We start from the raw sequence: 288,358 nt of genomic DNA on the forward strand, positions 1-288,358 counted from the left end.
CCTGAATTTTGTCAGCGGCCAATCAATGTCTGTTTCTGATGTTTGCTCCTCCTCCCACTATCAGGAGCAAGGAACAGAATGACGAATCCCACTGCATGCACATAAAGTGGAAAAGTCCTAGCCCTCCATTGTACGGACATGTTGGGAATCCTGCAATGTAAAGGAAGGCTATATATGTACCGTGTTCATGACTTGGTGAGTCTAAAACTTAACCTACCTTACTGGCCACTACCCTAAGCATCGAGTCAGCTCATCCTTTATTCTTCTGTTTTGTAGAACAGGAAGAAACCGTTCATAGCTAAGAGGTTTTTTTTGGCAGGTTGTAAAATGTGCATTATATCTTCCCTCTGAATATACAAGATATCATCCGGCTGACTGTATGTAAGATGGCCTATACAAGGCTCACTTAAAGGAAACCTACCACTGCTCACATGATGAAATCATATAAGCACACCACCTTGTAGGCTATTTAATACTGATGCCGGCAGATACTTTGGTTAGGCACAGCGATTTTTAGTTTAGCTAAAAAAAACGATTAACTCACATATGTAAATTAGCCCTCCGGTGCTACCTCTACGTCATCAGCCCTCCGTTGATGCCTTCCTATTGTTATTTATTCATGCCTCCGTCTTTCAGGGCTCTCGGCACCTGAAGGAGGGCAGGTAGAAAGACGGAGGCGTACATAATTAACAATTGGAAGGCATAGACAGACGGCTGATGACGTAGGGGGTAGCACCTGAGGGCTAATTTACATATGTGAGTTAATCTTTTTTTAGCTAAACTAAAGATCGCTGTGCCTAACTAAAGTATGTGCCGGCATCAGTATTAAATAGCCTACAGGGTGTTGTGCTTGTATGATTTCATCATGTGAGCAGTGGTAGGTTTCCTTTAAAGGAAACCTACCACCACAGATCTACCTATTAAGGTAGAGCCGGCGGCAGGTTCCTCTAATGTAGAGTAGTATAGCCCTTTTTAGGGCTAATTTGTTCGTGGCCCAAAACTTTTATAAATTTGAATTCCCCTAATATGCAAATTTTCTAAAGAGGCTACTGGGGCGTGTCGTGTAGCCTCATCTGGGGCGTGGAGTAGCCGGAGCTGAGGCTACACGACGTGTCTGCTCCATGACCCAGTAGCCTCTTGCGTTCCGCCCCTGGTAGCTGTGCACACTTGTCTGCGTATCTTTTCTTGCTTTATTTACAAAAAAAAATTGCCTTTTGGTGCAAAGTTAAGGAGTGATGATCTGCAGGAAACAGGGAATGTCCACGTGTTATGATGAATAGTGTGAAAACTGAAATAGTATAATGATCAAGTACAAAATAATAAACAGCACCTCTAAAATACCCCAAAAATTGATTAAAAAAAAAAAGTTCCAGTGATATGTTCCCTTTAACCTTTCCATAGTACAAAGAGCAAGGACAATGCAGAAGTGGCAGTGGGACAAGTCTCTGAATGTCCTTATGTGGCCCGGCCAGAGCTCGGACATGAACTTGTTCTAACAAGACCTGAAAATAGCAGCACAACGCCCGCTCCGCATCCGCATCTGCCAGATCTGCTGAGAAGAACAGCAGAACATCCTCAAACACACGTCATGGATTGTGCATATATATTGGGAATTAATGTTTGGATTGATGAGTGAAGGGGTGTGAATCCGTTCCCAATGACTTTCCATAGATCTGACTGCTTTGCAACACTGCAGTAAATCACTGCCATTTTGTGCATTGGTTTTTCCCTGCAACCTCCACTGAGATAATCATAAATAATGAGTAAGTCTCCAGCTCAGTGGTTATCAGTACAATTCCATCCACAGCTACGGCCCATTTTTCCACTATCACATGGGCTTCCAGGCGCACATACTTCTGATGTCATCCAAGCTGTGACTGTGTCTCCACCTGCGCACAGGGAAGCGTTGCACTGACTCATCCGCTTGCCATTCACATGCACATTTTCAGTCCCCTCTGACTCTCGCCCACTGGAAATTTTCCAATGTGCGGCTGTTTTTTTTATACTCAAAGGATTTTTATTTGTGAGAAAACCTTTACAGTCAGATTCTTAAGCCTCATGGCACTTACAAGACCATTTACTACTTAAGGTCTCACCTCCTGCGTGTGGTAGTAGTAGTAAAAGTAGCAGCTACATAGTAGTAGCCCCATAATAGTAGTCTTATGGTAGACACAGTAGTGGTAGTAATAGTAGAAGCGCTAGTAGACACAGTAGTAGTAGACACAGGAGTAGTAGTAGTAATGGTGTAAAACACAGTAGTAGTAGTAGTAGTGGTGGTGGAAGTAGTGCAAGTAGACACAGTAGTAGTAGTGGTGGAAGTAGTGCAAGTAGACACAGTAGTAGTAGACACAGGAGTAGTAGTAGTAATGGTGTAAAACACAGTAGTAGTAGTAGTAGTAGTGGTGGTAGTAGTGCAAGTAGACACAGTAGTAGAAGTGGTGGTAGTAGTGCAAGTAGACACAGTAGTAGTAGACACAGTAGTAGAAGTGGTGGTAGTAGTGCAAGTAGACACAGTAGTAGTAGACACAGTAGTAGAAGTGGTGGTAGTAGTGCAAGTAGACACAGTAGTAGTAGACACAGTAGTAGAAGTGGTAGTAGACACAGTAGAAGTAGTAGTAGTGGTGGTAGTAGACACAGTAGAAGTAGTAGTAGTGGTGGTAGTAGTGCAAGTAGACACAGTAGTAGTAGTGGTGGTAGTAGACACAGTAGTAGTAATGGTGGTAGTAGACACAGTAGTAGTAGTAGTAGTAGTGGTAGTAGACTGTAGAAGTAGGCACAGTAGTAGAAGTGGTGGTGGTTGTAGCCACATAGTAGTAAAAGTGGTAGTAGACACAACAGTAGTAGTAGTATTGGTAGAAGCCACTTAGTACCAAGGGTGGATTAAACCTGCAGGGTCCCAGGATTGTATGAATTTTATAGCCTTAAAAGTCTGGAATCACTACATATGATACTAGAATCAAGCTTCTTAGGGAATGGAGGATGAGTTCCTTCTTCTGCTTTCAATCTGCGGTTTCAGGACCTTTGGAAGACCTTCAAAAGTCCTGATAAAGCTCTTGTGTACATGTTTATTGAAAGCAGGAACAGATGTATGAGGATTTCATGGGTGAAGGCCCTTCTCAGTGTAAATTTGGTGGGTGATTTGGGTGGCCATGTGTTACCTAGAAGGCTTGGGCCCCAGGCTATCGTCCAAACCTCCTATATTATAATTCACTACTGCATAGCAGTTAGTGTTAGACACAGTAGCTGTAGTAGCCACATGGTAGTAGTGGAAGCAGAGGTAGAAGCCACATAGTGGTAGTAGTAGTGGTAGTAGTAGAAGCAGGGGTAGTAGCCACATAGTGGTAGTAGTAGTGGTAGTAGTAGAAGCATGGATAGTAGCCACATGGTAGTAGTAGTAGTGGTAGTAGCCACACGGTAGTAGGTAGTAGAAGTAGTGGTAATAGCCACACAGTAGTAGGTACTAGAATTAGTGGTAGTAGCCACATGGTAGTAGTAGTAGTGGTGGTAATAGCCACATGGTAGTAGGTACTAGAATTAGTGGTAGTAGCCACATTTCTGTTGCATAACTGAGAATCAAGATGAGGTGGTGTGTATCAGGGACAACATGGCCGGGGCTCTTCATAGTTACACTGATAATAGAGGCATAGTCATTCCCCTAATGGGGGACACTCTGGATTGGACGCTGTTAATAAGGGCTTTCCCTGTTTGGAGCTAAAGTATTTTCTGAAGGTGGGCCACGTTCAGCCAGCCATTAAAGGGTTGTCTTATGACAATGGCCGCCTGTGGCTGTCGTGTAAAACTACAAGATACCTACAGCAGCCACCACTGGTGAAATGCCATGACGGAATTATTGGACATGATTTTTAGGGCATAAAATAAGGGCATTCTCTAGTAGGCAAAGAATATGAAGGAATGTTTATTGGGGATGTGCTATATGTGGGGGGCAATCTAATATTGGATATACCATGCAGATTCCTTATGCCATTCAGAAGTCTGGGAAAGCTGAGTGACAGCCCACATGCGATGTAACGTTACCCAGTTTCTCCCCCAGCTTTGCCGGAAGCAGATGTAACTAAGTCGAACAGAATATTTTAAGTTGACAGAAGCCGTGATTTTGGGTAGAGTACAGGCACTAGCTGTGCCAGCCTCTGCCAGCGCATATATAATACAGAAGGTGATGAATGAGAATTAGCATATATCAGGAGCGGCATTATTGCTCTTCTGTCACCACTTCTGGGGCGCACTTGTACCCCCAAAATTTAGAGGAAATGTCCTCCATCATTGGCGTAGGTCAGTGTACAGTGATAACTTGGTGGTTAGATGCGGGCAGTGCATAGGATCAATGGCTGGGGAGGTGAGGGAAGCGAGGGATTACAGAGAGCTAATGAAGAGTCATTGCCATCTCTAGCTGCCTCCCGCCCCCTCACCCCCACCATGCCGTGACAGACTCGAGTTGCCATAGATACAGACAGTAATGCAGCTCAGTAATGGGAGGGAGACGTTAAATGGGAGCCGTCTGACTGATGCCAGTTTAAGGGGCCCCATTGTCTGGGCATCTTATAATTACCATGTAATGGAGTCTGACTGAACCTTTTTTTACAACGTAATGACTGGTTTACCTGCTGGCATCTGAAGGGATCAGTAATTAAACCGTAACTCGGTATAATCAGAACGTTAATGTAGCGGTGGCCCTCCTGGTCGAGAGAGAACGTAAAGGGTGCGCTAGGCGAAGCGATCAGTTACAGATTCCAAGCACTGAAGGGTTAATGGTCGTAATCAGAGAAGGATATATATATATATATATATATGATAAACAGGTTAAGGAATGGGATCACCCTCCAGTCATAGATCTGGGGTGAGGTTGGTAGCGGCGGAGGAGGTGAGGGTGCTGGGGTTGGTGGCGGGGTAACTCATGGGGTGGGAGAAGATAACAAGAGACAGGAGGAAAGATTATGGAACAATCGGGCTGTGGGAGTTGCAGAACCTGGATGCAGAGGAAGGGTGGAGAGGGAGAGAAGCGAGGAAGGGGAAGGGAGGAGAACAATGAGGAATGGAGGAAAAACACTGATAGGGAGATAGGTACAGGAGAAGGGGCACAGTGCGCCAGAGAGGGTGCATCGCCTGCCCCTCCTTTTTGGCGCTCGCGGTGCCAGCTGTTTCTATAGAAACTGTTCGAAGGATTCAGTTTAACCCTTTCCCCACTGCTTCACCAATCAGCGGACTGTAGAGTAACGCTCCATTACCCAGTATCGAAACAATTAACCCGGGGCATGAGGAGGACCGACACGATTCTGATCCGACCCGTCACTTCCACTTATTCCGCCTGACGCGCAGTAATTCACTTATAGTTCTCGTCTTCTGGCGCCGTTTACATTCATAGCCAATTACCCAACGCTGGTTAACGTTTGGCCTCGTCCATTTACATTTCCGGAGATAAATAAAGTAGATTTTTGGGACAGTGACACAATCACCTAAATTTGTGACTTTATTATTCTGTATGTTTTCCGCCTCATTGGATTGTGCGGCGCTATGGAATACGTTGGAGCTCTATATAAAGCGATTTATTACCGCCGCCTCCACTACCCAGTTAGCAGCCGTTTAGGTTGTTTGCTCTTTTAAGTGCGTGTGGTCTCCTCTGCTATTAAGTACTGGCATAAAACAGTCTGCGGCGCCCTCTGACAAGCGCCCTCCCCTCCTCCCGCGTACACTGCAGTAACCCAGGCTAAGCCAACACATCTGCACTTTGTTATGTGTGAGCGCCACCTAGAGGACACACATTCCAGGCAAAGTAAGTCAATGCTAGAGCAAATAAACACATTGATACAACACAAGAAGTAATGGTCTTGGACAAAATCCAAGGAGCTGTAGATCCGCAGTGAAAGGAAGCACACAAAAAAAAAAAAACGAACAGAATATACCCAAAATCTGCAGGCGACTTCATTTTCGTGGCATCTGTTTGTACTTATGGAATATGATATACACCTGGATACTGCAACTAGAAAGTTATAGGTGGGGGGAGGGGGGGGCGAGGTGGTCTGTTTTCCCACATTTAGATTTTCTGATGCAGTTCTTAAAGCCAAAACCAGGAGTGGAACATAAAATAGAGAAAGAATAAAAGTCACGTGCTTCTCCTCAGGTTTCACCCCACTCCCAGAGTGGGAACGCAACTTTGGGAGGACCATGTTGTTCCGGAATAACAGCATCCATTCTGTGCTTGTTTGTGTATTGAAAATGTGAATGTAATAGTTCTCTTGTAATCTCATCTACACCGTATAGGAATGATCAATATCAGTAATGAGAATAATAACCATAACTCACACATTGGGTGTGACTACGAAGGAGCGACATTTACAGGGTGCTGAAAAGGTTCAGTTCTTGAGCCTTGCCCCATAGTTTGGCAGTATAAGACTGACCCTCCACCTCCCTTTTCTGTCGCCTCTCCTTATAATGCCCCTTTGGATATCCCGTTTCCAGTCGCCACCCCCACCCCCCACCATCTTTATATTGCTCCTTTTTCCTTACCTTTTGCTGTGAAAACAAAATCAGATACTTACATTCCCCCGCAGCAGTCCTAGTGCTCTCTATTGATGTGTCATTCGTGAACGAGCCGGCACCCCTTAGCGAGACTATGGCTCACTTAACCCCGCTGCTAACCGGCTCACCACACACCCTTTATCCCAATACAATTGGGTTAAAAGTGAAGTGGTGTGGGATGACAGATTGGCCTGCGGCTCCCTACTATATATTTAATAAGGAGCCGGAAGAGCCGGCTCTTCTTAGTGAGCGGAGCCTAATGAGCCAGCTCACTAAGAAGAGCCGGAATTCCCATCACTAGTTCTCTCCTTTTCATTGCCATCCTATGCTCAACTCTATGCATATCATGACATCACCACGCCGGCCTCTGCCATACACAGCCGCAGTCCAGACTCTATGGTGGCCGAGGGCTTCATCACTGCATTCATCTTCTTCTGGAGAGGTCACCCCTCCTGCAGCCCAGAATCCAGGAATGCCCTTCGTAATCCAGGATGGTCGGAAAGTAGGTGAATTGGAAATGATATGACCAGTTATGAGTCAGTTAAGGGAGCAACCAGGAAAGGCAGGGCCCCATAGCAAACTTCTGAAAGGGGTCCCCTTCCCCTAATTGTACACTCACACACAATATAAACACACCATATATACATACATAATACACACAACATATGCATACACATACAGATCATACGCATATATGTACACCCAATACACAGACATACAGCATATTCACACCCAATACACATCCAATACCCTGGTGGAGCTGGGGCCCCCTGGCACTGCAGGCCCCATAGCAGCTGCTACCCCTGCATTTCCCTCCTCAATGGAGAAGAAACTCTCAGGACCAGGAGTGGATCCTATAGATAGATAGATTAATAGGACCCATATTTGCTAACAAATACTGACCATGTGAATGTGGCCTTACGGGGCTGTAAGCTCAGGTGGAAGCTAAATTGCTTTTCATCCATGTTTGGTCAGCAAGATGTATAATGTATACTCCAAATTATTCCCTTATGAATGTATTTTGTGCAATCTCCAGTAAAACTTACTGTGAACCTTTAGCTTGTAGCACCCCACCCCTCCCCTGCAAAAGGTGTAATGGTTCCCGATGCTGCAGGTTGTGAAATTCTACATGACAATTTCTTGATCCTTTTCTTGCTCCAAGTTGCTTAGCTACTTGTACACCTCTCCGGTCCTGGCTGCTTGTAGTTGACACCTCTCCGATCCTGGCTGCTTGTAGTTGACACCTCTCCGGCCCTGGCTGCTTGTAGTTTACACCTCTCCGATCCTGGCTGTGTGTAGTTTACACCTTTCCGGTCCTGGCTGTCTGTAGTTTACACCTCTCCGGTCCTGGCTGCCTGTAGTTTACAACTCTCCGGTCCTGGCTGCCTGTAGTTTACACCCCTCCGGCCCTGGCTGCTTGTAGTTTACACCTCTCCGGTCCTGGCTGTCTGTAGTTTACATCTCTCCGGTCCTGGCTGTGTGTAGTTTACACCTTTCCGGTCCTGGCTGTCTGTAGTTTACACCTCTCCGGTCCTGGCTGCCTGTAGTTTACAACTCTCCGGTCCTGGCTGCCTGTAGTTTACAACTCTCCGGTCCTGGCTGCCTGTAGTTGACACCTCTCCGGTCCTGGCTGCTTGTAGTTGACACCTCTCCAATCCTGGCTGCTTGTAGTTGACACCTCTCCGATCCTGGCTGCTTGTAGTTGACACCTCTCCGGCCCTGGCCACTTCTAGTTTACACCTCTCCGGCCCTGGCTGCTTGTAGTTTACACCTCTCCGGTTCTGGCTGTGTGTAGTTTACACCTTTCCGGTCCTGGCTGCCTGTAGTTTACACCTCTCCGGTCCTGGCTGCCTGTAGTTTACATCTCTCCGGTCCTGGCTGCCTGTAGTTTACATCTCTCCGGTCCTGGCTGCTTGTAGTTTACACCTCTCCGGTCCTGGCTGCTTGTAGTTTACACCTCTCCGGTCCTGGCTGCCTGTAGTTTACACCCCTCCGGCCCTGGCTGCTTGTGGTTTACACTGCTCCGGCCCTGGCTGCTTGTGGTTTACACTGCTCCGGCCCTGGCTGCCTGTCCAAGGCTTATGTTTACAATGCTTTTATTAGAGCACAACTGCAGTGTAAAGCACAAGGGGTGGAGCCAGCAGCAACTCAAGTCTCTGAAGAGACAGACATAGATGTGCAACTGCATCACATGCACAGTGTAAATCATGGCTCATGGAACAGAACTTAGATGGAGCCATCAGTGAGACTTACAGAAATGCAGAGAAAAACATGTACTTAAATGTTTAAAGTAATTTAAAAATGTTGATACAGGAGCTGGAGCTCCATATCTGTAATCTGTGGATGGCTGTAGTCACCTGTAGAAAAGCTTAGACATTGGGCTCCATCTAGTGGTGACGGAAGGCAGAATTTTTTATTTTTTTACTTTGATGCTTAACATCAGGTGTAGATAACCTTTCTCACTCTTCAAAAGTGGCTCCTATTGAGGTAAATGTGATCCACAGCTTGTAGTTACAGCTTCCAGACACTATAGAGAGGACAGTGTTCACATTAAATGAACTAAATATTCTCCGTATGGACCCAACAGTTGACTGATGTGTGGAGAGTCTTGCAACCCGCCGATACTATATGGGGGGCACGGTGGCTGAGTGAGTAGCACTTCTGCCTTGCAGCGCTGGGGTCCTGAGTTTGAATCCCATCTGGGTCAACATCTGCAAAGAATTTGTATGTTCTCTCCGTGTTTGCGTGGGTTTCCTCCGGTTTGCTCCCACACTCCAAAACATACAGGTAGGTTGATTAGATTGTGAGCCCCATGGAGACAGGGACCAATTTGACATGCTTTGTGCAGCGCTGCGTAATCTGTGTAAGAATTATTATTATTACTAATTCATGTACAAGCCCTTAAAGTTTATGCAACCTTCCAGCAAACACATTAAACCCCGTTTTGGCACTTCCCAGAATGCACCCTGATGGTTAAAGATGTTCCATGACACTGTCTGTATACATAGTTTTTTTTTATTTATTTTAACAAAATAAATAAGATTGCTTTGTGTCAGTGGCCTCTGCATCAAATTCTTTTTTTCCCCCGATTTAATTCCAAGGAAACACAAACGTTGTCCTCACTCTCTCTCCACCGTATGTCGGAATTTGGCACATGCAACGGGTACAATGGGTAAATGGATTTCAATCCAAATGAAGTAACATCTTTGCCCCTCCCTACTCAGGACAATGAAGCTTGAAACTTTGCAAAGGATGCTGGGTAATTTTTTTTTGGGTGTTTCCTGTATCTGCAAAACATAAGCCTATATGGTGGCCCTGGACAGGAGGAGTAACTGAGTTTTATTGCAGAGCAGCCAATCATGCGCATAGCTCATAGGTAGGTTATTACTGCCGTGATCCTACAAGAACCTATAGGGCCAATCATATACGTCCCAATACTGGCCTTATATCCAGGACTGTGTGAAATGTGCCATAGAGTCATGAGAAAGACACTACTCGCAGCTTTATATGGGGTCCGTACTGTAGCGCTGCAGATGCCAGAAGCCCATTGCACCACAACTCAATATTATGGAGTCAAAATCTAAGGCCTTGTTCACACAACAGATTCTGACATCAAATTTTTTTTTATACTATGCCCTGTAATAAAAATCCAAAAATCACTGCGTGAACATGACCCTATAATCTCTGTGCAGTCTGTAGAAAAAATCAAAACACTGATAACTTGAACATTTTCCAAAAACTTAGTTAAAGGGGTTGTCCAGGATTAGAAACAAAGAGCCTGTGATTTATAATTTTCATCCCTGTACATAGGATTTGTCTTAAGACAAAGACCTGGACACCCCCCCCCCCCTTAAAGGTGCATTGTGTAAGTTCTCCTTTATATATGCCCTGGGAAAAGACAATTGGAAATGTGCTAAAAAAAATTCTCTCTTCCTTCCTAAAATAAAAAAAAATTATAAAAGCTATAAAAGCTGTGGGAGTAATCGGCTGCTGTCTGGGCTGATGTTGTGCTGTGTACAACGAGTGGATCACTATACAAGCTGTCAATGTCATCCTCTGTGGAGAGCGCGCTAACACCTATGACACCACGAATACTTCCCGTCATATCAGTCAGGAGATTTTTATATTCTTAGGCAGGAATATAAATATACAGATTAATCCCTGCGGGAGGATTGGCAGGTTTCTTTAGGATATGTCTTCATGTTGCAGGACATTTAAAAAAAAAACAAAAAAACTGCTGAACAGCGCCACAGATGTCTACAGGTTGGATGTGGTACTGCAGCTCAGCTCCATTGTCATCAACAGAGCCTTGCTGTCATACCAGACACATCCTGTGGACAGGTGTGGCACTGTTTCGGGATATGTTGGCCATGTTTATCGCACTTGCATGGGTCCATTAAGGTTCCACAACATTCACCTGCACACGCTCAGTATGTTTCGTAGCCATGTAAGCGTGAAGCCATATACAAAAAGAAGTTGTGTATTACAAGTGGTTTACATCAGAAGAAGGGGAGATAAAAGTATTTACTTGTATAAAACATGACTTTAAGAAAAAAAAATATTGCATGCCCGCCCGAATTGTGTCCCAGGGCTGTGGGACGCCATGTAGTTACCATATACAGTAAAGACTCCATGATAAATAAAACCAGCACCCCCCCCCCCCTCCTTTCCTGTGCAGGTCACATTCATTTACACATCAGATACTCAGCTGCCGGGTTCTCTCCTATTGTAAGAAACTAAACTCCTGCGGGTTTTGCCCCATGAAAACCCTTTAATGGTGAGTGGTTGGCGTGTGTGACTTTCCTCTGGCCAGGTTTAAAAAAAAAACAAAACGAAAGCGTAGACACAGAGAGGAGAGGATCCCCCTGGTGAGTGTGTGGATGGAAGATGGGGAGTGCAGAAGGAGGGAGGAGACGTGTGCTGCTCTAGGAGAGGCCCTTGTATGCGTCCAGGTTGAAAGCCATATCCAGGAATCGCTTCAGTTCTGTCATGTGGGTTTTCTTGTTGCCGGTGGCTGGGGCCGCTGCGGGATCACGGCCGGCGTACCTGGAATGCGGGGAAGGAATTTTATCAGAATCGGACACTCCCTTTAAACAGATGCAATGTGCAAAGATAAGGGAGGTGACTCACCAGACAGGTTTAGTGCGGTGTATGGTGGTGCGTAACCTTGGCTTCACGTAGTCGTAGTAGCCCTGGTTCTTGTGTTCTTCTTGGCACCAGACAATCTCTGCGTTCGGGTACTTGTTCACTTCTTTCTCCAGAAGGTCGAATGGGAACGGAGACAGCTGGAGACGAGAGGAAACCACACAGGGGTTACACTCTGTCAAATTACTAAAACTTTTCTAATTTTTTGAGAAAGCGATTGGGGAAGACTTCTATTTGTTGTAGTGAATGTAAGGATGATCCAGGGAACTAGTCTGACTTGCACATTGGGCCTCGGGAAGGACTGTTGTTGGCACCAGTTTTAGGCCCCGACGTTGTGGAGACGTATTTCCAGCCGCAAAAATATATATAAGTCCCCAGAGACGCCTATGGCACCGGGCCGTGGTATGGTGGGCAAACACGTGTGTCCCCATATGGTGCACGGGAAGAAGATAAAGAATGCTCTATCCTTCCCCACACGTACGGCCAGGCACCACGTCTCACTATGGAGAGGGAAGGGTTTTATTTTTGTTTTTTTACCTTTCATTGATTCAACAATTTAGGGTTATAGGTTGGACTTGAGGGACCTGTATTTATATACCACCTTATCTATGAAGCTGAGGTTTTTGCAGTTTTCTTTTTTGGTGAAAAATGTTGAAATCTTTGAGAACGGTTGAAGATCACCAAGCCACCTCACTCCACCCATTAGCGAGAATGGGATCCCCTTTCCCCTCATTAGTGGGGGGGATCCCATTCTCCCAGCTGCTATACCAGGCAGTAACTGACTGAAATGTGCAATGGTTACGCTGCGCCCATGTATGACCTACCTGCTCCACGCGAGTGATGGCCACCTCAGATTCCATTCCTCGGGTGCTGCGTTCTTTGGTCAGGTCATAGTACACTTTTCCTGTGCAGAAGACGATGCGCTTCACTCCATCAGGGTTCTGGGATGCGGGCCCGGCGTCTGGGATTATTCGTTCAAAGTGCGTGCCTGCTCAGGTAAAAAGGATAATCAGTGTACAGCCCATTTATATCATTCCCATCGTGAGCAAGTAATATACCCGATACCTTCTCTGGGACCCTGAAATACCCAACCACGGGCCACTGATCATAATTCTTATCTACCTATATACAGGTGCATGATCGCGTCTCCACACAAGTGCATAGTGTACATAATAGTTCAATAAGAAATGGGTCACCAGACCCCCAGGTTTTCCAATAGGCGGGTGATACCACCCCTTGAAGTGCAGAGGGCTTATGTGTATGTGCCAGAAAACCATTGACGAGGTATGACATGTACGGCCACTTACCTGACACCATGTCATCGAAACTTGACCTGGCCTCAGGGTGACGGAGGAGGGACTTTGGAGTGAAGACTATTAGCTGTGAGCAAGAAGAAAGAGATTAATAAGCTTAATAGGGAACAATAAAGTAATGATATATAAACTACACAATACTTCTGCTATATGTACAGGTTATGTAAAAATTTGTTTCATTTGGACGTGCGAGATAAAAGCATTGTCTGACCAAGAAACACTTGGCCACCATTCACATTAACGTTATACAAGGTCTGCCTGAATCTCAGCTCATAACGTGTCTCCCGAGAAGGAAAGTCACTTTAATCTACTAGAGACAACAGATCTAATAGATAGATGTCTCCTAGGCCATACACACCGGTTTACGGAACGGGAGCAGGATCTGTCTACGGAGCACGTGGAAGTAGTTGGCTGGAGTGGAGCAATTGACAACGATCCAGTTACAATCGTAAAGCTGACGCACGGCAAAGTCTTCTGAGGCTTTCTGTTGAGGAAGGAAGGAAAGGGAGGAATCGTGATTAGATTTTGCATTAATCCAGCAAATAGGCCCCTCTGCCCCCGTCAGTCTGGTTCATTCATTATTTACATGGTTCCCAGCTATGTTCTATATGGTGTCCATGTGTTCCCTGGCTCTATAGCATCTACATATGGAAGCTACTGGATCGCGTCTCCAGTCAGTAAGGTAATATTCTGCTGACTATCACTGTCAGAGTCATAAGTGGAAAATATAACTTACAGGCCACACATCGGGGTCATCATTGCACATCTGCAGGAAGCGTTCGGGTCTCGCAGAGGAATGTTCAGGACCCTAATGTACACAGATTTACAGATGTTATACATACACTTATTACATTACCAACTAATCCAAGTGACATGTTCAGGAAACTCTTTACAGGGGTAAAAATTTCAGAAGCTCAAAAGGAAGGAAATTTTGGGACAAAAGTAAGTTTATAAAGATGTAGCATACAGGAATGATATACAAAACGTATGAGATATTGTTTTAGAACTTGCAGGTTATTGTGTTCTTACCATGCCCTCCATGCCATGGGGTAGTAACAGGACGATTCCATTTTGTCGCACCCACTTAGCCTGCCCTGGGCAGATGAACTGATCAATGATACACTGTGCTGTGTTGTGGAAATCTCCAAACTGGGCTTCCCAGAGGACCAGCGCATTCGGGCTAGCCATTGCAAACCCAAGTTCAAATCCTGGAAGAAACAAAAAAAATGAGGAATATGACCTAAAGCAATGCAATAACTACTATGTGTCCATCTTTACTATCCCTGCTCCTGTAGAAAACTATACATAATATATCTTATTATAATAATTCCTTTATTTATATAGCACACACAGATTACGCAGCGCTGCACAGAGCTTTCCAGATCAGTTCCTGTCCCCAATGGGGCTCACAATCTAATCAACCTACCAGTATGTTTTGGAGTGTGGGAGGAAACCAGAGGACCCGGAGGAAACCCACACAAACAAGGAGAGACCATGGGACTTAAAGTCAGGTCCCCAGCTCTCCAAGGCTGTAATGCTAACCACTAAGCCACATGCTGCCCTATAATTGTAAGAGATCACAAGGATTTAGAACTGGATGCTGAGGACACAATGGGGAGATAAATTATGCCTTATCTGCTAGTTTTCTGGCATAAAAGGCACATTAATGTCCTTCTCACTGGCAGTTTCCTTTGCTTCTCGGACAGGGAGTGTGAACGGCGGGCCAGACAGATTTACTAGTCTATAGCAAATATAGACTATAGGAAAAAAATCTGCCAGTTCAGAACCGGTCTTAGGTTCTACAAACTTGTATGTGCCAATGTATCACTTCCAACACTTTCCTTAGATTAGGAAACACATCATTTAAAAGTAGAAGCCCCCAACCCTTATAATACAGATCACTTGATAATGTTCACACTTTATTACACCAGACTTACCCAGGACTCCATACTCGGAGAGAGAGCTGTTGCACACAGTATATGGAGCTTGGTTGGGCCACAGGTGGTTCATGGGGATACAGGTTCTTTTGTCCACATTTTGGTCATGTAACACGTGGTGACGGTGGCTGGTGATAGAGGGGAATGGTGTTGATGAATATACAGCCAAGTGCATTACCTCTTCACGTCAATGAAATCGGATATATACTTTTTATCACAAGGTGCAAGACTAGAGATGCAGCACAGGTCATGTGACCATCCAGAGATCTTTACCTTTTCTATATTTTGCCTGCAAGCCTCTGGCATGGTAATGTAGGTTTACATGGTGGCTTTTTTAACATTGCCACTCATAAGCCTCCTCTATGATAGCTATCTATGCAGTTATCTGTACAGGTGGTCCTCTACTTAAGGACACCCGACTTACAGATGTCCTCTGTCCACTGTGACCTCTGGTCTTAATTCTCTACTATAGTCCCAGGCTGCAATGATCAGCTGTAAGGAGTCTGTAATGAAGCTTTATTGATAATCCTTGGTCCCATTACAGCAAAAAATTACAAAACTCCAATTGTCACTGGGGCCAAAAATTTTTTTGACTGAACCTACAGTTATAAAATATACAGTTTCGACTTACATATAAATTCAACTTAATAACAAACCTCTGGACCCTATCTTGTACGTAACCCGGGGACTGCCTGTACACATAAATTTAGCTTTTGCATAATGACAATTATCACACCACATTGTGATATTACCTGAATGTTCCCCTCTCAACATCTTGTCCACTCAGACGAATATGGATGCCTTCCTTTAGGAGTGATCCGAATGCCATATACTCAGCCAATGCCCAGTCAACAGTCCGGCCTTTAACCATCTCCCCCCGGGCCTTAAGTATACGGCTAAGACCTAGAGGAGGTAAAAAAGAATGTGTGTAAGCCCAAACAGCAGCTACAGGGGCATGGGGTAACAATGTGCTGTAGGTAAAAAAAGCAAAATAACTTTACCTCCATGGATAGTGAAGTCCTCCACAGGAACAGAGCTCGCTGCATTTCCTATATAGTTCAAGTCATCCTCGCTGAGGCCAGTGGAAGGGCAGGACATGCTGCGTGGTTGTCCGTCCAGGGTGAAGAAGCCTGGGGGCAGAAGATGGCATAAGAACTAGACACAAATGGCCGGAGTGGCACCCCCAGCAGAAGATATGTACAGTGATATAATGTCTGATCAGTCCTTGTGGTCTCTATTCTAGATCAATCATCAAAATGAGCCTTGTCTTGTAGTCACTTAAAAGGGTTTTGTGGGATAAAAAAAAAAATTCTAGGGACAAGCCATGTGTAATATAAAATAAAAACAAAAAACCCTGAACAATGCTAAAATCCCCCCCCCCCCCCCCCCAAAAAAAATATAAATGTAAAGAAGACATACCGGGCCATGGGGAGTCCAGCCAGTGCTTGATGTGAAGGATTTTCTCATCTTTGGAGCGGGTTTGTGCCTCCTCACAGATTTTGTCATACTTGGCTATCTCCTCCTACAGAGCAAATTCACAAATGGTTACAAGACACGGCCAAGGCGCAGTCTAATATGAGTCTTACTTACTGCCCATGCTCTACTTACCTCATACTCCGGCTGATTGACCACTCCCTGTGATATGAGGGTCTCGGCGTATTTCTGTAGTACGGTCTTCTGTTTGCGGATCTGCTTGTACATCAGCGGCTGGGTAAACATGGGCTCGTCCATCTCGTTGTGCCCATTACGACGGTAGCACACCTACATAGGAGAGAAGATGCATGGAATGGGCTTATCCAATTTTTGCATGTTGGCTGAAAGAGCCCAAAATCATAAGGTTTGGTCACGGCTGAATTGCAAATTTCTCACCAACCCCCAACAGGAAAAATCTTCAGCGCAAATTGACATGCTGCTTATCTTCTACTGCAACTGTTTTAGGGAGCACAAGGATAGGATTTGGCAAATACCATGAACTATTCTGCAACTGTACATTGCCCCAGTTACCCACTGTTATTGCAGCTTCACACATGGCAATTATGCATTGTGTTTACACATTCTATAGGAAGATTTGGGGCATCTATTATTGACATTGCAGCTCCCCAAAAGGGTTTTCACAGCGCTGTGCTGTATATACAGTCTCACTAGTTCTCCAGTGGTAAGGTGGCACCACCAGATAACAAGATATTTCTATGTCAGCGTTATAACCAATCATCATAAAGTTGTATTACAAGACTTATGTAAAGATTTATAGCCTGGACAGGGCAGGAAAGTAGCTGATCAGTCCCCAGGAGAACACCTTCTGGTTTCCTACAAGTCTGTTGTGTCTTGTTGGGGAACAAGAAAGGTTAAAGAACATGCAATACTGCAAGAAGTACATGACTCATACTACCAAGAAAGATAAAATACACAATCATTAACACTGTAATAGTGACATTAATATTGTCACCTGATGCTGCGGATATCACAGAGCATGTCTCTACAATCTGCTGCATGCGTCCATGATGTGGGATTACAGTTGAGAAAGTAAGGAATCTGGGGCAGACGAGCAGGGAAGAGATGCCACCTACCAGGTCCACAACCACATCTTTGTGGAAGGTGCTCCTCCATTCTGCAGCCACGTTGCACACATACTGCACGGCCTCGGGGTCATCAGCGTTGACATGGAAGATTGGGGCGTTGACCACCCTAGCCACATCGGTGGGGTATGGGGAGGAGCGGGCCATACGGGGATCAGTGGTGAAACCAATCTGAAAAAAAGGGTGAAAAAAACTCAATTTGGGATTACAGGTAACTAAACAATTATTATATATAGTGTTGCACTTTGACAGCATATAAACCCATTATTAAGTGCAACTTTTGTGGTCATATAATCTCAGACAACCCCTTTAAACCACTGATCTTGGCGGGTCCCCCTTTCATATTAAACTGAGAAAAGTCACTTTCATTATGACCAGAGGCTTGAACTTCTTGCTACTTTCATTGATGCCAAAATCCTGACAAACAGGTTAGTTATAAATGTCAGTTTTCTCAAGAAAACAAAATTATTGCATGTCCTTCCAGTAACACGTACAAAAAAAAAAACAAAAAAAAAAACAAAACAAGCCACATACCTGGTTATTGACCACTACATGGACGGTGCCGTGTGTAGTGTACGATGGAAGATCACTCAAATGGAAAGTCTCATACACTATCCCTTGTCCAGCAAACGCGGCATCTCCGTGTATGAGGATAGACATGACCTGAGATAACAAGGAGATCAAATGTGTTATTACCACGAGAGACTGTGCCCCTCACCTCCATCAGATAAGCCATCCACTACTCGTTACCTGCTTGCCTTCATTATCCCCACAATAGAACTGCTCTGCTTTGGTTTTGCCTTGGACGACAGGGTCGGCGGCCTCGAGATGTGAAGGGTTGGCCACCAAGGACAGAGTGATGTTCCTGTCGGTTACCCTGTTTATCCTCCTGTGATACATTCCCAAGTGGTACTTCACGTCTCCGGAACCCTGAAGGAAAAAGTAGGAACAAATTACTGAGCATCCTTTACTGTTACATCAGGATACAATGCAAAAGTAAGAAAACTTACCTCATCTGCAGCTTCCAGCTTGGAGTCAAACTGACAGAAGATCTGCTCCAGCTCTTTTCGGATCACGTTGGCCAGAACATTTAGACGACCTCTGCAGAACAGATCAAAATGAGAAAAAATGGATTCTTCTCTTTGTTACAAGTCACAGCTACAGAGATAGTAGTAGGAACCGTACTGTGGGAATAAACTACCTGTGGGGCATCCCCATGATGACATAGTCCACGCCGTTCTCGCTGGACTTATCGATGATCGTTTTCAGGGCGGGAATTAACACTTCGCATCCCTCCAATCCGAAACGCTTCTCAGATGACCACTTACGATGGAGGAACTCCTCAAATCTATACGTGAAATTTTATCACTCGTATTAAATACAACGGATAATTGGAAAGTATCAGCACGTAGTGAAGAGGACAGATACTTCTATGACAATTCTCTTCCATCCAATCTATAATGTACTACACCAGGGGTCTCAAACTCAATTTACCTGGGGGCCGCTGGAGGTAGATTCTGGGTAAGGCTGGGCCGCATCAAGTTTTCCACACAAAATGCGCTTACAAAATATCATTATTCAGATTCAAATGTCATGGCGTCTCCCAGTGCAAGGAAAGCCCCGAGCGGGGAGACGTGTTCTCTCTATGAACGCGTCCTGTGCACCGAGGGGTCCCAAGCTCCTACCGCACTGAGCCCAGGACACTCCATCCCCCCCTCCCCCCTGGTACTTGCCTCCCATCGAAGAAGATGAAGTCGCCGCTCTGACCTGCACCAAGTGCGTTCAGAGCGGCGACTTCATCTTCTTCAAGTACCGGAGGGAAGGGGATTAACCGGTTACGGGCCCTTTCCTGTTTTTTCATGTCCATTTTTCACTCCCCACCTTCAAAAATCTATAACTTTTTTATTTTTACACGTAAAGAGCTGTGTGAGGGCTTGTTTTCTGCGTAACAAATTGCACTTCATAGTGATGGTATTAAATATTACATGCCATGTACTAGGAAGCGGGAAAAAAATTCCAAATGCAATGAAAATGATGAAAAAAACGCATTTGCGCCATTTTCTTGTGGGCTTGGATATTACTTCTTTCACTGAGCGCCCCAAATGACATGTCTACTTTATTCTTTGGGTCGGTACGATTAAGGGGATACCAAATTTGTTATAGGTTTATAATGTTTTTTACAAAAATTAAAACCTCCTGTACAAAAATTATTTTTTTGATTTTGCCAACTTCTGGCGCTAATAACTTTTTCATACTTTGGTCTACGGAGCTGTGGGTGGTGTCATTTTTTGCGAAATTTGATAATATTTTCAATGATATCATTTTTAGGACTGTACGACCTTTTGATCACTTTTTATAGATTTTTTATATTTTTCAAAATGGCAAAAAAGTGCCATTTTCGACTTTGGGCGCTATTTTCCGTTACGGGGTTAAACGCATTGAAAAAACGTTATCATATTTTGATAGATCGGGCATTTTCGGACGCGTCGATACCTGATGTGTTTATGATTTTTACTGTTTATTTATATTTATGTCAATTCTAGGGAAAGGGGGGTGATTTGAAATTTTAGGTTTTTTTATTATCATTTTTTTTTTTTTTAACTTTTTTGTATTTTTATTTATACTATTTTTCAGACTCCCTAGGGTACTTTAACCCTAGGTTGTCTGATCGATCCTATCATATACTGCCATACTACAGTATGGCAATATATGGGGATTTTCCTCCTCATTCATTACAATGTGCTATCAGCACATTGTAATGAAGGGGTTAAAACGAAATAGCCTCGGGTCTTCGGAAGACCCGAGGCTACCATGGAGACGGATCGCCGCCCCCCGATGACGTCACGGGGAGCGGCGATCCCAGGTAAGATGGCGGCGCCCATGCGCCGCTATCTGTTTGAGGCTGCCGGCAGCTTTACCGGCAGCCATCGCTGTGAAAACACCCGCGATCGGTACTAGCACCGATCGCGGGTGTTACCGGTAAGCCTTTGCTGCAATATGCAGCAAAGACTTACCGGCTATGGAGAGGGCTCAGCCCGTGAGCCCTCTCCATGCAGCGCGACCTGCCCTCTCCATGCAGGTGGGGGCCGTAAAATATTGTCCCGCGGGCCGCAGTTGGCCCGCGGGCCGCGAGTTTGAGACCCCTGTACTACACCATAGGAATAAAGGGGTTCTCCAACTTTATCTCCATTCCACTGGACAGGGCACAAATGTTAGATTGATAGGACTATCACTCACTATCATCTGCAACTAAGGAGCTAAAATGGAGACCCAGCTTTGCTTGACTTCCAGTCAATTCTTTATAGGTTCAATTCTTGCAACTTGAAACTGGAGACTTTGGATGACTATTGGGGGATCCCGTTCTCTTATCCTCCATTTAACCAATATCTAGGGGATAATGTTTTATGCTTGAAAAGGAAATTCAATAATGGTAGTTTAGTGCATCTCCAAATTTATCTCTGTTCTTAATACAAGGAAGGACCCAAGACTCCATGACATCCAGCATCCACCTTGCATAAGATGGGACAAGAACTTGGAACTGGAGGGCCCCTTTAAGTCTATGACGCCACAGAAAACTGTGGTAAAATATGTATAATATCGAAACAAGTCCGATGTATGACTTTATAAGACATTATAAAGACATTATAAGACATTATAAGAATGAAGAAGTGACCGCACCTGGTAGATCTGACCAGCCTTGCGAGCAGAGTCCGTTTTTCATCGTTAGTGAACTGCATAATCCCGGGGGTCTCAAACTTCTGCCGGATCCACTGACATTGCTCCAAGTCATTGATAAACATAAATTCGACTCCAATGTGCTGGCAGTAAGAGGTCTGCACACAGAAACGACAGATGGAGCAAAGCAGACAAAAAAAAAACTAAATCCCCCAGAGCGGATTCACCGTAGAGGCTTCAATGACACATTCAGCAGGTTGTCACCCCTCACCTCCAGTCTTCTAATGATCTCTCGAAGGGGTAACGCCGTCTCGTTCCCTCCGATAAACGTAGTGGTTGGCAAGTGGAAGACTTTGTCCAGGTCGGATTCCTCTAGCCCGTAAAACCCTGCGGAGGGCGGCGGTCAGAGACAGACAGACGAAGGCAGCGTTACAGAAGGAGAAACGCAATGCAGCCAGCCATGCAATGAGCAATACATAGAGAGAGAGTGATGGCGGTCACATTGTGTAATATACGGAGAGGGGAGGGAGATGGCACAGACAGACACATGGACGAGACAACAGGTAGAGGAATGAAGAGAACGCATCACACACAGTTGTTATAGATGTGAATGGAGTCATTGGGGAGGTGGCAGGACAGAGATGACGGCACATAGATGAGAGGGACAAGCAAAATGGCAGGTGGGGGAGGTAGAAGAGAAACATTAATCTACAACTGTCCTCAATAAGTCCTCAATTTCACGTTCAATCTATTTATTATAAGCGTATCGGTATATTCACAAGCGTCATACATACAATCATACTAATCCCACGTGTTGGTCATGAATGTGCTGTGAAACGTATACTCGTAACGCCACAAAATCCCTTCACAGCTGTATACATTATATAACATAAAACCCCACAGGATGAGGAAAAACATGGCTTCTTTCTTGTAGAAACAGCGCCACATCGGCCCACAGGTTGTATCTGTCATTGCAGACCGGCCTAAATAATAAAGTAGATTGAGCTGTGATGAAACAGAGCACAAAGCTGACAGGTGTGGCGCGATTTCTGGATAAAAGTAGCCATGTCCAATGCTACAATATTAAGAGTGGGTAGTAGAGCTAGGTTTCATCATTATTCACAAGCCTAAATTTTAACTTAAAGGAAAAGTCGTGTCCTAAACGAATACACTGGGGCACATTTACCAAAATCTTGCCCACACCAACCAATCAATGGACGGTTTTCACTATTCCACATCAATTAAAACAACGACAGCTACACTCTGATTGGTTTCCGCAGGTATTCTAATTATGAATTTATGTTATGCCAAGAGCCAAGACACGGGCACCGTCACCTCAGGCCCTGGACTTGACATAACAAGTGGGGCACAACCTATTACAGACCTGCTTTCATTTTACCACAGCAGTTTAAGAAATGAAAGCTCATCTCTGATTGGACGCTATGGCCAACGCTTCAAGATGACATTGAAGGCATGAATTGTCGTCAGGCCGAAGATCTCGGTGTCGTCCTTTTTGTGTCACCGCTAATAAAACAAATGTTGGTGTCTTGTAACCTAAAAGTTACCTCAGCCATGACATGACCTGGCAACTTCTGAGGAACCACATTCATATTCATAAGGACAACATTGTGATAAGAGGCCACAGTTGTGTCACAGACAGAGCGGCCATGTTATCTTTTACCTAAAAGTTACCTCAGCCATGACATGACCTGGCAATTTCTGAGGAACCACATTCATATTAATCATACAGAGCGGCCATGTTGTCTATTACCCAAATATATCATAATGTCCTTCCTACATATCTCATATAAGATGGCTGTGTCTCCATCATGTAAAACACAAATCTGTTATCAATCCCACACACTCTGGGTTTGCTATGGCTTCACCTACTCTCCCAGATACCTAATATAATCTAATTTTATTCCATTAACATGTCCTAAATTTTAGGGTGATCCAGATCCATACACCATAGATGTCACCTGAATGCACCCTCAACCAAAAACTATGCCTCCTAATACGCCAAGTGTGCATGTGTTCTCTAAAAGAAGAAACTCGGCCAGCGTCACCAAAATTAGAACAAGAGATGATAATCTAATGATGTCCAGCCATCCGCTTGTACCTTTTCTATATACGGCCGATATACACGTGCGGCACCGTACCGCTCCGTAGCCCGGGGAAAGATAGGACATGTCCTATCTTTCCCCGTATTACGGCGCCGTGCGCCATTAATTCCTATGGAGAGGGGCGGGGGTGAGCTGCGCTCACCTCCTCCTCCTCTCCCCGCGCTGCCGTGTGCCCGCCGTGCTACGGTGCGGCGGGCTCACGGCAGTGTGAATTTAGCCTTACATATAGACATACAGGGCCTTGTACTTCCTCTGTCCTACAGACGACAGATAGCCTTATGAACTCAGACAACTATATAAATTTGCAGACTATAGGCTGAAGTAAATAGCAAAATCGCCGGAAAGGGAGTTCCCCCTATAATAACATATTACGTCACTGCCCACATTGGTTCCAGGTGGGACTCCTATAAAACACACACGTGTGCTGGGGAGGAGGAGAAGGGAGTGGAGAAGGCATGAAAAGGGAAAGGTGGCAGGGAGCGGGGGCTGGTAAATAAAGGATATTTGCGTACCTCCCACTGTGAGAACTCGGAGCCGATCCAGGAACGCCGACAGGTCTGAGTGTGTAAGGAGAGTGCGGCACAAGGGGGATGGGGGGGAATGGGTTAAAAAGAGGAAGAGCGCAGCATGGGGAAAAGAGAGGAACCTTTAAATATAAAATCTCAACAGCAAAAATAGGGGCTCATACAAGCTGCAAGCCATCTCTGCAACGTAACTGGGAGGGGAAAAGTAAAACAAGCACTCAGGCACGTAATAGCTTCCAGCGTCCTGTAATATGCGCAGTGCAGTGTAATAACCAGAGACGCACATAGATCCGCAGAGATCTATGGGGGCAGTGTCATATTCATACACACAGGGTGTATACGGCTCATGCTTCTAATATATACCTCTGACGTAAGCTACGCCATGCCTCTGTATAGGCATACACTGTCACCCAAAGACACCGGTGTAATATCAAACATTCTGTGCGTATGTGCCGTACATCACTGACTGCTGTGGCCTTCTGTATAGACACTCTACAGACCTGAGAGTAACAAGGTGCATTGTATATAACTATTGAGACCGAAAACATAAAAACATACAATAATCCTTGTAATAGTAATGATGCACGGAAGTTTATAGGGCACCTTTGCCTTGTTGCTAGTATCTCCAGCCTTGGGCGGGTTGGCAGTCAAGTTGTTAGGCAACCAGACAACATTGGATGATGCCAACTTGTGTAAAGAGCTTTCGGCATAACACTGTACACTACCTCTCTGCCATCTTCAGGTAGGAGACACAGTTTCTGTATATCTGGAGCTCACCCTTCAGGATCTTTTTTCCTAAAGACTTGGCCATGTGTGTATGAAAGTCTACGGGCCCTTTACATATCTCAAGGAGTCTTTGCTGTGATTTCCATACAAATAAATCATGGCATATACTGATTCCCCTACAAATACCGTTCTTTATTCCTCTGTACCAAGTATATACAGTATGTAAAATACATCTGATGACTGATGCAGTAATAGTGGTCATAGATATCTCTACTTCTATGTCTGCAAATGTAAAAAAAGCCCAGATATGGGCATTGGTTTGGGATACATAGAGTACATAAAATTCAATAAAGTGGGTTACAGAAAAACCCTATGGAGAGGGGACTCACCTGCAACGAAATCCAAACTCGCCTCCAACTAAGTTAAGCATTTAAACTCCATCATCTACCAGCTCAAAGTTTCACAGAATCTTGGATAAAAGTGAAAACAATTCAGACTCCATGACGGAGATCCAAATGCCTTCTGTATGGTAACTTTCCATGTTACTACAGCACCTAATTAAAGTATACCTCAAGCCCGATGCCCACTACCTACTTCAGTCCAGGGATTTCCAAGACCAAACGTCAAAAAAACTGAACTCTGTGTGTCCTATCAGTTCAGTGATAGTAGGTTCAATCCCGGAAATCAATCACACAGAACGAGTTTCTCGGACCGAACTGGCTTGTGGCCAAGGTGTTCTACACCATGAACTTCTCAATACTTAGGGGCACCTTGATTGTCTATCAGACAGCGCACTGCATGTCGGATTTACCAAGAGGCTGCGGCCTCTTACTAAATCCGTAAGGGCTGTCCGACACTCTACTCCAAGTTTGACTGGTTTAGACCAAGTTAAACCTGGTCTAACCTTCCGGGAGAAGTCTCCATCGTTTTCTGGTCGGAGACTTTTGTGAATTCATCGTTCACGCCCCCTGCGGCCACACTCCCCGCACACGTGAAAATCCCCAAAACACTTAATAAATTCCTCCTTGTTGCTTTATGAGCAATGTTAATATGAGCAACTACAAAAGATAAAAGAGAGACCACATAGGGGGAAACAACAACATAGTAATGTCACCAAGTACATAATCGCACCCCCTGATTAGGAAAGCCCACATAGTAGAGAAAGAGAGGAAAAAACTTCAGACACTCTTTATTTTTCCAAAAAAAAAAAAAAAAAAGATCACAAAATACTTACATGTTGGGATGTCCTCTGATCAGACCACATATATACATGTACTCATGCCCACCACATGCTCCATACCCCGAGCAATCACAGCCCCGCACACACCCACTACATGCCACGTGTGGTTAGTTGGTAGTTACTAGCTGCACTATTCTATGTTAGTGGTTTCTGGCGTGAGAGCAGCACAAGCTTTTTATAGCCTAATAATCTGTTATTACCCAATCTAGAGTCAGAGCTCAGACTGACAGCTTCTTCTCCGTAGGGCAGGACCACTCAAGTGAGATAACTGGCCCCAAAGACACATTTATCAAATTTGTTAAGACTGAAGTTAGCGCTTCTGAACACAGACTCCTCTGGTTGTGGACTCTACATTTACCAATCATTAGAGGAATATGACATAATTGGTGGCAGTGTTAGGAGTCATTTCATAATAGGTCACGGCAGACTCTTCAGCTGATTGGTGGAGATGTGATACCGATATGATATAGATAGTGTATGCTAAGGATTTAAAGGCCTGGTGGCATATCCTACTCCATAGGCACACATTTAAAGGGGTTGTACCAACTTTATAACAAGGTTATCAGTAAGGATCCAACTGCTGGGACCCAGAAAACTGGCCCCCAGTAATCTGGATGGGTGAACAGAAGGATGTGCATTTGTCCTACCACTACAATCCATAGTGTGGGAGCTATGGAGACTGCTGAGCACAGTGCTCAGCGATCGCCAACGCTTACATAAACAGTAAATGAATATACTGGAGGTACTTGAGCGCTGTGCTCTGCAATTACCAACACTTCCAAACTATTGAATGGAGAAGCTCTTCAGCTGCTCCACCCATTAGTGAGACCAGGACCCTCATTGATTGGGGTCTTGTTCTCGTGATTGATGGGGAGATCAGCTTATCACCTGTCCTGTGGATAGAATATAACACAGCTGGTACAAGCCCTTTAAAAACCTGCATGAGATGCCCTGCCATACCTGGACTATTTCCACAATAGAGAAGCTGTAAGTCGTGAGCTCTGCACCTACATAACAGCGAGCAGGGGACGACAAACATCTTGGGGGGTGATAGGGGGCAATAAGCAGTGTCCATTCTAGTAGAGCTACGGGCCCTCACCGAGTTTGTCTGAGGATGTGACAATATCAGCTGGCACACAGGAGTCCAGATCTGCATCCAGAATGCCCAGTGGGTCAAGCTGGGCAACATGGTGCCCACGGATCTACATAGAGGAAAGGTGCCGAGGGAGAAGAAAACAGTAAAAGAAGAGAGAGCGTGGAGGAAGTAAAGGAAGGAGGTAGTGGGGGAATAATGGTGAGAGGATGAGATGAAGAAAGGGCACCACATAAAATAAAAAAACACAGGAAGAAAAGAGGAGGAAAAGCAAAGAGAACAGTTACAACAAGTTTGGTACATAACCCTCACCGACATTCGGAGAACCGACAATTACTGGAGCGTCATCAAAATTAACAGTGCTAATTCCGAGGGGGTCAAGTTTTGCAATGTGGTGACCCCTTACCTAGAAGCAATGACACAAACTGGTTAATGACACCTCCCCCGCCCCGCGGGCAGTCATGAACACAAGAATAGAAGTGACTGCCTCAGCAACACACAAAGCCCAATGTTTCATACTGTGGTGAAAGAGCATTTCCTTTACTTAATGGTCCTAAGGCGTCGTCCTCTGTAAGGCCCGACAGTCCCAAATGGCAAGTTAGCCTCCTGTGTCCCAATATGGCTGCAGGTCTAGGCAAAGATGACATTCAGGACTCTAGGAGAGATGGGTTGTAGTGAACAAACCTGATAGAGGAAGACTTGTGGCATTTTAGGTTTAAGGATTAACAGGAATCTGTCTAACCCATACTAAATAAACATATCTTCAAAAACTGCTATAATACACTAGTACAACTATCCCTATATTGTTCTTCCCCATGCCATTCAAGTTTCCCAGTCAGTTCATAAAGTTGACTAGCTATCTATGCAAATGACCCCATGTGATTCCGATCGTAGGCATCAGGAAGCTGGAGGCGAGGCTGAGCTAGAAGAACATGAATATGCATAGATGGTCAGTAAATTTTACCAACATACTATGTACCTTTACAGGCATAAGGTGGAACAATATAGGTATAGTCGTACTGCTGTATAATAGCAGTTTTCAACAGCGGTAGGTAGCCTGTTAATTTTCTTAGACAGTTTCTTAAATCTCCCCCAGGGGTAGTAAAAGTGTATCTACGAGATAAGTCTAGTACTTACATGTCCGTTTAAAAGATGGCTACAGACAGATTTGGTTAGGAAATTAAGCAGATGTCAGTCAGTTCTACAATAAGGTTATAAAACATTGGTAGCAGGAGGTATTCCGACACCATATCCATAGGATACACTACAAATATCTTGAAGGGGGTGTAGTTAACAGGGGTTTATTGTTTCCCAACATGTGCGGACACCTAATATAAGGGGATTAGGGACCGACTATAAATCCCATTGACTATAAGGGAGGAGGAATGGGCAGACACCCTTCTTCAAAACTATGGGAGCCGCAAAAGTAGCTGAGACTGTACGCCCAGCGCTCCCATAGAATTGAATGGTGAGCCCCCACACGTTCACGTCACACTCTCCAATGTCTCCATGCAGCTGGCCTGGGGGAAGGGGGTCAGTAAACCTCAGTTCTGGAGATGGGTGCAGGTCCCGGAGGTAGGATCCACATCTATCCTGTGCATATGTCTGAGAGACTGGATACTACAAATTCTCCGAGATGAACATACCTGATATGCCCGGATGAGGGACTGCACGGCAAGATGGTCTTCCACCAGCTTGTCTATATTTGGCTGTCCCTGCACCAGTGACTGTGCTTGGGCAAAAGTAGACAGGCTGCTCCCCAGGGGTGGGGGGCTCTGGTAAGCTGTTCCGGGCGCTGCTCCGGCGTTGGCATTCCGGAAGAAGATGTCCCAAGACTGCAGAAAGAGGGAAAAGAGCCAATAGTAAGCATGCTATAGAAATGAGGATGGATCTATTATATCCATTAATGTCTGAGAGACCTAGGGGAAAAATGGACAACAACACATACGGCCAAAAAATACATCCACAAAACTGCAGTTCACAAAGTTCATCTAAAGTGAGATCCCAGTTTTTTGAGATTTCATTTTTTAATCCCTGAGATTAGTCAACTTTAGAGGTTGGGGGGGTTGGAGAGGCACTTCAGACGCCCGTACAACTGGTTTTGTAGCACCTAGATACATACTGCTAGTATCATATTAAAGATAATTTCCGAACTGGGGATACAGTTAGTAGTTAAAGCACAAAAAATCCAGTTTCCACCTATTAATTTAACTGCCGTTATCTCTGATTCTGTAGCTCACAGTACCACAAGTCCTGACGTCATATTAAAGTTAAGAATCTTATCCTTCAGATCACATCAGCATCATGTTTCTAGGTACTACAGATATGGACATCCGAAGAGATGCTCCACCTGAAGCTTCAAGACTCATCTGGGGTAAAATAATGACTCTTCTCTGCTCATTTTTACATTTGGAGGAGATTCTTTCTTACAGGTAAACAGGTGAGATTTCACATAAAAGAGGGAATTCTAGAATTCTAAGGAGGGATAGTAGTTTAAAGGAAATCTACCAACCAAGAATAATCATATGGGGAGATTTATCATAAGTCTCTGATAAATCTCCCCTATATAGTGTTTATATATGATACCCTATGGGCCCAGTGTATAATTCCTGAGTACACAGGGGGCCCAGCAGCAGATACACATCAATACCTCGGTCAATAACTGGTTTGCAGCTCCCTGTATTTACTGCAAATTCAGCAGAGGGGGAAGAGGAGACATTCCCCAAGTCAGGACTTTGTCTGGAGGCAAAACAGTCAGCATAACACAATTTCCTGCTCTGTTTGGGAACACGACGTCCTGGTGTATCTATGAGGTAACCTCCCCGGAGAGATGGTTAAAGGAAAACCCATGACGGGAGGGCAGCCAACCCAAAAAAGCTTTTACTACTGGACAGAACTGTGGATTAAATCGGGCAAAACTAAATTGTCAACTAGAACCTGACTTTTCTAAAGGTGGTACAATGCTTTCTGGCAGGGGGAATCAGAGATTTGGGGCGCTGTCGTTGTAGGACGGCTTCAGCTACCCGTGTAGTCCGAAACCTTAGGGAACACCGTCCTCAAAGAGAACATTCATCCATACCAATATTACATATGTATAATGCACCTTGTAATATTGTTACCTGTATCTTTGCAAAATTCTTAAAACAAGCTGTCGAGATTTTACTTTATTAAACTACTAGCCCCTCAGGTAGGGGATGAAATGTCCTATCTATGCCCTTTTATGCGAAATCTCACCCATTTACCTATATAAGAAAAAGCACCTCCAAAATCATTTGAAAATGGTCATATTTTACCTCAGATGAGTCAAGTTTAGAGGCTGCAGGAGGAGGGTTACATCAGCCGTCCCCATCTGCAGTTCTGTAGAACCTACAACCATTTGTCATCTTAAAAGATAAGAATCTCATCTTTCAAATCACGTCAGATTTGTGATTCTGTGATCAACAGAACGGGAAACACAGGCAGCTAAAGACATAGTTGAAAATGGGAGCGGTAGATCCAATCCAATTCACGCTTTTAATTATATATATATTTCTGGTTCTGTTGTGATCTGAAAGATGAGTTTCTTATCTTTAACATGACACCTGTGACAGGTTTCTAGGTGCTATAGAACTGAAATAGAGGCATTTGAAGTAATACTCCCCCCTACAGCCTCTAAACTTGACTCAACTCTGGTAAAATATGACACTTTTCTGCTCATTTTTACATTAATTTTGAGACGATTTTTTTTTCTAGGTAAAAGGGAAAAGAGGGACTTCTAAAAAGCACATCTCATACCCCAGCTGAGAGGGCTAGTACTATAAAAGGGGTAAAATCTGGTGAAAGGTTCCTTTTAAGTTATTCTCGGTTTTCATTATCAGACTGCCCGGATTTACTGACAGTCCATAAAGAATACCCCAAAGCGAAAGACCAGAGGTCGGGTAAAGGGTGAATTCCCTCTCGTCCCCGCCCTTGGTTGTGGACGCTATTTTAAGGAGTCACAAGAAAGTGTGGGGGAGGTGATCTGCGACGGACGGGACAGACATATGGCCACTGAGGGAGATTTATCAGAAGTGTCTGAGGTAAAACTGTTCTAGTTGCCCATGGAAACCAATCAGAGCTCAGCTGTAATGTTATAAACAGCTGTGGGGAAATGAAAGCTGAGCTCTGATTAGTTGCCATGGGCATCTAGAACAAGTTTTACCTCAGACACTTCTGATAAATCCCCCCCCCATTGTATTTACAGTCATCACTCATCTTACGAGGGTTACGCTGGGAAATGAGCAGCGCTCCTGGGTATATGCAGGGGGCGGGGAAGGGTTAAAAAGCAGAAGCACTTCCCCTATGTTAGTGGAACTACTCGGGGTTGCTAAGTGGTATAAAGACTCAGGGACACGGTGTCCTCTAGCCGTCACGTGAAGTCCTACACCCTCCTCCTTTTTATAGCTCGTCACCCATGCAGTTAACCCGGCTGAACCTGAAAGTGCTCCTGCACGGCTAACGTTACACAACGCACCGACATTTTTTGGGGCGGAAAAAAGGTCGGAAGCTGAACGATTCCGTATTCCCCACATTAATGGGATGAAATAATTTGCAATGCAATAGTTAACCGCAATGTAAAAGTAGCTCAAATCACGGCACAGTGCGCCAGGGGTTAATGAACGGACCCAGCCCTTTTTTTTTCCGTGTGGCTTTCCCTTCGCTGGCTGGCGCCTCGCCAGTCCTTATGACGCGCTATTTATTCCAGCAAGAACCGGCCTGCACGCCAACTTATCTCTATGCAGGCACGGGGGATGGCGCCGACAAATCGTAATGACTGTATGGTACCACGTTTCGCCTCGGTATAACCCCCCATTATTAGGTCTAGGAGGCAATATCGTACCTCGGCCTGTCCCCAATTCACCGAGAGACTCTTACGTCATCAGATAATAATTGTGCCGTGTTATCTCGGGCAACACATGGCACGTGATGTACCTTGGCGCGGGCTCGGGGCCGCTTACACAAGACCTCATTATAAGTGACGCTGGCGGCTTTTGTGGTTTTAAAAGAGACAGGCCGTGAGTGATACGCCACCATATTATACAAAAAACGTATGGCACAGATCTCTGGCCCGGGAGGTGTCTCTCCATCATGGCCGCTCCCGTGTATGTGATCGTACAGTATCTGCACCAAAGTTCAAAAGATATTCCCGCGTCACACGGAGCCTGGATGGCAGAAAACGGGACATTTTCCGATTAGTTTATGCACAAATATTGTGGACTCTTAAAAGGCTGGCACATCTCTGGTCTTCCTGGTGCGGGAGCTGGCGCTCTACACAGGATTCAGCGTCCTTGACACAACAGGTCATAATCCCACAACGTGAAGTCACGCTCCCTGCGTTTCAGCTCGTCTAAACCAGTTCAACCCCTCGACACGGAGGGCGAGAGGAGTTTCATAGGAAGATAAGGAGCGTGACTGGAGATAAAGCTTCTCTGCCACCATATATCACTAAAAACTACGTGTAACCTTGGGCTATTGATCATCAACCTCCCGGACAATAACCGAGTAACCTATACACAACTACAAACACCTTATAAAAAGAGACAAGGCCTATGGGATCAGGTGATCTGTGAGCCGGAATTTACATGGCAAGGTAATGAGCCTCCGTGCATGCATATTACAGACCCATAGGCACCATATAACACCATATTACAGACCCATAGGATCCATATAACACCATATCAGTACCATATTACTGACCCATAGGCACCATATAACACCATATCAGTACCATATTACTGACCCATAGGCACCATATAACACCATATTAGTACCATATTACTGACCCATAGGCACCATATAACACCATATCAGTACCATATTACTGACCCATAGGCACCATGTAACACCATATTAGTACCATATTACTGACCCATAGGCACCAAATAACACCATATTAGTACCATATTACTGAGCCGGATAACACAGACATGGCGCCGTCCCTATATCCAGATGGACACTCCTTAATGTTTCATATCTCTGGTCTGGAAAAAAAACTAACATTCTATGGAAGCTTCTAAATCCGAGTCAGGCGAAATTTACACGAAACCTTCCCCCCAAATCATCAGCCCTCTCCCCCCTATTCTTTGCACTTTGACCGTTTGGCAATCTCTTCCAAACAACTCCCACCCCCCTTCAGACGTGCAAACCTAAATAAGAGTGCGCCTGAGAGATTCCCACTATTCTCCTGAACAGAGAGAATGATGGGAGTTATAACTAAGCAACAGCTAAACACATTTTGGGTCTGGAGGGAGACAAATAGACGTAATAAACATTGGTATAGAATGAGCTGGGGCACATTTGGTGTGAATTGTCTATGTGACTTCTGTCTCATTGTGCCCTCATTATGGTAAATGGGCAAAAACCAAAACAAATCTTTAGATTTTTGTTTATTATGGAGCATATGCATGGGTGCAGAGGTCCTGCACCGAATCCACAGCAGAAAATTGACCCTTACCATGTGCATCTACACTAAGAGTAACTGCACCCGCTGCTGGATGGTGCTGGGATTTACCGCAGACATTCAGCCGCAATCGTCTAGTTGCTGTATAGTTTTATGCAGCAATTTCTTCGGTTCCAGAGCAAAACATTTGCATTGTAGAAGTTTTTTTCTGCACTGGGATTTGACATGCAACCTATGCCGTTATTGCGAATGATTTTTACGGTTATGTGTGTATGGGATTGTCATCAATCATATATACTACACTGTGACTGGATTACACTGTGGATTTACCGGAAATGCAAACCCCCACCTTATAATTTACCATAAAGGAATTTTCCAGTTTTGTGGGGCTTTAGGCTTTCTATACACACGATGCATTACATGCGGATATGCTACGCAGCACAATAAATCCATAGTGTAATAGACATTGTACGCCACAACAATCCCATATACACATTGTGGGAAAATCTGCAGTGGAAAATGCCCTTTATGCTCATGATGTTTGATCCACAGAAAATAAGCAACGTGTCACTTGTTACTGTGGATCATGGTGCGGAAATCATCCTTTGAAATGGAAATATGGTGTAAAGAAAAATATTCTCAGCCCACCCGTCTTCACACACACGGATGTGATTAAATTTGATTCACGGAAAAAACAAAGAGCGGGGCCGGCTCTATTTAAGCCGCTCGTAGCACGAATTGTAAGGCCGTTTGTTCCAACACCGAACGATAAAAGTCCAAGTATATCACATCTATTTAAAAACGACACCGGCCACGACTAAGGACAACACAATATCCGAAATGTGTCAGCTGGATTGATGCCCCCCTGTTTTCCCTTCGTGTTTGGTGTGTGTCATCTTTTAGATTTTTTTAAATAGATATGAAATTAAGATCGTTTGGTGCTGGAACATACTGCCTTATAATTTGTCCTTTGATATGTGAAGGTTGAGCTCTGATCCTGGTCATAGCAACACTGCGGCATTATGGGGATCAGACAACAAGTGCCTTGTTTCTGATGCTTGTAGAAGGGCATCGGGAGCACCCCAGGTTTTAAATCCCACTGCCATTCTGCAACGCGAGCAGATACCCCAAGTCTAACATATCCGTGATCTGTTGTTTTTGTGGCCTGTATGTCACTGGTGACCCCAATGAAGACACGGGCTTGCAGCTCATACACGAGTCGGCATAAACCACGGCCATGTGTATGAGCAGACAGAAAATATTTGTCCATTAAATGGATGACAATCAATGTGCATACGGGCTAATACACTATACAGCACTCTGTAAAGTAATTAAAGTGATTTTTTTCAGCAATTTCATATTGATTACCTATCCAAAGAATAGATTATCAATATCAAACTCAGGAGAAACCCGCTTTTAAATACCACACAAATGCAGTTTTACCACATGGGAACACACAGTGCAGAATTTTATTCCACATTGTGTCGTCTTATACCCAATTGTGGATTCACACCTTAGCAATGGGTGAAACCCACGACAAATCTGCAGCTTCGCGCTTCACATTGAATTTCATAAATTTGGGAAAATGGCAAAGCTTACTCAAAGATTCATGCTCATCATATTAAAGGGCCTTGTCACTCAGCTTTGTGGTGGCATCTTTACACACCACATTCCAATCTTTTCATAGCAACGCGATGGTTCCGCAGGAATGTGAGGACTCCTTGCATCATGTATAACTATGCTACAGGGACACCCATTCCCGGAGCAGTGTTCAGTCTGTGAAATGAGGCCACCACAAGATTTCTGGGTGACTAATCTTGCCTTAATGCCCTTTAACTGCCTCTATTTTAGCTACCGTGAACCTTGTGTGAAATTTGTCCAGGAAGCCGAGGGAGATCCAACACAATGAGGAATATTTCACGCAGACAATCCCTTTGGTTTCCTTCTTGTGAACAGATCTTTTTATGAAACCAAATGTTATTCATCCATAAAACATCTGCTCCCATAAAACTAGCAATTATCATGTTGAATAGGAGGTATGGCCTCATCTGTCCTAGTAACTTGTCGCGGTTGGACAACCATCATGACAGAAGTTACTTCCATGCGAGTCAGGTGTCCGATGCACCTACATGACTTAGACATCCGAGACCATAAACCTGCTATAAGATGACATATTGTAGATGCCCAGCTCACATTCACCTTCCAGAAACTTGACCTATATTCTACAGAGGTCAATACTCTACAAAAAAAAAAAAAAAACCTGGAGGCCATAACCCTCACTGTACACTATGTAGTACCACGAGTTATGCCAAATATATGTTTTTTAGGGCAAAAGGCGGCTGTTGAACATCAATGGTCCCACTGAGACGTCCCTATTGTCACCAACAGTGACATACAAACACAAGTACATTACAGAGAACATTTTACACCTCCTTGACGGAGGCGGCACACGGTTTCCTAACAAATGTTTGTCACCCTCGAAGCGCAATCCTCTTATGTGCGGTAGCGATATAACCTTGGAGGTCGTTAGAGAACATCACTGTATGCATCAGATGCAAGGGGTCTTCCAAATCCCACGAAGATACCATCAATGCAGAAAATAAACTCCTCCTTTGTCTCACTCCCGGTGACTCTTCTTAAATATTTTGGCTTTTTTTTTTTTAAATTCCATATTCCCAGAGAGCAATCTTAACACGACCTGAGCTCGGTCCTTACCTTGTGGACACTCTTGGGGTTCTCCAGCCATGCATAGTACATTTCCTCCACATAGTTAGAACTAGTCCCACTGAGAAATGGCTCCGCGGCCACAGGTGTGCTAAGGCACCTGAGCGGCTGAAACGTCCTTGGGGCCGCGGGCCGACTGTGTTTGAGTGATCGAACAGTCTGAGAGGCCGTCAAAGGCCTTAGTTTAGCAGCACAAGTCCTTAAGCTATACATGGTTGTGTCCTTTGGAGGGGGAGGCCGATTACCAGAACCTGAAAGAAGAGGAGGGACAAGTTAGTGCCTGTATTTATACAGTGTAAAACAATCACAAATCTAGTCACAGATACTCCGGGCCCGGATACAGTATATGTGTGCTGTTATCTAGTCGTGGTGCTTGCCAACAGTGTGCACAGCACTTTATATAAAGGGACTCCCTAACAATGGTCACAAAGGAGGATGTACTAGATGGTGACCATCCAGGACTGGATAAAACTACTAAACTTTAGTATCATCTAAACTTCAGCCAAAATAACCCAAAACATAAACAAAGACCAATACTAAAGCAGCTCACAAATATGCAGAGATTATCGAGGGCATAGCTTCCTTAATGACGGACTAGTTGGACCTGTATGGGCCAGTATGAACATCCTCCATGCTCGAATGCAATATTCCCTTTTTAGTGCATATTAAAAAAAAAACAACGGACATGAGTCTGTCTTAGGACACCCAATACAAGGGTATGAAAAAGTGGAGTAATCTTAAAAGGGTTTTTCCCACGAAGACAAGTTAGACCCTTTCCACAGGATAGGGCCTAACTTGCTAAGCAGGGGGGGTTTCAGTGCTGAGACCCCCGCAGATTGCAAAAACGAGGGGTCCGACAGACCCCTCGCCGCTCCTCAGACTAATGGAGCTGACGGGCGTGCATGACCATTCTGCTCCATTAATCTGTATGGAGCAGATGGAAATTGCTGAGCACTGCGCTCACCAATCTCCGTCAGCTCCATACTCTTCATTCAGCACTGGGACACTGATCAGCAAGTTAGGCCCTCTCCCGTGGAAAACCCCTTTAATGGCTTCTGAAGTCAACGGCCCTCCCCAAAAATGATAGCTAGCCAGTGTATACAGACAGATGTCGTCATGCAATAGCAATGTATATGGCCACCATAACTCCGCGCTGTACACCTCTGCTGCTGCAGAACCTCAGAGATCAATGTGAAACCATATTAGTGTCAGGGTATTATTGGTCACCAGGTACCAATGTCACAGCAAAACTCCCTTTACGTAACAGAGAAACATGATCCCCCGTTCAACGTAAAGTCAACATAAGGCAGCCACGAATGCAAAGTGCCCCTGTCTATCTAAAGTCAGCATCCAATCTGTAAGATTATACCCCGGGCTGCGGTCATGAGACCCGGCTCACACGGCGCGGTGACATACGTACTGGAGCTATACAAACACAGTCCACAGAGATCATTGTAATACACTGTGTAGCACCAAATAATCAGAACACAAGGAAGTGGCCAGTCTTAGGGGGAGAGTAAGAAGCTGGCGGTCTGGCAATGGACTGACTATTGGACACTGTATTACAGTCCTAACATAAAAACCTCCAGTGATTTGCTATGAGCACCAATACAGTCCGGAGAAAAGTGAAGGTTCCCTTTAAATCTATGATGGGGACTAAATGTACCGTGACAAATGCCCATGATCAAGGCGGCCACTGACGCACAAAGATACGGAGATAAGACTACGGCACGACAATGCAGGTTATCAGACGTCGGCCATTGTGTAAAGATTTCATTTCTCTTAGGCTGGAAACATAAGAATGTAATTAACTTGACAAACGTTAGTGGAAGGCGGCATCGGTGGTAATTTCCTGCATGAGAGCATCAGATCAGCAAGTGAGGACCTGCTAACAAACCATCTCAACATGGGTGACCCTTCTTGGGAAGACTAGCAGCGTACATACAGTCCCCCTACCCATGGAGAATACATGTACCCCCCATAAGAAAAGCAGGGGAGCAGAATGAAAATCAAAATTTTTATAGACATTGGATCTGCCAATAATAATCCATTATCGTCAACCAAACCCTCTTATCCCCCACACATGTTTCGCTATTTCCGATAAGTAGTCAAGAAAAATCAGCCACGCTTATAGGAGATCAACCTCTGGACAGGAAACCTATTAGCAACAAAGGCAGATTTTGACCATCCCCCCCACAAGGAATTTGGCATATAACCCCTACTCTCTGCTTCCTCATGTCTGTGGTCTGGGCAGTAACCTCCTGTCCTGGATTGTATGGAGTCCCTACATCTACATCGGGGTAAAGTGCTGAGCATCAGACTTGGTGTAACCACACGACAGTCAGCACTTTTATACATCTTCCGAGTATCTTAAAAAAACAAGTCAATTATGTGCATTCCTGACTTATGGCTCACATTCGTCACATTGTGCTCCTCCTAGGCGGCACGCATATTTTTGACAATATGAACAGCAAGTTCTTTCTTCCTACTTTGGGGATAAGCTGAGCGATTAACCAATGTGGCCACCATCGGAGCCGCCACAATTATCACCCAACTTTCCCACATGCCTGATAAAGTGTGAAAATTCTTTGTGGACATCTACATACATCTGCATATGTTAAAATCCACAAATCCACTGAATTTTCTTCTGTAGAGCCACAGTAGTCTTAATACGAGAGGAGAAATGCTCTGAGGAATCTACAAGTGTAACAGAACGATTCTCTGGAAATTTCCATCCGGATTCAGATGTGGAAAGACCAACGTATATTCTTGTCTACAATTAGTTGAGTTGGTTGTGCTGCTATAAGGAGCCTAGTCCTGACCTTCAGGAAGGACACACTCCGGACTGAAGGGCATAGACCAGGAGGGAGCCTGACATGAGAGGTGCGCTACACTGCCACAGACTCTTCAGATCAGATAACTATATGTGAAATCCCGGTGAGGAGGAGACTCTGACCCTTACATAATTCATACTCCTTGTTCTACGAGACACAAGCGGGTGGGAGGTTTTAGTGACTGCTGCAGATCAGGTTCACCCTCGGGGTGGGGGGTACACCACTACGGCCTTGTTGAAATATGGAATGAGAAGAAACAAATAGAAGATGACAAGCGATAGATGACAGAACACACCTTTGTTATTCTAAAGGGAGTTCGTAAGGAAGTGGCTTTCTTCTTCAAAGACACAACCTCAAGACGTGGCCTAGTGGAGTATTATACTGGACCAGAGCTGGAAAAGTCACAAGAGCCAAAGCTTAGAATATTCCGAGTCTTGGGGCAGTGCAGGATATTGTGTGGCCCACTATTAACTTTTTGGAGCAAGTTTTCTGGTTGAACAAACAAGGCAAGAATGTTTCAGCGCCAGATTTAGTGGTGGACAACCACCTAGATATGACCCAATGTGGGGTAATTTACTAAGGGCCCGATTCGCGTTTTCCCGTCGTCATACCTGAATATTCCCGATTTGCGCCGATTTTTCCTGAATTGCCCGGGTTTTTTGGCGCATGTGATCGGTTTGTGGCGCATCGGCGCCGGCGTGCACGCGACGGAAATGGGGGGGGTGGGGGATTGGTTGGCGTGGCCGAACAAAAATCTGACAGATTCGGAGAAACCGCCGCATTTAAAAAAAAAAAAAGTGTCACTGGACACGCGCTTACCTGCACCAGGAATAGGATCGTGAACTCCAGCGGACTTCAGCGCAGCAGCGACACCTGGTGGACGTCGGAGGAACTGCCGTAGTGAATCGCCGGAAGACCCGAATCCTCCACACAGAACTCGCTGCTGGATCGCGAATGGACTGGGTAAGTAAATCTGCCCCAATATGTACGACATGAACCCGGCATATGTCTGCTCAGTGACATAAGTGAACAAATCCTTCCCATGTAAACTGACATGTAGTATTATCCAACCTCATCAAGGTTGTTTTTTTCTTTCATGGATTGTGAAGTCGCCGTCGTCCTCATCAAAAAATTTAAAAAAACTGCCCAGTGGAACCAGCGAGTAAAAACCCTTGAGATTTGGATTCCTTAATCCTGTTGCCCTCAAGTGACCTCGGTCCCAGAAACTTGCTCTGTGCAGGATTTCCCCCAACCAAACCCTACAGTCACTGGACTGAACTGAGCTGAGCCGTTTAGTTCAGCGATTCCAGGTTCGGTAGGTAAATCCGGCAAGTGCAGAGAGCGAGCGTCAGAAGAAACTCACTTGTGGGAAACCAGATTTACATTCATACTGCCCTTGTTGCTTGAAGAAAGCTTCTAGGACCTACCCAATGTGGTCTTTAATGGCGCTGTATTAGAGAACAGAAGTGCACAGTCCCTGTATACCCTATATAACACACACATTATATAATAGCCCCAGCATTAGTGACAGACCCTGTTCATTGTATCTAAAGAAAGCATCCTTTCTAATGATAGCCATCAGAAACTTGAACAGCTACTCATTGTTACCAAACATTCCCGGGACTCTGTGTACAAACCAGTCCAGCCCTGCCTTACCCAGACCTTACAAGGAGCATGCTACCACCTTCCCCTATGGCACGATGGAGAGACAAAGTGACACATGACCTGGGCTATAAACCATGTGGGGTCAACTACCCAACCACCCAACTATTGAGAATATCTAGATACGAGTTGATGGGATAATCTAAAATATAGTAAATGAGCTGAGACCTTCTAAAAAATAAAGGGTCAAATGCAGTTGACCGTAACCGGCCATGAAAGGTGTGCTCTCCACCATTCCTGGCACACATACTCCGTCTGCACTGTGCTTACAGCATTACACCGGCTTATGAGAGTGTGGGCTCCGGGCCCTAAGGTCCTGCACGCACTGCAATGATGTGGCCTACACAGGGACTGCATTTCTAACTGCTGTGTCCATAGTCTTGAAAATCATCTTATACATACCAGGGAGTATTTTATGTTATGGAGCCCATCATATGATTATTTACTAATTATCAGTAACTAAGACTTTAAATTCAGCTTTGTGAATGCACCTTAAAGGGGTTTTCCCACAAACAAAAGTTAGTTATCCACTTGCTGATCAGTGGGGTCTCAGTGCTCATTACCGTTCTGCTCCATTAATCTCTTTGGAGCTGACAGAGATCGCCGAGCGCTGTGCTTGGCAGTTTCCATCAGCTACACAGAGATTAATGGAGCAGTACGGTCATGCGCAGCCGTCTGCTCCATTAGTCTGACGGAGCGACGAGGGGATTAATGGTGGTATGTGGGACCCCATCGGACCACAAGTTTTTGTGATTTGTGGGGGTCTCCGTGCTGAGACCCCCACAAATCACAAAAACTAGTGGTAACTAATCAGCAAGTTACTCCCTATCCCGTGGATAGGGCCTTATTCATGGGAAAACCTCTTAAAGGAAGTCTTCAGGCAGGCATGTTAGCCTTGCCGATACAGAGCGTTATAGTTATCTATGAGCCTAGGGGACTATGGTGCCATACTGTAAGAACGACTAGAGCAGGCAGCGCCCTAATAGGGTCATGACTGGCGATAACGCTGGCAGTCTGGTGCCCGCACAATCTTCAGTGCAAGAAAACCGTCCAACAGTCAGGATTATACAGAGCGAGTAGGCTTTTGTGAAGCTGGCCTACGCCACATCAAGGTCGGCCGCACACCTGAGGCATCCGCCTACAAACATATCACATCTTACACCCCCCATACACACTCAGCCCAGCCAGGAACCTCTGTCCTCTCCACTTGCATTGGCTTATGTACTCAAGGACAAGGCCAGACGTTCCTAGATGTCTCCCAGAGTGTCAGGGGGCTTATTCATACAGTTGTCTCTCCAGGTGCCATATGACAGCTGTGTGTTGTGCTGAGTGTCACTTATCAGGTCACGGGGGAAAGTTCTTCTGTTGCACATCAGACTTCCTGTGGAGTCCTACAATGTGACTAGTATGTGAAGGTGCCACAAGGTTATATTCAGACTTTTACAACACTTTGATCTTGATGTGACGGTAACGCTGCTCGATGGCGCACTAAGGGATTAGGGAATATCACATGTGGAGCGCGCTGAGCAGAGAACTTCTAATTGGATCTGCAAGGAAACCTGCAGAGCACAGAGACTGGGGGGGTGCATTGGCAGCTTTACAACAAACACATGGATAAGAGGATATTACGTATGATGGGGGCACAGGGGTCAATGTAAGGGTCATCTCAGATGCCCATGGCCGAACTGTGAGTAGGGTACTCGGCAATGTCTTGGATGGGACTCAAGAGCATCATAGTCCTATATAATCCAAGGATTCCCTGCTTCACTGATCACAGAAGAGAGGCAGGGACTCCTTGCATCACGTATCCCTATGATGCAAAGAGTCCTGCCCTCGCTTGTATCCCTATGATGCACAGAGGCCCGTCCTCAGCACTTGTGTGAATTATCCTCAAGTATCATACACATTACTAGCTCCATGTATCAAAGTTTCTCCTCACCCCATAACAGGGCAACATCCCCCTATTGTGCCATGTATGGTAATGCTACAACAATGTAGAAATGATAGATATATATATATATATATATATACACACACATACACATACACACACACACATAAATACGGCGCCACACTCTCCAATAGGTTGTGTGTGGTATTACAGCCTATTATGGTCACCAGACACAAGCCAAGGACAGGTGCAGTGCTAGTTTGAGGGCAGCAATGTTTCCTTATCCCCTGCCCAATGATCACTTGGCACAGACTGCTTAGACCCCTCATTGTTTGAGAGGTGGGATCCCAGATACTGCAGGACACATGTTGTATATACCGGATGCATATATGGTCCAGTTGTAAGGTCATCATTACCGAACTAGACCTTCAGCTTTGAGTAGGGCATATGACGTCACAGTGACATCACAAGCCCCCCAAGTGCTCAGATCAGTGATGAGTATCTGGGAGGGGTAGCAGCTTCTTGTGAAACTCCCACGTGAGGCTACAAGTTCCCGTTCTCCGCCATCTCTCCGCCCCTGCCGCCCGTATGGGGTCGTACAGTGACCCCCGGAGGGACGACCTATGAAGCGTGCTCTCACGGGCCCAACTAACTTGACCTCGCTGCAGCCTTGGACACACAACCCTCACTCGTCTGCAGTCCAAGCCCCTCCCATAAGCATGTCTGCCAACCAACGGCTGACCTCGTATCAAAGCTGTGAGATGTATCGGATCCCTTGATTGGTCCCACGCCTGAATAACACCGGCGCGGAGTTGGATCAAGTGGTCGCCCGAAACCCCGCCGCTGACGTCATCACTACCCACCACCTCACTACTGCCGCGTATGGGGGGTAGTCTCACTAACCCCCGCTATAGCAGGCCCCGCTCACCTCGGCTTGCAGAATGCAGCCACTGCCGTCCGCTCCGTCCGGCTCCCGCCCGACGAATGGCAGGGAGAGCTGGAGGGCGCGGCCAGAGAACAGAACTACCCGCCCTGCCGTATATTACGTACATCTCCACGCCCCTGCAGCAATACGTATATATCCACGCCCATTTACGATTTTTTTTTCTAGGTAACGAAGCTTTATTGACAATGACAAACAGACAAACTTGTTGAAGGATTGTTACATTATTTTTAGCATGTTCAGGGACCAGCCTGAGAAGGGCTCATGGCTATCCCTGTCCTTGACAATGTTCTTATTCTCTCAGCAGCTGCTGAAAAACGTTTTCCACTTGTCGACAATGTAAAAAGTTTGGCCTTCCTTAAAGGGATTGTCCAGGATAAAAAAACAAACAAACACATATAAGCTTTTTTGGGGGGCTACTTAAAAAATCTTAAAAAAAAGGATCTTTATTTTTCTTTATTTTTTCATATTTCTGTTATGTTTGGTACATTTTTTCTGACCATAAACTTTTTTGCTGGATAGTTAAAACTTAAAAAAGTTCTTAAACTTTTTTTTTAATAATAATAATAATCCTTTATTTATATAGCGCCTACAGATTACGCAGCGCTGCACAAAGCTTGTCAAACTGGTCATCTTTAGTTTTATTTTAAATGTATACTTTTTTTTTGTAATGTACTGTATACAGTAGTCTATATTTTTTCAGTTTTCAAACTAACTCAAAATGACTTATAAATAAAGTTGTAAATGAACAGTAGTTCTGATATTTAATATGTATAGTTACGGGACTATGGTGATGATGTTCATAGTGTAAAGAGGACATTTTTTTTATAGGGCAATATTGATGTTTACTTCTAAATGTGTATTAATATTTTATGTTTGTGTGTGTTTTTGTATTTTATTTGTCCCCCATGAGGTCAGAAAAGACCCCTGGGTTACACTTCTACTTGACTTGTGTTTTTTTTTATTTGTTTTTTTTTCTTCATTTTTAAGTTTTCACATGTAATTGGAGCATCTGTAAGAGCCCCAGTTACATGGGAAACGGACCCGTGTGGGGGTTGATGTCTAGGGCAGAGCTGTACTGGGGCTGATAAGACCCAGGAAATCTGATTAACCTTTGCAGACCCGGCAATCACAGAGCTACGTCAGCGCTATGCAGTGATGCAAGGAGAAGGCAGAAGCAGTAATAATCCACTTCTACCTTCCCCCTAGGGTCCCCGGCCCTTTCTGACAGCCGGAGGCCCGGTCCTGGTCCTGCAGTTAGCAAAAAAGCAGGAGAAACTGCAGTGACGTCGATGCAGACTCTGGACCTGCATCTATTGATGTCTTTCGTCAGTGGGCGGTCGGGAACAGGTTAACTTCCAAATCCTACATTAATTCACTGTTGTGTGACAGTGATTTTGATAGTTAATATTTATATTCTCTGGTAAACAGGGCAACTATGGCAATATTTTGGACATATTAAAATGCATTATGATATATTTATTTATATTCTATTTATGGCTGTTTTTGTGTTTCTGTTATTTCCACAAGTCATATCTTTTGTATTTTTCCATCCACAGAGATATATAAATGCTTTTTATCTGCGGAACATCTTGTAGTTTCTAACACCCAACCTTCAGTCATTGGGTCATTACGCTCATGTTTTAATACAAAAAAAAAATGAAAATCTTTTATACAAAAAAAATTCTTAGTTTTGCCATATTCCAATTACGTTGGAGTGTCACTTTAATATTTGTATTAGAATGGGGGACAGAGGATCATGTTTATTCATTGCTTTATGCACTTGCACTATATATTTTTATAATTAATACTATACAATATGTAAGTTTACACATTTGGATGATGAATTGTACAATAACATGTAAATTATGCACAGTATGTCAGTTTTTACTATGTAATATTAATTAGGGGGACGGAACTATGTAATCATGTGATAATCATGTGATAATCATGTGATAATCAAATATATATATATATATATATATATATATATATACACACATATATACACACACTTGTCTCTCACACATCACTTCTCAATCATCACTTGGCTTGAGAAAGACTCATGTTGAGCTGAAACGTCACTGTTTATGACACTATGGAATAAAGAGGATCACTAATTACCCTATGTTTGGACTTTTATGTGCTGCCTACTTTCTATTCAGACCTAAGGCCCGGTTTTGTTTGCCATGAACCCGCCATTACTTTATTATTGTGTGCTGTTTAGACTTTCCTTAAGTATTCTTTTATTTATATATTACATTTAATTTTATATACTGTATATTAAATATACATTTAGGTCCGAAGAGCAAAATTCAAGCTCACCTCCAGCGTGCCTTAACCGTATACGGAACCGGCAAGGAACCCACCTTGTTTGGAAATGCATAAGGATGCAGCCACGACTTGGTTTGGACAGACCATGACTAAGGACGGTTGTACCGTTTGAAACGCGTTGGTGGACAGGAATTACACTGTGGATGTAAAGATATTTTTGAATAAATTTTGAACACGTTTTGGAATCTGGCTGGACCATCGGATTATTTTTCATACATTTAGGTCCCCTAAGGTAATTTAACCTTAGGGAGTCTGGAGATCCGATCATCCATACAATATACTACAGCGACACATTCAGTTTTTCAGTTGCAGTTTTTGAAGCCAAAAGCAGGTGTGGATCATAATGGGAGAGGACTTATCATTAAGAAGTGCTTCTCCTCCTCTATTTTCTCTCCACTCCGGGTTTTGGTATCAAAAACTGCATCTGAAAAACTGAACGTGTGGACGCACCCTGAGAGCGCGTTCACACGTTGCGCTAGCGCCGCATTCATAACGCGACGCTAGCACACAGGGGGCGGAGTTTGGGGCGATCGCATATGCGTTTCCAGAGAAACGCATGCGATCGGGTTATTAATCGCATGCGTTTCCCGGGAAACGCATATGCGATCGGCCCGAGCCCCGCCCACTGTGCGCTAGCATCGCGTTATGAACGCGACGATAGCGGAACGTGTGAACGCGCCCTCAGGGTCCTGTTCCTCCTAATTGATGAAGCCACAGGTCAAGCATGCGCCCAACTGCTCCATGCCACATCTATGGGAGGGCTGGTAAAAGCTGAACACAGCACTTACCCATCTTTTGCAGGGATAACAGGGGTCAAACAGGCGACAAATCAGATTGTTTATCGCAACCTGTGAATATAAGATAATAGTTCAACATAACTCAACACCTGCAACCAATAAAACCATTACCTTCACAGAAAAAGAAAAACAAATTTGCCATCTTCTGACTTTTTCATACTATGGTGTGCAGAGCTGTGTTAGGGTGAAGACACACATGGCGTTTTTGGGCCGTTTTTACTAAGTGCGTTTTCAGATGCGTTTCAGTGCGTTTGCAAAGTGAGCCGACGTTTTCATTGCTACCATTAATGAGGTCTGTGCAACATTTTGATCACTTTTTATTAAAATTTTTATGTGTAAAATGGTGTAAAAGTCGCGTTTCGGACATTTGGGCGCTATTTTCCGTTATGGGGTTCACCGCCTACAAAAAAAGTCTTTATATTTTGATAGAACGGGCATTTTGAGACGTGGCAATACCTATTGTAACTGTGACTTTTACTGTTTATTACGTTTTATATCAGTTCTAGGGAAAGGGGGGTGATTTGAACTTTTAGGTTTTTAACTTTTTAAAATTATTTTGAAAAGTTTTTTCAAACTTTTTTTTACTATTTCTTAGACCCTCTAGGGTACATCAACCCTAGATGGTGTGATCCTTCCTACCATATACTGCAATACTACTGTATTGCAGTATATGGCATTTTTGCCCAGTATACATTACAATGAGCCGCTGGAGAGAGACAGTCTCGACCGCGATTATTATTTGCTGCAATATGCAACAATCCCCACCTGTATATGAAGAGGGCTCAGCCCGTGAGGAAAAGAGACCCCCACAGATCAGCAAGTTAGGCTCTATCCAAGGAAAGAGCCTAACTTTTCTTTGTGGGAAAACCCCTTTAATCCTTGGTGCCCTCTGTTCTGCCTCTTCTGCTGAATTTGGGAGTGCCGCTGTGATCTCCATTTTATTCTCTGCCCTAAAACAGCATTAACTTTTTCAGGAAAGCAGTTTACACAGAATCACAGGTGTATACGGAGACATTCCCCTGGAGTGGGATTTTTCTGTAATTTGTAACTTTATTGTGCTTTTATCACACATTCACACACAAAAAGCAAAGTGACAACCTCTGTTAGTGTATGATTGATGTGCGCATATCTAATATGGCTTAGGAGAACCTACAACCTACACCTCATGTGTCCACTGTATACATATAGCAGCTGGCGCCAACTGAAAACTTTGGGGGTCAGAGATAACAATTATCATGGAAGCCTATTCTCAGTGTCAATACCAACCATGGGATCTGAGAAGCCTAATTATAAGGAACAAGCTCCTTCTAAATCCCAATTAGGTGCCATTAATGAATCAGTTGTCGTCTTGCCTCTTGCAGGGTATTGTTTCACTCTGCAAGTCTCTGAGAGTTCCTAAAAACCTCATGGTATCCAGGGCAATCTCAGGGATCACAGGACCTGTAGTGTGCTCAGTAGGCTCATGGCATCCATGAAGTTTTCCAAGATCACGATTTTAGTCAATCTGTGCCCTCAGCAGTCAAAGACGCAGCAATGGCAACACCAATCCATGACATTATTATAGTTACTTCTAGAATTATTCCACCATTATATTAGATTCTACCAAAGGCATTATATTAGACTAAGTGTTTGGTCTCCATAGTGTTCCAGTTCCCATTCTAGGACTACATATAAAGCAAAATAAAAGTATTTAAATAAAATTCTAATAAAACATTTAACAAAAGGGAAAAATACAGTATTAGGGCCCATTCACATGACCATATAAGGGATCGTGATCCAGAAGCACAATTTTCCATTAAGAGGTTTTCCATCCTTCCTTCACCTTTCACCAGTAGTGGATTATAATATAGACAGTTTGGGCTTAGCCCAGGGCCCAAGCCTTCTAGGGAGTCCATGGCCACCCAAAACCACCCACCTAATTTTATACCGAGAAGGTCCATGAAGTCCAAGTACATCTGTTCCTACTCTCAAAGTCCTACTCTACAAAAGTCCTGAAACCGCAGATTGAAAGCAGCCAGAAGGGACTCATCCACCATTCCTTGAGAAGCTGATTCTAGTACCAGGAAGTGATCCCAGACCTGTAGGGGCTATAATATTAATGCAGCCCAGGCGCATGGTGGTCTTAATCCTCCCCTGCCTTTCACCTTGTGTCGGCTCTGTCAGCTCTTTTGCGGTGCTGCTCCCTCGCCTGCTTTACTTATTTACTTATTCAGGATCCATTTATTTTAATTGACATCCTTATTTCCGGACATACCAGAATGTTGGGACTGTCTTTACTTTTACCTGCCATTTCAGCGCCCTGCAGATCCTCTGGTACTGTAATCCTAGGTTAAAAAGGTGAGAACATTTGCCATGCTTTGTGCAGCGCTGCATAATCTGTGTGCGCTATATAAATAAAGAATTATTATTATTAACATTGGGATTTGTAGAGGAGGACATTAGACCGGCCTCACCTCGGGGAAGACAAATAATTGAGGTTGTGACACATTTGTTTATCATGGTTTTGCATTGTTTAAAGCAGGATCCCATATGACTTGGGTAAATAGGGACTTCAGTCCTAAATGCAACTAGTTTGCTGAGTTCACACTAACCAGAGTGCTGACATTGTCATGGCCTTATGATTGGATGTCTCCGCACACACCCGCCAAGGGTGACACACTGCAAACGTCATCGTAACCTCAGGACTGTTATCTAAAGCCTGGCAAGAAGATTACAATTCAAAAAGTGCCCCCCTCCATGTTGTTTAAAGGTCCAGCACCCTATTTATTTACCATGTACTGAATCAATATGCAACATTTTAATAACTTACAAAAAAATTCAAAAGATGAAATCAATGATTTGTAGTACCTACAAGCTAAAACCTTCCTGCCATTATGATATACATAACCGCTTTAGTTATTAAGGATATTTTAAATTTAAAGCATACCTCCCCTTTAATCCCCCGGGTACATGGAGGTGGCTCACGAGCTGAGCCCTCTCCATATCTTGTAAGTCCTTTCTGCATATTTCTAGAACCAATCGCGAGTGCTATCCTGCCAATCTTCCCAGGCAAAGCTGCGGTGGCTTCAAAAAGATGGCATGCATGGGCACCCCCATCTTGCCGAAGATCGTCTCTCCCCGTGACATCAACGGGGAGTGGTGATCTGTTGCTGTGACAGCCTCGGGTCTTCTGAAGACCTTGTCTCGTTTTAACCCATTCATTCCAATGTGCTAATTGCACGTTGTAATAAATGAAGAAGAAAATCCCCCTATACTGCCATACTCTAGTATGATAGGATTGATCAGACAACCTAGGGTTAAAGTACCCTAGGGTGTCTGAAAAATAGTAATAATAAAAAAAAGTAAAAAAAAAAAAATTATAAATGTATAAAAACATTATAAAACCTATACAAATTTGTTATCCCCGTGATCCTACTGACCCAAAGAATAAAGCAGACATGTAATTTGGGCCACACAGTGAAAGTAAAATCCAAGCCCACAAGAAAACAGTGCAAATGCAGTTTTCATCATTTTCACTACATTTGGAATTTTTTCCCGCTTCCTAGTACATGGCAGGAATATTCAATACCATCACTATGAAGTGCAATTTGTTACGCTGAAAAAAAGCTGTCACACAGCTTCTTACGTGTAAAAATAACATAGTTATAGATTTTTGAAGGTGGGGAATGAAAACTGGAAATTAAGAAAAAAAAAAAAAGGGCCAGGTCATTAAGGGGTTAAGTACACATTGCAAAAATCTGTAGTTTAGCGTGTGTCTGCCATCCTCTTTTAGAAGATGGTTGGAGATTTCACTGCTGTGACTCACTTCTCCCTGTTTCGGATCGTGTGCCCCCGCTGCAGCCCGGCCAGCTCACTTACCTCTCCCGAATCCAGCTCTTCCACGGACTACCGTGCGCGCGTCCCCGCCTCCTAGAGCTCGGTCAGGAAGATGTGTATATGGAATCCACCAGGTCAGGAAAAAGTTGACTGCACTGCACCTAGTAATCCCTATAGTATTCTCTCCCTGACCCCCGAAGAGATAGCTCCTGCCCTTACAAGGGCAGTCCCAGGGTGACCCTAAGTTCTATGTTCACCCTGGTATTCCCTAATTCAATCCCAGGATCTGTCATCAGGGGATTATAACAAATCGTCCAGGATGGACAAATATTGGGGAATGATAAACTCCCCACTGAGAGGGTCGACCTGCACATGGACAGTGGTCCTTAAAGGTGATAAGGTTCCGCCGCTAGTTAGGGGTGTGTCCCATAATAACCAGTTTGGGGAGGAGAAGTTGTCCAATCATGTGGCCTCTCTACTCATTAATGCCAGCTGGGGAGTAAGCAAAGGGAACACCCCTCACAGATGTACTCACCCTGGCGTCCCTTGTGGCATCCAAGCTGCAATCACCCTTTCTGTGCTTGGAACGCAAGCCGCTGGTTGATTGCAGCCTCCTGGAGCGCACGCTGGCCGGAAGTGATCAAAAACTCGTCACTTCCAGTTGGTGGGCCGCAGTGGAACGCATACGGGCCTCTTTAACCCGCAACCGGAAGTGACGAAATCGTCGCCACCCATGGTCACTCCATGGTAGATATAGACCAATCATTAGGAAACAGAGATTTAAGGTGCCGCCCATCCATAGTCCTTGCGACAGCTAGCACTCTAGAGATAAAAGAATTACTATTGCTATTGCTAAGGTACTAGGCAATCGGGTATATATACAGTCGTAAGTTGGGTAGGTTAATAGTTTACAATCGAGTGTGTCCCTTAGTTCGAATCCACACTAGAAAGTAAATTGATATAACAACAAAACCCTCCATAAAAAACATTAAACACTTGGGTAAACATGGCAGTGCGAGTAAATTTTCTCAGGAACAGGTAGGCATATATAGCAGCGATACATAAACATCATTAAATTAACTCTACGATATCATACAGGCTACGTTTCCCATAACGACTAACCTTCAGATAAAGCTTACAAAAGTCAGATTCTCATTTAGCCCGTTCGGGGTCACTGTGTTACATCTATAAATCCATTTGGTTTCCCTCTGGAGTATAGCCCTAACCCATTCTCCCTCGTGGGCTAGGTTTCACCTGGTCAATACCCATAAAGTGAATTTCATCCAACCTCCCTCCATGGCACATATTCATATGGCGAGCCAGTGGGGTGCCCCTGTTGTGGCGTATGTCCCCTAAATGGTCGCCAATTCTTTTACGTAACTGGAGTTTCGTCTTCACCATATATTCCAGACCGCAATTGCATTCCGCGCGGTAGATGACTCTGGTAGATCTGCAGTTAATCATTGCTCTAATCTCAAACTGTTGTCCAGTGACATTGGCCGTAAAGGACTTCCCGACCCTTATCACTGGACACGCCACGCACCCACTACACCTATAGCTACCTTTTAACTCCGATCCCAGCCAAGTTTTTTAGGGGTATCCGAGAAGTGGCACCTCACTAGACGATCTCTCAGGGAGCGACCTCTTCTGTAGATAATCAGTGGTGCAGGGCCTATGACATCCTTTATGTCGGGGTCCATTTCTAAGATGAACCAGAATCTACTCATAATATCTCGTACTTGCGCAGAGTCCCTATTGAACGTGGTGATCAACCGGATGGAACCCCCCTCCACCTTTCCCCTATCACGGGGAACATCCTTCTGTGTAACCTGGAGTAGACTGTGTATAGACTATCGCGGTCTTAACAAAGTCACCGTTAAGAATCGCTACCCTCTGCCGCTTATTACGGAGCTGTTTGACCGTTTGCGGGGTGCAAGAATTTTTTCCAAGTTGGATCTTTGTGGGGCCTACAACCTCATCCGCATCAGGAAGGGTGACGAGTGGAAGACCGCCTTTAACACCCGTAATGGGCATTTTGAATATCTAGTTATGCACTTCGGACTTTGTAATGTGCCAGGAATTTGTGAATGATATTTTCTGGGACTTATTGTACAGTTGTGTTGTGGTTTACCTGGATGACATCCCAAGCTATAAATTGGGACCCCGGTTCTTGGGTCCATTTGAAATCCTTAGCCGCATCAACCCGGTGGCTTACAAGTTGCGTCTGCCTCCCAGCATGCACATTCCCAACTCTTTCCACGTTTCTCTCCTTAAGCCAGTCATCTTCAACCGCTTCAACCAACAAATTTCTCCTCCTCCGGCACCACAGGCTGATTCCACCGATGTCTTCGAGGTGAAAGAGATCCTGGATACAAAGACGCTGAGAGGTAGGCGGTTGTTTCTGGTAGACTGGAAAGGATTTGGTCCTGAGGAGAGATCGTGGGAGCCAGAGGATAACATCCTGGACAAGAGCCTGCTTCAACGTTTTCTTAGGCCCAACAAGAGAGGGAGGCTGAAGGAGGGGTACTGTTACGGGTGCTCCCGCGATCCCTGTCTCGTGTGCCCCCGCTGCAGCCCAGCCAGCTCAATTACCTCTCCCGGATCATGCTCTTCCCCGGACTACCGTGCGCACCCGTCCACGCCTCCTTGGTGCGCACGCGGCTCCTGGCAAAAATTTAAAGGGCCAGCGCACCGCTAATTGGTGCGCTGGCTGAACACCTCACCTTTAAAAATCCTGCCTCTTCCTGTGTCCCCTGTCGGATTGTTGTGCCTTACAGCCTAAGACAGTGATGGCGAACCTTTCGGAGACAGAGTGCCCAAGCTGCAACCAAAACTCACTTATATGTCGCAAAGTGCCAACATGACAATTAAAGCAGTAACTGATTGATCCCTGCTGTATCACAGGTTTTAATCGTATTGGCGTCCTGAAATTTGGATTGTAGCTTCCCACCAGGGTCCCTGAGGAGGAAGGATCAGGGGACCCAGAGCAGGAGGTCCAATAACAATCCATCTCTATCCACACCTTCTTGCTCTTCCTTTAGCCCTGGCAGCCAAATAGAGCTGAGCATGGCACATCCTGGGCTGTATTGGATCACAGGAGAAAGCCTTTAGTCCTCGCTGGCAAACTCTGTGTTGAGGTGAAGGCCTGGGTGCCCACAGAAAGGACTCCGAGTGCCACCTCTGGCACCCGTGCCATAGGTTCGCCACCACTGGCCTAAGAGAAAGCTTCCTGGTGATTATTCCTGCGTTCCTGTGTATTCCTGCGTTCCTGTGTATTCCTGCGTTCCTGTGTGTCCCCGCTCCTGTGTTGCCGTGTTACCTGAGTTTCTCCGTGTTGCTGTGTTCCGTGTGCCTGTTTTCCCGTTCCCACCTGCCTGGACCTCCCGTTTCTAATCCCGCATTTGGACTTGACCTTGGATCTCTGCCGCCTGCCCTGACTCTGAGCCTGGACCTGACCTCCGTTAAGGTACCTCGACCTCGGCTACCACTGTGGGCTAGTCGTACCTGTGGAACGACCTGGTGGTACCCTGCCGCAGCAAGTCCGACCCGCTTTGCGTGAAAACCAGGTGCCACTTAGACTCCGGTCCTAGGTGTCGGCTAGTTCCATCTCCCGCTGTGGTCCAGAGGATTCACTGATCCTGACACTCCTCCTCCCTCCTTCCTAGGGTTTCTATGTAATGGGGCACCTCAGTGAGCTTCTGTCTTGTTCCCATCAAGATGGAATTCAGAGGAAATTTAAAATCAGATTTGGAGGGGGCTGATAAGTAATTGGAAAAAGAAGCAGTTTTCTCACATAAAAGATATTTTACCCTGTTTTTTTTGTAAGCACGTATAAGGTTCATTTACAGTTTCTGACCAATATGTACATTCTGAATTTTAATACGGTAATTAAAAAAACAGAAACAAAAGAAAAAATAGAAAACCATATACAGTGGATATAATAAGTATTGAACAAATAAAGTAAATGCATTTCTTTGGTTCTATTGACATGAAATTCTCACCATATATCGTAACAAACAATCCTCATTCATTGTAAAAGTAATTTACTGTCTGTTTCTATATTGGGAAGACAATATGCCATCTGTTTACAAGGTTCCAAGAACATTGCAATTCTATAACGTCTATAAAGGGGTTCCCCAGCATATTATTGAAGACCATGGTGGTAATGCACAATCTTTAACTTTTGCAGGAATCATTCATGTAAAGAATAACCCAAAGGGGGAAGACCGGTAGAGGAAACTATTAATAGAGGAGGCAAAATGGATCATAAAAACGGGAGCAATGAGTCCAGCTGGACTAAATGATAAAAATGACTTAAGTTTATTTCTGTGAAAAAAGGAAAAAATACATTTCTCTGCATTTCACTATGTTTTTACATTGTTTTTAGTGGTGAAAAAAGTAGGTGTTTATTGTATGTACCTGTTTGTTTTTTGCACTATGAAAGGTAACATATGCTGCTCGTCATGAAATCATATACCTCCCCTTTACGTTTTTTAAGGGAGGGGTCCTGAACATGACGAGGAGGCTTGACAAAGCGCTACGAGCGCGAAACAGCCTGTTACTTATCGGACCTCGGTGTCCTCACGTGTTTCTCTATTGAATGCATCCGTGTATCATTTGGTCTGCTGCAAGCCTGGCTGCTGCATTAAGATTAGATTGTAGAGGAGAGAGTTTGGTGAGTGGAAGACCCATCAGTAGGGATTTCCAATAGTCTAGACTAGAGTGAATCAGAGCGACAATTTTAGAGGTTTCACTTGTAAGCATATGCAGGTACAGTGTCTTTCAGAAACTGTACAGGGCACTAGAACAGGACATTTACGTATCTATTCAGAATTTGATCATTAAGTAGGGTTCCTAGAACTCATTTTATTGCATGCAAAGTTTGTGTGCCCTTGATAGATTAGGGATGACAAAAAAGAACAAAGTGTTCAAGATGACAACAAGGCAGATGACATGCAATAACACAGGTTAAGTGTCAGACAAACGGATCAAAGTACATTCATACGCATCCATGTAATAGGCATATCCCGATCCAGCCTGCGCAGTAGCAAGGGGCAGTGATATGTTGCTATGACACATTCTTGCGTCTCTAGTGGCTGTTATTAAACAATCAAAATGATATTCTGCTAAAGGGTCTCATTCTGATAAAGTATATCTGAATATATTGTATGAGGGATCAGACCACACAGAGCTCAAGTACTCCAGGGGGCCTAAAAATTGTTTTAAAAAACCCCATAGAAGTTTATAAAACTCCCCTTTCCCGTAAAAAATAAATAAATGCAATCATGTTAGCTATCAGGAAAACCTTCAAATGCCCCAAAATTACCTTATCCAGCTCCATACACCTAAGTCTTACAAATACACGTAGCTGTGATAGGAAAAGATTATTGCTCCCCAATGAGGTCACTGGGAGCAATGATCAAAGCCAAGATGGTGGCTCCCATGCGCTGCTGGCAAAGCTAAGTCACGGGTGTTACAGGTGGATGTTTTCTGCAATATGCAGCAAACACTCACCTTGTATGGAGAGGGCTTAGTCCTTGAGCCCTCTTCATACAACCGCAGCCGACATGTGACATATTAATGGGTCACACGTCCGTAAAGGGTTAAAGGACATCTACCACATGGATGCAGTGCTTTTAATCGAAACACTCTTACATGCTGGGATGTGCCTCCTGAAACCGGATCCACTCTTCTTTCTGCTTCTGATAGCTTTGTGTTTGAGAAAAACATCTTTTTAAATAATGCAAATGAGCCTCAGGGGCCCCTTCTGGCTTTGTCATCTGCCAATTATTCACACCTCCATTATCTGTTTCTGCCCTTCTCCTCCCTCCAAATGGAAATGAATGAATGTGTGAAGAATTTGCAGACAATGGGGCAGATTTACTTACCCGGTCCATTCGCAATCCAGTGGCGCGTTCTCTGCGATGGATTCGGGTCTTGCAGTTCCTCCGACGTCCACCAGGTGTCGCTGCTGCGCCGAAGTCCGCAGAGGCCCACGGGAGTTCACGATCCTATTCTTGGCGAAGGTAAGCGCGTGTCCAGCGACACTTTTTTTTTAAAATGCGGTGGTTTCTCCGAATTCATCAGGTTTTCATTCAGCCACGCCCCCGATTTCCGTCGCGTGCATGCCGGCGCCGATGCGCCACAATCCGATCGCGTGCGCCAAAAACCCAGGGCAATTCAGGAAAAATCGGCACAAATCGGAAATATTCGGGTAACACGTCAGGAAAACGCAAATCGGGCCCTTAGTAAATGGATCCCAATGGATCCTGAAGGAGCTACTGAGGCTCATTCGATGGATTTTAAATTTTCTAAAAAAACTAAGCTATCAGAAATAAAAAAAAAATTGATCTTATCCCTCCTCAGGAGACACATGGTAAGCGTGTAAGTGTGCTTGGTACAGAAGCACTGCATCCATGTAGTAAATAAACCCAGACAACCCCTTTAAGACTGATGTTAATATATTTTATTAGGAACAACAAAATGTATCAAGTATTGTGGCCACAGAAACTATATTATCCCGCAATAGTATTAGTATGACAATGATGTCGTTATTCTTAATCAGGGCGATCTATATATGACGTCCCTAGCAACATGGCGGCTCTGGAGTGACGTTTCTCGCTGGCCAGTGGTGACGTTGCTGGTTTCCGGAACCAAGCCTCGCTCTGACTTTAGCCAAACTCCGCCCCAAGCGGCGCTCGGCCAATCAGTGAGTGCCGCTGCTCTCTGGATGGAGGTGTGACCCGCAGGAGACAGGTGTGAGCACCGCTGTGTGTAGTCATGTCTCCCCTCGCCCCGGGTTGTGGGTGCCCCAGACCTGTCCTCCTCCTCCCGGCACTGGTGCTGCTGCTCCACGTCGCGCTGTCCCGGGGCCTGTACTTTCACATCGGGGAGACGGAGAAGCGATGCTTCATAGAGGAGATCCCGGATGAGACCATGGTGATAGGTGAGCGCGGCAGGTGGCGGCTATCAGGGGGTTAAAAGGATGTCTGCGTTACCATGAGGACAACCCTGTAACTTGCTGTCTCTTAGGAAACGGTTCCTTGTGTTGGTTACAATTATAGTGACAGCGCACCTGAGACCTGTCACTTAGAGGGGGCGTTCAGCTCAGAAATGGCTGATAACAGAGAACACTAGTGGACACCACATTAGAGCTTTTATGAAACCCCATAAACTCTAATAAAACTTCATGAATCCAAAGCCACAGGCGCAAACTGAATCTTTCCAGGATGTAACCATGTGACCCCCCTAACCCTAAGGGCAGGACACGTAGAAATCTACAGCAGATCCTTTGTTCTGTAGGAAATTAATATAGATTGTCTCTGTCATATTTTACACACTGTATCGGCTTACTCTGATTTACATTTTTGTTCGTTATTTTGGTGCACGGCGCAGGTGGGAGGTGTTAGATTTTGTGAGAGGAGCTGACATTTTTATTGATACCATGTTGGTTACTTTTAAATCCAAAAAATGAATTCAGTTGCAGTTCTGGAGCACACTGCAAGCTCCACATATGCCAAAAAAGGGGAAAAACATGTTTCTGGTAAACCCACTTATCCCTCTGTAAAACACAAAAAAATCTTCCATCATTCTAAACCAGACGCACTTACTCATAGATCCAGGCACGGTGACTGTGGGAATCTTCTTATATTTGTGATTCATGGTCTCCTTCCTTCTATATTGAACTTTTATAATTATGCTAATGAGTTACCAGGGGTGCTCCATGCTGTAGATTCATAGGCTGTTCCACTGTGCACTAAAACTTCTGTTGCAATGAGACTATTTCAGGCAAAGTGTGAGACAGTGTAGCAGTCTGTGAGTCTACACTACAGATGGGCTCTGGTAATAAACCCTTAAAGCTTTTAAGCATAATTTTAAAAGTTGATTTTAGAAGGAATGAGGCCATAGATAAACATAAATATAAGAAGATTATTACAGTTGCAGTGCTTGGAACTATGAGTAAATGCCCCATGTTTATTATCAACTGTGCACTGGCTGTAAGATGGCAACCAAAAAATAAAAACGTGTCATTTTTTTGATGTTTTGCGGAATGTGAACACTTGCTAGAAATCAAGGTGGGAAAAGTTGTTCCTCAATGATTCTTTTTTGTTCCAGCAAACTACAAGACTCAACTGTGGGACAAACAGGCAGAGACCTTCCTACCATCTACCCCGGGCCTGGGCATGCACGTGGAGGTGAAAGACCCTGATGGCAAGGTACTTCTTGTATTTCTCCTGCATTAACAACACCTACCCTACCCCTAGGATTGCACAATGGAAATCACTAGAGCAGAGCCATAAATGGTTCCCTCAAATCAATAGTACAAGAGTCTGTAAGAAGCTATAATACAACTTATCACAGCAGACGGCTACTTCCTCCACTAACATTAGCCCTTACTTTCCAATCTGCTCTTTACTATGAAATATCTGCTGAATTCTAGCAAGCTGGACAAAAGTTCACTGAGCTGTCAGATTGCATAGAAGTCTCTGGAGAAGGGAGCAGCTTATTTTTTACCCACCAGCTCTGAGACAACTGCAAAAGACTATAAGACCCTGCTGAAGCTTAAGCTCCTAGAATATACAGAGTGCGAGTTGTCTCGTGCCCTGAAACTGTGCTACTCCATGTGTCCCTACAGTAGATACTGCATATGTATGTAGTGTTGGGACCATTCAGGATTATGTGCATTTACTATGTGCTATGTTATGGTAAGTTTATGGGTACTTGCATGCAAATTTGGGGTCTCTCCACACCTGTGTCTGAGGACGGATGTTGACTTAAAAAGCAGGCCAAAAGGCTCTACCGCAGGGTCTTTAATTTTGGAAAAATGCTGCTGTGCGCAAGAATGGCCGCGTATAATGTGACATTTGCTTTTACGTTTACTTGCTACATAACGTTCAGTAATTTCCCTTCTCTCCAGGTGATCCTGTCCAGGCAATACGGCTCAGAAGGCAGATTTACCTTCACATCTCACACCCCCGGAGAGCATCAGATCTGCCTGCACTCCAATTCTACTCGAATGTCTCTGTTTGCTGGGGGCAAGCTGGTGAGACCACACACTGCATATAGTTATTTCTGTACAAGTAGCTGTAAGAGAGACCTTCCTCATCCCTTCTCAATCCCTTCTCTTCCTTGGTTGAACTTGATGGACATGTGTATTTTTTCAACCGTATAAACTATGATACTTATAGCTAAACGAGAACAGAAATGACATTACAACCTGCTGGATGTCTCATAACTTATGTATGATTCCCTACGTTTTCTAGGTTTTAAAAATTGATCACTTAGCTTTAGGATAGGGAATACATTTGAGATCCCTTTAAGTCAGGCATCCACCTACCCCACTGATTGACTGTGTGGAGCCAGGTCAGTGACATTATGTACGTTATTTCTGTGGCCTGTGAGCAGCATAGTCCTATTTAAAGGGGTTGTCCAACAGTAATGAAAAAAAACTGAAGGTGGCCGGAGGGGGCTGCTTAAAAAAAAAATAAAGATCTACTTACCTTCCAGTGTCCCGCGCTGCTGTTGCTCCAGTCCAGGTGCCATGTAAACAAACATGGCCGCCGGAGCAGCGCAGGACTCGGCTTCCGGCTGGCCGTGGCCAGCCACGCCTACCCGTCCCTATTCACAGCGTTGTGTATGGGGACCGGAAGGTTGTCGGGCGGAAGCTAGGTCTTGCGCTGCTCCGGCGGCCATGTTTGTTTTCATGGCGCCTGGACCAGAGCGACAGCAGCGCGGGACACCGGAGGGCACTGGAAGGTAAGTAGATCTTCATTTTTTTAAGCAGCCTCCTCCCGGCCACCTTTTAGTTCTTTTTTTCATTACTCTCGGACAACCCCTTTAAGTCAATATGGCTAAGCAGCCATACCAGACACACCCACTGTGCTATGTAATGTGATTGGTAGGTAGTGAAAAAACTGCTTCTCAGTTGAGAAGCCAGAAACGTTGAATTCTTTGTGCTACAGGTTCTTGGATTCATGCAATTCAATGCATCAGATTGGGGATTTGTATCTTAGGTGGGGAAAACCCTTTAAATAATTGCTGCTGTAAAAGGTTTTAATGGCCGGGACCTTCATAGATGGACATATTAGCATTTAGGAGCTTCCTAACAAAAATCTAACACAGATGACCCTTAAACATCACCAACAGTAGATATTCTTCTAGAGTCTACAGTCACCACATACTTCTAGTTGTGCATCTCCATGAAGTTCCATAATGTAATAGCACACATAAAATACACTTCTGATTTTAACTACGGAGTGACTGCCCTCTAATTTGTACACAGTCAATGGTGTTATTAGCCAAAGTCTATCAGTAGCACTACAAAGTCCCATTGTAACCCTGAACTAGAGCTGCTTTACAATACCTGATGTTCATTCTATTTTTTACCTCAGAGAGTTCACTTAGATATCCAGATTGGGGAACACACAAACAACTACCCAGAGATTGCAGCGAAGGACAAACTAACGGAATTACAGCTCCGGGTTAGACAACTCTTGGATCAGGTTGAGCAAATCCAAAAGGAGCAGAACTACCAAAGGGTAAGCAGAGTGTTGTGTGTGTCTGTACAGTATTTATATACTCACTAATAAGGAAAGTACCATCAAAATTCATCACAATAAACCAGGCACACTTAAGCCCCTTCTACACTGGCGTTTTTCACGCGCGAGTTCTGCGCGTGCATTTGACGCGCAGAACTTGCATTGCACTCTGTCCCATTGTATTCAATGGCTCTTTCTCCATTAGCGTTGTTTTTCACGCGTGTGCTTGCGTTCGTTTTCACGCGCGTCAAAATCGCAGCATGCTCTATTTTTGCGAGTCACGCGCGTTTTTCACGCCCCATTCAAGTCTATGGAGATGCATCAAGAACGCATTGCACTCGCAATCATTGCAAGTGCAATGCGAGTGCAATGCGTTTTAAACGTAAGGGTTGCTAGGTGACCAGAATAACAGTATTTCCCCTGCTCGCGAACGATCATTTAATTAAAAAAACACAATGAAGAACAGTGAAGAATAGAATAAAAACAGTGAACACAGTGAACACAGGATCATTTAAGAGAAAAACACAGTGCAGAACACAGTGCAGAATAGATTACAGATGTTCGGCACATCTGCTTACTTGTCGGGAGATACGCGCGGAACGGTGCGAACAAAATAGCATGTGAAGAACAATATATATGTGTGAAGAACACATTGCAGATGTACTTAAACATCTGCAATTTGTTCTTCACACACATATATATTGTTCTTCACATGCTATTTTGTTCGCACCGCTCCGCGCGTATCTCCCGACAAGTAAGCAGATGTGCCGAACATCTGTAATCTATTCTGCACTGTGTTCTGCACTGTGTTTTTCTCTTAAATGATCCTGTGTTCACTGTGTTCACTGTTTTTATTCTATTCACTGTTCAGCACATCTGCTAACTTGTCGGGAGATAATATACACGGGGAACAGTGAAGAATAGATCGCAGATGTTTGCAATTTATCAGAAGACATTATTTTTCAATTAAATAACCCATTTTAATCCCAAACCATGGTCCCTTTGAAAAATGCTCGATTCTCCCATTGACTCGCGCGTGAAAAATGCGCCGAAAACGCAAAAAAACGCTAACAACACGCGCGTGAAAAACGCAAAAACGCTAATTACTCCAAGGAAAAATGGAACAAAAACGCAGCCAAAAACGTCAGTTTTTCACGCATTGCACCCTGACGTGAAATGCAACGCTAGTGTGGAAGAGGCCTTACTCATAGATCCAGGCACCGTGACTGTGGTCTCCTGCCTTCTAAAATCAACCTTTATAGTTATGCTAATGAAGCAGAGGGGTCCTGGTTGTGGTTTCCAGAGCCCCTCAGTGCTGTAGCTTCACAGGCTGTTACAATGAGCATAGCAGGCCTCCCTTTTCCCTTTGATTTTGCTGGTAGATTTCCTTTAAAGGAATGTTCCATAAGGACATCCAAAAGGATCAGACTGTTGCGTTTTATCATTTAAATCTTTAGCCCCCAAACCACCCCCTTGTTTGCCATTGGGATAGATTTAAGGGTGTGGTGAGACTTTACTACTTGTGTTTAAATTAGATTTCATAAATGGAGATTACATAGGGTGACACTACCTGTCTGTATCTGGTCTCATTGCCGTCAGTGACTTTCCAGTTTTTCAGGTCTAAACCGGTGATAAATATTTCTAGTAATAGAGTCATGAATAAAGGTGTTATGTTGGCACATAAGCTACAGAAGAGGTGAGGGGTTTAGCTTAGAATAATGTATATGCTCCCCACAAATATTACTTGTATCCTACTGTTATTTATGTTGCAGTACCGCGAGGAGCGATTCCGACTAACAAGCGAGAGCACAAACCAGCGCGTCCTGTGGTGGTCTATTGCCCAGACCCTCATCCTTATCCTCACTGGCATCTGGCAGATGAGACACCTCAAGAGCTTCTTCGAGGCCAAGAAATTAGTGTGAAACATCTACCTCCTCGCCCAACTGTACACCACACCAATACGGACAGAAGCATTTGGCTGTCCACATGTGCCCTCTAGCCTGATACGTGTAGATATGACCTTTCTATGTCTATACCTACAGTAGCCCTAATCTGGTGGAGGGGTCACACTACATTTACTCACTGTCATCCATGGATAATTTTTTTTTTTTTCTCCCCGGACCAGAAACACAGATTTGTGAGGGTAGGATAACTTATTTTATGAATAAAAGTGAAATCTTCTCCATTCTTGCAGTAATAAATGAATGGAGCCATAAAATTGTGAGTTTCCAGATGCTGATTGGATTTGTGTCAGTAAAGTTGCGTAAGAACAATAGAGACTTGTCACTGAAAAAAGAAACCTTATGGGTATGTAAATGTCTTTCTATAGAAAGTGGTTTTATCTGTTCCTGGAAAAGCTGGGTGGTCACCGTTCAAGCTCCCTTGCCCTGACTTTTTTTTGTTTTTCCCAACAGATCTGCCTAGTTATTCCAAACTCTGAACATAGGGATTGTCTGTGTAAGATTTAATGTTAGGGTTCACAACCCCTGAATATTTTCCCCACACTAAACAGCTTGTTCTAGAACTATAGATGTATAGATATAGCGCAGAATACTGGCACTTGTATCTTTACTGTAGCGGTGGCACAACAATCCTAGATAAGGAGCATAGATATCTGACCGCAGGAGCCCATAATTCTGAAATTAGGGGTCTCATCTCCCCCTCTTTAAATAGAGTAGAGATTGTCTGTGTACACCTTGCATGTATGACCTCTGATCTGACTGACGCAGGGCATTGCTTGGTATTTGTCGGTCCCATATACATGTAATAGGAGACACTGGACCCCCAGTTGTAAGGACAGGACCTCAGCTGGATACATGCATCACCAGTCCGATATAAAAGTTGGTTTTGTGCCAACCCCTTTAATTTTATATATGAGGTCAGTGTCTCAATAATAATTCCTTTATTTATATAGCTCACACAGATTATGCAGCGCTGCACAGAGCTTGCCCAATCGGTCCCTGTCCATAATAAAGCTTACAATCTAATCTCATTAGAGAGATTTGGCATAAAACTTGTGACAGGGTGTATATAACATATATAATGTAGACTGAATACATAGGGCATGTGCGGTAACATACACCACCTACGAGGTGCCCTCTATTATTAGTATTCTGCATAGGCCTGGTAAAACATTGGTAGTGGGTAATGAACTCGGATTAGTTGAGTATATATAAGGTGCAGTCCTCGTCCATTATTATTATTACAATGTAACTGGTAAAAAAAGAAATCTATTGCCCATTAGCGAGTCTCATGCAACTAATTCACATCGTGTGCTTGCCGAAATGTGTGACCCGAATCCTCAGAGACCGAAACTGAACTAAGAATGACCCCAATAATCACCGTCACCTAGATGTGCTAATATTTAAAAAAAAAAAAAAAAAAAAAAAAAAAAAAAAAGAAGCTATAATTGGATGACTTATTGGGTGTGTTCACACTTTTGGTTTTTGAGATTCCGTTTTTGATGTCCAAACCCGGAGTGGAGTGAAAATAGCAGTGGAACAGCTTCTCCCAGTATGTTCTCAATAATCCACACCTGCTTTTGGCTTCAAAATCTGCGTCTGAAAAACTGCACGTCTGAACGCAGCCTTTCCTGTTATATTTTTGGCCAGCCCAAGGGTGCGGTCACACGTCGCGTTTAACGCATGCGTTTAAAAACGCATTGCCACAGCTGAAGAGATGATTTGCCTAGTTAAACACGTGTTAACAATGCGTTAATGTTTGCGTTTTGTAAACACAAGTGTTAACAGCTGTTTAATTAGGTAAATCTCTCTTCAGCTGTTGCAATGCGTTTTTAAACGCATGCGTTAAACGCAACGTGTGACCACACCCCAAGAGATCAACATTTCTAGAGGTGTAGCTGCTACACCCATCGACAAATCTGTTGTGCAGTTAACATGGGAGCCCCTACAAATGTGTACTCGGCTTGGTTGAGCGTGTGATTTTCATGGGTAGAGAATACAAGTGGTGGCTTATTCTCAAAACTTAAATATCCCAAAAAAACTTTGGAGGGAGATTTAGCAGAAGTGTCTGAGGCTGAACTGTTGTTGCCCATGGAAACCAATCAGAGCTCAGCTTTCATTTTATAAACCTCTGTTGGAAAATTAAAGCTGAGCTGTGATTGGTTACCAGTTCTGCTGTCAGACACGATTATGGTTAATCTCCCCCTTTGTCTCCAGCCTAATAGCCCTGGCAAAATTAGTTGGAGATAAAGATGTTTCCTGCTACAGGAAGGAATCTTGACCCCTGTGCTGGATGGGAGCGTCATCTTGACAACCAAAGACCCACTATACATTATTGTATGTTGTATTATATAACGGTGGCATTAGTGCTGCTCCATTTATATATTTATACCCTCTGTGATGTAGCAGATCATTTTGCGGACAAAGATAAATATATATCACTGTCAGGGTGCTGCCACCTAGAGGGCGGTTTTCCATAATTAATGTTACTACTGAACAGGGTGGGCAGTGCTGGGATGATGCTGTGTTATACGGGACATAAGAAATGTACATGTCAGGGTAAAGGACAAATTACCAGGAGGAGGATGGGGTTATCTACTACACGCATAACACAGGGCTACGAAATTTTGCTTTGTGATTAAAAATCTATGCAGATTATGCAAAAACAACTCAATCCAGCCGTACAGAATGTCTGAAACAAGTGTGGTGTGTGTGAGCATAGACTAACCAGTACTTGGAGCACTTACTGTATCAGATGATTATTAGGATAACACTAACAACTCACACCCACATACTTGCCTTCTTTGTCCCAACCTTGAAAATTATGTTGATAATATATTTTATTTTACAATTTAAGGATTACAAAAAAGATGGTTTCTCTCTGTCTATTTTGAATTGTAATAAAAGATATTTCCATGTGTATAGGAGTCCTATGTCATTTCTCCTGCTCTATAACATGCTTCCTGTAGATAGGACACTTTGTATATTTTCCTCAGTTCATGCTGCTAGCAGATAGGACACGGTGTACAATCTGATCAGCTCCTCCTGCTCTATAACATGCTGCCTGCGGATAGGACACTATGTACAAACAGCTAAGCTCCCGTTGTTCTATAACATGCTGCTTTCAGATAGGACACTATGTACAATCTGCTCAGCTCCTCCTGCTCTATAAAATGCTTCCTGCAGATAGGACACTATGTACAATCTGCTCATCTCCTCCTGCTCTATAAAATGCTTCCTGCGGATAGGACACTATGTATAATTTCCTCAGCTCATGCCGCCTGCAGATAGGACACTGTACAATCTGATTGGCTCCTCTTGCTCCATAACATGCTTCCTGCGGATAGGACACTATGTATAATTTCCTCAGCTCATGCTGCCTGCAGATAGGACACAATGTACCAACAGCTCAGCTCCCGTTGTTCTATAACATGCTACTTACGGATAGGACATAGTGTACAAACTGCACAGTTCTTCTTGATCTATAACATGCTGCCTGCTGTTGATTTGCGGTGTGTGTACATACATACATCCACCACACGATGGCGCTGTAGTACTGTAAATCTGAGTGACTTGCTCTATGGTTTGTGGTGACGCTCTAGCGCTGGGTTCCGGCTCGCTGGTGTCAGTCCTCCCGGATACGCACGTGGGGATGGCTGAGCTGCGCTTCCATGAGCTGGGGCTGGATCTGCGGCTGGTAAAGGTGAGAGGGATTGTAGTGTCTGGTATAGGGAAAGGGGGATACATGATCTGTATATCATAGATATTAGTGGGACTACAAGTCCCAACATGTCACAGAAGGAGAACTCCCATTTATTCACAGAGCTAAGACTCCCATCATGTCTATGCAACTTATGACAATGCATGCTGGGAGTTGTAGTTCATTAGCATTGCCTTGTTATACACATATATTACTTTGGGGCAAACTCTCTGTGTATTAAATGACAAAATAGTTTACATATTATTAGGATAGGCCATCCGTCACTGATGGGGGTCTTACACTTTGCAGACCACCAATGATCTGCTGCCTGATGAGTAGGATACATTCTTTCGTCTTGTGTGCAGCTCCGTCCGGCTGAGTTGTAATGCCGAGTCTCACCTCTATACTGCATACAGCAGTGTACTTGGCTGTGATCGCCTCAATTTAGAAGTTACAGACATTCCCTTTAAAGAGGACCACCTAACACATGTGGAGATTGTGGTGGATACAATTTTCTCTATCCCTGTCCCTTGTAATCCTCTTTGCTGTCAGAGAGGAGGTGCTAGTGCAGAGGGCCTGTGTTATATATATACTGATTAGATTATCATAAAACACCCTGCCTCCTCTGCTCCAGCACCTCCTCTCTGACGGTACACAGGGTCAGAATGGTCAGATACTGAAACTGATGTCTCTGCAAATGTGGGTGCTACAAAGAAAATTCAAAATTTTGACTATGCCGTTCTTGTCAGTGACAAATGGACAGTATATCTACTGACAAAGGGAAGGGTTACTCCCAGATGTCAGTTTATCAGTTTATTTCCATAAGGAATAATGGAGGCATTCATGATGCTCAAATGTCTCAGAATTGCAAAGTTTTGGATTATTTGTTTTACTAGAAGTTATTACATTTCTGTCTATATAACATGTGTATGTTTTTATACTTCTCAAGGCTGTTGCAGATTTAGGATGGGAAAAGCCGACTTTAATTCAGGAAAAAGCCATTCCTCTGGGCATGGATGGCAAGGACCTACTGGCACGAGCAAGGACTGGATCGGGTAAAACTGCAGCCTATGCCATCCCCATAATACAGGGTCTTCTGCAGGACAAAATGGTTTGTATATATCTTGTCCTAAATCAAAAATCACATAATATGCGGCCATGTAGTAACCTCACCCCGTTGTCTTCTTCCCAGACTCTATCCGAACAGGCCGTGCGAGTTCTCATCCTGGTACCTACAAAGGAACTCGGTCACCAGGTACTGCAGATGGTCCGACAGCTGACCACCTACTGTGCGCGAGATATAAAGATCGCAGACATCTCTGGGCAGGCGGATATTTCTGCGCAGAGGTAAGAACTAGGCTGGGGATAAGATGTTACCACCACAGTGTTGTCTACCCTTCTTCTTATCTGGATATTTTACACCTTGTAGACCAATCCTGATGGAGAAGCCAGACATTGTGGTTGGGACACCCTCGCGAGTGTTGCTTCACATTAACCAGAAGACCCTGTGCTTGCGAGAGAGTCTGCGGGCTCTGGTGATTGATGAGGCCGACCTGATCTTCTCATTTGGCTTTGAGGAAGATCTGAAGAATCTGTTATGGTAAGTATAATGGTGCTGGACCAATGGACCTGCTATGCAATGGATCTGATGCTTATTCTACATGTTCTAGATTCCTCAGATTTAATTTATTATATTTTTTTTGTTCTTGATTTTTTTTCATTTGTGCAGCCAGCTCCCAAATATCTACCAGTCCTACCTCATGTCTGCCACATTCAACGAGGAGGTCAAGGCCTTAAAGGAATTAGTGCTGCACAATCCGGTGAGACTTTGACATTTACTTTGAGGGGGTTTTAGTGTTAGAGGAAGGCCAGTGCAGTGTCCAGATGATCTCTATGGTACAAAGTGCTGTGGCTTTGCCAGATCCATCCCATGAGACTGAACTGCATATAGACAACATGGTAGATGGACATGATGTTTCCAGACTGTTATACAGAAGCAGAACCTCACGGCTGCTTCCGATCTGCAGAGTCTTCTGATATCAATCACCTACTAAAAAGGCAAAAGGGGATGTCCAACTTTTTAAAAAATGATCACCTATTCTTGGGAGTTGATAGTTTTTAGATTGCGTTGTGTAAGAGATCAGGGTGGCTACCTGTCAGTGTGCTGTTCAGCTGGCTTAAGTGGTGTTGGTTCTTAGGTCAGGGGTGTTGTGTCTCTTTGTCACATGGCTTGGACGCAACACGGTCTTATTGTTGTGGATTGGAATGAGCTGCAGTACCAAATAGAGCCTGTATGGAGGTGGAGTGCTTGGTAGGCTCTCCTCTGCGTTCCTCTGCAATGCCAAAGTAGGAAAATTAATCACAATGCCGTCTCTGATGTCTGTGAATGGTGTAAGGATACTGTGAATGTTCGGGTTCAGCTGCGTGTCCTTGATAAATTGCTGGATTGGCGACCAAACAGCGTGGCCCTGGGTCCACTCCTCTCTATACCCAACCACAAATTTCTTTTGTCCTTATTGTCCTTCATTGTCCTTTTACCTTAGGTGATCCTGAAGCTGGAAGAGTCTCAGTTGCCGGATAGTTCTCAGTTGTTACAGTATCACATCCGGTGTGAGGAAGAGGATAAGTTCCTTCTGCTTTATACACTCCTGAAACTCTCCCTGATCCGTGGGAAAACTATTATATTTGTGAATGAAGTCGAGCGGAGCTATCGGCTCAAACTCTTCCTGGAGCAGTTCAGTATCCCATCCTGCGTGCTGAACTCTGAGCTGCCGGTGCAGTCACGGTACGTACACAGGGTCCCACTCCTTTACCTAACTCATCTCCAATTATGAGGACAGTGGTACTGTTCTTACTATTTAAATGATGTAGTAGGGCAGGACTTGCCTTTCCATTCAATAGTATGGGATCCCTGCACGACTGCTGGATGGAACTTTCTACTTTCCCCTCCACTCATTGTGTGCTAGGACTTGATGGATGAGGGTTGGGTGGATGTCATGCCCATATTAACTACATATGGATAAGCCAGTAATGTGTTATTCCAGGAAATCGCCTTTAACACCAGGAATGAGACAAGGCTTCAATTTATTCTAAAATCCAGAGTTGCCTTGATATTTTTGCCTGAAATGTCTTTCCATATCTGTGGTGATTTGCATACCTGGTCTGTGGGTTCTCTACATTGATATGTGGTGATGTTCCTCTGCACTTTAAAAGCAGAGTGAAGCTATTTTGGCTACAGTCACATTACTAAGGATGTCTGAATACTAGAGCCATATTCCTCATTGTTTAGTAGTTCTCATACAGGCAGTCCCCGACTTCAGGTCATCCAACGTAGAGACGGATCTCTCTGGCCACTGTGACCTCTGGTGAAGCTCTCTGGATGCTTTGCTTTAGTCCCAGACTGTAATGATCAGCTGTAAAGTGTCTGTAATGAAGCTTTATTGGTAATCCTTGATCCCATGACGGCAAAAAAATGTAAAATTCAATTGTCACCATAAGGAAAATCTTGTTTTGCATAGAGCTTCAATTATAAAATATATCGGCTCTGACTTGCATGCAAATTCACCTTAAGTACAAACCTAAATAACATTATTTTGTATTTAACCAGGGGACTGCCTGGATATGTTCTCCTCCTCTAACATAGATATGTTTTATTCTGCAGGTGTCACATCATTGCACAGTTTAATCAAAGCTGCTACGATTATATTATTGCGTCGGATGAACATGTGTTGGGTGAAAAGGGCAAAAAACGGACTGGAAAGAAAAGAAAAGGAAAATCAGAAAAGTAAGATATGCCATAATGCCAGTCATACTGCATAACCCACTCTGTTCCACTTCTGCCAGGAAATAGAGGGATGGAACTACTTTCCCCCCATCCATTATATCACTTATCACTCCTTTTTCACATAAAGATGCAGACTTCCCTCAGATGTCCGGTTGAGCTTCCATCATACATGCCAAACAGAGCCATAAACCTGATGTGAACAGGGCCTAACCTGTCTATACCATAGATCAATTCCCTCTTTACTGCCCTTAGTTGCTCTATATTGTCTCTCGTGTGATCCATTATGTTGGTTATGTTATATAATCTATCTGGTATTGCTTGTTTCCCTAAAACGGCACCAGACTTTGTTGTGACACTGTACCTTGTATTGCAAGCACTGTCCAAGTGATTGTGGCTGAGCTGCAGTACTGGATGTAGCCTGCAGACCGGAGCGGCGCTGTTTCTTGAAAGAAAATCTAGTATTTCAGGTTTGTCATTCTGCTTTTGTCCTTTTTTTTTTTTTAGAGGTCAGGACAGTGAGTATGGAGTGTCTCGGGGAATAGACTTTCATAATGTCTCTACAGTGATAAACTTTGATTTGCCCTTGTCTGTGGACTCCTATATCCACCGTGCTGGGAGGTATGTATAAGGGAGCCTTTTGGCTGACTATAGTCCTATATATACATATTGCTTCTTCCTTTTCCAATGCCTATTCCATCAATCTTATCATTGCAGGACGGCTCGAGCCAATAACCCAGGTGCAGCCCTTAGTTTTGTGGCCAGTTCAGAACTTCCTATGCTACAGGAGATTGAAGAGGCTCTAGGTGAAGGTATTTGAAAAATGTTGCATACCTGACAGAATTTTGTCCTTACTCACATAACCGTAGAGGGGGGTATGTACAGTCACAATCTTGCAGCTGTACATTCGTCCCCCATAGACTAGCAATGGCCGCACGGTGCGATATGGTGCCGCAAACGGGGAAAAGATTGGACATGTCCTATATTTGCTCGTGTGCCGAGGATTGTTATAGAGGGGGTTTGAGCACTTGTCCTACCTGCTCACTACTGCCCGGCCTCCTGCACCAATCTGTGCCGCAATCACTGCGGCCCATGGGTTGTGTGACCCTGCTTTACAAGATAAGATCCTCACTTATCATAGGGGCATTGTACCGAGTATAGACAGTAATCTCCTGCCTTGTGCTTGTCTTACAGGAAGCTCCAAGGGTTGTGTGCTGCGCCCCTACAGGTTCCCAACAGAAGACCTGGAAGGGTTTCGCTATCGCTGTAGGGTAAGTTACGTATGGTTAAGAGCAGTCTAAGTTTATGCATTCCTTAAAGAAAATCATGATAAAACAGTGACACTTACTCATATATCCAGGCACCGTGACTGTGGTATCTTCTTATATTTCTTATCCATGGCCTCCTTCCTTTTAAAATCAATAATTGTACTGATGGGCTTTGGGGATGCGTTACTAGAGCCCCTCTGTCCTGCAGCTTCACAGGCTGTTACACTGTGTCGGAGGACTTACCCCTCCCACTGTGTGCTGAAACCTCAACAGTCACGGTGCCTGGATAAATGAGTAAATGTTCCTGGTTTATCATGGTGGATGTGGATCTCCTGACATGCTACAGGTATAGGATTATCTCCTTCTTGCAGGAATATTCTTTATACATGTGGAAGATACAATATTTACCTATACTCCATCTTGGGTCTGGTGCAGTTTTGTATTTGGCGATTTCCCCGCGCCCCATGTTCTGGTGACTTGGGGTTTGCTGTATTTGCTCTTCTCATACATGATGTGACTTCATCTTACAGGACGCCATGAGATCTGTAACCAAACAATCCATTAAAGAGGCTCGACTCAAGGAGATAAAGGAAGAACTGCTCAACTCCGAGAAATTAAAGGTGAGCGCTCCGTAAATGGGACGCTGGCAGAATTGTATGGTCAGCGTATATTCCGAGATGATTCTTGGATTGCCAAGAGGTCCGGAATATCATAACTTTCCTCATGTAACCCGGGTCTATCCATATAAACTGAGGATAAATAGGGGATACATTCCTATTAAATGATATAAATAGGTGCCTGACATTGAGGGAACGCTGCCTCATTATTGGGGTACAATCAGATAATTTGGGTTTATTTTCTTTATTTTGTACACGTTTAACCATTTGATTATTTCTTCCCTCATCCGCATCCTAATAATTTATGTGTGAGATTTCCAGGCTTCTGCCCTTAGACCCGGCAGGCACACGGAGCACCTGAGGCGACTCTGAGTCACAGCTGTGTGTCCTATCTGAGTCATTCCATGACCTGACACCACTCCAGGTCCTCTCCTCACATGACCTGATCCTGTACCTTCTCCTGGCACCGCTCACAAGTCTTATCAGTACAGTTTAGTAGGGACATATGTAGACAATTTAACCTTTGACAGCTTTTATTAATAGGTTATATGTGAAATCCTGCTGAGTCAATAAATGTATTCCTGTTCAAGAGGCTGTACCAAGTATTTAAAGGAAATTCATCCAGATAAGCCAGGGGTGCTTACTCCAGGCACCATGACTGTGGTATTCATGGCCTCCTTCCTTCTAAAATCAACTTTTACTATTATGCAAATTAGATTGTTGTTACCAGAGCCCCTCTGTGCTGCAGCTTCAAAGGCTATTGCACTGTGCATGGAGCATTGTCCTCCACAACTGTGCAAGATAACATCAGGGAAGGGTAAGTTCTGAGGGAGCAGAGAGGGTGGTTGAGACAGTGTAACAGTCTGTGAAGCTACAGCACTTAATAGCATCATTTTATAGCATCCTTTAAAAAGATGATTTTAGAAGGAAGGAGGCCATGGATAACAAATATAAGAAGATTACCACAGTCACTGTGCCAGGATCTGTAAGTGTCCCTGGTTACTCATGTTGGATTTCGATGGTAGATTTTCATCCACAAGATGGTGAATAACTAGCTTATAGGTGATGGTCCAACTGCCGGGCCTCCCACCGATCATGATAATGAGACCCCCAGCAATCCATAGATCAGCGCCATTGGATCAGCTTGTTATCTCCTAAAAAAAATATTCCTGTGGGGAAAGATTTTTTTTTTTTTTTAATTTTTTTAAATTAAGCAATTGCAAAGGGATTGTCCCGTCTCTCGCTTGTGCTTGACCTTACATAGTGATCGCCTAACTGGTGTTGTGTTTGTCCTGTAAGATTTGGATGTGTACATACCTGCAGGCCATCTCATGGCTATATATCTATCCCACGTGTTGAGCCCCCTGGTTTCTTTCTTTGAGCGGCAGTGTGGGGCTGGACAACCCCTTTAAGCCCTGATGTAACCAAAAATGCAATATATACATTTCCCATCACTAACAAACACTACTGGAAATGTGACATCTGAGTATGTTTATGTGTAATGCAAATTAAAATATCCATTCTGAGACATTAATCTATCCCTTTTCTTTGCCCCCTGCAGACATATTTTGATGACAACCCAAGGGATCTTGTTCTCCTCCGTCATGACAAACCCCTGCACCCTGCGATAGTGAAACCGCATCTGAAGAATGTTCCTGAATACCTAAGTATGTGTGCGCTAGTTACCCTACTATGTGTATTGTCACGTGGTGTATCAGGAAGCCCCTCACTGGCACATGCTTCCACCTGAAGGCCATAGAGAATACCCCAGGACTGGAGAATAAGCATTTATAAAGGGCATAGACCACCAGAAGGACTGTATGCAAATGAGCCTGAGGGGCTCCAGCCTCCATAGGTGTTTATGGAGCTTGGCTTATTTACCTACAGTCTTTCATCATGGTGGTAGATGTTCTTTAATATAACTCCTGGGTCACACAGATTCGGGACAATTCATAAGGTAGCAAAAAGCGTTGGAAAAATTGATGATCCTTTGTCCCTGTGCTGCCACTCTCATTTGTGCTGATATTTCTCGGTCTACCCTGCTGTAAAAATTCTCTTTTTACAATGTTACTGAGTTTTATTGCTGTTATTGCTCCTATCACTCAGTGGTGATCAGTGTAAGATTCCAGAGTATGGGTGGCAACTCTCTAAGCAGACACTTCATGATCCCTCTGTGCTTTGAGATGCTGTTTGCTGACAATGTGCTTAGATTATCAGGGTACAGGGTTTATCTACAGAGAGGGATCAGAGATGATGAGATCCATGAGATGGATCCTCTCAACTGTGCTAACTCACCTATAACACACAGTCAGCCCTGCTATATGCCACCTTCCCGCTCCTCTGGATAACGACCTTATTTTGTTGTAGAGTAAGTCTCTGCACGCTGCTGCCTTGTGGCAGGAAGTGCCTGTGTCTGAGCTGGTCTTTTACTGGAGGGGGAGAGGCAGGAGACAGAGAGCACTGCAGTGTGCAGAAAAGAGAAGCTATTCATGAGAAGAATCGTGCCAGAGTTAGAAGATTTCCGGTCCAAAAATGTGTACACCAGGACACCAGGAAATTTATGAAATGCTTTATTTTTGTTAATAACAGTGAATTGGTGAATGTGTTATTTTGCTATCCTGAATATATAAGTATATTTAAGAATCTTGTCTTCGTGGGAATACCCCTTTAATGGCTGTGCTCCTTTCTTTGCAGTTCCTCCTTCCTTGCGTACTGTCGCTCAACCTTTGCAAAAGCGAAAGAAGAAAAGGATGCATCCTGGTTCCTCCAAGGCTCCATCCGCAAAGGTGGGTGCTGCTTAGCCAAAAAATTGTTTTTTTACAAGAATGGGAAAGGTCAGTTCTCACTAATGGGTGGAGCAGCAGGTGGAGCACTTGTCCTTTTGCTCAATTCAATACTAAAGGAACGGAACAAATTGCTCAGCCCAGTGGACAATGAAGTGTTGGAGAAACCCAAGCGATGTACTCTGCGATTTCTGACACTTCCATAGTATTGAAAATAGCAGTAACATACACTGGACTTGCCAATCCACTCATTAGTGATAATGGGATCCCTGTTCTTGTGATTGGTGATTTTCCAAGCAGTCAGATTTGTCCCATTTCATGTAAATAGGGTTTAACGCTCAAACTTGGTACATTTTTTGGTAAACTTTTATTTGACCACTAGGTGGTGCTGCACTCTTTATACAGAAGTCCTTACAGTCATAATGGTGACAATAGATACCAATGTTACCAGCAGAGTATCCAGGTTATAAAGTCTATATTACTCTCACTCCACAGAAGGGGAAGACACAGAACCCGCTACGCACATTCAAATACAACAAAGGGACGAAGAGGCGGCCCCCAGCAAAAAAGCAGAAACCTGAGTGATGTCATCGGTCACATCTGCTGGATGCGACTTGTCATCGAACTTCCTATAATGTGGACCTGAGCGTTTCCATTATGGAATGTAATGATGGACTTTGGGTGTTTTTCCTGCTTTCTGGACTCAAAAGGTTTCAGTCAACAAGAGCCTTTTATCTAAAGTTTATGTAAATAAATTGATATATTTGTATGTTATGTACAAACCTCATGTTGTCATGGCACGGGTAAGGACAAAAAAATTCTCATATTCTCAACAAAAAAACCCAGCAACTTTTATTGTATATCTGCGACATTCCATTGCCTGCGATACACACAAACGGGGAGGTCATTATGATGCTAAATGACCTTAATGAGTCTCTGCAAATCAATAAGAATTTAGCAGTTCTGCATACAAGATTGTGCAAGAGTAAAGTACATATTACGAAATTAACAAAGGCAACTATTCTGCACCCAGTTTTTTGTGCTTGTATAACAAGGATTCATAGGGAGGAATTTTGGTTAATGTGAGCCTTCCACATTCTCAGACTATGAGTATTATTGACTACTACAAGAAAATCTTAAAAGGTAGTGGCCGGAATTTACTAAAAAACTTTGCAAACTACACTATGTGCTGTTTACCTGTGTAGTGTGCGGGGACGCCAGATTCACGATTTCTGGCACACGTGCATCACTTTTTTTTTTTTTTTTTTTTTTTAGTGCACCTTTAACATGGGGCTTGCAACATAAATCTCTTGGACTTTACATGATGTGGCGCATTGTCTGACTGAGCACCGAAACACCCCCTTCGGTGCAGAAATGTGTTGTGTGAAGAATTGTGCAGCCAGGCCACAAAGGGGTTGCAAGCGCATATGTGCCGCAGTCACTTCCTAAATACCTGTGCAAGCAGTTTTCACTGAAAAGAACCTGCAAAGTCCAACAGAAAACTGGCGCAAGAACCTTAGTAAATGTGCCCATTGTGTCCAGATTTACTAAACATCTCAGGTGTGCGTGACACAATGAGGGAGAGAAAAACTGAAAGAAAGTCATTGTTAGACATTTATCAAAACTAGTGCCAATCTGGCACTTCCCAGACTCTGTATCATAAATGTGGTGCAGCTTGCGCCACAATTGTACCGCGTGTACCAGAAACTGTATAAATACATGTGCAAGTAGTTTGCACTAAAATGAATGGGAAAAGTTCTACAGAAAAGTGGTGCAGGGACTTACGCAAATGTGGGCCAGGGACATGTTTCCAGGGAGACAACATTGTTGGGTGTGCTTCCCTGTAAACTGTAAATGTTTTTATTTTCTACACAAATCAATAGCTCTTAGAACTACTGTAACCCGCTTCATATTATACTACACACCCCAGATTTAGGCTTTCAAAAAAGGAAAAATATATTTTACACCAATTGAAATATACCTGTTGGTCGCACTAAAGAACAGCACACACAGATCTGCTTCATCCATACATTAACACACACACAGATCATCTATACGCACGCAAACAGAAATAGGTACACACTCACCCTGCACTACTATACACAGTGGGCATTGCAACATACACAAATATACACACACTGACCGGGCGCTACTATACACATGAATACACACACAGCTCTGCCATACACAAATAAGGAACACTCTGGGAACTACTATACACATGAATATACACACATCTTTGCTATACACATATTATGAATATAAGGGGGTCTATTTATGGAATTTGGAGCCAAAGTTGAAACATTTCAAGCAATTCATCAGGATCTACCACTCCACTGAGTCAAAGGCCTTTGCCGTGTCAAGGGAGACCAACGCCCAGTCTCCTCCATTGTATTCTCTTCTGAGGGGTCTGCTATATAGCGCTGCTCTAAAGTAGTGCACCTGGATGCTAGCTCCGTCACATTACTGTCAGATTCTTAATGAAAGAAATTGTATACTGAAGGCAGCCTTGTAGGAATACTTTAAAGGACACCTGTCATCAGGTCTGTGTCACTTGTCCTGTCACTACTACCTGTTGGAGCAGCTCACAAGGATCCCATCCCAGCCTTTATCTAGTTATTTCATACATTATTCATTGTAAAATCATCTATTCTTTATCATGTAAATGAGGCTGGTCACATGGTCAGAGGCAGTGATGTCACCCCTGTTACCCCTCCCCTCTCCTCCCCCTGCTCATGTCTGTGTGTAATGTATAGTAAAGCATGGCTAGTGTCTGCTTTATCTGCTGACATGCTGCATCCTCCTAATATACAGGTGAGAGACAGACATCAGCTACACATGAATCTGACATGTTCTGCTGTAACATGGCTGCATGGAGCTGCTGTATCTCTCCTAAACACACACACATGCACACACAGGCTGCAGGGGGTGTGGCCACCAGCACCAGGGAAGCACATCATTATACAGCCTCACATCATTATACAGGCTGTCAGTCATGCACTGGGGGTGTGGCTGTGCCTCCCACTCATGAATAGAGTGGACAGCTTGAATATACTAATGCTTCATTGGACATTTCACAGGTCATTTGCATACAGCTTTAGGACCTCATTGCTTAGGTTTACAGGCATGTAGAGGGACAATGAAGGGATAGAGGCAATGCTCTCTAATAGCAGTTTATGAAAATATATTTAGTTTAGGGGGGTTATTTTGCATGACGGGTTCTCTTTAAGAGCTTCCCAATGATGAGAGGTTTGAGCATTGCCTGGGTGTGCCAAAAAAGTACCAACCAGAACGTATGTATTCTAACCTCATCTTCCACTGACCGAACCGTGCCGTCCATCACACAAAACAGGGATGTGTGAAGTGATTTAATATGGCTCTGGCTAAGAATTGTATTGATTGGATGCAAGTCATCAATGGTGCTAAACCTTGTAAGTAATCCATTTGGGAGAGGGAGTTATAAGAGGTGCTATAATGTGAGTAGTCACGGACATCTGGGTGTTTGTATCTCCAATAGTCTAGCAATCCCATTTCATCCAGAATAGTAGAAGAGGGGAGTATGATGGGGTAAGTCCCACTTGTTTAACTGGGGATTGGGTTGCATTTGTCTGGTGCATTTGCCTGCAAACTTATAATGTGGAGATTATGGGACCTAATTTGATCCCACACCATCAATCTTTTCCTTGTTCCCAGACCCTGGACATTCCAGGAAAAGATTTGGATGTTATTCATAAGAAGACAGGTTATAATGACAGCAGGAGGATTCGCATTGTGTCATCGGAAAAAACAAAAAACAGCCATAATCTTAAAGGGAAGTACATTGTAGTGTTACAAACACATGTGGAAAACATTTTAACCAAAGCATGTAACACTTCAACAATAAATACAATAACTGAATGCACCCAGTGATTCTCCTCGGGCCAGAACTGGCCTGCGGAAACTTGTACGATGGAAGGCCATAGTGAAAACACAACATAGATAATATATCATCTAGGAGATACTTTAGACCTATTCTGGACTTAATGACCACATTGTAGGACCATGGCACATTACTGAAACCTGTTCTCAGTCGGTAGGAGTATCCAAGTCCTGTCAGGCCAATCAGTCTTTAGGCTTAGCGTTGAGGAGATCTGCGCTGTACACACAGCCAGTCCGCCGCTTCTTCAAGGGATGAGAAAACCGGATACGACATAGAATAAGGAATGTGCCTGTCATGCAATCACTTCTTGATGTTGGTCTCTGCCTCTGTAATTTCATGGAAAAGTTCTGGAATATTGAGACTCGTGGTCTATCTCGATCTCCTGCAGGCATCTGGCCAGTTGCAGAATTATATCCCGTTCTCGGGTGTTCAGGAATGTAGCCAAGAAGGGACAAGGGCGTTCCCCTGGTGCTGGTGCTTTAGCTGGCACCCTGTGAGCCCTCTCCATTGAAAAAGTGTAGGAAAATTCTGCCTCAGAAAAGAAGGATTTAATGGACCTCTCAACAAATGCTTTGGAGATGTGCCCCTCACCCCTTTCAGGGAGGCCAACGATTCTAGCATTATGGCGACTGTAACAGCATTTCTTCAAGTCATCCACTTTCTTTAGTTGTTCAGAGGCTGATGTGAGTCCCAAGATGGCTTACATCCACCTGCACCTCATCCAGTCTCCCTGTCAGGGAGCTTTTGCGTGCACCTCTCTGGTGGATCCGCACTAAGAGAAGCTCTGGTCTGGATCTAGGACGAGAGCGTGCAAATTTTCTAACTTTCTCTGCCGCAGTAGATTTTGGTCGTCCCACATGAAAATGCATCGGTGCTTGGATATAAAGTCTCAGTAGCAGTGGGCTGCTTATCAAGGTGAGGTTCAGTATTTCCAATTACTTCAGAAGCTTTTGGAAATGGGGCTCAATGGGCCCGGGCTGAGCTTTGTGTAAAGTGTAGAAGAAAAGGAAAGAAACAAAGGGCACATCCAGAACATAAGAAACGGTGCCTTGGCTGGGTGATATCAGGGTGTCCAAAGAGTGTAAGTATGGTATCAGTACTTTAACCATTTATCTTGGGTATCATTCCAAGGTAGAAGACTTTGTTGTCCTACTGCAGATATTCTCCGAAAACCACCTCCCACCTGGCCATTTACTGTATTTATTGTGTGGGGTTCCCCATCTGTCAAGAAATCTAAAATACGGTAGATTGTGGAGATCAAGCCTCTTTTTAAAATGGATTTTCTTGCACAGCCCCGTACAGAACAAATTCTTCATTGTTACAGGCTACAAACAAATCCTTGTGCGGTCCAACACTGCAGGTGGTGGGTAATCGGATAAATCTACCCCATAGTGTTTTCAACATGAAGGAAATCTGGCCCTCAATCAGAACATATGCAAATAACACAAGTATGAGAAATATAATCAAAAGAAAAAACAAAACAATGGGGCAGATTTACTTACTAGTCCCTGCGCAATTCACGAGGTGCATAACCCGACAAAAATGCACAGCGTGCGCCCGATATCCTGCATGTGTAGCTTCACCGATTAGGTCCGCTGGAGTGCTGGAGTTCCATTTCTTCTTCCCGGTGTATGTAAGTGCTTGGCTTGCGACACAATTTAAATGTTAAATCCTGTGCGTTGTCCGAATCCGTCGGACCGCCTGACGGCCACTCCCCTCCGATTTATGTCACATTAAAGTAGGCGCGATTTCGACACAATCCGAACGCGTGCGGCACAATCCCCTTTTAAATCCCTGTCCTGGCGGCGCGATCCCAGAAAAGTCGGAAAACCCGACAGAAATGCGGCTGTGGACCCTTATTAAATAAGGTAAGAAGGAAGAAAACTGTCCGCTCACCCAATCACGCTTCTCCTCCTCCAAATGCTCTTGCCATGTGGGGGGTGCACGCTTCCCAGATCCTCAGACTCCCGATCCAAAATGTGCTCAAAAATATGGTACAGCAGCACTTAAAATTCCTCCACACGGATACTTCCATTAAAAAATCTTCTTTATTGAATTACGAATAAAACATGGATGGATACATAAAGGACCTATCACGTCTTAGTTATGATCCTTTATGTATCCATCCATGTTTTAGTCGTAATTCAATAAAGAAGAATTTTTAATGGAAGTATCCGTGTGGAGGAATTTTAAGTCCTCCTTAGTAAATAAGCCCCCATATTTTCATCTCACCATTTTCCAATTTGTAGATGGGGACACTGTGTGCACCCGGTGCGCGGACATGCCGTGCCGGGACCAGAGAGTAAATCCACTGTACTATGAGGTAGAAGTCCAGTATCCAGGCAAAACCAATGTCTTGGACAAATAAAAATCCACTAATTCAAAAAAGATGAACCAAAGAAACTTTGGTTAGTATATTTACATAAGGTCGTTTTTGTAGTTGAGGCCGAAATGGGGACCGAGTTTGCAGCATTAGGATCCAGAAACCCTCACGTGAACGTAGGGCTCGTGTCCAATTGCCGCCCCTAGCCGGTCGGGCTACTCTTTCAATGGGTATAACCTGTAAATTAGTTGTGTTTGGCTGAGAAATGTTTAGATAGACTAGACATATTGGGGCATTTCTTAAGGGTCTGCGGACCACACAAATGTCGGATAGTTTGATGATTACTGTTTTAAAAGGGGATTGTGGCGCGCGCGATCGGATTTTGGCACAATCGCGCCGGCTTTCATGCGACACAAATGGGGGGGGGGTCTTCGAACGATCAGACGGATTCGGACTATGCGCGGGATTTAACATTTGAATATGTGTCGCAAGCCCAAGCACTTACATGCACCGGGAAGAAGATGGTGAACTCTGGCGGACCTGAGTGGGGAAGCGACACATGCAGGAAATCGGGTACACTATCTTAGTAAATTGCGCTGGAGTCCATGATCGTCGGACAATGCACAGCGGGGATCGCGCAAGGTACGGGTAAGTAAATGTGCCCCATTAACTTGTCTATTACTGGTTTGCCCTCTATTTTTAGATGCAGCCGTTATGCGTTTAGAAATTATTTTTTTAAGTTTACGTGCGGTGCAACATACAAATTGTAAACATATAATAAATCTAATAAAATGTCCAGACAACGGACTCCTAGACAACCTCTTTGGCAGCGGTGGTATAACCACATGCTTCCCGCCACTGATCTCTCACACACTTTGCCCCTATGTAGTGATAAGATGGACAATACAGTCTGGTTATCTGTTCTGTATCTTCATAGATCATCTTCGTCCCCTGGCTTCATGTATTGCTTTCTCACCTTGTACTAACCCGCTGGCAGTGGGGATGACTCCAAGAGATAAGATTATATTCTGCTGTCCTTGCCCTGCCGTGCCAAATGCATCAGTGATAAAGACACCAGCCGAGGAGCACTAATCGGTAATATATTCTGCTGGTGCTGATCCAAGATGTCCTCAAATCCTCACTGCGTTCTTTCAAGGAAGGTGCAAGGGGGTTCATCCTCCTTTAAGGAATTTGTGACTAAAGCGCATGTTGTTTCATGGATTTCTCCACAGTAGCCTAATCGGGATGTAAGAACAGCTCCCGGTTACCTTCAGCTCAACCTGGGTGAACACTGTCCTTTCCCATGGTTACAAGGACCCATTGTTTCCAGCGTCGTTCTCTATACACGGCAGGTGTCTGCTGTATTATACCGCCAATCTGTGTTTACCCGTCAAATGTGCCTGTCACTTGAATTGTGATGAACTACCATGTTGGATAAAAATTAAATTGTTTAAGTACATATATTTTTTTTTTAAATATGAATTTAAAAAACAAAATATAAAATTTGAATCCTGTGGAACTTAAGAAAATGTTTAAATCATCTCTTTTTCTCTATTTCGCCAGGTTTAAAATAGTATGTATTATATATCACACAAGGAGGTATCCCAGCTCTGTACACTGCAAATGGATATGGGTAGTGTTGAGTGGACGTGATGCACAAATTTTGGGTTTGTACTGGTGCCACATTCTGCTCGGAACTAACTTGCTGGTGACGTTGAAGGCCGCCATTTTGGGGAGCATTGTCCCTGATGACATCATCCAGTTCGACGACCATTCCTAAAATAGCGGTGTGCAACCGCAGTAGTTTAAGGGCTGCTAGTGACTTTGCCAGTGGCATTTAAACGGTTAACATCGGAAATCGGCAGCACCGATAGCAGGTGCGACTGGTTGGGGTCCAGATTCGGCACCCAGATCCAAACAGGATTTAAAACCGAATTTTATCTGGTCTAGTTATGGTTGGCAAATTATGGTGAAAATTGAATAATGGGACACATTTACTTACCCTGTCCATGGAGTTCCCCGAATATCCGGGGAACGATAATGCACTGTGCCACGATTCACTAAGATGGTGCGCCGGAGTTCACCGTCTGCTTCCTGGTGTATGTAAGTGCATTGTCTTGTGACACAATTTGAATGTTTAATCCCGTGCTCACTCCGAATTTGTGTCACATGGAATCCAGCGCAGATGCACCAAAAACCGGGTGCGAGACAATCCCAGTGCAGACACCTGTTAAATACCTGTCAAAGCCGTGCAATCCCCAAAAACATTGGAAAGTCCAACGAAAGTACACGCGCGGACCCTTAGTAAATAAGCCCCCGTATGCCGTTTGTGATGGCAATAGTCCATAAATTACCCTGCTAATGGATGTAATTTGACTCTATAAATAAATGTGCTGGATTAATAACAGGAAGTAAGAATTCTCCTTTTGTAGACCGGCATGCAGGCGTGTGGAAACTTACAGCCATTGATGGTCCCCTAAGGGATTCTGGGAAATATGCAAATATGGGATAAGGAAAACATTGCCTCTTATCTACCTTGTAAGTCAGCCCCCTTAACACCAAGCAAGGCTTTAATCCTGCATCATGTCATTAGCCTTTCTGAAAGTTATGCTTGTTGTTAAGGGGGCTGCCTTGTAGGGTAGATAAGAGGCAATGCTTTCCTTATCCCATCCTGGGAAACGTATTTGCATATCTCCTGGAATAATATGTAAGACTTGTATTTTGTGATGCAGATTTGCTGTAGACTTCACTCTTTGCATAGACTTGCTACAGATTTTCAGTGCAATGTATGAACATGGCCTTACATAGAGACAAAACACCAATCTTTCCCAGCTTCCTGAATGGTAAAGATTGATCATTTCTGATATCTCTATCTCTATCATGACATAAACAGTGCATCTTCAGGATTCTGGTATGTTATTCCCCGATAGATCTGCCTATGGTACTAAAATAATAAAATAATAAAGTGCGGGGGCCATATCTGATCCATCAGGTCTTCCAGTTCAGCTGCGTCCTAATGTCAGCCTGACCTTACATTTGCATGCGCTGGACCTTGACTGCTATACAAGTCATTATTGCTTGTTCTCCCATTATAATATAACGCCATGTTTATAGGCTAATAAGAACCTTATCTTGATGACCAGTGCTTATTTTTACAGATTTTTCTCACCTTATCACTGGGTTCTTTCTTAAAGGGATAATTCCATCAAAAATCTGATCTGTCTGATCGCTATGTCCTAAAAATTACAATTTCCGTGGTCATCAAGTACCCAATGTGAACATATCATTGCCGCGCTAGTGAACTAGTAATTATTACCTCTTTTTTATTTCAATGTAGCCTTGTGTTTTTGCAGAAAAATAGTTAGAATTTGTTATTTTTGACGGTTCTGAATTTTTTTTTACGGTTCTGAACTGCTTTGTACTTAACCTAATTTAGTACAATTATAGAGGTAACAAACGTGTAAAGGTTTAATTAGTACAGACGGCCCCCGGGTTACGTACAAGATAGGCTCTGCGTGTTTGTTCTTAAGTTGAATTTGTATGTAAGTCGGAACTGTATATTTTATAATTGTAGGTCCAGGGAAATTTTTTTTGGTCTCTGTGACAACTGGATTTTAAAAATGTTGGGTTGTCATAAGAACCTGGATTAACAATAAATCTTAATTATAGGCATCTTTCATAACTGTTATAGCTGGTAAAGTACAGTAATTTACCATCCAGAGGTCCGTTTGTAACTAGGGGTTGTCTGTAAGTTGGGTGTTCTTAAGTAGGAGACCGCCTGTACTTTATTAAAACAAAGTACCAGTACTAAATATAAACTTGTTTTATGGAAAAAAAAAATTTTTGGGTCACCACTTAAAAGGAATATTTCATAATTAATATTTTTCCTGATTTTGGTTTCTCCTTTTTTCAGGTTTATAAGGGAAATCTATATTTAGAAAAGATTAAGAATACATTTTAAAAAACCTTATTGCCTGGACAACCCCTTTAAATAATGTTCCTTTATACTGAGTATTCATTACTGCTGATTATGTGCACAGCTTTGAACTGGAACCTGAGTGGCTAAGGCTACATTCACACTACATTTTTGCTAGGACTCGTCACACTGTATGCTTATGCATTGGGGTAAGTGTGATAATCTGCAACAATGATTGGTTGCCGCTGATATCACTGACCTTTAATGGACAGTGACATCACTGCGGACCTCCTTGATCGTCAGCAGAGGCCAGGGGTGGATGCAGTACTGCTGTATCCGCCCCGTCATAGATTTCATTGGCTTCTGCAGAGCCTTTACATCTCTCATCAGTAGGGAGCAGGATGGAAAGTCGCAGCTTCCTGCTCTTACCATCCTGATTTTTGTATCCAATGTATATTGTGCAGGTGACAGCAGAAACTATGTCTCCTTCTGTAAGTATATGTCTATATATACACTCATTGGGGGAGATTTATCAGAAGTATCTGAGGTAAAACTGTACTAGTTGCTCATACTAACCAATCAGAGCTCAGCTTTCATTTTATAAACTGCTGTGGTAAAACGAAAGCTGAACTCTGGTTGCGTTGGGGAAATAGTACAGTTGTGCTCTCAGACACTTATGATAAATCTCCCCCAATGTATACATTGGGAGCTCTTCGCTCAGCGTATACATAAAACGTGAACCCAGATAATTTGGGTAATTCTTCCCACTGCTCCAATCCTGGTGCTCATGCTGAAACACTCAGCCTATCACCGGTGGAGATGTGACCTGCTTCAGCCAGTGATTGGCTGATTGACCATCTCCAAGCATTTCCTGTGTGTCAGACACCAGAATCGGGAGACCATCAGCAAGCAGGGCAGAGACTGACCCTGAACAAAGCAGACTGCAAAAAGGTGAATACCATGGCATAGCCATCCCATTGTATATGTTTATTGATCTCTATGAACAGGGCAGAAACATAGGATCAGTAGAAATGCTTGTCATGATCACGTGATAATTGTATCCATCAATCTTATCTTCTTATCAGGGACTCCGCTGTATTGTGAATCCCATACACACAGAATAATCTGTGTTATCAGAGAGCGTGCGCTGATAAAACATCCTAGGCCACAAACCCTGGATGTCAAGGCTTCAGATAAGATATTGATATGGATTAGATTGCTTTCCTGGACATGCAGGGCACTTGAGTGGATATTACTTAAAGGGGCAATAAACATGAAATAAATATTTCTCCAACTCCACCCAAAACCTCTTCAACTTTGTAAAAAATAGGACATTTTTATCATTTCTTTTCATTTTTAATTCTTCTATTTACTATACACTTACACATAGATCCAGGCACCGTGACTGTGTATCTTCTTATATTTGTTATCCATGGCCTCCTTCCTTATTAAATCAACTTTTGCAATTATGTTTATAAGGTGTTCACGGGGGAGGGGGGGGATTGGGGTAGTTGAGGCTTTACCAGAGTCCTTCTGTGCTACAGCTTCACAGGCTGTTACCCTGTCGCCCTCTGCTCCCTCAGCACTAGGCATGGGTCGATTAGCTGGTATTAAGAGCTGCCTCTTTCACGTGAATTATGGGAGTTGGCTCCCTTAACCCTAATCGGGTAACCACGCCCCCTTTGACCCTATATAAATCAGATTATAGTAGTGTGGAGAGGGGTGATTGATTAGTCTGAGACTCTCATTTATACATTTAATAGGGAGACGATCAAGAGCCAAAAGAGCCGGATCTTATTAGTGAGCGGAGCCTAATGATCCAGTGCACTAATAAGAGTCGGACTTCCCATCACTATTCAGCACTTCGCCCCCTGTTACACTGTGCAGGAGCACTTCCCCTCTCCCTCTGTGTACTGAAACTTCCTTTTATGCAGTGAGATTACATCAGGCAGAGGGAAGGGGAAAATGCTCATTACCATAATTGTACAAGTTGATTTTAGAAAAAAAGGAGGCCATGGATAACAAATATAAGCAGATTACCACAGTCACGCTGCCTGGATCTATGAGTAATGTCCCTGGTTTATCATGATGGATTTTGATGTTAGATTTCCTTTAAGTTGTTTAGTTTATTCTATAAATGTCAAATCCATTAAGAAGAGGTTTCATTTAATTATGTAATTAAAAAAAATTATTAAAATAATTAAACAGGGCTTAAATATAATTTAATTGTTATTTAGGTTTTTTTCTTTAAAAGTGCTAAATGCTCTTAGCTATTATCTGGTAGGTGAAGAGTAAATAAGTGATGTAAAATTACCGCAAAATTACAAAAATTATAGATTGCTCCATTTTTATTTACCTTTGGGTAAAAAAAAGTGATTGTTTTATATTGAATGATTTTTATAGTAAATTAGGCTTTCTATTGGCTTATATAAGCAGTTATCAAATTACTAATTAATACATTTACTATTCATAAACAGCAGTGTGCAAAACTTTTAGGCAGTTGTGTAAAACAACAAATAAGAATTCCTTAAAACAAAAGTGCCATATTTTTCGGACTATAAGGCGCACCAAAAATCCTTTGATTTTCTCAGAAATCAAAGGTGCGCCTTATAGTCCAGTGCGCCTTATATGTGAACCATTTCCTGGAACTGTGCACAGGTCTGCCACCTGCTGGTCATTCATACTTATATTAGATGCACCTTATAATCCGGTGCGCCTAATATATGAACCTAGACGTTTTAGCAGGCATTTATTGATGGTGCGCCTTATAATCCGGGGCGCCTCATAATCCAAATAATACGGTATTAAAAATGTATTCTGCAGCAGGAAATTATCCGAAACATCCAGTCAATGTCATTTGGAATTGTCCATAGTGTTAAGATGAACGAGGATGTGGGAAGTGATGATTTGGCCGCTACAGAGCCCTGGTACCAGCACCATGGAGTCTGTCTGGGATTACAGCAGGATTTGAACAAGCCGACATCCACAGAAGACCTGTGGTTAGTTCTCCAATAAGCTTGGAACAACCTCCCCGCCGAGTTCCTTCAATAACTGTGTGGCAATGTACCTGGTGGTCACACCAAATATTACATCTCTCTTCTGTTCATCAATTTTATATTTTAATGGCCAAAACGAAACTTTAAAGGGGTAAATTATAATACAAGAGAAATGTCGGAGTTCTCGTTTTAATATCTGTTTGTTTTAATACAACTTTATTGTCAGCCCCGATCAGGACATTGATCAGAACTGAAAGAACTGCTCATGTCACATGGACCTTTCCTGTGCTAATGACTTGATGATAATTGAGTTATTCCTATTAATTATTACAAGTATATTGGCAGAAGTGTTACAGTCTTGTGTAGCTGGAAAATTCTAATTCAGTTTAGCAATACACGTATAAGGTAGACATTGCAATATACGGCACCAGGTTTATCACAGTGTCTGATGCTGGATGAATAATCTTTTCATACTATGCACCTGCTATTAGTTGGTTTCATCGGGTTTCACGTTTTTTTTTTCAGTTTTGCCCTGAAGGTAAACTGCGGCGTGCCTGAGTGGGGGAAGCGATAGATGCAGGAAATCAGGTGCACGATCTTAGTGAATCGCAACAGACCCGAATCCTCGTCGGACAACACATGGCAGGGATCACGACGGGACAGTAAATGTGCCCTATAGAGTCCTCCATGAGATGTGGACACTCTTTGCTGCAGCTTTCCACTGTCTAGGATGCTGAGCAGACATGTAGTCCTCCATGAGATGTGGACCCTGCAGCTTTCCACTGTCTAGGATTTTAGCAAGTGCAGCAAAAATTATGCAAATGTATATATATATGGCACAGAGGTGCAGGGGTTGTATGAAGAGGGCACACGGGCTGAGCCCCCTTCATACAGAGATGGGGTTTGCTGCATATTGCAGCAAACACCCACCGCTAATACCCGCGGTCGGTGTTAGAATCAATCATGGGTATTAACCCAGTGGCATCCAATAGACAGCTGCGTGTAGACGTCGCCATCTTTGTTCTGACAGAATGTCACTTCCCGGGAATGTCATTGTAGAGCAGCGATTGGTTGCCATGACAGCCTCGGATCCTGGTTAGACCTAAGGCTGTCTGGTTTCTGCAGTTTTGTTACAATGAATCAGTTTTTCAGTTTTGCGCCGATTTTCCCTTTATTGCGCTGGGTTTTTAGTGCACGTGATCGGATTGTGGCGCATCGGCGCCGGCAGGCATGCGATGGAAATCAGGGGGTGTGGCTGAACAATAACCCGACGGATTTGGAAAAACCGCCGCATTTAAAAAAAAAAAGTGTCGCGGGACACGCACTTACCTTCACCAGGTATAGGATGGTGCATTCCGGCGGACCTCAGGGAACTTCAGCGCAGCAGCGACACCTGGTGGACTGCCTTAGTGAATCGCCGGAAGACCCCAATCCACCACACAGAATGCCCCGCTGGATCGGGAATGGGCCGGGTAAGTAAATCTGCCCCAGTGGCTCATTGTAATGAATACTGTGTAAAAATGCCATATATTGCAATACAGTAATATTGCAGCATATGGTAGGAACAATCAGAGCATCTAGGGTGTAAACTAGAGCAGTGCACCTTTTTGTATTTGGGGACCAGCTCCACCCAAATTTTTTTTCCAGGTATTGGAACCATGGCCCCTGGAAAAAAATTTTTTGTGTCTAGCAAATTCTCCAGACCTAACACCAACCCATATAAAGTGTAATTTTCTGAAGCCCCCAATCTAAAATGTTCACTTTTCTGTAGCGCCCCTTTGTGTCCCCTGCCCAGCCCCCATAGTAATGTCCCCTGCACAGCCCTCAAAATAATGTCACTGAGAAAGAAAATTTGTTACGCAGAAATGCATCTGTACACAACACATATCACACAATTATAGTCCAATAACTGCCCCTATGGATGCATCTCCACAATATAAAAATACCGGTCAAAAACAGTATAATGTCTCCTGGATAACAGCTATGTCCCACACTGTGCTCCTAAAAATATATATACTCCTCACAACACACTGTGCCCGCAATATATATCACATAATATATTTTATACTGAACCCCCTGATAATTTATTACATAGTCAGTTCCCTAAATGAGCAGAGTGGTGCTGCAAAGTTCTTGTGATTGCTGGCTGTGTCATTGATCAGATCCCCAATGATCAGCCGCTTGTTCCCTATTTTATGTATAGGGAATAAGTGTAGTTTCAAAAAAATGCCTGCAGTATTTGGTATAATTTACCTTCTTTACAATATCAGCTATCAGTACGGATGGCATTGACCAGTAAGTGCAGTGACCTCAATATAGATTTACCAACATTGACTGTAAAGATACCAACAGAACTTTAGCCCAATACTAAAACAATAAAGGATAATATAAGAAATAATTGAACATAAACATAACATATGTATGCAAATACATACCCAAAACATACCAGAACATGGGGGACATATGCAAATAAAAAAATAAACATAACATATGTATGCAAATACATACCCAAAATGTACATTCCCATATAAATCAAGTTGTACATCAAGAAAAGTTCTAAAACAAAGCATGCATTTTTAATGATAAACTTTACATCTATAGCGCCATCACGTACCACAGTGCTGTACAGAACATGGGGGACATATGCAAATAAAAAAAACATTACAGAGTAATAACATGGTCATGTGAGGAGTGAGGTCCCTGCTCCTGTGGGACCGTAATGATAATAATTTAATTAATGCCTGAACCAGTCATTGGCCGATATCTTATATACAAAGTCCAAAGTGAAAAAGACTGCAAAGAAGCCTGGAGCTTGGTATCCAGCACTTCCATCAAAATAGACGGGAGGAGGACACAGAATGGGATAGTGAAAAGGGAGTTGGACTTTCATGCAGTTAGGGAGTGTGATCGGCTGCCTAAATAAATGGGTTTTAAGAGCACGTTTGAAGCTTTGGGTTGGGTATTAGCCTGATAGTCTGGGGAAGGGCATTCCAGAGAATTGGTGCAGCTCTGGAGAAGTCCTGGAGACATGAGTGGGAGGTTTGAATTAAAGAAGAGACTAAGATCATGGGCAGAATCGAAGGGCACTTGTTGGGTGATAGACTGAGATGAGTATGGAGAGGTAGGGAGGTGCAGCATTGTGCAGAGCTTTGTGGATGAGGGTGATTAGTTCAATTATGTTCGGAAGTAGACGGCAACCACTAGAGTGACTGGCAAAGACTGGAGGCATCTAGACAGAATAGATTGTAGAGGAGAGAGCATGTGGATACCACTGACAGAAATGGAGAGGTCAGGGTTGGGTCAGTTAGTAGATTTTCAATAAAAAGTGGGAGGTAAGTCCTTGCCAGACCCCTTAAAGGAAACCTACCACTTTAAAATGGTAGTTATAACCCCGAAATACCTTGCACCAGCTCAGGGTGAGCTGGTGCCGGAGCATATCTTCATAATTTTCAGAAACCGCTGTATTGCTTGAAAAACTTGTTTATTCATTAGATTTCAACCCCCCCCCCCTCCGTCGCGCCATCATACGTTCTTGGTGCACCATCCGCGCGACCGTGCGTGCGCTTGAATAGGAAGTGCCGGAGAGCCGGTGACGTCACCGAGCTCGCGGGCACACTCACGCCTGCGCAACTTCGCGTGTGAAGTCGGCCAGGATAAAAATTTTAAGTTGCACAGGCGTGAGTGTGCCCGCAAGCTCGGTGACGTCACCGCCTCTCCGGCACTTCCTATTCAGGCGTGCGCATGGTGCGCCGAGAACGTATGATGGTGTGCCGAAGGGGGGGTTGAAATCTAATGAATAAGCAATGCAGCGGTTTTGAAAATTATGAGGATACGCTCCGGCACCAGCTCACCCTGAGCTGGTGCAAGGTATTTCAGGGTTCTAACTACCATTTTAAAGAGGTAAGTTTCCTTTAAAGACTAGGGATTTACACTGTAGAAGTCCAGATTTTTTGATTCCTCCCCCTAGTTTACCTGTATGTACAGGGAATTGCTACTCCAACAGTAGCAGGCAAAGTTATTTCCAAATCCTTGAAATAAGTTGGAAAAACTTCTTTTCTACCAGTATATGCATCCTGCTAGTAAGTCCTACTAGAAAGTGTAACATTATGTAATGACCAGAGTTTACATTAGCTCCATAAACCTCACGCTAATGTCTTTTTAATGAAGAAATGCCCTGACTATATACATACAAAGCTCATTGTTAGTCACTTGGAGTGAATGCTTGGTGATAACTAGTTATGATCACAGTGCGTTTCTATAGCTATACTTTTATCTTGTACTACAATAAAAAAATAAAAGTTAAAATAATAGTACAGGAGAATACAGGAAACCGTAATATCATGTCAATGAAGAAAAATGCTTAATCTCGACTTCTTGTGTCTAGTATAGGGGAGACATCATAGCAGCTAGTCTCCACTATCAGCTCTGATAGATAGAACCTGCAGAGGGGAAAATGGCCAAAATATACAGAATCCATGTCATACAATAGTCACAAATATTGATGTACTGCATGTATACACAACAGCTTAAGGCTACATTCACACTACAGTATGGGGGACGTATATACGGCCGATATACGTCCCCCATACACTTCTATGGGCTCACGGCCCAGTACGGGAGCGGTACGGTGCAGCACACGTGCGGCACCGTACCGCTCCGTAGCCCGGGGAAAGATAGGACATGTCCTATCTTTCCCCGTATTACGGCGCCATGCGCCATTACTTCCCCCTCTCCCCGCGCTGCCGTGTGCCCGCCGTACTAAGGTGCGGCGGGCTCACGGCAGTGTGAATATAGCCTAAAGGCAACTTTTCAGCAGATTTTACCCCACTAAACTGACTCATCTGGCAAGCTCTGTGCAGCGCTGAGTAATCTGTGTGCGCTATATAAAGAAAGGAATTATTATTTACAAGCCCCCTCGGGTAGAGTATGAAATGTCCTCTCTAGAACTCCCCCTTTTATACAAAACCTCCTTTTACCTATTAAAAAAAACCTCCTTCAAAGTCATATGACATTGAGCAGAGAAGAGTCATGTTTTGGCTGAGATGAGTCAAGTGGAGGCTGTACAGTCACTTCACATGTCTTCATTTCTATAATACCTAGAAAAAAATCTTATATTTCACATCAGTCCGAAAATGTGTGATTTACTACTGTCTAGAGGAGACAAAATATCATTTCTAATAAGGCAGGTTAGACAGCAGCTGAACTCTAAGAACAATCTAAAAAACACAACATTTTTCACACTATGGTCTATTGCTATTTGCTGGATAAGCCACATCAGTGCACAAGAAATGGAAAAAAAATCACCTAAAATTTGTGTCATAGTTATCAACACATTATTGCTTCATTATCCGAAACCCAGCTCCATGGTATTTAGAGGGGAAAGGTTACTAAGAATTCCACTTATCATATTGGCCTTTCAGTGTATGCAATAGTTATGTAAGATAAAAAAGCAATAAAATTGACATCAAAGTACTGTCCATGTAATTCACAGATATCCTTCTTTACATAATTCTTATTAGAACATACAAGTAGATTTTCCTTGTGCTGTGACATTGCTGTGTGCATTATCACACTACAGTAATAACAATGTGTATATCACTCTCTACTGTAATATCACTGTGGACATCCTTGTTTTAATGTGGGGGGGGGGGTGAATGATGAAGATGAAAAACATTAGTCGGATTTTGGAAATTTTTAGGGATTTGTGCCACGGAAAGCTATTTAGATTTGGGATTGTGTTGCACACAATCGGATTTTGCCGCAATCGCGCCGACTTTCATGAGACCAAAATAGGGGGGCTGGCCGTTGCACGATTCGACGGATTCAGACTGAGCCTGGAATTTAACTTTAAAATTGTGTCGCAAAACATGCACTTACATACATCGGGAAGAAGATGGTGAACTCCGGCAGACCTCAGCGGGGAAGCGACACATGCAGGAAATCGGGCGCATGATCTTAGTGAATCGCGGAACAGTGCATTCCAGTCGGACATTCCGGATCGGGGAACGCACCAGGGACTGGTAAGTAAATGTGCCCCATTAGCTGCCAATTAGGTTCTCATCTCAAATGCCTTCGAAGGTCAATTTCACATGAAACCAATACTCTCACATAGTAAAAACCCTTGCATATCCCTCAGTTTAGGACCCCAGACTGCAGGGCAGCAGTGATAACCACAGAGCTGCCATGCTGGCCACAACATGAGGGATGAAATATTACACAATACTTATGCTGGAGCAGATTTCCCCTTAAAAGGGATTGTCCACTCTTTTACATAAGTTGCCCATGTGCCTTTGCTGCCTTAATAATAATTCCTAAAATGAATCAAATGATTCAGCATTCCTGCTACTTACTTTAGTGCTGTGTGCAAACTCTCTGTGGATCTTTGTTTACATGTCTGATGAATAGGAGGAGCTGCAGCATAGATATGACTGGTCCTGCTCCCTCCCCCTCCCCTCTCCATTTGTTTGTCATTGAGACGGACTGTGAGAGAAAGAGGCACAGTGGGTGACACCATAAGAACTGACTGAAGGAGTAAGAAACGGGAAGTTGTGTAGTGATGTAGAGTGCAATATGTTGAGAACAGGGAAATGCTGAAGCTTTCAAAAGAGGGAAAGGTAGAGGTACCCCCTGTAACGCGTTCCATGCAACCCCACACAATGTTGGGGTACACGTTCAGCGGACTCTTCTGTGGGGAAGAAATTAGACCAACATAAGGATTCAGATAGAAGACAACTTTTGGCTAGTTCATCAGATCTTGTCTCTTTAACCTTGCTGCGTTCTTGACTACATCGACCAGATGCCGCGTCGTGTGGCTATGTCTCTTACTAGCGATCCATCCCATGATAAAGAGCCCTGGGCACCTCACAATACAACTCATTTACATGTGCGCAGGGCCATACGTGACTCAATAGGATGGACCAGCCCCGCAGTACAGTGTCCTTGAAGATTATATTAAATTGCAACCAATTAGACTTTATCTTCTGGGTTATGACTCTGTATATCTACACTCGACTACAATTATCACTACCCACTTATCAGGCTCCTGACCTTGAGACCAGCGCTGGGAGCCAGGAAAACAGTTTTATATCATGTAATAGCCACATTTCCCTGTATTGAGGTTTCATTAGTCGGCTCTTTTTGCCTTTACATTCGTTTTTTTGGGGTTACAAATCTGTCATGTTATCTGTATTAAGGTGCAATTACATGGTAAGGGTTTTCCATGCAGTTTTTAAAGCCGAAACAAGTTGTGGATGGTCATGTACATTTTAGGATTAGTACTGTATAGGGTTAGTCAATAGGATCATTACCATATAGCAGTGATGGTGAACCTTTTAGAGACTGAGTGCCCAAACTACAACCAAAATCCACTTATTTACCGTGAAGTGCCAACATTGCATTTTAAGCTTATTGCTACCTGCTCTTCAACATCTATCAATCGTATCGGCCCCTTGAGGTCACTAATACGGTTGAAAGAAGGAGGGAACATTCAGACTATCATTGTAGCTTCTCACCAGGGTCTCTGTAAAGGAAGAATGGTGGGTCCAGTAGGATGACCTACAAAGATAATGCAGTTCTATCATCACCTTCTCACTTTTCCCGCAGTTACCAAACTGCCAATGAAGTGACGCTTTAAAATCGCGCTGATTGCAGCATCTCTTAATTAGTCTGGGTCTGCAAGAAGATTCGGTGAATTTGGTCCTGTCCTGGGACAATAGCCTGAGTGCCCACAGAAAGGACTCTGAGTGCCACCTCTGGCACCCGTGCCATAGGTTCAACACCACTGCCATATAGGGTTAATCAATAAGATCATTACTATACAGGGTTTGGGTCGAAAAAGCTCCCTTAGTTATGCATAGCTATGACTAAGGGCGTTTTTTCGCCCAAAACGCGTCAGCTTGTCTGCATGTAGTCACTTTTTCAATGTAATCTTATAAAACATTGAAGATTTTTTTTACTCCAGTTCCGGAACTCCTTCAATTTTGCTCCAGTGTTTGTTTCGTTGGTGTCCGGACAACTTATCCCATGGCATGGAACTGAAAAGTAATCGGACCCACAGCTACAAGGATCTCCAGGTGTTAGCTAAATTGGACTTTTTTTTCAATATATTTGCTTTTGCAAAAAAAAAAAAACACTCCTCTTTATTTCAACACGATCCTACAACAAACCCAAATGGTTCAAATTTGCAGTAAAAAATGTTAAATAATATACAAAAGGTTTGACCTGCTGCACATTAGAAAATTGTTGTATGAACTTTATTATGCAGATTTTTTTAACCACATATTTTAGTCTACACTTGATAATTTTTAAAAAAATTTTTTTTTAAAGAACAAACAAATTTACAGAAATATCAGATCATGACATTGCAAGGGTGGTATAGGCACATACCATATGTAGAAAGATAGAAAAAAGTTATCAAGGTCTCGCAGGACCTCCATTGTAAATGCACAGAGTAAAAAAAAAAAAAGAAAGAAGTGAGCTCTATGTCAAAGTTATACATAATCTTTTCCAGAAAGTTTTAGTGTAAACCTTGATTCAGCAGTTTAGTAGTTATAGCAATGTCAAACCAATGATATACAGATTTTTTTAATTTTAGTTTGTATTTTCATTATTTTTGGGGTGGAAATTGAAAATAAAAACAAATGTACTATATATTTTGAATAAAAATTTTTTGGTGTTTACTATGTATTAAATCTACTCTTAAAATATGTTTTTATTTTTCTGTAGCATTTTTCTGTTGATAGAGTTGTGCAAGGGTTTGTTTTTTGCAATCTCAGCACAGACAATTCTTAAATACCTGTGCAAGCCGTATGAACCGTGAAGAGTGTTCACTGTCAGACAAAAGTGCAGCGCTCGACCCTTCATAATTGTGCCCCATAGTGTTTAATCGTAGTATTTTGTTTCATTTTTATTCTTTTTAAAAAAAATATATATAAATATGTTAATTACAATTATATATGTTTTTACCATATTTTGAGACACATAGCTTTTTATGTTTCGCTCTATGAGGGCTTGCTTTTTGTAGGGTGAGCTTTAGTATTTATTGGTACTAGTTTAAGGTTTTGGGGAGGAGAAATTATTAGGCATAGACATTTGGACCATAAAAACATAGAAAAAAAAATTCTTTGGAGTAAATTTCCACAAGCTTTACCTACAAACTATTCCTTACACCTGGGTACAAAAAAATTCTAATCTTATTATTCATTTCAGTTAAAAATTAACATAAACACCTGATCCATAAAAACAGATTGGGATATCACACAGAGGAACTGACATACGGGCACATTTATCAGGGCTCCAAATGCCCCTCTACATCCAAAAAATCTAGATGGCACAAAGGTGTAGGGGCCTAGGATGGGGTCTGTTATAGATTCTGCACATTTTTTTTTTCCAAATTGCTCAACGTACAAGGAAAATTTCTTGCAAATCTCAACTACGTTCCAATGCCTTAAACTTGTCCGCCCTTTGTTCCCTGAAATAAGTGTCCTACTATCAGCCCCTGGATTACAGAGAGATATCATTACGCTGGCAGCTGTATAAGCGGATAGATAGACGGCCAGTGTTTGTGTGTACTTAGACTCATTAGAAGGAAATTCTCCTATCTCCCGGATCAGCAATAACAGAATTCCAGGAGCTGATAAGAGTCACCCCACATAACGTCACCCAGTCTTACCCGGCGTCACCCGTCTACCTCTCCAATCACATCCCGCAGACTGGGAAAAGCCACTCCTCAGTCTGACACATCACAGACACGTAGCTCTGCCGAGGACCAGCATTGGAGCAGGATGCTGCATAGCTAAATAAGTTGGTACTCAGTGGTACAAGCACTAGGTAATTCCGGCAATAACAGGTGTGCGTGGAGTTTTTCACCTTGAACCTATAGATTGTTGTGTTTCTATGGAATACATACACCCAGCATCAATTTGTGACTATGGAATGTGCAAAAGTAGCGTTTATTACCGAAAACTAGGTCAGTCTATTTTCACCCCATACACAGTATAGTACACATGGTGAAAACTTGTATAAAGCTTAACTGTTTCTTAGTATACATGATAAAAATGTCGATGCTGTATAAAATAGGGTGACGTCGTATGAGAATATGAAAATGAACATGTGCGCCAACCTGCCTAAGTAGTCTAAGTATGCGCTACAGGTATAGGTGGCTCAGTGGTTAGCACTGCAGCCTTGCAGCGCCGGGGTCCTGGGTTTAAGTCCCATCCAGGTCAACATGTGCAAAGAGTTTGCATGTTCTCTCCGTGTTTGTGTGGTCCGACTAATTTGGACTGAAAGTGGGATTGTACTTACATATTGGGGCAGATTTACTTACCCGGTCCAGTCGCGATCCAGCGCCGCGTTCTCCGACGCTGATTTGGGTTCTGCCGGGATTCACTAAGGTTGTGTGCCTGAGGTCCACCAGGTGTCGCTGCTGCGCTGAAGTCGCGGACTTGCAGAGTTCATCGGAGTCCTCCTACGTCTCCGTGTATGTGAGTGCTATTTTTGCAACACAAATTTTATTTTTAAATTCTGCATCTTTTCCGAATCCGTCGAGTTTTCCGATGGCCACGCCCCTGATTTCTGTCGCGTGAAAGCCAGCGCCGATGCGCCACAATCCGATCGCGTGTGCTAAAATCCCGGGGCCATTCGGCGCAATCGTAATCGCGGAAAAACGCGATTCGGACCCTTAGTAAATGTGTCGCACGCTCTGTGTTAAAGGTGCGCCACAAAAAAGATGGTGAACCTGAGCGAGGAAGTGACAGATTAGTGATTTCTGGCGCACAATCTTAGTGAATCGCTGCACGTAGCATTATACACGGAAATGGCACTTTTACTGCATTTTCTGAATTTCTAAGTAGATGTGCCCCATTGTCTGTGAGTGAGTATACAACTAATAATCTGACCCTAACCTTATATACATCATCCAGAGATGCCTTCCGATCCTTCATAGTTAATTTACCGTACTTGCTTAGAGAATCTTCAAAAAAAGTAATTACAGGAAAACTACCATTAAGCCCTTTTCCGACATGCGCCATAATAGTACGGCTTGCGTCAAGTGTGGGTGCATGGAGAAGGCTCACGGGGTCTTCCGAAGACCCAAGGTTTTCTCGTTTTGACCTATTCATTACAATGTGCGATTTGCACATTGTAATGAAAGAGCAGGAAAATCCCCATATACTGTAGTATGGCAGTATATGGTAGGATCAATCAGACAACCAAGGGTTTAAGTACCCTAGGGAAGTCTGAAAAATAGTAAAAATAAAAAAAAGTTAAAAAAAAGATTATATTATAAAAACCTAAAAATTCAAATCACCCCCCGTTCCCTAGAAGTCAAATAAATATAAACAGTAAATATCATAAGCACATTAGCTATCGCCGCATCCAAAAATGCCCGATCTATCAAAATATAATAACCTTTTTTTCAATGTATTTAACCCTGTAACAGAAAAAAGCGCCCGAAATCGAAAATGGCACTTTTTTGTAATTTTGAAAATATAAAAAAATTCATTAAAAAGTGATCAGGGTAGGGTGAAGGGTCGTACAGGCCGAAAAATGGTAGCATTAAAAACATCATCAAAAGTTGCAAAAAATTACAATGGCAAAAATAAAAAATAAATATTTGTACAGGTTTTTATTTTTGTAAATGTACAAAAACATTATAAAACCTATACAAATTTGTTATCCCCGTGATTGCACCCACCCAAAGAATAAAGTAGACATGTAATTTGGGGTGCACAGTGAAATCTTTAAAATCCAAGCCCACAAGGAAATGGCGCAAATGCGTTTTCTCACCGCATTTGGATTTTTTTATCTGCTTCCCAGTACATGGCATAGAATATTAAATACCAGCACTATGAAGTGTTTGTTATACAGAAAACCAGCCGTCACGGAACTCTTTACGTGTAAAAATAAAAAAGTATTTTGAAGGTGGGGAGTGAAAAATGGAAATGAAAAAACATTAAGGGGTTAAAATCTATCATGATAAACCAGGGACGTAGTGACTGTGCTAATCTAATTATATTTATTATCCACGGCCTCCTTCCTTCTAAAATTTACTTCGATTAAATTATGCTAATGAGTCAAAAGGGCTCTGGATAAGCAACCAAAACTCTTTGGTGCTTCAGATTCACAAACTGTTACAATGAGCAGAACATGTGTCGCCCTCCCCCCTGCTCTCTCTCTCTAGTCCTCCTACTTGCATAATATAACAGCGGCAGGAAGTGCATGAGGAGGGGAGACCTTCTCCACCAGAACCCCTTAGGTTCATAGAGCTTGTCATATCAGTCCCTGTCCCCAATGGGGCTCACAATCTGATCAACATACCAATATGTTTTGGAGGAAATCGGAGGACCCGGAGGAAACCCACGCAAGCACGGAGAGAACATACAAACCCTCTGCAAATGTTGACCTGGACCTATGCCAGAACTCGGAGCCACAGCTCCGTGTCAGAAACTGGCCCTGTTACAGAGCTAGCTAGTAAGAGAGGCCCCAACTTTCAGTCAAATTTCTCCCACAGTGGCTGGGGGGCGGGGGGGGGGAACTAGGGGGGGGGGGGGGAGTTCTCCAGTACAGTGTCACAACTTGTGAATCTGCAGAGCGGAGGGGTTCTAGTAACATCCCCAGTGCTTCAGGCCCATTACCACAATTTTAAAAGATACAAAAATCAGAAGATTACCACAGTCTGGTTTATCATGATGGATTTTGATGGGAGATTTCCTTTAATTCTGCAGAATAACTAGAGCGGAGCATCTAGGAATTACCTTGGCTCCGTACCTTGCTGAAGTCCTTGGATTTGCTCTTATCAGCTCCCGAGCTCTGCACCCTGAGATAATCTGATGGCATCAGTTATTGGGGTCAAATACCAAGGTTGTCCAGAGCTAAAACAAGGAGCAATGTCAGATTTTAAGGTAAAACTGCCTTCACCCGGCCAAGTGTTTTCATACAATTTATATTTTCCATATTTGTCCTGTGGGATAAGTCATGTATTACTTTATGCCGTGGGGAAGTATGATTACTGTACAATTTATAGAATATTTTTTTAAACTTTGTAAACACTTTAAAGGGCATCTACCACCAGGATGAAAGAATGTATGCAAATGAGCCTGAGGGGCTCCAGTCTCCATAGGTATTACCGGAGCCTGGAGCCCCTCAGGCTAATTTGCATAGTCTTTCATCCTGTTGGTAGAGGTCCTTTAAGCAACTCATTTTTTGCTTTTCATACACTGCCTCTGTGTCTGGAGTTCCTGGAAGGTTTCTCCATATACAGTTTAATTTTTTAACTTCTGGAGCTGAAAATTTCCAGTTTTTTTTTACAGTTCATTTATTTTTCCATAGGACCCTACAACGCTGCGCCTGCCCTGCGGAGGAGCTGTAGGCTAATTGAACAATTTCTTTCAGGTTCCCTAAAATCTAAAGGGGCCCTTGTCTCATGGAATTAGATATCCATTAGAGATCTCTACTAACAAGAATTTTAAGCAAAAGGTTCAAAAGGTTGATTAAATTGTGAGCCCCATTGGGACAGGGACTGATTTGGAAAGTTCTGTGCAGGGCTGTGTAATCTGTGTGCGCTATATAAATAAAGAATTTATTATAAATGCCCCCAGCAAGAGAAATCATGATGCTCACACAATATTGGGGCAGATTTATCAAGCTGTCTGAAAGTCAGAATATTCCTTGTTGCCCATGGCAACCAATCACAGCTCCCCTTTGAAATACTCATGAGCAATGTTAAAATAAAAGCCAAGCTGTGATTGGTTGCCATGGCCAACTAGAAATATTCTGACTTTCAGACAGCTTGATAAATCTGTATGGTACTTTCAACCTGCAGACATTGATAAAATGCTTATTTTGTTAAATTCTACTGTGAAAATAATTACAGTCCTTGGGTCACGTACAAGATAGGTTCTTAAGTTGAATTTGTATGTAAGTCGAAATTTATTTGCCTCAGTGACAATTAGAGTTAAATTTTTTTAGCTGTAATGGACCAAGGATTATCAATAAAGCTTCATTACAGACAGTGTTGGACTGGCCCACCAGAGTACCAGAGGATCCTCCGGTGGGCCCAGGCCCTAACCCAGTACTGGATCCCAGAGATACAGTAGAAGACAACCCAATTTGGAGAAATCTAGAGTCTGTTTTCTAGAAGTTAATAGAGGTTGGGCCCCCAGGCTAATTTATCTGGTGGGCCCAAGGAACCCCAGTCCGACACTGATTACAGACACCTTACAGCTGATTATTGCAGTCTGGGACTATAGTAACATCCAGAGAGCTTCACCAGAGGGCCCAGGGGGCAGAGGGGTCCGTCTGTAACTAGGGGTCATTTGTAAGTCAGGTGTCGGGACCGCCTGTATTCCTCAGAGTCAATTTTGATCTGAATGTGAATTTTATGGATTTAACACATTTCAAGTGGAATTTCTTTGTTGATTCTCAAAAAAGTTTTAAGTACGTCTTTCTGCACACAATTTGTCTCCTCTACCTTTCCTTCCTCCTAATCTGTTATTACAGCAGCTTGTTGCTTGTCTATGGAGGGGTGGGGGAGTCACAGCAGCTAGGTCTTCACCCAGCATCTTTGAGAGGACCACACATTTTAAAGACAGGGACTGCAAAGGATAAAGCTTTTAGGAAATTAAGATAATAATGAAGATGGGGCACATTTACTTACCAGTACCTGGCGTGTTCCCGATCCGGAGTGTCTGATGTGAATACACTGTGCCGCGATTCATTTAGATCGTGCGCCTGATATCCTGCATGTGTTGCTTCCCCGATCAGGTCCGTTGGAGTTCACCTTCTTCTTCCAGGTGCATGCAAGTGCTTGGCTTTCGACACAATTTTAAAGTTAAATCCCGCACTCAGTCCGAATCTGGCGGATCGTCTGATCGCCCGCCCCCCAATTTCTGTTGCATGAAAGTCCGCGCGATTGCATCAAAATCTGATCACGGATGACACAATCCTCTTCTAAATACAGCGGCGCTAATCACGAAAATTTCCAAAGTCCAACGAAAGTGCGTTCCGCTTACCCTTAGTAAATAAGCCCCATTAAGTCACATAATCAAACACTACACATGCTGGACTATTGATTACTTTGCCTTTAGGTATTCTATCAGGCTCCAGTGGACTAGTAATAACAATAATAATATGTATTTCTATAGCGCCATTAAATTCCGTTCCACTTTATATATCATAGGGGACAAATACAAATATAATCCTACATTACAGAGTAATAACAGTCATATGGAACAATAGGAGGGAGGGTCCTGATCACAAGAGCTTATAGTCTATGAGGATGAGGGGTGACACAAGAGCTTACAGTCTATGAGGATGAGGAGGTGACACAAGAGCTTACAGTCTATGAGGATGAGGAGGTGACACAAGAGCTTACAGTCTATGAGGATGAGGAGGTGACACAAGAGCTTACAGTCTATGAGGATGAGGGGGTGACACAAGAGCTTACAGTCTATGAGGACGAGGGGGTGACACAAGAGCTTACAGTCTATGAAGATGAGGGGGTGACGCAAGAGCTTACAGTCTATGAGGACGAGGGGTGACACAAGAGCTTACAGTCTATGAAGATGAGGGGGTGACACAAGAGCTTACAGTCTATGAGGATGAGGGGTGACACAAGAGCTTACAGTCTATGAGGATGAGGGCGTGACACAAGAGCTTACAGTCTATGAGGATGAGGGGGTGACACAAGAGCTTACAGTCTATGAGGATGAGGAGGTGACACAAGAGCTTACAGTCTATGAGGATGAGGAGGTGACACAAGAGCTTACAGTCTATGAGGATGAGGGGGTGACACAAGAGCTTACAGTCTATGAGGATGAGGGGGTGACACAAGAGCTTACAGTCTATGAGGATGAGGGGGTGGCACAAGAGCTTACAGTCTATGAAGATGAGGGGGTGACACAAGAGCTTACAGTCTATGAGGATGAGGGGTGACACAAGTGCTTACAGTCTATGAAGATGAGGGGGGTGACACAAGAGGTGTAAAAGCTTGAATAATGGTCCAGCCGTTCTTTATAAGGGAACAGAATAAAATAGTTTAATAAAGATGCAGCTGCTTGAAACAGCCATCAGTTGCCATCTTATATACAAAGTCCAAACTCAATGGAACTGCAGAGAAGCCAGCTTTGGTACCTGACGCTTGCCAGCCAAGAGACAGGAGGAGGACATATAATGGGTTAGTAATGAAAGAGTTTAAGTTATATGTAATCAGGGAGTGTGATAGGCTGCCTAAAGAGATGGGTTTTCAGAGCATGTTTGAAGCTTTAGAGGGTGGGTATTAGTCTTATAGTCCGGGGAAAGGCATTCCAGAGAATTGGTGCAGCTTGGGAGAAGTCCTGGAGACATAAGTGGGAGGTTAAGATACAGATGAATCTAACATCACTGGTGGATCGGAGAGCATAGGTTGGGTGATAAACTGAGATGAGAGAAGAGAGATAGGGAGGGGCAGCATTATGCAGAGCTTTGTGGATGAGGGTGATTATTTTAAATTGTATTTGGAAGGAGACAGGCAACCAGTGTTGCGTTTGGTCTGAAAGACGAGCCTGGCTGCTGCATTAATAATAGATTGGAGAGGAGAGAGTTTAGTGAGTAGAAGACCGAGAGTGAATCAGATCAACAAATAGCATTTTAGAGGTTTCAATTGCAGTGAAACCTTGAGACAGCGGGCCTGCTGCCTCATTGTTATGGTGATTCCAAAGACTCAGATGGAGAAGGTAGGATAGACTCTGTTAGTAGATGGTGGAAATACAAGAAGTTCAGTCTTGGAAAGATTAAGTTTCAAGAAGAGAGAGGACATGATGGTAGAGACAGCAGAGAGACAGTCGCGAGTGTTCTGGAGTAAGGCAGGGGTGATGTTACATGCAGAAGTATATAGCTGGGTGTCCAATAGCTGGACACAATAACAAAATTTTTTATGTAGTAGCGACGAAAAATTAACAGGAATAAGAAAAAACATAAAGAATCCATATAACCCCACCAACGCCTCCCTGTTTTACTGTGTGTGTATACAGAAGGCGGTCAAGCACTGTGAGAGGCCCGGGCCTTCTAATTATCATATGTTGTTGCTAAGTGACAGCTTGTGATAGAGCTTGTACATCAGATTGTAGGCATCACTTGTTAAATGTGCCCCTTACTGTCTCTTCTAGGAGTCATGTTAGGATTTCCTCCGCTTTTTACACAGAGATACTGCCCCTAATATTTTAAGTCCATAAATCACAGAGCTCAGCTCCTATATGGATAAATAGAAAGATAGATTGATATGAGATAGATAAATAAATAAATAGATATGAGATAGATAGATAGATAGATAGATAGATAGATAGATAGATAGATAGATAGATAGATACAAGATAGATAGATAGATACAAGATAGATAGATAGATAGATAGATAGATAGATAGATAGATAGATACAAGATAGATAGATACAAGATAGATAGATAGATAGATAGATAGATAGATAGATAGATAGATATGTGATAGATAGATAGATAGATATGTGATAGATAGATATGATATAGATATGAGATAGATAGATAGATATGAGATGGATGATAGATAGATAGATAGATAGATAGATAGATATGAGATAGATAGATAGATATGAGATAGATAGATAGGAGATAGATAAATAGATAGATATGAGATAGATAGATAGATATGAGATAGATAGATAGATATGAGATAGATAGATATGAGATAGATAGATATTAGATAGATAGATATGAGATAGATCGATATGATATACAGGCAGTCCCTGGGTTACCCCGGGTAAAGTACAAGATAGGTTCTGTAAGTTGTTCTTAAGTTGAATTTGCTTGTAAATCAGAACTGTCCTTAACCCCTTAACGCTCTGCGCCGTAGCTCTACGGCGCAGAGGTATAAGGGATGTATGAAGAGGGCTCACGGGCTGAGTCCTCTTCATACAGAGGTGGGGGTTTTTGCATTTTGCACAAAACCCCCACCGCTAATAACCGCGGTCGGTGCTTGCACCGATCGCGGCTATTAACGCCCTAAACGCGCGGGCGCCGCCATCTTTTTTCCGATCGCCACGCCCCCGAACGTCATCGGGGGGGCGGCGATCGGTTGCCATGGTAGCCTCGTGTCTTCTTTTGACACGAGGCTATCTGGCAGCTGCATATTCGTTACAATGAGCCAGTGGCTCATTGTAATGAATGTGCTGCAAAATTGCCATATATTGCAATACAGAAGTATTGCAGTATATGGTAGCAGCGATCTGACCATCTAGGGTTAATGTACCCTAGATGGTCTAAAAGATAGTGAAAAAAAAAAGTTTAAAAAATAAAAAAATTAATAAAATATTAAAAGTTCAAATCACCCCCCTTTCCCTAGAACGGATATAAAACATAACAAACAGTAAAAATCACAGACATATTAGGTATCGCCGCGTCCCAAAATGCCCGATCTATCAAAATATAAAAACGGTTACGGCCGGCGGTGACCTCCGAGGCGGGAAATGGCGCCCAAATGTCCGAAATGCGACTTTTACACCTTTTTACATAACATAAAAAATGAAATAAAAAATGATCAAAATGTCGCACAGACCTCAAAATAGCAGCAATGAAAACGTCACCTCATTTCGCAAAAAATGACCCCTCACACATCTCCGTGCACCAAAGTATGAAAAAGTTATTAGCGTCAGAAGATGGCAAAAAATTTTTTTTCTTTTTTGTACACATTCGTTTAATTTTTGAAAATGTATTAAAACACAATAAAACCTGTATAAATTTGGTATCACCGCGATCGCACCGAACCAAAGAATAAAGTAGGCGTGTTATTTGGAGCGAAGAGTGAAAGTCGTAAAAACTGAGCCCACAAGAACGTGACGCACGTGCGGTTTTTCTTCAATTTTTCCACATTTGGAATTTTTTTTCAGCTTCGCAGTACACGGCATGTTAAAATAAATAACATTACGGGAAAGTAAAATTTGTTACGCACAAAATAAGCCCTCACACAGGTCTGTACACGGAAAAATGAAAAAGTTATGGATTTTTGAAGTTGGAGAGCGAGAAATGAGGCGAAAAACCCTCCGTCCTTAAGGGGTTAAAACTGTTACAGTTGATCATCGTAGCATTGGAATAAAGTACAGTAAATTACCAACATCCAGAGGGCCGTTTGTAACTAGAGGTTGTCTGTAAGTCGGGTGTTCTTAAGTAGGGGACTGCCTGTATATGTTAGAAACGTAGATTGATAGATATGTTTTGGTTATTGGAAAGTGAACAGGTCCACCAGTGTATAGTGACCGAGTGAAGCTCATGTTATGTCCCTCTATTATATCCATCTCTGAGACTGGGCACAAGAAATAATGATTGAGCCAATTAATTAGTACTCTGTGTATGATACCAGTAATATGGTTTTGTTTCTAGTTGTAGTAACTAGTGCAGCTCCTATGAGGTGGGGTTCATATCTCTACACGGCTCATTGGTTACTGGTCTAATAAATAAATAATCAGAAATAAAATCTCCATTGTTTTAATAAGTGATTCATCCTAATCTCACTGGTCCTATAAAGATAACAAGAGCACAGTACAGTACGTGCCCACTTTTAATTGACAAGAAATTGATTGTTGTCACTGCAAATACCCAACGTTATTTCAATGTTACCCAAAGGAATCTCTCAAATGAGGAAATCATGGAAAAGCAGCTAAACAGAGAAAAAAAAATTAGATATACAAAAGGTTACATTGAACATATATTTACATTGATTTGTGTGCATTATATAGCGCTGTATGCACATTGTATCCCATGTATGTGATTTGAGATTTCTGTTTAGTACTTTCCAAAACTATATGGCACTTTATGTTGTTATTTTGTAGAAACATTACCTTTTCATTTCATCATATCTATCTGACATCTATCTATTTCTCTATCTTGGTATACAGTATACAAAGTTTACTTGATAACTGCTAATTTGGTAAAATGTATTAAAAAAACCTAGACAACCCCTTTACCTAAAAAAAATTAACCACATAGCCCAAACAATATGATGCCATTTAGATGTATTGCCCTTTAATAAGGCTGAATTCTTAGTCAACAGTTATTGTTCTGTAAAGCTAATATTTTCCCCATAGGAATTTTCCCTTTCCATAGGAGTTATTCCATTTACAAGTTTTGATTGTCATCCCTGTTTACGTCTGTATGAATCATTCACAAAAGGAAACACCTACAGTATATAGTCAAACAAATACTTAAAAAGTTGACCAACTTTTTGTATTGTCCATGTCATTGAATTGAAACCTTTGTGTTAGCCCACCAATGATACTAGGTATGATAAAATACATGTATAGATTGTATGAAAGTTAATAAATATACATTTTTGTGTTACTATAAATGGATGAAGTGTCCAGCAGTGATAATCCGCCTCTATTTCTTCACGTTCTATCATTGTATGAGTCAATGTTATACGTAGAGCTATTCCCCCCACCCCCTCCTCTCCTAGTTAATAAGAAGCAGGATTTATCACATCCGTCACTTCCAATTGGCTCCTGTGTAGAATCCTGAACTAGAAAAAGTCAGATCAATATAAAACTGTAAGCTTCACTAGAACATCCCGGCTCCTGGCACAGGTATCATCCGGCCGCCCTGACATCTACCCCCGGGCTACTCTGAAGGGGACAAAGATGTCGCCCAGGATTGTCACAGTAGTAATACTGGGGGCCTTGTTCCTGCTTCAGGTTGGTATTATTGTTGATAGAGCTTCACATTGTACATAATACCATCTGTCTAGGGTACACAGCGGTATGTGAGCTGTATACAGAGTGTCAAAGTGACGGCCTAGTACGGTAGGTCTTCTGTAGGTTCTGTAGACCCTCACGGACTAATATTGTTTTTGAGTTTTTTGATGCACGTTATCCAATCTTAGTTTTTAGAACCCATAGAATAGATATAGCCCATCCTTAGCTTAATGTTGAGTATAAATTTATATTTTGGATCATCTTTGATAATCTGGTAAAGCATGGCCCACAGAGAAACACTGTTGTAGAGCCTGTAAGCACCACTCTGGCTTTTTACAAACTAAGGACCTGCCATGAGGCCAACTGTCCTCTCTCCAATCTAAGAAACTTGATATTCCACCTAGACCTCCAGAAATATATATATGTTGTAAGAATTGCCTGCAGAAAGGGCCCCATGACTTGTATGGTTTACGAGGAGCCTTGGTTTAGGTTGTGAAGCATCTTGGTAATCAAGACATTACATCACCGTCAGGAGATCTTCTACTCTTGCCGTCTCCTCCATTGTAGACTGTGAGGGCCCATGAATAGGGTTTTCTCTCCCTCTGTAAAAAGCTCATCTAATTGAATACTTGGTTTTGTACATTTTTGTTCATAAACCCTTTATTATGATTACTTGTGAATACTATTTTGTGAAGCCATTGTTGACTTGTACACCTGTCTCCCATTTCCACAACTTCATCATTTATCCGTCATCTATTTTTATTTTGTATAGTCTCTTTTATCTTCGGTAAACAGTAAGTTTTTGTGTGTTTTGATCTCTTAACCATATACAAAGTTCACTTGGTTTTTGAGTACTATCCTGTGCAATCCTGTTACTTTTTGTTATATTTTTTTTTTAGTTGGGTTGTTATACCATTGCTAATTTTTATGTTCATTCCGTTTAATTTATTGGCAGGTTAAAGGGAAGACCCCTATAAAGCAGGATGGATATTGTTCTATTTACGGTGACTGTGGGAAGAATCCGGAGGTGACCAATGCTCTGCTTGACACAAATATTCCATGTCTATCCAACTCAAAAGCTGTGAAATTAAGCGGGGGTCATCTCAATCTTCTAAGAGAAGTTTGTCCAATGCTGTACAATGGAAACGACACATACGCCTGCTGTTCTGTCGCTCAACTTCAAAGCATCCAGAAAAGCTTTGCACTATCTAAGGCCATCCTGAGCCGGTGCCCATCATGTGCTGAGAACTTTGCCAATGTTCATTGCCAGAACACTTGCAGCCCCAACCAGAGCACTTTCATTAATGTCGCCCGCACACATCCTTACAATGACAGCGGGGTAATGAGGGAAGGTGTTTTGGAGTATCAGTGCTTTTATCGGCGCCACTTTGCTGACAGAACCTTTGACTCATGCAAAAATGTGCGCTTACCCTCCACTGGTGGGTTCGCTATTTCTACAATGTGTGGAAAATACGGAGCAGAGTTTTGTAACAGTCAACGTTGGCTTGACTTCCAAGGAGACATCAGTAATGGGTTGGCACCGCTCGTCATTGATTTCAGGCTTATAGACAATGGCACTGAGGTTGGTGGAGATGTTGTACCTCATGATAGCAAAGTGTGGAGCTGTAATGTTGGGCCCGGAGGAGATCCAGAAAATGCTTGCAGTTGCCAGGACTGTAAAGAATCATGCCCACAAATCCCTCCACCAGGTCCACTGCCAGATCCTTTCAAGATAGGGCATATAGATGGGTACTTTATCATAAGTATTGTAGTTTTTGGCATATTGGTGTTTTTCTTTATCGTGTTTTTGGGGATAAAATGTGCAACTTCTAGATGCAAGAAAAGCAAGAAAGAAAGCAAAGAGCCACCGCTTGTCCAACGTTCTGACCTGAACTGCTCAGAGAAGATCAGCTACATAACAAACCGCTCATTGGAGAGAGCATTTCAATGGTGGGGCACTCGGGTAGCTACATACCCTAAAACTGTCATTATCGTCACCCTAGCTATAGTTGTTGTCCTCGCAGCGGGCATGGTGTTGATCAAATTGACTACAGATCCCGTGGAACTGTGGTCAGCCCCAAACAGTAGAGCCAGACAGGAAAAGGACTTTCATGATGCAAATTTTGGACCATTCTTTAGAACTAACCAGTTGATCATCACTGTCGAAAATCGGCCCTCATACTCTTACGATTCCCTTTTCTTTGGAAAACTCAATTTTAGTGGAATTCTGTCACCAGATATCCTACTGGAACTATTGGACCTTCAGACCCGGCTGGCAAGCATTGAAGTAAGTGTGCTACTCCATTCAATGTCCCATTCTCATCAGCCCATTCTGAACCTAGACCAAAATGTATATATCTTAGAGGTTTTTGAAATGTTTTTAGGGTGATTTTGTTTTTTTCTTGAAAGCTTTCCACCTTTATGTTTAACCCATATACATCAACAAACCTTTTGATTTTGACAACTCTTCCCCTATAGATGAAGGTTTGGGCTAGTTAAATATTACATGCCTGCAACTCAATCCTTTCTTCTTCAAGGACGTTTAAGCTGCCAGAGATGTCTCACAATGGCTTCTGTCCCTTATCAGAACATATGTATGCATGATTCAGCCAAGCTTTTATTCTATTGCCTGATCCAATACTCTGGTCAGTCTAGCAGCTGTCTAGCAGGAATATTTGAGGAACATAATAGGAGATATGTGTAGGAGCTGGCACCTCCTGGTGGTGATCCATATCCTTGTGCCATCCTGCTTACCTGACAATGCCGGTCCCTTACCCGTTTCCTGCCAAATACAACTGACCTATGGCTTAATTTTATTTCTTCTATTCTTTCATTTTGTGAGGTCTTTGAGTTGGGGGCTTTGTCCATTATACACTATCCATTACATGGGGCAAGCTTCTTTGGGCTCCAGTACTACAGGGGCTACGTAACAGCTGCCTTGGCTTCCTACATGTACGGTCTTGGAAAGCACCAAAGTTTCAGTAGGGAATAAACATTATCTTTTAGCATATTAGTTCCATAGATTAGAAAGGAAAATGATTAATAACATGAATCACTAAATTCTACGGAAAAATATTCCAACATTCATTGCACCAGGAGCAATGACTACATGGTAACACCGGCTTTATTGTCATATATTGATTCATAGGTCACTGCTAAGGGTGTCTGATGATCACTTTTATCAGGTCTAGGGATGAGCTGTCACAACTGATATAGGTCTCATGCATACGCCTGTAAGCATTTTGTGGTCCTGATTATGCGTCCGTTTTCTGCAAGCAAAAAAAAAAAGTCTGTGTGTCACCCATATGCCACCGTAAAAAAAAAAAATACAGTGGGTGTGCGCATACTTGACCTGGTCTCCTGGGCAACCCATCGCAAAAACGTGACGTTTATTGTGAACAACGCCGTTTCTAGTTTTTTGTACTTCCATAGACATCTGTGGCGAGACTGTACCCCAAAAACAGGTAAAAAATAGGACATGTTCTATTTTTTACGTTGCGGTCTGACACCCAGTTCACTGAGTGGTGAGCAATATTGTGACCAGATACCTAGCCATATTTCCTATTAAAGTGAAAGGGGCCATTGTTTAGATGCCAAAAAAAAAAACGTACTGTGGCCGTTTTTTACATCTAGAAAAACCAGGTACATGGTCAGGGTAGGCACAACATTGATTAAAGGTCAGGAATATAACGCTAGATATATGGAAATTAGATCTTTACAAAACACATAACCATAACTTTATCGTAGTGAGCCTCAACAACTGTTGGCCATACAACATTACTCCTTATTACATATTGATGTTTGGACACCTGACTGAGTTTGAAGAAAAGCTCTGGTAGGTTGTTTTCCTCCTGTGAAAATACATGTACAATTCGGTATAGCTGATCCTTGATTTCCTTGTCATAATGTACATACTCCAAGAGGATCCAAGGCTTCTCACTAATGGTGACTACTCAATGCTAAGAAAAGATAGCCAACGGCCATTGGTGGGTAATCATCAGCAGATCCAACCAACAGACATCCCATGGCGACCGTTGGGCAATGTATATACGGCCACCGTATATACGTCCCCCATAGGCGGGCAATGGGCACATGGCGCGGTACGGTGCTGCACACGTGCGGCACCGGACCATGCCGTACCCGGGAAAAGATAGGACATGTCCTATCTTTCCTTGTAATACGGCGCAGTGTATCTCTATGGAGCGCTCACCCCCTCCTCCTCTACCATGTGCCGACGTGTGCCCGTCATGCTACGCCGTTCGTCTGAATGTAGCCTTAGCCCACCTACTATCAACGTGTGCTTTCCACAAGCCTCAAACAAAGAACCCGTAGTTCGTTGTTTGCACTTTGTCGTGTGAGGTCCACTCATGCTCCGATGGCAGGAGAGAAGACTGCTCAAGCTGCAAACTTGGACAGGAATAGGACCTGCTCTGAGTTTCTTGGCTGTCGGATCATATACGGGGCTGTAGAAACAAAAGCCACGTGTGTGAGCTCATTGAATATCAGGTGAACGTTTGCCATCCGTTGAAGCAATGGCTACCACAAGTCCAAAAACGAGAAGGGAACACTCCAGTCAAAGCTGAATTTGTTGTATAATACCATGTAAAGGGAGGAGCAGGACTCATTTTTATTGTATTCTAGAAACTTGCTAGAACCTAGAGTCCTGCTCCTCCCTTCACACGGTATAATACAATGAATTCAGCTGTTAACAGTAAACCATAGGAAAACACTCATGGCACACTCAGTAGTGCTTTCAGCCAGTCCTATATACCCAAATTTACAATGTTCAGCTGTATTGTAGATTTGTAGATTTCTCATTGGTATTGGCAAGATTTGACCCAGCGAATGTAAATGGACATCCCCTCTTTTATTGTCTACTTTTATATTCCTTTTTGTCATTGTGACTATTGTGAGTGTAATTTTCCGTTATCTCCACTTGTAGATTTATTGGAGGATAGCGTGCACTCGTGTTCCTTGTTTTTTATGTCATGGAGAGTCACATCTGTTTAATCTTTCTTCTCCTCCAGGTGTGGTCAGAGAAGTATAAGAAGAACGTCACCTTGAAGGACATTTGTTACGCACCCCTGAATCCTAAAAATCCCTCGGCACATGACTGCGCTGTGAACAGCTTGATGCAATACTTCCAGAACAACAAAACCAGGTTCAATATGGAGGTGACACAAACCTTGTCTGGAGAGACAGGCCGCGTGGGCTGGAGGGATCACTTCATGTATTGTGTCAAGTAAGACCACTACTTCTTTCACAATTTTACAGACAATTTTCAAAAGTTTTGGTTTGGGGGAACTGTGAAGAGAATATATGGTTCAGTCTTCACTCCAAGGGGGTGCAGAGGATACAGTTGCACCCATAGTTTCTTCCCATTATGATAAGAGCAGTAAGAGATAATGTTAGAGGGACTGATAGTGATTTTACATTGGAGACCAACAACTTAAAAGCGAAACTGTCACCAGGAATGTAATTTTTAGCTGGTGACAGGTTCCAGTAGCCTATGCTATACTGATTTAAAAAATTCTTTAACCACAATTTGGAATTATTTCCATACTTTATATAAGTTTATTTCACATTACCTGGCTCCCTGCCAGCATTGTATGGTGAGCCCCGGGGGAGAGGCAGCTGCAACCTGTGTATCCTCATGTATTATTCCTCTACTCCACACCATCCCCTTCTCTCCCTTGACTGCTCAATGCACATGACAGCAAGTGGGGAGGGTGCTGGATGAGTGTGGAGGAGAAGAGACTGAGGTAATGGAGCCAGGTAATGTGAAATAACGTTTTATAAAGTATTGAAATATTTTTTTTTAAATCAGCATAGGCTATTGGAACCTGTAACCAGCTAAAAATTATATTCCAGGTAACTGGTTCATTATAAATTAGTCCTCTGTTTATTCTTTTCATTGGTTTGGGGTTCCTGTTGTTGGACTATAATTCTCTAAATAATAAGTCACTTAAAACTATTGATCTTCTTTCCATTGCAGCTCACCTTTGTCATTTAAGGACATTACAGACCTGGAACTAAGCTGCATGGCAGATTATGGTGCACCGGTATTCCCATTCCTCGCCGTTGGAGGTTATGATGGTAAAAACCTTTCCTTGGATCTACTGTAATTTAGGTTTCATACAAAGATGCAGACAGTGTTAGGTTTTGTCCCTGGAGATCTCTGTAATGATATTTTTCAGTGTTCTGTTAGTAGCATCAGGACTGTGAAAAATGGATTTGTATTCCAGTATTGTAGCTAGACTTATGTCACGATCTCACACTGCTGTGCCCTTAGCACTCCCCGTTGAACTACTGCTAAATGGCGCAGCCCCCTGTGGTCCCTCTACCTCATCTCTTGCTGGATAGTCCAGTTACGTTAACAATCTTTTATCCTCTGTTTCCAGACAGTAAATTCTCGGAATCAGAAGCTTTGATAATGACCATCTCTCTCAACAATTTCCCTCGTACTGACCCCAAATTTGAGTTCGCTCTGCTATGGGAGAGCAAATTCCTGGAAATTATTCAAGAATATCAGAAGAATCCAAAAAGTAACTTAACCTTTGGCTATATGGCAGAAGTAAGTGGATTCATGTCACCAAACACTTAGATTATACGTACGTTTTTGTTTTCTACTGTAACATCTAATTTTGTCAATAGAGATCTCTGGAGGATGAAATCAATCGAACCACCACAGAAGACATTCCCATCTTTGCTATCAGTTACCTGGTGATCTTTGTGTACATTGCTCTCGCCCTGGGAGAGTACAGCAGCTGCCGCAGAGTCCTGGTGAGACACCGCTTCAGCCATCACAGCCATCGTGTCCTTATACATTAGTACATTAGGGATTTATTCTCAGGTCTCACTGGTATTTCCAAGTGTAAGGTGACTAATGGTTTTCCAAGTATCCATGGGACACAGTGATATCACAGTACAATGATAATACACACAGCAATGTCACAGTACAGGGATAATACACACAGTGATGTCACAGTACAGGAATAATACACGCAGTGATGTCACAGTACAGGGATAATACACACAGTGATGTCACAGTACACAGATAATACACACAGTAATGTCACAGTACATGTATAATACACACAGTGATGTCACAGTACAGAGATAATACACACAGTGATGTCACAGTACAGGAATAATACACACAGTGATGTCACAGTACAGGGATAATACACACAGTGATGTCACAGTACACAGATAATACACACAGTAATGTCACAGTACATGTATAATACACACAGTGATGTCACAGTACAGAGATAATACACACAGTGATGTCACAGTACAGGAATAATACACACAGTGATGTCACAGTACAGGGATAATACACACAGTGATGTCACAGTACACAGATAATACACACAGTAATGTCACAGTACATGTATAATACACACAGTGATGTCACAGTGCAGAGATTATAAACATGGTTATGCTTAAGTCAATTTAAGCTAATGTGATATCTAAGTAAAAATAAAAGACATACAGTGACAACCAACACATAAATATCAGGATGAAAAAGTAACTTTCCCTTAGCATGTAGCTGTGGACTGGCTGACCACTCCACTGATATTCAGCTAATGTGTATTTTGGCAGCCCGTCCATTCGGCTAATGATTGTTTTCTTATTTAAGGTGGACTCTAAAGTGACCCTTGGTCTTGGAGGGATTCTGGTTGTCCTGGGGGCTGTTTTGGCATCCATGGGTTTCTTCTGCTACATTGGACTACAATCTTCACTTATCATTGTGGAAGTTGTGCCTTTCTTGGTTCTAGCAGTGGGAGCGGACAACATCTTTATCTTTATCCTGGAGCTCCAGGTACAGTCATCTTCACTACCAAACGCTATAGTCTTCTCACCACGAATGGGTTTACCATAATGGAGATGTCAGAAATGGGGACCCAAACACTGTTTTTGTAAATAACTCAACTTTGGTTAAGCCTATATGATGTTATGATACTTGGGGACTATACACGATGTGAAACTCAGCAAGTTCTTATCATTATGTCCTCATTTCAGAGAGATGAACGTCGGGAGGGTGAGAGTAGAGAGCAGCAGATTGGAAGAGTCCTTGGTGGGGTGGCCCCCAGCATGTTACTCTGCAGCCTGTCGGAGTCTCTGTGCTTTTTCCTAGGTAGGTGTTCATGAGTCGACTAGACGTCAGGTAGAAATGTACCACCATGTTTTCCTGTTGTCACAATGTGAATTATCTTACTTGGTACAGGTGCCCTTACACAAATGCCTGCCGTGCGCACCTTCGCCCTGAACGCTGCCCTCTCCATCCTCCTTGACTTCATCCTGCAGATCTCCATGTTTGTGGCCCTTGTGTCTTTGGATGCCAAACGTCAAGAGGTAATAGGAGGAACCTGGGTGATGAGTACACAACATCTGGATTGGGTTTAGTGTTATTGTTAGGATGTGGGTTACATTATATACATTATTATATTGAACATGGTATTATATATCCCACAATATAAATTACAAGTAAACCTATAACGATAAATAACTAGAAATAAATGAGACATGTAAACCAGGAAGTGGCGCAAGTTATAGTTATGGTGCGTCCCCGCCCCGTGCCGACCTACTCTACGGTCCGACATAGCCTCTCCATGCCTCACTCACTTGGTTTGAGGTGGTGTAACGGAAGTCACAATTGATAAATTCCCCAATATTAACTTTTAATCAATAATTTTACACTAATGAATAACTATAAAACCTGATGAACTAACCCAGACATAAGCTTAGATTATACTTACTCACATAAAGCCAGTGACTTCCTCACTTCTAATAAATGATCATTAGTAATAACAAGAAATAAAGGGAGGGGGTGGTAGCAGCTATCCAGATCTTTCTAATTTCAGGTAATTGTGACAGATCACCAGAGGTGTTTTTATACATATTAGCCATTGTTTTATAATTTACCAATTGTCTTGTGTCACCAGGCAGAACATCTACATTACCTTAAAGAGGACCTGTCACCCAAATTTTCAGCACTAGGAGCTGCTTACTAAAGTAAGCAGCTCCTAGTGCTTGAACAAACGCCGCAGTATTAGAGTGACAGCTCCTAGTGTGACAGGTCCTCTTTAAACGGTTATTTCCATTTCAGCAAATAAATGTTATTTGTTTGAATAATGAAAAGTTGTACAATTTTCCAATATACTTTTTAGATCTCTGCTTGCTGTCATTCTATAGGAAGCTTCATTGTTAATTTCCAGTGGACAGAAATCTGACCATGATTACACAGGTGCACGGCTCATTATATCTCACAGATCTGGTTCCTCTCTGTGATAAGAGCCATGCGCCATGATCATGTGACCGTGATCAGATTTCTGTCCATTGGAAGTAAACATGGAAGATTTTTATAGAATAACAGAAAGCAGATATGCAGAAAACAAGTATATTGGCAAATTGTAATACCCCTTTAACTACAGTGGCTCATGAACTTGTTGGTAAATGTGCACATGTTGGTACACTTGACTTTTGCACAAGAAAATTGTACCAGAAAAGGATGAGGAAAAGTGTCAGGATTCAATAGCTGCACCAGATTTGAGCAACAAAAAAGTTGTGAGTGTCGGAAAAGAAGCTAAATTGTGGCACCGACATATAATAAATATGGTGCAGCAATAAAAAAAATATGGCCACCATAAAAACTGGCGCAAACACAATAATAAATGTCCCCCAATGTTCTCTTCCACTAGGGAAATAGATTCGATTTCTGTTGCTGTATCAAGACCAAGACTGAAAAACCCAAGAAGAAATCCAAGGGGCTGCTGGTCACCTTCATGAAGAAAGTCTATTGTCCGATTATCCTGAATCCAGTCAGCCGGGTGGTAGTGGTGAGTAACGATGTCCGTACATGACTTTTAATCCATGTCTCACTACATATCCTGACATCTTGTCCTTCTTTCTTCGCAGATGATCGTCTTCATTTTCCTTTTCTGCTGTGGGATTTATTTCATGATGTATTCGACTGTGGGCCTAAATCAGGAGCTCTCAGTACCCCTGGTAAATGGATTGTTACTGTATATATTATACCAGACCTATGTGATGGTGTCCTGAATTATACATTTTTACTTAATGCATAAATCTGAAATTATCTAAAAATAGTTTTAGCACAGCTGGAGAAAGCCTTTGACAACAATTCCAACGATATCTATATCATGCTGCTGGCTTCTTTGTAGCCGTAGATCCAGCTTGATATATCTATCAGCTATTCTTGGTTGGGACATTAACTATGGGAACTGAGGCCAGAGTAGCTTCTCTCACTTCCCAGAATGCTGAGCACTTTCACATGAACAAGCAGCCCAGACAATAAGAACACAGAATCTCAGGCTGAAGCTTCTACTCAGCGTTACTTTTGTACAACACAGTTTTGACCCTAACCTGGCAGATAAATTCACTGTCAGTTTTACATACTGACATCTAGGGTTGCAACAAAATTTTGAGTGCGTTACAATACCCAGGGGAAGTATCAAAATACTCAATAGAGATACAATACTTTCAAAAGAATTAAAAAGTATTATCTGAATTTAATGTTTAGGCTGGGGCATTTACATTGCGTTTAGAACCGCAATGCAAACGTGTCTTATACATTTTTAATAATACAATTGAACTTTATTTTATTTTTTTTTAGAAAAGAATAATGTAGTGGTAAATAGAGAGATCTCTGGGAAGATCCAACTCTATATACCAATGCATTGAGCTTGTGTCACAGTGTAACACTATGTAGGATATAGTGAAGCTCCTAGTTACATAAAATCCTCCCATTGACAACCAGTATGAAATTATTTGGAGACCTTGTGTCAGGGGAAACCCTGGTAGATGTAGATACACCATATATGGACAGTTCATGATATTTCCCTAATGACGTGGTCCCAGCTCTGTTGCTGGCCCGACAGCTACTAAAAGTCTGTAGAACAGGTTAAAACATTCAGTATAAAAAATGACAGCTCTGAGTTTAATGTATTGAACAAGTACCGAGGTTTTGATGCATCGTCCAACCCTACTCACATTCATACTAATGTGCGTTACAGTAACCTATATACACAGATTACTATATACACCTATGCACTGTTGCACAGATGGACCTATAATATTATACAGCCTTAGGCTGCATTCACACACATGTATGGGGGACGTATATACGGCCGACGTATGTACAGCCTATATACGTCCCCCATACACTTCTATAGGCTCACGGCATGGTACGGGAGCGGTACGGTGCAGCACACGTTCGGCACCGTAGCCCGGGAAAAGATAGGACATGTCCTATCTTTTCCCGTATTACGGCGCCGTGGCCCATATGTTCCTATGGAGAGGGGCGGGGGTGAGCAGCACTCACCTCCTCTCCCCGCGCGCTGCCGTGTGCCCGCCGTGCTACGGTGCGGTGGGCAACGGCAGTGTGCATGTAGCCTTATGATTGCGCTTCCCACTACTTACTATGACGGATGTGTCAAACAGGCTGTTAAGCAGATGTGATCACTCTACCCTCACTGGAGAGAACAATAATAAAGCATCTGCTGACATGAAGGAGGATGGAGGAAACACAGCACACACAAAAGTAACAAGCCTCCCTACTGTGTATCAGACTGCTCTGCTGACCCCCCCCCCCCTCCCTTCTCACTGACCCGAATGTCGCCTTGTGAAACCTAGAGAGAAAGTGCTGTTGAGCAGAGCAGTTTTATGGATGTTACTAGATTCTTTGTTAAACTGAGCAGGTACAGGGGAAGGAGGTGGACTGTGTGTGGGAGCAGGAGGGAAGACTATAGACAGGACAGGGCTGATATGAAGAATGGGCACAATGCAAAGCCCTTCCCCCTTATCTCCCGCTGACCCTGAGTCCGTAGCCTGCAACTTCTATTGTACACTAGTTTCCTCCTGGCAACCAGGATGGAGGGCTGAAGGCGAAGGGACTGAGCCAGAAAGCAGAGAATAAACAGAGAAATTGCTAAAGTAGGTCATGAATAATTATTGGAAAAATGTTAGTTTGCAGCTATAGAAAAAACATTATATACTTTACAGTTTTACTTTAATGGGGATATCCATTTACATTGTCAATAAAGTATTAATTACTTTAAAAGGTTTTACTGCATTGGTCAAAGTCCAGCTACACTTCGGCTTCCCCATTGTGCTGTAACTTGTAGGTACAAGGTGCAGCCTTTAATACAATAAGTATAGACTTCAGGTCATGTGACCTAATGGATATCGCTGATGTGGGGAAAAAAATCTATGGCTGAGAGCTGATAGTTATTACAGTGAAGTGCATAGAGCAATGAATATTAAAAGAAATACCAGTATGTAAGTCAATCTAGCAATATGACTGTAGGTACTTGTTTCCCAAGCTTAGGACATGCAGAAATTTACATGAATAGTATCTTTTCTGCTCTATAACATCTACCTGCAGATAAGACACTATGTACAATCTGCTCAGCTCCTCCTGCTCTATAACATGCTGCCTGCAGATAGGACACAATGTACATTCTGCTCAGCCCCTGCTCTATAACATGCTGCCTGCAGACAGGACGCTATGTACAATCTGCTCAGCCCCTGCTCTATAACATGCTGCCTGCAGCTATAACACTATGTACAATCTGCTCAGCTCCTTTTTCTCTAAAACATGCTGCCTGCAGATATGACACTAAATACAATCTGCTCTGCTCCTCCTGCTCTAGAACATGCTGCCTGCAGATATGACACTAAATACAATCTGCTCTGCTCCTCCTGCTCTATAACATGCTGCCTGCAGATAGGACACTATGTACAATCTGCTCTGCTCCTCCTACTCTATAACATGCTGAATGTAAGGGCTATATTTTCTTTTATTTATCTAGTATTTCTCTCCACAGGATTCCTATATCATTAAGTATTTCGATTATCTCAACAAGTATTTTGAGGTCGGAGTCCCTACATACTTTGTGACCACAGCCGGATATAACTTTTCTTCATTATCTGGAATTAATGGCGTCTGCTCCAGCGCCGGCTGCGATGATAACTCATTAACACAGAAGATACAGTATGCCACAAATTATCCCGACAGGTAAGTCATACAGAGATATGTTATGCATGAATAGCATAGCTTCATCTCTACGTTTATAAATTGTTTTCTGTTCAGACTATAAGGAGTGCATTGTGCCCTGGAGTCTAAAGGGCATAAAGTGTCCCTCATGAGGAGACCACACTATGAATAAACATATGTAGCTGTGGACAGATGGCATCTGCGTCCCCGCAGGAAGCAGACAGCGCCATTCTCAGTGTAGTGGTCAGAGCAGGTTATCACAGCTCAGCATACATTGGAATATGAGCTAAGATGCAGTATCCTGTATTGACCTCTACACTTAGAATGGCGCTATCTGCTGCCTGTTATACCAATTGCTGATCAATGTAGGTGCTGGGTGTCGGACCCCATCGTGTTGATATTGAGGACCTATCCTAAAGATAGATCATCAATATTCCTCCCTCACAAAACCCCTTTAACAATAATTTTTACACAATATCAGCCTTATCTGTGCTTCTCCTTCACCCCGGAGCTACCCGCAGAGTCAGCACCTTCCTCTTATGACACCTCTGTCACCTCTGTGCACACTCGCTCATTTAATCTAATCGTGCGATTGTGGATAACACATAGAATAGTCTTTGGACGTCATTGTGCTTTATCAAACATTATATTGGTTATTGTCATTTATTTTCCTGGTACTTGAGGAAATCTCCTTTCTAGAGAACTGCGGAAACTTAATACCAATAAAATAAATCATTTAAAATCTCTAGTAATGTATTTATCAGAAGGATCACATATTAATATATGGGGGGAGATTTATCATCAAGTTTCTGAGGTAAAACTGTTCTAGTTGCCCATGGAAACCAATGAGAGCTCAGCTTTCATTTTATAAACAGCTGTGGGGAAATGAAAGCTAAGCTCCGATTGGCTGCCATGGGCAACTAGAACATGTCTGCTCTAAGAGGCCTATGATAAATCTCCCTCATGGTGTCTACACCTATGCCAACATTGTAAGGACCATAGCACCAGTGTTATTGGTTTAAGGGGTTGTACCAAGGATTATTGTTATCCCTTTTCTAATCTTATTTTTGGGATCCGACTACTGGGAACCAACCAATGGTGTCTAATCGTGGGGGTCTGTTTGCTGATTGCTTGGAGTCCGTTCTCGTGATAGGTATGGATTGATTCTTGGGATGATGGGGGTCCCAGCAGTAGGATCCCAACCAATAAGATAGTTATTTTCTTTCTTGCAGGTACAAGTATCACAATAATACTTGTTACAACCCTTTTCATTTAGTTGTATGTCTATGGCACTGGTAGCACTTGTCTCCTCGCAAAAGAGAAAAGAAATGTCATCAGGTGGCGAACTTCAGGATTGCAGCCGTTTTGCTCCCAGAATACTACAATAAATCAAAATTGTTAATAGTCTCAAAATAGCCCATATTGTCTTGAATTTTGGCCAACGATCCCTTCAATTTTTCATTATTCAAAAAGGCAAATCACACTCGGAAGGTGATTCTTCTGGATGAGTTGGAGATTAAGTTAAAGGGGTATTCCCACAAAGACAAGATTCTAAAATGTACTCAGGATAACAAAATAACACATTCTATAATTCACTGTTATTAACAAAAATACAGCATTTCACAGATATAAGTCCAAACTGTCCTAGTGTTTACAATTTTGGTTGTCCCTGGATACGACCGTAAATCTTCTGTTTATATTTGGATTCTTCTCATGAATAGCTTCTCTTGTCTGCACACTGCAGTAATTTGTGCCTCCTGCCCCTCCACCCTCCATTACAAGAACAGCTCAGACACAGGCACTTCCTGCTGGCAAGGAGCAGCGTGCAGGGATTTACTCTACAAATTACAGACAAATAAGGTCTTTATAGAAGAGCTGACCATGTGTTTTATTGATTAGGTGATAGAGCAGAGCTAAGAGTGTCATTGTGTGTTATATCCATCTCTGAACTGTCTCATCTCTCTTTTTCTATGTGTCAGATACTAGTAGAATGTTCAGAAGTTAAATAAAAGTGTATATAACCCCTGAGCCTGATAATCTAACATCAATGTCAGCACACGAGTAACCGCGTAAAATTGCAGTAAGAGGTTAAAAGATTAAGAGGTTAAAAATTATTTTTACTGTGTAAACATCCCTAGGAGATTGAAATTTGAGAACTTTCTTTCATGGGAAAACCCCTTTAAGTACCCCAAGTTTTACAAAAGTATGTAAATCCCAGTAACTTATTGGAAAAATGGGGTATTGCAACACCTCCCTCATTTTGGGCCAATTAATACAAAGGGAAAAAAAATTAACACTCTCCTCGTCCTTCTATTGAGCTGAAATCTAATTTTCCTTATATGTTGCTACTATTCCCAGATCCTACTTGGCGGTCCCAGCATCTTCCTGGGTCGATGATTTTGTGGACTGGCTAAACCCCTCTTCGGATTGCTGCAGGTTGTTTTTAACGAATGACACTTTCTGCTCCTCCACCAGCTGTAAGTACTAACCAGGGCACGGACATGTCGTATCAGGGTGCATTCACATGTGGCGTAGAACGCATGCGTTTCAAAACGCAATGCATCAGTAGAGAGAGAGATTTGCCTTATTAAATGTCTGTTTACATTTGCGTTTAGAACACATGTTTACATATGCATTAACATCATGTTAACGCATGCTTTAGCGCATGTGCTCACGGTTGCGTTTTGTAAACCCAAATGTTAACAGCCATTTAATTAGGCAAATCTCCATTTAGCTGATCCATTGCGTTTTGAAACGTATCCATTCAACGCCACATATGAATGCACCCTGAGTTACAATTATTACAAACTAACTATAACTCCCATAATTAGTCTATGGCTGGCAGGCCAAGCTGGGATTTGTTGTTTTATGACCCCTAAAAAAACCACAACATGTATTTATGAAGTACGTGCGCCAGTTTTGTATAGCGGCTGCTCTGTGTCCATCAAGACGGAAAACATGTTCATCTAACGGGGCTGTTACTGCTTAGACAGACTGTGCGCCACTTTTATTACTGATGTGCGAACAATTCTGTAGCATGAACAAAATGCACCAAAAAATGGTTCCCACTTCCCGAGCAGTGCAGGGGGCACCAGATTACTGAAGACCCGCTGCCAGTATTGACGAATCTGGCGCCCCCTGCACACTACACAGGCAACTGCACATAGTACAGACTGCACTAGTTTTGATAAATGTGTCCCAATATGTGAACAGAACTAAGTCTAGAGCTTAGCAAGTTTTGTGCTAAATTTACTGGTCCCTATAATAGTCTAACCTATAATCCTACAGTGATTTCAGAGATTGATAACAATTGGAATATTTCATTATTATAAATCCCCTATTGGAGGTGGTGGCCAATTGTAGATTTTGCAGCGGGGCTCAGGGAACTCAAGTTTTATATCTGAAGCTACACTTGTGTAATACAAAGGCTACATGTACTTGACCGATCGCCCGCTGGGCCGTAGCCGGGCATGCATCTGGTGCCATGGAGAGGAGGAGAGGTGACATGCATGATGTAAGGGCCATAACACGGGGAAAGTAGGACATGTCCTATCTTTTTTCCGTGTATGGAGAAGTACGGTGCCACCCGTGTGCGACACCGTACCGCTCCGTGCAGCCATTGCTGTCTTGCAGCCGTATATACACCCCCGATACGGTCGTGTGAATGTGGCCTAAGACCTTTCACATATAGATGAAGCTTTACTGACTGCGCTCATTCTTATGTCTTTATTACCAGCTGCTCCTGGATGTATACGGAGATGTATGAGAACTCAGAATGGACCTCTGAGACCAACAGTACAAGAATTTAACCGCTTTCTGCCCAGTTTTTTGGGAGATTATCCAAATCTCAAGTGTCCAAAGGGGTGAGTTACACCGGCCATATCTCCTACATGCATTCCACTTACAGTATATATAACACAGCTATGTGCAGAGATGGCCATACACATCCGTCCCTGTGCACAATGGGGCTCATGGTCTAATCTCAGACACATTGGGGAGGGCCAGTTTATTAGGAAGCCAAACTCAACCATGTCTGTATGTTTTTGGGCTGTGGGAGGAAACTGGAGGAAACTTCGCAAATACACCAAATGGTTGGTAGGGATTGTTTCCATGTATAATGTGACTTTTTGTTCCTGCAGGGGTCTGGGTGCGTATGATAATGCTGTTAAGTTCAATGACGCAGGTGAAATTATAGGTAAGTTACACTGTAAAGTGATATACACATTTCCTTTACTATATTTTTGCTACTCAAATACTTAAATTGCTTTTGGTTTCTTGTGCAGCAACGCGTTTCATGGCTTATCACACACCCTTGAAAAACTCACAGGAGTATACAGGTGCGCTGAAATTCACCCGGGAACTGGCTGCTAATATAACAGAGACAATGAGGAAGGTGCCGGGTACAGACCCCAATTTTAAGGTCTTTCCTTACACGTAAGTCTTTCATCATGACAAATGCTAAATCTATTATTCCTGTGGGTGTTCAGTACAGGTTGCCCTAAGCCTAGCTGAAAGCTATTCCCTGTGATCACCTGTACACATGCACACCCAGCTCTGTAAATTAAGTTGTGGTTATCATGTTCAGTCTTGTGTTACTGGGGTAATCCAGGAGTCACCTCAATCTTACTATATCACTTATTATACAGGATAACGTACGTCTTCTATGAGCAGTACCTAACCATTGTACAGGAGGGGCTTTTCACGTTAGCCATCTGCCTGCTGCCCACCTTTGCCGTGTGCTGCATCCTTCTGGGCATGGACCTGCGCTCCGGCCTGATTAACCTGCTCACCATATTTATGATCATCATAGACACGGTTGGCGTCATGTCTCTATGGGGCATTGACTATAACGCCATTTCTCTCATCAACTTAGTAACGGTAAGTGACTACTCACTGTTGAATGTATATGTTGAGCAAAGGCAAATGCTGGGATTTTAAAGGAGACTTTGTAGATTTTTCTTCAGAGATCAAATAGTCTATGGTTGTAAACAGTTAAATTGGTATTCTCATCATGGCATTGACATTTAATTAAATTCATCTATTATATACATACATTTCTTCAATTGGATGTTATTTAAAAAATTTACACACGAGAAGATAATTTCCTATAAATGTAGTGTTGTCCAAAGAGATTGTTGTCCTTGGATACGATCACTCTTATATATCTCAAAAGCAAGGTACCAACTATAAAACTTGAAGTGTAACCGTCATTCGGAGCAAAAAAAACCTAAAATACATAATTCAGCTCCAGGTGTCCCTGGGAATCATTCCTCAAAGTATTTTGCCTCTATCTACTATATAGCCCTCTATCTATGTATATACTATCTATCTATCTATGTACCTAACTATCAAAGTAAAACTTCATTACAGCACATGAGGGGAGCTAGAAGACTTGGAGAGTCTCTCCTGCCACTTCCTGCTGTGGAGTGTGAGGTGATGGGGAGATGGGGGAGGACAATCTGCAGTTTCTGTCTGTGTGGATAATTTGTTTATATACAAGTGTAGGGAAAACTGAGGGAGAGATAAGTGTAGTTGTGTGGTTATTACATTAGTTAGAGCTCCTGTCAGCACATGACTGCTGGAGCACTGAGCCATGAGGTGAAAAGCTGAGTGCGTGGAGGAAGATGGGGGCATGTCTCTAGCGCCATAGTCTGCTCCTCAGTGAAGACGGGATGTGCCTAGCAACAGCTATCTGAGGAGTCTCTAACAACAGGGGGAAAGGCTACAGAATACAAGAGGAGGCAGCAATAATTGGGTAACAAATCCAATTGCAAAAGGGATTAAAATTACCTGCCCTACAACATATCAAAAGTTTTTTGAAATGACGGTTACTCTTTAACTTTTCCTGCTTACATTAAAATTCTATTCTTACCGCATGCTGAAAACACAATGATAAACCATATATTTACTCAAAAAGTAGTCTTACTTACTTACCAAGTCAGATGTGGAGCCTCGGGATCAATAACCAAGAGGGTTCCTGTGGTCAATATAAATTTACCCTGGTCCTAAATTGACCCTATGATCCCATCAAGCTCCCTTCCTGACAAGTACAGTACCCATGTTGTCCCAATACATGTGCACTGAATTGCCCTTGGATACAACCACCTCTGCTGGAGTGATTGCACAAAGAAACAAATTATTTTCTCATATGACATGTCCCGTTGTTTCTGCATCATGTCTGGTTGTTACAGCCATCGATGAATCCAGGTGCTCGGGGGCTATGATAGTGCATGTCTGGCCACCGCTGCCAGAGTGTGGTAGTGATCGTATCCAAGGATATCTATCTTGCTTTTAAGAGACAACATGGCTACATTTATGGGAAATTATCTTCACACAGATACTTTTTGTTTAATAATATCCAATTGAAGAAATGTATGTATATAGCAGATGAATTAAATAAAATGTGAATGTCCAGATGAGAATACCCCTTTAAGGGCAATCGATATGGAGCCATCATATGGATTTATATCTCACAATCGTTGTGCTCTAGGTTGGATTAGGGATTAAGGTGTACATATAACAGTATACATTTATAATACTCAGAGCTCAGTTTTTCTGTTTCCCTTTACGTAGCGATAAAACTAAGCATTAAAGTCCTGTCTACCTGCAGCCACCAGGGGGAGCTCACTGCATACATATTATAACAATTTATTTCCTCATGGGGGGATGTATGGGTATATGAATGTTGTGTTCTCTTTTTCTTATGATTATTGTGACCGTATTATCACATTTTTCTGACCCAAATCATTACATTTTCCCTACAGGCCATTGGAATCTCCGTGGAATTTGTCTCTCATATTACAAGGTCCTTCGCCATGAGCAGCAAACTCACCAAAGTAGATCGAGCAAGAGATGCTACAATCTATATGGGCAGTGCTGTGAGTATAATAGAAGGGAAGAAGAGGGAGACACCATAGATCAAAGATATTTAGACAAAAGTGGGGGGTAATGCCATCTAGAGAACTGGAACGTATGACCCTGAAATAGTGTGATTGCATGTGTCTATAAATGCAACTTCAATGATTTCCAATTATAGCTCAACTGATCTTACAACAACCCATATGAGTAAATAGAGATGCGCATGCGCACCGCGGCTGCGGTACCCAATTCTCAACATAGGTGCAGACACTATAGGTGGGACCCACGTCTATAGGTCATTAATGGCAAATCATGCGGAGATGGGAATTCCCACTCAAGTGTTTTACAGGGGTTCTATAGTCTTACATTTTACTTATCCTACTTTAGTAGTTACGTTATATTAGTGTCATTTATGTGTCATCCACAGTGTCTGATTCAATATCCGCCTTTTAAATACAGGTTTTCGCAGGAGTAGCAATGACAAACCTCCCAGGAATCATTGTTTTAGCGTTCGCCAAAGCGCAGCTCATTCAGATCTTCTTTTTCCGCCTTAATCTGACCATAACTCTGCTAGGACTGGTGCATGGCCTCATCTTCCTCCCCGTGGCACTCAGCTACTTTGGTAAGTATGAGAAATGCAGATGATGGATATTATATAGATGGTTGTGTTTCATGTCCTGATCTTTGCACTCATATATCTATATCTATATACAGGTCCTGACGTGAACCGCGCAGTGTTACTACAGTATCAGGAGAAACTACAGAAAGCCAACAAGGTGAAGAGTAACATATACAGTGAAATAGACGATGTGAACGGCATCCAGGCGCACAGTAACATGGCCTATGAGGGGGAAGGGAAAAACATGGAGAACGGCATCCATGTGTACAGTAACGTCATCCCACACAAGGGAGAGAAAGACACGGAGAACGGCTTCCAGATGCATAGCAATATCGTCTCCCAGGAAAACGGGAAAGGCACAATAGAGACAAATGGTTCACTAAAGAAAGGAAAGATCTAAGACATGTTGTCTGCACCTCTTCTAGTGCTTTGTGTTACCTCATGAACTATTTTAGGCCTCTCTGCAATAAGTGACGTGTACAGTGACATCACTCCAGGGGCATCAGTGACATCACAACAGACTCTGATGGACATTATGTAATATAGGTGAAATCTTCTGAGCCTCTAGTACAAAGTGTGTGACAGTACCCCCCAACTATCACACCTCATATATATATATTTAGCACTGGTCTCTTTATATGGGGCCCAGGGACATTATGGGCCTGGTCGGGATCAGGACCCGTGTGCGGCAGATACCTCTGCACCTCCTGCTAGTAGGACCCTTTATGGGACACCAAGTGTCCTCAGCAGGACACAATGTGGATACAGTTAATTATTATTTCTGTTAATATTATATCGACAAATGTTGTACAATAAAGTAATATTTTTGCACCTTGTCTGTTTTAACAGCAGTGATCACAACTTCCAATAATATTTGATCAGGACCAAGTGTTTAAGTCTGGTTTGGGCGCTCCAAGAGACTATTGTAAGGACAGGCCAACAATTGGGTCCCATATTAGACGCTACCCTGGCCTGGGGCGTAACTACAGTGGTAGTGTCAAGGGGCCCCATCATCCGACCAGACACTAAACAATGGATGATGTGCACCATTATATACATATCATGCTGCACATTGTACAGGGTAGTATATATATATATATATATATGTGTATGTGATGTATATATGCTTTATATGTGTGTGTATCTGTGATGTGTATATGCCGATGGTGTATGGTGTGTATATACTGTATGTCTGTTTATATCCCATATGTCCAGGGCCGGATTATAGGCGGGGCTCACGGGGCTAGAGCCCCGGGGCCCCCACCATCTTGCCCCCCCCAGGGGGCCCCCACCAGATCGCGCCCCCGGGCCCTGACTCCTCAGCCGCCACCGCCCTGAGCCGTCCGCCCGGCCCCCGGCACAGGTGACCGCCTCCCCGCATATCCCCCTGCATCGCCGAGCCGTCCGCCCCAAGGCACAAGTTACCGCCTCCCCGCCCGCCCTTCAGGTGCATGGCCGAGCCGTCCGCCCCCCGGCACAGGTTCCCACCTCCCTGCCCGTCCATCCCGCTGCATGGCCAGGCCTTCCCGCCCGCAACCCCGCCTCCCTCCTCCCCCGCCTGAACAAGCGTCCGTCTTCCGCTCCCCAACCCCCCCCCCCCCCCGCCCGAACAAGTGGCCGTCCTCCGCTCCCTCCCCCCCATGCCCAAAAAACGTCCGTACTCCGCTCCTCACCCCCGGCGGAACAAGCGGGCTTCCTCCATCCCCCCCCGCCGGAGCAAGCGTCCGTCCTCCACAACTCCCCCTTCCCCCCCGAAACAAGCGCCCATCCTCCGCCCCGGCGGAAAAAGCAGCCGTCCTCCATCCCCCCCCAACAAGGAGCTGTCCTCCGCTCCTCCTCCCCGGCGGAAACAGCGGCCGTCCACCGATAAACCGCCCCCCCCCGCCTCCCTTCCCGGAACAAACGTCCGACCTTCGCTCTCCCTCCCCCCCTGGAAAAAGTGGCCTTCCTCCGCTAGCCCCCCTCCCCCCACCACCACCACCCGTCCGAACAGGCAGCCGCCCCCCACCCCTCCCGTCCGAACAAGCAACTGGAAGAACCCCCCCACCCCGAACACCCGCCTCACGCGACTGCCGGTCACCCTAAAAGGGTAAGTATACATTACATTATGTATTTATCTGTGTGTATATAAGATGTATATTCTGTGTATATATGTATATACAGTGTATATACTGTGTGTATATGTGTATATATGCATCTACTGTCTATATGTGTATATATGTATATATGCATCTAATGTCTATATGTGTATATAGGCATCTCCTGTCATATATATATATATATATATATATATATATATATATATACACATACACACACACACATATATTGTGACACACACACATATATTGTGTATATACGCATCTACTGTCTATACGCATCTACTGTCTATATATGTATATACTGTATTTATTCATATATATATATATGTGATTTATGTTTATATGCTGTGTATGTGGTATGTATGTATATGCTCTGTATACGGAATGTGTGTGTGTGTGAGAAAATGCTGTATATACTGAATGTGTGTGTATTTGCTGTATGTGGGTATATTCTGTATGTATATGCAGCATGTGTGTATATGGTGTTTTTATACTGCATGTATGTGTATATGTGGTCAGTGTATACTGTATATATATATATATATAGTATATAATGTGTATGCAGTATGTGTGATGTGTATATACTGTATGTGTGTACAGGCGGTCCCCTACTTAAGGACACCCGACTTACAGACAACCCATAGTTACAGACAGACCACTCTGACCTCTGGTGAAGCTCTCTGGATGCTTTACTATAGTCCCAGATTGCAATAATCAGCTGTAAGGTGTCTGTAATGAAGCTTTATTGATAATCCTTGGTCCCATTACAACAAAAAATGTTTAAACTCCAATTGTCACTGGGGCCAAAATTTTTTTTTGTCTGGATCTACAATTATTAAATATACAGTTTCGACTTACATACAAATTCAACTTAAGAACAAACCTCCGGACCCTATCTTGTATGTAACCCGGGGACTGCCTGTATATACTTTATGAGTTTGTGTATACTCTGTGTATTAGTGTATAAATGTATATGGGTACATAAATGTGTGTGTATACTTGTGTATATATATGGGTGCAAGCATACGAGTGTAGAACTTTATGTGTGTATATATCAGTGTATAAATGTGTGTAATTGTATAAACTGCGGGACTGCATGTCTGGTGCGGGCTGAGGTGTATGTTAAATGGGACTGCAAATCTGGTAGGGGTGAAGGTAGATATAAAGATGTGTTACTGGGGGCGAGGCGGGTGTACGTAGCTGTGTTACTGGGGGCGAGGCGGCTGTACGTAGCTGTGTTACTGGGGGCGAGGCGGCTGTACGTAGCTGTGTTACTGGGGGCGAGGCGGCTGTACGAAGCTGTGTTACTGGGGGCGAGGCGGCTGTACGTAGCTGTGTTACTGGGGGCGAGGCGGCTGTACGTAGCTGTGTTACTGGGGGCGAGGCGGCTGTACGTAGCTGTGTTACTGGGGGCGAGGCGGCTGTACGTAGCTGTGTTACTGGGGGCGAGGCGGCTGTACGTAGCTGTGTTACTGGGGGCGAGGCGGCTGTACGTAGCTGTGTTACTGGGGGCGAGGCGGCTGTACGTAGCTGTGTTACTGGGGGCGAGGCGGCTGTACGTAGCTGTGTTACTGGGGGCGAGGCGGCTGTACGTAGCTGTGTTACTGGGGGCGAGGCGGCTGTACGTAGCTGTGTTACTGGGGGCGAGGCGGCTGTACGTAGCTGTGTTACTGGGGGCGAGGCGGCTGTACGTAGCTGTGTTACTGGGGGCGAGGCGGCTGTACGTAGCTGTGTTACTGGGGGCGAGGCGGCTGTACGTAGCTGTGTTACTGGGGGCGAGGCTGCTGTACGTAGCTGTGTTACTGGGGGCGAGGCGCCTGTACGTAGCTGTGTTACTGGGGGCGAGGCGGCTGTACGTAGCTGTGTTACTGGGGGCTAGGCGGCTGTACGTAGCTGTGTTACTGGGGGCGAGGCGGCTGTACGTAGCTGTGTTACTGGGGGCGAGGCGGCTGTACGTAGCTGTGTTACTGGGGGCGAGGCGGCTGTACGTAGCTGTGTTACTGGGGGCGAGGCGGCTGTACGTAGCTGTGTTACTGGGGGCGAGGCGGCTGCATGTAGCTGTGTTACTGGGGGCGAGGCGGCTGTACGTAGCTGTGTTACTGGGGGCGAGGCGGCTGTACGTAGCTGTGTTACTGGGGGCGAGGCGGCTGCATGTAGCTGTGTTACTGGGGGCGTGGCGGCTGCATGTAGCTGTGTTACTGGGGGCGAGGCGGCTGTATGTAGCTGTGTTACTGGGGGCGAGGCGGCTGTATGTAGCTGTGTTACTGGGGGCGAGGCGGCTGTATGTAGCTGTGTTACTGGGGGCGAGGGGGCTGTATGTAGCTGTGTTACTGGGGGCTGTATGTAGCTGTGTTACTGGGGGCGAGGCGGCTGTATGTAGCTGTGTTACTGGGGGCGAGGCGGCTGTATGTAGCTGTGTTACTAGGGATGAGACAGCTGCATGTAGCTGTGTTACTGGGGGCGAGGCGGCTGCATGTAGCTGTGTTACTGGGGGCGAGGCGGCTGCATGTAGCTGTGTTACTGGGGGCGAGGCGGCTGCATGTAGCTGTGTTACTGGGGGCGAGGCGGCTGTATGTAGCTGTGTTACTGGGGGCGAGGCGGCTGTACGTAGCTGTGTTACTGGGGGCGAGGCGGCTGTATGTAGCTGTGTTACTGCGGGGTTAGTGGATAGTGAGCAGGAGGACATGTATACATGCTGCACTCAGTGGGGGCCTCCACCAGATTTTGCGCCCAGGGGCCCCCACCAACCTTGATCCGGCCCTGGTGGTATGTATGTATATGCTCTGTATACGGAATGTGTGTGTGTGTGAGAAAATGCTGTATATACTGAATGTGTGTGTATTTGCTGTATGTGGGTATATTCTGTATGTATATGCAGCATGTGTGTATATGGTGTTTTTATACTGCATGTATGTGTATATGTGGTCAGTGTATACTGTATATATATATATATAGTATATAATGTGTATGCAGTATGTGTGATGTGTATATACTGTATGTGTGTACAGGCGGTCCCCTACTTAAGGACACCCGACTTACAGACAACCCATAGTTACAGACAGACCACTCTGACCTCTGGTGAAGCTCTCTGGATGCTTTACTATAGTCCCAGATTGCAATAATCAGCTGTAAGGTGTCTGTAATGAAGCTTTATTGATAATCCTTGGTCCCATTACAACAAAAAATGTTTAAACTCCAATTGTCACTGGGGCCAAAATTTTTTTTGTCTGGATCTACAATTATTAAATATACAGTTTCGACTTACATACAAATTCAACTTAAGAACAAACCTCCGGACCCTATCTTGTATGTAACCCGGGGACTGCCTGTATATACTTTATGAGTTTGTGTATACTCTGTGTATTAGTGTATAAATGTATATGGGTACATAAATGTGTGTGTATACTTGTGTATATATATGGGTGCAAGCATACGAGTGTAGAACTTTATGTGTGTATATATCAGTGTATAAATGTGTGTAATTGTATAAACTGCGGGACTGCATGTCTGGTGCGGGCTGAGGTGTATGTTAAATGGGACTGCAAATCTGGTAGGGGTGAAGGTAGATATAAAGATGTGTTACTGGGGGCGAGGCGGGTGTACGTAGCTGTGTTACTGGGGGCGAGGCGGCTGTACGTAGCTGTGTTACTGGGGGCGAGGCGGCTGTACGTAGCTGTGTTACTGGGGGCGAGGCGGCTGTACGAAGCTGTGTTACTGGGGGCGAGGCGGCTGTACGTAGCTGTGTTACTGGGGGCGAGGCGGCTGTACGTAGCTGTGTTACTGGGGGCGAGGCGGCTGTACGTAGCTGTGTTACTGGGGGCGAGGCGGCTGTACGTAGCTGTGTTACTGGGGGCGAGGCGGCTGTACGTAGCTGTGTTACTGGGGGCGAGGCGGCTGTACGTAGATGTGTTACTGGGGGCGAGGCGGCTGTACGTAGCTGTGTTACTGGGGGCGAGGCGGCTGTACGTAGCTGTGTTACTGGGGGCGAGGCGGCTGTACGTAGCTGTGTTACTGGGGGCGAGGCGGCTGTACGTAGCTGTGTTACTGGGGGCGAGGCGGTTGTACGTAGCTGTGTTACTGGGGGCGAGGCGGCTGTACGTAGCTGTGTTACTGGGGGCGAGGCGGCTGTACGTAGCTGTGTTACTGGGGGCGAGGCGGCTGTACGTAGCTGTGTTACTGGGGGCGAGGCGGCTGTACGTAGCTGTGTTACTGGGGGCGAGGCGGCTGTACGTAGCTGTGTTACTGGGGGCGAGGCGGCTGTACGTAGCTGTGTTACTGGGGGCGAGGCGGCTGTACGTAGCTGTGTTACTGGGGGCGAGGCTGCTGTACGTAGCTGTGTTACTGGGGGCGAGGCGCCTGTACGTAGCTGTGTTACTGGGGGCGAGGCGGCTGTACGTAGCTGTGTTACTGGGGGCTAGGCGGCTGTACGTAGCTGTGTTACTGGGGGCGAGGCGGCTGTACGTAGCTGTGTTACTGGGGGCGAGGCGGCTGTACGTAGCTGTGTTACTGGGGGCGAGGCGGCTGTACGTAGCTGTGTTACTGGGGGCGAGGCGGCTGTACGTAGCTGTGTTACTGGGGGCGAGGCGGCTGCATGTAGCTGTGTTACTGGGGGCGAGGCGGCTGCATGTAGCTGTGTTACTGGGGGCGAGGCGGCTGTATGTAGCTGTGTTACTGGGGGCGAGGCGGCTGTATGTAGCTGTGTTACTGGGGGCGAGGCGGCTGCATGTAGCTGTGTTACTGGGGGCGAGGCGGCTGCATGTAGCTGTGTTACTGGGGGCGAGGCGGCTGCATGTAGCTGTGTTACTGGGGGCGAGGCGGCTGCATGTAGCTGTGTTACTGGGGGCGAGGCGGCTGTATGTAGCTGTGTTACTGGGGGCGAGGCGGCTGTACGTAGCTGTGTTACTGGGGGCGAGGCGGCTGTATGTAGCTGTGTTACTGCGGGGTTAGTGGATAGTGAGCAGGAGGACATGTATACATGCTGCACTCAGTGGGGGCCTCCACCAGATTTTGCGCCCAGGGGCCCCCACCAACCTTGATCCGGCCCTGCATATGTCTGTATATGGCAGGGTGGCCCCATTCAGAACCAGCAATACCAAAACAAAGAGCTTTAAAGCTTTCAAGAGCTTTTTCTTAAAGCTCTTTGTTTTGGTATTGCTGGTTCTTGATTCTTGAGAGCAGAAGAGACTGCATACGTGGGCTTTATTGGTTTTTTGGCCCCATTCAGAAGTCTGCTGTGGGGCCCTGCCTCTCCTAGTTACGCCCCTGCCCCTGGCATAGCTGAGAAGAGTCACCAGAATAAGGATCTGGGGCTTTTTCTCTTCAAAACCTTCCAAGATCTCTTCCTTTCTGGCTCATGGCTGCAGTGCTGGTCAGGGTGGGAACTCGATGGAGAGAACATATTTGGGGAAATGGTCCGTGATGAATAGTTAATACTAGTATCCTAACAAGGATTTGACCATGTTGAGATGTTGTTTAAGATGTTAGACTCTGCCTATCTCTGTAGCTTTGTTGGTAGCCTTACAGGACCTACCTCTACCCAATATCTACCTGCAGGACCTGTTGCCATTGCTATTCTTCCCATCTACTGTAAGGAGAGTCATGGTGAGATATGGTGGTTCCACATTACGTTCAGAATTGAAATGACCCCCATCTCTTTTTAAGTAGGGCTACAAAAAGGCTTTATTTAATGAATCGATAGGGCGTCATTCCCATTATAGCGTCCAGAGAATAACAACAGCTTAACTAGATTTTACCCCATTAAACTACAAGCCGCCTTAAGGGCTCATTCACATGACCGTCAGGGGGACATATGTACAGCCTCAAACTTGCGGCCATACATACTGTATGTCCCCCATTGACGGCTATGGCGCATGGGCTCGTTACGGTGAGGGCAACAAACGCTCACCGTTCCAAGCCGTAGTCTCTAAAAGACAGAGCCTGCTCTACCTTTGGCCGTATCTATGGCCGTGCGGCTAGTATTTTCTATGGAGAGGGGCGAAGGGGAGCAGCACTCACCCACTCCTCCTCTCCCGCGTGGCGGTCATATGTTCATGTGCATGAAGCATGAGTATGAAATGTCCTTTCTAGACTTCCCTCTTTTATATGTAATCTTGCCCTTTAATCTATAAAAAAATCTCCCCGAAGTCATGTCAAAATATGCAGAGAAGAGTCATATTTTACCTGAGAGGAGTCAAGTTTTAGACTTCAGACGCCCATATCTTTAGTTGTATAGTATCTAGAAACATACCAGCAGTTAAAGGCATAGGGGGTTATATAGCATACGCAGTCGCTCGGCTCCATTAAGAGGCTTCGACAGCGTTTATCTCTTGTATGAAAAATCGAGGTGGCGCATAGGGGAAAATAATCACAGGTGCAGAAGCCTTATATATCCCCCATAGTTGGGAATAGGAGCTTCAGATAAAGATCCAGTTCCTGACTATTTCTTTAACACCACTAGGTGGTGCTATTGTTACACTATGCAGCCTACGAGGTGCAATTACTAGGAAACTGGGTTACAACTCCCTAGAAAGCTGGAATTACAGAGCTCAGTAGGGTGATCAGTCCTATTGGGTCCACATCCAGTGAGAATCTAAGACTTCGATCACTGGCTCGCTGACACTCTTGCTTCTGCTTCTATATTTAAAGGAAATGTATCATTAAAATCCATCATGATTAACTTATTTAAAGATCCAGTCAATGTGACTGTGGTAATCTTCGTATATGTGTTAACTATGGCCTCCTCCCTTAAAAAACCAACATCTAGGCATGTTCCTCTAGACACTAGCAGTGCCCCACGAAACACTACAGATAACACTAGACCTCTCAGCACTTCACCCCAATAATGGACTGTTCCTATATCATTACCATGGGGGTTACACTCCCACTAGGTGTTATTTTCCCATATGAGAAGACTTGGGGGCATTCACATGTGGCGTTGAACACATGCGTTTCAAAACGCAATGAATCTGCTGAAGCCAGATTTGCCTAATTCAACGGCTGTTTATATTTACACTTACAAAATGCACCTGTTAACAAATGCGTTAGCACATGTGTTAACAAACACATGTTAACACATGCATTAACGCTTGCGTTTTGTAGATGCAAATGTTAACAGCCATTTAAATAGGTAAATTTCATTTATCATGCAATCCATTGCAATTTCATGCAATCCATTGCATTTGGAAACTCATGCATTCAACGCGATTTGTGAATGCACCCTGAGAAGAACTATTACTTCCTGCCTCTAGAGAGAACAAGAGGATTTGAAACATTTTAGTGAAAAAGCAGAGCTCCGACCTTTATAAGAATTCTGAAGTCACTTATTAAATAAAATTTCCTTATACTTCCTTGTCTGAAAAAAATCACTAATCCTACACAATGCCAAATCATTTGTCAGTAAATTATAACATAATTTACTGACAATAAATGGTTGAATGTTAACCGTTAAGTGTAATGTGAATACCCAGTGCTAATGTTACATAAAAGACGCTGGCAGCCGGCGGGATTGTGTTTGTCGTCTGATCGTTGGGCCTTGAACATAGGACAAAGATCAGGAATTCCCATAAAGCTCTAGACATATAATGGAAACGATGGAGGTACAGATAGTTATTCCTGCACGCCAGGTACATAAGAGAGATTACCGGCTTCAACCTAGATATTGTAGAACAAAAGCAAATATTAGCATGAAATATTTAAAACTCTTGAAGACGCTCTCCAGTAGAAAATTTTTGCCAAATTTTAATGAATATAATAAAGTAACAAAACATGAATCATCTCCATTGGTACTTCTCTTTTTAAGGCACCTAAATAAAAAGTAAGGTTTGATTTTAGGGCTCATGTACACTAACGTGTGGCAGCTCATCCTAAGCCGTCCGGGTACACGTCGAGCGCGGTGGAGAGGAGGAGAAGGGAGCGCTGCTTGCCCCTCCTCTTCTCATATGGAATAGAGCCGTATGGCCAAAGATAGAGCACACGGTGCTTTTTTGCAGCCACGGTACAGTACAGTGAGCACATGTTGCACTCACCGTACCGAGCGCCATAGACAACAATGGGGGATGTATAAGCGGCCGTAAAATTTTTATACGTCCCCCATAGGTTAGTGTGCGTGGACCCTTAGCCTGTAGACATTTTCAGTCTATTTGAGGTTTTGCTTTCACTTTCGTTTTCTTGGTTGATAACTTTTGAACCACAAAAGTTATTACAGATCTGATAGTGATAATTGATTTTAATTAAATTGCCAAAATATCCAGTCAGAGCTTCAAGACGTTATCCCAGCTGTTGGGTGAAGATGGAGCTTGTTGCTCCTTCATCCAAAATTTGTGTCAAAGACTTTCTCCTGTATCAGTCTGCAAGGTCCAAAAATAAACATTCATGTTAAAATCTGGAGGATTTGAACATATCTTGGTTATTTTATTTTATGTTGCCTATGATGGGGCTTTGGGGGTGGGAGCTCATGCTGTCATGGTCACACCCACAGTACACTAATAACCTGATTTGGATAAAGTTAAAAATTTATTTTTTTCTAAAACAACATGCAACATCCCCCACCGGGGCCTAGCCTTTTCTTGAGGCCTGAAGTCAGCCGGGGCCCGCAGTACCTGAGTGGCTGGCGGTTGCGGCCTAGGCACGCTAGTGTCACGGTGCTTGGTATGGGGAACCGGAGGGCTCTCCTACTGCCTGGCAGTTCTCCAGCAGGGTGGTGTTGGCAAGAAATGATGAGGGAGAGGCTGCTATAACGGTTCTCCCTGGGGCAACCCTTTGGGGTCTGGAGTATGAGTCCCAGTGTAGTGGATAGGGTGCCCGTGATGGTGACAGCCGTAGTAGCAGGGACCAGACGGAGGCAGACGTTGAACAAAAATAACTTACAGTTCTTTATTGGAACCGACAGAAACCATAGCAACGTGCCTTAACAGGATGGTGGAATGCTGGAGATGTAGTTGGAGGGAGCCACAGGATGGATCATCAGCCTGGATGCAAAGGGCAGGCTGAGAGTTAGCTGTGTCCTGGAAGGATGCTTCAGCTTTATCCTGGGTTGCTTCAGGTATCACCCTTGAAGGTAGGGTGATACCCCTTTCCTCTCACTAACTCACTACACTCAGGCAGGGAGCTGGGCTCATCTGCTCTTGTCTGGTGTGCTGGCTGCACAGACTCATCTGAGTCTCTAATCTGAGAGAGTGAACTCTCTCCTCACACTGCACTCTCTTCTCCTTCTGAGCTCAAGTTTCCTGACCATGGGTTTTGTTACTCCCACTGGTCAGGTGGTGGATACTCCTCCAATTACATCCCAGCTTACAGAAACAGAGTGTAACACATGTGATTGGCTGACACATATGACATCACACAAAACAATTAACTTCTGCCTTGCCAGGCAGGTTCTACCTCTGCAGTGTTTATCTGTGTTATCTAGGGTTATGTAGTGACATGCTGTGGGGCTGATCAGACCCTACACAGGCTGCAAGCTACATGGTGGGACGTATTCGCAACCACTCCTCTGCCTTGCATCGGCGAGGGTGTTGCAAACAGATTGATTGATAACAGGAAACATATGTCTAAAAAGTTTATTAAGTGCCCTAAACAATGCTGTTTTGACTTGTGAGGGTTCAGAGAGATGTTGACTCCCTTTAAGTAGTCTGTATCTACAGAACTAATAGGGAGGGAGTCAGGAAGTCCTAAGAAGTTCCATACTCTAATTAGTTGAGTTCAAGGATTGTTTAGTCTTCTGTTTCTGACTGGTAATGTCTTTACATTAGTAATGTATATATAATGTCAGAAGTTTTTTCAGGTCCTGACAGCCCCACCAAAAACTAAGGTGAAGAGGCAGAATGGAAATATTAATGTACAGGTTTCTAGACTTTCTAGGATTCCAAACACATACATATAGAAAACCCTTCAAAATGGATTTACAATGAGTCTTCAACAAAGCTATAAATAAAGAACGTATAGTATTTACTTGCAGCCCATGCTATAAATACTGACAGGTATAGGTGTCATACATTAGTCATGAAGGTGTGACGCTCCCGGACTTGCCATTGTTAGCTATAGTGTGTCTATGTGCGTGAGTAAGTTGTAAGTCAGGGTTGGTACTGGTTATATTCTGGATAAGGATCGGGGGGAGATTTATCAGAAGTGTCTGAGGTAAAACTGCTCTGGTTGCTCATGGAAACCAATCAGAGCTCAGCTTTCATTTCCCCACAGCTGTTTATAAAATTAACTAGAACAGTTTTACCTCAGACACTTCTGATAAATCTCGGTCGATATATCTATTCTCATCAAACAAAAGGCTACAGTATTAGGCTACATTCACGCGACCATTGGGGGACGTATAACCGGCCACAAGCTTGCGGGCGTACATACGTTCCCCATAGGCACGCAATGGAGCAGTGCGGCACCGTACCATTCCTATCTTTACCCGGACTACGGCACCGTGCGCCGTGTAACTCTATAGAGAGGGACGGTGGCGAGCAGCGCTCACCCCCTCCTTCTCTCCTGTGCGCCAACTTGTGCCCGCTGTGCTATGGTGGCTAGACATTCATTCGCATCAACTCAGAGTCTGTTGGAAGGATGTGACAAAAGGGGCTTTCTCGTAGGTAAAGAGTCAAAGGGGTTCCCACAAACCAAGTTAGGCCCTATCCACAGGATAGGGCCTAACTTGTTGATCAGTGAGGTTGTCACGTGAACGAGGGATCCCAGGATCACTGAGACCCCACCGATCAGCAAGTTAGGCCCTATCTTTTGGATCTTGGTTCGTGGAAAAACCCCTTTAATAGGGGCAGAGGAGTAGGAGTTGCCCCCAGACTCTGGTTTCTGTGGGGCACATAGGCTCATCTGCCACATACAGGACCGAATTGAAGGTGTTAAAGGCCCCTGGGTGGAAGATGCTGGACGCCCTTCCCAAATGAATTTTTTTTCAAAAAAGTAAATGCTATTTCCTTGAAATAATGCTTCTCTAAAAATCCCAAATAACAAAATTGGCTGTAAAATGATACTGAATAAAAACCCCAACCTATAACCTCATAATACACACTGCAGCTGCTGCAGAAACCCTCAATAGTACACATGGTTGCTGTCACTATGTGTCAGCTGCTGCAGAACCTCATAATTCACACAGTGATGTCACCATACAGAGATAATACATAACATTGGTGTCACAATACAGAGTTAATGCTCACAGCGATGTCACGGTACATGAGGGACCATGTCTACCCACTCAGGTAGCACCACCCCTTCACATGGTTTGGCTCTACACCAGGAACCAGGGTAGCAGAGGGAGTGTATGACTCTCTGTACTCTACGGAAGTTTTGCAGTATCCCCCTGTCCCCAGCACACGGATACAGCTAATTAAGTTTCAGGCAGGATGGTTGGGGCCCTGGGGCTCGTATCCTTGATGCCCACCCTATAATCCAGCCATGGCCACATAAGGTGGCTCATGTTAGATAAAATTTAACAGTTACAGATTTTGCCCTGGATCGTTTACTTAGGTCTCTGTCTTCTCATTCAATATTATTTTTTTTTGTCTTACCACATAATTAGATAGATTAGGCTTGCCATAGGTGGCAATCTGCCAGCATACTTAAACAGCCCCATTCAATTAAACCAAATGAGTGTAACAATATAAGTTTATGCTATGATTGTGGTTAAAGTGGCAGTAACAACATGCAGGTTTATGACCAATAGTCTACTGGTTTGTGTATTCAGCTCCTAAGAAAACCTCTGTCTCCATGGTAACAGACTACAAATAAGCCCTGTGTTGTCTGATACTGCAATCAATAATCTAAATTGCTTACAAAAGGTAGAAAATTCCAACTGGACGATGAAGACATCATAAAAGTAAACTTTCCCCTATAACATCCTTGACCTTTACTCCGGCTCGTTCCTCCTTTGCTCATTATGAACATCTCCAGTCTCACATCTATCATTTACTCCTAAAATAAAGGCCCAGCCCTCAGTTATGTTTCTTAATCCCATAATTACTATCAAAGTTCACAGTAAGTGTGTCCTGCTGGTGCGTGGTTCAATGATCGCTAGCGTGTGACTAAGATTTTCCACTGTACCTAATTCCCACATACTTCCCTAATCTGTCTGGACTATTGCACCATTGTGCTGATTCTACACATCCCACAGACATACATTGAGAAAATGCTTTCCCAGCTTCACTGTCAGTGAATACCTCCTCACTATTAAAATGTACTACATGGCTGTACACTATATGCATTTTGTACTACATGGCTGTACACTATATGCATTTTGTACTACATGGCTGTACACTATATGCATTTTGTACTACATGGCGGTACGCTATATGCATTTTGTACTACATGGCGGTACGCTATATGCATTTTGTACTACTTGGCTGTACGCTGTATGCATTTTATACTACTTGGCTGTACACTATATGCATTTTATACTACATGGCGGTACACTGTATGCATTTTATACTACATGGTGCTTTATTTTCACACCAAACCAATATGGATATGGTCCTGGCACGCCCTGATATATTACATATATGGGGGAGGGGACGTCTCTTTTTGGCTCACCTCAGGCAGCAGAAAGGCTTGGTTCACCCCTGTATGCAACTACAGGCATATTTCATGACCAAATTTCATCATCATAAATTAAATTAAATTTCATGCCAGAAAACAGTCTAGAACAGTCACAATTCTGATGGAAACTGATCGGGAAGGGGGTCTCTGTTAGGAATTTTGCCCGGGACCACATTTTAAAATTTTATTCAACCACATAAACTTGCTATAACAGAATATGCAGCATGTTTGCATGAAAAATCCCAAATCCTAGAGAAAAAAAAAGGATCAGGCGGATGATATCCATCTGCCCAGTCCTAATCACTTGTATCGCCTCCTACTTGAGTTTGGTATAGAAAACCCTGTATATATAACCTTTCCAGAAGGGTCGTTATGATATACATCTTTATTAATCTCACTTGTAAGTTATGCGTACAGGCATACAAGAAGAGACTCAAAAGTTTTTTCCACATACAAAAATAAATTAGTTTTCTAACTTTGCATCCAAGGCTGATGATTGTTATATGATTGCAAGTCTCTATTGTCCATTAGTCATTACTATAAGGAGAGGGGGTGCATTCTTCTTCCACTGCTGGGGGCAGGATGCTGCTTATGCCACATCTCCTCAAAAGGAGTCTTCAGCTCGGAGGCGAAAAACTCAAGTCTTTATTTACAGCACTATAATAGGGGATCCTGCTGTAGAACTGGCGTTAGGGCTTGCAGAGAATAAATACCAGGGCAAATATATACACAAATTCAGACCTGCTCTGCAGGTAGTCGGAGGGAGATAGTCTGCAGAAGTCCAGATATGGGAACGTTCAATGTGTGATGTTCTGCTGGAAGGCTTCAAATAATAATACAGTATTCTCTAGTAATCTGCAACAAGGGTCAGAGATCCAAAATAGAAGAAATCCAAAAGTCCAGCAGATGACACTTAGTCACAATAGGTGGCACAACCCGATTACACCACAAGTGGCTTCTGAGAGTGCGAGCTGGTAGGACCACGTTTTTTCCGTTTTCTGTTGGATAAAATAAATGTTTGTTTAACCGGAAGTATTGATAAAACAAAACTCCATGGAGTGGCATTTATTAATTTTGGCACTAGGGTAGTTTTTTGGCACCTTATTTTAGCGGCGATTTGCACTGTGTTGTTATATTGTAGCGCAAGGCCTGGCGCAACGCAAGAAGAACAAATGTGCGTCATGAAAGGGGTTAAGAGGCTGGTAGACTTGCTTTATGTTCGTCTTATTTTGTGCCAAATTTGCCAAAAAGGGTGTCAGGAAACTAGAAGTGCCGGAAAAGTGTTGAGATTTAAGAGCTGCTTTCAAATTGAGCAACAAAAAGACAAAAAAAAAAAAAAGTTGTGAGTATTGGAAAAGAAGCTAAATTGTGGCACCGACATACAATAAATATGGTGCAGCAACAGAGGTGCAGAGGTAGCAGTCAAATCTTTGTTTTATTATTTATCATTACTTACTTATATTTATCACTTAGCTAGTTTGATTATACTGCCGATTAAATAAGATTATATGTTAATTATTTTTTTTTATTTATTATTATGGGACTTGGAGCTTTAAGTCCCACCTTTGTGCCTATATTTTACGGACAGTCATTTTTTTTTTTCAGGAACACAACTTTTCCAGTACAGAGGGTTACGTTCAAGATAGGGTCCATACGTTTGTTCTTAAGTTGAATTTGTATGCAAGTCAAAACTGTATATTTTATAATTGTAGTTCTAGACAATTTTTTTTTTTTTGCCCCAATCGGAGTTTAAACATTTTTTGCTGTAATGGGACCAAGGATTATCCATAAAGCTTCATTACAGACAACTTACAGCTGATCATTGCAGTCTGGGACTATAGTAAAGCATCCGGAGAGCTTCACCAGAGGTCACAGGGGGCAGAGGGGCCGTCTGTAAGTTGAATATCCTTAAGTAGGGGACCGCCTGTATAGCAATCATTAGATCTAATACTTAGGCCCCTTGCACACTGTTTTTTTACAGCCCTGTCCCGTACCATTTTAGTACTTAGAGCTCAAGGCCCCATTCACTACAATGGGCAATACAGTCATCCATTTGAATAGCTGCATTGTCCCCCTTACCGTGTCGGAGCCTTGCAAGAAAAAAATAGGACATGTCCCATCTTTTGGCGCCCTTGGCTTCCTATGGACACGGCAGTGTTCAAGGAGCCTTCCTTAGCAAATAGTCAAACCTTCTACAGGACTTCTTGTGCTGCACCTATTCTAGACTGCTCACTGACCTGGCACCAAAGTGTAACCCATGAAACAAACTCAACCTGATCTGGGCACAGGTACCTCTAGTGTACTTCAGTTGTGGTACTGTGCTCTTTGTTTATTAATTTTACTGGATTACTTTTTTTATTACTTTTTTCTGTTTTTAATTAATTTTAGTTTTTAGCTAGTTTCATAATAGTGCCGATGAAACAAGATTATATGTTAATTATTTTTTTATTATTTAACATTAATATTAGTTATTTTTATTGTTTAAAATAACACAAAGAAACCATAAATAGCAACAAAAAATACTTTTATTATATTTTTATTATTGTCATTATATACTTTTTTTTTTTTTTTAAATCGATAGATTGTTTATATGTAGCAAACATGAGGAAGGAATTTTTGGATAAGTCTGAATCACATTTTTTTGCTTAGCGTGAACAAATGTAGCCCAATAAAAGAATATTATGTCACCTACTTTTGAGGAGCGGATACCATACATTTCCAGAGGATGGCGTATAGGCAGAGGAGGAACATTATAAAGATTCCAGCAGCAATGAGTCCTAAAGACAAAATTCAGCAAATATTTCGATAAAATTGTTACAGTGTTGGTGTTGCAGTTCAGCTAGCAGATAGGGAGTCCTTGCATCATATTTCTGTGCAATGTGTTCATTTCATGGGAACGGACCAGCATGCGGGCCATTTTCCACAAGTTGTTAGGTAAAAAAAAAAATAATTCAGCTACTAATCTTTGTGCCCAATGTTTTGTTATCATGGGAAATAAGGGTCTGCTTTATTTATTATTCCCCTCTCAGTACAGATAAGACATACATGTTTTATGTGCAGAGTGTGCATATAGTAGCATCAGGAACTCCTGTCAAATCATTTAGATACCATGAAGAGGTTTTCCAACGTTTTAATATTGATGACAGGAGGGGGTGCTAGGTGCCACACCGGTCTGCCTTAAAGGAAACCTACCACTTGTAGTGGCAGGTTTCTGATGGAAATACCGGGCACCAGCTCAGGCTGAGCTGGTGCCGGAGCTTATTTTCGTTAGTGTTTTAAACCGCGGTATAAAACACTTTTTAAACTTTATAGCTGGCGCAGGCAGGTACGCGCTCGGCGCTTACCATGCGCGCGGCTCTCATTCACTTCCTATGTAGCCGCGCGCACGGTAAGCGCCAAGCGCGTACCTGCCTGCGCCGGCTATAAAGTTTAAAAAGTGTTTTAAACCGCGATACCGCGATAGCCTGAGCTGGTGCCCGGTATTTCCATCAGAAACCTGCCACTACAAGTGGTAGGTTTCCTTTAAGGATAGGTCATCAATATTAAGGGCAGATGCACATGGCAGTCAAAAGTGGCCCATGTAACAAAATGGACTAAACACGTCAGCACTACGTTCTTTATTTTTTATTGGCTCATCTTTAGCTTCACAAAGGTTACGGTAAACATAATCTATTTTTTTAAACTAGTGAAGAAAAAAAAATGGTGAAGGAAATAAAAATTACTGACAGATGCAACTTGTCCATAAAAAAAAAAAAAAAAAAAAAAAAAAAAAAAAGATGGCTCCAAAAAGGGAGCAAAATGGAAGCAAGTTGACCATGAAAAACGGACATAGCCAAAGATTGGAAAACTCCTCTAGGCTCATTTAAAAATAAAAGGCAAGTTTTGCCTAGGCTATCCTTACCAGGAACAAGTCCACTTGCATGTGCTGGAAAAACTGTGCTATTGTTGGTGAAAAGGGGAGGAGATTTCCAATGTGTTGAATTTTCAAGCACCGGGGGAAATCCATGTTCTTTATCTGTGCCATTTGGGACGCTTCCCTATAAAACACAATAACAAATTATTTTTTTAAATAGTTATACCATGTACACAGCAAAGTATTATCCAGAGTCGGCTATACATGTTATGTCGGCTGATGTTTGGGAGGAACTGGCATCTCATTGACATCAATGTAAAATGTATGTGATAAGTTATGGTCAGGTGGGCAGATGTGTGTTATACGTGCATTTAAAAAAAAAAAAAAAAAAAACTGAGAAAAGTACAACAGCTGCCGTAAATTCTTCCGTCCAAGAAATGCACGAATAACTCATATATGCCTAAATGGAACATAACAGATGACATAAATTTACATTGAAGTCAATGGGATTTTTTACTCATCCGTTAAACCTCGGTTCTTTGCTTTTTTTAACAGAGGAAAGGAGGTTTAAACAGTTGTACGAATTCAACCCAACATGTATGTCATCAATCAACCACTGGTAAGTTAGGGGAACAAAAGTAGGATCAGATACGTTGAATTTAACATGTCCAAGACTTGGTTCTCATGGTAAAGTTAGGAAATTAACTGGAACTTTAACTATCTTAAGAACAGAGCACAGTTCGTCCCAATAGGGGTAGTACCGTCAGATAAAGTTGTCAGCAACAGAATTGTCCCTGTTTCTTTTCATCCTCGATACATTGTTTTTTTTAGACACAATTGGAACCTTTGCTACCTACAAAAATTTTGTGATTATTCCTAAATGGCAACTAGAAGGAATACAGGCAGTCCCCGGGTTACATACAAGATAGGGTCTGTAGGTTTGTTCTTAAGTTGAGTTTGTATGCAAGTCAGAACTGTATATTTTATCATTGTAATCCCAGCCAGAACTTTTTTGGTCTCTGTGACAATTGGATTTTAAAAATGTTGGGTTGTCATAAGAATCAATATTAACACTAAAGCTTCATTACAGACATCTTTGATAACTGTTACAGCTGATTATTGTAGCCTGGGACTAAAGCACAATAAATTACCAATATCCAGTGGTCCGTTTGTAACTATGGGTCGTATGTAAGTCGAGTGTTCTTAAGTAGGGGACCGCCTGTATAGGGAAGTGAAAATGAAGTAAATGAAACAACCTGGTTGACAAGACCAAGAAGATATATAAAAGGAAGTGCAAAATAGTCACAGAACCAATAGAGATCAGGTCAGCACATACACGTATCTAGATGTGCACATAGATGACAGACCAACACTAAGAAGGTATAAAGTAAAGTGAGGACATGGCAGTACTTTCTGAGGAAGATCAAGTCGTTTCACATCTGTACCAGAATATTTTAGATGACAAAAAAAAAACACGACCATTGTGCACATATTGGGGCTCATTTACTAAGGGTCCGAATCACACATTTTCGTCGGGTTTCCCGAATATTTCCCATTCGCGCCGAATTGCCCCAGGATTTTGGCGCACGCGATCGGATTGTGGCGCATCGGCACCGGCTTGCACGCAACAGAAATGGGGGGGGGGGGGGGGAGTGGCTGTCGGTAAACGGATTCGGAAAAAACGCAGAATTTAAAAAAGTTGTGTGTCGCAAGATCAGCACTTACATGCCCCGGGACGAAGAAGGTGAACTCCGGCGGACCTCGGCGCAGCAGCGACACCTGCTAGATATCGGGCACACGACCTTAGTGAATCCCGGCAGACCCGAATCAGCGTCAGACAACACACCACGGGATCGCGACTGGACCGGGTAAGTAAATGAGCCCCATTATATTTTGCTGCCATCTGTGAGGGTGCGGTCACACGTTGCATTTACTGCATGCGTTTAAAAACGCATTGCTACAGCTGAAGGGAGATTTGCCTAATTAAACAGCTGTTAACGCTTGCGTTTACAAAACGCAAGTGTTAACGCATTGTTAAACATGCGTTTTTAAACGCATGCAGTAAACGCGACGTGTGACCGCACCCTTAGGGAGGAGTCATCAAAGGACTAAATGGAACAAGATCGTTCAGAGAGACCAGGGCACAATAGAGGTTATGCTGTGCACATTTGAGGAAGTCTGACACAGAAGATGCCTCTAGAGCTGTTATCAATAAAACGCACTACATAACACCATTCTACAACAGGAGGGGGCCATATCTTCGGATTCTGGACTACAGGATTCCACACTTCATTTATTCCAAAAAGAAATAAAACTCTACAATCAGATAGCGGCCAAAACAAAGCAATTAAAGAAACCTACCATGAGGATTCTACTATTAGAAGTAGATCTGTTAGTAGATGCCGCCTGCTGCCTCTGCCCTAATCTGTAATTTAATAATCCTGGAATCTAGCCTGACTCGTTAAAAACTTGATTTTAGTAATATGTAAATTAACAAATTAGGTTCCAGGATTATTAAATTACAGATTAGGGCAGAGGCAGGCAGGATTAATCTACCATCATATATACATGGTAGACTACTCATGGTAGTTTTCCTTTTAAGGGATATTCTCATCTGTGCAATCACATCTGAATAAATTTATCTGCCATATACATGTATTTGGGAGTGTCAAAAGTCACCATATTATTTAAAAAAAAAGCAAAAATTGCATATCTGATTCCCCCTAGCAAGTAATGGGTTGAGGGGCCTATTGTTTATGTTGTTTACACAAGCGAGTTTGATTAGTCAAACTTGCTGTGTGCGCTGGCCTGAATGTCCGGGCCTAGCAGGTCAGTTTCGTTAGCTCAGCATTTGGACTGGACATATCAGCCAAAACACGTAGAGAGTTTGACTGATCAAACTCCCTTGTGTTTTCCTGGCCTTAGGCCATGTCAGGAACATGGCTGCTATTTCTAAAGCAGCCATATTGGATTAAGGGTATCTTTTTTCCAATAGGAAGTGATCTTGTAGGATATCTCTTGTGGTTCAAAAGTTATCAACACAAATAGTCGCAACAGCAACTAGGAATGTTCCCTGTGATACACAGGTATGTGATGTGTTCGTGGTGCTGATCACAGAGCTGAAGGTGCTGGATCCAGTTGATGGCAGAATCTATGGAGAATTTCTATGGTGATAACTTTTGAGATATCACAAATAGGTTTGTGGCAATCAATTTCTGACAGAATTCACATTTGTAGAAATTTGTGCGACACATCTGTTGTGTGTGAATATGCCCCTAAAGAAAACATGCTGGCAAGCCTGACTAACCAGCTCCTGACAGTATTAGAGAGAATCTGCAAGTCTCCATCAATATAGCAATGATATTTTTCCCTCAGAGCTGTCCGCCTGTAGCTTTCTTCCAAACTATGTTGCTCTTCTGGTTTCCCAGCTTTGAACTTTTGTGAGAGGCGGCCAGGAATTTCAATGGAGGTAGGATGGCAGATTCTCCGACTTGTCCTAACCGGCTCGTCCCCTCCTCAGGACATAACTAAACACACTGCAAACCCTCTATCTGCAAGAAACATCTGAAAGTCAGGCTCTAGTTTGGACCCACTTTAAAAAGGGAATTGGATGAGAAGTAATTATCCAATTTAATGTTATTTTAGGGTTCCTTTCCAAAAACAGGCGGGAATGGCTGTCAGGATGGCATGTAAACCACATAACAGGAGGTGCCCATGGGCACCAAGGTGTGTGGTACGGCAAGGGAATGAGATGCTGCTCTGTGCCATAAATGGTATTCCAAGAACTTTACTTTTCTAGAATATTGGCAACTAGTTCTATGTATGGGATAGAGAAATTTAGGAGAAATATATTTCGACTTTAATGTAGATTACGTGTGAAGGAACCATGGAAAAACAGAACTGGGGGTAAAACATTCCTAGTTTGTTTGTTTTTTTTGCCAGGAGCCTGTGGTACCTTCTAAGTTTCTATGTTTTCAGACTAGAAGGGCAGAGGTGTAATATGAAGCTGCTGGGTCCTGAAGTAAACTCTGTACCAGACTTCCAAATTATAATAATTGAGTTATAGTACAGAAGAGAAGATACCTCATGGGTTCTGGCTACACAATGCACCCTCTGAAGTCTCCATGCCGTGTGTGGAGTAGTACAATAAATTATACAATGAGAAATAATTCCTTATTAATCCCTGCATCAAAATAATTAAATTTGCGCCATTCGGAGCTAAAGGATAACACCACATGGGGAGATTTCAGGGCTTCTTAGCCAGACTTTCGGGATGGAAGCATTGATATAATTGTAATTTCTTGTACAATGAAAGAAATGGTGATTATTCCAGCGAATACACCACCTGCACGCCGTGTGGGTTTGGAGGGGCGCAGCCAGAGTGGGTGGTCACGGGGAATGCCTGCTCAATTTAAAAGAAATGATTTTTAGTGAAAGCTCAATAAAAGGTTTGACCTGACATAATTTTATTCCACCAGCCAGAACGTCCGGTGGATACATCATGAGGGCTAAGCCGCCTGATGTATCCGGTGAGAGGATAGCGCTGCACCTTCTCCCCTCATAGATTAGCAGAACTATTCAGTGTTGGACTGAAGTTCCTTGGAGCCACCAGATGAAACTTTTCTGTGGGGCGCCATCTTCATCACCCCTAGTAGCCTCCAAATTCGGATGTCTTCTGGGGGTCCGGCATTTGGTTAGACTCGGGCCCACTGTAGGATCCTCTGGTGGGCCATCCCGACACTGGACCTATTACAGATCTGTACGTATACATTCCTAGCTCCTTTTTTTTTTTCAATCTGATCATTTTTATTAACCACAAAACCATTTTCTTGACAGAAATCTAGTATGTACATCAGTGGTAGAGATGTAAATTAGACATTTTGCATTGATGGAAGGTGCTGACCTCACAAGATAGAAAAAGAGAAAATAAAAGGAGAAATACAAACAAAACAAAGTATGAAACCCACCCCCCATCCCAGGCGAAGAGCCATGGGTCAGAGGGTAAACTTATTTCCTCTACTATCCCGTAGGACTACAATCCATGTCCATTCCATGTCTGGTGTGCATGGATTTTATTGTTCAGAGTCTCCGTGGGATTCTGTCCTGTTATCAGATGACACTCTACATCCCTATGCACCTAATTCCTGATACCCAGGAGTGTGAAAACCTGAAAAACCTGTGATTTTTGTTAGACAGTAACAAGCATCTCTTTTTGCCCTGCTGCAGGTATGTTTATAAGCCTGAGGCAGAGGATATATTCTATGCTCATTTGGCAGAAAATTATGTCCCCCGACCCCTTTTTTACAAATATACACTTTGTCAGTATACTGAAATCAACATTTATGTGCCCCATAAAAAGCAGTGGACAGGCTCCATCATGTATAGGCACCCAAAAAATATCAAATGGATTATGAACCCCATCCATTCCCGCATTGGGCAGCTGCAAAGAGTCTAATCCCACTGTAATAGGATGGGTACACAAGACTCTTTAGAGTGGTTTCTTATGTCGCCTAGTGTATTACCAGTGACAACCCAATTAAAGGGATTGATGGTAGAAGTGTCCTAGTAAGAAGTTCCATTGGAACATCGTTCCTCAGGACTAGTTTTGTTATAACTCTATATCCCTTAATCGCAGAGTTATAAGAGTTATGCAAATTAGACAGTGGCGCTCAGGCTATGTCAGCCTGTTTTCATGTATGCACACCCCCTGTAACGCTAGCAGCTCCGCCAAGTACCGCTCCAAATCCCATACATACATTAAAATACTAGCGCCCCTGCCTAATTTGGATAACTTTTATAACTCTATGGGGCACATTTACTTACCCGTCCCGATCCGCGAGGTGCGTTGTCCGACGAGGATTCGGATCTGCCGCGATTAACGTAGCTTGTGCGCCCGATTTACTGCATCTGTTGCTTCCCGGGTGAGGTCCGCCGGAGTTCACCTTCTTCTTCCCAGTGCTTGTAAGTGCATGTCTTGCAACACAATTTGAATTTTAAATCCCACGCTTAGTCCGAATCCGTTGGGTTGTCCGGTTTACGTCACATGAAAATTGGTGCGATCACGCCAAAATCCGATCGCGTGCGCCAAAAACCCCTGTTAAATGTGGGGAAACCCGACAAAAATGTGGTCCGCGGACCCTTAGTAAATGAGCCCCTATATTTCTGCAATCGCGCGATACAGGGTCATACTAAAATGAGTCCTGAGACTTCATACTAGGACACATCTACCATTACTAAACTGATGGTCGAGGTCCTTTAAATGGGACCAGGCTGCAAACAGGCCACATGATGGATGTATACAGTAGTACATGACGTCACTGCCCTGCAAATTGGATGGTTCCAGCAGAGCTACCTGGTATTGAACCACTGAGATCTTACAATCCTACTGATTGAGGTTACATTTTTTAATCCTAGAACTACCTTTAATATTAGGACAAAAACATAATTCAAAATTATCAATAGATACCTAAACTGGTCTTGTTTCAACTTGTTGTCAGGGAATGGAAACATTCTTATCTGCATTCAGAAACTGATCCAACTACTGACAGCTGAGGGTTTGCTACAAGTTCGTCCAGAGTAGGAAAAGCTTCATGTCAGCTGCAAACAAAACCTGTCCTGATAGTTGACTACAATGCATCACTGAAAATTCTCTGCTGTGAGAAGCATAGGGGTTATCATGGAAAAACCATTAAAAAAAAGCACAACATGATTGCGATGTGTGAATACACTGCAAGGTCTTTTCTAGGGTTGCAAGCAAGAGTGTTTGCATTGACTGTCAGCAAGCAGAGATCTTACAGATGGTGAGTAACTGAATCAAAGTATTTTGGAAAGTTAATGATAACATGCAATCAACAGGTTTTATTTATTTTGCAACAATTGTTCCTACACGGATTTTGCTAAAATATGAATCTAATCTAATTGTAATCTACCCCTCTAAAAAAAAAAAAAGTTATAAAAATGGTCCATATGGATTCATTTTGGGGAGATTTATCAAACGCTTCTTAGAGCAGAACTGTTCTAGTTGCCCATGGCAACAAATCAGAGCTCAGCTTTCATTTTCCCACAGCTGTTTATAAAATTAAAGCTGATCTCTGATTGGTTTCCATGGACAACTAGAACAGTTTTATCTCAGACACTTATGATAAATCTCTCCCAATTTAAGTTCTTTAAGCTTTCAACCAAATTTTTTTAGATAATAGGGCAAAGGCTGACGTACAGTGACGACCGCCACTCCTCCTCAGGATTAATATTAGTACAAGCTACAGGAAAACAAGAAAACAAGCTGACACACATTAACCATTCCCCAATGCTGCACAGACCTTTAACCTACAATTTGTAGGCGCTCTGCAGATTATCTCGCCAGGTCTGCATTGCAAAGCTGAGTCTGCACAATGGGATGCTCAGTCAGCAGCTGATAGATCAGTCTGGACTATGGAAGAATAGAGGGGGATGGGGGCTCTATATTTCTATCCACCCACCCCCCAAATCTCCTCACCTGGAATCCTGGGGGATAACTCCACCTGTCACCCCCAGACATGGTAGAAGCCCCTTTCACCAGTCTGCCCGTAGTCCCTGGGGCATCCTCACCCGTTACTCTTATTTGGGCTGAATATCCCTGGTTCTGTGAACACTCAGCTAAATTCTCTTATTGTTTCTCTGTATTTGTAAAGTTTCTTTCTGTGTCACTTTGCTTCTCTCACCCTCCCTTTATAATGTATCTCTCTGTCCTATTCACCCTCCCCTGGGATCTCCCACACACCCTCAGGCAATGCTGGTAACACCCACAAAACCAAATCACTACCTCCTACAGGGAGTAACCCATTTACACAGGCAAGGTTGATGTAGCAGAGCTGAATAGTGTCACTCGCTGCAGCTCATTTTTGACAGCACGGTCATTAATAATAATTCCTTTATTTATATAGCGCACACAGATTACACAGCGCTACACGGATCTTGCCAAATCAGCCCCTGTCCCCAATGGGGCTCACAATGTAATCAACCTACCAGTATGTTTTAGGGTTACATAGGACTGCAGATAAACCTATTGCACTCCATTGACTACCTGACAAATCACAGGGGGGATAAATATATCCCAAAATAGCCAAAGCTGTGTATATATATATATCTCCATGTTGTCATCCCTGTAACGTCTTATTTGCTAAGTTTTATCAGGACTCTAAACAGTTCTAAAAGTGTTGTTTTTGGGACTCTTTAAAGACAAGTTGACATCTGGAAGATTTCTGCACTATTTTCTCTGGCAATACAATAAACACCATATAAGAAACCTGACAGACTGCATTATAGTCACTAGGATCCATGAAAAAGGATGGAAACGGAAAAGGATGTCAACAAAGCTACTTTTTAACTTGAAGGGAACCTGTCCCCAGATATTAGCCCATTAAACTGGCAGCCCCCTTAGGTAGGGTATGAAATGTCCTTTCTAGAATCCCCTCTTTCATGTGAAATATTGGGGCACATTTACTTACCCGTCCCGATCCCCGAGGTGCGTTGTCCGACGAGGATTCACTAAGATTGTGCATCCAATTTTTTGCATGCGTCACTTCCCCGCTCAGGTCCGCCGGAGTTCACCTTCTTCTTCCCGGTGCATGTGAGTGCTTGGCTTGCGACACAATTTTGAATGTTAAATCCCGCGCTTAGTTCAAATCAGTCGGGTTGTCCGACGGCCACGCCCCCGTTTTGTGTCACATGAAAGTCGGTACGATTGTGCCAAAATCCTACTGTGTGCGCCAAAAACCCGAGTTAAATGCTAAACGGAAAAAGTCGGGAAACCCGACAAAAATGCGGTCCGCGGACCCTTAGTAAATGTGCCCCATTATCTGTTTCTCCTCAAAAGTTTGACTGATGCAAGTCAAGTTTAGAGGCTAAAGGAGAAGTGTCACTTCAGACTCCCGTATCTTCAGTTCTATAGTACCTAGAAACATGCTTCCAAAGTCATAATAAAGATCTTTCAGATCAAATCATTGTGATCTACAGAACAGGAGATACAGGCAACTTGGGAATTGGTTTTTTATCTGTAGCTCACATTTCCAATTATGTCTTTAACTACCTGTATAACTAATACATTAGGGCTCATTTACTATGGGTCCGTTTTGTGCCTAATTGCCCCGGGATTTTGGCGCACGCGATCGGACTTTGGCTTATCAGCGCCAGCTTGCACAATACAGAAATCAGGGGATGGGCCGTTGGACAACCCGACGGATTCGGACAACACGCCGGATTTAACAATTAGAAATGTGTCGCAAGACGCGCACTTACAATCACCGGGAAGAAGAAGGTGAACTCTGGCGGACCTTGGTGTGGAAGCAATGGATGCACGTGCACGAGCTACATGAATCGTGCCAAAGCCGAATCCTAGTTGGAAAACGCATACGGGATCGCGACAGGACCGGGTAAGTAAATCTGCCCCATTATATCACAGAAACACAATCCTGATACAATCTGAAAGCATGTTTGTTTTGGTACTATAGAACGGAAGTTAGGGGCGTCTGAAGTGACACTTACTTTGCAGCATCTAAACTTGACTCATCTCAGTTAAAATATGACTCTTTTCTGCTCATTTTCTTATGACTTTGGAGTAGATTTTTCTCATAAAAGAGGAAATTCATACCCTACCTGAAGGGAATGGTAGTTAAATGGGGTAAGGTCTGCACCAGGGTCCTGTGCTACCTACAGTAACCCCCTTGCTGTGAGTATTTAGATCCTAATGGTAAAATCTGCTGATGTCAGCTATAAGCAGTAGTGATTTAACATAACATTTCGTCATCCATCTTTTCCAGAGTCATGCGAGGATGAGGCAGATATGAGACAGCAGGATATCCTGTGTACATAGAGATTTTTCTGTCACAAGAAGCTTTGGGGTGTTCACTTTTCAGTGAACGGAATAAGTAATAAGGGTTACTCATCTGCTATTATGGGTTACAATATAGAAAGCCAGTATTTGCAGAGTGGGTTGAACTATCTTGTGGCTTCTCAGGTCATTTGCATGTACTAGCATGATACTGACCTGGTTACGGTAGCAAATCACTGAGGTCTTGCTAGGTTTCTGATTGTGGTGCCAGGAGGGCATATAATTGTGTCTATACACACTGCTTCCTCTGCCAGCAATTTTGGGATTATTTTGGAAGTGGGAAATCCCTATAAAACAAGCTCAAATTTGCTGTTGTATAGCTGTGGTAAAATCAACGTGTGCGGGTACCTGCAGAATTTTACAGTAGCAGCATATAGGATGGGGAAATATGACCAGAACGCAGCCCCTAATTCATGGACCATGTAACGTACCTCCCAATTCTCACATATTTCAGGGTCTACTCCGCTCTCCCAGGTGACGAGAGTTATGTCCTTTATGTGCATTGTACATCAAGGAGGGCATTATATGATGGTGGTATTTTACACAGTGGAGGGCAAGGAAGGGGGCATAGTACATGGTGGGGTGTCAGAGTAAGGGGGCACTCTATTACCTGTGGGCCACTTATGAGTCTTATAAGGGGCAGGTAAAAAAAAAACCCTAAACCCGAGTCTAACCTGTGATGATATACATGGTGGCGATTTACATTGTGTTAATGAAACATCCACCCACCAGGACCTGAGTGGCTGGCTTGAAGCCCAATTAGAATGTATTAGATAGTAATGCCCCGTCCTGCGGGCCGTTACAATAATGTAAATACAGTGTTAATATATTTATATTAACACATTGTAAACACACCCTATCTGCAGTAAGGATCTTCATGCAGGGAAATCATACTGGAAATCTACTCTTAGGCTAGATACACATGGACAGCGCATGGCTGGACTAAATTCAATATTGTTTAATGGATCAGTACCCACGGCTGTTATTCAAATGGATCGTGTGACCGATCCATTCAGAAGCAAAGGATGTCATAGTAAGAAGTGTGAAAAACCAATGCCAAATCGCTCTTGTGCAAAAAGTCTAACAGTCACAAAGTACTTTGATGAAGGGTGACAAGATTGTAATATACCTCAGTTGCATTATATGATAATTGTAGTGAAGCCCTGGAGTATATCTTATTCTGTGCCAGTAACAAAGGTCTGCATAGTGACAAGTGTGACGTGTAGTCACCGTCATGTGAATCTGCAACTTTACCCTTCTGCTGCAGGATACCCGAGGAACAGCACCTCCAGTGCTTGGAGCTCTGTACAGAAAACATGTGTATAACAATACAGAATGTACAGTAGATCAGCTGCTGCAGACCTGCTGGCAACTAACCCGCTGTGAGGTACAGTAGAAGCAAAGTAGAAGCAAGGATAAATTGACCTGCCCTGTAGGTCTTTACCCCACACCTTTAAATTTAAGTTACTGGATTTCCCAATTGCTTTCAACTTTGCAATACAAAAGTAAAAAGCAGTGGGTAACCTGCTGCTATTTCTGCAAGTATGTGCCCTCTTTCAGGCTTGTAAATTTCCGTTACCTTAACCCAGGGACACAAGGGGCAAGTTAACTGTGGAATATCTGCCGCCATCTATGGAAGGCCCTGGATTTTATAATTTGCCTAAATTTACAGCAATAATTGAAATGCTCTAGATGACAAATACATTGGCCCCTGGATGGTTAAACTTCTTAAACCCAACTTTGACTTTTACGTGGACGGCTCATTCCCTCTCATATTTAGGCATCAAATTAACCACATCGATCACCTCCCTATAAAAAGCGAATTATCCAACCATGCTTTAGCATTCACTATCGTGGTTTGGTCGGATAGCCACGGTCAAGATGACCCTATTGCCCAAACTACTTTACTTATTCTGCACCCTACCAATAAGTTTAGTTTATAGCGACATAAGACAAATGGTGACAAATTTATGAAATTCGTCTGGTGGAGGGAGAGACACCTGAGAGTACCTAGGTGTACCTTGTTTGCTCCACGATTGGCTATTTGGGCGTGCCCACTACTACAATTTGGCCAGACTGGTTGACAGGACCTCTATATACCGTATTTTTTGCCGCGCATAAGGCGCATTAGTCCGATGCGCCTTATATATGTAATAATTACATATATAAGGCGCATCGGACTATAAGGCGCGGGGTCCGGGGGCGTGGCGGAGACCCGACGGGACGTGACGGGACGTGGCGACGGGACGCGACGCCGAGACGCGACGGGGAACGCGGGGAAGGTGAGCGGGGAAGGTGAGGGGGAGGTGGAGGAGGGCAGCGGACCATACTTACATAGGTCCCCGCTACCGGAGACAGCAGATCTCCAGCGGGAACTGCAGACCACGCGGCAGAAGTTGTTCGTGCCGCGTGGTCTGCAGTTCCCTCTGGAGATCTGCTGTCTCCGGTCTCCGGTAGTGGGGACCTATGTAAGTATGGTCCGCTGCCCAGCGCCATACATAGGGCGCACCGGACTATAAGGCGCACTTTGGATTTCCACGGAAATCCAATGCTTTTAAGTGCGCCTTATAGTCCGGAAAATACGGTACTCTAGACCAGCGATGGGGAACCTATGCCAGGTGCCAGAGGTGGCACTCGGAGCTCTCTCTGTGGGCACTCAAGCCACCAACCCGGCACAGAGTTCACCAGACAAGAATTGAAGAATCTTTTCGGTTTCACAAAACTCAAGATATACCCTCAGTGGCATATTAAAGAAACACATTCGTGACTACAGGAAGAGTGAGGACATGTGGAAAGACTGGATTATATTTGGAACTCCTGCTCGTCTGAAGAGAAACTACAACAATAGTCCAAATTTGCCCTTCATCTTTCAACTGTATTGGTGTCATCAAGAGGCCAATACAATATAAATTTGTGACGGAACAGGGAGCAATTCGAAATGAGCGATCCCACGTTCCTTTGTAGGGCACAGGTTTGGCTGTCTGACCCTGACATTTTGCCGGAGTAGTGACAGAACAACCTATCCGGCAAATTGACGCTTCTAGCTTCAGTTATGATTGGTCAGGAAACTCCCATGGCTATTTGTTAGGGGCCTGAATATCATGGATTTTTAGGTTCGGCAACCAATCCGGCAATACATCCGGGTCGGGTAGCTAAACCCGAACAGGAACATCGGGTTCGCTCATCTCTAGTACCAATAACTTACTATTTAAATTGCTGTTTTGGCACTTTGCAATAAATAAGTGGGTCTTGCTTGTAGTTTGGGCACTCATTCTCTAAAATGTTCGCCATCACTGCTCTAGACCATACTATCCTCAGTGGGTTCAAATTGAGGCAGTAGCTGCCACCAGGTCCTGATTGAAAGTGTCTTATGGCTGAGACCCTCCTCTAGACCCACTATTATGGCTCCAGTACTTTCACAAATGTTGGCTCTGTTGAAGGGACATAGTTTAGCATCGCCCACATAAGCCCTTAGCCACTACATGTTGTAATCCTGATTTTATCCTAGACATGTAGATGGGAGACTTTTTTTATCAGATATTTTTATTGAAGTTTTTTGATTTCACGTCACAATAAGATAAACATTACAAGTACAGACACATTACAAAACAGATCACTACACATACCCCAAGCCCAAAAAACCACCCTTTCCCCCCAGCATTTATGATAACAGGAACAGCTCAGATATTTCAGGGTGATAGCTAAAAACAGCAATTCTCATATGCAGTACAGTATACAACATTACATAGTTTCAGGTTAGCAACTCACTCAATTCACAAGTGTCAACATTTAGACAGAAAAGGAGCCCCTAAATCCATAAGTGCCTTACTGCCACTTTGTATAGGTAATACCTCTATTAGGATATGCTTCTTGATGTGCTGTAATATTGTTTGCTATCTTCAATAAACTTGAGTTGAAAACAGATTACAAATACATTGAAGCGCAGGCTTTTAATCCAACATGTGGATAGGATTTATAATGTCCCATCACTTACTTGAAACTGTCAATTGCAGTGGGTTATCCTCCGGCAATTATTAATATTTTGTCCTTTTTGTCCACACCCCACAGGGACAATACCATTATTGACCACTTCATAGTCATACCAAGTCATCAGTATCAGATTGGTGGGGTCCGATTCCCAGTACCCCCACTGCTTAGGGGTACAGTGCTGTGTTAGAAGCTGAGCCCCTCTGTGTATTCCCAGCTTCTCCGGTGGCCCAGTCCTACCTCGTCTTTCTGGTTGAGTCAGCAGACTTTCTTATGGTATCCTGGCCAGCTGTAAATTTTTTCCTGACTACCGAGTCCATAAAAAGTAATTAATGCTTTAATGTAGTTTTGTTTAGCTTAATCCAACATTAATGACTAATAGTTTCCCTTTCAAGTGTATGAGCAGTGGATATACAAGAGGAACCAGGGGTCGGAGCGCAATCCAGTGCCAGGAACAGCGGCTGGAGACACAAAGCAGACAGGAGGGAAGTGGAAAAAACACAAACACAATGACACAACATGTAAATATTGCCCCGTAGTTTACCAGATCCTGGGAGTCCTTGCCATCCCATAGATTGAACTCCATCCCATAAACTACATGGAAACCCCCTTAAAGTGCACAAATTAGGAAAACAAAGGATTTTAAGAGATTTTCTGCCCCTGTCCATACTGAATCAAATATCTACGAACAGCTCCAACTTGTATAGAGATAATAACCTGTATACAGAACTCCACGCATTCAGTCCCCATCTCAATATAGGACCAAGCTCATGAAGAGATGGATCACAATGGGAACAGACCTGCATTTTTTTTATCATTCAAAAGCTATAAAGAGTATAGGGGGGGCAGGGAGGGAGGGGCGGAAGAGGGGGCAATGAAAGATGGGCAGAAAGGAGGATGTCTTAAATAGACATAGGATGTGTATCGAGGGTGTTATATAGGGTACTACAACTAGCTCTCCGCCTGCAACTACAATTGGTTGGGGGCTCCAACAGAGGCATTGATGGAGACTATACCCTGACCAGCAGGTGACTGATCAGAGAGCGTGATAGTTTCAAAATCAGAAACGGGAATAGAGAGAGTAAGGAAATAGCTGCATCATTATCCAGTTTGACATCCAATATTTTTTGCATGAGGGCAAGGACAGTGTTCTAAAAATCCTTGGGCAACCCCACCAGATACGTAGCATTGTGCCCCTATCTTGGGAACAATGCCAACACTGGTCTGAAACAGAGGGAAAGAGGGCATGGAGTTTTGCCGGAACTCTAAACCATCGAGACAGCACCTTGTAATTGGTTTCCTGTGCCCTACAGAGCACCTGTGGCAAAGGTTGAAGGCTTGTTACCAGCACGTTTTAGAGTAATACTTTCCCAACTCACGCTCCAAACTCCGAGCAAATGGTGGAAGTGGTAGTGTATAGGGGTCAATAAGAATGTCATAAATCTGTGATATGGTATCCTTACTGGGAGGGGAGTTAAGGCATTGCTCTTCAAAATCAGTAAGGTTCCTGTGGAGCTTCAGAGTAGATTTAGAAACTTTGTAGAAATGAGTGAGTTGTTGGTATTCCCACTTGACGTTGGGTGAGCTCGACTAACCAGCCAGAAGAGACTCCAGTGTGCGTAAGTCTGTAGGGGTAGTCATGGAGTGGAAAGGCAATGGAAAACCCAAGAAACCCACAGACATTCCAGGGCGGAAGGATGGATTACCAGTAATTGGGGCAAGAGGCCATCCTGAATGAATAGGGACCATTTCCCCTTTAGCGATCTGATGACATGACATAGGGGATTTGGAGGGTTTTGTAAGCCGAGGGGGATAGCCAAGGTAGGTTCGACAGCAGTATCCCCAAGAGTGCTTGGTCTACAGACCTGCAGTTTTTGATGATGTTTGAGTTTGATTTTTTTCAATGCATTTATTACGCCAATTCCAAAATAAGAACCAAAGGCAAGAAGAGTGGTCCAGAATTTTAACACGAACAGTAATAACACAAAAAAAATTAGATTATTACAAACTGAAGAGGGGGTAGTCGAGAAGCAGGGAGAGTAGGAAGCAATAAAATGTTTTTATTTTTCAAATTTTTGTTTGACCACTTAGATAAGACTTTCTTTAAACTCGCATGCACAAAACAGGCAAAAATGTGTTTTGGTCCTGAAAGACCTAAATACCTTAGCCCAGAACAAGTTAAACACATCCTGAGGCATAGAGTGAACTTTAGGTGTTCAAGTGACTGAAATAGCAAAAGTAAAAATATAGCAACTCTGCTGCCATAGGTGATCACTAAAGCAGACCCACCCAATAGGCTGAATCATGGATTGAAATATGTATTATATCCTGGAGTTTGGCCAAAATTAAATTGACTTGGTGTTTATGCTACGTGGACCCACTTGGGACTAATCACCCAACTAGAGTACTCATTCTACTGGCCCAAACACAACCAGGTGTTGAAGTATAACTACATCCCTTTAGCCAACCTGCACTCCGATATTCTAGTAAATATTCCCACTGGTGATGCCTTTACCACCAAGTGGCGGGAAGCAGAATTGTTTCCTATATATATGCACATGTACTGCTGTATAACCTGTATGGGTTAACTTTTTCTGTATTTACAATATGTCTGCAGACATTACTGTTCTCCTCTTTCTTCTGGATCTGTCAGCAGCGTTTGATACTGTGGACCACCCATGGACCTCTCCATGCAGACTGCTGAGATTTCATGTAATATAATATGCTGTGATTTCATGAGATATATGCTTGATGTACAGTTTGCTTATGTTAGGAGGCTCAAGGACCTGCAATTATGTCATCCTGGTCACATGACATTACTGCTGCATGCAGAAAAAGCATGGGGAGATGCTGCTGGATTTAGCCTAGGGAGACCATACCCACCTTGACTCATTATGGACATCCTTACATACCAGGTAAAATCATAAAGTTAAATATATGGGAATCTGAGGGGAACAAGTTTTAGAAAAGAAGGTTATCAGTTACTAGGACTCTATGGGATCAACTGCTAGCTGTATTTGTGAAAAATGTGGTGACAGGGTCCCTTTAAATACAACCACTTGCACCTCAAAAAGATTTCTACAATCTGTCATTTCTTGACCATGGAAACTTCTAAAACCCTAATTGTTGCTCTGATTCACTCTTGTCTCAACTACTGTAACTGCCTACTAATCGGTCTTCCACTTACTAAACTCTCTCCTCTCCAATCTATTCTCAATGCAGAACGGTCTATCAATCCTGACGCTGCACAGATGTGCATCACCACATCCACTCCCTGTCCCTCTGCCATCATTTCAGGCTATCATCCAGCCCGAGTTCTTGGATTCTCTAATCAGTGGCGTAACAATCACGGTTGCAACAGGTGACACTACGACCGGGCCCGATGATTTGACCTGGGCCCGCAGTCTGTGGGTCCCGTCAGCGGTGCAGAGAATCAATTGTATGTGTGCCAGACACGCATACAATTGATTACAATAGCGCGCAGGAAGGCAGATGCAAGTCTATGCATGGTGCCTGCGCACACTGATGATGTCATCAGCGGCCCTACTGCCGTGTCATACAGTGTGTGAGGCTAAGGTGCACGGATGGATGTGCATCTGCTCGCACTGCCTCAATAGAGAAGAGGAAGCCATGGGATTGCTTGGTGAGGTGACGACCGAGTTTAAAGGGGTTGTCCACTTTCAGCAAATAATTGATATTGTGTTAGGAAATGTTATACGATTTTCAAATATACTTTCTGTATCAATTCCTCAGTGTTTTCTAGATCTCTGCTTGCTGTCCTTCTATAGGAAGCGGGACGGCAAGCAGAGATGTAGAAACCATGAGGAATTGATACAGAAGTATATTGTAAAATTGTATGACTTTTCATTATACAAATAATATCAATTATTTACTGAAAGTTTCATTAAGGGGGGCTCTGCAGACATTTCATTAAGGGGGCGACTGCTGACATTTCATTAAGGGGGCTGCTGTGAGCGTTTCTTTAATCAGCGCTGCTGGAATAAGGGAGGCTGCCAAGCACTACATATAAGGTGTATAAAGAGTCTAGTTCTATGCGTATAATACTGTGTAGTGTGCGGGACAGGTGGCAGTGAGAGTTTGGGTAATTGGGGGGCCCTATATGCAAAGTTCGCACCAGGGCCCAGTAGAGTCTTGTTATGCCACTGCCTCTAGTGATCTAATATTACTTTCTTATTTAATTTGAGTGGCCTACTTACATCTTCAGAACTTCTCCCGAGCTTCACTTATTCTCTGGAATGTACTACCTCAAACTATCAGGCTAATAGCTGACTACTAAACTTTGTATTATGCCCTAAAAACCATCTTTTCAGGCAAGTCTGCCTGACTGCATGTAACTTTCATTTTCTTTACTCTTAACCTCCAATAATGTATCCTCCTGTCTAGGTAATCTCTCATCACAGGCTTCTCTGCAGACAGATGCACCCTGGTTGCTATAAATACCTGAAATCTGTACAGGGCTGCTGAATATGCTGGCACTATATACCGGTAACTAAAGCTTTATTATTATTATAAGTGATAGGGGATGCCCTAGTGGGACCCCCTTTTATGAACCTCATGGACCTTTTTAGGATATTTTTAGATGCTTATATTTTTTTCAGGTTTTCTTGATTTTTATGAAGGGAAGCTGTGTAGGAGCTAAAGTTTCTGAATTTATTTGTAATGAGGGCTGATTACTGTGGAGAGTTGGGAACAATGCTGGCAATGGACACCACGTGGATTAATGCGCTGCCAGCTTGTACACAGAGATCCGTTCCTGACACTTGTGATGCTAGTCACAGAGTCGGTCAGGTTTTAGCTGGCAGTCACTAAATAAGGGCTGATCAATATGAGAGGAGAAATCCCAAACCTTTTTACTTGGGATTTACTTAAAATGAAGATTTTGCGTAACCAACAATTATATAATATTTGAATTGTTTTACTGCTATTACTTGTTAATAGAATGAAATCTCACACCGATAGAAATTAAAAGCAATTTTGCCCCTTCCCTAGCCCAACACACATTACAGTTTACCATAATCCATTATCCACATGGTGAACACATCATTGTGACACAAGAAGCTTAGTCTCTTAAAAGGAAACTACCACCACGATATTGCCTATAAAGGTAGAACGGGGCGTAGGTGCATGTATAGGACGTGTGGATAGCCCTTTTTAGAGCTTATCCTCACGTCCCCGCTATCTTTTAGAAAACTTTATTGACCGAATATGTAAATTTTGTAAAGCAGCTACAGGGGCGTGGAGTAGCCGGACATGAGGCTACATGTCGCAGCTACTCCACGCCCCAGTAGCCTCTTTACTCCTCCTACCCTTACATCTTTGGCGCGCAGCTCCTCGTAGTGAAGAACACAGAATGTGGCCGGAGCTACAGCGCACAACTCCGGCTTCTCAGATTCTCAGACGAGGGGGCGCAGCTACGAAAGCTGCGCGACGAAGATCTCAGGGTAGGAGGAGTAAAGATGCTACTGGGGTGTGGAGTAGCCTCGACGTGTAGCCTCATGTCCAGCTACTCTTTGCCCCTGTAGCCTCTTTACAAAATGTATATATTAGGGCAATTAAGTTTTCTAAAAGATAGCGGGGGCGTGAGGATTAGCTCTAAAAAGGGCTATCCTCACGTTCCATACATGCACCTACCAACGGTTCTACCTTTATAGGCAATATCGTGGTGGTAGGTTCCCTTTAATACAGACCTGACCAACAAGTAGTCAACAAGCAACTTACAATGTAACAATTATGCTTCATTGGGTCCTAAACTGCTTGATGTCTTCTCCTGTCTATGATCAAGAATATGCCACCTCTTTGGCTTCTTGTAGCTTCAACTCCACACTGCGCCCCTAAAAATACACCAGTCACTTGCAGTGACCACACTGTGCCCCCTGTATATATCAAAAAAACAATATGACCTATACATGAATAATAAAATAAATATTATGCGCCTGGAATAAATTACATAGAGCCCCTGGATTAAAAATGTAAACTTTAAAGATCAAAATTAGAGAACAAAACAAAATTTCCTAAATGTCAAGGTCATTGTGCATTCCCTCCACTGAATTATTATAAATGCAGGGCCCTCTATAGTGATTTAGTTGGCCAATTAATTATAATATATATAGTTCCCTGAAGAGTAATATACCCATACACTATCTTTTATACTGTGTCAGTACACCCGGGTGTGAAGTTTCCATCAGATGCCAGTATTTCTGGTCCATCGGGTGGCTGGATTGATGTCATACATATGGTTAATGACTCCGCATACACATGGATTTAGTCTATTTATAGTCCAGCCTCTGGTTTTCCTCAGTTCATTATGCGGACAGAGAAGTGTGGCTGTGCATGGGAGAGGTGACTTTCATATTCTTTTCCCAAAATAATTCAGATTAAAGGAAATGTTCCCCTCTGGAGTTTACCGGTACAGAATAATATTTTCCAACTTCCTTTCTGGTTTTCTTTATCCTTAAAGGGGAAATCTACCTTGTCCACATCTTTGCTAATATTTCTTTTGTGCTGCTCAGTGACTCCATGCAAAGACAATAGTAGAAACTTGGGATCTGTCATGTAAAGGATACAAATGACTCAAAATAAACACCACAAATATAAAGTGGTCCATCAGATTTCCCTTAGGGAACCAGGATTTTTACCAGACAAAGCATATTCAACGCAATGTTCTTAAATAAGAAAGCTAAAATGTTTATATTGAATCTGTCTTGCTCTCTCAAGACAGATTGAAGTTCATAGAGATATCTTATTACAGCTTTCCATTAAAGGAGTATTCCAGGAATCAGCACAATTCATCTACAAATTGGTCATTAAAATATAAACTTATATGTAATTAGTTGTCATTTAAAATTTTGCTCCCCTTAGCAGAAAATGCCGGTGACATAGACTGTAATGAAGAATTAAAATGCTACTGGCCCTTTAATCAGTCCGTTAATTTCCTTCATGCGGAGCAGACACAGGACAGAAGATGGCCGCTGGTCACATGTCCACATCACATCTCCTGCACCTGCCTGGGCAGGTCATGTGATCACCACTATGTTTGGCTGTAGTCGGTTGGTTGCAGTGCATCCAGTATGGTCAGTGTTGTGGTGATGGCAGTTACACATCATTACTATGGTAACAGAGCAGGACAGTCTGCTATATCATCACTGGGAGGATAGTATAAGAGGGAGGAGGAGTTACCGAGAACTAAAGGATAATGGGACTTGTAGTTTCCAGTGGCGGCCATCTTGGTGATAACTCTACATACTTTAGAGAATCCATAACATTTTGTGAATCATAAAATCAAACTATTTAAGCTCCATTTTGTGAATAATGACATTGAGTTTTGTTACATTCATTTATTCATAGCATCATGAGTTTTTGTATCAGACGGTCATGTTCCCGGAATACCCCTTTAAAATCTATGGAGAAGGAAGGGTTAGTGAGCAGGAGCGTGGAGGCAGTGTATCGGACACATCATAGCAGCTGGTCTCCATTAACCAGCTCACGGAGAATTGAGAATTTGAGATTGATCCTGTAGAGGGACTGCTAAAAATGTCATCTAAACACAATGGGGGTCATTTACTAAGGGCCCGATTTGCGTTTTCCCGACGAGTTACTCGAATATTTCCGATTTGCGCCGATTTCCCCTGAATTGCCCCGCGATCGGATTGTGGCGCATCGGCGCTGGCATGCACGCAACAGAAATCGGGGGGCTTGGCCGAACGAAAACCCGACGAATTCGGAAAAACCGCCGCATTTAAAACCAAAAAAGCTGTCACAGAGCTTGCACTTACCTTCACTCAGCCCGGCTCGGTGTACTCCAGTGCGTTCCGGGGAACTTCAGCGCAGCAGCTACATTTTACATCCGGTCTACATTTTAAGGGCATTTCCCACAATCTTTAATGATGCCCAGTCCACAGGGTAGGATATCAATCTCTTATTGGTGAGGGGCCATACCAATCACATATTTTGCCCTACACTTCGGCTTCCAGCCCTAACTGTTCGTAGTGAGAGTGTCAAGCCCCTGTGATCAAATAATAATGGTCTGTCCTAAGGATCGTCCATCAATCACATTTATCACAATTGATTCAGGCATTCTGTCACACTCTTAAATTAATTGTGACCTCAAACCAGCCCCCTAAATATATTGCCCCTCAAATGAGACCCAAACATTAATTCGTATCCATGATCATACCCCTAAATTGCTGAATTGATCTGTGCTGGAGGCTTCCATGGTCACATGACCTGGGACAATTATGGCACCCCTCTCTATCCATCATCATTCCAGAAGTCCAATAGCAATAAACAGAGCAGTGCTCCTGCAAGTGCAACCCTATCCCAAGGAGGACTTTTAGGGGTTATCCAGAGGTTGAAAAACATGGCTGCTTTTTTTTAAACGCGGCACACCAAACCATGGTTTGTGCCGATATTGCAGCTCAGCTGTATAGAGATGAATGGAGCTTGGTTACAATACCCCATGCTACCCATGATCAGGAGAGGAGCTTTTGGAAGAAAGCAGATGTAATATTTTTCAACAACCTCTTTAAGGACCTCCTTACCCGCTGATCGTTGGGGGTCCCTGAGGTCAGACACCCAGCAATCAGGCACTTATCATCTATCCACAATTGTTAGCAGTGGATAGGCGATGTGAAGTAATATCTGAGTGATCCCTAATTTTGCAGTGTGTCCCGCTACAGTCACATGTCACCCGCAGTCTACTTTTCGGATGTCATTTGTTAATATTCTCCTGTTTCCCTTGTCATATCCTGTCCTGCTCAGGATCACACTGTCATTAGTCCTGAGAACATCTCCTCACATGTGCTTAATACATTACCTACCCATGGAAACAGTCAGCGTTACTTGATAAATTTACATAGGATGAGAATAATAGGGGGCTCCTGTTTCATCACAATGACTGTGATCCAGACAGAAACACTTCTTTATAAAATGTATCCCACAAATCAAATTCATGTACACCATTCTGATGTACTGCCCCCTACCCTGGTCTCCCTGCTATATCGTGTCCACTGAAATGATCAGGCAAATCCTTAATCAAAAATACTGGGGCAGATTTATCAAGCTACCTAAGACAAGAATGTACTTAGTTGCCCATGGCAACCAATCACAGCTCAGCTTTCATTTTACCAGTGATCATGAATAATTTAAAGGAGATCTGTAATTGGTTGCCATGGGCGACTAACCACATTCTTACTCTTAGGCAGCTAGATAAATCTCCCCCACTGACAATCATAACAACTAATACCAGAACAGACCTCCATGATGACTTCTGTCACCCTTCGGGGCCGGGGTTCGGGTGCGTCCCGCGCCTCCAGGACATATTTATGGATTGGCTGCTGTTATCAGGGGTCGCTTGCCATTACAGCCTACAGTCTTATAGAGACTCATAGGCTGGCCATGGATAGTGATCTTTAATAGTCTCAGCAGTAAAATAGCTATTTACTGAAATACAATAGTATTGCAATATACACTCACCGGCCACTTTATTAGGTACACCATGCTAGTAACGGGTTGGACCCCCTTTTGCCTTCAGAACTGCCTCAATTCTTCGTGGCATAGATACAACAAGGTGCTGGAAGCTCCTCAGAGATTTTGGTCCATATTGACATGATGGCATCACACAGTTGCCGCAGATTTGTCGGCTGCACATCCATGATGCGAATCTCCCGTTCCACCACATCCCAAAGATGCTCTATTGGATTGAGATCTGGTGACTGTGGAGGCCATTTGAGTCCAGTGAACTCATTGTCATGTTCAAGAAACCAGTCTGAGATGATTCCAGCTTTATGACATGGCGCATTATCCTGCTGAAAGTAGCCATCAGATGTTACAGGGTACATTGTGCTCATAAAGGGATGGACATGGTCAGCAACAATACTCAGGTAGGCTGTGGCGTTGCAACGATGCTCAATTGGTACCAAGGGGCCCAAAGAGTGCCAAGAAAATATTCCCCACACCATGACACCACCACCACCAGCCTGAACCGTTGACACAAGGCAGGATGGATCCATGCTTTCATGTTGTTGACGCCAAATTCTGACCCTACCATCCGAATATCGCAGCAGAAATCGAGACTCATCAGACCAGGCAACGTTTTTCCAATCTTCTACTGTCCAATTTCGATGAGCTTGTGCAAATTGTAGCCTCAGTTTCCTGTTCTCAACTGAAAGGAGTGGCACCCGGTGTGGTCTTCTGCTGCTGTAGCCCATCTGCCTCAAAGTTCGACGTACTGTGCGTTCAGAGATGCTCTTCTGCCTACCTTGGTTGTAACGGGTGGCGATTTGAGTCACTGTTGCCTTTCTATCAGCTCGAACCAGTCTGCCCATTCTCCTCTGACCTCTGGCATCAACAAGGCATTTCCGCCCACAGAACTGCCGCTCACTGGATGTGTTTTCTTTTTCGGACCATTCTCTGTAAACCCTAGAGATGGTTGGGTGTGAAAATCCCAGTAGATCAGCAGTTTCTGAAATACTCAGACCAGCCCTTCTGGCACCAACAACCATGCCACGTTCAAAGGCCTCAAATCAACTTTCTTCCCCATACTGATGCTCGGTTTGAACTGCAGGAGATTGTCTTGACCATGTCTACATGCCTAAATGCACTGAGTTGCCGCCATGTGATTGGCTGATTAGAAATTAAGTGTTAACGATCAGTTGGACAGGTGTACCTAATAAAGTGGCCGGTGAGTGTATAGTATAAGCAATCAGATCCTGCAAGGTTAAAGTACCCTAAAGGGTCTGAAATAAGTGATTTTTTTCAACCTATATAAAAAAAAAACCTATATAAGTTTGTTATCCCTGTGACTGTACAAGCCAAAAAATAAAGATGAAGAATCATTTGGAGCGCACAATGAAAGCAATAAAAAATTTGGGTTTTTTTTTTGTGAATTTCACAGCACCTTTTTTCCCCAGCATATTGCATGGAATATGACATGGCGCCAATAAGTACAATTTGTCCCACAGATAACAAGTCCATATACAATTTAAGAAGTTATTGCTTTTAAAAATGAGGGGATTAAAGAAAACAGTACACAAAAACAGTTACATAGGGTGCAAGCTCCAAAGACATTCTATTCAGTGCAAAGTCAGAATATTGCCTCAACCCGAATAATAGATCTGGGCCATTGCCTTCCAACAAAAATCCATGGTATAATGAAAATCTGACACTTTTAGAAACAAAGTACTCAGGGTCAACATTGGTAAATTAACAAAAATAGAAGAATAACTGAGCTGTTACTTTTTCTATTATACAGTGGCCCCCACTAGTGGAGAGACTTTAAAATTACAACTTTTGAAAATATCTATTTAAAGCAAATGTGTTACTTAAAAAAAAAAAAACACTTTAATCATATAAAAGTGCTGTAAATATTTGTAGTTCTCTTTGGGCGTTTCATATTTCTGATAATAAAAACTCTTATTTATTTTAAAATATTTAGCCCTTGTGGCCACAAGAGGGAGCATTTGTGTACTGCGTGGACCACACAGGGGTACAGTTACCCATGGATGACTCTAAACTCTCTGCTGTGTTAGGAAAGCTATACTATAGAATGGCGTCCCCTCTGCCCCATCAGTTTTTTTTTTTTTTTCAGTTAGTGGGTTCCCCATGCAATGTCACACACCAATGCATGGACACTATTTTTAGGTGTCATGTCCTGTTTTATAGCATGGGACTGCTCCCATGATACTGCCCCCCCATTTTACTGAAGTTGGTGCTGCTGGAGGCAAGAGGCTCAAGTCGGCTCATAGATGGTGAACCCCTGCAGTTACCTGCCCCCAAATGGCAATGACTGTAAGGTCTCCCATGAAAACAAACACACACACACACAAACAGGCTTGAATTAAATTGACAAATGGCCCCCAAGGAAGGCAACCAGAATGGTACAGGTTGCCCCATCATGACTTGGCTCCCCACTTCTCTTTTCTTAGGTCCCTGGCCTATGCATTATTTTCTCTAAGGCTACATTCACATGGTGCTTTCTACATCCACTCAGCATATACACCAGGAAAGCTCCCTAAGTGTACATATACTGTACATATACTGTACACACTGCTTACTGTGCAAAACATAGGATGACATGACACAGCAAGCAATGTCTCTCAAAGACCCCCCAATGGGGGTCAAATACAATTGTATTGCATCCATCCTCAGCCTCCACTGAACATACACTGTAGGAGGTCCCAAATTACGTCACTGCCCATATAAGAAACCAATCAGTGGCTGCTACTGATGTCGCTCCACCTCCTGCTTTCAGGGTGAGGCAGAATGTGTTTAGAGTGGGATACGTCCTAGCCCTCCATAGTAAGGATATTTTGGGTATACATTGGATGTCTATGACGTGACGTGAATGTAGCTTTACTGGTGCGTTCTGACTCATGGATAGTCTATTGTGCTATACACACACAGATGTTTTTCACAGTCCGCCGATAGGATCCCATCAGCTCAGAGCTGTGGAAATCGGATGTGAAAACGTGACACAAGTAGGACTAGAAAAATTTATAGTAAAATAGGAATAAGACTGAAATCAGACTAGTCAACAAAATGGCTTTTGCTCCCAACATGATCTCCCCATCTCTTCCATATCCCATCACGGCTCCTCTTATCTTCTTCTCAACTTCCTAATAGTAGAGAAGGGAAATCTGTCTTTGAAGGGAAATTTCTGAACCCAGGAAGGAGTTGGGGTCCAACACCCAGCACCCCCACAGATCAGAGAGAAAACATACAGCTCTAGTGTTGGTGCCTGGTGTCTTATTCGCACCAATCTAAATTCTATGGATAAGCCATTAATATTTTTAGCTCAGAAAACTTAAGGAAAGTTTTGCTGTGTTAATAATAAAAGGCGATTCAGTTAGAATAAAACAGGAACAAAAAGCTTTCAAAACATCTACAAATGTGTTTTTATCCAGATTTGGTACAGAAAGTTTTGGGCAATCTTTATTAAAATACAAGTTTATCAGAAAACAATTTGGAAAAAAAAAAATAATAATAATAATCAAAATCACTGGAGATCAGAAAAAAAAATAAACAACCCAAAATAAAAACACTGAAACACGTCAATAACTTATCTATACAGCATGATAATATAACCGTCCACGTGACGGGACTAGATCCATCGGCTGTGCCAAGAGGTTTCATTTTTTGGATAAGACAAGGTGGTAATGGAGCGCTGAGATCTTCGGCATTGGTGGAGTGCGGGCTGTCGCTTTGCTATGGAGGGGCAGAATCGTGCTCCACTTGTCAAAATTTCACCAGAATGGGTTCTCCAGGAATAAAAACAACAACAAAAAAATGCAAATACTACAAGGTTAACCACAGGTAAGACATGTCCAGGTAAATGGAGGAAGGGGCGGGATAACATACCCTGACACTATACAAGTGCATGAGTCTTATAGGAAGAAGCAGACTGACAATTAACCCCTTTCCATCCAAGGAGATAACATCAGGGTTAGTATAGCGTTACTACAATACAAGTTACCAGGTCACTCAACATCACTCTGCAGCTCGGTGACAGCTTATAACACACATACAACGCATGGCGGTACTCGCTATCACGGGAATGTTTGTACTGGGACAGAGAACGGTCAGCACAATCCTCTGGGGGGAGATGTCACTTCATACTGGTGGTGAGGGGGGCCACGACGTCTCACACTTCAACAGGTAATGCTAAAATAATCCCCCCCCCCAAATAATTGAAGGAAAAAGGAAAACAAATTTGACCTGAGAGCAGTAACCACCTATACTGCCCCCTGCTGGGGATGGGAAGGGCTGAGCGCTTGCCGATTTGGTGCGTCAGCCCTGATATTTTAGTGTTTGTTCATTGTCCTTCGTCCAGTCTCCATCGCTGCTTCTCCGTCACATGATCCCACAGCATGAATTCTGCTTCCGTGCCTTAAGGGGAGAGGACACAGGGTAGGAGGTCAAAAAGAATTAAAACCAAATCATCTATTCTAAACATATCATCACCCCCAACACCCCAAAAAAAAGGAGTAAAAAACTTAAATTTTGGGAATGAGGAGTGACACTGATTTAGCAAGATATCAATAATAATCTATTTATTTTGCGCCATCATATTCCATGGAGCTTTACAGATCATAGGGGACATGACATAATGACCTTTGTTCCCTATTCACAGATCCCTACAGGTCAGACAGTGGGGGCCACAAGCGATCACAAGGACTATGGACCCTGAGAACCCCATGTAAACGATGGTTAAAGTGCACACGTGTGTGCTCCGCTTCATTCATTAGTAGAACATCCCCTATTAAGGGAAATTTACCATCAAAAACATGCAAGATAAACAAGGGATACTGACAAGAGGACCACAGTCACGGTGCCTGGATCTATGAGTAAGTGCCCATGGTTTATACATGCTGGATTTTGATGGTAGATTTCTTTTTATATGTACTGTCATGTTTCCCCCCCCCAAATATTACAGGTGATGCCTGGTAGGGGCACACTGTGATCAGATTATGATAAAGAAACAATTCAGACAATTGGGAAATGTCCAACACACAGGTATAGTATAGTTTCTTTTGTAGATAGTACTCACTGTTTTATAGAAGGCCTTGGATTGGGTTCCTAGCACTTCTGATTTACTGACTAAGTCATCCAGTTTCTCCCCGCGCTGCAGTAAGGACTCCATGGTGTTGTGCTGAGAATGACAAGAGAAGTAAATTACATCCAGAAATGCTATATGTATCATGGCCATTCAAGTATCAGGATGTGCTGCCGTGCAGTGTTCTACCTGCCACATCCAGAAGACAATCCTTATCTACAACATGAAGGTTCACTGCAGACTTGGCAGTAGATTGGGTGCATGTGTGATCATGTTCTGCCTTTCTTCTATAAGATCACGTGCCACAGGTCCAACCTGTGTTCCCAGAAGATTTGAACCCAAGATGAACAGACTATGTCCGCGTTAGGTCTCCTGACCCGGATGTAATGCAGCCAGAACAGCCAATCCAGAAAGCTGACATCCCTAGCATAGTCATGGCTATGATCTGCCTGGGGAACTGCCATGGGCCCATCAAAGCCATGGCTAGCTGTTCCTGGAGAAGTCAATTTGCCAAATTGGCTGGTCGGCCGCCAATCTGGCATTATGTTCAGGTCGCATGGCCGAACCCAAATCTCTAATTACCACCTCTAATGTAGGTGTCATTTATGTTGAGGGTTTGTACGTGGGCCATGTCTAACACTACAGATCAGACACCACTATCACTACTTGTACATTCCCCCAGGAGTGCACATTCTGACATGGCAGCTCTAGTATTAACCAGGTGGTCCGTGGTAAGACAATGCTTTCAAGCGTATCCACTATACAATTTTACTCTTGATTTTTCAAGTTCTACCACTATCCAGTTGAATTGGACAGAGGGCAAGGGCATAACGTGGTGGGGATGATGTCGCTCCTGGGCCTAGGAGACAGCAGAGGCATCTCTACGAGTACTGGGAGCCACAAGAAACGCCTCAGATGAAGGCACCGGATTTCCTCTGAAATCCCAGTCTTTGGCTCCCTGAAAGTCAGGAGAAGCGCAGCCAAACACACTGAACCTCGAGACCACCACTCAAAATGTGACCAAAAAGTGGCCTTCTAGGAGGGTGACCGTCTCAAAGAAGAAGAAACCAGGTCCAGACAAGAGGGCTATTTTCTGGTGATCTACAGGAGGGGGTTTTACTGTATTATCCTTTACTCACCAGGATGATTTTGGTTTCGTCCAGTTCGGCCTGTACTTTACTCATTGGATCGGCATCTCGAGGATTCTGAGAATATAAAAGTAGGTAAAAACTAAAGATACTATAGCCATTGCTTGAGAATCACAGTGGAGGACCCCCTAAAATCTTAAGAGGCCTAGGTCTGCCTGGTGTTAGCTCTGAAAATGACCTTTGGGGCTTGCACCATTTCCGAATTTCATGCAGATGTGGAGTCCACAAACCTACAGACAGACAGCGCTGCCACTTTAATAAAATGTGCGTCTAAAAATAAGAGCAAGAACATATAGCACATTTCCTGGCAACTGTTTACCGTTTTGCTGATCCGCCTCCTAACAATGTAATAAGCGCTCCGATCTTCTGCCCCAGTAACATCAAAACAACATGCTCAGGGGAATCCGTGGCAGCATCTGCTGAGGACCGAGTGTGCGCCTCCTGTACAGTACACACTCTCCATGGCCCGGACCTCTGCCCTACACAGCGCTTCCATCACTTACTTTATAAATCTATGACTTAAAGAAGAACTTACTCTGAGTAATGGACCTTCTTATACACAATAGATTCCATAAATAAACACTACTCCAAAAAGTTATGGATTTAAGGCTTGTAAAAGTAAGACAGTAAGGCATAAAAGTGGACGTCCTTTGGCCACAACCCGACCACACCGCCAGCCACAGTCATCATCTCGGATGGGTTAGTGGACCTCAGTGCTGTTTACTGATGAAAGTCAATTAGTGCCAGGCAGAAATGATGGCCGCCAACAATGTCAGAAATGTCAAGGAGAGTGCAAAGCATCTGCCATTGTTGCCACCTGATGAGTCTATGGTGGTGTTACAGTGTGAATGGGAGTCTAGTCAGTACAGAAGTGCTCTCCCTTTGTTAATGGTACAATGACAAGATCACACTACATCATTAACCCAGTTACATGAACAACACAGACCTAATCTCATCTTCATGTGGGACAATGCACCAGCTCATTGAGGTCCCATCATTAGGGAATGGCTGCTGCTGAATGGAGACCTCACAAGGAGCAACCTGCACTTTCTCCAAACCTGAATCCCATAGAAAACCTATGGAATGAGCAGAATCACCACAGAGGCTCCTAACTGTACCCCAAAACCTAAATGACCTGAGGGTCACCTTCAAGAAGACAGAGTGCCCCCTCCACAGACAATTCATCATCTTGTGGACAGCAGCAGACATTGTTGTAAAGCTGCAGTTAATGCTCAAGACCTCATGACAAGTTATGGAGACAATTACATTTCAGTGAGGCTGCACCCAGTGCTTGCGTGGACTTCTGCTGACACAAGGAAATCACCATTAGAGCTTCAACTTAAATTCTCTACATCCATGATAACATATTCCTTCCAGAGTTTCCATAAATTTGACCCAAAAGACAAGACAAGGGTAAGATTACTGTGTATTAGAGGTAGTAGCGTTGTTAAATGTTAGAGCCACCTCTAGGACCTTCTTTATATTGGGGTATTTCTGACCTCTATCCACTCCCCAATCCTATTTGGTGGAACAGCTGCTGCTATGTATAAAGATGTGACCCCTGTATTTGCATGGCTATAACTGGATACTATAACCGAAAGGAGAGATCCATACATTCATATCCCAATTAGCTTGCACAAGCCATGGTACTAGGCAGGTTCAGGAGAGATGTGTACAGGTTGCACACCAGAAACTTTTATTCTATTTTATCAGCCACTTTAGGGATAGCCAGTGGTACAAGCCAACAAACATCATGAAGATGAAGCAAAAACAGGTAGCAAGACCGAAACAAAAAAGAAAAATACATGGTATGTGATCCATTATAATGCAGACAAGTGTAAACAATAGTAGAATGATAGATCAAGCAGTGTCCTGGTGCCCCACATGTATTGCCAGTCACTACCCAGATGACAATAACCCCCTTTATAAAGACTGAAATGTCAGGAATGCCAGTCACAGGAAAGCAATAGCTCACACTATTCCTTCTATGAAGGGAAGGAAACGAGATTACATGGAACAGGAATTTTTTCGCTCATATCAGTTGCCATAAGATGAAGAACTAAAGTTACAGTCAGAAATAATAATAGACAAAAATCATATATAAAGTCACATGCCAACGTTTTACCCAAGAACAAACTGCACTAACCCATGTGATCACTTTCTCAGGTCAGACACAGAAATTACAATAGTAGCCATGATGGCGTGTGCTCATGATACATCAACATATAACAATCAAGCTCCTCTTATCATAGTGTGTACACCGGTCTAGTGTCACGGGCTCCCATTAACCGTGATAAGCAATCAATTTCAACTAATACTGAGACCAACTGTGCAATCCAAATACTTTCTTTATATCGATCTTGGATGACAACGGACATACATGGCATATATATATATATATATATATATATATATATATATATATATATATATATATACACACATCACCAATTCCTGGCTAAATATGCTCAAGTCCAGAGTAAAAGTCCACACTACGCATTCCTGGCTTCACATACAGCTTCTATGTAATGTTCAGCAAAATCACACGGATAGATAGGTCATGGCCTCTGACAAGATCAAAACACTATACAACTATAACTGATGGAGTGATTGAAATCTCACAGTATTATGGATAATAATGTTCTTAGAACTTAGAATTTTCTTACTTGGTACTTAGCAAGATGAGAGTCCAATGCATTGTACTGAATGGTGGCTGGAGATCCAGATGGCCAGTCTATTCTATCCACCTGGGTGGCAAACTCCTCAAGGACCTAAAAGAGGGAAAATGGTGTTTTTTGTAGCGAAATGGTTGTCCATACTATATAAAGTTATCTCCGATCACGACAGCTGGAACCCCTACTGATCATGACAACAGGACCCCAAGCAATCTGGTGACTGCAGGTCCAGTTCTCACTAGTGAACATGTGTCCTACCGCTCCATACACTTCCATGGGTGTGACGGAGATAGCCAAACACTGTGCTGTGACCACTCCCATATACAGTTCTATGTATTGCAGGAAATCCAATTATGATGACCGTTGGATCACTCTAACCCAGTAGTCAGCCCCTACCAATCAGCTTGTTATCCCCTATCCTGTGGATAGCAAATAACCTAAATACTTAGGAAAACCCCTCAAAGAAAATTAAATTAAATTCTGTGCACCAGAAGAGGGCCTCAGACACAGCTACACCCCTTGTTCAAAGTCAAATTTGCATAAAATTACAAAAACTAAAATGAGATACCAGTTGGGGGAGGTGTCCCATCCCAATGCCCAACTAATGTATATGGCACCTTACCATTTACCTGGTGAACTGTGACACCCAGCAGTTTTTTATAGAAACATCTCCCGGAGGAATAGTTGAATGCAGTAAATCATGAAGAAGTGGGGTAAAGAGAACTAGCAGGTCCTCTTCAAAACAATCTTACCTTATCCAGAAGGGTAAAGCAGACTCTCTGAGGGTACTCTGCATCGGCAATCACTACTCCTGCCAGAGAGTCATTCCGTACATACACGTGACAGAGGTACTCTGTATAAAGCCAAAAAGTAGAAATTAAAAGTTCAGCAAAACTAGCATTCACTGAATTGTTACATATTGTCAAACATGCTGGAAATGTCATTTTAAAGGGGTTATCCGGGTTTAAAAATTTTTTTATGGCCGGGCTGGGGAGGGCTAGTTAAACATAATAAACATGTACTTACCTGCTCCGGTGCTGCCGATGTCCCGCGCCGCGGCCGGTCTTCTCTGTGCGACGGTTTCATTACACCGGCGCACAGGGAGCTTCCGGCCGGCCGGATGCTCCCATGCGCACCATCTCCCAGCGCTTGCAATGCTGAGAGATAGGGACGGATGGGAGGAGCCGTCCACATCGTGGACCAGAAGCTCCCTGTGCGCGGCTTCCGTGCCCCTGTAAACAGACAGGGGCACGGATCGAAGGGACCGCGTCGCGGGACATCAGCTGCGCCGGAGGAGGTAAGTCCATGTTTATTATGTTTAACTAGCCCTCCCCAGCCCGGCCATAAAATTTTTTTTAAACCCGGATAACCCCTTTAACATCTAGAGATATCCACAACCCTATAAGAGTTTTAATGTCTAAATAGCAGCACAGCTGACTACTTCTCGCACACTCACCTTGCTCTTTCACAGACGAGCGGCTTCCCTTGTCTGACCGCTCCACTATCAGCTGGCTGGTGAATGTCATAAACTCCTGTACACTGTAAATAATAAGGAGAAATAAAAAGTCATTATCAAAATGTACCATGGCCCCTGACCGACAATAAGTACAAGGCGCTTATCAGGGCTGGAATGACACCAGCACCACTGTAAAACACACGAGGAGACCTGCCATGGCATTGTTAAATAATGCCCCATGTTGACTTAAAATGGAGACTTTTTTTTAAATAAAGTTAAACATCTGTGTTAAGATCAAAGTCCTGAGGCTGCACTACCACTAAGAGATTGATAAGATTTCCTCTCCAAAATCTGAATATAGTTTTAAAGACTTTTTGGCCTTCCTTGAGCAAAAAAGTTTTGCAACATTTTTATATCACTTAATCCACTAAACTGGAAAAAGCTGGTAGTAGAAAGAATGACAGACAGTCTAACTCCACTAGGGAAAGGGGGTCTACATAGTGCAGTAACACCTCAGGACAGGAAATGCTATAAATCCATGAAGCATGAATGACAAATATATAAACTGGATGCAGATCTCCTATAACAGTAGTGGCAAACCTATGGCACTGGTGGCACTCAGAGCCCTCTCTGTGGGCACCCAGGTCATCACCAAAGAGGACTCAAGGTATCTACTTGCACGTCCAGGCAGCCAAGGACTTGTCACGCTCAATGTTATTATAAAGCAACAGCGCTGCTTGGGACTACAGGAGGAGTGGGACAGATTGGAATTATCAATGCAGCTCCTTCTACGGGCAAAAAAATTCTTCCTGTTCTGGAATTAGTCCTCATTCTATCTACTGTATTAGTGTCCTCAGAACACTAATACAACTGAAAGTTAGAACAGAGCAGGGAGCAATAAGTTAGGGAATAAATTACCATGTTGGCACTTTGTGATAGATGGGTATGGGTTGTAGTTTGGGCAATTAGTCTCTAAAAGGTTCGCCATCACTGCCTTATAACTATTGAATCTAACAATTCTGCCAACTTTAAGTTTTGCCTTGTGTGTAGATTCAGATCAATAATCACACTGGTGGATTTAGGCCAGGAAAACATATAGCACCTTCAGTGCTGTCTCCAGGTTCAAGGAGGACAGTCATTGGTCAAAGTGGGTCCTATGACCCTCATGAACCAGACTGGGGTAAGTGGCAGTTCTTTTGCGTTTCCACATTCCCCTTTATATAACTATATAGGTGCAAAAAGTAATATATTGTTATTGCAAGTTTTCCCAAGTCACAGTAGGACATACATTTTTAGGACAAGAGTGTAATCATAGGGCTTAAATGGTAACCATCATGTGTGCTTTTAAAAGGAACACTCCAGCCAAAGCGAATTCACTGAATAATGCCTGGTGCGAGGTCTGAAGGGAGGAGAATTACCCAAATTTCATTGGATACATGAGCAGGAAGTGTTGTCATAGACACACCGAAGCAAAAGAACAAATAATTCAATGAGATATTATATACCAGTATACAGCCCTTGGCTTCATAGGATGTGTCCTATAATGTGTTCTATTATCCTCCTACACATTCCTTTTAACCACTTCCCACCAGGGCAAGATTTGTTACTATGCTATTACCAATAGCAACCAATCACAGTGCAGATTTCATCTAACATTCTGCTCCTGAAAGATGCAAGCTGTGCTGTGATTGGATGCGATGCACACCAGCTGTTCTTGTGGACGCGTCCTACCTGGACCTCTGGAAGAAGCTGAAGGAGGACACATCGTAGGCACTTTTCAGCAGATGGACCTTGTAGTCTCCCTTATACAGGACGCTCAGACTGTACAGCTTCATGGCTCCTTCTCCTGTAGGGGGGCACAATAACTGGTTACACACACAGCCGGCTGCTATATCCTGTGTACACTAACATGCCCCCGGCTCCTCACCTGTGCTCTCCTCCCCGCTCTCCTGCCCTCCTGTAGCTCGGCCTTACTATTGCTTTCGCTCCCGGCCACGGAAGCGGCCCTTCCCGTTACACGTCACAAACCGGATGTGCGTCCCGGCAGAATGGCTTCCGCCCGTGGAAGACGCTGCGCTGCAAAGTGGTTCCGGGAGAAAGGTTCCTGGGAGAGACTGCGTGGTGCCTGGCTGTGTGACTGATAGAGGGAGGAGGGATGCCAGGGTGTTGTGGGCACACCTAGCATCGCTCCCATACCCCCAGTACTGAGGCTTTCTACCAACACATGCCCAGTGTGTGCCCAATTATCACTGTGCCATCAGCTTATCCCAAAGAATGCATGACTGTGCCATCCAGCCATTACTGTGCCCTCCACCCAATACTGTCTGTGCCCTCCACCTCACACATAGCTGTGCCATCCAGCCATTACTGTGCCCTCCACCTCACACATAGCTGTGCCAATCACCCATTACTGTGCCCACCACCTCACACATAGCTGTGCCATCCTGCCATTACTGTGCCCTCCACCTCACACATGACTGTGCCATCCACTCATTACTGTGCCCTCCACCTCACACATAGCTGTGCCATCCAGCCATTACTGTGCCCTACATCTCACACATGACTGTGCCATCCACTCATTACTGTGCCCTCCACCTCACACATGGCTGTGCCATCCACTCATTACTGTGCCCTACATCTCACACATATAGCTGTGCCATCCACTCATTATTGTGCCTTACATCTCACACATAGCTGTGCCATCCACTCATTATTGTGCCTTACATCTCACACATAGCTGTGCCATCCAGCCATTACTGTGCCCTACATCTCACACATGGCTGTGCCATCCAGCCATTACTGTACCCTACATCTCACACATGGCTGTGCCATCCACTCATTACTGTGCCCTACATCTCACACGTAGCTGTGCCATCCACCCATTACTGTGCCCTCCACCTCACACATGGCTGTGCCATCCACTCATTACTGTGCCCTACATCTCACACGTAGCTGTGCCATCCACCCATTACTGTGCCCTCCACCTCACACATGGCTGTGCCATCCACTCATTACTGTGCCCTACATCTCACACATAGCTGTGCCATCCACCCATTACTGTGCCCTCCACCTCACACATGGCTGTGCCATCCACTCATTACTGTGCCCACCACCTCACACATAGCTGTGCCATCCACCCATTACTGTGCCCTACATCTCACACATGGATGTGCCATCCACCCATTACAGTGCCCTACATCTCACAGATACCTGTACTCCATTGAAACTTGCTTTGCCATCATTGTTGTGCCCTTAAACTCTCAGGTGCATTAAATGTGTATAAATGGCTATGCCATCTGCTTCTGTGCCCTCTAAACTAGATATGGTTGTACCGCCCTACCAATACATGGCTGTACCTACTTCACCTACTGCTGTTGCCTCCACACATGGCTATACTCCAGCTAACCATTGCTGTGCCACCATGCTTTGGTGCGTTAGATGTGCCCCTATCCTATACATAACTGCAACATCTGCTTTGATGTATGCCATCCATCCTAAATATAGTTTTGCTCCCCTACCATGATTATGCCCCCAACAAATACATTACTGTGCCATCTGCCCATTGCTGTGCCTTCAATTCCAAATATGTATGTACTGTCATGACATCGTTCAGCTGTAACTAATGCATAATAATAATAATTATGGAGATATATTTATATAGCACCATCATTTTCCACCGCACTGGGGTACAAATACATAATCATATGAAGCAATAGGAGTGAGGGCTCTGCTCGCAAGAGCTTACTGTGCCTTTCATTCATCACCTTGCCCTTAATCCTACAAAGGGCTATGCCCTCCAACCATTACTGTGCCATCTAAGCTTTGTATTGCAGTGCAGACCATTCAACCCTTATGTGCCAGTGCTCTTCAATTATTACCCCCACCACATAAGAAAGCACCAGTGTTATAGATGTCGCTTGGTCGATTCAGGCACATAACTTCATGTTAAAGGGGGTGTGGTCGGACGGAAAATAGTCTGTAAGGAGGGTATGCCACATTGTCAGCACAGTTTAGATCAGCTAAAAACAGGTCTATAAGTAGAACTTAACAGTCTTAAACTGTGACAGATTCATCAAAAGACTAATGTTGCTGAGCTCTGCGCTGTTGGAGCCTGACACACATTAATGAATTCATCCCATAGTTGGAAATGTGAGCGCAAATAAAGATCCAGTTCCCGTCTGTAACTCTGGTTCTGTAACTCACAGAACCTCAAGCCTGATGCCACTTTAAAGATGAGATTCTTATCTTTCATATGTATCCAAAGAATATTATCTAGATGCTATAGAACTGAAGATAGAGGTGTTTGAAGTGATGCTTCTCCTGCAGCTGCTAAACTTGACTCATCACAGGGAAAAGATGACTCTTCTCTGCTCTTATTCACATGACTTCTTTATATGTAGTGAGTGAGATTTCACGTGTAAGAAGAAATTCTATGAAGGGCATTTCATAACTTATCTGAGGGGGCTGGTATTTTAGTGGGGAAAATCTGGTGACAAGTTCCCTATAAATGGTTACTTAGGAGAAACCCAAATCCAGCCTGCTCAGGTAGCCCCACAGACTGATGCCCATTACTGTAGCATTTTATCATGTATCTTATGAATGCTTTATGATTCTATATTTGTGGAAAACTATTTGATTTTCCAAAGCAGCTGTAAAAAAAAAAATTTCTGTAGAAAGCTGAAAATGTTCCCCTAGAAATAAATTGTGAAAATTAGAAAGGGTTCACAAACTTTTCAGCAGGATTGATACTTTACATAATACCACAGAATTTGGATTACGTAATCAAAAGACTGGAATATTGGCGAATCAGCATTTTATTTTATGGGGATAAATATCTACACAACATCCCCCTTACCCTGACGTCAGAGCCTCCTTCTGGATGTTGGGGGAAGGGATGAATAAACGTGTCCGGCAGAGAGGAGGTTGCTATGTGATCCTGGTGATGAAGTGTTTGCCGGAGATGATGGCTCATTACCTGAGTGACGGGATTCTGCTTGACCTGCCAATAACACAGGGACCACTGGCTTTAATGGATCTGCCAGGTTTTGTAGATCCAAGGGTTAGAGATGTGCGGACCCACCGAACTGGAACGTCTGTTCTGCTCATCTCTGCTCATTATATAAGTGCTAACCCTATAACTCACAGACCTCTAGGGCTTGTCCTACTATAAGTCTTCAGCTTTGTATCCAGAAACAATATCGTTGACGTTAAGGGATGCAATTGTAAGGAGAACAGGGCAGCCCGCACATGAGTAACTGGCTGCTCCAGCAATCTCGTGGTGCAACCGGGAACATCGAACCCCCATTCTCGTTATCTGTGGGGGTCCCATCACTGAGGCTTCCACCGATCAGCGAGTTAGGCCTTATCCTGTGGATAGGGCTTAACCAGCTAAAACGGGACAACCCCTTTAAATGATGTTCTTGGAAGATTTATCCATGGAAGATCTTCAAAACATGAAGTTTCAGTTACAGCAGTGATTCAGTGGTATCGGCGTACTGAGGACAAAAATACAGTAGAAAGGAGGATAAATCCCAAGGACTATCGTAGCTTCCCGGCAGAGTCCCCTGAACAGGAAGAAATGCTGAGCACAGGATCTCCAACGATAATGTGGCTCTGTCCACACCTTCTCACTCCTGCTTTAGTCCCAGGAAGCCAAGAATGTGTCACTTTAATATGGCACTGATCACAGCACGTCCTGGGTGGATTGGAACTGGAAAAGGTTAAATTGAGTGCTGTCTGGGGAACTCAGTGCTGGGGTGAAAGCCTGGGTGCCCACACAGAGGGCTTTGAGTGCCACTTCCGTGCCATATGTTCGCCACCACTGGCTTACAGTTCCACGAATGCAGTATGAGCCATTGTAACACCTTGTGCTGGTGCAGTGGTCTATGGGTTTCTCCGAGTGCAGGTCAATGCCCCAAGTGTGAAGGCAATTCTTAGATGATGAAGGCATTGACTGGCCCTCATGCTTCTCTGATACAAATTCAGGTCAGAACCACTGCAACATTATAAACCAACGCATTCAAAGCTTCCCCACATTATTCCAGAGCTGTACACTGACTTCCAGAACGAGGTCTGGGAGATGATTTCCCAGGACTGTATCCGACATCTCATCAGAAGCATATACATCACTGGATAGGTATGGCCATCTGATCGGTGCGGGTCTGTCAACTAGGCCACCATTGATCACGAGAATGGGGTTCCTGTCCCCATTGAGTCATGCCACTCTTTTCATCCATGTGCTAGAGCTAGCCGAGCATTATGTTCAGCTATTTCTGACAGTCTTACAGACATTGAATGGAGCAGCAGGACCTATGGTCATCCTTCAACTACATCAGTTAATGAGAACAAGACCTAAATTCGGTGACTAAGGCATAGAAATTAAACTTGGAAGAAAAACTTTTAATTCCTCTAAGAATCTGCAAACTCTGTTTTAACTCTGTATTAGATTGATGGGCTATACATTGAAAATCTGAGCAGACTCCAGGCACCATAATAATACCAGCTCCATTGTCTGTATAGCGGCTCGGAAGTACAGCTCATCTCTTATTTAGGTTATAGCAGCGACGATAGCCACTACACAGAGAACAAAGCTGGACTTCCAGACATGTCCAAATCAAGTGCGTATATCAAAATATCCATTGTTACACTGACCCCCACCACTAAGCTGATTGTAGTCGTAACTGCAGTGCAATTTCCTTGTGTAAGGTTTGTGAAGTAATCCTGTACTTGCCATGTAATCCATTCAGTGTGTAAGTGTAGGAAATCTTGGAAAGTCCACAGCCAGATACTAGGACACGTAGTGGCCGGATAATAGAGCGAATAACTTTCAGTGATGGGGGGGGGGGGGGTCACTTGTAGGGGTGTGAAGACAATGCATCTGTGTACACACGTTCTTGCTTCAGCCCCTTCTCAGAAGTGATCTGCCGCATACAGTAATGCAGGTGTCATCAGTCACCCGGTGACATGTTATTCAGGCCGTGGATGTCACTTATACAACACGCTGCTAATCAGGGCTCGGTGATGTCAGTAGTACACAGCAAATATTGTAGCTAGGCTACATGCTCTACAATATTGGTCCAGCTATTAAAATGATTAGCATCAGAGTAATCAAACGTGCAGGGATCTTAAAAGGGTTGTCCAGTATCTTGTATGGTAACCTTCCCGTTTACTTAAAGCACACCTGTCACAGGAATGTTTAGCGACACTGAGAGTAGTAGACAAAATTTGGTAGAAGGTGAGACATATTCCTGGTATGAAGGGATATACATCTCATACCACTGTGTGGCCTAACATTCTGTATTCAGAATTGAACAAAATACCACCATTTGCACAGCTGAACATCTAGAGACAGTATTCATTTAATACAGGCGGTCCCCTACTTAAGAATACCCGACTTACAGACTACCCCTAGTTATAAATGGCCCTCTGGATGTTGGTAAATTACTGTACTTTATCCCTAGGTTCTAATAATCAGCTGTAAGAGTTATCACAGGTGTCTGTAATGAAGCTTTATTGTTAATTCTGCTTCTGATGAGAATCCAACATTTAAAAAAAAATTCTGTCTGGGGTTAGAATTATAAAATATACAGTTTCGACTTACATACAAATTCAACTTAAGAACAAACCCACAGAACCTATCTTACATATATCCTACGTAATCTGGGGACTGCCTGTACACATATTGGACGGGTCATTGTTGAAGCAGTTCGACCAACTAAGAGTAGAGTTTTCTCTACCTCATTCATGCTTCTATCAATTTTTGCAGATTTGACATGCAAAATCCTCTCAGAACCGAAATAACCCGGTTCTGAGAGGCTGCTAGCAATCTGGTGCTAGAAACGGTAGCTAAGGGAGGCGATACTAAAGGTGTCATCTCTTCACACTATAAGTACTTGTTAGACGACCAACTTTAAAAATCCGCACTAACAGTAAAGTTTAGATGGGAAGAGGACCTGGGAACTATCTCAGATGATCAGTGGAATGAAGTTTTGGAACTTGTACCTAAAGCTTTTGTTAGTGAGGCACATCGTGCCTATAACCTAACCTCATCCACAGAGTATATTACACTCCCACTAGGCTATTTAAAATGGGGTATACAGCAGATGACACATGTCCAAAATGGCAGGAGTCCAGAGCCGGTAGTGGAATTGCCCCCGGCTAAGGCGATATTGGCAGGAGATTTTGGAGCGCTGTGTGTGACACTGATGTACCCTGCTCCAGGATTATATGTATTTTGAAATGCAGGTGCCGGAGGGCGATTCTACGGCTGCAGTACACTACCCCTTAAATTGATTGCTTTTCACTGGAAGGATTCTCGCCCTCCTACTATATATGAATTCAAAAACAGGGTCAACCAATCTATAAGTTTAGAAAAGCTTGTCTATCAAAAACGTACCCAGAAATTTGAGTCTACATTGGGCCCATTGTTGCAAGACAGACTATTCCGTAACTTTTTGGCCTGAGCCTTCAGTGTCGCTGAGTGTGCCAACTTGTGTCTACTCCATTGTATTTTGCTGGGGTTTAAGGACTGCCAACAGACTGAAGTGTATTTGTTCCTGATTTGGTGTGGTGCTTTTGTTAAAAATGTATGGTCTTGTAAACGTAATAACTAATTTTTTTTTTTTATGGACTTATTTACCCGGTTACTACAGAACTGGGGCACATGCCTTGCAAGGCATTGGATGCCACGGACATTGGTTTTCATCTGGGGAGGGATGGGGGTAGGGATTGGGATGAGGGGGTTGTCTTTGTTGGTTTTGTTTTGATATATAAACTTTACAAAACAAAATAAAAAATATCTGATTTAAAAAAAAAAGAGGTTCAAAAGTCTTAGGTTCAAAATGTGATGAATGGGTTAATAGGTGGAGAAATACTAAACGTATGTTCAATGAGTTGTGCGTCGCTCTCTCAATATAAAGAGCTCAGGCCAGCAGTTTGTAAGTAGAGGAGAAGGGGCTTGGACTATCTCTGAGCCTGGGGACCTCCTCGGGTCTTGTCACTGCCTCCTATTGATGGAATTTGGTCATGTTTGATAAAGTATAAGTTGGGTAAGGTTTTGTCGGTGGTAGAGCGAGGTGTGGCTTTAGCAGAAGGAGGCAACAGGTGGGAAGAGAAGGGAGTACTTGGCGTCGGGCAGACCCTGGCATCCTCTATTAACCCCAGAGTCCTAGGAGGGCAGGATCCCTGCAGAAGTACATTGGGGCGGTGCACAGATCTCAGCACCAGGGACAGAGGCTTCAAGTACTGTGCTAGAAAACTACCTGCACTCTCCGGTCCTCATGCTGGATAACAAGGGCAGAATGGAGGTCACCCAGATGCAGAAGGTGAGAATTTTCAACATCTTTATTGGTATTGTACATTGTTATTTACATACAGTATCTAAAAACACTAGTACTTGCAGTCCCCGGGTTACGTACAGGATAGCTTCTGGAAGTTCTTAAGTTGAATTTGTATCTGTATCGGAACTGGTATATTTTGTAAGTGTAACTCCAGACAAAGTATTTTTTTGTTAGAATTGAATTTTTGTAGTTTTGGTTTATCACGGAAAATGGATTGACGATAAAGCTTCATTGCAGACACTTTTATGCTGACTATTGCAGCCTGGGACTAAACTTCAGTAAATTACCAGCATCCAGTGTTCTCATTGGGCAGAGAGTATTATTAGTATTAGTATATGTTTCTATGGGAGACAACCAGAAAACATTGTGTGAGAACAATGTACTGACGCCCTTCCACAAGCATAGCCATCTTCAGAAATGCCTTTTTTCTGTTCAATAAACTTTTATTGAAATTGGCAAATAACAAGGTTCAAAATAACATCGGTGAATCAGGTGCAAACTACAAGAAATGTCTTTTTTTTTATTAACGACTGCTACTTATCTTCTGGCCAATAAAGAGGACTCCTGAATGCGGGAACCCAATCTATGGCATCCAGTTAGCCTATGTTCAAATTAAGAATTTTCCAGGTTTCTATAATAAGGAGTAGGTTAATGAGAAGGCCTCTATAGGTCTAATGAAATTTTTATAGGAACATCCCTGGTGGTTCCCACTTACCATTAAAGTCACATAACAGATCAAGTTGTCATCTACAGAGGGTTTCATAATGGTCCATGCTCGATCTTAGATGGTCCAAAGTATCATGAAGACATCCATAATATGCAGTCTATAAACTTGCTGCTAAGTAACCACAGGGACCCTGAAATTAAAGCAGTTCTGTTTTTATTTCCAATGGGAACAGTACTGATGCCACCTACTACTGGTACAGACAATATCCGAGCAGTGAACTTAAAGGACATCTAGCACCAGATCAAGGATTGTAAACCAAGCACACTGACATACTGGTGTGTGCCCCCTCTGGCAGGATCTTCTGTTCTTTTAGCTTCTTGTGCCCTTGTTTTTTAAGAAAAAAGGCTCTAACAATTATGCAAATGATCCTGAGGGGCTCCAGGCTCCATTAAAATCTATGGAGCCTGGAGCCCCTTATGCTTATTTCCATCATTTTAAAAGCCTTTTTTTGTAACAACCAGAACATAACAAACTAAAAGAACAGCAGATCCTGCAGAGGGGGCACACACCAGTATATCAGTGTGCTTGGTTTAATATCCTTGATCTGGTGATAGATGTCCTTTAAAGGAAATCTACCACCAGGATGAAGGATTATAAACCAAGCACACTGACATGTAGGTGTATGCCCCCTCTGGCATGATCTGTTCTTCTTTAAGCTTCTTACGCCCTTGTTTTTACAAAAAAATTGCCTTAAACATTATGTAAATGAGCCTAAGGAGCTCCAGGCTTTATTAACATCAATGGAGCCTGGAGCCCCTCAGGCTCATTGGCATAATTTTTAAATCTTTTTTATGTAAAAACAAAGGCATAATAGGATAAAAGAGGGTTTGGTTTACAATCCTTGATCCTGATGGTAGATGTCCTTTAATCCTATGCATAGAGCTGATGCTGCCTGATATCAGCGGCTTGTTAAAGGTTACAATAAAGTAGAACAAGTTGCCGAATTGTTTAGGTTTGGAAGCATTACTAATGGTTCTTTGTCCATGCAGTCTCTCTTTAGCAAAAAATATAGGGGCAGATTTATCAAGCAGTCTGAAAGTCAGAATATTTCTAGTTGCCCATGGAAACCAATCACAGCTCCCCTTTAAAATATTCATGAGCACTGGTAAAATGAAAGCTGAGCTGTGATTGGTTGCCATGGGCAACTGGAAATATTCTGACTTTCAGACTGATTGATAAATCTGCTCCATAGTGTATTCTTAAGGTGGAGGTAGAAAGATATATGAAATTTCCTCTCATCCATATATATATATATATATATATATATATATATATATATATATATATATTTATATGACTTTAGGTAAAATGTAGAATTTGTGTGTATTGATATGGAAGGTAGAATCGGGCATATATTCACCGGCTGTAGTAAATAAGTTGGGCAAAGCCACCATACTCTGACTGAGAAGTTGACACCAGGACATAAGGTATCCTAGATGGCAGCTTGCAGAGAGAGGTGTCAGCAGAAACCAAGGACAAATAGACCTGTGTGGATGTGGTGCTGGATGTTGTAGCTTTGAAGGTTGCGACTCATCATTATGAGTAGATGTGGAAACAAGTAAGTAAAGGGGTAGTATTTGGCATGGAGCGTATGCTGTGAGGCCATATTAGTAACCTGGTGGTCTCAGGAGAGGGAAACGTCTGAGAGGACCTGGGCAGAGGACCAGTCTGGTGTTACCAGTTGTTTTGAGGTTGTCGGTTTATACTAATGGATGGATCTGTGTATGAAGAGGACCTGTCCCCATGAGGCCTTCGGGACATCACTGAGGGAAAACCAGTGAAGTAACAAAGAAGATGTTGGGAGATTTGTTGATATAGTTGGAATCAAAGCAGACATTTTCCCAACTGAGGACGTACAAGCCCAAAAGTAAAAAAAAACTACAAGTGGTAGTAAGACTTGGCTACCCAGGGATGTAAGATAAGACTTGAGAAGACCACCCACATAGCGGTTAGGAACCTACCCTGCTTACAGAGATGTCGGGCAGCTTGGACTTTTCTACCTTCTCAGTTTTTGAGTTTGCTGCTCATAGCCTGTTGTACCCTGCTTACAGACCACTCCAAGTAATTGTGAACATTGTTCCTCATGCGCACCATCTGTTAACAAACTTTGTAGAAATCAGTAGTCCAATGTGTGTACAGTAGGAAAACTATTGATTCCGTTGCACGTCTTCATTTCTTCACAACTTCTATGTAATCTGACTCCTAATACTTCTCCATTGCTCGTAATTCAACAGAGATTTCTAAGTGTGAAAACAGATTAGGCAGGAAGGAGGGATGATAAAATATATATAAAAAGTAGAGATTAGTAGATTTTATTGTAGTTGATTTATGTACAGTTTCTTGAAACTCTGTTTTATATTTACCAAGTTCAAGCCATGACCAAGAAACAAATCTGTTTAAGGTGCCTTTTACACTGAGGATTTACCTTTTTTATTGTTTGAATGAACATTTAATAATTAGGGTGAGACTTTTCTTGTATTTGTGGCCTTTATACATTGGATATTTACTCCCCCACAAAAGAGCTCCACTTCATATTAGGCACCCCTACAAAAACCCCACCTCATATTAACACCCCCCCTGCATCTACCCCTCATATTGTTCCCCCAGGCCCCCATTGTTTTACTTACCTCTCCCCTTTCCCCGGCAGCAGTTCTCCTCCTCTCTCCCCTACTGCTGCTGTATGGAACACTGAAGCCGGCAGGCGGGATGACATCATCACATTGCCGCGACCTATGCTACACACAGCAGTACCAGAAGCACATTGATAATATAGAAAGCTGACAGCTCTCTGCATTGTCTCTGTATTCAGCTCTATTGGTGTCCGGGACAGAGCCTTAAATGTGGGATGGTCCGCCGGATCGGAGGTGGTTGGGAGGTATGCTTATGTGTATGGGCAATGTTGTTGCATGCGATTGTCCTGCTTGACCTCTGATCTCAGCATGTGCATACAATATCTAGTAAACACATTTGCTCTGCCATAACATGCTGATTAATGGGATCGTCCTACAACCAATGGGACTATTAGAAGAGATAACGGCCATCTGCTCCTGGGACACATCAACATATACGCACAAGCGCTCACCCACTCATTAACATCTGAGCATGGGCATAGTCGGGCAGAGACATAGGAAGGGTATAGGTGTACAATCTCCTTGTTTATTGACTTTTCAGGGTAATAGGTCTAATGTTAGGGGAGGTAATGACGTCATATGTGCCGTTTCTAATCATTCATCATCATAGGTCATGGGAGTAGATGTTCTTGCCGATAAAATGCTCAGTATCCATAGTAATCATCAACGTGCCCGAGCCGTTGTAGTGTCCGTAGCACCAGCCTCATAGTACAGCACTTACCTGACCCATGTGTCTGTCTACACCACCAAGAGCCATGATTGTATGTTACTTCCTATTCCTATGTTCCTGTTGCTAATCCCTGTTATACAAAAGCAATAAGATCCTCTCTTAAAGGGATTGTCCATGATGTTCACAATTAGTTTAATATAAGTAGCTGCAGTGTGTATAGCCACATATACAATGTAGCAGCTAGCTTTAGCATTAGTCCTGTCCAAGTACTGTTATATAACACCCAATTTTTTAACTAATTGCAAAATATAGATTTTTTGTTGTTAACAGCATTTAGAGATGTTCTTTACAGAAGCCACATTGGTACCTGTATATTTTTGGTGGCTCATTGACCCTGGGCAGTGCATCGCCTATTGTAAATGGTGGATCCTGAGCTATCTGCACTAGTGTGCACTTATACTAAGTCTTGGTGGGATGTCAAAGGTGAGATCCCAACTATGGAAAGGTCATCCATATCTTTGTCCTGAAAATTCACTGTAAAAGTTATGTCTTTTTTGTGATCGGAATGCAGTGGGATCTGCTTTGCCACTAGATGTCGGCAAATGTGAAAATTGCAATTTTCCCATGTTCATTACATGGACAGTAGTGCAAAACAAAGAAAAATTGGAAAAAATTATAAAAAACGAGGAGACATAAAACTTTTATCTATTTCAACACTTTTGGACCCGCTTATGGTTTAAACATGCTAGCACCATTACAGTCTTTGTACTTTGTAGGATAATCGGTCCAGTTTATGGAGCTTGACCATATGGTGGGCTCCATTTGTGGGTGACACAGAGAAGAGGGGGAAAAGTAATAGAGACTTGGAATACATTTTAGGAAATCCAGAGCTTAATGCCTACGGCAAAGGCACTAATTTTGGCAGAGTTTTAGTCACAAATAGGTATAAATCTTGGCAGTTACTTAGTCACTATAAGGCTCAGCGCTTAGTGGTTCCAGTTCTCTGACAAGACACAGAGTACTGGTTACAGTGTCTCTTACAGGGCATAACGTGTCTTGCGTACCCCTCTTATTGTGTCCCCCCATCAACTCCCCCTCTTATTGTGTCCCCCGGAAGTTACCCCGCTTATTGTGACCCCTCACAGCAACTCCTCTCCTTGTGCCTAGCCGATGCCAGGTCCTATTTTCTGCAGATTTGTGCAATTAGTTAGTGAATATTCATCTTGAACGTGTGTGTTAGCCCTGCGCCGACGCACTCTGCCACTGGCGACGTACCCTTCTCCCCTCCCCCTTTGGCATGAAGATGGTGTGAAGGGGGAAATAATCACAATAGAGGAGTAGAGGAGAGAAGGTTCTACCATTCCCATAGACAGGGGGCATCCTCTACACCTAGATGAGAGGCGGTTCTACCATCACCATAGACAGGGGCCATCCTCTACACCTAGAGGGGAGGAGGTTCTACCATCACCATAGAGAGGGGGCATCCTCTACACCTAGAGGGGAGGAGGTTCTACCATCACCATAGAGAGGGGCATCTTCTACACCTAGAGGAGAGGAGGTTCTACCATCACCATAGACAGGGGGCATCCTCTACACCTAGAGGAGAGGCAGCTCTACCATCACCATAGACAGGGGGCATCCTCTACACCTAGAGGAGAGGCGGTTCTACCATCACCATAGACAGGGGGCATCCTCTACACCTAGAGGAGAAGAGGATCTACCCTCACCATAGACAGGGAGCATCCTCTACACCTAGAGGAGAGGGAGTTCTACCATCACCATAGACAGGGGGCATCCTCTACACCTAGAGGAGAGGCGGTTCTACCATCACCATAGACAGGGAGCATCCTCTACACCTAGAGCAGAGGTGGTTCCACCATCACCATAGACAGGGGACATCCTCTACACCTAGAGGAGAGGAGGTTCTACCATCACCATAGACAGGGAGCATCCTCTACACCTAGAGGAGAGGCGGTTCTACCATCACCATAGACAGGGAGCATCCTCTACACCTAGAGGAGAGGGGGTTCTACCATCACCATAGACAGGGGGCATCCTCTACACCTAGAGGAGAGGAGGTTCTACCATCACCATAGACAGGGAGCATCCTCTACACCTAGAGCAGAGGTGGTTCCACCATCACCATAGACAGGGGACATCCTCTACACCTAGAGGAGAGGTGGTTCTACCATCACCATAGACAGGAGGCATCCTCTACACCTAGAGGAGAGGCAGCTCTACCATCACCATAGACAGGGGCATCATCTACACCTAGAGGAGAGGCAGTCCTACCATCACCATAGACAGGGGGCATCCTCTACACCTAGAGGAGAGGCGGTTCTACCATCACCATAGACAGGGAGCATCCTCTACACCTAGAGGAGAGGGGGTTCTACCATCACCATAGACAGGGGGCATCCTCTACACCTAGAGGAGAGGAGGATCTACCATCACCATAGACAGGGGCATCCTCTACACCTAGAGGAGAGGGAGTTCTACCATCATCATAGACAGGGGGCATCCTCTACACCTAGAGGAGAGGTGCTTCTACCATCACCATAGACAGGGGACATCCTCTACACCTAGAGGAGAGGCAGCTCTACCATCACCATAGACAGGGGGCATCCTCTACACCTAGAGGAGAGGTGGTTCTACCATCACCATAGACAGGGGTATCCTCTACACCTAGAGGAGAGGGAGTTCTACCATCACCATAGACAGGAGGCATCCTCTACACCTAGAGGAGAGATAGTACTACCATCACCATAGACAGGAGGCATCCTCTACACCTAGAGGATAGGTGGTTGCACCATCACCATAGACAGGGGCATCCTCTACACCTAGAGGAGAGGCGGTTCTACCATCACCATAGACAGGGGGCATCCTCTACACCTAGAGGAGAGGTGGTTCTACCATCACCATAGACAGGGGACATCCTCTACACCTTGAGGAGAGGTGGTTGCACCATCACCATAGACAGGGGACATCCTCTACACCTAGAGGAGAGGTGGTTCTACCATCATCATAGACAGGGGAGACTATAGTACTCTCTGACGCAGGAGGTTGTTACTTTTTACATGTTCAAGAGAGGACTGAGAACAAAATAATTTGTGAATAGTTGATCCAGGGAGTTGTTCTGACTGCCATATTGAAGGAATTTTTACCTACTGTGAGTCAATCATCATCAGCCTTGTAGGGCTTTTTGCCTTCTTCTGGATCAACACTGTAGGATATATAGCTTGGACTGATGTCCTTTTTCAACCTTACCTACTATGATACTAAGGCTTGCCCTAACCTGCTTGGGCATGGAGGTCCTGGCAGAGTTTTTCTTTATGTTCCTACCAGGGGAGGTGTGAACCTCTGTAGTCATTCAGTCAGCAGAACTTTTTCACAATTCTCCTCTTCCATTGAAGACCCCAGCATGTAACTATACATGGCAAGACATCAATACTGCTCAAATTGTAAAATATCTATAAGGGAAGTAATTTAATTAAGTGCCTTATTACATTGGTGGCACCCTAGAATAGGTCAAAACTCTTTACAGTAATCCATTCTATCTCTCTGATATGTATAATTACTGACTGTTGGATGGTGAACACCAGGGGAAATGGGACTCAATGACACCTGAATTCATGTGACGAAAACTTTTGAAATTTAGTATAAAATCTTTTTGGTAAAAGTGTTTAAGAATCTTGTACATAAATCTCAATAATCTAAATAATTTAAAACTATGCAATGATTGCAACTATAATAAGGAATGTATATGTATTCAGACGATTACATATGTATGGATCACATATGTCACTGTTGTATCTCTTCCAGTAAAGTGTCTTTGGTTGGGAATGACCTTGACCAGGATTAGAGATCATTGTACAGATACACATGTCCTTCAACATCAGCAGATAATCACAGCTTGAAAACGATCTGACAAATAGTAGCATAATGTAGAGGGGGCGTTATGTTACTAGTCCAGTAACAAGTATTGCTTCACTGATTCCGGCAATGTTGGAATTCTTGAGCAATCGGCAACCAATATGAATATCATTCTGGCCACCATTCATAGGGGTGAATGGTACAGTGATCATAGACGGCAATGGTGCTCCATTCACAGGTAGACTTTCAGCTTCCCGTAGTCCCAGTCCCCAATATAGAGAATAAGTTACTTTCTGGGACAACCCATTTTAGGCCAAACCTCATGGTGAAATAATGAGTGAGACTGCACTCATTTATCACCTATATAGTTGCTCATCATAAGATATATTGGGGGTCATTTACTTACCCGGTCCTGTCACGATCCAGTGGCGCGTTCTCTGACGAGGATTCGGGTCTTCCGGCGATTCACTAAGGTCATGTGCCCGATGTCCACCAGGTGTCGCTTCTGAGCTGAAGTCCGCCGAGGTCCTCTGGAGTTAACCAACCTATTCCCGGGGCATGTGATCTTGCGACACAATTCGGTTTTAAAAATTCTGCGGTTTTTCCAAATCCGTCGGGTTTTCCGACAGCCACACCCCCGATTTCTGTTGCGTGAAAGCCTGTGCCGATGCGCCACAATCCGATAGCGCGCGCCAAAGTCCCGGGCAATACGGCGCAAATCGGAAAAAATTCAGGAAACTAGTCGGAAAAATGCGATTCAGACCCTCAGTAAATGTGCCCCAATATGCCTAAAATTTAAGAAATGCAATCACCTAAAAAAACACCCAGATCTTATAATAAGATAACACAACGTAGCCCATATGGCTACTAACAGGCCAAGGAACCATTAGACCCACCTGGTTGGTGTGCTCCATTAGGTAGTGAATACCGGTGCGTGACTACACTCTTTGTTGGATTCTTAGCAAAAAAAAAAGAGAATTGGGCCAAAGGGTCATGAAGAGGGTGTGGAAGGAGAAATGAACACCAGTTCCTTCTCTTCTCACCTATGGAGGGCCACTTTGACCTTGAAATAGGGACATAACATAACACAACAGGAACATAACCTTTAGTAGAACATGAAGTTGTGGGTCCTATATGTAAAATATGTAATGGGGCACCATGTATCATGCACCCTTTATAATAATATGTGCCCCCTTAGGTTTCATGAACTTCACTACTACTTCTGCTGCCGTATAGCAGGACAAACTGCTACAATCTAATAAGACTCTGCTCACATCACCATATGATATGTCCTTATGTGCTAATGTAAAGCCTATAGTGACATTTGTCAGCCATTATCCACAGCACAGCCGGCGCCTGCTGCGTTATGTAAGAATCGGAGCTGTGTCTATAGAAAAGTGCATTGGGGTTGGGACATGTTACATAAATGTATATGAGTGTGGGCTGGACTGTGTGCTCAGCAGTTCACGATAGAAGGACACATCTCCTATTAACTCAAAGAGTTACTGATTAACTCCTGCAATGCCACACACCACTACCTCCAATGAAGTATATTCATGACGGAGGAAAGCATCACCCCTAAGTTCGGCTCTTCTATATCCATTGGGCAGTTTGCCCCCTTACTAGCCCATCCTCCAGATCTACCAATCCTTTAACTTGTTCCGTATCTGTCCAAATGCGACATCCCCTTCAAATTCACCTCCCTTCCTTCTTCTGCCCTTCAAGTTACATCATACATAGAGCCCTTATCTAGATGAACTGTACAAAGCTGGCTACAACTCGTAGCACATAGTAGTAGTAGACAAGTAGAGGGAAGTGGAAGGGGTCAAAGCTGAGACTGCTCCGCACAGACTACAGATGTTAAGTGGATAAGTTTTGGAGAATATTTACCTGAATAGTCAAAGGGCATGTAAGACCCGAATACATACATTACACTGGTATATGTTACCAGATACGCCCAGCAAGTGTGACAGAAGGCAGAAGTCATATAACCCGAGACCTCGTACCTGCAAGCATGGATCACCTTGTGCATCCGGATGTAAGTATATAGGGAAGATTGGGGTTAAAAATTTATACTAACGATGGGGAGGGGGCTCAATCAATGTTGATTTTTATTTGCATATAATAATGAGTACTGAATGTATTATATTTATTCAAAAACTATGATTAGTATTGAGTACGACTATGGACAGAGGACCGTAGTAAGTTGTAATGGTGGTCCATCTAGGTAAAATATCTACTCAAGTAATTTCCTAATTGTAGATAAAGGAGACTAGAATGGAGAATGGATACAAAGAGCATCTATCGCTGTTGGAGGACCTGTCCTGTCCTGCATTACCTAGGTTACCCATTGACTTGAATGGATAATAGGTAATACTTGATTTTTCCTAGGGTGGCGCTGCAAGCAAACTGAGTACTTACTGCTGGGATTGTATGTGATTGTTGGTCCTTGGGATCTGCTTTTTTGTTAAAAGAGTGAACCCCTTTTAAGTAAGAGTTGTATAAAGGTATTAGCATTGCGTTACACCATCTTATATGAACAGGTGTATTGTGTGAGATGTGTCACACAGCAGAGCCAATAACCACTTGCACAATGGTTGACCTCCTACTATGTACAGCTATACATACACATACAAATATCGTGCAACCCTGACACGCATAAAACAATTTTATATAGCGTAACTACAGTGATAGTAGCCATAGCAGCCGCTATGGGGCCCACAGTTTCTGGGGCCCCCTCATCCGACCTGACACTAAAGAATCAAAGATGTGCACCATATCATGCTGCACATTGTACTGGGTAATATGTATATAACATATATGTGATGTATATATGCTGTATATGTGTGTGTATAGGTATGTGTATCTACTGTGGGGCCCTGCCTCTCCCAGTTACGCCCCTGAGTCGAGCCATATCTATGCACATACAAGATGGCTAATGGCAGCATCATTTTGAGTTTTTAAAGGGGCTTTCCCATAAATCACACAAGGGAAATTGATACCACTGGAACACGCAGAGATCAAAACCCTTTTAACTTCCAGATCATTTTGCCATTGGTCATTTTGGGTTTGGTTGAACTTGTGTCTTGAGCTTGGAATTTCTGGTAATTTTTTATATGGAATCAGTTCGTTTATGTTGAATATTTTTATACACCCATATTTCAGGAATGAGGATTTTAGATCAGTTTATAAGGAACAAACTTGGCAAGTATTATGTCCTAGAGATTGTTTTATATTATATAGACACAGTGGCAGATTAAGTGTCCCATGGGCCCTGGCTGTTCACATGACTAGGACCCCAGCATCCAAACCAACCTTGTGCCCTAAGGCCTAATTTCCTCCACCCAGTGACACCACTGCAGCCCGTACTGGCCTCCTTTAATTAAATATCCACAGCAGAGCTCCCTTTATGAAATGTCCACAGCAGAGCCCCATTTACAGAATTATCCACAGCACAGTCCCCCTTTAATGAAATGGCCACAGCAGAGCCCCCCTTAAATGAAATTTCTACAGCAGAATCTCCCTTTAATGAAATGCCCACAGAAGAGACCCCCTTTAATGAAATGTCCACTGCAGAGCCTTCCTTGACAGAAATGGCCACAGCAGAGCCCCCCTTTATTGAAATGTCCACAGCAGAGGCCACTTTAATGGAATAGCCAGAGCAGGTGCCCCCTTTAATGAAATGTCCACAGCAGAGCCCCCCATAAATGAAATGTCCACAGCAAAGCCCCCCATAAATTAAATGTCCACAGCAGAGCTCCCTTTCATGAAATGGTCACAGCAGAGCCCTCCTTTAATGAAATCACCACAACTGGGCCCTTCCCTTTACAAAAATGTAAGCGGCCGTGACCCCGCCACATCATAGTGTATGTGCACTAACCAGAAGAGAAGAAGGAGCCACGGAGAAAACAAGGTAAGTATACCGTTTTTTGTTTTTTTTTTAATCTGGAAATTTTAATATAGGGTCCTGTTATAGGCAGGCGTGGGCCCCTTGAAAGCCAAAGGAACTGGGCACCCACCCATTCTGCATGAAGTTTTCAAAAATTGGATTAATTTTTTTTTCCATTGATATAGAAGTTTCACCTATGAAGTGTAGTCACCATCACTAGTGTCCCTCATAAAGCTCCATATATATCAATTAATTCTTTTTCCCAGATCAAAGCCCAATAATAGCATAAGACCCATACAGAAATTATTGGTTAATAATTACCATTAGAAGATGACCTTATTCAACTGTAAGGAGCTGGAAACAATCCGGACTGTCATCAGATTGCCCAATTCTCAAATCTATGGCCTCTACCAGCTAGTAACATAACTTTGGTGCACATATCAGGGTATTACCACCACATTTCATCATGCTCAGAATGAATAGTAGAGTCACAGAATAAAAGTTCAATGAAAAAATTCATGTTGACTTAGCAATGGTAAATATGAAATGTCTTGGCCTATGTTAAATGTGTAGATTTAATCTGATGGAATGTAAATAATCCGTCCCACACAGGACTGTATTACACAACTGGACTGTATAGAACTGTAATACATTGCCCACGGACTATAGGACCATACTGTACCTCGGTGAAGTCTTTATCATGGATTTGATATGTAGATGGAAGGAAGGTTTCCCCTTAAATCACTGGAGACTAAGTTGTGTGGACCCAATGCAGATCCTAAGGCAGTGATGGCGAACCTTTTAGAGACCAAGTGCCCAAACTTCAACCAAAATCCACTTATTTACCGGGAAGTGCCAACATTGCATTTTAAGCAGCAACTTATTGCTCCATGCTCACCTTCTCACTTTTTCTGCAGTTGAATATGAAGTTTTTCATTAAAAAATGCTGAAAGCAGCATCTCTTAAGGTACCTGGGACTGCAGGAAGATTTGGTGGATTTGGTCCTGTTTGGTGAACTCTGTCTTGGAGCAATTGCCTGAGTGCCCACAGAAAGGGCTTAGAGTGCCACCTCTGGCACACGTGCCATAGGTTCGCCACCACTGTCCTAAGGGATCTTACAAATACTATGTACACACCAGAGTTGTATATATAATACTGTAAAGGGTTGTCCAAAAATGGGTTAAAACTGTCATTTCCAATGAGCTCAGTTCTACCACCAGGAGTCCAGTCCCCAAAGTTCTGGTCATGAAGAGATGACATCTGGATCATGTTCAGATGACCACCCTATGCAATCTCTTGTTTCGTTGGAACAATGACTAGCACACGTCCAAAATATATATTTGTGTGCATGAGGACTCACATAGGGGCAGTTTTACAGACACTATTATAGTCAATGGGGTCTATCAGGTTCTGTTTGTGTCCATTATTAAACTGACCTGTCTCTTCCAAAAGTAGCTAAATGTTCACCCACCTTAAAAAAGTAGAATTAGCACCTTGGAGGAGCTACTACCTCTGATCACCTTGTACCTATATACACGTGTCACTTCCCTAGCCTGGAATCTGAATATCGTGCCCAATATCCATATTTTACAGTATACATAGAGCACAACAAAAGACCCCCATTATATGCCATAGGTCGGTGAGACGCCATTGGCACCATAAATGACGCATACAAGTTAGAAGATAAGCACGATATGGATTTTGCGTTTGTGCCGCTTCAAGTCGCAACTTCCCATTGATCTGGTCCATTTTTCCTTGCCCCTCATAGGTGGAGCAAATGTTGTGTGAGTTCAAGCTCCATGAGGAAGACTTGCAGGTCCTTATGGAGAGAATACAGGCAGAGATGGAACGAGGTTTGCACCTGGAGACGAATGAAGAGGCCAGCGTCAAAATGTTACCCACATACGTGCGATCCACACCGGATGGTTCTGGTAAGAGACATGGGGTAGTATGAAAAGTGATTATGGGAATATGTAGACACCACCAGAATAAATGTTCCATTCCATGATATATCAGTTCTTATAATTATAGTGTGCAGTCCCTTTGTTGTTCCTACTGAATATTTATGAATAAATAGACAACTGGGCGTTACCATTCCTATAGTCAAATGGATGCTTCCCTACACAGTTACCACTGAGGAAAGAGAGTTAGGCTACATTCACACTGCCGCATGGGGGACGTATATACGGCCGATAAACGTCCCCCATAGACGGCATAGAACAAGTCCTATTTTTCCCTGTATTACGGCATTGTGCACCATACATCCCTATGGAGAGGGGCGGGGGTGAGCAGCGCACTCCCCCTCCTCCTCTCCCCACGCGCTGCTGTGTGCGTGCCGTGCTACGGTACGGCGGGCAACGGCAGTGTGCATGTAGTCAATGGGGGAAATTTACCAAGTTGCCTAGGGTTGCGGGAAAATTATCAAGCTGCCTAACGGGGAGAATGTGCTTATTTGCCCATAGCAACCAATCACAGCTCAGCTTTCATTTTACCAGTGCTCATGAATATTTTAAAGCTGAGCTGTAATTGGTTGCCATGGGCAACTAAGCTCATTCTCCCCCTTAGGCACCTTGATAATTCTCCCCCAATGTGTATAGGGACACCCAGTTACCAATTTAGTAAATTCTCCAGAATTGTTACATGATGAGGAAAATTTAGTAAACAGACATGAGAGGCTCATTAAATAGAACAAGGAGGCCTACGCCGGGTATAATCAATGGCAATGTCCCCGACTGTCGGCAATGTCACCACTTTCCATGGACTTTAGCTTTCAGGAGATGATCTGATATGCTCAATATACAGGATATCTGTCACTGGGCACAGGGTTTGTCACCAGTCAGAAAGCAAATACAGTCCTTATTCAAACAGTGGATGAGTGCAGCCGTGTCCTTCACCCCCCAGCACAGAGGCATCAGGATGTCTCCATATTCTTAGCAAATCTTTTATTTACTCACATTGATGGTGCCCAACCACAGAGAAGGAGGGGGACTGTAATCTCAGGTTATATAATGCCTCAGGTAGACTTTGGGAGGGTAGGTAGATAGATAGATGATATAAAAGAGATGATAGATAGATATGAGATAGATAGATGATATAAAAGAGATAGATAGATAGATGAAATAAAAGAGATAGGTAGATACAGTGCCTGCAAGTAGTATTCAACCCCCTGCAGATTTAGCAGGTTTGATAAGAAGCAAATAAGTTAGAGCAGTGATGGCGAACCTTTTAGAGATCGGGTGCCCAAACTTGAACCAAACCTACTTATTTAAATGCAAAGTGCCAACATAGGAATTTAAGTGGTAACATGTTGCTACTTGTTTTGTCAAGGCTTTTAATTGTATCGGCGTCCTGATGCCACCAAAATAGTTGCAAGAAAGAGGAGAAATTCAGATGATCATTGTCTCTTCCTTCCAGGGTCCCCTGAACAGGATGAACTGCGGGGCCCGGAGCAGGAGCTACAATAATAATGCAGCCCTGTCTGCACTTCCTTGCTTCTCCTGTAGTCCCAGGCTGCTTTAGGGTGTGTAGCTTTAAAATAGCCCTGATCACAGCATGTCCTGGGTGGCCAGGGACTGCAGAAGGAGGTTTTGAGTCCTGTCTGGGGTGATGGCCTGGGTGCCCACTGAGAGTGCTCTAAGTGCCACATGTGGCACCCATGCCATAGGTTCGCCAACACTGAGTTAGAGCCTTCAAACTTCAAACAAGAGCAGGATCTATTAACAGATATATAAATCTTACAAACCAAGAAGTTATTATTATTCAACCCCTCAAACCACCAGAATTCTGTTTGGCTCCCTTAAAGTATTAAGAAGTAGTTCAGGCACAAAGAACAATGAGCTTCAATGTTTGGATTAATTATCTGTTTTTCCAGCCTTTTCTGACTATTTAAGACCCTCCCCAAACTTGTGAACAGCACTCATACATGGTCAACATGGGAAAGACAAAGGAGCATTCCAAGGCCATTAGAGACAAGATCGTGGAGGGTCACAAGGCTGGCAAGGGGTACAATACCCTTTCCAAGGAGTTGGGCCTACCTGTCTCCACTGTTGGGAGTATCATCCAGAAGTGGAAGGCTTATGGAACTACTGTTAGCCTTCCACGGCCTGGACAGCCTTTGAAAGTTTCCTCCCGTACCGAGGCCAAGCTTGTCCGAAGAGTCATGGCTAACCCAAGGACAACAAGGAAGGAGCTCCGGGAAGATCTCATGGCAGTGGGGACATTGGTTTGAGTCAATACCATAAGTAACGTACTCCACCGCAATGGTCTCCGTTCCAGACGAGCACGTAAGGTACCTTTACTTTCAAAGGTCAATCACACACATGACGTTTGGAGACTGGATGGCACTGCATACGACCCCAAGAATACCATCCCTACAGTCAAGCATGGTGGTGGCAGCATCATGCTGTGGGGCTGCTTCTCAGCCAAGGGGCCTGGCCATCTGGTCCGCATCCATGGGAAGATGGATAGCACGGCCTACTTGGCCAAGAACCTCCGCTCATCAAGGATCTTAAGATGCGTCGTCATTTCATCTTCCAACAAGACAACGACCCAAAGCACACAGCCAAGAAAACCAAGGCCTGGTTCAAGAGGGAAAACATCAAGGTGTTGCAGTGGCCTAGTCAGTCTCCTGACCTTAACCCAATTGAAAACTTGTGGAAGGAGCTCAAGATTAAAGTCCACATGAGACACCCAAAGAACCTAGATAACTTGGAGAAGATCTGCATGGAGGAGTGGGCCAAGATAACTCCAGAGACCTGTGCCGGCCTGATCAGGTCTTATTAAAGACGATTATTAGCTGTAATTGCAAACAAGGGTTATTCCACAAAATATTAAACCTAGGGGTTAAATAATAATTGACCCATAATTTTATGTTTAAAATTTATTAAAATATAACTAAGCAACATAACTTTTTGGTTTGTAAGATTTATGCATCTGTTAATAAATCCTGCAGGGGGTTGAATACTACTTGTAGATAGATGATATAAAAGAGATGATAGATAGATGATATAAAAGAGATAGATAGATAGATGATATAAAAGAGATGATAGATAGATAGATAGATAGATAGATAGATAGATAGATAGATAGATAGATACTTGTAGAAATTTCAAGCAGCACACAATAAAAGTAGAGGGAAGGGTGGGTGCAAGCTCACTGAGATCGGGCTACGGATCTTTCAGATACATATGATGCAGAAAATAAGCAGCACTCCAAGACATCAGGTGTCAAAGGTGAAGTTGGTGAAGTTTATTCCATGTTTAGAAGTACAGCGTGGTACAGCAGCGACGTTTCGGCTCCAAAGAGCCTTGATAAAGGCTCTTTGGAGCTGAAACGTCGCTGCTGTACCACGCTGTACTTCTAAACATGGAATAAGCTTCACCAACTTCACCTTTGACACCTGATGTCCTGGAGTGCTGCTTATTTTCTGCATCATAGATAGATAGATAGAATGCTGACATATGACTTCCTTAGATAAATATCAACATCCGATTGGGCGCTTCACAAGCCTCAATTTAATTTTGGCTCCTTTTTTTCCCATCTGACTCCTTTAGAGGTTGGAGATTTTTTGGCCTTGGATCTCGGTGGCACCAATTTCCGAGTCATGCTGGTTAAAGTAGGAGAGGATCTAGATGGACAGTGGAGAGTAGAGACCAAGCATAAGATGTACTCGATCCCTGAGGACGCCATGACAGGAACTGCAGAGATGGTGAGAAGCTTTATACTCAAATAAACTATTTACAAAGTAAATGCACCCGAGAAGGAATATCAGATCGTCCCAAAACTCAGAATGCAGTTATGGCGGATATATAAGTGGTAAATATATGTACAGGTTTGGTCTGGGAAGAATGCAAATATGTTTTCGAAGGTGTTAAATGGAAAACAAATTCCTCCTTTTGCTACCTTGTAAGGCAGCCCCCTTAACATCAAGTATGACCCACATGAAGTCTAAAAACATGATGTGGGATTATTCCAAACCAGTGTATCCATTCCAGAAGAAACAGACTCCCAACTGTAGACAGTGCTGTTTCTATCTGGTTGGGTCTCCTCAGTGCAGCGCAGGGAACTGATTTGGCTGTGTGAGAGGCTATTGACTAGGGTCATACGGTAGGTGTTCTCCTTAAGGAGAAATTGCCAATTAAGGCCACCTTAAAGGTGACCCAACCAGGTCGAAACATTGCTGTCTACAGTTGGGAGTCTGTTCCTTCTGGAATAGATATATTGGTTTGGCTTAATCGCACATCATGTTTTTAGACTTCTTGTAGGTCATACTTGGTGTTAAGGGGTCTGCCTTTCAAGGTAGCATTGTTTTCCATTTAACACCTTGGGAAACATATTTGCATTCTTCCCATAATTCCCTAGTGGAGCATCTATGGCTTTAAGTCTCCACACACCTTTAAAGAGGACCTCTCATCCAAAATTTCGGCACTAGGAGCTGCTTTCTAAAGTAAGCAGCTCCTAGTGCTTCAACAAACGCCGCAGTGTAAGATAGCGTTACCGGAAACCTCCTACGGAGGAGTACAACGTAAACGTCGGTGCTGCCTCTTCCCCGGACCCCGCTCGCTCCATAGGCCGACAGTGACTGCCCCACGTCAGACGGCAGTCACCGCCCCTGGCCACGCCCCAACCCTGCCCCCTCATGAATACGTCATACAGCTTTGCAAGCGGTCCGATGATTACATTGTACCCCGCCGCAGTGTTAGATAGCGTTACCAGAAGGTTTCTGGTAACGTTATCCTTCTAACACTGCAGCGTTTGTTCAAGCAGTAGGAGCTGCTTACTTTAGTAAGCAGTTCCTAGTGCCGAAATTTTGGGTGACAGGTCCTCTTTAAGGTGGCCTTAATTGGCAATCTCTCCATAAGGAGAACACCTACTGTCTGACCCAGGTTTGGTCTGATTAGACATTGGATAAAGCTAGTTAAAGTGCTTCCCCCACTGTATAAGAGGCTACTTTTGGGTAGTGTACCTCTAGTTGAGAGACTGCTTCCACAGTTGCATTATGGCATCTTGCTTGTTTGCATTAGTGTCATGATCTTGACTATGGACTACACTCATTTCTTCTTTAGTGACAAGTCCAGGTTCTGGTTGGGATTTGGTAACAGTGACGCTTTGTGGTCAGGACTTGCCCCAGCTGCTTGCCGTGATGTCAAGTCCTTAAAAATATTACAGCACTGAGAGGCAGGACAGCTTAGCTCCTCCTGCTCTATAACATGCTACTGCCTTTCCAATGTGATACTTTTGCGTGACTTGACCAAGCGTTTTCTTTCCAGCTGTTCGATTACATAGCGGAATGTATATCGGATTATCTGGACCAACAGAACATGAAACACAAGAAACTACCCCTGGGATTTACCTTCTCTTTCCCAGTCCGACATGAGGATATCGACAAGGTTATACACATTTTTGTATATGACAAATCCCTGCTACATATGTGTTATGGATTATTGGCCTTATCTATATGTTACAAATAAAGGGTAGTATAAAATATTATTATCTCTATAGGGGATCCTTCTGAACTGGACCAAAGGATTTAAAGCTTCTGGAGCTGAGGGAAACAATGTGGTTGGACTACTTAGAGATGCCATCAAGAGACGAGGGGTGAGTTATTGGCCATTTTGTTGAATTGGTATGGAAGCTATACTGAGAATTACTGCTAGTTCCTCTTTATATAAAATCTTGCAAGTTCTGAAACATACCTCAATGATTTCCATGAGATTCCCACCCAGGGTCAACATCTGCAAAGAGTTTGTATGTTCTCTCCGTGTTTGTGTGGGTTTCCTCTGGGTCCTCCAGTTTCCTCCCACCCTCCAAAACATACTGGTAGGTTATTTAGATTGTGAGCCCCATGGGGACAGGGACTGATTTGACAAGCTCTGTGCAGCGATGCATAATCTGTAGGTGCTATATAAATAAAGAATAATTATTAATATTATTATCCACAAGCCTGGACTTAAATGTAGTCACAGCAAATCCATGCTTCCTCTCAGTCCCATCACCTTACACATATTCTACCATTAACTACCTTTTTTCAATTAAGCAAATAGTCTAATAAATCTTCTATCATCTTCAGTCTAGAACGTCTATGCAGCCCTCTGTGTCACCATAGTCACAGACTACAAGGGAACAATGTGTAGTCTGATCCTACAGTCACAATTCTCCTATAACTTACCTAGATTATACAAGGTTCATTTGCTATGTGTGACCAAAGAAACACATAGTTCTGCATAAAAAGTAGATGATTTTTTTTATCACAACTGGTTGAAAAGTGTATTATTTTTTATTAAGAGGTAAAGTCGAGCAATGAAAATAAGTTGGCATAGTGTACTGTACATATCCCACAACAGATTGTACGGGGGTGTCAAAAGTCCAAGGACACCCTTTTATTTCTGAACCTAAAGGAAAATGACTTATCTGAATCCCCCAGCAAGTAATGGGTGAAGGGACCTATGTTTTAGCCTATGTTCAGAACACGGCCGATATCTTGAAAGCCGCCATATTGCATTAAGGGCAATATTTTTATTGGGAAGGTAGTCATGTATATCAATGAAGACCAGAATTGTCTCAGAAAATATTGTTATAGCCAAATTTGTAATATTTCTTGTAGTTAAAAAGTTATAAACACAGAAATTCTCCCTAGATTCTCATGTAGGTCCATAATGATCCATGGACACCATATCCATGCATCACAGGGAAGTTCCAGATTGTTGCTTCAATTATCTTTGTTGATAACTGAAATATCTGGGTTCCTAATAAAAAAAAAAGAACTCCACCATTTATAATGTCGTTTTAGGTCACAGATGGGCCCTGTCAGGACCTGGGTGTAACTTTTACCTCTGACCCTCCTATATACTATACTATAATGAGACTCCTATATAAACCCATATTAACCTCCTATATCATTCCATCGTCTACATATTATTTTAAACAATTTTTATGAAGGAAAATTTTATTTTTTCAACAGGATTTTGAGATGGACGTAGTGGCTATGGTGAATGACACTGTCGCTACAATGATCTCTTGTTACTATGAAGATCACCGATGTGAAGTTGGAATGATAGTAGGTAAGTGTGACGTCTACTGCAAGACATGTCATGTGGAGAGACCTGTAGAGATCATCTAGTTTTCCCTCACTTCCCAGGCACTGGGTGCAATGCTTGTTACATGGAGGAGATGTGCAATGTGGAGCTGGTGGAAGGAGAAGAGGGCCGCATGTGTGTCAACACCGAGTGGGGAGCGTTTGGGGACACAGGTGAACTAGAAGACTTCCGTCTGGAATATGATCGAGTTGTGGATGAGGGCTCCCTAAATCCTGGTCAGCAACTGTAAGGACCCGCACCTTATTCCTCTCTGTCATGGCGATCATTTCATTCAAAAGATAGTTTGGGGAGATTACAATAGGAAACCAATAATTGGACATTTCAAGCATACGCTTTACACTCAGTTTATATACTTATTGTATAGAGATATATATATGAATATATAAGTTTGATGTCCTCAATGATGAGCTCCTAATTTTGATTTCCTTCAATGGAAAAGCTATGAGAAAATGATTGGAGGAAAGTACATGGGAGAACTTGTCAGACTGGTCCTGATGAAGATGGTGAATGAGAATCTGGCGTTTGGAGGAGAAGCTTCTGAAAAACTGAAGACAAGAGGAAGTTTTGAAACACAATTTGTGTCACAGATAGAAGGGTAAGGAACCTTTTTTTAAATTTTTTTAATTGAATGCATCTTCTTATGGGTGGCCCCAGAATCCAACTCCACTATCCCCAATAATGCTTCTTTGATCATCCTAGACAATAACATTTCAAGAGAATCTTCAATAAAACATAAAAATTCCCAATAATCTCTAAGTTCTGTACAAGACTAGATCACATTCGCGAAGTCCGCCCCATCTTCTGAACAACTCCAACAGATCAAATTCTGAGTAATGTTCCATTTATTTAACCATAGGGGAGTCCAATATAACTAATGCACAATATTCAACCATCAAATGATTCCAGCACCAAGAAGCAAGTTTCATACTCTGATAACAAAAAAGACTAGTTCTCCTCAGACAGAGTTCCTTGAAGAACAAATTACTTCCTCTAAACTCCTGTCAATAAAAAAATGTATACAATCGTGAAATAATTCTAGCCGGAACCTGCTGTAGGATTAGATCATTCAAACATCCGTGCAAATCTATCTGTAATCTTTTTTTCTCTCTCTCACGAAAGAAGGGTAAGAAAACTTTACACTTCTTAACACAAAGATTTAGTGCAAGCCCTCCTGCACGCCATTGTTGTGTGCTTATCCCTGTGAGACCGTAGAGTGTTAACACAAAAACTGGATGGAGGGGCGGCTGCTCCCTGCTCATTCTGGAGGAAGATCATGTGAAGCTTTTTTTGTGTGTAGCTAGCAGATCTGTGTCTGTGCAGATCTGTGGATGCAGAAGTGGCCAGCAAAGAATATTTAGGTCGAAGGGCTCCCCAGTTCGCTATAAGTCCCTCTCAGACACTATCTTAACAGCAGGGATATTGTTAACCCTTAGTGCTCACACAGAACAGAGCATACACTTCATCTAACTGTTTCACTGCTGGTTCCTACTTTTATATACATGCTCAATGCTTCTCCATTTGATGAAAGCTGCCAGGCTAGTGGATTTACTTGTTGAAATCTCATTGGCTTTGCTGAATTGCTTCTGTCACTTCTGGATTAATTCATGAAAGAACACAAAGCAGCATGGGAAGTGATTGCGGCTTATAACTGATTCATCTTTAGGGCAGGAAAAGGTTAGTTTCTGCCCACTTCACTGCTGCGAAGGAAAAGTAGCTTCAGAACAGAAAATGCCATAACTCTGGGAAGAAAAAAGGTAGCAGCACAATATGGCCAATGGTATACCGAATTATGACAAATGCCAATTTGGTAAACATCATTATGATACGGGAGTCACACTTTTACAATGCAATTTTGTATCCCATTACTAGTTGTGGCTTATATTTCTTATTTCCAGAGACTCGTCAGATTTTAAACAAACATGCAACATCTTGAAGACACTGAATCTTCAGTCGACACTGGGTGACTGTCATGCAGTGCGTTTGGCATGTGAAAGTGTCTCTACACGAGCAGCTGCCATGTGTGGAGCTGGACTTGCTGGAGTACTCAACCGCATGCATAAAAATCGGGGAGATGACATCCTGAAGATCACAGTTGGAGTGGATGGGTCTGTCTACAAGCTACACCCTTTGTAAGTTATATCAGTTTACATTGCAGTCAAAAAATACTTGCCTAATTCCCATTTGATGTAACAAATCCCCACCACAACAACCGTTATTGGAGGACCTGTTGTTCTGTTGACCTGATCTATGTTAACTATCTAAAAATGATAATTTCTTAACACTGTTGATACTTTATATCCTTCTACTTCCAGCTTCAAGGAAAGGTTCCATGCAACAGTTCGCAAGCTGACACCGAGATGTGACATCACCTTTATTACATCTGAAGAAGGCAGTGGACGTGGGGCTGCCCTAATCTCAGCGGTAGCATACAAGATGGCTTGCCTTATTGGTCACTAGCTCTTGATGCGACATACCTGTTGGAAATATGTTTGTCCTACCTCCAGAGATCTAAAGATATCTTCTGCAAAGCAATGAAGAACTCCATACTCCACCCTACAGTGCTCCACTGTTTTATCATTGTCCTACAGACCTCAGAAGTTTATTTGGATCCATAATTACATGTAGGAGGTGCAACTCATCTTAACAAATCCAAGCTTCAGTAGGTATTCTGCAGAACATTGAATTTATGGTCCATTTAGAGAGATATCCCACACGACATCTGTACATTGTCAAGTATCTTTACTTAAGACATTTCCAACTCAATAAGTTCATTGCTGCTTCATTGTATAAAAAATATTCAGAAAAGACAAGCAAAGATTTCTCAAGACAGACTTGTCCTACGTGTTACATCTTATGTGGAACGTGGAATTCTCAAGTAATATGTGTCTAGACGTTGGTGGACATCAATAGAGAAATGTGACTAGTTTAAGATCCAGCCATAACATGAAGAACCCAACTATAATCTATACGGACATGAAAATGACTTCTTTCTCCTGGACTCTTTATAATGTATATTGAGAATCGTAAGTCTTTGTCATATATAACTACAAGAATGTGGTCAATGGTAGTTGTCAGGAAGACTACACTACATTGTAAGACAGTGATGGTGAACCTTTTTGAGACTGAGTGCCCAAAATACAACCAAAATCCACTTATTTACCATGAAGTGCCAACATGGCATTTCAATCAGTAACTTATTGCTACCGGTTCTTTAACATAATTCAATTGTATTGGCCCCCTGAGGCCACCAATAGAGTTGAAAGAAGGGAAAATTCAGACAATCATTGTAGCTTCTCTCCGGGAAGAATGGTGGGTCCAGCAGGATGACCTCCAAAGACAATGCAGTTCTGTCCATACCTTCTCACTTTTGCCATAGTTCAAACAGCCAATGAAATGTCGCTTTAAAATAGCTCTGAGAGCAGTATCTTTTAAGTTGCTTGGGACTGCAGGAAGATTTGGGGATTTGGTCCTGTTTGGTGAAATTTGGACAATGGCCTGAGTACCCACAGAAAGGGCTCTGAGTGCCACCTCTGGCACCCGTGCCATAGGTTCGCCACCACTGTTGTAAGATGTATAATGGGATTGTTTTTATATGACTGTGACCGGTGGACAGTTCTGGAAAAAAAATTATGTTTATGTCTATATCCCTTATCGTTAAAATAAGATGTTTTCTCCCCTCTCCCAAGATTATAGTCTGAAAGAATGGGAGTAGGCTCCTCAATATGCTCATCTTTGATAACCCCACCCACGAGGAGTCAATAATAAGTCAACCTAGACTGGAGCTCCATATTCTGAAGCCACCTTTCATCATTGTTTATGGTTACCTGTTACTATCTTCTTTTACGTAGACAGTGATGATAGAAGCACCCAGTAAAATGCCGATACACTAACCCTGAGGTTGATATCAGTTCCTGAAGCTTATAGCCTTATAGTAATGGTCTTTGGTGAAGAATATACTGTCTATACTACTAAGTCGGTTGATGGTAAGTAATAGTTTTATCAGGATATTGGCTGATTTAGTAATTAATAGAATTGAGTTTGTATGTTCTCTCCGTGTTTGCGTGGGTTTCCTCCGGGTCTTCCGGTTTCCTCCCACACTCCAAAACATACTGGTAGGTTGATTAGATTGTGAGCCCCATGGGGACAGGGACTGATTTGGCAATTTCTGTGCAGCGCTGCGTAATCTGTGTGCGCTATATAAATAATGTAATTGTTATTATTATTAATTGAAGGTATTGTGAGGCTATCACAAGCTAGTAGCCATTGTAAAGTGTAGTGATTCAGACTGGGTTCATTTATTATTTACGGGATACATGCTACAGGCAGTCCCCGGGTTACATACAAGATAGGGTCTGGAGGTTTGTTCTTAAGTTGAATTTGTATGTAAGTCGAAACTGTATATTTTATAATGGAAGTTCTAGACAATTTTTTTTCTTTTGCCCCAGTGACAATTGGAGTTTCAAAATTTTTGGTGTAATTGGACCATGAATTATCAATAAAGCTTCATTACAGACATCTTACAGCTGATCATTGCAGTCTGGGACTATAGTAAAGCATCCAGAGAGCTTCACCAGAGGTCACATGGGGCAGAGGGGTCCGTCTGTAACTATGGGTTGTCTGTAAGTCGGGTGTCCTTAAGTAGGGGACCGCCTGTATACCTCTTTGAGATAATGCTGTTTTATATATGCTTATAGATATGACTGTGATTTATCTGTAACACCTGGATGTACAGAACTCAGAAACCAAAGTCATATCAATGAAACTAGTCTACAATATATGGACATAATGGACGTTATTACAACCTCTTGTCCACAATATGATCCCTATGATCCTGCATGGATAGCAAAATCACTCTCTTGTCCAATGAAACATATGAAAAAACTAATTTTAAGGGATAAGTCGGCTAGATCAGGATTGTCAACCTGCCTGTTACACTGTGGACACCTATAGCAACCTGTACTAGAATGGAGGCTCCTAACAGAAGACAGAGGTGTGGACAACCCTCATCTGTAGTCTTTTACAGAAACATCATAACTCATCCTGATGGAAATCCCTTCAAATGTGCAATTTATTTAGCAAGAATATTACAGATATGCCATATTTCTCCTTATTATTTACTCGTGTGTCTCCTATATACCTTCTATGTTATATAATGGACAGATTTCAGGATGACTGAGCACAAAAACTGATGTGGTCATTTCTTTGGTGGTCTGATACCATAAAGCAGGCCAATATAAACGATGATTATATTTGTACATAAGCAATACTAGTTTATCAATTGTTTAAACTAGATTAACATGGTTGTTTACTGTCCCAAATTTGTCAGGATTGTACCCAATGGGAACATCCAATTGGGCCTGTGCTAGGCAGAAGTTTGGTACGGTTTGTGCAAACTCCTCCCTAAGAAGGGTGGTCCTAGTTGTTTTGGGCAGTACTAGGAATCATATACACCAATTTTTACAAAGAAAAAGTTGGTATGTACAGCTTTAGAGTATATTTTACCATGTGTTGTATGTATACTGAAGTAACATGTAATGTACGTGTCATTATACAGACCTCTAGATTTACTTGGTGTTTTTAATGACCATAAAAAATCATTGTCTAATTCAATTCAGGTTTTAATTTATTGGTGACACTTGTAAGACTTGTATAGTAATACTGTATGGGGCATTATGTAAAATGATGATGCCATCATCTTCTTGTGAAAATAAAATATACCGATATAAGATGTTGTTGACTTTTTTGTTCAAATGCAAAGATGTAGTTGTTATGCACTTTTTTGTGAGGGAGGAGGGTCTTTTCTATGGAAATTCTTTATTAAATGCCACTGATAGAAAACTTTAACAAGGTAAATATAAGACTAAAATAGGGTCACCCATATTACACCTATACTGTTTGCCACCTGGAGCCACCTATCACATGACACGCAGACAGCAGGACTCAGAACTACCTTTGATTTCCTGTATCTTGTTGGCTACCTGTTGATGGAGGAGTCCGTTCACTCATGACTGTATGCATGCCGCTTCTCTGATAACCACTCCCGTATCAGTGGAGAGATGGGGCGTTCCTAAGACTTTAGGTAGTAATGACTGCACAACCCCCTCTACCCACAGGAAGCCAGCAGGACATGGGACATCACAGGAAGTCATGTGTCAGGGAAGGGGACTGGTCGCATGGCTTACGGCTACCAGTGGCAAACTGCAAACTTTTACAGGGTATACACCAGGGTCTAATACTTACCGTGTGAAAGTTTGCTAGGGTTGGCTAACCACTATAAGATGTATAGACAAGTATTACCCAACCAGGGCCACCTTAATTTTCTGGGTTACTTCTAACAAGATCAGAGCATTTGTAGTTGGATTTGTTGTAAAATCATATGCCCAATCTTTCTTCCCCTCCTACATAAGCCATTGTTCCAATCACATGAAATGGTTATCTGGTTCTTCAATGTCTCCGGTTAAGCTGACATTCACGTAATGTGTATGACCACCCTAATGCAAAGACAACATAGACGGTAGATAGATAAGAGATAAATAGATAGATAGAAATAAACATTGGTTAGAGTCTCTCCATACATTATTATAAAAGATAATAACATGCCGTCAAAATACTACTTTTTTTTATATAATATGAATGTAGGATGAAATCTTTTTTTTTTTTTTTGCAGATAAAAAAATATTTATTTCTTTCTCAAAAAGGAATACACATCAAAACATCACAGGAAGTAATTACTTCTCACAAGAAAATACAATTGAGTGTCCTGGTTACCATGACAATTCTCAAAAAGGAATACGCATCATACATCACAGGAAGTAATTACTTCTCACAAGGAAATACAGTTAGGTGTCCTAATTACCATGACACATATATAATCAACCTAAATAACCATCTAGATGTACTACATACATTACCCACCCCCTCCCCCCCTCCCTACCCTGGGGCCCGCTGGGAGAAAGAAAAAAACAAAAAAAACAAACAAAAAAAAAAAAAAATTTATCCCTACTGCCAGATGTTCCAGAATTTCGTTTTATTTGATCTTAAGGATTTAAATTTAGCCGAACTACATTCAAAATTTTTTATCTTAAAAGACAGGTTAAGCCAATGTTCAACTTTTGGGTACTCCTTAGATCCCCATCTCCGCACAATGCATACCAAAGCTATGTTGATTAGTCTGGTTATTAGTTTCCCATAACTTTGTTTCACCAACTCACTTTCAAAAAGACTAAAGATAGCGGTACCTATGGTGGGTCTTAGGTCAATTCGGAGCTTAGCTGATATTTCCTCAAAGACTTCCCCCCAATACATTTGGATCCCCGGGCACAGCCAGACCAGATGAAAAAAGTCTGCCTCTGCTGTCTGACACTTCCAGAGGATGAAATCAATGTAAAATTTTGACATCTTTTCTTTAGTTTTCAAGAACAGCCAAAGTCTGTGACATGGATCACCATTCACAGCATGAAGTTTGCTGTAATCTAAGGTCTTTCAGTTCCCTAACCCATCAATCACGATGACTTCATTCATTAGTACATTCCTGTCCACAAGCAGGAACTAATAATAGCTGACAATATACGAGCCTCTATAATGAGTTATTTATAGTACTGGTCTCTCCATATGGGGAACAGACACCTTATGGGCCTCTATACACTCCTGGGCACCCTCTGCACCCCATCATGTCACACCCCTGTGTCTCTCCCATCTTAACACAAGATCCTTCTAGAGATCCTGCAATATTACCATATAATAGAGTTAATAAAAGACCAATTATGCTTTTTTCATATATTACTTATACATGTGGTATATCACATTTTTAGGAGTTGGTTGTAAGGAGTCATAGTCTGATAGAAGATTCTGTATCACCCTTCACGGAACATGTTAAAAATTAGAAAGTCAATCATATCTTTGGACAAGGACAAAAGATGAAACCCCGGGGCTGTCCCCTACATCAGGAGTATTTGGCACAGATTTATTAGTTCTATAGTTATGGAGAGAATCTGTCCAGGGGGATTCTAGGTGGGGTGAGAAAATAAGAATAATTATGTAACGCTGATATAAAGTCCCTGTGTGGGGAGGAGAAGTGGATTAGCCATATGATATTAGTATAAGGTGTCCAGGGGGTTTCTTTGTAGGACATGGCCTGATATGAGCTGGAGGAATTTGAACACTTAAGCCCTTATCTCCAGCAGCTCGGTACGGCCATCTTTGGTTCTCTGCCTCTGGCGTTGTACTATTTTAACTGTAGTTCAGATAAAGAGTCGTATAAAAAGTGGGGGTCTGTCTACAGAGGGGCACTGGACAAAAGAAGACTGACAAAATGGTAAGTGACAGACGTGCGCTGTATCCATCCCATATATCCTCACTGCTTTATTATGCACTAACCCCTATATGATTTGTAAAGCGCTGTAGAATTTGATGGCGCAATATAAATATTCTCATTATAGAAAATAAATGTTTGATAACTTCCCTTTTATAAAAAAAAGTCTTGTCCCTTAACATTTTTCAAAATACAGGCGGTCCTCTACTAAAGGACACCCAACTTACAGACAACCCATAGTTACAGATGGACCCTTCTGCCCACTGTGACCTCTGGTGAAGCTTTCTGGATGCTTTACTATAGCCCCAGATTGTAATAATCAGCTTAAAAGTGTCTGTAATGAAGCTTTATTGATAATCCTTGGTCCCATTACAGCAAAAATTTTTGAAACTCCAATTGTCACTGGGGTAAAAAAAAAAATTGTTTGGAACTACAACTATAAAATATACAGTTTCGACTTACATACAACCTCCGGACCCTATCTTGTACGTAACTGCCTGTAGTCCTAGACCATATAATTTAATACTTGCCAATTTGTGTACTTTTATCTTACGTTTTACACATTTGCATCAAAAATTACAAAGATTTTATACAAGTATGAACCAAGCCTAGCGATACATTCAGCAAATCTAAATTGCATTTTGGGACTGAATTTAGAAAGATATATAGAAAGATATAAAGATATCTTTCTAAAAAGATAGAAAGAAAGGAAGATATATTATGAAAAATAATTATCTATTAGGAATCTAATTAAGGCACATACTATAATATCTATTCAGGATAGTATAGGTTGGGCTAAAACTTTAATAATTCCACATGGGGAAATGATGTGTTTGATGTATATGTAAATGTTATGTGTTGTGTGTGATATACATATTGTGGTGAACATAATTTCCTCAGATGGGATTATTTAAAGGGGTTGTCCATTTTCAGCAAATAATTGATATGGTTTGTGTAAGGAAAAGTTCTACAACTTCCCAATATACTTTCTGTATCAATTCCTCACTGTTCTCTAGATCTCTGCTTGCTGTCCTGCTATACAAAGCTTCTCTGTTTACTTCCACTGGATAGAAATCTGACCATGATCATGTCATGCCACACAGGTGCACGGCTCGTTAGTATGATAGAGAATAATCAGAGCTGTGTGATATAACGAGCCGTGCACCTGTGTGACCATGGACAGATTTCTGTCCAATGGAAGTAAACAATGAAGCTTCCTATAGAAGGACAGCAAGCAGAGATCTAGAATACCATGAGGAATTGATACAGAAAGTATATTGGAAAATCATATAACTCTTCTTTACACAAACCGGATCAATTATTTGCTGAAAGTGGACAACCCTTTAGGGTGCAGTCACACGTTGCAGTTAAAACTGCATCGCAATTAGTTTTGGGTTGGTTTTAGGTGGTATTACTTATTTTAACAAGTGAAAGACATCAAATCAACAGGTGAATGACATTTGTGGATCAGCTTTCTCCTTCAAAATCAAATTCACACGTTCAGTTCATGTCTTTCACCTGTGAAATTAACAAAACTGCACCTAAAACCACCTCAAAACTAATTGTGATGCAGTTTTAACTGCATTGTGTGAACGCACCCTCAAAGTTTTATCCTATTCTTATGTAAAGCCATTATATTGAATCATTTAGGCCGCATCCACATCTGTGCTACATTTTACTGTTTTTCAACTAAATCATTGGTTTAATTAATAGGTAAGACATTCCCTTTTAAACAAATGTATGCACTGGTTAGCCTGAACTATATCTATGTATCTACGTATAATCTATGTCCGGACCATTAAAGCTGCAGTAACCATTAACCTGTATGATTTTTTCGTGTATATTATTTGGCAGGCCAGCAGGAAAGCCCACGGCAAGGCTGCAGCTAAGCGTGCCCAGAGAGGCTCCTCCAATGTCTTCTCCATGTTCGAGCAGTCACAGATCCAGGAATTTAAAGAGGTGAAACAAACTCCTGAATCTCATGTACAACCTCTATGTATTCATATGATGAAACTGCTGATAAGACAATTCTGACTGGAATATCCCTTTAAGCCAATATTCACTGATTATGATTAAGCATCGATGATGGAGTGTTTCGACCTAGCATTTTAGAGATGACTTCATCACTGTACAAACAGAGAGAAGATTGGGTGAAAATCCAAAAAATGGGAACTGAAATTGGATGTACAGAGAAGGACACCCCACTTTTTCAAACACATATATAAAAATGGCCAAATGGAACTTTTTTAACGATTTGGCAGTAAAAAAATTGGTCACTTTTACTCCACATTCACCATTAAACCAGTCTCTAGAAACCAGCATATAGCAACCAATCACAACACAGCTTTCATTTATCCAAAGCAGCTATGGAGATAGAAGCAGTGCTGTGATTGGTGCTAGAAGAATTTAAGATGATCGTGAAATTTAGATAAATTTACACAAGTTTTAATTATTTACATAGTGTATCTTAGTATAATGGCATCTCATATTAGTTTTTTTTTTCTATTTTTAGGCCTTTAGCTGTATAGACCAGAACCGTGATGGGATTATAACCAAGTCTGACCTCAAAGAGACCTACATGCAGCTAGGTGAGTAATAACAACAGGTTACATTAAAAAGCAGATTTAAAGGGGAGGTGGGATGGAGCTTCCCATGTATACATTATATAGTAAGCCATGTATTTTAGGACTGATAAATTACATGGGTATGGTCCTTAGAGGTTGTCTCAGGAAAACTACAGACGACCCCTAGTTACAAACGGACCTCTGGTAATTGGTAATTTACTGTACTTTATCCTTAGGCTATAATAATCAGCTGTAAGAGTTATCACAGGTGTCTGTAATGAAGCTTTAGTGTTAATCCTGGTTCTTATGACAATCCAACATTTTTAAAATCCAATTGTCACAGAGACCAAAAAAATTCTGTCTGGGGCTACAATTATAAAATATACAGTTCCGACTTACATACAAATTCAACTTAAGAACAAACCTACAGACCATATCTTGTACGTAACCCGGGGACTGCCTGTATATACAATCATTATACAATACAGTGAATAACCAGTCAATAGTTATCTGGTTTATCAAGCAGTGTGTGAATACTCATGTATCCAGAAGAGATTTTTCTACTTAAAAGAGATCTCCATTTACTAAAGCTTCTATTTTTTCTTATATGTTCAGGTAAATTGAATGTGAAGGATGAGGAACTTGAAGAAATGTTAAAGGAAGGAAAAGGTCCCATTAACTTCACCGTGTTCCTGTCACTGTTTGGAGAGAAGCTCAATGGTAAGTCTATGAATAAAACCTTCATGGCATCTTCTTAGGATGATGTTCTTCAAGGACGTCTCCAACCATTTTACTGCTAGCGTAGTCCTCAGCTCCTCAGACTCATTAGCATATTTTAATTCAGAGTTACGGAGTTTGCTGAAGATGGGAAAAACGCTGCCATTAAACCTCCTAAGGTAACAAGCATTGAGTTGGTGACAGTCTACCACCAGTAAAATGGTTGTAGAAGTCCTTTAAAGAGAATAAGAAACAGAAGGGGATGCTACGACAACTACTAAGTAACTGTGATAACTACAGAGGGTTGAAAAAAATGGCTGCTTTTTACATAAACAGCACCACACTTCACTATAGGTAGTGTGTGGTATTGCCACTCAACTGTATTCACTTCTATACAGCTTAGTTCCATTACTATCATATTGGGGGTCATTTACTAAGGACCCGATTCGTGTTTTCCCGACGTGTTACCCGAATATTTCCGATTTGCGCCGATTTTCCCTGAATTGCCCTGGGATTTTGGCGCACGCGATCGGATTGTGGCGCATCGGCGCCGGCATGCACGCGACGGAAATCAGGGGTCGTGGTCGAAAGAAAACCCAACGGATTCGGAAAAACCGCCGCATTTAAAACAAAAAATGTGTCGTGAAAATTACACTTACCTTCACCAGGTATAGGCCGGTGAATTTCAGGGCATTCCAGCGCGCCTCCGGGGGAACTTCAGCGCAGCAGTGCCACCTGGTGGACGGCGGAGGAACTGCCTTAGTGAATCCCGGCCGGACCCGAATCCACCGCAGAGAACGCGCCGCTGGATCGCGAACGGACCGGGTAAGTAAATCTGCCCCTTTGTATCCATAGTCAGGTGTGGCACTGTTTTTTTTAAAGAAAGCAGCCATGTTTTTCAACGCCAGACAACCCCTTTAAGTCTTGGGATCCCCCTAGCTGTGTTCTGTTACTGCCTGCTCACCATAGCTTTGAACAGATCTTTTTCCCCATCTGCAATGTGAAATGTTAGTGGATCTGACAAGGATATAAGTACAGAATGTGAAAATGGGGCCTTTTACACAAAAATATAACATATTTTACTCACAGGTACAGACCCCGAGGACTCCATACTCGGTGCTTTCAAACTTTTGGACCCCAATGGAACTGGAAATGTCCACAAAGATGAGTATGTGACTATTTTTGTGGGAGTTTTGGACCTTTACCATGCAAACTTAAATGGCATTACATACCATAGCAGCTCCTATGAATCGCCTGACATAGAATAATTATGTGAATAATCCTACTAATTTGCAAATATTTCTCATCTTTAGGTTAAAACATCTACTGATGACACAAGCGGACAAATTCACAGCTGATGAGGTGAGATTCACACTTTTGGTCCTGTCATTGTTAAATATGTAGATTAGGGTCAGGTCACTAATTGTTGCTGTTTTTGCAGGTGGAACAAATGTTTGCTGTGACCCCAATTGATGTGGCTGGGAATATTGACTACAAGTCTCTGTGCTACATCATCACACATGGAGATGAGAAGGAAGAGTCATGAGCTGATAATCTTATCTGATGTGCATTAAATCATGTATTTTCTATATCAGATTTCTTCTGTGTCTTGTTGGGCTGCTATAATACCTGGCTCTGAGATATTGTGCCAACACCAATACTAACCCACAATATCAGCTAAGCAGTGCTATGACTAAGGGCTCTATAGACTGAAACGCGTCAATGTAAGATGTTCTTGCTTGATTCTAGATACAGCCACAATGATTTCACACTTAATAGGTAATACAGTCAGGTTATGAGCCACAAGTTGCTGGACAACCACATTCACTATCATGTATAGACTTCACCAATGTGATCTTCTCAAATATATCAATGACAAATTTCAAGATCTTGACTTCTTTTCACCCAGAATCAGAAAATAAAACCAGATTATATAAAAACAATGTGTTAAGTATCATGTCTAATTAGAAAAATACATCTGGGTGGCGTGTACCTTATTAATGGGAAATATCACCAAGTTCCCCCATCACATAATGACCATAGCTTGAGTAATCTGACTTGTACAAAAAAGTCAAGCTTCATAATGACACAAGAAAAAACTCAACTGAAAACGAGAAAAACTGAAAAGCCAAAGGGAACGGATTCCTTACTAGACAGAAAAACATATCCTGCCGGTCCCATTAATTATTATGGAGTCCGTTGGCTTTCACAGTATCATAGTTTATACAATTTAAAAAAGACACTTGTCCATCAAGTACAACCAAGGAAGGGAAGGGATTGCATGAGGTAGTGATTTAGAGGAAACAATTCTATATAACATAACCATCAATGTTATTTAGGTGTAAAAAGGCATCTAGACCCTTCTTGAAGCTCTCTGCTGTCCCTGCTGTGACCAGCGCCTGAGGCAGGCTATTCCACAGATTGACAGTTCTCATAGTAAAAAAGCCCTGTCACCTCTGGTGATTAAACCCTGATTTCTCCAGACGGAGACAGTGCCCCCTCGTCTTTTGGCTTTCCATTATGGTGTCCAATATTTTGCCAGATGGAAAAGCATCCAAGATTTTTTCATGTGCATTTGACTTAAAGGGGTTGGCCACAGATAAGAAAGTTTACATGGGAAAGTTTACCTTTATTGTACTTACCCTGGTGAACTTTCCATTCTACAGGTTATGTGACTTGCAGGCAGCTGCTCCCTACTTTCCCATGTCCTGTGGAGATCTGGCGGGTCAGGTGGCCTTCCAGTCATTACTGAATGCACTATTGTCACTAGTTGGAGGGGGATGTGCCAAGGACATCCACACGTCCCTTTAAACAGTGTGACATGGGAGCGGAGATCACCTTATTGTATATAATAATAATTGCACGACCCCCTCACCTGCCAAAAGTCTGCAGGAGACAAAGGGACATCAAAGGAAATCCTGACCCGTGGCTCCTTTGGGCAGAAGAGGAAAATTCCGAAGCTTCTAACAGAACCTCTGGCTAGATAAACACTGCCCTAACCAGTCCATATCAGAAAAAATAGTAGCTGAATTTCCATCCTCTGGATGACCCATGTGGACATACCCTCAAAGTGGATTGTTTTGTCTTGTTTTAGTAAGCTGGAGTCACACAAAGAGGGGAAATTAGCATTTTCCTGTTTCAAAAAAGTATCATGAAAAGTTGCAAATTTTGGTGGTTAGCTATCTTAAGGTGGGCCTCTCACCTCTCCTGGCTTGTCTGTTTTAGTATAACATGGCAAATCTAGGAAGCGGCTCTTCCTAGATTTAGTAAAATTGTTTGGCTTTATTAACATTTAGGACCCAGGAGTTCAGCTGATAATATGCAAATCTTCTTTTTTTCCATTAAACTAAATATCTATATTCATGAAGATGTGATAGTTCTTCTTTAAAGGGGATGACCCAGGAATAGTTATTATCTTCTTGAGAACCAAGGTCCTGTTCCTCCTAGTTGACTGCTCAGGCATGTGTCCTCCCACTTCATTGAGTTTCTATTGCAGTCCCAGAAATAGCCAATTCCTGGACCTCCAGCATTTAGTATGTTTTACCCCATATACATTCTATATCATGCTCATTCTTGCACTCAGGGGCGTAGCTTGAGGGGGTGCAGAGGGTGCGGTCGCACCCGGGCCCAAGAAGCTTAGGGGGCCCATAAGGTGTCACGTTCCCATATGAGAAGACTAGTACTATAAACCATACATTATAGTTGGGGGCAGCGTCGGACTGGCCCACCGGAGTACCGGAGAAACCTCCGGTAGGCCCCGAGTCCGATACCTACACACTTAAAGAGTATCTGTGATCAGGCGCTGGCGGACGCTGTTTCCGCGAGCACCTGGTCACAGTGTACTGCCGATGCGGTAGTCCGCGGCAGCGGCATCAGTGTGCGCGCCGCCACCACCACTGTAAGTGTACGCGGCGGTTTCAGTGTGTGCGGCGGGGGCGGCACTGTGCGCGCGCGCGCGGTGTCAATGTACGCACGCAGCGTCAGTGTACACGCTGCACAATGGCTGAGAAGCGCGTAGGAAGGAAGCCTGTACTATCGGAGCGGGACAGTCAGCAGCCTTTGATGAGGAGGTAAGCGCAAGGAGCCCTGTAATGTAAGCTGAACGGGACAGGGGGCCCTTTAATGGTTGTTGAGGGGAAAGAGGGGGCACTGTAATGGATGCTGAGGTGGATGGGGGGGCTCTGTAATGGATGTTTTAGGGTGAGGGGGGCCCTGTAATGGATGTTATGGGGTGAGGGGGGCCCTGTAATGGAGGTTATGGGGTGAGGAGGCCCTGTAATGGATGATGTTAGGGAGGGGGGAAGGAAAGGGAGCCCTGTAATTGATGCTATGGGGGGAGGAGGGCCCTGTAATGGATGCTATGGGGGGGGGGGGGGCTGTAATGGATGCTGTGGGGGGACGGGGCCCTGTAATAGATGCTGTGGGGGGGGGGGTGCTTTGTAATGGATGCTGTGAGGGAAGCCCTGAAATAGATGCAGCAGTATACAGCTATACATGGAGCTACAGCCACAGTACACAGCCTTACATGGAGCTACAGCCGCAGTACACAGCCTTACATGGAGCTACAGCCACAGTACACAGCCATACATGGAGCTACAGCCGCAGTACACAGCCATACATGGAGCTACAGCCGCAGTACACAGCCATACATGGAGCTACAGCCGCAGTGCACAGCCATACATGGAGCTACAGCCGCAGCACACAGCCTTACATGGAGCTACAGCCGCAGTACACAGCCATACATGGAGCGGCAGCCGCAGTACACAGCCATACATGGAGCTACAGCCGCAGTGCACAGCCATACGTGGAGCTACAGCCGCAGTGCACAGCCATACATGGAGCTACAGCCGCAGTACACAGCCATACATGGAGCTACAGCCACAGTACACAGCCTTACATGGAGCTACAGCCGCAGTACACAGCCTTACATGGAGCTACAGCCACAGTACACAGCCATACATGGAGCTACAGCCGCAGTACACAGCCATACATGGAGCTACAGCCGCAGTACACAGCCATACATGGAGCTACAGCCGCAGTACACAGCCATACATGGAGCTACAGCCGCAGTACACAGCCATACATGGAGCGGCAGCCGCAGTACACAGCCATACATGGAGCTACAGGCACAGTACACAGCCGTACATGGAGCTACAGCCACAGTACACAGCCGTACATGGAGCTACAGCAGCAGTACACAGCCATACATGGAGCTACAGCCGCAGTGCACAGCCATACGTGGAGCTACAGCCGCAGTGCACAGCCATACATGGAGTTACAGCCACAGTACACAGCCATACATGGAGCTACAGGCACAGTACACAGCCATACATGGAGCTACAGCCACAGTACACAGCCATACATGGAGCTACAGCCGCAGCACACAGCCTTACATGGAGCTACAGGCACAGTACACAGCCATACATGGAGCTACAGCCGCAGTGCACAGCCATACATGGAGCTACAACCGCAGTACACAGCCATACATGGAGCTACAACCGCAGTACACAGCCATACATGGAGCTACAGCCACAGTACACAGTCATACATGGAGATACATCCGCAGTAAACAGTCATACATGGAGCTACAGCTGCAGTACACAGCCATACATGGAGCTACAGCCGCAGTACACAGCCATACATGGAGCTACAGCCGCAGTACACAGCCATACATGGAGCTACAGCCGCAGTACACAGCCATACATGGAGCTACAGCCGCAGTGCACAGCCATACATGGAGCTACAGCCGCAGTACACAGCCATACATGGAGCTACAGCCGCAGTACACAGCCATACATGGAGCTACAGCCGCAGTACACAGCCATACATGGAGCTACAGCCGCAGTGCACAGCCATACATGGAGCTACAGCCGCAGTGCACAGCCATACATGGAGCTACAGCCGCAGTGCACAGCCATACATGGAGCTACAGCTGCAGTGCACAGCCATACATTTAGCTACAGCCGCAGTACACAGACATACATGGAGCTACCCAGATGTCACATTATGCATACATATACGGAGAAATAACAGATGCTCATTCCAGGATTTGGAGAAAAATGTGTTAGAATTGTTATTTCATAGAGAATGAGAGTATTGCAGAGCCCCTGTGTATACCTTGTATCTGACTACTATATAGTCACTGTTTAGCACTCTCTAGATTTCGCTCTTAGGTCTGTCTCTCATCTAAAGGTTGGTAGATACACTAACCATATCTTCCCTGTCTGGGGCTTCCAGCACAGTAATGTCACCTGTGTTGTTATGACCAAGGTTGTCGTTGGCAATGTACAAATGTTGTATTTTGTATGGTTCTATATGTGTTTACTGAGCTTTGCTGGAGTGCTGCAGTTATTTACAGAGCTTTGCAGTGCAGTTTTTAGACAGTTTTGCAACAAATATGACCAAACGGGCTGTTCCTCAGTACCAGTATCAAAATTGCCCAAAAATCAGGCTTATTTTTTATGTAATCTAAACCAACTAATAGAATGTGCAAATTTATACTAAAAAGACTTATACTACAACATATTTAGCATCCGGATTTGTAGATCGCGAGGCTGGATGATACCTGGTGCAGTATAAATCTGTCCGTCTCCGTTTACGCTGTCTAATGTTGAATGCTTCTGATAAATCTGCCCCAACGTGTCTTGGGTTCTGTAGTATTCTTTCTATTTAAATGAAAAGCGGGCCCCAAAAAAGATTTTCTCTGGTGGGCCCAAGGTACTCCAGTCCGACACTGGTTGGGGACACTGCCAGTGCTTGGATAGTATACACAAGACCTGTATAGAGAGAGAGGACCAGGTGTATGAGAGGGGTGAGGGCTGTTATTAGAGGTCCCCTACTTAAGAACACCTACTTAAAAACACCCAAATTACAGACGACCCCTAGTTACAAACAGACCTCTGGATGTTGGTAATTTACTGTACTTTAGCCCTAGTCTACAATGATCAGCTGTAACAGTTATCACAGGTGTCTGTAATTAAGATTTATTGGTAATCCTGGTTCTTATGACACCCCAACATTTTTAAAATCCAATTGTCACAGAGACCAATTGCTTGGGTTACAATTGTAAGATATACAGTTCCGACTTACCTACAAATTCAACTAAGGAACAAACCTACAGACCCTATCTTGTACGTAACCCGGCGACTGCCTGTATTTGCCACATGACAATAGCTCAAAAATGAGAATATTTTCACTGAAAAACAAAGGGAAAATTAAAATTGTGGCTCAATTACGTTTTAATTTTTATTTGCATATTACATGATGCACAAACATCCATTCACTTCCATACAGATCTCCAGGTTCTGATCCATTACATTATCACGTAACCTGTGTATTTGCTTTGTGGGTCCCCTAATAAAGTGAGTCCTTACTTGCCCTTTTTTAGGGTTATACTCTCTGACACCCAAAGGTTCCACCTAATAATAATAATAATAATAATAATAATAATAATAATAATAATAATAATACAAATAATATGGCAGCGGAGCTTTATAGACAGCTATTCTCCATTCAGATGCAATATACAGTTCTACCACTAGAGGCCGTAAGCGTCCAGTTTCCTTGCCATTCAAATCCGTTGTATATCTATTTTACGACCTTCCCATCATGGCGGACATGTGACGTCGTCGCTTAGAGATTACGTCACGGCGGCGGGACAGCCGAAAGAAGAGCTGCAGTGGCGGGAGCTGTCGGAGGGTGAGGACTTGGGGTTATCACTGTAATTGAGGATAATAGGAAGCCCTGGTGATAACATACACGTCCAGCATGTCCTAGCATGCATCGTAGCGAATAGCATTGCATGCTGGGACTTGTAGTGTCACAACTCCCTTGGGACTACAACTCCCAGCATGCCCAGCTACCATGCTTGGTGACTGCTACTCTTTCTGCAGTATTACATGCAGGACTGTTATAATCTCAGTGTTTAGTGCAGGGATAAGGAACTTGTACATAGATTCTGCTTTAGAACTACAACTCCCAGCATGCCCTGGCAGCCTGTGACTGTGTGTGTGCATTCTGGATGTTGCAGGAGTGCAACTTCCTATGTGCTGGTTGATCTGCTGTGCTGGATCCTATTCTATTTTATCACAATCTTGAATTCTATCTTTGGATTTTCCATTTAGCTCTTCTAAGAAGAATTCTATATTTCAAAAAATGTGCATATAACCACAATATAAACCTATTTTTAACCAGATTCCACTTATTTCACAGGTCGCCATCATGTTCACAGATCTTGCTGTGGGACAAGGGCCTGGACTTCTGTCACCTCCATCTGAATCTGCGGCCACTGTCACCAGAGTGTCCAATGCGCTGTACACCAACCACTCCGAGAGCTATCGCCTGGGAGAACGCACCTTCACCCGCCAGTATGCCCACATCTATGCCACCCGACTGCTACAGATGAGGCCGATTCTGATAGAGCGTGCAAAGGAGAAATGGGGTATGGTTTCGTTTTGTATTCGTAATTTAAAAAAAAAATTGTCATCAAAGGCCACATTCATACATTGTGCTTGAATTGCTTGTTAAAACAAGGAGTAATAAATTACAAGTTTGTATGTTCTCTCTGTGTTTGCGTGGGATTCCTCCGGTTTCCTCCCACACTCCAAAACATACTGGTAGGTTGATAAGATTGTGGACCCCATAGGGACAGGGACTGATTTGGCAAACTCTGTGCAGCGCTGTGTAATCTGTGTGCGCTATATAAATAAAGAATTATTATTCAAAAAGTTGTATTAGGGAATATACCAACAACACCTGTCTTTTGTTCCCGAATGCAACAGTTTGTCTAAATGCCATTTAAAGAAGACCTGTCACAAGCTTTTACCCCAATAAACTACCATCCCCCACAGGTAGGGTTATGAAATGTCCTTTCCTCGACTTATCTTATTTATGTAAAATCTCACCTATTTATCTATTAAAAAAAAAAAAAAATCTTCTCTAAAGTCAGGCAAATATGACTCTTCTCACCTCATTTTGACACGAGATGAGTCAAGTTTCGTGGTTGCAGGGACAGTGTCATTTCAGAAGCCTCTATATTCTCTTCTATAGAACCTATAATCATGCTTTTTGTGTCATAATAAATATAAGAATCTCATCTTTCAGATCACAGAACTACAGAACCAGAGATACAGGCAGCTGAAAACCCAGTTGTGAATGTGAGGTTGCAGATAAAGATCCGGTTCCTGCCTATTTAGCTGCCTGTATGTCCAGTTGTGTAAATCACAGAATCATAGGCTTGATGGGGTCTGAAAGGCGAGATTGTATCTTTAATATGACACAGAAAGTTGGTTCTAGGTGCTATAGAACCAAAGATAGAGGTGTTTGAAGTGACACTACACCTGCAACCACTAAACTTGTGAAAAAGGGATGAGAAGAGTCATATTTGCCTTTTCACATTAAAAAGAGACTTTTGAAAGTAAATTTCATACCCTTCCTGAGGGGACTAGTAGTTTGGTAGGGTAAAACGTGGTGACAGATTCTATTTAAACGCAACGTGTAAACACGGCCTCAGAGTTTAATAAACGTAATCACCGTGTTATAGAGGCTAGGTTTATGTCATTGGTTGTAGTAGAGGAGCGTATACACATTCTGCACTGATTTTACTGTAGGATGCAGTTTTGCTGGCATCATCTGATCTGAAGATGTTGATAACCTATCCTTAGGCTCTATTTTAATGAGATTGTTGATCTCATGTATTGTTGACATGTATTAATGCCCATCGGCTTTTCGAACGGGAGTTATTCTTTCTCCTCATTATCTTCTTTGCACTTAGACAGCGGCAGAAATGTTTGAGACACCTAAATGCTGAGCGCCCACTCCCATAGAATGGAGTAACAGGATGCCTGCTTGACAAGTAGGGGGATAACAAGCTGATCGAAGATGTTCCCACCAAGGCTTCACAAAACACAAGTACAGGACCCTAAGCAATCTGGAGAACAGGGGGTGCCATTGTCACTAGTGGGTGGCAGGTCAGGCATGCGTCCTCCGTGCTATTTTATGGGATCCGTCAGAGATAGCAGAGCAAAGCGCTCTGGTATCTCCAGCACTTCCATTTACTCTCTATGATATAGATACCTGAGCACTTTGTTCTGCAATTTCTGACATTCCCATAGAAATGCTCCACCCATTAGTGAAAACAGGACCCCTGTTCTCTGGATTGCTGGGGTCTATTTCTCCTGATCGGTGGGGGTCCCAGCATTTAGACCCTTGCCAATCAGCTGTGGATAGGGGAAACTTAAAAATTTGCTAAAAAAAACCCCAACCCTGAGCATCAGACTCTTGGAACCCAGCTACAGGGAAAATAGGGAGCATAAAGATCCTTGTATGGCATGGAGTGGAATTGTGCACCCCATTCCCTTGTATATGGGAACATCCATGTATTGGGTGTATTGTAACCCTGGCGCGGTCCTACACATTCTGCTTATGGATTTAGAGCCATAAATACAAGAGTATTACCTATAAGTCAGAGGTTATACTTTTCTTTTCTTTTTTAGAAAGAATGCTTTTATTAAAGCGTTTTTTAGTTTTAGAGGTTGCACTTGGATCTTCTTTATACCTGGTGTTTTTCTTACAGGTGGGGATATAGTTGTGCGGAAGTTATGTGAACTCCAGGCATCGGAGAGGTGCTGCGTCATAGGAACCTTGTTTAAGTCCATGGAGCTGCAGCCGTCCATCTTACGGGAGATCAGTGAAGAGGTACAAGTGTTTCCTCACTCTGCCTTTACTTTGTATGCATATAGAGGGGAAAGCTTATTCACATCTCTCTTAGCTCTTCGATCAGCTGAGTATGCGCACTCAGGCATAATACAACAGTTCTGTGCATGAACTATGAAGAGGAGGCTACTCTGTAACCCATTCATTCTTAACGTCTATGGGGGTGTCGGTGGTCCCTATTAATATGTCAGCACTTTATATTAGATGGATAACTCTACAGCTTGACTGTTTGTACACTGCTGCAGCTACATCCTACAGCCAGACTTCAAACAACCAAATTGTCCAAAAATATGCCTAAATTTTATTAATTCTTATAAAGGAAAGAACTAAAAAGAACAGACATTTAAAAATCAGTACAATGTACTGGAGGCAAACACCAGAAACATCAGGCTGACTCTAGCATAGCAGACCACATGTACAGGCGGTAACCTACTTGAGAACTCCCAACTTAGAGACGAACCCTAGTTACAAACAGACCTCTGGATTTTGGTAATTTCACTTCATTTTAGCCTTAAGCTACTGTAAACAGCTATAACAGTTATGAAATGAGTCTGCAATTGAGCTTTACTGTTAATCTTGCTTCTTATGACAACCCAACAGAGACCAAAAAAGTTTTTGTCCGGCGTTACAATTATAAAATATACAGTTCCGACTTGCATACAAATTCAACTTAAGAACAAACCTACAGAAACTGTCCTGTACGTAACCCGGGGACTGCCTGTATTGTAGGTACAAATACGGTATATATATTACTCGCAGGTTTATAATTCTGTTTCTAAAGCCTAATAAAGAGTCAATTGATGCGGTTAATATTATAGTTCCTAAAATATCCAAAATGTAATGACATTATAAAGGCTAAAGTGCAGCAGGGATATGTAAAGAATGGATGAGGTACTAACATTCATAAAAAGTCTGAGGTGGAAGACTTAGACTTATCAGACTTAAAGTGCCATAAACTTAGAAATAGACTTCATGATTTTATGTTTAGTTATACAAAGAGCAGATATGGAGCATTATACCTCCAGCGTCTACTCGTATAATTGAGGCCCCGACACGCAGTTGTAGAGTCCTCCAGTAGGTGGCAGCCAAAGCTTTCAAAGATTACCATTTACTAGAGGTTCTGGTATATCCCTCATTCATCGGGTCTTTTGTTGCCTGATTTGGGTCTGATTGCTTGTTCTCTCATGGTCATGTGGATATGTTGATTGTCCATTCATTTCCTAGCGGCCGCTGAAGGTAGAGGATTATGATAATGTCTCACGATGCCATAGAAGTTATTGGAGCATCTTTGCAGGTGCTATCAGCCGTTTGAGTCCTAAAGGAGTGGTACCAAGTTAGATTATTTCTTATTAACAGGACAGCAATCTGATCCGTGAGGGTCTCATTACTGGGGCCCCCTATCTATCAGGAGAACAGGGTCCTGATTTCACTAATTGATGGTAAGGAAGTTTTAACATGTGTCCTGCCACTCCATTAAATACTATGGGACCTTCTTCAATATTTGACAATTCCCTACTAATGAAGGCAGATTCTTGTCCTGCTGCTCCTTTCAATACTATGGGACCATTAGATGCTCCCATAGTAATGAATGCAACAACAGAATGCCACCCCATCAATAAGTGAGAATGGGACCCCTATTGTTGTGATTGGTGGATCCCTAATCCAAACTTTTTGTGGCTCAATGGGAGCCAGTGGGGTTGGATATACGCCATGGGGGCACAGTGATGTGTACCAACATGGTTTTTACTATAAGATTTTGTTCCGCTCTGATATCAGTGAGACATATTTAAAAATTACGTGAGGGGTATGAGGACCATCGGTAAGTGGCTGCTGTGCTCAGGAAGCCCTTTGCCTCCTTGATCATAGTTCATGTTTCCGTAGTATTTGTTCTGCCCGGAGTATATTTGTCCCTGCTCCAGTGCAGATTGTTATCATAGCTATAAGCAATGAAGCTGTGACTGACGGCTTGGCTTTGTTTAGTCTGATTCTGACATTCTGGTTCCCTGCCTCTAGCACAACCTCCTGCCTCAGCCTGCAAGGCACAAGTACATCAGCGATTCAGATGAGCTCATACTGGAAGACGAGCTCCAGAGGATCAGGTTGGAGGGGGCCACCGACGTGCAGATGTTTGTGACTGGTGAGTATCCGCTACTACAGCAAAGTAACACATAACATGGGGGCTGCCAGTATGTCCATAATCCCTAGGGATAGTGGATAAGTTGTTAAAACTCCGCAGTCCGGTGGTAGAAGTCAGGACACATGCAGCTTGGTACAATCCCAATCAATGCCCTTTGTTTAGGTAACAAATATATAAGCTCTCGTATGTTGCATTTTACATGCATAAAAATAGGAAATCTATCACCAGATCAAGGATTGTCAACCAAACACACTGACATACTGGTGTGCGCCCCCTCTGGCAGGATCTGCTCTTCTTTTAGCTTCTGATGCCCTTGTTTTTAAGAAAAAAAAGCACTTTAAAAATTATAAAATGAGCCTCATTTGCATAATTTTACAAGCTTTTTTTTTTTTTTTTTGTAAAAACCAGGGCATAAGCTAAAAGAAGAGCAGATCCTGCCAGAGGGGGCGCACACCAGTATGTCAGTGTGCTTGGATTACAATCCTTGATCTGGTGATGGGTATAACCTTTAAAGGACATCTATCTGCCGGATAAGAGATCGCAATCATTGGGGGTCGAACTGGTGGGACAGTAATGGCGCGTGCATGACCGGCATTTAATCAATTTGTGGGAACGGGGCCCCCAGTTTTCATGATCGGTTTCAGTTCCCAGCATTCGGACCAATTATTATCCTCTGTCGTGGGGGTAAAGGGCAACAATCAAACTTAGGCCTCATTCACAAGGCCGTGTGCCTGCCTGTTATTCGCGACTTCTGTAAGGTCAATAGAGGTAAAGTTCCTGTGTGAGTTCTGGAGCCATGTTTGTCCTGTTTCCGTAACGGGGGACCATGTCGTGGAGACGGAGACGAGGGCTTTTTTAATCTCCGCTTTGTACAACAAAGATGGGAAAAAACTCTTTGTGCTGCATAAATCATGTTCTTTTGTCTTGTCCAATTATTTATTTTTTGTGGGAGAACCACAAAAATTGGAATTGGAAACTGATGTTTTCTGAACTTGTATGCCATATTTGTCTCTTCTGATCTTCTCTAGCTCTAATTCCAGGCAGTATTGCACTCCAGTTGTTCTGTACAGACACAGCGGCCTCTCCTATCCATCTGTATTAACCCTTTCTTCCATGTTCTCCCCTAGGAGCGGTGATAGCTGTCCTCGGTGAAGAAGGCGATGCTGGGAAGTTCACGGTAGAAGATTTCTGCTTAGCTTCCCTTCCCATCCAGTCTCCGCTTCCTGATTCGGAGGAAGACAGGTAGGCTCCCAGTTCTCATTTAATGGGGTTTTATCAAATTTGCAATTAAACCTTGATCCACTGGATGTGGGGAAAAAGAAGCTGATTGGTGAAGGGCCTGACTGCTGGGTCTCCCACAAATCATAAGAATGGGACCGAACTGAGTGTCCGGTCGGGCATGTATGCTGCCAATAGTATGGGAGTGTCTGAAATTACTGAGCACAGCTCACCGGCATTCCAATTCACTAACTGTCTGCAAGAGGTCCAGAGATAGCTTGTCACTGTGCTCAGCAATTTCTGACACTCATGCTGTTTAATGGAGTGGCAGGAGACATGCTCATCCAACCACTGCACCAGGATTGCTGACTCTCCAGTTCTCTTGATGTCCAGACTGTCACATTAACAGATAACCTCTGAATCCCTGGCACCTTGAAGCCCAGATGCCTGGGATCTAAAGTTATAGCCCACTGATGTGTGTTCTTCCTCCGGCTTTTTAGATAGCAGACAGAATGAAGGAGAATGCACACAGGAGCTTCTCATAGCTTACTTATATAGTAAATATTGACTTTATCTGTAGCTAAATTTTAGAAAAGTATAACACGAACTTATGTTCATGTTTTTAACCCTCTCCAACCTAGAACAATTAGGGAGCACACTTGTTTCTGTCATATATTGAGTGATCATTTTTTCTATGTAATGGAGGGAGAGGATGAACATTCTCTATCCTCTTTGCCTAATGTGGCTGCATATAAACACCACGACCTAGAACTTGTCCAAAAAATTTCATGTAACACAAAAAGACCCATTCCTGAATAAAGTATCTCGTGCCATTCCTCCATTATTAATACCTACCTTATGACGTTTTTACTTAAATTCTTATGAACTGTGGATGGTTCCGTTATTGCACTGCTAATTCAGTGGCGCACATATTACACCCATCTAAAAGTGAGAAGTTTTTTATCTCATTAGCTTGCTTTATGGATGAATAGTTTTGATTTGGGTAAATCAAAAATTTCAGGTAAAGTGGCCAATCCCTTTAAGCTATTTATCTAGGTAGCTTGCAGGAGCTTGTTCTCTCCATAGTTTTTCTTCTGACAGATGATTTTTATTATAAAAGTTTTACTTCTCTTAAAAGCCGACCAAGCAAAACCACAATTATTCGGCAGCCAGAGCCGGGTACTTGGAATGTCTTGTAGAATTTCCTCTCCTATTCCCGTATTATTCTATTCTGTCTAGGTAAGGGGAAAAAAAAACTTGAATAACACAAAAACACATAAAGCTAAAAGTGACATAAAACAGATCAGAACTGGGTAAAGACGCTGCTGGATGCTGAATATGTAACTATCAATACTGTCATCTTTGGGGTAAACACTAGACCGGGATGTGTTGAAGTGTTTGGCTTTTTGTCTGATTTTGTGGGCAAGTGAATTTATAATCTTGCAAATCCAGTACAAAGAGAAGCTTTCACGAGAGGGATTTGTGAATAAGCATGCATGTAATTGAACACACATGCACGCCGCTCTCTGATCTGGGGGTATAATGTATTCAAGAGATCGCAGGAGCCCCTGGGGGCCATGTGTGGATGGAGGTGACCACAGAGAGAACGTCGGGTATTACCTTCATATTCTCACTATAATGCAAACTCCAGGGAAAATGTAAATGGTGTCATGAATAGGGTTGTACTTGCTGACTGTTCTCAGTCTTTTTATTGCTGACCTTTTTGGGTTTGGTTCTAGGTATGTATTGCTGACATCGGGCTTGGGCCTCGGAGGTGGCAGTGGGGACAGCCTGCTGGGGTTGCAGCTGCTTCTGGACTTGGTGACCGGGCAGGCGGGAGCGGAAGAGGAGCAGGGCTGTGCCGCTCGGATATCTCGGGTCATACTGGCCGGAAACCTGCTCAGCGAGAACACTCAGGGCAAGGACTCCCTAAATAAGGTATAGGGTTTCCATATGTTATCTTGATATTGATAGACTTGAAATATTCAGATTAAGAAAGCGTATATGTGCATCCGGGTCATATGCTGCAACAAATTGCACATACATGGTATTCAAGATCCTGCTGTAAAGCTATATACTTATTATATAATGTTTATACTATTGTAATGTATAGGGAATGACATGGCAGCTGATCGGTAATTACCATTGATCTCTGCATGACAAACATAATACCCCCCAGTCAGGACCCCTGGGTGCTAATGGTTCTCATCCTCCCAAGGATGATAAAGTAGCTGTCAGATATTCTCATTGAAGAGTCAACATTATCTAAATCTGTAATCTATTCTCCACAGGCCAAATATCTGAGTAAGAAGACGCAGGCAGCGAGTGTAGAGGCCGTGAAGATGCTGGATGAAATCCTCCTCCAGCTCAGTGTAAGTCTTGTTGCATACAGTGGGTTGTGATGGGTTGAAGCAATCTCAGCCTTGTATGTATGTATGTATGTGTGTGTGTGTGTGTGTGTGTGTATATATATAATATAATATTATATTATATTATATTACACACTTATACAATGCTTTCAGACAATAGGACAGTTCTGTGTGTACACATCCAAAACTATATTGCATGTCAGGAGGCAGAGGTTTGCCTTGTAAATGAGGTTAAAGGGAACCTGTCACCAGGGACCTCATTTTCACTACAGACAGGTTGTAAAAGCCCATCACACCTCCGGTGCAATATGTCTTTCTGCCTCTTATAAGCATTTGCATTACAATATAATTGTGTGTTATAACTTACCTCTCACCCTGACAAAATCCTGAGGTAGTCCCAGGGGTTGAGCTTTGGTTTGGATGCATTTCAAAAAACAAGATGTGACTTGTCTGTGCTGTAGACTTCTCAGCTCTCAGCCCCCACCTTTATGCTCCTGTACATCTCCTCCCTCTCCCACTGATGTCAGGCTGTGACAGAAAAGGAGGGAGGAGCTGTACAGGAGTGGGGCCAAGCTCTGAGGAGTGAGTAACACAGACAAGTCACATGTTATTTTTTGAAATGCATCCAAACCAAAGCCCTAACCCTGGGGCTACACAGAGGATTCTGTCGGATTGCAAAGTTATAACAGACAATTACATTGTAATGCAAATGCTTAGAGAAGACAGAAAGACATATGTGCACTGCAGGTGTCATGGGCTTCTGTAACCTGTCTTTAGTGAAAATGAGGTCCCTGGTGACAGGTTCCCTTTAAGCCTCAATCTAATCTTAAATCGTTTATGAGAAGGGTACAATATGTTAAAAAGAGTAAAAAAAAATGATGTTGTCCCAAACCATGGCTGCTGGACTGGTAATTGTGTTTTGTGCAGTAAGTAGCTGTCAGGATTTGGCAGATACCAGAAGAACACATTCTGCCAGTATGCAATGTGTGAACAGAGCCATGACGCTGAGCCTGCTATTGGAGATCAGTCAGGGGTTCAGGGGTTTTTTTTGTTTTGCTTTTTAGCATTACAAGCCTAAATTTAGTTATATGTTATTAAATGCTAAATGTATATGTACATGTATACCCCCAAAAAAGGGGAAATACAGCAAGTACAACTTGTCCTGCATAAAACACCAACCGGTATACTGTACATAGCGGTATGTAGATGCGATTGTAACCTACATGTCTCTCCATAGACCTCAGTCTTTGTGGATGTCATGCCCGGAGCCTTTGATCCTACAAACTACATCCTTCCCCAGCAGCCCCTGCACCGCTGCATGTTCCCCCAGTCCGCACCGTTCTCCACCCTCCAGCTGGTAACAAACCCCTATGAAGCGGAGATTGATGGTGTCAGGTACTCGCTTTACTACTACCGGATGTACTGATATCTTTATCTATTGATATCTATCAACCATTCTAAAATTATGTTATTTCTGCAGGTTCCTGGGCTCAGCGGGTCAGAACATCACTGATATATACAGATACTCCAGCATGCAGGACTATCTGCAGATCCTGGAATGGACCTTGCAAATCCGGCACATGTGTCCTACAGCTCCTGATACTTTGGGTAAGGAGGACGCTGTAATACATTATATACCCAGTAAAGGGCTTGGCTTTAATGAACAGTGGAGTTGGGATGTATTGGGACGTTCTCAAATACTGCTTTATTCAAATAGGGGTGATGGGAATAAGGAACCCTGTTTCTGTGGTGGGTGTCTAAAGGCAAACCATGGATAAAAGACATGTGATAAGTTTCAGCCTTGTTCAACCACATTGAAGGAGCTCTTCTTGCACAACCCCTTTCAAAATGTGCCTGAAGTAGCTGGACCAACATCACTTCAAGGAGGAATACAAAACCTTTATTATGTATATAGCAGATTTTTCAGACTACAAGATGCTCCTTACTATAAGGCGTATCCCAGATTTAGTCATCAAAAAAAGAGAAAAGTATTTGAAACCAACTAAAAATTCTGCTGCATTAGTTCACATGTACAGCCCTGCTACATCCACTCGCATGCACAGCCGTGCTGCATCCATTGGCTTGCAGGCACGCACACAGCCGCGCTACATCCATCCGCTTGCTGGCAGACACGCACAGTCCCGCTACATCCATCCGCTCGCTGGCAGACACGCACAGCCCCGCTACATCCATCCATCCATCCGCTCGCTGGCAGACACGCACAGCCCCGCTACATCCATCCATCCATCCGCTCGCTGGCAGACACGCACAGCCCCGCTACATCCATCCATCCGCTCGCTGGCAGACACGCACAGCCCCGCTACATCCATCCATCCGCTCGCTGGCAGACACGCACAGCCCCGCTACATCCATCCATCCGCTCGCTGGCAGACACGCACAGCCCCGCTACATCCATCCATCCGCTCGCTGGCAGACACGCACAGCCCCGCTACATCCATCCATCCGCTCGCTGGCAGACACGCACAGCCCCGCTACATCCATCCATCCGCTCGCTGGCAGACACGCACAGCCCCGCTACATCCATCTGCTTGCACACAAAATGTAATGTCTCTGTCGGAGTGTATACTGCATTCAGCAATGGATCTGTGCGTATCCTCTCTTCGCAGGGTGCTATCCATTCTACAAGTCGGACCCATTCATTCTGCACAACTGCCCTCACGTGTATTTCTGTGGCAGCGCCCCAAAGTTTAGCTGCAAAGAAGTCACAGGTATGTAAATGTATATTTTGTAGATATTTTGAGTGAATCGCATGTGCAGCAATGTGTAACATACTAGTTAGGAACTTTTCTTCATGGGTGTAGTGACTTTCTTTTCATATTATCACTATTCTTGTATATCACTTTGCTTCTTTCCTATATGTACATGATATACATGATGTCAGAACAGCCTTGTCTTGTATGTTCATTGCAGGAGCTGAGGGTCAGAGGGTTCTTCTCATTACGGTGCCAGACTTCAGCAGCACCCAGACGGCCTGCCTGGTAAACCTCCGCACCCTGCAGTGTCAACCAATAAGCTTCTCCGGATTCAGCGCAGATGATGAGCCAAGTGACTGACGTTGTACCTTCATCTTACAAAGACTGCCATGTCCACCTTGTCTACTTTAGCTAGTACTGGTGTAATAGAAAGTCGAAAGCCACAATCTGTACATTTCCACTGGTTACAGATCCTCTGATATTTCCATCCAGAGACTTCATTCCTGTTGTTTGTGGGACACTCCTCTGTCCCGGGTTCATATATCTTGGAGAAAACATGTTACAAGTATCGGTCATGACATCATGGAGGATTGTTGAGTAAGAAGACTTGGCATACACACTGTACACTGGACAGACCACAAGTCTATATAGTTGTCAGGATTTTAAGTTTCTTCAGCTCTGTACAAGCTACAATGGGCACAACACACTAATAGCAATACCAACAAACAGAACAGGAAAAAATATCCCTCCCCTGCTCTAGTCCTATGGGAGTCCTTGTGACACACTGCAAGGCAACTGCAGCAGGAGCCATACCCTCCCCCCCCCCCCCCAACCCCCACTCCTGTTCTGCATCAGCCTCCCCCTATTTTCCCCCACCTCTGTAGAAATGGCCTCTCCCTCCCCCCTCCTGTTCTGCAGCAGGAGCCTCTCCTTTCTCCCCCTGTTCTGCAGCAGGAGCCTCTCCTTTCTCCCCCTGTTCTGCAGCAGGAGCCTCTCCTTTCTCCCCCTGTTCTGCAGCAGGAGCCTCTCCTTTCTCCCCCCTGATCTGCAGCAGGAGCCTCTCCTTTCTCTCCCCCCCCCCCCCCTGATCTGCAGCAAGAGCCTCTCCTTTCTTTCTCTCTCCCCCCCCCTGATCTGCAGCAGGAGCCTCTCCTTTCTCTCCCCTCCACCCCTTCTTCTGCAGCAGGAGCCTCTCCTTTCTCTCCCTTCTCCACCCCTTCTTCTGCAGCAGGAGCCTCTCCCTTCCCCACCCCTTCTTCTGCAGCAGGAGCCTCTCCCTTCTCCACCCCTTTTTCTGCAGCAGGAGCCTCTCCCTTCTCCACCCCTTTTTCTGCAGCAGGAGCCTCTCCCTTCTCCACCCCTTTTTCTGCAGCAGGAGCCTCTCCCTTCTCCACCCCTTTTTCTGCAGCAGGAGCCTCTCCCTTCTCCACCCCTTTTTCTGCAGCAGGAGCCTCTCCCTTCTCCACCCCTTCTTCTGCAGCAGGAGCCTCTCCCTTCTCCACCCCTTTTTCTGCAGCAGGAGCCTCTCCTTTCTCTCTCTCCCCCCCCCCTATCTGCAGCAGGAGCCTCTCCTTTCTCTCTCCCCCCCCCCTCCTATCTGCAGCAGGAGCCTCTCCCTTCTCGACCCCTTCTTCTGCAGCAGGAGCCTCTCCTTTCTCCACCCCTTTTTCTGCAGCAGGAGCCTCTCCTTTCTCTCCCCCCCCCCCCCCTCCTATCTGCAGCAGGAGCCTCTCCTTTCTCTCCCCTTCACCCCTTCTTCTGCAGCAGGAGCCTCTCCCTTCTCCACCCCTTTTTCTGCAGCAGGAGCCTCTCCCTGCATTCTGATTTCTACATCCCAGTCACTCTGGATTTTGACACATTTTCTTTCAGAGCTTTCTCTACGTGATTTCCCAAACTTCCATTCATGAATTTTAAAGGGAACCTACCACCACGAATCTACCTATAAAGGTAGATCGGGTGGTAGGTGGATGTATGGGACGTGAGGGTAGCCCTTTTTAGAGCTAATCCTCACGTCCCCGCTAGCCTAGCATAAACTTTATTGCCCTAATATGTTAATTTAATTAAGCGGCTACCGGGGCGTGGAGTAGCCGGACACGAGGCTACACGGCGCGGCTACTCCACGCCCCAGTAGCTGCTTTCCCCCGCCTACCCTGTGATCTTCGGCGCGCAGCTCCTGGCAGCTGCGCGCCCTCGTCCGTGAAGCCGGAGTTCTGCGCATGCGCAGTAACTCCGGCCTCGTTCCCGAGATCGCGCTTCTCGGACGAGGGCGCGCAGCTGCCAGGAGCTGCGCGCCGAAGATCACAGGGTAGGCGGGGGAAAGCAGCTACTGGGGCGTGGAGTAGCCGCGCCGTGTAGCCTCGTGTCCGGCTACTCCACGCCCCGGTAGCCGCTTAATTAAATTAACATATTAGGGCAATAAAGTTTATGCTAGGCTAGCGGGGACGTGAGGATTAGCTCTAAAAAGGGCTATCCTCACGTCCCATACATCCACCTACCACCCGATCTACCTTTATAGGTAGATTCGTGGTGGTAGGTTCCCTTTAAGTGTCTTTTGGTGGCCACAATCTATTATTCCTATAACTCAGCTGTGTTATTGCGCCTGGCCCCAAACTTCAGAGCTGAAATCAAATCTTTGGTGAACCTTTTGTAGACCAGTTTCTGTGCACTGTTTATATTGTATTTTTTACATACTTTTGACTGTGAGTGAGATAATAAAACATTCTCGCTATATATATTGGCTTTTTTATACTTTACAGTGTGAATTATTACTAAGTATTCTGCTGGTGTTAGGAAAATGTGTAGGAACTTTATTGTAAATCAGTGATACTATACATTTGTCTGATATCTCGAGGAGCAGGTATACATTCCCCAGTGGGGTTCGGGATCAGGATAAAATAGATCATCAATTTTTATTTCTCAGTAACAGCGCCCCACTGGTTAATAGGCAGTCCCTGGTATTGCATCTCATCTCGATGAATGCAAAAGTGCTGAGCTTCTAAACATGAACAACGCCTTTAAGTACTCTGCCATAAAGTTTACTATGAGTCCTGGTCAATGCAAGATTCCAGATAGAAGTAACAATGGGGCCACATCACTTTATTATGGCTTTACTGGGGACCCAGTGTGCAGAAAATCACAGCTATATATACACGTAGAGTAGACCCCTCTGGGGTAGAAACTTTAACCCTTTACGACGCTCAAACATCAATTTGTAACCCTGCTCCGTTGAGGTGGCCCTCTCAGAAGTCCCCAAAGTTTACGGTGTAAGTCTCTGCTGTGGTGAATGGGGCCACGTGTGTGGTGCCCTCTTCTTCCCAGGTTTCTGTCTCCACTTCTGTGACTATTTCTGTGTAGGTCTCAGTTTCCGTGTCCCACAGAGATTCGGATGGAGTTGGGGGCTCCAGCCTACGGGGTGGCATGGTTGTGGGGGTTTCTGTCGGAGGGAAGGTGGTGGTTGGTTCATAGGGAGTAGTTGTGGGGGGAAGAGTTGTGGTGAGATTGCGCTGGCGATTCAGCCACATTCGCCGTCTCTGCATGCGTTGTCTTGCCAATGGGGTAAGGCGACGGCCTCCAGGTGGTGCCAGGCGGAGCGGGCCCTTCCCTTTCATCGCAATTATTTCCTTGATTCGTTGCCAGTTGGAGCGTGCTAGTACGAAGTTACAATGGGTTGCCCCCATTTCATAGCCCACGATACACGTCTTGGTGCTCTGTGTAAAACCTTCGGCCCGCGCCGTCACTCGATATTCTCCAGGATTGAGAATACGCCAGTAGTCGCCACCACTCTCTAAGAAAATGGAAGGGATAATAAGGTAATTGAGCAAAGTTGCATCTTTTCAAGAGGTTGTACATATCGAGGCCTCCTCTGCATTTCATGGGCCACAAGGAACTGGCCTTGGTCCGTTTTTTTTTCGGCCCATGTGTCATCGGCGTGTGAGGTCACCAATGATACAAGAAAATGATTACCCAGGACAGGAATAGGAACTGCTCTACAATGGATGGCTAATGATCCAAAAACCATCATAAGTGTCTGAGAGCAGAATGGGCAACTAAAACAGTACTGCTCTGACACATGATACATTATCTCCAATGTTGTATGTAGGAGGCTTTTATTAAAACACGGCTATTTTGTTCCAGATCCAGCACCACACCTGTCCATGGTTTGTGTCCTATATTGCAGTTCAACCTCAGCTGCAATACCACCTATGGACAGTTGTGGTGCTGTTTTGGATCATGTGGAAGCCCTTTCATTTCCATCTACATTCTCAGGTGTTACTTTTCCTCACAACCATGTGATTTCTTCTATGAGTGACTACCATTATCCCCTATACAATGCTTCCTCTACATGCATACGTTTGTGTGTGTGTGTATAATATATATATCAGAAAGTTAGTAAACTTGTACAATAAATTACACAATATTGGGTAGTAACAAGGGTATTGTAGTCTCCTATTAGAATCACTTTACCTGTTTTGACGTCATGCTGTATTTCGGCTACAGAGATGGTCGCGTTGGCGATTGCTTCCCCGTGGCGATCCGTCACAATGCCTTTAATGCCGCGATGAACCTGTCAGAATGATGCAGATGATGCAGACAGTCATTCTTTTTGAAGGGCGTTGGCATAATTTGTGCCACATTTGTTAAATGTCACCAGATGTTGGCATCTCTAAAGTCTGTTGCCCACATGTGCGTTTGGTCCAACAAACTGAATGTGTGGGGGGTTTACCAGAACAAACTCAAATTGCCAAACTCGCCAAGTGTGTTCAGGTATTTTAGTTTCGGCCGAGTAAGTCTCACAAGTGGTGACATACCCTTTATTTGGCCTGGGATAGTAGTCATTTCTAAAAATTGAAGCAGTGGTCACTTACCTGCTCCATGAAGGTAAGCAGAGACTCTTTGTTATTCTCCCATTCCTCAGCCAATTCACTTTCATGGGGGAACTTGTCACAGCCCAGGTATATGGAGAGCTCCAGGCAGTTAGTGTGGAGGTAGCTGAAGTCGTTCATACCTGGTATAGGGGAGAAGAAGCTACGTGACTCCACACCCAAACCATATATAGCAAAGTGCAGGGTTGGCAGTGCCCTACCACTGGTGGGGGTAAAATAAAACGTGGTCATCCCCATAAATTAGGTTCTCAATGGTTATAAGTTTATTACTTACTGCCAGACACAGGCCTCCATTTTGCTCCATTGGCAATGCCCATCCCCCTGGTGAAGTCATCCGAGTGACAGCTGCCACGAGTGGTCTCTGCCATTGTTAGATGGGCTGAAGAATAGGAGATGGCAAGCCAGCGAAAAATCGCATTGTCATATGTCTTGGACACTCCTTCTTCATCCTCTCCTGGAACTTGAGAAACGGATTCCTCTTCTTCTTCCTCCTCCTCCTCCTGGAGAAACTGATGGCGATACCGGGGTGGAGGTTCTTCGTCCTTCACTGCTCTTGCCATATCATATGGGTAAGAAACCAGCTTTTCCCCACCTTGTAGATTAGCCCCCAGAACAAATGGGATTTTCTCCATCCACGCAATGATTGCTCTGGTCTCTACTGCCACCTAGAAAGAAATATACAATGTCTTGTCTTCATCACATTATTGACTATATTCTGTCTTCCATGTGCATTATACTGGCATACAAGCATTACCGTGGCATCTTCTGCCAAGTAGCTGTCTGGAATAGGAATATTATTGTTGGGGAACCGAGAAGGGACCTGCTTTCTCTCCTCTGCTGCCCACAGCGCAGTGTTAAGATCTGGAAAGTTGGTGAAAATGTCATAGCCTTCTTCTGTCCAGTGGCCCAGCGCCCAGTTACCAAGTTCTGAGCCCTGTGGTAGAGAGATCTGAGGTTAAGACTTGTGCAAAGGAGTTTTTGTGGTTTTATTTGTCCAAAAAAACTAGCTCCTTGGGGTTTTTTTGGGCTAGTCTTGTATTGTATACCAGACATATCACATGGATGAATGTTGTTCTACGGTGGCCACATCCTCCTGCCATACAGTGGCAGCGTAACCAACCAAAAAACGCTTCCACCCATTATATAAGTGCAAGGGAGTGGTGAATACATCTAATACAACTTTGGAGTCCTGATGCTGGAAATATATGCTGCTGTCTGTTATCAGTGTTATCAGTGCCAAAGAGGATGATAGGAGAGTATAACCAGTGTACACAACATGCTGAAGTAGCAAACGACTCAAAATTTCATGGCTTTTTAAGGGTAACATGTACTCACCATTGGGCTTGCAATCTCATACCCATCGGGGTTCAGTGAAGGCACAAGGTGAATTCTGGTCTCGTGGACTAGCGTTGTTATACGGGGGTTGCCATCTCGATATTCCTTGCACATAAATTGCATGAGAAGAAGCAGCAGCTCCCGACCTAGAACCTCATTACCATGCAGTCCAGCTGTATACCGAAATTCTGGCTCCCCTGTTGAGCAACACCCACTGTTAATTGTTAATTCTTTGACATTTTTAATATTAAAGCCATTTTGATGTGAACCCATCTGCTTTCTTACCTACTTCATGTTCCCCTGGATTGTCTGAGAACTCCATGGCGTAGATTTTCAGCCCCTTAGCAGTCTTTCCTATGTTATATATTCGAGTGATGGTCGGGCATTCTTCATTGACAACTTTCATGAGCTGAATGTGGACAACAAAGATGTTAGGTAGGTAAAAGGAGGGTGGTGGGGGATGCAGGTGGCAATGGAGAAGAAGTACCTACCTGCCTCATGTCTTTGTAATTGTGATGCTTGAAGTCCAAGTTATCGGCAGATGTAATGACCTCGTTCTGGCTGTAGTAACTGACCACATCTACAGAGAAGACGAAGCAGACGTTACACAGGAGGTAGGTGGACTCTAGAGAGTATACTTGTAAGGGTTCAGCTAAGATCTAAAAAGGAGTAGCGTGAATGTTGTATATACTCAAGAGGTATTACTTCGAGGGGAGGAAACACTGCCCTACAGGACGGTACATAATACAGGGCCATAGGCAAGGGCGGTTTTGTACATAATACAACTCGTGTAGATTCTTTAGGCTCAGGGTGGCCCAAGAGTTAATTCTCTAAAATCCAAACCTGATACTGTCCATCATCCTCCCATGTGATTTAAAGCATACTCAAGGTGCTAATACAGTTTCTAGGAGAGAGCAGTAGACTATGAGAGTTGATCACCTCTCTATGGGCACCCAAGCCATCATCCCAACACAGAGTTCATCAGACAAAATGCAAAGAATCTTCCTGCAGTTCCAGGAGACTCCATATGCTTCTCTATGCTCTATTTTAAATTGACACATCCATGGCTGCTTGGGACTTAAGGAAAAGTGAGAAGGTGTGGCAAAGCTCATGCTGACCAAACACTTCTACCTGTACAGGGGGACCCTGAAGAGAAGCTACAATGATAGTCTGAATTTACCCTCCTCCTTTCAGCTGTATTGGTGTCCTCAGGAAACTGATAGGATTGAAATTGTATTGGTGTCCACAGGAAGCCAATACGATTTAAACTGTATTGGTTTCCACAGGAGGCCAATACGATTGAAAGTTTGTAGCAGAAAAATTACTGCTTAAATTGTGCTGAACAAAGTGGGTTTTGGTTATAGTTTGGGCGGTCGGTCTGTAGAAGGTCAGCCATCACGCATATAGGGATTTTGCCATGTGCTAAGGCTTAACACTCGATTTTCATCTGTTCCGTCTATACACTGCCCCTTCTACCCCTCTCTGAAGTTTCTTACTGGAAACTGGACATCCCAAAACCTCTATGCGCATGCAGAGACTGCCATTCCAGGTCTGGGGATATACACGGATGAATCTTGCTACCACAGGTTCTGGAAAATCTGTCTGCACCGGTGTGTCCTTGTCCACGTTCCCATAGAACATCTATAAAGAAACAGATTTTATTTAAAATTACAAAAAAATTTTCATTTATCCAACTTGTCTATCACAAAATCAGCTGCAGTGTATGTTCCTGTGCTATTCTTCCAAAAAATCTAAACATATACAATGTGTCTGTTATAGTCTGTAGGGACACATGAAATTGTTAAAGGTAATGATGGGGATGACTATGTTATAAATTAATCCATACACTGCAAGAATGTTCAAAAATTGGGAAATCAAAGCATTTCCTAAGATATTTTGAGACATAGAGTATGGTGTACAGGAGTCATACTCACCATCTCCTCAAACCCATTGCTGTACATGGTCCATTTCTGACTGTCATTACTGAAGCCCACATAGAACGAGGTGACAAAATCATCACTATAAGGGAAAAAATGGAGATTAAAGCAAACAACAATATCTAATTCAAAATGAAGTTGTCCTCATCTATCATGGTGGCTACAAATGAGGACATGGTCTCCCAAAACATAGGAATAGTTTGGCAGTGCCCGTTCAGCCAGTCATAGGCCACAACCGTGACAGAGTTATTGGTTGAGAGGACATCTCCAAACATTTCTTGTATTAGGTGACACCAGAAACTGGAGCGCAATTGGAGACCAAGGCATTAGAGTATTGGAAATGTGGGTGGAACAACATTAAAGTGCAGTACAAAACCCCTTTAAGGCCTCATTTAAAAATCCTTATATTAGCTATGAGCCAGAAGTTGGCACCAATAGAAGTCTACAAGTATAAGCCTGTGGCAAGTGTAATATTTAAGAAAAATACTTACTGGAGGACAGAGTCCCGTCCTTGACTTATAATGCCAGTGAATAATGTGCTCCTTCTAGTGTCCACCTCCAACCATTGTGTTCTGCCATCATCCTCGGCACACCAGGCTCCGTCAAAGAAGTCATCTTCATTAGCACCTGCCTAGACATGTTGCAATCTAAGTCACCTTATAGATAGTTACCTCTTATATACAATGCTCAATGCTGATACACTATACAGAATTACTTGAGGACCCCATCCTACCTAATCTTGTACATACTTGCATGTTAAGACGACCCCTTTGGGCATGCAGCCCGTGGCGTAACATAGAGGAAGCAAGCATCTGGTCATCTTCTATGCGATGGGACTCGAGGCCAATAGGGGGGCACTCTGCATTAGGATTAAACAGTTAGCATGGGAAATATACAAGATATTTTACCAATCCAAAATGGTTTTGCAGAATCTAACCAAACACATAAGGTTCCACATACTTTTTCTCTCCTTTGGCGGTTCCTCCACCTCTTCTGAATCCCACGTATCTGGTTGCTTCTTCTTTTCTGCCATAGAAAGTAGATATTATTATTATTTTGTATCTCAATCACGTCTCTATTACATCCCACCATGTCTTTCTAATCTATGTCTATCTTTCTTGTCTTTTGATGACGCTTTCTGCCTGGTTGCTTCTTGCCCTTGATGGCCATGTTCTCTCCTCACCTTTACGTTTTCTCTCCTCCTCCTCCTCTCTCTCACGTTCCTCTTTGCTACTTGTTTTCTCTGTGGACAGAAAATATGGAATAATTGAATTACATTGTACACATCACATATTTACACTTTTTTAGTTTGGGGTGGATGTACAGCATAAAGCCAAGTGACACTCATGCAGAAATAACAAGGGTAAGCAAGAGAGTAGTCAGGAACAGGCCAGGGTCAGGGCAGGTGGAGTGTCTGTAGGTCAATGTAGGAGGTCCAAGCTTATAAATTAGAAGCTGGAGTCATCATGGGAGATCAGCAAGACAATGTCTTTTTACACATATTTAGGATATAGATATGAAAATTATTATTATTTTGCAAGGAACCTATTTTGCTCAGGCACCTTCCTGTGGGGATGCTGCCTTATATAATCAGCAGTAGAAGAATGTTGGGGCTATACAGTACATTGTCCCTTAATGGGGTTTTCCCACTAAACAAGTTAGGCCCTACCCACAGGATAGGGCCTAACTTGCTGATTGGTTGGGGTCTCAGTGATGAAAACACCACAGATCACAAGAATGGGGAATCCGATGGGGTCCGAGGTACCTCCATTGGAAACTTCGCCGCTCCCCAAGATGAATGGAGCAGACAGCCGTGCATGTCCATGCTACTCCATTCATCTCTATGGAGCTGACGGAGATTTCCGTGCGTGGACCCCCGTTCTATTGATCTATGGGGGTCTCATCACTAAGACCCCCACTGATCGGCCAGTTAGGCCCTATCCTGTGGATGCTGCCCACCATTTTTCTGCAAGGGGTGCTGCCTGAGACAAAAGGTTCAACTCTCCTCATAGTTGGTGCACCCATGTATAAAGGTGCCCTATACCTAACTATAGACACATGTACAGAAACTACTTGATGGCTATGTCTCCTCACCTGTCTCACCTGTCCACTCTTCCTCTGTTGTCTCTGGTGGCTTGAGGAAAACCGTATAATCATCTGCACAGATAAACAGAAATACCAAGTTGTTTTACAAGTGTCGACAAGTCAGAAGACCCTGAGATTTTCTCATAGTCGTGAAACCTTCACCTACTGTACTCTTTAATCAAGCCAAAGATGGGAGCCCTCATTAATAATTTCGCTACGCAATCCCCTGCGCGATCCCTGAAACCGTCGGAAAACCCAACGGAAATGCGGCCGCGAACCCTTAGTAAATAAGCCCCAATGTGTCAACATGTATTATGGTTCCAGTCCTCATAGGCCATACAGAAAATGCCCACATGAAAGGCTCCAAAATGTACAATACAACCGAATATTGACCTTTCCCCTGTTACTAAGAACTCAGGGACAAACAAAGTCCTTTTTGTATCAACTAGCCAATAACTCCAAACAAGATTGCCATATTCGAGGAACTGTGTCTTGTATATTTAATATGATCTGTCCCTCCAGGGCATTTTTATTTGGGAAACCTGGATCTGGGGAAGATAAACATAACTACACCCTGGCCTAGACATATCCAATGTTTGTTCTCATTTCATGGTCCTTGCTAGAAGATGACAAGAGAGGAATGTAAGAAAGTGATTGAGTGATATATTTAGAACTTGAGGGAGGCTTTTTCGTGGTATCACCTTGTATTATTTTTCGGCTTTGCTCATTCATTCCTTGTTTTACTATACATGAGGAATCTGACTACGCATGGTTTGTTTGTAGTCTGTTACCATGTAAACCGAACCATATTCACATACACAAAACAGCATTGTATCTTTATTTTAATTTCCAAAAAGATTGTAGATGCAATGGTGAGCGAGCAGACAAAATGCTCAATTATGACACAATTTTACGTGGTACTTACAGTCATCATAGTTAAGTCCTGGTTTGGGGTCTGTGTATTCAGGAAGTGGTGGAGGAGTCACAACTGCTGGCTTCTCTGAGGAGTCAAAAATACTGATTTCAGTAATACAGATTCATGTCCTGAATATACAGTAATATACAAACTAAAATCTGGAGTGTCTGTAAAAAGAAAAATCATGTTTTTAATTAAATTAAGGAAAAATGATTATTTACGTGGTGCCGTCGAAACCTGTGCAATCACAAAGAAAATTTACAAATATTCTATTACCATGTTTTATTGTTAGAAGGGTACCCCAATGATCAGTTGATTAAAGATTGTGTTCCCCTCCTAGAGCCCTCTGCTTTTAGCTGTCATTGAAACCTTTCTATGGATCTGCAGAAATTGCCGAGTGCAGCGCTCACCGATCTCCGTCAGCTCCATAAAGATTAATGGAGCAGAACGATCATGCGCGGCCGTCTTCTCCACTAGTCTGACGGAGCATCGAGGGGTCCGACGGACCCCTCGTTTTCGCAATCCGTGGGTGTCTCAGCACTGACACCTCCACTGATCAGCAAGTTAGGCCCTATTTTTCAATTCCACCAGATAATATAGAAATTGGCCATCCTCCTACCCTAGAAGACCACAATTTTTGTAGATTTCACTACAAATAAATAGAATATAAAAGCTATATACACATTGTAATTTAAGAATCTAGGCAAAACTTGGCTTTCATTGCATATTTAGAAGCAGATATCAAGCGAATTTCCCAAAATAACAACTCATAAGACGTTCTGAGTTTTCTTTGGACAAGTCACAGGAATGCTGTTTTATCTGTATGTTATTAAAAACTGCAGCTGTGACTTCTCTGACATCCCAGTCAACTATAAGGCTACATGATCTCAGTAACCCATAAGCATCCAGAGCAAGTTCCACATACAGTAATCCGTAATAACTTGCCCATGAAGTGTCGGTGGCATTACAACAGTGAGAACATGTCCACCAACACAATGGGGGTCATTTACTAAGGGCCCGATTCGCTTTTTCCCGACGTGTTACCCGAATATTTCCGATTTACGCCGATTTCCCCTTGAATTGCCCCGGGATTTTGGCGCACGCGATCGGATTGTGGCGCATCGGCGCTGGCATGCACGCGACGGAAATCGGGGGGCGTGGCCAAACGAAAACCCGACGGATTCGGAAAAACCGTCGCATTTAAAACAAAAAATCTGTCGCGGAGCTTGCACTTACCTTCACTCGGCCCTAGCCGGTGAACTCCAGCGCGTTCCGATGCTTTTCAGCGCAGCAGCGCCACCTGGTGGACGGCGGAGGAGCTACCTTAATAAATCCCGGCCGGACCCGAATCCAGTGCAGAGAACGCGCCGCTGGATCGCGAATGGACCGGGTAAGTAAATCTGCCCCATTGAGACCAGGGCCCATGATGCACCAGGGAGTGGGAGGCTCCTGCTTCTGCCAGTTGTCTTACAATGAAAAAGAAGAGAATGAGGGGGGGAAAGGGAGGATTTTTTTCATGTTTTTCAGGTGTATTTGAATTATAAAGATAAGATCAATACAGACAGTCCCGGAATTACAGATGACCCCTAGTTACAGACGGACCCCTCTGCCCACTGTGACCTCTGGTGAAGCTCTCTAGATGTTACTATAGTCCCAGACTGCAATGATCAGCTGTAAGGTGTCTGTAATGAAGCTTTATTGATAACGCTCCTTCCCATGAAAATCCAATTGTCACTGGGACAAAATAAAATTTGCCTAGAGTTACAATTAGAAAATATACCTGTTCTGACTTACCTACAAATTCAACATAAGAACAAAGCTAAAGAACCTATTCTGTATGTAATCCGGGGATTGTCTGTAATAAGGAGGATGAAGGAGGACAGAGCTGGAATAATTGTTTGGCCTTTTCTGCGTTGTCTAAGGGCTCTGCCATTTATTGGAGCAAAATAGATGGTGCCCAACGATGTTAGAGATGTCAATGATGGCGCTAGTTGTTGTCTTACAGCTGTATACTTTGTGAATGACAATCCTGCACTTTCTCCAGAGCTTTGGAGAACCCCAACAGACAAAGGACGTGGCAAAGAAGAATAGGCAGCTGTGTAATATCAAAAGCTGTGACTCAGAATAGAAATAAAATCTTAAAGTGAACCTGTCACAGTGATTTGTGACACTAAACCAACTAAAGGTCCTTGTGGACTTCTGGTTTAGGGTCCCAAATCAGCCTGCTGGAGCTCCGTATAGAAAAAAAATAATCCTTTATACTAAGGCCCCTTCCACACTTGCGTTGCAGATCACATCAGAGTTTGATCAGGGAGCGATCAGGGTTTGGTCAGTGTCTCAATTTTTCATGCATGTTTTTATGGTGTTCTCAATGCATTTTCAATGCGTTTTTCACGTGCAGATAACACGCTTGAAAAAGACTCAGGACTGAGCTCTATCTTTTCTATGGCATGTAATCAGTGATAAACGCATTGCACTTGCATTGGACTTGCATGTGTCTCAGAGTGCAATGCGTTTTTGATGCGTCTCCATAGACTTGTATGGTGCGATTCTCTCGCTTTTGACCTGCAAAAGTAAAGCATGCTAAAATTTAAACGCGTGTTTAAAAAACCGCGTGTGTGTACGTGAAAAAGTCTGAAAAAACCCATTGATTACAATGGGTCAGAGTGCAATGCAAGTTCTGCGCTTCCAAAGCAATAAGCGCGTGAAAAACGCGAGTGTGAAAGGGGCCTCACAGAGAGATCAATAAGTCCAATGGATGCATCTCTGGCACTCCCTGCATATGTGCAGTGATTCAATGAAGCCGGAGCAGTACATTCCAGCTTTGGAATGTGCAGTGAAGCCGGTGTGTACCAGTAGTATGGCAGCTTCATTGCCTGACTGTGCAGGCACCAGCTTCAGATTGAGGTAAGTATACAAGATTATGGGGCACATTTACTCACCCGTCCGGAGGAGTTCCCTGAAAGTGCATTGTCCGACGATAATGTACTGTGCCACGATTCACTAAGATCGTGCGCCCGATATCCTGCATGTGTCGCTTCCCCGCTCAGGTCCACCGGAGTTCACCTTCTTCTTCCTGGTGCATGTAAGTGCTTGATCTTGCGACACAATTTGAAAGTTAAATCCTGGCTCCGTCCGAATCAGACGGATCATCCAACGAAACGCCCCCCGATTTGTGTTGCATGAAATCTGATCGCGTATGACACAATCCCTGTCAAAGCCGTGCAAAACCCGAAAATCCAACGAAAGTGCGATCCGCCACTCTTAGTACCTTAGTAAATAAGCCCCTATTTTTTTTTTTTTACAGGCACATAGGGAAACTCTAAAGGGCGATTTGGGACATTAAACAACCAGTCCATAAGGACCTGTGGGTGGTTTAGTCTCCCAAATCACTCAGACAGGTTTCCTTTAAACCTTTTTTCCACTGGATTTCTATAAATATAAAGTCAAAGCTGAAATCAGAAACGTCTAGCAGTCTGTGCCACTATATACCGTTTACACTGAAGTTTGGGAATAGTTTTGCTCCTTACTAACTCTTTTTGGCACTGGGGATGGAATATTTAGGTCACAAGTGAAGTTCCCACTCATTATGGAGATTAGTCCAGCATACTGGCAGAACTGGACGGTTCTCCGCTGTTTGTTAAAAATTCCATAACATCCTTTATCTATATCTGTAATAAGAAGCCGACAGACTATACATTGCCTATAACATATAAAGAAAGGAAAGTTTCTGGATTCATTAGAGTTGTTCTTTACTGCTAAGGAACGTGCAACAAGTGCTACTTTCTTAAAGGGGTTGGGAAAGAACTGGTCCAGAAATTGCGCCACGTATGTCAGTATATCCCTTTTAAAACATTATCTTATCATGATGACTTAAGGTAAATCACATACTCAAAACCGCTACATCTGAATATAAGCAATGGCACATTGGGGCTCATTTACTAAGGGTCGCGGATGGCACTTTCGTCAGACTGTGCGCTGTTTTCAGGATTGCACAGCTTGGACAGGTATTGAACAGGTGTCTGCACTGGGATTGTGTTGCACGCAATCATCTTTTGGCGAAGCTACGCTGGCTTCCATGCAACACAAATTAGGGCACGTGCTATCCGACGATCTGACTGATTCGGACTGAGCGCGGGATTTAACTTTCAAATTGTGTCGCAAGCCCAAGCACTTACATACACCACTAAAAAGAAGGTGAACTCCGGCGGACCTGAGAGGGGAAGCGACACATGCAGGAAATTGGGCGCACAATCTTAGTGAATCGTGACATTATCGTCGAACAATGCACTTTCGGTGAACTCCGCGTCCGGGTAAGTACATGTGCCCCATTATGTTATCCTCTTTATACAACAACAATGAAGATTCTTACTGGGTGTAGGCTTCACATAGACCATAGGACGTTCTGGGCGCTCTGGTACTTTTGGAGGTTTCCCACGACGCCTGTTGTGACCATCTACGTGAAGAAAATAATTTTGCATAGTGAGGAAAGCTAAATTTAATATTCAAAGAGAAGTAAAAAAGTATACAAAATAATAATAATGTTTGTCTAATAAAACTATAATGGATACATACAGTCATCATAGTCCTCCCTCTCCAGATGTTCATTGTAATCTTCAGTTGGAGGCTCCACTTCCCCACCTGATGGAAATATAAAGATGTTGTTGCAATGTAAGTCTATTGAATAATCCGATTTATATGACTGTTTTCATATATTGATAGAACATTGTTATTACGATACGAAGCACTAAAGCCTCTGCACAGATAGGTAAAATGTAATATTATGGCCACTTGCAGTAGTCATTCCGAGCTTACTGCATACTAGTTATACATTGAACTCAATGGTAGCAATGTATACAGTAAACCCTGGAGCTCCCCCTTCTGGTCGTTACAGGGAGGAATAAGTGAATATTTTATTCTGCATAAAAAAATAAGTGAAGACTATGAATAGGTATTTAAAAATTAATTGGCAGAGAATATCAGAACAAAATATAGAATATAAAAATTTTAGCTCCCTAGAGCCTTTGCCAAGCAACAATACAGACAAATTTAATCACCTCAAAGGTGTCAAGAGTATGTCATATAATGAAGATAAAGAAGAGGAGAATGTGCCACTCACCAGGTCTTGGTCTGCCGGGTTCTCTAGGTTCTGGAAGCGGTTCTACATATTCTCCTAAAATACAAATAGACAATTAGGTGTCTTCAGAATGATGTATCTACTGACTATAATACAATGGGGCAGATTTACTTACCCAGTCCTGTCACGATCCCGCGGTGGGTTGTCCAACGAGGATTCGGGTCCGGTGCGATTCACTAAGGTCGTTCGTCCAATTTGCTGCAGGTGTCGCTTCTGCACCGAGGTCCGCCGGAGTTCACCTGCTTCTTACTGGTGCAAAAACCCGGGGTAATTCGACGCAAAACGGAAATATTCGGGAAAACCCGATGGAATCGCGGTCTGTGGCCCCGTAGTAAATGTGCCCCAATGTCTGTTTGTGCATATTTTTCGGAATCCTAATCTGATCTAAGGACACAAGTATTCCGTACTTGCTACATAATGTGCTGGACACAATTCACATATAGTAATTCAATTCTTTGCTATACTAATACTAAGCCTATAGTATTCAAGGTTCATCTGAGCTGAGAAATTAGACATTTCCTGCCTGTTCTCCAAGGTTTAATCCAGGACAGTTCTACTCCCAGCCCGGCGCTCTGTACGGCGGCCATATTCCCCTGAAGATACAACGCCGAAATATAGATGGTTAAAGTTTCTTCACTAATTGTTTGATGACAAATATGACTGAATTAATCTCTATTAATTTGATGCAGAGGGCTCTACCCCCCCCCCCCTTTCAAAAGATATGTATCCCAGAAGTCAAAGTGTGAATTGGCTCATACTTGGTAATCTTTCATATTCATGCAGCACACATAGACTCCCAGACACCATAAAATGTTGTGCAGAGGTTTTGTGTGGTAGTCCAGCCCAAATTCCATTTAATAAAGAAGAGTTGAAATAGATTACAAAATCCTTCACCAGCTGTTCCACTAATTTTAGAGGTACGTAGTCATTCTGACAAACAAGTTCTTGCACTCAATATCATATGAACCTACCTTCTGACCACACATCCTCTCCAGTCTGTGTTTTTGTGCCAGTCACCGGTGGTCTTCTGTATCTTTCCTCTTCCTCTGGAGACAGTCTATACCTGTCCTGGTCAGTAACATCAGGTGTTCCATATGGATACTCTACTGGTCTTGTCACTTGTGGTGGTCTATACCTGTCACCTTCTCTTGTAACATCTGGTGCTTTGAATCCTTCCTCATCATAGTCCTCTGGGCCCACAGGTCTGCTCGGTCTATAGCCGTCTTCCTCTATGACGTAGGGTTTTCTGTAATCTTCCTCATTATAATCCTCAGTGACTTGAGGTGGTTTATATCTGTCCTCGTTTTCTTGTTCTGTAACTTTAGGTCTTCTGTTGACCTCTTCATCAGGAGTTTGTGGTTGTCCATATGTATCTTCTTCCTCTGTGATTGGTGTCCTATATCTGTCCTCTTCTTCTGGATGCTGAGGTCTTGTGTATCTCTCTTCCTCTTTGATTTTCTTCTTTCTTTCCTCTTCTTCTACCTCCGGACGTTGTTCTTGTTTCTTAGCTGGTGTCTTCTTTGTGGGTTTGGGTGGCTTTGGCTTTTTAGTAGGTTTTGGCTTTTTTTCTTTAGGTTCTTTAGGCTTCTTAGTTGGTTTTGGTGCTTTTTCTTTTTTAGGTGCCTTTTCTTTGGGTTTTTTGGTTGGTTTTGGCGGTTTTTCTTTCTTTTCTTTCTTTGGTTTTTCTTTAGCTTTCCCAGCAGCTTCTGTGGTGTCAAAATACAGGAATTTTTAAAGTAACATCAAGTCAAGATGAAATCTTACAGTAGGCTTCACATCAAAGAAGTCATCATCTTTTCCTTTCCTGACAATAATAGGAAACACATTTCCTTTAAAGGGTTCACGAACATAGCAAAGTTGTATACATCAAACTTGTATGGTAGTGCATGAAGGCTGTATACCTCCATACAACGGGTAGCTTATATTTTTAGGGTTTTAGTAATGTCTTTACTGATGTAGTACATAAAAATGAGAAATAATTCATTATCACTGAACCCAACATTCTCATCCAGACGTTGTGGGATCTACACACTTATCTGACACTGTTAAAGGCTCATCAATTACACAGTGATTGAGAATAAGATGAAACTAATGACCCCCATGTGTCATGGATTTTATCATCTGGGACTGTATTTACTCATGCAGATAATTATTGACAGGCTGAGCCACATCTTCAGGAAGAAAAGTAATTGTCCAGGAATGTTTTGTGATTTCAGTCTGGGGTTCATAAAATTTTCCCTTTTGGAGAATGACAAGTTAGTTAGGGATTGGGAATCTTATAGGCCTAGAAATGTTTCCTGTAAAAAATAAAATATGCACAGTATTTCTGGGTAGGTACACTATAAGTCAATGTCCGACCCTTTAACAGGCCTTCCAACATGACTAGGGATATAAGGCAAACCAAAATACCTTTTCTGAAGAAAACATGACTCAAGCAGAGTCATCTTTTTCTGGGTTTTACCACCTAGGAAGAAGCATTTGGGTCTGGTAGTACTCCTCTTTAATAAGAAGAATAATAATTCTTTATTTATATAGCGCACACAGATTACGCAGCGCTGCACAGAGTTTGCCAAATCAGTCCCTGTCCCCAATGGGGATCACAATCTAATCAACCTACCAGTATGTTTTGGAGAGTGGGAGGAAACCGGAGGACCCGGAGGAAACTCACGCAAACATGGAGAGAACATACAAACTCTTTGCAAATGTTGACCTGGATGAGACTTGAACCCAGGACCCCAGCGCTGCAAGGCTGTAGTGCCACTGTCTTTGGCAAAACAAGATGAGAAAATCAGCTCTCCTCCAGTACTGAGACAAAGTCTCTTGCTAGATCCTTCTATTGGGGCTTTTTTTAAGCTTTGGCCATATGGTGTACAAAAGATCCTCTTGCACTACACATTTCAAGATGTCTCAAGCCAAGTGTTAAGAAGGACAAGTGGAATATTGTTACAATCCATAGTTCCATCGTCTCGTGACACTTACCTCCAGTATCTCCTTTAGGTGTTTTTTGTTTTTTCCCAATTTGAGTCTCTTCTTCTTCTTCTAACCCTCCATCCCCGGTGACTGGAACTCCAACGTCATATTCCTCTCTTCTTGGTTCTGCATTATCATCATCATCTTCCTCCGGGGTCAGTTCTTTAAGGAATCCTTCTAGGAAGTCTTCGATTTCATCATCAGTCAGAACGGTTTGTGCCTGGCTTGTAGAGGGCAGCAGTGGCAGGAGCAGGGACACAATCACTAAGGATATTCCACTTTTCCACATTCTTCAATTTGAAGGAGGCAACAAGGCAGGAAGGATCCCTACAATAAAAAAAAATGAAATGTGAATTATATCAAAACAGGAGCAACAGAATAGTAGCCTATAACAACCAATCATCTTTTAGCATCTATTTCTCATTGTCATTTGAATGAAACCTGCGGCCATCTTGGTTGCTATGGACAACAGCTCCACGCTTTTGATAAATCTGGTATCATGTGCAGGCAGTCCCCGGGTTACATCCAAGATAGGATGTAACCTTTTTGTCCCACTGACAATCGGAGTCTCCAAATTTTTTGCTGTAATGGGACCAAGGATTATCAATAAAGCTTCATTACAGACACCTTACAGCTGATTATTACAGTCTGGGACTATAGTAACATCCAGAGAGCTTCACCAGATGTCACAGTGGTCAGAAGGGTCCATCTTTAACTAGGGGTCATCTGTAAGTTGGATGACCGCCTGTACTTACACACTGTGTGCATACCACTACCATATATTGTGTGCATACCACTACCATATATTGCATACTCATGGGGAACCCTCCTACTAAGGAATACAGAGACTAAAAGAAAAATTCCTACATAATGTAAATACCATATATATAACTAAGGGCATCATGTAAAGTCATTATCACATCACATGCCCCTCCAGCTACATTTATCATAGAGTGCCATACACACTCAGAGAGGCCAGCTGGATCAGACTGTGAGGGGATTTCCATTTTACTCATATTCCATTGTGTCATACAGGTCTCATGGGCGGTCTACCGGCAGTAACCCACAATGCAAAAGGGCCACAGTGTGCAGCAACTTCTATAATATAAAGAAACTTCAGAAACTTCTATAATATAATGCTATATGCAGGTTGATTTTCCTGGAGCTCCCCAACAGGAGAAACAAAGTATTACACAACTAAAATGAAAGTCACATGTAATAAATGCATGTGTTGGGTCCTTCAGAAAGACGGATGCTCTTTGAAGCCACTTTCTAGAATAGTGTCTGGAAGGGAGACAATGGAAATTTATCTTCTAAACGAGACAATATGTTAAAGATTATTTAAATCTGTAAAACAAGGATCTTTCAGAAACAAAGAGGGGTGCAAGTATTAGGACAAGAATTGCCAAAAAGTGACTCTTGGCAGCTAAGTGTCACTTACGAGAACATCCTCGTCTATCACAAAGTTGGTTGTAAGATTGCCAGTTGACTTACTGCTCCACCTACCTCTACTGAGAATCAGACGAACCCTCAGGATGTGAAATAGGAGATGGTCTCCAGCTAGAAGGTACCATTGAAGTAGGAGCAATATCTCCTGTCCCTCTCCACCAGGTCTTCTAGGTAGTGTGTTCTCCAGAGTCTGAATATGGAGGACAAAGAGATTTCCCAGTCCCAGCAGAGTTCAGGGACAACACATAGAGGTATCTGCTGGTGACTTTATAAATCAAGGGTCCAACTATTGTTCTTTTCATCCAAATCCCTGCCGTTATCCCAACTCTTCTGACCCTCTCTGTCTGTACCTGACATCTGCTGGAAGGAAATTGAATCCAGCCCCTCTCCACCCTGCCTCCCCTCTAAAATCCTTAACCCTCCCAGCACCACAAATCAATGCTCCTGCAACACAGGGAGGGAGAATAAGAAGGATGAAATATGGAACGGACAGGAAAAGGCTGCTGAGAAAGTCAGGAGAGTGGGGGACATACACTTAGATTTGCTGGAAATACAATACATGTGTAGAAGTTGACTTCTTATAAAGTATATATATACTCCAAGTTAGTAGTGACACATTTTGCATATTTTCTTTCATACATAACCTCAAATTCTACCACTTCTTAGCATAAGGACAGTAGATTGACCTGTAGCATGGAAGAGAAAACTTTAATGGTTCATTGAATAGAACTGTGACTTGGGGTTCTGGGTTCAAATTGGACGACAGGCAACACCTATCTGGAATGTAAATGCTCCTCCTCAAAACACTGCTAGTTAAAGAGTTAAAGTTGACTTTGTATTATACTTCATGATGTATATGGACTATCCAGAGACTATATGATAAAAGATAAGTCATTAGATACTTTATCAGTCTCCTTTATCTCTCAGCTGTCAGTGGATACAGGACATAAAGTTGTTTTATACAAACTGCTTAAATAGAGAAGAAAGGAAGAGGAAAAAGATGGACACAAGGACACACATACATTACAGTGTTTACCGTTATCATCTTCACTAGTGAGTTATAAAATATTGACAAAAGTTTCGTTACACTTTAAATTTGGAATTTGTATTTTGAGTGAATAGTGTTCATTGGGATAACCCAGTTTTTTTTCCCACCCAATTCCTGGAGTCTACCATCATTAACATCCCTGGTCTCTTCACTTCTGTGCTTTCACCAGTATCACCTTTGCAGCAGCTACCTGGCACTGAGACATGTTATCATTCCTCATATGTCAGTAAATACTTGGATTCCCCTTCTTTTATAGCTCTGTGTTTTACTCTTACCCTTTTTTTCCTCCTGGAAATATGTTATTAAATTGGCACCAGGGTGTTACCATATCCTGATAAATAAATTTTCTCCTCCCTGGAGGTGCACTAACTTGACCATGTAAAAGTGTGAGGGGACACTCCCTAATTGGTTATACCCAGTTGTCAATTTATTCATAAATTAATAAATGGCCTTTTCTCATCTGTGTGATGAAATATTTGGTCTTCTTTAGACACCAAAACCACCAGGCTTTGAGCCCTGTCTTCCCCCTATAGTCCCCTCTAGCTATACCCCAGTTATGCTCTTATGTATCAACTGAATTAGGATCTTAGCAGTCATTCAGCCCCATTTTGACAACATCTTTCGCCAAAAATACCACTGTAGTATAGGAATGAAACTGTCAAGTGGCAGCACACATGAAAACTCAATATACATGTCATTGCTGAAAACTTCACGTGTACCTGTCCCTCAACTAACAAAATGGTGGCCATTGACATATTACGGTCCCAAAGCTGCTGTCTTTGCTTTTGGTTTTGACATGGTCATAGGTCTGTTCTTCACTGTCCTGGTCATATCTATTGTTCTTGCTCAGTCTCTGTTTGGTTACACAGCCAACTCAGCATCAATCCTTGACTATTAGAGAAGATGCCATGTCGAAAAGGGAAGGTCCAATTCCTTTCATTCTTCATCTCTTCTGCAGTACTTTCCAGGTGAAGAGGCATTTGCCCCATATCATCCAATACTACCAGATCACAACTATCTGCTTGAGCTTTTCCCCTCCATTATAGCTTGCTTGGGCCTAGTTCCTTTCCTGTTTTGGACCTCCATAAAGACATTGCAGCCACATAGTGTTTTCCACAAGATGGTCCACATGCATGCCCAGCTCTATTGTGCAAAAGCTGACCGTATATATTATTGGAGTGACTCCTGCTACCTATAATCAATGCTTATTCCATTAAACATTTACACACACAAACACATACACCCCATGTACATAGCAGAGGGGTGTAACCCCAACTGAGGCACCAGGCTATCACTGATACCCCTTCAGTCCTATAGCTACACCCCTGATGGTCCCTTCTCTCCAGGCTAATGAAGAATGTTCTTGCGCAATGGGGGGTAGGTTTTTAGTATGTCCCAGAGGGGAAGATGTGCCCCTGATTTGTACAATAAGGCTCATAATGAATGCACTACCATGAACATCTGAACAGCCACCCGCTGAGTGGAAAGTCATTTAGTATATACCGAGAAGAGAAAGTAGTGAAAAGTGGACATAATTCTCCATGTGCAAACAATTACATGTGTGCTGGTGCATGGCTGCTCGTAGGATGGATGGATATTACACTGTCGTTATTACTATTTATAGATGCACTTGCTTTATACAGCGCAGGGGGGCCCTAAAACTTGTCCGTGTGATAAGCAGGAGTCACCGGCTGGTGCTCCATATCTTTGATGTTCCCCCCTGGTAGGCAGCACATTGTGTGATCTTCCATATGTCTGCTGAGTGTCTATGATAATGACTGTGTGTGTTTCGAGTGAGTGGGAGGGTTCCACTCCACAATAAGGGGGGGAGATGGTAAGGAGACAGGAAATGTGTTGTTGGGGGCATTATTTAGCTGGCACTGGGTATAAGCTCTTGTTATTTTAATTAGGGACAGGCTCATAAACAACCACCATGACGACTCTTAAGAGTCCGGAGTGATTGAGGATAAGTCCATGCTATAATAATAGGAAGGCATAACTCAAGCCCTGGCTCGGGCCTATCCTAAAATACATGGCTGCACCTGGAAATGCTTTATTACAACGCACTTCAGGCCAATCAATGTTACGTTATTCCCCGAGGGCTCGCAGTATATTGCTCTAGTCACATGTTATGAGACCTGTAATTTCTCATTACTGGTGAAAGCCATTATGGCAAATGACTTTGGATTAGTTTCACAATCACACATTCTTCCCAGAGGATCTTATCATCAATCTCTTGTTCCAGATGTGGAGAGTATGTCTTCTTTAGAGGTCTTCTTTGGCTCTAGGGAATTATTCCCAAGTGTTTTGCAATCAAAAGTATTTAGTTCAAGATGCTCTAGCACCTCTTAACTAACTCTACTTGGTTGGTGGGTTAATGGCCTTGGTCATTGACTGGATAGTGGACCCTCAAGTCTGATGGATGGTGGCTTTCCCATCACATTGCCAATCTCTGATACTGGCTGTGGTCATGGTCTCCTTTTCCATGTCAAAAGGGGGTTAGAAGTATTAACCCCTGTGGTACACCTTGGTGTGGTGAAGTCACCCAGTACATATCACTGAATTTGACAGGTAGGTCCTGAACCAGTGGCAGACCTTGGCCACCAAAGTATTAGAAGATCCTGTAGTGAGTCCAGGCATTAACCTACTACTAAACTCCATAGATCCAACAAGAGACAACCTAAACCTTCCTGCACACAAGATGTAGAGTTAAATGGGACACAACAGTCCCACCGATCAACCACCGATGACTTAGGCTACACAGAACGCAAACATGAGCAGGAATAGGAATATCTTTAGCATCTCAGGCAGTCGGCTCGTGCAAGGGACTATTGATTCCACAATCCTTTGCATTACCCCATAGAAGCAGGGATGCACCAGCCATGGGGCGAGTTGGGCCTTTTGCCTCAGGCAGCACAACCTGCAGCAAGATGAGGTACAGCACCAGGGAGGCAGTCACCTGCTATAAAACAGAGCATGACACTTATAAATAGGATTTCTTCACACCAGATGACAGCATGGGTTTGAGACACTGTATGGAGAACTAAAAAAATAACCTAATGTACTACTACGGGTGGGGGAGGAGGGGGCGCCGTACTATAGCTCACCTCTGGCAGCAAAAAGTGTAGGTTTACCCTTGCATAGGAGTGAATGGGAACATATACTAGCTGTAAGAAAAATACAACTCGCATATGTCCCAAATTTCTCATCGTGTGCATGAGCCCTAATAGCTAATACTTATGGGAGATTTTGGCACATTTGGTGAAAAAAGAAACATGTCCTATAGTCTGAACAAAATCCACACTTCAAATATAGTGCAAGTCCAAATCCACAATGGAAGGCATGATGGGAAACCTGCATCAAATCCCATTATGTGAACATACCCTATTTTGGAGGCACGGTTGTAGTCTATATCCTAGAGGTTAATGGAGAGTGGGTCCCCGGAATGATTTAGAGGGTCCTGAGAACCTCAGTCCATCACTGCTGATGACAGTGAAATGGTTACAAATCCTCATTACTGTTCATTCTTTCCTCACTCTCCGGTGTACAGTTGTTGTATGTTTGGCTTGTCCAGTAATCCTCTAAGTCTTTCCTCGTGCTGATACTTTGTCTCTTGGCCCTTCTGATCCTCACAACACCCGTGGCTTTCACCTTGTGGCTCCTGGGGCTGAATACGGAACTGGTACATTACCCAATTCCTGATACTACCTGCTTCCTCCGAAAACATGAACTTTGATCTAATCCAAAGCGGGGTCAGCAGACTTCATTCCTTTGTGTAAGTGCAGCTTTACTCTGCAGACTATCTCATCATTAGCCCTGTTTTATCTCACTACTGTTCTCCAGCTGTACAGAACATCTCATCACATCATTTGTAGGGTCTTCCAGTTCTTCCAAGCACCTTGATATTATCAGTCCCTGAAGATGATCTTTCTATTAACCCTTTGTATGTCGTAAGGCCTATAGTTATACAACACAGAAAAAGTATCAATTAGATCTTTAGTTTAGATTATTCATCATTCAAAGTTTCGTAACAGGATCTTACCCTATTTTGAAGCCCTGAAATTAAAATTCCACATCTGCATGTCAAAGCTGGAGGTGACAGGGTTAACTACCGGTGGACTTCTTGAAGATTTTGTCATACCCATCTGGCCACCGCTGAAAAACATTTTCTGAAAGCCATCAGCCACAATATGGAGAACATGAGCAGATTTATCTTGGCAGAGCACAAAATGATAAACACATTGGAAGGAGATGAGACCTCGTGATGGGGCAGAGAAGGCCAAAGGCAGCAGGTCCAGGATTCTTCATACACAGACTTCTTCCTGCTGAATTACACAATTCTATCTGTTTACGCCACCAGCGAAAGTGCAAGAGGTGAAAGTAACTAGTAAACCCCGCAAGATAAAGGAGACTCACATAAAAGAAGAAAGGAAAGAAGAATTAAAAGAAAGGAAAGAAGAATTAAAGAAACGTGAACATTTATGAAAATCATGTTTACTTATTATAGAATTTGAAATTAAGACAGGAAGGGGGCTTCCCCATTCAAGACCCTCATCTTAGAGAGTGGTAGAAAGAGGGTTTTACATCCCACAATTTAAAATGCCCCCTTCCTATGACTCGTAGTCTAGATGACAACTTATCCGAAGCCCCCTACAGTATGATGCCCCCTCATGGACCCCTCCTGTTGTGACCAACCAAATAATAATCCCTCTCCTAGTAACCCCTTGCTTATAATGTCAACCGCTCTGTAGCCCTCCCCACTTGTGCCCCCTTTTCTGTAGCATCTTCACTTATGTTACCCCTGCCTAACTCCTCTGAACATGAATTGAGTTGAAGCCCAGATCATACTTTCCAATAACATGGACAGCAGGGCAGACCCAAAAATTTGGGATTGTTCTTCTGAATCCAGGATGGTTGGAAGGTTTGCTGTAGTTACTTAATTGACACAGAATCACATAGTCACAGACCCCCCCATGGAAATGTCCATTTTTGCACCAAGTTTGTTTGCACCAAGCTGGACAGACAGTGGCCCCTATGCTTCATATTGGCACTGTCAATTTTGGTTACTCTAGTGGCCCCATTCCCTCCCCCAATTACAGACTACTTGGTCACCCACCACCACTTTCTCCCCTTTACCCATTAATCACTTATAAACAGAAAGTTTGGATTATTTTGGTCACAGCAGCCAATTTTATTTACCAACAACTTACATAACGATTTCCAATAACCGTATAAATAACATATTAATATCATTACAGCAGTAACATTGATAATCCGACAGAAAAAATTGTCTGACAATGTGCCCACCTTCGCCGTTACCCTCAACCACAACCACTGGTTCAAGGGCAGCCAACTCCACTGCAGATGGCTATTCCAGCCTCATTGTAACCACTCCCTGGGACAGTAGCATATCATTTACTGGGATTTACTGGATTTTCCCCGATTTCTCCTCAATTCCAGCAACTCCAAGGACCTTCCTCTTCTCCCCAACCGCTGCCTTGACATATGCTAAGCAACCCTACACCGCCCACTTAGGGCGGGAGTGTGGTCTTCTCAAAATCCCTGTGCTCAAAATGGCATTTTTTATCCTCTTCCTCTCTAATTTCAAATCACCCCCTAGTTACTCCTGCCATGAAAGCTCTTCCCCCAGCTACTGTTCTCTCATTCCCCCTACTTCGTACATGTCCGGCCTCTACTAGTTGTAAAGATTTGTGAAGACTGGAATCACAATTTTTTTTATTATGGATTCAAAAGGAATAAGAAATATTATGGGTGGATTTCTCCTTCACCTTCCTGCTGGATCCACTTCTAGCTTTGCCCATAAATGTGTGTTTCTAGATAAAAGCTGGTAGTAAGTGTTAAGAGTCTGAGAAGATTGTTAACATTCCTAGAAAACAAGGGGTTGGTAATTGTCTTATAATAATTGTCTGAACGGGGAAACAAACATGGAGCTTTTTTTCACTGTGAAAACAGGACTTTCCCTATCACAGTGATGGTGAACCTTTTACAGACCAAGGGCCACATATATCACTTGTTTTTTCTGTTGTTCTTGCGCCTTTTCATTCAGGCGCACCGTTTTTGCGCCATTTTTGCGATTTAACGCCAAACTAGTCGCGCAGCAAAAATAACCAGCTTTCCCTCATCTATCTTAATAATCCAGATGTTTTTCTGCGCCTAATGATATTCATCACTTGCCACGCTTTCATTTAGGCACAAAAACGGGCACAAAAACACTCCAGCCCGAAGGTGGCGTTATCTGAGAAGAAAGCACTGAGCCCCTTTGCAGAACAGCTCATTTCTAGCAGCAGAGCTCAGCCAGACACTGGAACAGATAATAGACACATTACATACACTGCAGACAGGAGCTGCAGACTCTATTTACAGTTCATCACCTTCTATTTACAAAATATTCTGCAAAACGCTGAGCTCACAGCAAAAGAGCTAAGAACTTTGCAGAAGTTTGCAGAATGTCCCCCATGTAATTCTGCACAGTATCACCAGTGTATCTGAGGGGGATACTGTGCAGAATTACAGGGGTGCAGCAGGAGACCAGCAATGGGGGATCCCCTCCAGGAGAAGCCCCTGCTGAGGAGGTCATTGGGTGCAGGGTGTCACACACCTGGGTGCTGCTGTGAGTGTTATCTTCATTCTGGGATGTGGGAGAAGCAGAGAGGAGCTTGTAGCAGGATGACATGTAAGTGCCTGAATCTAACATTGCGCCTAAACTGCGCAGGAGGCAGAAAATACACTTCTGGCAAAACAGTGCGCCAGAATTTAGGCGCAACTACTACACTTAGGCGCACAAAAGTGATAAATGTGGCCCCAAGTGCCAAAACTACAACCGAAATTCACTTATTCATTATGAAGCGCCATCATGAAATTTTAAGCAGTAACTTATTGCTACCTGTTTTTTCACATCTTTCAATTGTATCGGCGGTCTTAAGCCACCAGTTCAAAGAAGGAGGGAAAATTCAGATTATCATGTAGCTTGTCTCCAGGGTCTCTCTGTAAAGGAAGAATGGTCAGGTCCAACATGATGACCTCCAAAGATAATGCAGTTCTGTCAAAACCTTCTCACTTTTCCCGCAGTTCCAAACAGCCATACCACTGAATAGCACTGAGAGCAGCATTTCTTAATTTGCCTGGGACTGCAGGAAGATTCAGTGTTTGGTGAACTCTGTCGTAGGGTGATGGCCTGAGTGCCCATAGAAAGGGCTCTCAGTGCCACCTCTGGCACCCGTGCCATAGGTTCGCCACCACTGCCCTATCACATAGATGCCATTGGGTAGGTGATTAGGGTTAGGTGAATACAGCAAGAACATTACTTAGGCTGTAGACATGTAACTTCTTCTAAGATACTGGTGACCATCAAAGCTTGTACATGACATAGTCATAGATATTGTGCTACCTCTCCAGCTCAACATATGTAATGTCTACATTTCAAATATATTCTGCATCAAAGGAGGGTTTGTTCCACAAGTGATATCCTATATCTATAAACATATAGCCATGAATACCCTATAATTCCGTTCACTGACAGGCTGCAGAGTGCCAGACAGCTCCTGTATTACTCCCCACTACCGGTTATGTAGCACAGACCTTCCCATCTCTCTACAAAGTTCTTTAGAAAACCTCGGGACACAGTGAATACAATTCCAGGTGACTTCAGTGGAAAAATAGGTTACACATGTTTAACGAAAGCCATGTGGTATTTCCATGACACATCCTGGCCCGGCCGTGTAATAAATCATAACCCTATAGCTCTCAAATATCTGTCTTCCTGCAGACCCTTCTATGTGTAATATGTATTTAGGTCATGTTGGGAAAGGAAAGAGTTTTTTCTACAAAGTAGAACTTTTGGTTCAGGATTGTGTATTAATTTAGCCAAACATATCTGTTTCACATGTGAAATGGCAGAAGAATGTGTCCTCTCGGTGCACATGGGGCAGATGATGCAGTCCTGGGGCATGAGGTCTATGGAATCTGCTAATCCCTGGTTTTTCTAATTGGCTGTTTTCTTAACAACTGGTCCGGGGAATCGAGCATCTCGCGCCATTGTATGGAGCCACCTGAACTCCCAATTCCCTAACAATTACATGAGTTGTACCATGAGTATGATGAATCCCAGTACTAGGGATGATTGTATGACTGTAGGCGTCATATATCATACATTCTCACTTTCTCAATATCCTTCCGTTAAGGCCTTTTATCAAAATATTTTTTAACAAAGATGTAAAATACTCATCTGTAAAAAAATGTACATCAACCCAGACGAGTATCGGTTATAGCAGCTTTCTTGGCCTTTGTTAGACCCCAAAGGTCATAGTAACCTAGGGTTGGTCTGCAAGACCTGCTGAAGACCTTGGTGACCCAGAGTGAGACCTTTAAGATGTGTAGGGGATAGAGGTTGTAGATCAGTGGGGGGCCATCCATTGAGACCCCCACCAATTATGCCCTGTAGCTCTTTTGATTGTGATATTATTGCCTTAGACTATTTTTGTCCTTCCCAAAATTCTGAATGAATCGTCAGAGCTGATCTTCATTCTGCCTGGTGTCTGTTCTCATGATCCCCCCCACCCATACCAAATAAATAAATACACAAATGACAACTTTATGGAATAATATAGGCTCCGGTATTTATTATGAGTTACATAACAATTAGTTTAATGAAAAAATTAAATAAATTAATTAATTAATAAATTAATCCTTACAAAATATACAATAAAATTCCAATCCATGTGATAACGATAATGTTCAAATTAAACCAGTTCACCCAGCAATGGCTGGGTGACCAAATCCTACTAATAAACGCCAGGGACATCTATTTACCATATCAATACAGGGTAGGCGGACACTGATGCTTCCAACTCAACTCAACATATGAACATACCATGATATAATATGATGCAATAATACCATTCCTATTAACCCTAAAATTACCTAAGCGCACATATAACTTGGGGGAGGCTGTGATGCCACGTGTCCTCCAGTTTATAACTGGGGGACCATGTCAATCTATAACTTAGTGGATAACCCAGGGGTTGTCTGGGTATTGAGGAAATTATTTATACAAAATAAAAGCAGCCATTACTTGGTGCCAACAGTTTGGTCGTTTCTATCCACCTTAGTTTTTGTCCTACAGATGATGGCTTGAGTCCATGGCATGGACCTCCTCATACCAAATTTATAAGACTCCCTATTACTCTAACATACAATGTGAACTGCACCTCCCCCACTTTTAGCAGATGTAAAACTTCATCTTACACATCATCGTGCCTGCAGGATTTCATCCTTGAATTTTAAAAATATCCATCTTGGTAAATTGTGTGTATTTATTAGCACAGGAGAACCCTCACATCTCAATGTTTATGTCTTTTATTACGTTTTCAGCGGGGCACATCTATGAGGAATTACACGTCAATATGGACCATATGCTGGGATCGCTGAGTGAGCCATTTTACACAGGACATATAGCTGGGAAAGATTCAGGTGCATATGGGTGTCCTGCACTTCTGCGTACAATCCCAAATATTCATATGTCATATGTTTCCACTCAGGCAGAAGAGGTACAGAAGTCAGGGTAACTGTTCTAGCTATAGAAGCATGATGTAGCTGGGTGACAACTTACAGTATAGGGCCAATCTACATTTCCCAGACTAGTTCAGTACTTAAAAAGGTATTTGGGTTATATTACATAATTTCATATTTACTGGATAAGGGTTAACTCATTGGTATTGCTCCGAGAACTGCTCAAAAATAGGCATCCCACTCCCCCCATTGCAGTGGAAGGGCAGGTTGGACATGTACCCGGCTGCACTATTGTTTAGAAATAGCTGTGTGATATGTGATTGGTGGGGGTCCCATATATGAATTAACAGAATACTCCTATAGTCAGTCTAGTTACTTGGTGAAATTGGAGTGGTCAATAAATTTCTGCTTAAAGGGGTTAAAGACACTTAACTTTTGAAGTTATTTTTTCTATTTCAGAAACAGTGCAGGAGATAATAGGAAACATTGGAATAGACTTCAGGTTCTCTGTGCCTTGTTTCTGTTCTTTCTCCTTCAGTGAGCAGTGTATCTGAAAGAATTCAGAGGTTAGTCAACTTCAGACAGATAAGGAGGCTACATATTAACTGTTTCCTTACCTAGAGAATATATACATTCATCTCTCTGAAGAGAATAGACTACCCAGTGACTGCAGAAGGGTAAAGGGATTGGCCACTTTTCAATAAATCTGTTCCAATGTCTCTGAATGTTAATGTACCTGTGTCCTTGCCTCCTTTTAGAGCTTTTTCCTGTTCTGACCATGCTGCCCTCTACACATAAACCCAGCTTCCTCCCTCTCACTGCTCCAACCTGTCCTAATAGCGTCACCCACTAGTCCTCTTTGCTCTCAATTTCTCTCCTATTCATCAGTGCTCAGACATGTAAACAAAGAAGCATGGCGATTTTGCAGACAGCACATATGTATCAGGAATGCAGAATCACTTAATGAACATTCAGCGACTGGGCGGAAGGGCACATGTGCAATTTGTGTAAAAGAGTAGCACACCCCTTTAAGTCATTACACTCTTTATCAGGTTCACCAACCAAAAAACAAAAAAACACAAAGTGGCAGATTTACTTACCCGGTCCGTTCACGATCCAGCGGCGCGTTCTCTGCGCTGGATTCGGGTCCGGCCGGGATTCATCAAGGCAGTTCCTCCGACGTCCACCAGGTGGCGCTGCTGCGCTGAAGTTCCCTGAAATGCACTGAAGTTCACAATCCTATCCTGGATGAAGGTGAGTGCAAGCTCCGCGACACAATTTCCTTTTTTAAATGCGGCGGTTTTTCCGAATCCGTCGGGTTTTCGTTCGGCCACGCCCCCGATTTCCGTCGCGTGCATGCCGGTGCCAATGCGTCCCAATCCAATCGCGTGCGCCAAAATCCCGGGGCAATTCAGGTACAATGGGCGCAAATCGGAAATATTCGGGTAACACGTCGGGAAAACGCGAATCGGGCCCTTAGTAAATGACCCCCAAAGTATTGACTCATATATCTTTAAAAGGTAACATTTTTTATATGAAAAAATTCACATATCAATAAAATAAACAAGTGCTGTATAGAGAAGAAATGTAACTTAAATCAGCCAGATGGAACATATAAAGCAGATGTAAGATACAATAACGTGCCACTATGCTAATCATGTATACAAAATCAGTCAAATCAGCACACAATATTTTCCTACTCCTTACAGATAATACCAGTTATAACTTATTCAGGGATATCTCTCAGTTGTCAGTGGATACAGGAAGGAAAGCTAATTTACACAAACAATATAAATAAGGAAGAAAGATGGGGTAAAAAAGGGCAAAGTAACATATTTCTGTTAAGGACATCAGATTACTGGTGGTAGAGTGTTGCTCATTCCATCTAGGTGATGGGGGGGCTGTTTTTTACAGGTTTGCTTGACTCTTTAATGCCGAAATATTAACTTTTTAAAAGTGCCGTCGTCCGAGCACCTTTCGGCTTCCCTGGCTTTTAATTTATGCACGCCCCACGCTGAAAGCCTCCTCCTGCTGCCGGAACGTATTTGATTTTTATATGTGGTCAGATATGTACAAAGGGTACAGTTTGCTATTGTTAAGAGGCTAAAGGACCTGTGATGATCACATGACATTAGGCCATGCCCCTTCCCCGACTCGCTCTATAGATCCCTAGATACCAGGCAAGTTTATAACTCTGATTTTATGGGGATGTGAGGGAAACAATATTTAGCTAAAAGAAGGGGGTCAGATAGTTACTAGGGCTCTATAGGGTCCTGCCGCTAGTTGTATTTGTGATTGTTTATTATTTTGGTGATATGTTCCCTTTAATAAAGTATATTAGAAAGTTAACTACTTGCTATCATACACTATTCATTTTTTTAATTTTGTTGAAAGTTTAATTGCACTTTAAGAAAATCCATGTACACAGATGCCTTATATGAGCGTGTAAAATAGTGAGTAAATAGTGAGTAAGTAGTGATGGATATTCCTTAACTTGCCAGAGTGGATAGTGACAGGTTTCTCCCAGACATCCCCACACTTAGGCTGCATTCACACGATGTATACTGTAGTATGGCTGGCATACATCGGCGGCGGGGAGAGGAGGAGGGGGCGAGTACTGCTCACTCCCGCCCCTCTCCATAGAGTAACAAAGGGCCCGGCGCCGTATTCCGTTGAAAGATTGGACATGTCCAATCTTTCTACGGGCTATGGAACGGTGCGGTGCCGCACGTGTGCTACACCATACCCCTCCCGTAGGGCGCCGTGAGGCCATTGGGTAGTATGGGGGACGTATATACGTCGTATACACGCCGGATCCCTGGGTTTTTCAGCATTGGGACACTTTATGAACAGCTTATCGCTTATTGCATAATGGAAGGCCCTTAATCTATGTAGTAATTTAATTAAATGTCAAGACTGAAATAGTTTATAGAGTATTGTTGCAAAATACTTGTATTATGTATTGCTCAATACGTTTACTTTATTGTTCTGCAGTTTGCCAAAATTCTGAGAAGTCATGCACCTTCTTTCAAAGATTTAGCAGAATTATTCAATAATAACCAGTACGGGACTTAAAGGAGACCTGTCAGTACGTTGGGGACACAAACCCATCAGTGTTCCAAACCAAGGTTAGTAAAATTTCCTTTACTCAGAACCTCATCTTCACTGTGGATAAGTACATGGTACAGTCATGGCATAACACTGATGTACTTGCCTCCACTGAAGATACGCTAGTACTTATGGACAGCACAGTAGCTTAGTGGTTATCATTACAGCCTTGCAGCACTGGGGACCTGGGTTCAAATCCCAGGATCAACATCTGCAAACAGTTTGTATGTTCTCTCTGTGTTTGGGTGGGTTTCCTCCAGGTCCTCCGGTTTCCTCCCACACTCCAAAACATACTGGTAGGTCGATTAGATTGTGAGCCCCATTGGGGACAGGGACTGATTTGGCAAACTCTGTGCAGCGCTGCGTAATCAGTGTACACTAAATAAATAAAGAATTATAATTTATTATTATAGGTATAGTAGATATGGGGTGACTGAAGTCCAGCACATTGTTCTAGCTAAATAATGTACATGCTGTGGTGTGATGGCCATTGTACCTTCAGCCACATAAGAAGCCAATATTATAGATGGTAGGTAGGTGCCCAGTTACATATTGTTCAGTGGGACCCAGGAGCTGCGTGTAAGTTGAATGGCTTGGGGTCCAGGCGCTTCAAGCTTCTTAGTCATGCAAAATAGTTTCACACTTTCAAAAATGCGGGGAGAGGAATGCGGACCGATCCGAGGACCTCGGTAAACAGACATCAATCACAATAGTATCTGCTTTGTGCTAATCCGACATCAGACTATAAAACGAGTGGTGACATCATCCTCCTCTTGGCTGTGGTACATTCAGCACAGTCATGCAGGACTCATAAGTACGCTGACATTTGTGGACAAGATGTGATTCTTTCTTAAAAAATGTCTCTACCTGAGATCAAATAATTTCATTGAACTAACCCTATAAAGAACACGACCAGAAGTATGTGCACCCCTGCTTATTGCTGGATTCAGGCGTCTCAGTCACAGCTATGTATGCTAAGACTGGTAGTGGTATGGGTGACTTCTCCAAACTCCCTCGACAGGGTGACACTGCAGCAACGAATTTATGCAAAAATATTCATTATGCATGGGAACATTAAAATAGTATTAAGGGTTTTAGTTAAGCATACATTTGTGAGTCCCGTACAGTGGGTCCTGGGTTAAAGACTTAAAACATACTGTAAGTAAGAAGAAAGAAATAAAAATAAACTATATAATAAGAAATAGTAAAGATTTTCCCAGGGCACCCCCTAGGATTCCCTCCTCCAAGGCACTGTTAACACGTGGCTGGGCTTTGAAATAAGTGATAGCGACAATGTATAGGGGTCAGGTTGGATCTGATGCTTTATTCCCGCAATTAGCTTGGTGGAGTGTTTATGTGGTGAGCACAGTGCTGGTGCTGCATTTATGTACTGAACACTATACTGGTTCTGGAACTATGTACTAAGCTTCTTTCTGGAGCTATATTTACAGTATATAGTGAGCTTGGTTCTAGTACTGTGTTTATGTAAACTGCTTGCACATGTACTTATGAAGTGTGTGCACCAGTTTTGTGTCACGACTGCACTGTGCCAGACTCTCCACAAAATTCTGCACCAAAAGGGGTGTCCGGTGCAGAGTTGAACCGTGAGCCACATTTCAGTTCAGTTCATCCCTGTTACCCCCTGAGGATGCCAAGTACTTGGCGAAACATGTGGGGGTATCCTAATTGCGTTCAGAATGGTTGCAAAGCCGTGTTAGTGTAGTGAGTCCAGCAGGGTTCAAGGTCTAGCAGCAGACACCATCGACCATTACTAATATAACTCACAGGATTACAAATAAAAGAGTCAAATGTGTGACATATGTACAGTATAAAAGCAGTCAGATAGCAATTATTTTAATCCCACTTTTGCATATATCTCACGTATCTCTCAGTACAATACTTTTTACAAGAAATAATGAATAAAAGTTGTATTTTATTGGCCAAAAAGTCCTTTTGTTTGCATTAAAGCAACTTTTTGTGGCAAATGATTAATTATAGGCCCTGCCAAAAACTTGGTCTATGAGATATCTCAATTTCTGTGTAGTGCACCACAGGTGCACCCATAAAAAGTTGTTTAACTCTTCCCAAGCACTGCAGGGGGAGCCATATTAAGGAAGACTGAAGGCTTATTTACTAATGGTCCCTTGGCCGCATTTTCGTCGAGTTTCCCGACTTTTTGGGATCGCCCCGGGGATTGTGATCGGATTGTGTCGCAATCGCCCCGGCTTTCATACGACACAAATCGGGGGCAGGCTGTCCGACGGATTCGGACAACGTGCGGGATTTAACATTTTAAATTGTGTCGCAAGCCATGCACTTAACTGCACCGGGAAGAAGAAGGTGAACTCCGGCAGACCTGAGCGGGGAAGTGACACATGTAGGATATCGGGCGCACACTCGTAGTGAATCGCGGCAGACTTCATCCTCATCGGACATTCCGGATCGGGGATCGCGCAGGGACTGGGTAAGTAAATGTGCCCCTGTGTGCCAGTTGTGATGAATCTAGCACCCCCTGCACACTACACAGGCAAACTGCATCTAGCCTAGTTTGCATTACTTTTGATAAATGTGGATCATAGTGTCAGATAGTATAGGGGACAGAAAAAATCTGTGTAATTAAATACATCAAAAGTGAGCTGAAAAAACTGCAGGGACACAGGGCTTATGGGACTGGTAGGGTGTATTTCATGGTTGCCAGGTGCCTGTGGGCACACCAATAATATATTCAGCCTTGGCTATGATATTAAGACGTGGTGCTAGGACAGAAAACTACTTTTTGTCCCTAGTAACAATAAGCCTAGCTAGGACATAGTTTACATTACTGATTTATATAAGCACAACATGTACAGCTCAACCTATATTAACTGGAATTGAGAAATTACCCTTCATACTTGGAGTCACGCCCCCCCCCCCCCTTCATCCAGCAGTATCTTATAACTGTCCTGGTGATTTTGTGATCTATAGGGTCTCTCCATCACCCTCTTGGGCTCTCCTCCCTCACTACCCCTTTGTTGCTCTCTCCCTCTCTCCGTCTCCTCCGCTCGTTTCCTGATGGGGTTCTGGTGCCAAGCCTGAGTCAGCGGCTCTGCTCTCAGCTAGAGAGGAGGGGGGTGATTACTACACACAGGGGCCCGGGGCAGTGTCTGAGCCCCACACTCACCCAGAGAGCCTAATGGACTGTAAACAGCACTGCCACCAGGACAGGCACAGGGATGGAGCCTGATCACAGGCAAATATTCTGGAGCCAGAATCATGAGCAGGACAGGCATGTTCCTCCGGGATAGAAAAGTCAGAAGAAAAAATCTTAATGAACTGACAAGATTACATTACGTGTATCCATCCTGAATCTTATCAATAAGCCAGTGAGGCCTGGATGTGTGCATTGGCTGTACATGGTTCTATGTTAGTAGCTATTACAAGGGATATCATTCCAGAACTCATGTCAGTAACGTCACATTTTGTGAAGGACAAACTACTTAAAAATGCTGGGACAATTAGGGCTGGGCCAAGTTTTGGCAAACTGGGTGTCTACCGAAGTCCCTAGGGAGACCCAGAAGAGCAACCTGAGCGTGGATTAGAAATTCATCCCAATTCATTAGAACTTCATCCCAGCTGCCTCTACAAATAGCTATAAAGAGTAGCAGTGGACGGAGACTCTAAGCATGGTTAGCCTGAGAAAGGAGGACCTCATTCACTTTCTCCTTAGACCACAAGTTACTATCCCACTGACCATCACTGTCCTAGAGCACATGGAAGCATACGACTAACCCGTCACTACTCTGGGCCATAGGGAAATACAGTGGGTATGGAAAGGATTCTGACCTCTTCACTCTTTGTTGCATTGTAGCCAGTTGTTAAGATTAATGTGCACTCTGCACCCCATATTGACAGAAATGGAGATATTTTTGCCAATTTATTAATCAAGAAAAACTTAAATATCACATAAGTATTCACCCCTCCGGGGCTGGTGCAGCCAGGAGTCTTCTTAGGAATGATTCAACAAGTTTTTCACCCCTGGATTTGGGGATCCTCTGCCTCTTCCTCGCAGATCCTCTCCAGTTCCCTCAGGTTGAATGGTGAATGTTGGTGGAGGCCATTTTCAAGTCTCCCCAGAGATGCTCAATTGGGTTTAGGTCCGGGCTCCGACTGGGCCGCTCAGGAATGGCCACAGAGATGTTCTGAAGCCTCTGCTGTGTTATTTTAGCTGTGTGCTTAGGGTCATTGTCTTGTTGGAGGCTGAACCTTCAGCCCAGTCTGAGGTCCAGCGCACTCTGGAAGAGGTTTCATCCAGGATATCTCTGTACTTGGCCGCATTCATCTTTCCTTCCATCACAACTAATGGTCCTGTCCCTGCCCCCATAGCATGATGCTGTCCCCACCATGTGTCTCTGCTGGGATTGTATTTGGCAGGTGATGGGCAGTTCCTGGTTTTCTTCACACTTATTGAGTGAATTACCACCAGCAAGTTCAATCTTCATCTCATCAGACCAGAGAATCTTATTTCTCATAGTCTGGGAGTCCTCCATGTGTTTTTTTTACAAACACTATGCAGGTTTTCATATGTCTTGTACTGAGGAGAGGCTTCTGTTGGCATACTCTGCCATAAAGCACTGACTTGTTGAGGCTGCAGTGATCTTCCATCTCCCTACTGGATCTCTGGAGCTCAGCCACAGTGATCTTGGGGTTCTTTTTCATCTCTCTTACAAAGTCTCTTCTCCCACCATTGCTTAGTTTGGCTGGACACCCAGGTCAAGGAAGAGTTGTGGTTGTCCAAAACTTCTTCCTTTTAAGGATTATGGAGGTCCCTGTGTTCTCAGGAACCTTGAGTGCTTCTTTTGTAAATTTGGCCAGATCTGTGCATTGCCACAATTCTGTCTCTGAACTCCTTAGGCAGTTCCTTAGACCTCATGATTCTCATGCGTTCTTACATGCACTGTGAGCTATGAAGTCTTATATAGACAGCTGTGTACCTTTCCTAATCAAGTCTAAATAGCAAAGGGGCTGAATACTAATGACAATATGATATTTCAGTGTTTCTTATTTAATAAATTAGTAAAAATATCTACATTTCTGTTTTTTTCTGTCAAGATAGGGGGAGAAAAAAAAAGAACACTTACCTACTGGCTATTATGAAACAAAGAGCAAAAATTCAAAAGGCGTTTGAATACTTTCTGTACCCAATGTACTGTCACTCTAATGCAGGTCCTAATGGATCACTGATCTCTGGTTCTGATCTACTAGTTTAGACTACCAAGGAATATATCAAGGTACTATTTATTCCTTCACTGCCCTAAGAGGAAAAGACATCTCTTAGTTCATTGTATCTGTATTTTATTCCCTAATATCCAGTTGTGAATCAGCAGATTTGGGAATAAACTCCTAAAACCTAAGCCAGACACGGTTATTTCAATGGATCCATACCCAACAGATTATTGAAAATGACATTCCAATTTTGTTTGTGATAGTAAGATGAAGCTGTGTGTATAGGATCTGATAATAGACCAGTGCCAGTATACCCGGTGCCCTACTGTACATGGCGACTATCCCCGCTGCTCAGGAATTTAATAAAAGAACAACCAGCCCTGCAGCACAATACATACAGGAGAATAACATCTCACCACTAAGCCCCCCACAATCACAGGATGAAAGACACGGCTCCGACATTATTGATCTAAGAGGCCAAGTGTACAGGATACAATATAACACAGGGGTGAGCAATTTATTTTTTCATGGGGCCACATGAGAAATTGGAATGGTTTTAGAGGGCTGGACTAATATACTTACCTCAGTTGTACCTGCTACCTATATACTGTATTCAGTATATAACCCATACCTGCATTTAAAAAAACTGTAAATTAAACATTACAATGGTTTAATGAAAATATGCAGGACCTAATTGCATCATTATTTAGTGATTGGGAGGGGGAACAAAAAATTTTCATCAAAGATCTGTGACAAGTGGATTTTCAAAATTGTGTGCTGTCATGATAAGACGGATTATCAATAAATCTTAATTACAGACACCTTACAGCTGATCAGTGCAGCCTGGGTCTTTAGTAACATCCAAAGACTTCACCAGAGGTCACAGTGGTCAGAGGGGTCCGTCTGTAACTGTAACTCTATAAGTAAGGTGTCCTTAACCCCTTAGCGCTCAGTGGCGGATATATCCGCCACAGAGCTGATGCAGGCTCGGCTGTGGATCGGAGCGGAACCGGCATCGGGAAACACGGGGTGCCGGCTGTAACCAGTGTAATTGGGCTCCGATCGTGGGTTTGTAACCTGTTTAATGCCGACTGCGGCATCTAACATGCCTCCCGGGGGTCTTTCCCCCACGATCGCCCCCCCTTACTGGTATCCCCGTAATCGTATCGACCCATAGAATAAAGATAACATGATTGTTATTGTGAACACGAAAAAAAAGAAAGTCAAAAATCCAGAATCCAGAATTGATTATTTTCTACTCCTGCCCTCAAAAGTGAGTTCCTAAATTTTCAACAATGGGGGATACCAACCCCAAAATGGCAACAATGGAAAAAGCATCTCATCCTGCAAAAAAATGCTGTCACATAGCCCAATAACGAAAAAGCGAATGAGGAAACTAAAATCCTGGCATCTGCAGGGCGCTCCTTCCCTTCTGTGCCTCGCTGTGCCCCCATAAAACAAGTCACGGCCACCTGTGGGGGGTCTCAGTAAATTCTGAAAATATGGAAAAACACAATTCGATTTGTAAGCCACACAACATAAAAATATATTATCCAGACATTTCAAAAATTATGAAAATGTAAAGTAGACATACGGGAAATGTTATTCAGCAACTTATTTAGGTGGTAAATCTACCTGAAAATGTAATGATTTCAAATTTCTAAAAAGTTTCAAAAAATTCATCATTTTTTCTTTTTTTGAAAAACACAAAACTTAGCAGCCAACATTTACCACTAAAATGAAGTACAAAATGTGGGGAAAAAACAATCTCAGAATCGCTTTGATAAGTAACGGCGTTCAAAAGTTATAACCATATAAAGCGACTCAAGTCAGAATCCAAAAAATGGGGCTGAGCCTTAAGCTGTAAAATGGCTGCGTCCTTAAGGGGTTAAAGGGGTATTCACTGTTAATTTAATGTAAATTAACGTTACTGTTTGAATGATGAAAAATAAAAATTACAATTTGTCCTGCAAATAACAAGGCCCCATACAGGTATAGTGACAGGAAAATAAGAAGTTCATAACTTGTTGAAGGCTTGAAAAAAAACAGACAAATAACTAGGTCAAGGCCACATTCGGATCAAACAGATAAAGCACCAGCACTACTGATCTCAGCAATCCTTCTGTGCTTGGTCACACGTCCAGGCTTGTAGGGATTCTCCTGACTCATGGTGGTGCTGAACCAAGCTGAACAGTCCAATACAGAGTGAAAAAAGGGATGCAGACTTGTTCCAAACTTTTTCCATTTGAGGATTATGGAGGTCACCGTGTTCTTAGGGACTTTGAGCGCTGCAGAAATTCATTTGTAACCTTGACCTGATCTGTGCCTTGCCACAATGCTGTCTCTGAGCTCCTTGGGCAGTTCCTTAGACCTCATGATTCTCATATGCTCTGACATGCACTGTGAGATGTGAGTGATGCAATCAGTGTCAGACTTAACTGGTATGAGTCCAGCAGCGCACAGACAAGGGGCTGTTTTGAGCTTTATAGCTCTTTCTCAAAGCCTCTGACAAAGTCTGACACCTTGATTAGTGAGTGGTGCTGCACCGTTTTTTTCTTTAAATGCCATATTCTCTTGTTACTCTTGAAATATAATTCAAGTGCATCGGCGAGTTACTCCCGAACGTGATGGGTTTGTTATTGCGGTATTAGTAGTTAGTGAAGACAGCCAGGCTCCTCTTTGTCCAGACCCTCAACCATCAGAGCCTCCTGCGGCAGAGACTCCTATACTGTCACAGCTCTTAAAGTCAAGAATCCCTACTATTACCAAGTCAAAACCATCTTTCTTCTCAGTGTAGTGGAGGCGCCCTTGTCTTTATTACAAAGACAAAAAACTGTGGAAAGAGGGATGGAAATTTTTTATTGGCTCTTTTTACAGACTAATTAACTTCAGAGGGTGAATTTGTTCTATAAAAATGAACCCCTATCAGTGCACAATTATATTTAGTGGATTGCAGCCTAATTTTATGTACCCTGTACGATACAAAGTAGATTTACAAATGACAGGATAAGCCATGGGTGTACCACATGACACATTCATTACTGGTACATCGATCTATGTCTCATTTCTCTGAGGCCTAGTCATCTGTTTTTCCCAGTCTTGTCTGAGCTGTAATTCCCGCTGGTTGGACAAGATGAGACATGTACAAGGAACAATACAAGATCCCCGGGACGTCTTCCTCAGTTGTCAATCACTTTAGTATTGGATCTGTCCTTGAAGTGTAATTCAGCAGGACACTTCTTATTCCTTAAGACAGGGTTACAATTCCTTAACAGGAGGAGTCTGGAAACTGAGCAACAAATGTTCACAGACTACAGCAGATGTTCCCTGCTAGACCCAGCAGTCCACCGCGAAGAAGAAAGAAGGCGGCTTGTAGAGCGGCACTGTCATCTGGTCATGCTTCAGTCTGGCGCAGACAATAAAGTCAGAGAAAACTGCTTCATATACAGTGCAAGTGCGGGCAGCTCTCCAAGTCACTTAAAGGGGAAGGTCACCCATTACCTCAAGCCAAACCAGCAGTATAGATTAGGAAGGACATTCCCTAATTCTTTCAGAAACAGCGCCACAACTGTCCATGGGTTGTGTATGGTACTGCAACTCAACTTCATAGACATGAAAGGGTTGGAGTTGCAATACCTGACAAAAACTGTGGCACTATTTCTGAAAAGTTTTTCTTATCTTCTACAAAACTTTTGAATAAGAATTCACTGGCAACCATTAGGATATACTCATAGGGCAGTAATGGCGAACCTTTTGGAGACAGAGTGCCCAATCTACAACCAAAACCCACTTATATGTCGGAAAGTGCCAACATGACAATTTAAGCAGTAACCTATTGATCCCTGCTGTAGCACAGGTTTTAATCGTATTGGTGGCCTGAGTTCACCAATACAATAGAAAGATGATGGAGAAATTTGGATTGTAGCTTCCCTCCAGGGTCCCCTGAAGAGGAACAATCAGGGGACCCAGAGCAGGAGCTCCAATGACAATCCATCTCTATCCACACCTTCTCGCTCCTCCTGTAGCCAAGGAGGTGTTGCTTTTAAAATGGCGCTGAGCATGCTGCGTCCTGGGCTGTATTGGATCACAGGAGGAAGCCTTAAATCCTAGCTGGCAAACTATGTGTTGGGGTGAAGGCCTGGGTGCCCACAGAAAGGGCTCTGAGTGCCACCTCTGGCACCCGTGCCATAGGTTCGCCACCACTGTCCTAGGGACTAAACAGCAGCAGCAGGTTTTTGGTTTGGTGATGACAAAACCCTCATAAATATACTGAGGGAACTATCAGTGCAGATCTTAGACACTTTTATCTAAGTTATAAGAAAATTTGTTGTAGAATTTTCTTCTGTCCAATTCTTTTGAATGGAGCTGGCAGAAATCCATGTACTAAACAACCACATTCACATGAATGGAATGGATATTCACTCACGGAAATCTCCCACACATGACTATGAAAATATTTTGCATAAGTATTTGGAAGCCAAGATCAGAAATGGATCCTTAACAGAGAAGATGTACAAGTTATTCCATTATATGTTCTGTCTGTAACATCCACTCCTGGTTTAGGCTTTCAAATACAGATCAGAATACTGTCATATGAAACTAGCCTGCAGATCCCATGTAGATACCTCATGTCCATACAAAAGAATTTCGCTCTTGTGAATATGGTTGTTTAGCTCCATTCAAAATGATTTGACTAACGAAAATGAATACCCTTTAAAACGAATATTCAATTTTAAGCATAATAAAACCAAGTGACATAGTAGATTTACAACATAAAAAAAAATTCTAATAAAACTAAATTACGCACTACATTACCTTCAGTCCAAGAAGGATGCCATTTACTGACGTATTACTTACCATCCCAATAAGTTCCAGAGCCTATCGAACCTGATGCATCAGCAAATATATCTATCGCTGGAGCGTCAACGAAATCTTCCTGAAAAAATGATAAAACCATTATAGTCCAACATAAGCTCATGCCAGACCAACAAATCCTCTTTAACTTCCTTAGATAATTAGACTATCTTTTTGGGATTCCGAAATCTTGCTACTATGGGAGATAGTCTTCTGCAAAACACACAACACATTGGCATGATTCTTGATGCAAACTCCAAACTGAGCACATACTGTGCCATTTTAACACAGAAAGAATCAACCGAGACCAAAAAGACGACTTCCGCCGGACTTTCGGTACGTTTTGTACTGGAAGCCTATACTCCCCGCGAAAAGAGTAAATTACAATTCCCAAAAAATCAAGCTCTTACATGGAAAAAACATATTTTCTTCAGCTAGCGGGACCCAAAATTCACAACAAAAACAGACCCGAATCCTCGTCGGACAACGCACCGCAGGATCGCGACAGGACCGGGTAAGTAAATGTGCCCCATCATGTATTAACCTTTATAAATTTGGTTTTGGCAGTATGTTGCTAGTGAAGCCCACCACAAATATGGAACATTATGGACTTCTACTATAATTCCGTGATACGGTGACGTAACAAGATTTCTACTTGTATATTAGATTTGTAAAGAAAATGTTAAGTGAAGATTCTCAGGTGATGGATTGCATGTTTATTCGATGGACTCTAACAAGGAACATCTTCTGGAGGTTGTGCCCCTTTTGATTTCAAAGGGAGGGTAATTTTGTGGTGGATTTTCCCGCCATAAAAATTTATGGTAAAAACCATAGTGTTTACTGTTTAAGGCTCTCCTAATGCTAAACTCCCCCACTATGTGCTCCACTTGGCTAGTTTCTTTCCAGATTTCAGTGCTAGCTGGAAAGGAAGAAAAAGACAGAGAAAAGCAGAAGGAGGAGAGTTGTGCTGGAAGCGCAAAGTGACACCATGGGGGTTATTTACTAAGGGCCCGATTTTTTTCCCGACGTGTTACCCAAATATTTCCGATTTGCGCCGATTTTCCCTGAATTGACCCGGGATTTTGGCGCACACGATCGGATTGTGGCGCATCGGCGCCGGCATGCACGTGACGGAAATTGGGGGACGTGGCCTAACGAAATCCTGACGGATTCGGAAAAAACGCTGCATTTAAAAAAAAAATGTGTTGCAAAAATTGCACTTACCTTCACTCAGCCCGGCTCGGTGTACTCCAGTGCGTTCTGATAGTCTTCAGCGCAGCAGCAGCATCTGGTGGACGGCGGAGGAACTACCTTAGTGAATCCCGGCCGTACCCGAATCCACCGCAGAGAACGCGCCGCTGGATCGCGAATGGGCCGGGTAAGTACCTCTGCCCCCATGTGTTGGACTAGGGAGGGTGCGGCTCCCTAAACATCTGATTTGGGT

At 43.2% G+C, this 288,358-nt stretch overlaps 9 protein-coding genes across 16 annotated transcripts; 6 read left to right on the plus strand and 3 right to left on the minus strand.

The window, feature by feature from the left end:
- Positions 1-11,355: 11,355 nt before the first annotated feature.
- OGDH (oxoglutarate dehydrogenase) lies at positions 11,356-43,479 on the minus strand. 3 transcript variants are annotated; one of them, XM_072149045.1, is made up of 24 exons: positions 43,344-43,479; positions 36,020-36,279; positions 28,533-28,721; positions 26,893-26,995; positions 23,816-23,860; positions 21,452-21,567; positions 21,184-21,338; positions 18,707-18,853; positions 18,516-18,606; positions 18,256-18,435; positions 18,040-18,168; positions 17,497-17,676; positions 16,538-16,690; positions 16,349-16,451; positions 15,931-16,059; positions 15,682-15,832; positions 14,930-15,057; positions 14,022-14,200; positions 13,729-13,800; positions 13,351-13,476; positions 12,987-13,059; positions 12,504-12,667; positions 11,665-11,819; positions 11,356-11,580 (listed from the first exon to the last, which is right to left on the minus strand). In XM_072149045.1, the coding sequence occupies exons 1-24, from the start codon at positions 43,465-43,467 to the stop codon at positions 11,460-11,462; spliced, it is 3,273 nt and encodes a 1,090-aa protein (XP_072005146.1). In that variant the 5' UTR covers positions 43,468-43,479; the 3' UTR covers positions 11,356-11,459. The 3 variants fall into 3 exon arrangements, with proteins under 3 accessions (XP_072005146.1, XP_072005147.1, XP_072005148.1); XM_072149046.1 differs by lacking the exon at positions 23,816-23,860; XM_072149047.1 differs by lacking the exons at positions 23,816-23,860; positions 26,893-26,995 and adding an exon at positions 27,199-27,292.
- A 7,545-nt stretch (positions 43,480-51,024) lies between these two features.
- On the plus strand, positions 51,025-224,902 carry MYL7 (myosin light chain 7). 2 transcript variants are annotated; one of them, XM_072149058.1, is made up of 7 exons: positions 51,025-51,028; positions 221,885-221,989; positions 222,543-222,618; positions 223,210-223,314; positions 224,401-224,479; positions 224,625-224,673; positions 224,753-224,902. In XM_072149058.1, the coding sequence occupies exons 2-7, from the start codon at positions 221,954-221,956 to the stop codon at positions 224,855-224,857; spliced, it is 450 nt and encodes a 149-aa protein (XP_072005159.1). In that variant the 5' UTR covers positions 51,025-51,028; positions 221,885-221,953; the 3' UTR covers positions 224,858-224,902. The 2 variants fall into 2 exon arrangements, with proteins under 2 accessions (XP_072005159.1, XP_072005158.1); XM_072149057.1 differs by lacking the exon at positions 51,025-51,028 and adding an exon at positions 219,986-220,033.
- TMED4 (transmembrane p24 trafficking protein 4) lies at positions 57,037-65,726 on the plus strand. 2 transcript variants are annotated; one of them, XM_072149051.1, is made up of 5 exons: positions 57,037-57,061; positions 58,421-58,521; positions 59,223-59,348; positions 60,697-60,843; positions 62,616-65,726. In XM_072149051.1, the coding sequence occupies exons 2-5, from the start codon at positions 58,489-58,491 to the stop codon at positions 62,763-62,765; spliced, it is 456 nt and encodes a 151-aa protein (XP_072005152.1). In that variant the 5' UTR covers positions 57,037-57,061; positions 58,421-58,488; the 3' UTR covers positions 62,766-65,726. The 2 variants fall into 2 exon arrangements, with proteins under 2 accessions (XP_072005152.1, XP_072005149.1); XM_072149048.1 differs by lacking the exon at positions 57,037-57,061 and adding an exon at positions 57,068-57,251.
- DDX56 (DEAD-box helicase 56) lies at positions 66,354-75,727 on the plus strand. Its single transcript, XM_072149052.1, has 14 exons — positions 66,354-66,507; positions 67,454-67,615; positions 67,697-67,851; positions 67,934-68,104; positions 68,234-68,324; positions 69,048-69,289; positions 70,166-70,288; positions 70,793-70,906; positions 71,003-71,097; positions 71,480-71,556; positions 72,084-72,173; positions 73,732-73,837; positions 74,865-74,956; positions 75,449-75,727. Exons 1-14 carry the CDS (start codon positions 66,385-66,387, stop codon positions 75,536-75,538), a joined length of 1,731 nt encoding a protein of 576 aa, XP_072005153.1. The 5' UTR covers positions 66,354-66,384; the 3' UTR covers positions 75,539-75,727.
- On the plus strand, positions 108,611-130,127 carry NPC1L1 (NPC1 like intracellular cholesterol transporter 1). Its single transcript, XM_072149053.1, has 20 exons — positions 108,611-108,795; positions 109,751-111,082; positions 113,823-114,037; positions 114,791-114,891; positions 115,197-115,369; positions 115,450-115,578; positions 116,441-116,623; positions 116,824-116,938; positions 117,029-117,156; positions 118,503-118,640; positions 118,720-118,809; positions 121,650-121,840; positions 124,178-124,296; positions 125,556-125,682; positions 125,959-126,014; positions 126,103-126,253; positions 126,466-126,697; positions 128,584-128,697; positions 129,137-129,299; positions 129,392-130,127. Exons 1-20 carry the CDS (start codon positions 108,742-108,744, stop codon positions 129,694-129,696), a joined length of 4,116 nt encoding a protein of 1,371 aa, XP_072005154.1. The 5' UTR covers positions 108,611-108,741; the 3' UTR covers positions 129,697-130,127.
- Positions 174,534-183,551, minus strand: YKT6 (YKT6 v-SNARE homolog). The gene is made up of 8 exons (XM_072149056.1): positions 183,425-183,551; positions 183,229-183,343; positions 181,498-181,580; positions 180,794-180,894; positions 180,033-180,137; positions 177,358-177,423; positions 176,213-176,314; positions 174,534-175,551 (listed from the first exon to the last, which is right to left on the minus strand). The coding sequence occupies exons 2-8, from the start codon at positions 183,330-183,332 to the stop codon at positions 175,516-175,518; spliced, it is 597 nt and encodes a 198-aa protein (XP_072005157.1). The 5' UTR covers positions 183,333-183,343; positions 183,425-183,551; the 3' UTR covers positions 174,534-175,515.
- Positions 183,499-217,432, plus strand: GCK (glucokinase). 2 transcript variants are annotated; one of them, XM_072149054.1, is made up of 10 exons: positions 183,499-183,597; positions 204,393-204,555; positions 208,177-208,331; positions 209,893-210,012; positions 210,125-210,220; positions 211,584-211,683; positions 211,761-211,944; positions 212,159-212,314; positions 213,615-213,848; positions 214,032-217,432. In XM_072149054.1, the coding sequence occupies exons 1-10, from the start codon at positions 183,529-183,531 to the stop codon at positions 214,174-214,176; spliced, it is 1,422 nt and encodes a 473-aa protein (XP_072005155.1). In that variant the 5' UTR covers positions 183,499-183,528; the 3' UTR covers positions 214,177-217,432. The 2 variants fall into 2 exon arrangements, with proteins under 2 accessions (XP_072005155.1, XP_072005156.1); XM_072149055.1 differs by lacking the exon at positions 183,499-183,597 and adding an exon at positions 200,162-200,773.
- A 6,012-nt stretch (positions 224,903-230,914) lies between the features above and the next one.
- On the plus strand, positions 230,915-243,830 carry POLD2 (DNA polymerase delta 2, accessory subunit). Its single transcript, XM_072149059.1, has 11 exons — positions 230,915-231,009; positions 231,523-231,751; positions 233,885-234,006; positions 236,038-236,161; positions 237,289-237,403; positions 239,119-239,317; positions 239,671-239,751; positions 240,986-241,143; positions 241,229-241,356; positions 242,376-242,477; positions 242,680-243,830. Exons 2-11 carry the CDS (start codon positions 231,532-231,534, stop codon positions 242,820-242,822), a joined length of 1,392 nt encoding a protein of 463 aa, XP_072005160.1. The 5' UTR covers positions 230,915-231,009; positions 231,523-231,531; the 3' UTR covers positions 242,823-243,830.
- A 1,522-nt stretch (positions 243,831-245,352) lies between these two features.
- Positions 245,353-267,846, minus strand: AEBP1 (AE binding protein 1). Of its 3 annotated transcripts, none has more exons than XM_072149061.1 (22): positions 267,606-267,846; positions 261,735-262,052; positions 259,727-260,461; positions 258,738-258,791; positions 258,194-258,259; positions 257,991-258,074; positions 253,628-253,702; positions 252,712-252,774; positions 251,801-251,860; positions 251,578-251,643; positions 251,367-251,476; positions 251,109-251,248; positions 250,615-250,699; positions 250,177-250,321; positions 249,172-249,260; positions 248,966-249,089; positions 248,681-248,877; positions 248,100-248,279; positions 247,620-248,010; positions 247,328-247,467; positions 246,927-247,026; positions 245,353-246,246 (listed from the first exon to the last, which is right to left on the minus strand). In XM_072149061.1, the coding sequence occupies exons 2-22, from the start codon at positions 262,012-262,014 to the stop codon at positions 245,702-245,704; spliced, it is 3,729 nt and encodes a 1,242-aa protein (XP_072005162.1). In that variant the 5' UTR covers positions 262,015-262,052; positions 267,606-267,846; the 3' UTR covers positions 245,353-245,701. The 3 variants fall into 3 exon arrangements, with proteins under 3 accessions (XP_072005162.1, XP_072005163.1, XP_072005161.1); XM_072149062.1 differs by lacking the exon at positions 267,606-267,846 and adding an exon at positions 263,232-263,554 and having other exon boundaries at positions 252,721-252,774; XM_072149060.1 differs by lacking the exon at positions 267,606-267,846 and adding an exon at positions 263,232-263,554.
- Between the last annotated feature and the right edge of the window lie 20,512 nt (positions 267,847-288,358).

Source organism: Engystomops pustulosus, chromosome 4 (assembly GCF_040894005.1).
Source record: "Engystomops pustulosus chromosome 4, aEngPut4.maternal, whole genome shotgun sequence".
NCBI classification, from domain to species: Eukaryota; Metazoa; Chordata; class Amphibia; order Anura; family Leptodactylidae; genus Engystomops; species Engystomops pustulosus.

Bases quoted from the DNA above. Each gene is read 5' to 3' on its own strand.
- NPC1L1 (XM_072149053.1), top strand. From the start codon at position 108,742: ATGTCGCCCAGGATTGTCACAGTAGTAATACTGGGGGCCTTGTTCCTG. The intron at 116,624-116,823 runs GTACAGTCATCT...TCCTCATTTCAG, and splicing joins TCTTTATCCTGGAGCTCCAG to AGAGATGAACGTCGGGAGGG. The intron at 118,810-121,649 runs GTAAATGGATTG...TTCTCTCCACAG, and splicing joins AGGAGCTCTCAGTACCCCTG to GATTCCTATATCATTAAGTA.
- TMED4 (XM_072149048.1), top strand. From the start codon at position 57,086: ATGTCTCCCCTCGCCCCGGGTTGTGGGTGCCCCAGACCTGTCCTCCTC. The intron at 59,349-60,696 runs GTGAGACCACAC...TTTTTACCTCAG, and splicing joins TGTTTGCTGGGGGCAAGCTG to AGAGTTCACTTAGATATCCA. The intron at 60,844-62,615 runs GTAAGCAGAGTG...TTTATGTTGCAG, and splicing joins AGGAGCAGAACTACCAAAGG to TACCGCGAGGAGCGATTCCG.
- DDX56 (XM_072149052.1), top strand. From the start codon at position 66,385: ATGGTTTGTGGTGACGCTCTAGCGCTGGGTTCCGGCTCGCTGGTGTCA. The intron at 67,852-67,933 runs GTAAGAACTAGG...TACACCTTGTAG, and splicing joins GCGGATATTTCTGCGCAGAG to ACCAATCCTGATGGAGAAGC. The intron at 72,174-73,731 runs GTGAGCGCTCCG...TGCCCCCTGCAG, and splicing joins TCAACTCCGAGAAATTAAAG to ACATATTTTGATGACAACCC.
- POLD2 (XM_072149059.1), top strand. From the start codon at position 231,532: ATGTTCACAGATCTTGCTGTGGGACAAGGGCCTGGACTTCTGTCACCT. The intron at 231,752-233,884 runs GTATGGTTTCGT...TTTTTCTTACAG, and splicing joins GCGTGCAAAGGAGAAATGGG to GTGGGGATATAGTTGTGCGG. The intron at 239,318-239,670 runs GTATAGGGTTTC...TATTCTCCACAG, and splicing joins GCAAGGACTCCCTAAATAAG to GCCAAATATCTGAGTAAGAA.
- GCK (XM_072149054.1), top strand. From the start codon at position 183,529: ATGTGCGTCCCGGCAGAATGGCTTCCGCCCGTGGAAGACGCTGCGCTG. The intron at 204,556-208,176 runs GTAAGAGACATG...TGACTCCTTTAG, and splicing joins ATCCACACCGGATGGTTCTG to AGGTTGGAGATTTTTTGGCC. The intron at 211,684-211,760 runs GTAAGTGTGACG...CTCACTTCCCAG, and splicing joins TGAAGTTGGAATGATAGTAG to GCACTGGGTGCAATGCTTGT.
- MYL7 (XM_072149057.1), top strand. The intron at 222,619-223,209 runs GTGAGTAATAAC...TTATATGTTCAG, and splicing joins AGAGACCTACATGCAGCTAG to GTAAATTGAATGTGAAGGAT. The intron at 224,480-224,624 runs GTATGTGACTAT...TCTCATCTTTAG, and splicing joins GGAAATGTCCACAAAGATGA to GTTAAAACATCTACTGATGA.
- OGDH (XM_072149045.1), bottom strand. From the start codon at position 43,467: ATGTACGTAATATACGGCAGGGCGGGTAGTTCTGTTCTCTGGCCGCGC. The intron at 16,691-17,496 runs GTAGGTGGCATC...TCTCCTATGTAG, and splicing joins AAGATGTGGTTGTGGACCTG to GTGTGCTACCGTCGTAATGG. The intron at 13,801-14,021 runs GTAAGAACACAA...TGTGTACATTAG, and splicing joins CCCATGGCATGGAGGGCATG to GGTCCTGAACATTCCTCTGC.
- YKT6 (XM_072149056.1), bottom strand. From the start codon at position 183,332: ATGAAGCTGTACAGTCTGAGCGTCCTGTATAAGGGAGACTACAAGGTC. The intron at 180,895-181,497 runs GTGAGTGTGCGA...GGCTTTATACAG, and splicing joins CTCGTCTGTGAAAGAGCAAG to AGTACCTCTGTCACGTGTAT. The intron at 175,552-176,212 runs GTGAGTACTATC...TCTCCCCTTAAG, and splicing joins CCAAGGCCTTCTATAAAACA to GCACGGAAGCAGAATTCATG.
- AEBP1 (XM_072149061.1), bottom strand. From the start codon at position 262,014: ATGTGGAAAAGTGGAATATCCTTAGTGATTGTGTCCCTGCTCCTGCCA. The intron at 252,775-253,627 runs GTAAGTACCACG...TTATCTGTGCAG, and splicing joins AGGACTTAACTATGATGACT to ATGATTATACGGTTTTCCTC. The intron at 250,322-250,614 runs GTGAGTATGACT...GTTTCTTTATAG, and splicing joins GCAATGGGTTTGAGGAGATG to ATGTTCTATGGGAACGTGGA.